Source organism: Aulonocara sp. 'chitande type north' Nkhata Bay, linkage group LG8 (assembly GCF_057382095.1).
Source record: "Aulonocara sp. 'chitande type north' Nkhata Bay isolate Kocher_YH1m ecotype deep benthic linkage group LG8, A_spYH_male_GT1.1, whole genome shotgun sequence".
Taxonomy (NCBI): Eukaryota; Metazoa; Chordata; class Actinopteri; order Cichliformes; family Cichlidae; genus Aulonocara; species Aulonocara sp. 'chitande type north' Nkhata Bay.
The window spans coordinates 16,009,806-16,213,342 of record NC_141351.1 but is presented as its reverse complement, the minus strand read 5'-3'; the positions used below and the strand labels follow the sequence as shown (position 1 = coordinate 16,213,342).

General features: G+C 39.6%; 8 protein-coding genes across 20 annotated transcripts; 3 read left to right on the top strand and 5 right to left on the bottom strand.

The window, feature by feature from the left end:
- Positions 1-16,397: 16,397 nt before the first annotated feature.
- sar1aa (secretion associated, Ras related GTPase 1Aa) lies at positions 16,398-60,458 on the bottom strand. 4 transcript variants are annotated; one of them, XR_015130747.1, is made up of 8 exons: positions 60,384-60,458; positions 55,481-55,553; positions 54,630-54,749; positions 53,955-54,020; positions 52,874-52,977; positions 52,637-52,768; positions 16,620-16,848; positions 16,398-16,492 (listed from the first exon to the last, which is right to left on the bottom strand). XR_015130747.1 is itself a non-coding variant. In XM_086303883.1 (7 exons), exons 2-7 carry the CDS (start codon positions 55,536-55,538, stop codon positions 47,673-47,675), a joined length of 558 nt encoding a protein of 185 aa, XP_086160009.1. In that variant the 5' UTR covers positions 55,539-55,553; positions 60,384-60,458; the 3' UTR covers positions 47,596-47,672. The 4 variants fall into 4 exon arrangements, 3 of the variants coding, with proteins under 3 accessions (XP_086160009.1, XP_086160008.1, XP_086160010.1); XM_086303883.1 differs by lacking the exons at positions 16,398-16,492; positions 16,620-16,848 and adding an exon at positions 47,596-47,750; XM_086303882.1 differs by lacking the exons at positions 16,398-16,492; positions 16,620-16,848 and adding an exon at positions 52,245-52,543.
- Positions 24,654-47,604, top strand: LOC147323493 (testican-2). Its single transcript, XM_086303881.1, has 9 exons — positions 24,654-24,745; positions 34,894-35,008; positions 38,705-38,813; positions 39,266-39,380; positions 40,103-40,222; positions 40,326-40,544; positions 42,734-42,796; positions 43,723-43,860; positions 45,539-47,604. Exons 1-9 carry the CDS (start codon positions 24,718-24,720, stop codon positions 45,682-45,684), a joined length of 1,053 nt encoding a protein of 350 aa, XP_086160007.1. The 5' UTR covers positions 24,654-24,717; the 3' UTR covers positions 45,685-47,604.
- A 789-nt stretch (positions 60,459-61,247) lies between the features above and the next one.
- Positions 61,248-64,950, bottom strand: ppa1a (inorganic pyrophosphatase 1a). The gene is made up of 11 exons (XM_086304782.1): positions 64,529-64,950; positions 64,272-64,336; positions 63,880-63,933; positions 63,622-63,741; positions 63,450-63,536; positions 63,241-63,367; positions 63,005-63,132; positions 62,749-62,834; positions 62,195-62,264; positions 61,847-61,886; positions 61,248-61,767 (listed from the first exon to the last, which is right to left on the bottom strand). Exons 1-11 carry the CDS (start codon positions 64,587-64,589, stop codon positions 61,739-61,741), a joined length of 867 nt encoding a protein of 288 aa, XP_086160908.1. The 5' UTR covers positions 64,590-64,950; the 3' UTR covers positions 61,248-61,738.
- A 1,727-nt stretch (positions 64,951-66,677) lies between these two features.
- Positions 66,678-70,625, bottom strand: lrrc20 (leucine rich repeat containing 20). Of its 4 annotated transcripts, none has more exons than XM_086303879.1 (5): positions 70,496-70,625; positions 67,987-68,075; positions 67,582-67,731; positions 67,238-67,405; positions 66,678-67,147 (listed from the first exon to the last, which is right to left on the bottom strand). In XM_086303879.1, the coding sequence occupies exons 2-5, from the start codon at positions 68,054-68,056 to the stop codon at positions 67,011-67,013; spliced, it is 525 nt and encodes a 174-aa protein (XP_086160005.1). In that variant the 5' UTR covers positions 68,057-68,075; positions 70,496-70,625; the 3' UTR covers positions 66,678-67,010. The 4 variants fall into 4 exon arrangements, with proteins under 4 accessions (XP_086160005.1, XP_086160004.1, XP_086160003.1 ...); XM_086303878.1 differs by lacking the exon at positions 70,496-70,625 and adding an exon at positions 70,078-70,254; XM_086303877.1 differs by lacking the exon at positions 70,496-70,625 and adding an exon at positions 69,947-70,252.
- A 360-nt stretch (positions 70,626-70,985) lies between these two features.
- On the bottom strand, positions 70,986-75,467 carry ndr2 (nodal-related 2). The gene is made up of 3 exons (XM_086304781.1): positions 75,203-75,467; positions 72,966-73,708; positions 70,986-71,559 (listed from the first exon to the last, which is right to left on the bottom strand). The coding sequence occupies exons 1-3, from the start codon at positions 75,465-75,467 to the stop codon at positions 71,407-71,409; spliced, it is 1,161 nt and encodes a 386-aa protein (XP_086160907.1). The 3' UTR covers positions 70,986-71,406.
- Positions 75,468-76,468: 1,001 nt separating this feature from the next.
- pald1a (phosphatase domain containing paladin 1a) lies at positions 76,469-135,104 on the top strand. Of its 6 annotated transcripts, none has more exons than XM_086303876.1 (20): positions 76,469-76,637; positions 86,638-86,832; positions 87,035-87,137; positions 88,095-88,274; positions 88,689-88,853; positions 88,940-89,100; positions 89,699-89,774; positions 90,566-90,720; positions 90,816-90,912; positions 91,099-91,203; positions 91,547-91,642; positions 91,727-91,861; positions 92,747-92,863; positions 93,203-93,382; positions 93,526-93,723; positions 94,036-94,176; positions 94,269-94,340; positions 103,099-103,239; positions 120,184-120,339; positions 133,310-135,104. In XM_086303876.1, the coding sequence occupies exons 2-20, from the start codon at positions 86,648-86,650 to the stop codon at positions 133,457-133,459; spliced, it is 2,613 nt and encodes an 870-aa protein (XP_086160002.1). In that variant the 5' UTR covers positions 76,469-76,637; positions 86,638-86,647; the 3' UTR covers positions 133,460-135,104. The 6 variants fall into 6 exon arrangements, with proteins under 6 accessions (XP_086160002.1, XP_086159999.1, XP_086160001.1 ...); XM_086303873.1 differs by having other exon boundaries at positions 86,635-86,832; XM_086303875.1 differs by lacking the exon at positions 76,469-76,637 and adding an exon at positions 80,589-80,817.
- A 7,971-nt stretch (positions 135,105-143,075) lies between these two features.
- adamts14 (ADAM metallopeptidase with thrombospondin type 1 motif, 14) lies at positions 143,076-199,815 on the top strand. Of its 2 annotated transcripts, XM_086303868.1 has the most exons (23): positions 143,076-143,378; positions 143,486-143,645; positions 144,057-144,478; positions 160,120-160,276; positions 164,176-164,372; positions 173,773-173,856; positions 178,149-178,305; positions 180,451-180,556; positions 185,315-185,458; positions 185,585-185,717; positions 185,954-186,067; positions 186,272-186,420; positions 189,307-189,479; positions 189,680-189,813; positions 190,619-190,742; positions 190,987-191,067; positions 193,209-193,372; positions 193,460-193,625; positions 195,313-195,445; positions 195,635-195,842; positions 195,982-196,111; positions 196,780-196,887; positions 196,995-199,815. In XM_086303868.1, exons 2-23 carry the CDS (start codon positions 143,567-143,569, stop codon positions 197,555-197,557), a joined length of 3,726 nt encoding a protein of 1,241 aa, XP_086159994.1. In that variant the 5' UTR covers positions 143,076-143,378; positions 143,486-143,566; the 3' UTR covers positions 197,558-199,815. The 2 variants fall into 2 exon arrangements, with proteins under 2 accessions (XP_086159994.1, XP_086159995.1); XM_086303869.1 differs by having other exon boundaries at positions 143,076-143,645; positions 178,149-178,296.
- A 190-nt stretch (positions 199,816-200,005) lies between these two features.
- Positions 200,006-203,290, bottom strand: star2 (steroidogenic acute regulatory protein 2). The gene is made up of 7 exons (XM_086304779.1): positions 203,218-203,290; positions 202,998-203,105; positions 202,785-202,918; positions 202,497-202,655; positions 202,042-202,226; positions 200,964-201,057; positions 200,006-200,409 (listed from the first exon to the last, which is right to left on the bottom strand). Exons 1-7 carry the CDS (start codon positions 203,279-203,281, stop codon positions 200,317-200,319), a joined length of 837 nt encoding a protein of 278 aa, XP_086160905.1. The 5' UTR covers positions 203,282-203,290; the 3' UTR covers positions 200,006-200,316.
- Positions 203,291-203,537: the final 247 nt, after the last annotated feature.

The following is a 203,537-nucleotide window of genomic DNA, read 5'->3' as shown; positions in this document are numbered from 1 at the left end:
AAAAGCCGCAACGCAACACATTTAAACTTGTTTCGTTCCACAGTCCATCTTTACAACATCATTTGGTGCAGGCAGTCAAACCAATGAAAGTCTCAGCATTTCAACATCAGAAAGGTTGATTTATAATTATAGATTAAGCTACTAGGAAATCTATATGCACAACACAATAATGAGGCAGCTAGTGTTTCCCATGTGTTGCTGAAGGTATATAAAGTATATAAGTACGCTAACTCATAACTTCATAAAATCACTTTGGCAGCACAAATTGTTACATTACTCAATAACAGTTGAGCGTTTACTCAACACAGTTCAAAGAAATGTTAAATTTCCAGTGTACTGTATTACCAACCTGCCATAGCTAGCAAAGGCCCAGGCTCGTCTGCAAACTGGTTTGTGCTCATTGTCCATGTATCTGAGTCATCTTAGTCTGAGATTGTGGTTGTATCTTATATGGTCATCTCTGCACAGAAGCACCACCCATTTGCTGTTTTAACCTTCTGTCTGCAATGGGCAGCCAGTTAGAGGCAAGTTTTAAACAAAGCGTAGCCAAGACAAACTGTTTCACTCAAAGGCCTGTTCACTACACTTCTTGTCACTTTCATTTGCATCAAAGCAGATGAAATTGATTCACAGAGGTTTAAGCTTTCCAGGTGGACAGGCTGAGATGCCTGATGTTTAACTGACTGTGTGTTACGCTGTGATGATTGCTTCCTTCATTTGTTCTTGTCAGAGAGTTTGATAAAAACAATGGCACCAGTCTTCATTCTGTCAGTTAACTGAAAAGAGGGATACCCGGCACTGCTTACTAGCACCTTCACAAGTCAACATTTAATAAACTTGAAAACATCACATTCAGGTTTTGGGAAAAGGGAATAAGTTGCGAATCATGAAATTTTCTGTAATGACACATCCAATATAATACAATAAGCATTGTTTTGAGTCCATTTATATCTGATGTCACATTTTAGAGTGAGATAATATATGATTCTGACATTGGCATCCTCTCCCGGTGCTAATTTTAACATAAATGAAACCTCGGTTGATATGAGGCCGTTTGGGACTCTTCAGTGACCACTGGTAGTCCGAGGAACCATGTTGTGGGCACTAATTCCTTATAATATCAACTAAATTGCAGCAATTTTCCTCTCATTTCCTTTTCACTGTCTGAACCCAGCTGTAGGCGTAGGCTAAATGGCATTCTTCCAGAAAACATTTATTCTACTTGTATGATTCATTTACAGTGTGACTGTTAGGATTTCTGAGTGTGTGAGTGTGTGTTTGTGTGTGGGCTGAAAAAGTAAATCAAACAACAACAAGAAGACGCTGAAATAATGATTCAAAGTGAGCACAAATAAATGATTAGCGCAGGATCTAATCTCCCCTTTAACTCTCCTTCTCCCTCCCTCTCTCCCTCCCTCTCTCTCTCTTTCTCTCTCTCATTTCCATTCAGTCTGTTGAGGCAGCAGCAGCAGTCTCGTATGTGGCTCATTGGCTGGAGGACAGCGGCAGGAGCAGCAGCAGTAGCAAGAGGATACATCCCAGACCACACTGCCCGAGCACCATGGTGGCTGTGAGAATCATTGCTTGCCTGTGTCTGCTGGTGGGCGTCTCGCTCCAGGTGGACGTGAAAAGTGGGAAAGAGGCAGGAAAAGCCGGGAATTTCATGGAAGATGAGCAATGGCTGTCAACCATCTCCCAGTACAGCCGTAAGATCAAACACTGGAATCGCTTCAGAGACGTGAGTGTTGCATTTGGTGTAATTAACACAAGCATGCGTTGTCGTGTCTTTAGCTCTTCCTATACTGGGCTTTCAGAGGTGTTCCCTGTGGAGAAAGCGCAGGCTGGTTTCTCAGGTGATTTTTGCGCACAGTTAACTGTCAACCCGAAGTGCACGTATACCCAGTTTTATCAGTTTGTGCATGAGAAATACTTTGAAAAATGAAAGTATTTACTCATGATGCTAGAATTTAAGCTTAGACTGAGGTCCGAATGAATGCGCGTGTGTCCGTGTGCGTGCATCGATCATGAAACCATTCAGATTCATTTCACCCTTCTTCTTTTTTATTTTTTTAATCCTATTCGATGTTATACATTTATTGCTTTTTTAATAAAGGGGGAATGCCAACTATGTTATTGCGTATACCTGCAGTTAAAACTGACACTTTTCGTCTATGGACCGTCTTGCAAGTGAATGCAAGTGAATACGGTAAAACCCAAAGGAAATCTACGACATATGGTCTCAAAAGCTATTTCCAAGCTCCTTCTGGGTAACTGTGATACTCTGAACCGTATCTCTATTCATGAATTCCCATTGATCTGCCATATTGTAAATGTAGGGCTCACAGGTAGGAGTCTTCCTGGGCTTTCAGACTGAAAAGAAGCACAGCAAGCCATCTCCTGTGTTGTCAATAAATCATAAATAGAAAATATCAAATATTAAAAAAACAAGCATGGCCAATGCTCAAGAGTAATACTCCCTAAAGCTGGAAAATAAGTGATGAAATTTAAAATATCTAAATTTTGAAGGCCAAAATTTAGTCACATTGTTAATAAAGCTGGAACTCCATGATTGGTAAAAAAACAAAAAACAAAAACCTTTTTAACGCAAAAACACCATTTGCAGATTGCAGCTAAACAAATATGCTTTATAAGGACCAAAATAAATACTATTTGAAGATAGTGCCTTAGATTTCCACAAATTTCAGAGAACTGTTTTGGAATTTTGTAGATTAAAATATTAATCACGAACATAGGCCTAAATGCAGGGTAACTGGGTAAGGTTACAGCAACCATATACATTTTGTGTATATGGTCCAAGCAACCACACCAGTAATGGTACATCTTGACACGTATATTTTTTGTGACGGGATAGGTCTACATTTTCACGAAATCCTGCTGTGAAACCTTTTAACATCAACAAATGATGCACCTGATAAATGCAGGCTCTTCATCACAGTAGTGCAGCTTCCTGTAAATCAGATTCGTGCTTATTTATTTCCACCACTGCCAACAATACACTGATACAAAGAGATATGATAAGAACAGCTATCTTGTTGTAAACCACAAAGGAGACAGGTGTGAACCAATCCAGATCCTTATAGTGGGCAAATTCTTCTGTCTTTTGTGCCATTAAATATTTGAAAGCTCAGGATGAGAAAGTCGTTTTAATGTTGGTGGGTAATGATGAAGGTCTCATTTTAACTGAGGAGGACTGGGTGGAATGATGACAGTGATGATGGTGCTTTCACAAATGTATATTTTTTATTTTTGTGTGTTGCTTTTTGAAGCTGAATATAAAGTTGGATTCTATCTAACTTTATCCCATCCCAGTATCCACAACTGGTACATACCAGCATTGATTACCCATTGACTGATTACCCATTTGACAATATTAGTTCTTTCTTTCATCACCAAATTACAAATCCCACCCACCGTGACTGGTGGTGATTAAGGACAAATGCTGACACTCAAGCCAATATTGATTCTGCTTATAGGTCAGATGCTTTATTGATTCTCCTATTGATTCCTGATCAGTTGTCTGTTGCCTGGGAAAAAAGCAGGCCATTACAGGCCTCTTTTAGGTTTATTAGCTGTGATGATAGGAAAAAAGGCACAAATGCATGCATAGGCTCAACTTCTTTGAGTTCAGTGCAATTGTTTTGCAATACGGTTGTGTTAGAAAAATATGGCAGCATTTCTATTGGAACTGATTGATCTTGGAGGCGTACAGTTCCAAAGGTTTGGACTATGTGGAACAATTTGGCAACTGGAACCTGGTTTCAATTTCAGTCCCTGGCAATAATAACTGGTCAGAGCATATATAATCAGGGCAGACATGTTGAACGAAGGGAGGATGTGCACAGCACTCAGATCACTAGCTAAAAATAAGTAAATCCTGTCTCTATAAAGGTTAAGACAGTTTTACAGCTGTTGATTGATTGATTGATTCAGTGCTGTGGATGGTCTGAATCGCTGCACTTTGTGTTGTTGCTGTGAATTGTCTTGTGTTACACTCTGATGTGTTTCTAATATTAAATCCTCCCTCAGTGATATAAATAGGAAGGTTGATATTAAAACATCTGCAGCCAAGAGAGGGATACGTGGGCACTGGGGGAGACAGTTCGCTTATAAAGGGTCAGGAGCCTATGACGCTGGGTGTGCCACATGGTTGCAATAGTCACTGCCAAAAGACTGAACACATGGCATAAATCAGGATGCACGAGATCTCTGAGGATGAGTTGGTTAGCAACGCTTAGATCCAGGCCTCTACCTTGACAACCGGACAGCTGTTTGATCTCACTGCTGAGAAATATCACCTCAGACACATAGTCTTATCAGAGTCTGCCAGAGAGAGAAGCTTCAGCACCTCTGACCATGTCTGGTGACGTGCAGGAATGTGTCCGACTGGAGAGAATTTGTAATTGAATCGCAAATTTGTGCTTTCATGCAGATTTAAATATTATCTCCACGGGTGTTTGGAGGAGTTCGGCTCTCCTGTTAGATTGGATCAGCGTTTGAGTGACAGATAGGGTGAACAGAGCGATATGGGGCCTCTCTGTGGGCAGTTAGCAGCACGTCCAGCCATAGTGTGCAGAAAAGATTTGACATGAGAGTCTTCTTCAATCTATTTGAGTTTAGCTTGAGTTTAGTTCAGTAAAAGATTGTGTAGCAAAAGATTGGTGAATGCCTTACAGCTAAGGCTCACTCCAGTGGTTCTCAAACCGTAGAGCAGGCCCTACTAGCGGGGAATGGACCACGAGGAGAAAAATATCGATTGAAACTGGGTTGAATGGAGAGTATTTACAAAGGAAAAAAAAACCAGTTTGGAGTTTGCAGATGCTACTGTGCTGACCTTTATTTCACTGCAGTTTAACTTGGATCCTTTTTATGGTTAATGAGTCGTGCAAATTGTGGGATATGGGGCATGAACCTTTTTTGGCTGTGGATAGGGTATTCCAGAAACAGGTTTGAAAACCAGCAGTATAGAGTATACTCTACAAGGAGTATATAGTGTCTATTATTGTCTCTAGCATAAGCCCATTGGGAAAAAGGTTCATGACATTTAGGGAAGGACAATGATAAGATTTCATTGATATCAGTGTGATTGTTGATTCTGCTTAAAGGTCAGATTCTTTATGTATTCCTGATGAATTTTTCAGTGTAGAAACATTTTTTCAGCACAGCAGTGACAGCTGTTTTATTATTTCTCACTCTGAAGTGCAAGTCCACTGTAGAAAGAAAGTTTGCATTTACTTTTCACAAGCCCCTTTCCTTGAGTTCAAAATATAAGCATGCAGAACATTTAATTTAATCTCAAAAGTAAAAGATGTTAATGTTGCAGTGATGTGAGAAACTTTATTTTCATTTGAGAAGCTTTAATTTGACTATTTGGGTGTAATTAAATTAAAGACTCGATGATAAAAATTCTCAATCCTATTTTTGTTTTGTTTTTTTCTTTACTTCATTGTCATTATTATTTAAATATACAAACATCCCTTTTGCCAAATCCTCAGTGGAACAATCCAAGTAGAATGTTGAGCAAACTGAAAAATAGAAAACAGAATAAAATTAGTGGAATGCTTCCTTAATGATTCCTGAATAATTCAGTCATTTAGTTGTTTAAGCAGCTAGTCTTCATCAACATTCACTTACACATTCACCGGTCACTTTATTAGGTATATATGTTCAACTGCTCGTTAATAAAGTTATCTAGTAATCCAAACACATGGCAACAACTCAACAGTCAAATCATTTAGGAAAATAACCATGGCCAACATGTTCAAACAGGGTAAGAAAGGTGATTTAAGCAGCTTTAAATGTAGCATGGCTGTTGGTGGCTGACAGGCTGGTCTGAGTATTTCCACTCCTGGGATTTTCCCACACAACAATCTCTGGGGATTACAGAGAATGATCTGGGAAAAAAAAGATCCAATGAGCAGCAGTTTTCTTGTTGCGGCGACAGCTTAGAAGAAAATAGCCAGACTGCCTATAACTGAGAGGAAGGGTACAGTTCACATGGGCTCACCAGAATTGGTCAATAGGAGAAAATTGGAAAAAGGTTGCTTGGTCTGATGAGTTAATTTGGATGGCACAGTTCAGGTTGCTGGTGGTAGTGTAATGATGTGGGGATATTTTCTTGGTACACTTAGGGCCCTCCTATTGTTGCTGACCATGGCTATTTCTTAGCTAAGCTCTTAGCAGATGGGGGTGTGCATAATCGCATAGGGATGGCTTGAGCCCTTGCTCATTCAACCCTCTTCATACATTTGTATAGAGGCACCTCATCCAAAAAAAAAAGAAAAAAAAAGAAGGTAAATTCAACCACAGCACAGGAGGAGATACTGTAAGCAGCCAAGTTGGCTTGGTTCTACTCAGAGGAGACTATTCTCTGCTCTGTCGGGCACTAAGACGTACCATCTGAAATGCGAAGGGGCTGTATTTGTTTACTAGCTGTCTTGGCAAACAGGAGGTGTGAAAACAGCAAACAGGAATATTCATTCCTGCATCGAAATAAAATGAAACAGAGTGGGGAGGACGGGGGTCACCATGTGAGCTTTATAAACCAAGTGGTGGGTGGTGTTTCAATTGGACCAGCATGGGGATATAATGAGGAAACGTTGAAAGGAAGAACAATAAGAGCAGCAGATGTAGAAGGTATACACAGGATGTTATACAAGCTCCTTTATGACAGGCGTCAATGTCGAAGCTGTAATCATGACATCCTGCTGGTGTCAAGATATCAAATCTCCCCTGCCCTCAGATTCGCACAAATTCAGCCACACAAAGCAGGAGAACAGGTTGCAAATGACGGCGCACAGCTTAATTAGCCCACAGCTTCGATTAAAAAAAAAGAAGTCTTTGAGCACTTGTCGTATTTCTTCATCGCAACACAAGTTTCACTTTGCATTCTGGTGCATTCGGATGAATCTGCTCAGTGGGAGCTCAGGCCATCACTCGCGTGAACAATACTGCGCTGTTCATTCCCAGCCAGATTCCTTACATCTCTCTGAGCAGTGCAGAGAGGGACCTCATTAAGTAGCCATGCAGCCTTTCAGCCAACCACAGAGGGCTGTTTAAAGTTTGCACCTGCTCTACTGCCAGCTTTGTTTTTAATGAGGCTAAATTGCCACATATTTTTTTAGGTAAACGGCTCTTCGGTTCTTTTGGTTATTGAGGTGGTCACAGTGAAGAAAAATATGAGGGATCATTAGCCTTATTGTTGGCTAGGAATTCATTTGATTTACTACAGTGATAAGAGCAATAATTAGATAACTGCAAGTGCTACTCCAATTTTACCCAAGCCTCTCAGCGTGCTTAAATCTACATTTTCAATATTCATTAAGGAATGCCTGTAGAAAGGGAGAACAACAGTGTTTTATAAACCGAACCAGCTCGAGCTTCAGGGCAGCAAAAATAATTTCTTTTATTATTAAAAATCTGTTTATTATTTATAAATGCAGTGTGTTTAGATGTAGACATGCAATGAGCTCAAGTGATGGTTCGTCTGACATACCTGGCAGTGTGTTTGTTAGTTACAAGTTTCAAGCTCAAGTTTTAATCCACACAATTAGTTTGATTCAAGCTGTTCATTTGACATTTGATTAGACTTCAAAAGTGCCTTTATGAGACTTAATAAACCAAACAATTAATCAATCAACTAATCAAACTGAAAAAAATAATCAGCACATTATACATGCCGTCTTCCCTTTTGGAGCAATGGTGGCAAATGTTTTGCAGTCGGAGGGTTGCAAAGCGGTTTGCAGGTGGGCAGCAAATGTAGACCAGGCAAAGCAACTTGAATAGCTTGCCACATATGAGATTTACAAACAGGATGCCTAAAAGGGTATGATATGAGCCATCAGCTGGTTAGCAATAAGATCAGTAAATCTCCTGGGGTTGTGGCTGAGCGTTACTTTTTGCACTGCATAAACTAATACTTGTTTTATTCCATATTCAGGCAGTCTCCTGCAATAAATTAAATAGCTGTTGCATAGCTTCTTGGGTTAACTACTTTACTCCATGTGATTAAGATTCAAAGGGCTGATCAGGAACAATTAGCTTATGACCCACTCTTATGGTGTTTCCCCCCCAACTTTGTTTAATCTAGTCTGAATCAGTTGATGATTTTGTACATTTGTAGCCTTTTAAAATAAGATAACTTTATTGTCGTCCATAGGTGAAAATCATTCTGTATCAGGCAGCTGCTGTCATACTCTGAGAGCAGGCAGGACTCAATCAAAGACCCAGAATGCAGATTGGTCAATTTATTGACAGTGATGTGAAAAAAAACTATTTACATTGTATTTTAAAAAAGGGAAAACATCCAGGGTCTCTATGTACAGTATCCTAGCCGACTGTCCGATAGATTCCACTTCATCTTTAGACTCGATAGCAAAATAGACTTCTCTCTTTCCAACTCAAATGCACAAATCCTCCTCAAGGAAAACAGTGCAGGCTCCTGGACAGAAGAGAGAATGGTGAGAGGTGCGTACACACGGACTGTGATTCGTTTAATGCTCAAGCACCGACTGATGGGATGTCCTCAGTATTTGAAGGGAGCCGACTGATCACCAGATAAGGAGCAGGTGAGTTGATGTCATGTTGCCATGTCGGAGAGTGGGGACCAAGAGGATCCTGCTTCTAAAAGGTAATGTGTTACAACACACACCGTTCCTTCCTGTTTTCTCTACCCTTTATAGAAAAGGGCTGAAATCATCACTAATCAACTAACTCCAAATAGCTGGCAGCTGGACTAGAATGAAATCTCCACTCCCACATAGGTGTGGCCTCTATCTCACACAAAAACACAAAAGCATCCAATAATTGAAATAGAAAATATGCCAACCTGATGTTTAGTGGGAGATTCTCTCAATTATCCTACCATACCATTCACAACACATACACACACACAAGCAGAGAGAGAGAGGTGGAGAGTGAGAAAAATTGGCAGGAGTACCAGGAGGACTGAAGGACTACGACATCTGCAGCATCTAGAAACTCAAACATCGACACAAATGAAGACAAAAACCCTAAATGGACACACAGACCTTGGAATAAGTAACAATTAATGAATAATTTAAAAAACAATTAACCTCAAACACCTCTCCCCTTCTCTGTCATTCAGTCACAAGCTGATCATTTATCAGTTTAACTGACAGAGAAGCAAAACAATATTTATGGCGGTTATACATAAATAAGGGCACCCTGTACCTCCTCCCAGAGTTTATCAATGCAAACTCAGAGTATAACACATGTGAGGGGTCAGAATAAATCTCGACAGCCAGCCAAACTGTAGTTTGTTCACGTTCGAAGTGCGATTACACGTCCACAGAGTTTGATTTAAACCGACTAAACAGCACAGGTGCGAAAACGCTCATAATGTTCTGCGACACAATGCTTGCTTCTCGTCAACGCTCACACATTACTGTCCACTGAGCCAGATTTGCCCATTTAGCAGCTGGATCTGGCCATGGGCCAAGTCTTCCTATTTATCTTTATCTATTTTGTGACAGGCCGCAACAAAGCTAAGGTGGTGCTGCCTAGCATAATCCCTCTGGAGTCACTAATGGCTTGTGAAAACCAGTGTTTGACTACTAATTGTGCTGCAGCAAACAAACTAATGCTTCATTCACAGATTAAAGTCATTCTGCGAAGCCGATGAGCCGGCCGCTGATCCTACATCAGCACAGCTCCAAAGTGAGGGTTCTGATAAATGCAAGTCCAGGGCTCACCCTGTTTTTTCTGCGTATGAACGGCAAACATGATGCTGTTTCATCATGACACTGAGCTCCTTTACTTAGCTCAAAGACACACTGCCAGCTGTGGGTTTTTTCTGCTCCTGTCATCAACCTCAGCCATTTATTAGCCTCCCACAGGATTTATGCTCCTGCGCTAACAGCCAATGTAATTACGGATATGAAAAATTAGAGGAAGAAAACAGTATGCAATTGCTGGAAATATGATAATGAGGCCTATTTCCAGTTAAAAGTGAACGACAGAGCGAGGGTTGAAAATTAAGATGAGACAAACCATAAACGTTAAACGAGCTAATAGTTATCCGTATTTCCTCTGCTGTGAATCTGATCAGCCTATCACATCAGCTATCTGTGTTTTTTTTCTCGTTGCACACTAATGAGATCAAAATGGCAGAAGTGGTGGAATGAGATGCCTTTTTGTCCTCTTGTGATTACCATGCATGTCTTTTACCGGTGCCGAGGTTTGCTGCGAGTGTTTGGGGCTACTCAGATTCGACTCATAGTAGGAGGAGCACCACCGTTGGTGATTCTTAATTGAGTGGAAAGAGTGCTTTTTTTGTAGTTGCTCTTATGGAGGAGCACTTATCACTGGGTAGCAAGAGAAAGACATTTGCTTTTTCATAAAGATCTTCTGAACAGTCCAAACATGCATTTTAGTTTTGTTTTAGTATGAGCAAGAGAAAGCAACTTGTTGTGTTAGGTGTAGATTAATGCGTCTCATAATGGAGCTTGGCTGTTCCTACAACGTCAGTGTTAACTCACATCAGCAGCGATCATGGCCTGAATTCCATCTTTTTTAGCTATTAACTTCGCTGTGAGTTGCTGAAATGTCGGGCTGAATAATTAGTTGTTCCAAGGTTCTTCTGCTGGCTCTATTGTTCATGCATTATTTATAGTGGCATCTGCCTGAGAGTTGTCTCTGTACTGGTGAAGCTCCTCTATGCCTGCTGCTCACAGAGCGACGAATGCTGCCACTCTGCTTGTGTGTCTGTCTTCTCTCATGGCAGGCAGGGCGGCACACCCAAAATTCAACCAATGATCAATTTTTAGCCAAAAGAAGAAGAAGAAGAAAAAGTCTGATACCACTGCTTTTCTCGAGTCTATAGCAAAATGTGAAAGTCTGGGAAAAATCATAGAGTTAATAATAATAATAATAATAATAATAATATTAATAATAATAATGATTATGAAAAGTCACTATTGCTTTTCACAAGGGGAGAATGAAGTTTTTCCTAAATTTGATGGCAATCTATCCAATAATTATTACTCCAAACTGTTTAATCTGTTTAATAATCATCAGGAATCTGTAATTGCTCACAAAAATTGACTCCATATATCTGAGCTGTGGACCAACTATGAGTCCTTGAGCATAACATTGCCATCCCTGCAGCTATGCTGGTAGCCAGGATCACAAGCAAAAAGGAAAACTTAAAATTAAGCAACAAAGGGAAACAAATTTAAAAAGAAAAGAAAATCAAAACTAGACCCTGCATGATTTTAACAGGTAATTTGTTTCTGATGGAAATGGCTGTGTTTTTGTTCAATGTGTATCTAATGTGAGATCCTCCCCAGAGATCATTTTTATTCAGTTATATCTTTAGTTTGGAAAAAGATAATTGACACTTCAGTGCTTTTTGCAAGATCTCAATTCACTAAAACCCATTGACTCATGTTTTCAGGGACATGAGTATTATTAATTTTACACTTTCAACAAACAGGAGTCTCAGTAACTGAAAAAATACAGCCAGAGTTCAAGTAGAAAAAATGCAGTTCCTCACATATTCACTGGAAACTAGCTTCCGAATCACACGTTAAAATTCACAGCTTGAAGCAGAAATTAAAAAGGTTTACAGCTTAGCAACACATTTGTTTTCTCTTTTGCTGACTATTTTGTTTTGTATGAATCTCATTTAAATTGTATTAAGGCTGGATTAATGGTGTTGATGCTTTAAATGACAGACGAATACTGATACAGGCGGCTATAGTATCTAGCTGTCTGCCAAATGGCACTTCAGGTAGTTTGAGTCACACTTCTTGAATGCATTTGGGTTGTTTACGCCTTTTTGGAGTGTTTTTGTCTGAATTATCTGGCAAGTAATTTGTTTTTGTTACAGTTAGTTGTACTAACAGGTGGTTGTCATGTCTTTGTTTTCAGTAAGTACAATCTCTAGTGGTGTTACTTAATATTTCATTTTATAGCTGTTCCCCTATAGCCAGAGAATGGAAGTAATATACTTTTGCATGCTTTTCTATATTTCTCACTTCCACCTATCTTGACAACCACAACTAGAGTCAAGTGTCAGATGGGAAAATGTAAAACTACAATAATTATAGCCGGGCTACTAGTTATTACTAGTTAATAATACATACAAGGATTAAAATACCACAGATCCAATATCCCAAAGACTGTCTGTACTTTAGATCACATGATAACCAGTTTACTGTCTATTTAAAAACACACTCACTGTGGCCGCTCACTTTGAATTGTATAATAGCTTTAAACACTAGCCGTATAAAAGCTGGACAAATAAAATATAATGCATGTCCTCGCAGACAAAATAAATGATGAGGTTGGCATTTGTCTCCGGGAAGTTCATCCGCCAGTAAACTACAATAAGATCCCTCTCTGTTTATCTGAACAAATCTTATTGTACACAATGTAAACACTTTGGATCGCTTCACCTGCTGAAAACACTCTCCAGTAAGAATGCAGTAGTGGGACCTGTTATTTCTGTGTATTGTACTAAACCTGGGGGAAAAAAAGCCTACACAAATAACAGTGCATACATTAGATAGGAAAAAATACATTAGGGCTACTGAAAAGTGTTGTCCTGAATATATTTAGGTCTGCCTACGGTGTTTTTTTTTGTTAATATATTTTTATAGATGTGTGTTTGGGGCCACCCCATTATTGTTATGAATTGCCTAGGTCCATGCTGCACTAAACACATGCTCCAAGCAAACACAGCTGTATTGCTTATGTTCAGTACCAATGGGTGTAATAATGCAAGGTTCTCAGGTTCAACCTGGCATTGATAGATTCTTTGCTTTAGGCCACAAATCATTCACTGTTGAAACAGCAGGGCAAGTATTTTACAATTAGGCCAGGCAGCTACAAAAACGTAGAGGACATGCTCTTGCCTGGAGAGAATCTGCTTCTTTTGCTGTCTTGAGTATGTTTTATTTTCATGTTGGACGAGATGGGGTTGACTGCCCCGGAGCCATACTGGGGAGCAAAGAGAGCCGAGCCACAGAGAGGTGTCAAGGACATGCTTGCAAGGCCTACGATCCCTTCTATATTCAAGCTGTATTTAGTATGTGTGGCTTTTGGAAGATGTATTTATTGGTGTGTGTGAGAAAGACAGAGACTGTTAATTCATTGAGTTGGCGGGGTAATAGATATACACTACAAAGTCATAATGAAATGACCTTAATCAAGCAAATCATATAGCAGGGATAGAGAAATGAGCTAAAGCACTAATAGCTTTTTTCTCAGTTGAAAGAACCCAGCAGAATCTCATTTATAGCGTGATGTAGTCCTTCCTACAGCCATAACGCGACATCTCAATGTGCCTTCCTGTTTTACTGTAATATCCCATTGCCATTGCAGAGATTAGTACTATCAGCAGCCCCAACAACCCAATTTGTTCTCATTGCCATGGCAGACGGGGGGAATTAAATGTAATCAGCCAGCTAGCATATTTAACTTAGCTACCCCTGCAGATCCCCGTGGCATTTCAACAGGAATGCTTATCATAATTATCTTCTCTTAACCATGCTGCTGATTTGTAAACTTAGAGTTATAAAAGAGTTCTGCAGCTTCAGCATACTTGTCAGCGGACCCAAATTATTTCAAACGGAAGGCACAGTTGTTAAAAATTCGGAGACGGCAAATAAAGTAATAATCACAGGCAAAGATAGATGGTAATAAAAAGTATATTGTAATCACAGTTTTCTTAGAGGTTTGCAGAACACACATGCTGACAGTGCATTACAGTCCACTCAAATGATTGCACAGCTGCTCAGTACAGCATAAAAAAAAAGCTTTACACAGATTTTTGGCTACTGCATATCCGTCCAAGTAAAAGAAAATTATGTCGGTATTTTTTTTTCTGTGTGCAAAAATGTTTGTTTGCCTCTTCTTACATTCTGACTTTCCTAGTCAGTCTGTTTCACTCAGCTCCAATCCCACTGGTTTGTTTTAAAGACATAAATCTTCTAAAACAAGATAGCATTCCATCATTTCACTCCTAAAACACCTGAGCGCTGTAGCTTGTAACAGCTGTTTATTGAAGTCTATTTTCATCTGCACGTCAATACACTTTTGGCATACTCGTGAGCGTGTTAACCTGGCTCAAAACCTCTGAGTCAGCACTAATGTTACCAGCTTAAATTCAGATTATTCTGCTTTGTGGTCACTGATGGTTGTTCAGGTCCTGCAGGTTGGATTAAGGTAGTCAGCAAGCCAACAAACCACAGCCAGTACTAATAGTGATGAAAAATGATCACATGCATGCACAGAATAGACACAGCTGTGGAGATTGTTGTAGATGGGCTACTTTTCCTATGGAATTTTCATTTTTTCACATATTTTTTAAAGGCTAAACAGCATTGCTCACTTACCTCCCTGGATTGTACTTTAACCTAACCTCTAAAGCAAGAGTGAATATGTTTAGACAGCCAGGAAAAAGCAGTTTGATATATTAACTTAAGACTAAAAAAGTATTTCAAGTAAACTACTGTAAAAACACTGTAAATGATAGAGAAAGTCATGGAGTCTTTGGAATAGTAATTCTTCTACTGATAATACACTTTAAAAAAAATCTTCTGGGACATAAAGAGAGATACTGTATCTGGAAATGCATATCATACAATTTCCGAGGATTAAACTAAAAGACCCAGTGTTGAATTTTCTCCTCAAAACTGTTGCTTAATCCTTGAAAATGTCCAAATCAATGAAAAGCTTGTATTTTAAGTAGTGAAAGCTGCAAGGCATGTTTTATTCCTCCAGACAAAAAAGTCGGGTTTTCAGAGTTTATTGGCATGGAATTTATTTTCTTAGCCTCCCCCACGTCCAATATTGATTTAAGCTCCCGTGGTAAAGTTAGGGTGCCAGGACCAAACAAGATTTAAGCTCATTCATCTGTTTATGTATGCTGATAACTTTTTGTGTTTGCCAATCAATACCGATGAGTCTACCTACTACAAAGTGAAAATAGCTCACTGGCTTTAGATATTTTGGTCTCTGTGGAGCCGCATGCTTCAGCTCGTCTTATTATGGGTTTTTTCTGCTAATATTGTATGCAGAAGCAGCATAGCTCAGCACAGGAAAGACGGCCCTGCATAAGCTGCAAGCTCCCTGGGGCATATGTGTGTGGAGCTCAACCTGAAGGCTCGCCTCTTCTCTTTCTGCTTCTTTGTTTTGCAAATGGGGTGGAAGGAGCGATAAGATGATGCAGAGACTGTTCTGGGGTTCTGCTTGGCTCAGCAGTGGGGCCCAACAGAATCCATTTTCCTGCATCTGTGCTCTCCTCCTCCTCTCCAATTACTGCATCTCTCAGAGCATGCAGTGCCTTGATTCAACCATGGAGCCTCTACTGCAGAAAACCGAGCCTGACCAGTGTTTGATGTGTCACTTCATCAGTGATTTGAGACCACAGCTAGAGGGCTCCTGAGAAGAAAAGGTTTATTTCTGTGATGCAACTTCCTGAAATTTTCATCTTATTAGCCGACGGGAGAAGCTCTTAATGTTTTTCAGACTTTTGTTTCAGGGTTGAAATAAGTCTCCTTTATTTTTGCTATAAATAAACTAGAAAATGTTTTTGCCGGTTGGTTAAATTATCTGCATTCATCTGCACGAGCTGATCTCCTCTCCTCACTCATCCTTATTACTTCTGCATTTCAGCAGCACCGTGCGAGCGTTTCAGATGGATGCACGCTTGGCACTTGCCTTTTTTTTTTTTGTGGCTCGGGAAAAGAGACGTGCCCTTCAGTGTGTAGAGATGGCTGCAGATTGTGCTCTGTACTGTACTGCATTGCAGGCAGGCGTCTTACCTTGTGAAACAATACGCGTCCTTCGCCTGCAGGCCCCCCGAGCACTCCGGCTCAGATGATCAATTTGATCCAGCTCTGTGTTGCTGGGCTGCGACTTAATCCCATAATGCCCTGGTATTTTGCCGCAATCAAGACACCCCCCCCCCCCCCCCCCCCCCATTTTTCTCTGTGGATTTCTTATTTTTGTCTTTGGAGTGTGATGAAAAATCTCATGCTTCTTTCATAGAGTAGACGGTATGTAATCACCCTAAACAAACTGTAATGCAACCAAAGATCATGTAAGGGTCTGCCAAAGTGAAAGTGATTTGAGGAGTTGTTGCATTTAAAACCACATAAGTTGCCATGTGGGATCAGAGGGGATGTGAAAATATGTACTTAGCTGTTGCCTTGTGATTTCTGCTGCATGTTTAAGTGAAAACGGAATGTTTTGCCACTCTAAAGTCAATGGGTTCGGGCCGTAAGGCTCACAGCGTCATTTTTGAACGCTCTAATGCATTTCTAAGTGTTTCAGTCTGTGGTGGGTCTTCACCATTAGTGTCTCGCTCATTTCTCTGTCATTCTAAAAGACGGCAGGGTACAAACAGAACGAGACATTACCTCCACCACTTAGGCCCCAGCGTGCTGATTCAAGGCGCCATAATGACATGGCAAAGGCAAGATACACTCCCGCTGCTCCCCGGTAACTACAGAGACACGGAGGGTGGAATGTAAAATTACGAAAGCCTCCGCCTGAGTGCCCTTTTGCTGCAATTTAAAGTAGGTAAGGAGACATAGCTAATTCGGCTACATTAATCAGGCAAAGCACATTACCGTGCAAAAGATAGCTGGAGGAATGACGAGCCGACAATGTCCTGCCAGTCAGCTAGGCGGCGAAGACTGAGTGATCTGATGGGATGACACAGCTCCAGCACAGTGTGGAGCAATCAGCTGAGGAGAGCCTCTTGTAGTTCTTCGTTCATTACAGACATGAGCCAGATCACTAGTCCATCCATCAGCCTGTGTTTATCCAGTCGGCGGCAGAGTAAATGACTTCATGAAGCTGGATAAATGACAAGTGGGGGAAATGCAAAATGTCCAAGTCATCATTTAACCTCTAACTCATATCCTGCTGCTTAAGTGATGTCTTCACTGCAAATATCATCTTCAGAATACCAATAAGGAATACTGTGGAGGATGTAGCATGCAGTTATTGCCCTGAGAGTGAGGGATTTCACCTGGAAAGCAGAACTTCCTAACTAAAAATTCCTGATCAGTGTGTCTGTTTCTGAATGAACGGCGGCAGACTTCGGCAGAAGGCGGCGCTGAGACTTGTTTACTGTTGATGTGTAAAGTGTTGCATCTGGATCTAAATAAATCAAAAGTAAATATAGTTAGCGATAAACATGCTGATTGATGGGATTTTTAGATTTTTGCAGGACCACTTGATTTCCAGTCTGGCCAGACTGTACCATCAATGTCAATTACATGCAGATGAGCTGCAGCGATGGAGCAAGCAATATGCATGCACCATGATGAATCTTTGCAGTGGTGTAGAATAGATGCTAAGATCTCTCACTTAGAGCCCACAAACCTGCCTTCCTTTTTAATAAATCTTCTATTTGAACATAAATACTCTCGTCATTTTTGGATTACTGCGCAGTATGTAGTCTGTGTTAAAAGTGTCAAGGCTGTAGGGTTTGCCACTGAATTGCACTTGACCGCAGACACTCGACTTGCGTGAACTTTACAGATGGCTCTAAATCTCTTTTTACGATATCAATTACACAACACTGAGTGTCTGATGGTAATCCAGTGGCCTTTTTTTCTTCCTCAGCTATGAGCCATGAAATCTACTTTGCCAAAGATACCCATCTTAAATCACGAAGTATACATTTTAAGACATGTTAATCCCATAAGCAAAGACTCAAAACGATTCACACCACTCAGAGCTTGCTAGCTGTGACTGCCTATTCCTGTAAGCCCAAAAAGCTGAGATATCACAGACATGTTTGAGTTTTAAAGGTCAGCAATAAAACTCTGGATCAATTCAGAGTAAAAGTGTTGGATTAGCAATGTGCAAGAGGTTATTTTTATGAAGGTGGAGTACAGTTAACCATTTATCTAAATAAATCCTATGACATTCGCAGTCTGTTAGCTTTGCTTTGTAGCTTTCTTGGGGAGAGATTCTCTCGTTTTCACACTCTCTGACAGTTCTGTTCTGGCAAGCTCTTTCTCCTCGAAATTTGGTGCCATTTTTATTTTAGGATTAATATGTTTGGTGAAGCAGCCCTGTGATGGACAGGCGACCTGTCTGGGGTGTACATCTGGGACTGGCTCCAGCCCTACTACAACCTATAACTGGTTAAAAAGCTGGATAGATGTTTGTTGAAGCTGTTTTTCTTCATTAGCTTAACGAACGCCGATGCAGCCATTGTCCTACAGCCTCCAGATGCCATTCTTGTGGCTGGTAATGTCATCACATGACCCGATGCCACTTTCTTGGTGCCGTATGACTATTTTAATCACATGAAATCACATATTTGTTTATCATTTCACATTTGTTGAAAGTAGGGTGACTACGGACACTCCTAACACTAGCCATTCTGCAAATGTTGCATGCACGTCACATTTTCAAACATCCAAACTTATGTTTTTTTTATGCTTTTTATATCCCAATATCCTGCCAAAGTAAGTTCAGCTTCCCTCTATGGTTTGGCATCACAGCTCAGGACAAGGATGTGCATGCATGCTACCCATTGCAGCAGCCACACTGATTTTGGTGTCATTCCTCAGGACATGAGTGTGCACTTGTCTTGCACACTAGCAGTGGTATTTATGTCCCCAGCAGACGGGCTCAGGCGACATGAGGTAGACGTTAATTCAGGAGAACGCAGTCAGGCTTGCGGCCAAATGCTGTCAGCCTAATACCGGCGAGCAGTCCAGGGGGAGCAGTCGCAGCATCTGGATAGTCAAGCTCCATTAGCCTCCTGGCTCTGTTTTACACCGGCTGCATTACAGCCTTGTTGACAAATGGCAGAAGAGGTGGTTTGTGTGATATGAATCACATAACTCAAGGGATCGCCACCATGAATATCACACCCTCTTGCTCCCTGATCTTTCCCCTCCTCCTTCCCTCTCGTCTGAGCTCGCTCTGAACTGCAGCAGCCTGGCTCGGATTCAGTGGGACAGCATTAGCTCTCAACCTTGGTGAAGGACTAAAGACAGCCTCAGCTTGGTGTCCTTGCTGTCACACTGCTGCTGAGAGACGATAAGCACTCCAGCCTTTAGGACATTATGTCGGGCTCCCGTTGGTCCTGGCAGCACTGTGAGCTGGGTAATTGCAGCAGACTTGAGAATAATTAATTAATTGTTACATGTGATGCTTTTACAGTCTTGGAATCTTAGTTCACTTGTTTTCAGATTTTTTTTAAAATCATATTCTACCCGGACACTTCCCACATGTTTGCAAAACCTGATTTCGTGCCTAATTTAAACACTTAGCCGTTATTTCTGCTCGGTTTATGTCGCAGTGTCAACTTGAAACTTAAACGATTCAGTTATAACCTTCGAAATGTCATGCGAAGATGCAGATCTGAAAAAGGAATAAAAAAGTCATTTGATACAGCAGCGGGGGTGTTTACGATTCACACGACACATTATAAGTTTCTTTTTCTTCTCCTCTTATGATTCCCTGCAGAAATTCAGCCCATTTGGAGGATAGCAAAGAGCGATATTGCTTCTCGTATATGTAGCACCAGGACATTTTCCTGCCACTGGGAAAGTATTTACTGTAAAGAAACTGTCTCCGAGGTGAAATCTAAAGTCCTGCTGTGGACCGGTGATGAATTCTTACCTCAGTCTTTTAAAGCCTTTTCGCTGGCTTTTTGGCTTGTCCTTGTGAGGCCTGTAAAATGTCCGTGGTGATATATTAAGATGCTGTCACAGCTCTGTTAAGTAGACAGGTATGGCTGTGGGTGTGTGAATTAGGTATATTTTACAGGGTTGAGCTGCTGAAATAAACCATGCAGTGCTATATTTCTTTCAAACGCAGCAGAGCGCTGAATGATGAAACACACGGGGAAAGGCTGTGGAGGGTATTGATGTGTAATGCCCTTGGACCGAAGCCAAGACGGTAAAATGGAATGAAAGGAAAGCAGTCACTCCCCTTTTAAGTCAAGGTTGTACTTTACAGAAGCTATATCTGTCTGTGTTGTCACTGCTACGCTTAGTAAATGTTCTGTGTGTGTGTGTTTGTGCGTGTGTGTGCTGCAACTATAAAAAAAAAAACTCCCATCTAAATCACATCCGTCTGTTGACTTTGAAGATTCCTCCACCAATTTGCCTGTATTTTTCCAAGGTTGACACTATATGTCATGGCTTATCCATAACTTCTGAGCTACAGGAAGCTGGCTTTTGGCACTTGCTTGTAAACATCCAGAGAATGGGCCCTTAGTGTTCAGGACGCCTGCCAGCTCATAGAAGTGGCAGCTGATCATCCTCAGTTAATAGGCGCTCATAATCCTTTGTGAATGTCTTATGTTGTCCCCGGAGAGGAGTGAGACTAAGGCATGTATTTGCAATCAGAATGCATTAAGGGCTGACAGTTTAACTGCTGCCATAACTGTTATAAACTCTTTCTATGTTAAATGGAAGCCTGTAATGAAAACTGAAAAGTGTCTTTTTTTTGTCTCTAACAATGTCTCTCTTTTGTCTCCCTCGCTGCTGCTTTTAATCGCCACAGGAAGTTGAGGTTGGTGTCTCTTTTGTACTTTTGTGCAACGCATTGTTTGTCTTTGCTCTGACACTTTTTACACCCTTGGTTTCACCTGCATGATAGCTTAGCACTTATACGACATCACTGTTAATAGTAGTGATTTTTTTCCCCCTTTCAATCCAGCTCCATTAGTGTGACACAAATACGATTAGAAAAAATGGCTAAAAAATATAAAATCCAATTCGAGTACAGACAAAGTCAAACACACTCTGAATAAATAATATTAAAATAATTTGAATTGTGGTTCATAAATAGAACATTTTACATCAAAGTTATGTCAAGTGGTTCTATACAACCATGTTAAATAAATCCTAAGAAACAGTTTACATTTATTTGATTTATTCATGTTATCACCAAAATGCTATGTTTTGGCAGGTTTACCTAATGGCTTTTTAAGTTTCTTAGCATGTTTTTATGTTCACCGCAAACCGCTGTGGCCTGGCGTTAGGCAATGAACAACTGGTCGTGCACCTCTTGATTTTCCTAACCTGGCAGGTTGTGCCGCGGCCGCTGCAGCTGCATTGAAGACACGAATCATCGTGTTGGTTTTTGCTGCCATTTTAATGATATTCTACTACAAAGCTCAGAGATATGCAGATATAAAGTGGGAAGTGTTGCAACAGTTTGAAAACTTTTTGGAAAAACTTTTGCAAGTCTGTGCTTCTGGTTTTGACTTCTTTTCTTCCTATATCAGTCTGAAGGCTGACACCTATAGTTCAGGAGAAAACTGCAGCGGCTTCCTGCACCTTAAGGGTGGGCATACTTAGAAGTGACTCTGTAGTGTGCAACCGCTTTTCATAACTCTGTTCAGTAAATCCAACTAAAGGGGCTTCTTTAAAACCAAGAGTTTTAATGAAATTTCATTTTCTTGAGTGAAATGCATTCTTTAAGAAAAACAGTAGAAAAACAGGTATAAACACTAACACTATCTCTTTACCTCCTCCCTCTGTACACTGTATTTAAGCCTTCAGCTATACTTGTTCAGCTTGACTTGAGAGCTCAGTCTTCGTGTCCCCTGAGCAGAGTAAGACTGAGCTAAACTGAACAGACCTGATCCTCGGGGTCCTCTCTGGGCCTTGTGCCGAGTTGTAACTGCTTAATAGTTGATCCTCTCTGTCCTGACACACAGAGAAATGGGTCAGCATGGATACAGCCTGGGGACGCAGAGTTTTTATTATCGTTCCAGCGCAGTGACGCCGGGGACACACTCTAAAAAAACAGAGTTGGTTTGCAAATATTCCCTTTGCACCAGTGCAGCAGCTAAGATAGTTCAAGTCCTTTTATGAGATACAGCTTGCTGAGGCTTATCTTGCACCGTTTACTTTATGTTAGAAGCTACTTCTGCAACAGTGAAGATGAGTTTGGCAGTTCTTCCCTGACCTTGCTTAAAGCTAAAGAAAAACAAATTTGGCTTGAGGTTCACATATTAACTTCTTATAGATATAATGTCACAAAGTTGACATTTTTCATGACAGTAATATGAAAGCTTTAGAAAAAGAAAAAGGACCTCCTTAATCCCACTGACACGTCTTCCGAGGAGGAAGCAGAGTCTGGGGATGAGGGGAATGACCCGCCAATTTCCGGGGGCGAGGTCACTGAGGCAGTTAAACAACTCCTTGGTGGCAGAGCCCCTGGTGTTGATGAGGTCCGCCCCGAGTTCCTGAAGGCTCTGGACGTTGTAGGGCTGTCCTGGTTGACACGCCTCTGCAATGTTGCGTGGAGATCAGGGGCAGTACCTGTGGACTGGCAGACCGGGGTGGTGGTCCCCATCTTTAAGAAAGGGGACCGGAGGGTGTGTTCCAACTACAGGGGGATCACACTCCTCAGCCTCCCTGGGAAAGTCTATGCCAGGGTGCTGGAAAGGAGCCAAGTGGCGGAGGGCTTTCGCTTTGGTGGCCTCAGAATCTCATCTCTGATTTTTGCAGATGATGTGGTTCTGTTGGCTTCATCGGGTGAGGGCCTCCAGCTCGCACTGGAACGGTTCACAGCCGAGTGTGAAGCCGCGGGAATGAGGATCAGCACCTCCAAATCTGAGGCCATGGTTCTCAGCCGGAAAAGGGTGGAGTGCCCACTCCGGGTCGGGGATGAGTTCCTGCCCCAAGTGGAGGAGTTCAAGTATCTCGGGGTCTTGTTCGCGAGTGATGGGAGAAGGGAGCCGGAGATCGACAGACGGATTGGGGCTGCAGCTGCAGTAATGCGGACGCTGCACCGGTCCGTCGTGGTGAAGAGGGAGCTGAGTGTAAAAGCAAAGCTCTCAATTTACCGGTCGATCTACGTCCCTACCCTCACCTATGGCCACGAGCTGTGGGTAGTGACCGAAAGAACGAGATCGCGGATACAAGCGGCAGAAATGAGCTTCCTCCGAAGGGTGGCTGGCCTCTCCCTTAGAGATAGGGTGAGAAGTTCGGCCATCCGGGAGGGGCTCAGAGTAGAGCAGCTGCTGCTCCACATCGAAAGGAGCCAGCTGAGGTGGTTCGGGCATCTGACAAGGATGCCCCCTGGGCGCCTCCTGGGTGAGGTGTTCCAGGCATGTCCCACCGGGAGGAGGCCCCGGGGCAGACCCAGGACACGCTGGAGAGATTATATCTCTCGGCTGGCCTGGGAACGCCTTGGTATTCCCCCGGATAAGCTGGAGGAGGTGGCTGGGGAGAGGGAGGTCTGGGCCTCTTTGCTTAGGCTGCTGCCCCCGCGACCCGGCCCCGGACAAAGCGGATGAGGATGGATGGATGGATGGATAGAAAAAGAAACAGTTTTTTTTTATCCTGTTAAAATCTTACGTGCGACTTGTGATGATACATATTTTGCTAATAATGGAGCGCGTTTTTAATACTTTGTAATTTCCTAGCTCACAGAGAGGACATTTAATGCTTTAGTTTTATAAGCTGTGTTGTAATGCTTTTCATCCTGTGGGTCCATGTTATGGCTTTAAGTTTTAGTTCAGCGTGACGGGCAGGTCTAAAGTCTAAGTTTTTATCAAAGAACCAGATATTTTCTGTCATAGTTGTGCTGTACTGATTATTCAGCAGAGAGAGCTGCATGCTAATCCAAGCCTTAGCAGCACTCCAACTATGAGTCACGCACAATCCTCTGTGAGAAAAATTAATCAAGTTTTATTTCCAAAACCACGGTATTGCTTCTCCAGTTGTGCATTTTCTTTATAAACACTGAAACATTTTGTGGTTTAAAAAGAAAATAAGAAGAAGGGAATACTTAAATTTCTGTACAAACCCACATTTTGGCTTTTTCAAAAGAATATATATTTTTTTAACGATTAGATCTGGAGATTTGTAAGGAGACAGTAAGCCTGATCTCTCCAGGGGAATTCACACTAAATCTGAGACCTTCAGAGCCAAAGTCACCTCCAGAACAAATCCCTGACAGGGAACAGCCTGGAAAGTCTGGCTTGATGATCTCAGGCTGGCTCATATAAGACTAAAATTTTATTTTATTATGAAATAAGAGAAGTGTAAACTCTCAAGAGAAATAAACAAATATATTATTATCTCAGAGTCTGAAAAAAGGCTGATTTAATTTTTTTAATTAAGAGCAAGCTTGTTACTGAATTTGTTAGGGTTTAGTTTTTTACCAAACCTGTACCTAGGGACAACAAAATGGATATAAAATAGACACCACAGCAGTGCAACATGTGGAGCCAGATAATAAAAATATGCAGAATTTGACTGGATGTTGTGCTTTTGACTTGCAATAATATATAGAGTATAAAAGAACGTCATCAGCTAAAAAGTACAATTTAAATAGCAGTGGTAATAAATAATAACCTCAAGGTGAAACCACTGTGTTTTTGGGCCTTAGGCAAACTCTTTCTAGTTATTATTATTTATATTACTTTTAAACCTAGGGCTAAAGAGCTCCCAAGGTTTTGTTGGCACCATTATTTACTTTTAGCATCTTTACTCTCTCTTTTCAATTACAATTAACATGAATGAGATGAATGTATTTGATTTAAAGTGCCGTTCGAGTTTCCATATAATTATGCATTTCTCTTATCTTCCCTGATTATTTCTATTATTCTGAATTTTAATTAAGCCTCTAAAAATCCAAGAGCAAATCTCCTTTATGATGTTGCCTGGAATAAATTATTAAAGCCATTAATGCAAATGTGTTTTTTCCTTGCAGGATGACTACATCAAAAACATGGAGGAGAATGTTGGTTCTGATGAAAGTAAGTCATAAAAACTGATTTTATCTGATTGGAAAGGATTGTCTTTGAAGAGCTGAGGATTGATGAGTGGTTTCATTTAAAGCCTATTGTCTATTTCAGCTTATGTGTATGGTAAAGTACAGCATTCAGAGACAATTTTCACAGCTCAATACTTCATATTGAAATAATGAAAAGCTAAGTGCTCTTTGCCTTTAGCCATCTCCTTTAGACAATGAAATGGTGCAGCACACGCTATCAAAGCACCAACTTCTTCTTTTAACTGCGACAGTTGTCTGAGGTCATCCAGCTCGTGGTGAGCGCTGGTGTGAGGTGTCAGAGATTGTGAAGGGTGAGAACACAGTTGCGATTCAGGAAAGGAGAGACCGAGCCTTCAGTCAGATCCATTAGTTTGAAAAGCCTGCTGTAATTGCTTTTGTTGCTGAGGGCTCAACTCAGTACTCCCACCAGGCTCCATTTTTCTCCGTGGGGTCTGTTCCTAGCTGAGAAAAGAACTTCAGCTGTGGAGGTGGAATAGACAATTTGAACATGAAGTTCAGTTGTGTAATGTTTCAGTTAAACGCTGTTTTGTTTTTTTTTCTCATAAAAGACTCCTTTCCTCCGGAAAGATGTTATAATCTTTGATATTTCATAAGATCATTGGGGAATTGCACATTAGGGAAAACAGTGGTTGGAGACTACGGCACGTACAAAATTATTGCAACCGTGTGAAATGAACTTGTGATCTCACTGCCTTTTAAATAGTTCCTTTAAAGGGGACCAAGTCTAAAACCTCTTGCTTTTTTCAAATTGACTTTGGTATGTCAAAATAGCAATAAAAAAGCAATAAGATGGAGTCTGTCTGCTATTAGTTCATGATTGGATGGGATCAAGTTAATAATTAATTACAAGCTCTTTGTTATATACGGAGATTAACTATGTAAATCGGGGGGGAAAAGCTGCACTGATTCATCCGAGTGTTTTGAAACTTTACTTACATTAATCTGATTTCTCTAAAAAATTTCAGGCAGAGAGATTATTTTTAAGCAATAAACAACATAAATGTGTAATATAGGCCATATTTCTAAGTCATATTTTTGAAGAATATTAAAGTGTTGCTCAGTAAACAGGTCATTTCTTGAAATTAATATGTCAAGGTTTATGATTCATTGATGTTTTGTCCAAATGTTATTCATTGTCAACCATAAGTCAACCATTGCTATGTCAGGTTGTATCTGCCTGACCTTTAAGTTTAAATCACAGCAGATTAGGTTCCTGTGCTTGTTTTAACAAAGCAGTCACTCTCATCTTAGCATACAGGAATCCCTTTAAGAAGGTCAGGGGAATAAAGTGCGGTATGAATCATTTCACAGGTCAGGGTATATGTGCACTAATCATACACGCGCTTGCTAATTAGCAGCTCCTAACAATGTGTTCTAGCTGCAAGGTGAGAGTGGGAGGTCGGTTGTAATGCCACACCCACGCTTCCTCTAAGGAAGAAGATGTGAGAAGAAGCAGCTGGAGATGTTATCCCAGTCATCTGTTCTTAGCCTACAACAAGGGGAATAACTAATGTAATCTCAAGAAAACGCCTCGCTTGCTGTAGTGCGGGCGACTTCTATTTGAATACCATTGATTTCATCCGCATCACAACTCCCTTTGGGACTAATTCTGCAGACTTAATTGATCAGAGCTCTCTTCATTGCAAATTCAACAAGACAGCAAAGAACTCCAAGAAGGTGTACCTGCAAGCCCTGGGTAGAACAAAGGACCTAACCGGAGACTTTAGACACCTCTGGTGCCTTTTTAAGTGAGCCAATTGAGACATCAACTCAGCTCCACAGACTGCTCTTTATTCAAGGGCAGTTTTGAAACAATAAGCTGCCCACTCGCTGACTCTGATTTAACAGAGGAGCCTCATATTCAACCTTTATTTATGCTGAACAATTAGACTACTTTTGTCCCTTTACTGAAGCATTTTACTAATTAGATTAAGAAAAAAAAGAGAAAAAAAGGTGGCTGTGATTACACGTCAACGTGTACAACCTCAGGAAATTGTTCAAGCATAATGTGTTGTCAAAGAAAACTGAGGTGAACTTGTGGTTTGCATTCTGTGATAATCGTGAGAAAATAAACGTAGCTGCGAATTGCTCTAACTTGGCAATTAAAACTCAGAACATGAAAGAGTCTTCTAAAATGAACTTAAATGGAAATCCACCAAAACGGGACAGTCTCTCTTATGATTTACTGTTTCATGCTTTAAATGTCCGGCAGCCCAGTAACACACTCTCTGCAGATTTTATTTTTCCCCCAGAACCGCTAAGGTACTTTATTAAATGTAAAAGTAATTGATGATGACAGCTTTTGATTGATGAGCCTGTCCAACTGCAAGGCGCCATACTCGGTGAAGAATTCAGATGCGAGCGCAGACAACAGCGGCGACGCTAATCGTGGATAAGAAAGCAGCTGGAATGGTTTTGATTGCGGTGTAATAATAATAATAATAATCTCTGATAGATTGCACGGGGGCTCAGTGCAGTTGCGTCGCTTTTGTTGACATGATTATAGGAGGATTTAAAACCCATAATGGCTCTATCACATCCTGGCCCTGAACTGAATTCTCGATGCAGCATATTCTAAACAAAACGAGTAGAGCTGGAAAAGCTACTTGATCTTCACTGCAAATTAAATCTAGTGTTTAAATTTCATTTTTCACATGTGGGAGTTGTATATGAGCGCCGTATGACAGATGTGTGTGATTTTTTTTTTAGCTGCTGCTTCGAGGCAGTTACACAGCTAGATATATGCAAATTGTGCACAAGGGGAAATGCATTTTGCTCAGGTCAGTGTCATTTTTAAAGACATGACAATAAATAACAGGAGAACTACAAAAGGTTTTCATAAGGACTTGACATATGAGCGGGTTGCACATCATTATCTGAAACAATACCATTATCTTCCGGGCTGTGCTTCTGTAAGGAAATGCAGCGAAGTAGTGTGTGACACAGTTTTAGGTCATGGAAATCGTTCACCAAGTTCATTTGTTTCCTGGCAACCTTGTTTAAGATGAATCCACCAGCTACTTTAAAACTGCTAGAGTCAGCAGTTATATAGTAACAATGATTTTGTGAAATGTGACACTGTCATTGTAAATTTCCGCCTATTCCATCAGTATGTGGGGCATTTTAGCATCTATCAGATCTTTATGTTGTTTTGTAGCCTGCAACTCTGTTTTGCTTTGCTGTTACTGATGTTGTTTACCAGATGCCACAGCAGCCAGCTGTTCTCGGGAAAAAGGCTCTTTGTAAACCCTCGTTACATTATTTTTCATCAAATGGGAGGCGGACAAATTTGGCAATTAGCTGGTAAACATAGTGGAGCTCTAGGTGGCCAGACCTAAAAATTCAGCTGTTTCTCTCACAAATTGGTTGAGACCAAAAGGGACCTAAAAGACAAGTAAATATTGCACGACTCTGGGTGTGCTAATGTTGTGCTGTGTATGCTGGATGTGCAATTAACCTTCATCCTACCAACATATTTAACATACATGAGCTAACAACTGGGTGCCTGAGCACCCCAAGAATAATTTATTGCAAGAAGCAATATAATAGCAAAATTATAATAATAGCAAAACTTATTTTATGTTCAAATCCCTCATCTGTCTTTCTGTGTGAAGTTTGCATGTTCTCCCCTTCTATGCATGGATTCTCTCAGAATACTCTGGCTTTCTCTCACAGTCCAGAGGGGTTAGGTTAAGTAGTGATTCTAAATTGTCTGTTGGTATGAATGTGACCATGAATGGTTGTCTTGCTCTCTATGTTGGCCCTGTGATTTGTCCAGGGTGTACCTCACCTCTCGCCTTATGACACCTAGGTTAGGCTCCAGTGACCCCAATATAAAACAATTGAAATAAGAGATGCACTCTCCCCAGTGTGTCATGGATCTGCTTTGGTACCGCCATTACATGGCTGAACCCAAACTAATTCAAACTCTCCTTTTGATGTGTAGGAGTAGTCGGCTGTACTCTGAATCTCTTCCAAATGACCTCATCCTATCTTCTAAGGCTTAGCACAGACTCCCTACAGAGGAAACTTTCTTTCAGTCACTGCCCACAGCTCATGACCATATCTGAGGGTAGACACGTAGATTAGCCATTAAATAAACATATTTGCATTTATGCACAGCTCTCTTTTCACTGTAACAGGTTGGTACAGCATCTGAATCTCTCAGACAGCGGTTCTAGCCGGGGAGGTGATGCGATGCTTGAGCTGCGAAACATGGAAGACAGGGTGGACGACCTCTGTCTCTTGGTGGGGGGGATGAAAGCCATGACAAACTTAAAAGGGGGAGAGACTGGTAGAGGAAGAGGTAGCGTGAAGACATGGTGAGGATGGTGTTTAGACCATTAACAGATGGAATACCAGTAACAAAATCAAGCTGGATGTGGGACCAGGGACGTCTCGGAATACGGAGGGGCTGAAGATGCCCTGCAGAAAGTTGGGTGGAGGCCTCGGTCCGGGCACAGACCTCACGAGCAGAAACAATCTCACGGACATCCGACCCACTGACTGCCACCAAAGGACACGTCGGAGGAGTTGGAGGGTCATATTTGGGTCAGGATGCCCCGAGAGCAGGGAGAAGCGTGCAAAGCCTCCTGATGACTTTGGGAGGGAACGACCAGCAGGAGTGGGAAAACTAACTGGAGAGCGCTTCCACCTTAGCGTTTTTGGAACCAGGACAATAGGCAAGATGAAAGTTGTAGGATTAAAAAAAAAGAGCCTAAAGAGCCTGTGTGGGATTGAGTTGCTTGGCTGTTTGAATGTGTATCAAATTCTGATGGTTGGTCCAAATTAGGAATGGTTCTTTTGCCCCAAGAAGCCAGTGCTGCCACTCCTCCAAGGCCCACTTGATGGCCAGCAGCTCCTGGTCCCTGACGCCATCTTGGTAGACCAGAGGAATCTTATAGAGAATGGACTCCGGAGCGGGCGTTCTGTGGGAAATTTTCTGCTCTTGGGAATGAGACAACAATACAGACAGCTGGGACTCCAGCCCAGGATTTGACAAGACAACAAGGAGATGTGGGGGCCATGTCGAAGAACTGCTGGAATTAACAACTGCTCCCCCAGAGAAGGGAGGAGACGGAGGAGCTGTAGATCTTTGGAGCTGGAAGGGTTTAAAATCTGAGTATATTGCACCCTTAACCCACAATCTATGGGGTATGCTTAGTAATTCTGTCCATAAATATTATGAACACAATCGAAAAAGAATCAAAACCCACTATGAACCAAACTTTTTACTGTTAATCTCAATCAAGCTCTTACTACGATTATACATGGATCAGAAATGACTAAAACCACATTACAGTCAGTTATATCACACAATTTGCAGGGCATGCTGCCATGTGACAGGAGGAGCAAACAGTTGCTATCCTCCTGTCTGTTTTTGGAATAAAGGTAACACTTTTTAAAGAAGATTTTCCAGCTGAGCAGTGAACAATCACAACAGCAGGTGGAGTTTTCCTCACTCCAAGGAGGGTCATTGCTGCTTGGTTTGGGGCTTGCAGTGTAGCAGAAACAGCTCTCCTTCCCATGTGTGGCATGACCAGGGTATGTCCCAGCTGGGGACAATTTATAAAAAACAACACACATTTTGAGATATGACAAAAGATAAACCTCTGTGGTCTACATGGAACCCAGTCGGTTAAGAAATCACACTAAATGGTAACATATTTATTTTTTTATAAGCTTGCTTCTGTTACCCCAAAGATTCCAAAAATACATTATTATATCTTTCATAAGCTTTTTTATAATTTTACAACTATCTAACTTGAAAATTCCTTCCTCTCTTTGCTAACATAAATCCTGTCACTTTTTCACAAACATGAGACTCTTATTAAGTCTCCTTCTGTTATATGGTTTGCAGGTGTAGTTTAGTAAAAAGAAAGTAGATCCTACACAAAACTGGTCATAACATGGCTGGTGACTTTTTTATTGTTCTTTTTTCTGGTTGTTGATGTGTTTTAGTTTTTTTTTTTTTTGTTTTTATTATCCTGATCATGATTTCTCAAAATAAAACAAAAAAAAAAAAAAACAGGCATAGGTGCCAAATGTATGTGCCACTTATTTAGATTGTAAAAGAAAGGGAACATATCTCCAGAACTGAATAACTTAAAACAAAACAATCTAAATGGCAAAAATTGCACTGCAGGTCGAATGAAAGATATTTAGATATTCTGTGTGCACCTGTTCAACTGCTGGTTAGCGTAAATATCGAATCATCCAGTAACATGGCAGCAAATCAATGCATTCAGAGGAGAACTGCAAGACTGCTTTGAGCTGACATGTTTGAGCAGACTCAAATAGCCAATTGTTACAACTGAGGGATGCTGAAGGGGCTACTATTTGCGCCACACAATTTGTGTGTGTTTTCTAGTGGTTTTTGTTGTTTTTTTGGTATCTCCTACCAAACATTTAGCTGGTGCAATGCATAGTTCACTGCAAAGCCCATAGCTGTGGTTTCAGGTGCTTTCAGGTCATAGTGAATACTCAGATGCTGAGTGGGAACAGTTTATGGTATATTACACCAGTAAAACAAACCAAATTCTGCTTCCTGCCTCCATGAAAGTTTCCTGATAGTAACCACTCAGCAAATACACAGTGACAGATGATGTAAGACAAACCAGACAAAGCCTGGGGAAAACTTGAATGATGACTTGTGCTAAGGAGAGCTGATGTGACACATTGAGTCATACTGAAGATATTAGATAGCTTCGCTTTTTTTTTCTTTATTGTCAAGAAATAGTCAAAATGATATATGGGGTGACAGATTGGGGTGAATTTTGTTGAGCTTTTATGTCCTAAATCAAAAGAGAGGCTGGAGACAAATGTACTATCAGCAGTAGAGTCTGTCTATTATTCAGCTGCTGGGGTTAAATAAAATGACAGAGCAGACTACCTGTTGGACCAGATGAAGCGAATAAAAGTCAAGTGGTCACAAAAAGTGTTATATGGAATGACGGAAAGTTTATGAGCTTTCGCTGCTGACAGAGTCTTGCTATCTGTCTTCGGGCTTCTCTGCTGAATATAAATGCTATGTCATGAATTTCCACTCAGCAGAAGAACAGTTTGGACAAATTGGTTTGTAATTCAGTTAAGACAAACAGCAAAAATAATACCAGCCCTATCCCACTTGTATTCATTTTCTTTTCTTTTTGGCTATTTACAAGTTGTTGCCCTTTGAAATGATAATGCATCTGGAATCCTGCTCTACTTTGAGGTTAGTTTTTGTTTTATCGACTTCTGTTGCTCGAGGGAGTTTTACAGAACGGCAGAGTGTGTAATCTGGAGTCATGTGAAGATGAACCAGGGGGATTTTTCTCCTCGTGTTTTAGATTCTACTGCACCTGCAAGTAAATTTGTTTTTATGCAAAGTAATATATAACAAAACATTCATTCAGTTAGGAAAATCTCAAAATTAAACTTGTAAAAATATGCCCCAAACTCCTAAGCATATTAATGACTACAAATGTTTATTCTGCAAGTGTCTCCATATCATTTCAGTCGCACATGTATGTAACAGCCAGTGCTTTTTTTCTGTTGTTTTTTTTTCTAAACTGTGTGTGGTACAATATGACACCAACACAACATGATCATGCCCAGCTGGGATGGAGTGACTAATGCCTTTCAGCTCATTTGGGCCACTGAAAAAACATCTCAGAAAAAAACATCAAATTACTGTTTTAGAAATTCTTAGAGCCACACCAAAAAGTAATCAAATGTCTTCATCTAATTTGTTGTCAACTAGAATTAAACACAGAAAAAATATGTTTTTTATTTAAAAAGGGGGAGCATGACCCAGGTCTTTAATCTAGACATTGTGTTTTATATATATCTGGCTTATATCTTGCATTGTTTAAACAAATTCATCCCACCAAACACAAGCCAATATAAATGCCTCACATGTAGCAATACTGCAATCTTCCCAGGAGCAAGGAAAAAATCCCTCCCAGGGCTGGACTGTGCAGATTCCTCAGTCAGACCTAAGTTAGTCTGTTAAATATTAAAGTTCATGACTGTAGAGAAAGACAGTCATGAAAATGTATGGTTTGTTTCAAAGGTTGCCAGGAGAGCTTACGTGTGAAAAGTTGTATCTGAACAAATCATATGTCCATAAAACGTCTGGAACAATGTTCTTTGGACACATGAGACCAACACGTTTGGCCATAATGCACAGTTGTTACGCAAAAACAAGCAAATCAACACCTCATACCAAATATCAAGCATGGTGGTGGAGGCGTGATGATTTGGGCTTCTTTTGCAGCCACAGAACCTGGACACCTTGGACATTATGCTCTTTACATACTACTGAAATGGGTTATATCTTGCAGGTTTTACACATCCCATTCATCCCACTAAATATAAAAGCTTCAGATATAGCTTTTACTCTCACATCTTGTGACTGGATTGGCATTTTAATGGCGTTTGGAGTCACTGAGTTGATCATGAACTCCTCTGTGAGGCTGTCTGTCCAACAGCTAAAGTTCGGTGCAAATTAGGCAGCAGGAAACGATCCTACGCACAGCAGCAAATTTAACAGAATGACTCAAAAAGAAAACAGTAAAGGAGTTGCAATCCAGATCTCAACCTGATTGAAACACAGCGGCAGAACGTTAAGAGAGCTGAGCCTAAATGATCCCTGCAAACCTCATTGAATTGACACAATATAGTAAAGAAGAGTGGGCCTAAAACTCCCCAACAATGATATGAGAGACTGATAAATACAGAACATCACTACTTCAAATTATTGCTGCTAAAGGTGGTTGTACGTAGAATCATGAGATGTACCTGGTTTTCAAAGGACCCTATGCAGTGTGAAAAACTCTTTTATATGACTGTATCTCCTGAAAAATAACAACAACAAAATAATAATAATAATAATAAGCCAATAGGACCAAACACATTTTCTCTGTAACAGAGCGTACATTGTCGAACAAAGGCCTGTGGAGGACAAGCTAGCACAAAAGTGCTGCCAGACTCTATTTTTTATTAACTACTGTCAGCAGCTTGGTCTCCTGCATGGTCTTATAGTACAAAAACACCACAGGCAGACAGTATTTCTAGATTCTCTGTGAGTTGTCTTGTCATCCACTGATTCTATAAAAGTACAATGTTCCCTCATACTTCCCTAGCATCTAAGTATTACCTAGTCGTGGGATTTGCAGGAATCTGGCTGGCAGCCACCTTGTATGTTGACCGTGTTGACTACAAAGCAGCTGCTCGAAGCTGACTCAGGATTTCACAACTTAAATTTCTCCTAGCGACTGCCGACTGCCGCTTGCCACTCACTCTTAAATTTATCTGTGCCTTTGAGTTTTCCCAGCTCGCTCCGGCAAGGCGTTAAATGGACTGGGACGGTGTGACATCCACTTTCGGATGGCATTGACCATTGGCTGAGAAAGGTGGAGGACACAGTTCTATTTCCATCTCAGTCTATTAGAGGGAAGGAGACTGGCATCGAACAATTCAACTCCCTGAAGATAGAAGGAGACATTAAGGGAGACAGCGTGCGGAGGGGAAAGAGGATAGAAAGAATGGGAACGTGGAAGACAAAGATGGAGTGTGTATTTCTGTGTGAGAGAGAAAAGGCAAGCGGGGGAGAGACAGTGATAGGTTGACATGGGGGAAGTGAGATGTGACAAGCTGAGAGAAAGAGATGCTCAATCAGTGCTGTCAGGTTTTCTCGCAATCACAGACAGCCTGCAGTTGGAGACTGCAGGCTGTACTATTGATGATAGGCTGCCTAATGACAGCTAGGCGCCCAGTAGTGCTGACTAAATAATCAATGGACTCATTTGTTCACACTGGTGGAATATTTTTAAATACACATTTCATGATTTTTATTGTATACGCCTGTGTCAGAGAGAGGTTTGTGAGAATGGATCATTTGAAATGGCGCAAGAACACAGAACTTGATTAAAGCAGCTTTGTCTTTTTGTGGGGTTGCAGTGTTTGGTATAAATCTACTGAAGGCATGCTCCTTGTCAAAAGTAACAAAAACAGCCGGTAGCTCTCCATTTGTCTGCTGTAGGTGACCGAAATAGAGAATGAAACTGCAACACCTTAGGTGTGAACGACACCATTGGATTTTCACTCTTCGTGTTTTTGTGTTTGCAGCCCTGGACACCACCAAGGATCCATGCCAGAATGTGAAGTGCAGTCGCCATAAGATGTGCATTGCTCAGGGCTACCAGAGGGCCATGTGTGTCAATCGCAAAAAACTGGAGCACAGGTAGGAGGAGCTGCAGAGCTTCGATGCTTGTTTTTTTTTTTTTTCAAACGTGTCGTAGATTTCCAAGTGGACAGGATGATGTCAGCAGTTAAAAGCACTAGAATTATCAGGTGAAGAGTTAATGAACAAAAAGTAGCTTTTATATAATGTTTGAAAAATTCATGGTTAAATAGGCCATCTACCAATCTTTTACTGTCTTACTCTGCATTGTTGCTGCTGATCTTCCAATGTTCTCAGATTAAATTCTGTAGGTTTCGGTGTACATAGGTCATTTGTAAATCACTATCACCTTAATTTTATTGTCTTGAAAAAGGGCTATGTAAATAAAGCTTTAATTATTGGCTAATTGATTGGCTAACAAATTTAAGAGGCTCTGTGAAGTGCCATGAGTGGAGCTTAAACTCTCCTGCTGAGCAAGCTCTAGTTAGAAATGGCTCAGGACTTCGGGAGGAAGATTCACACAAGAGAAAGTGACAGAATGTCCAGGAAGTGTATAAAGTTGAGTGAGAATATGTATTAATACTTGTAACGTCAACACTTTCTTGGTGGAAATGACTAAAACCTGGGCAGCTGGTGAGTGGGAGAAGAGATGAATAAGAGCAGGTTAAGAAAACAAGTTTTCAGCTGAGACTCACGTGTTGCTGGTATTTGAAAGAATTCTCAAGCCCACTGAAGGTACTTTTAAAAGTTGTTTTCATTGCCCACTGCAACACTGACATGTAGAAAACAATCTATGAGTTACAACTTTTAAATGGAAATAAACATCCTCTGTGTTGTTTAGCAAAAGTGTTTTTATTTTTATGTCTCAAACAGCTTTAATGACATTTATATTTTGCACTGCTTTAGAACAGGAAAGTCAAAACTGGCCTGGTAAGACTCCGGCCAATTGGATGACTTTGGAAAAGGAAGGCGGGCATACGTTTTGGAATTTTAACTGTGTTTTTATAGGTTTTTACAGCTTTTCTTACTGATAAAGACCTTCCCCGTGGCCAATTTCACTACAGTATAGAATGAATAGATAAACAAATGACGGAAAAGTTCGTTTTTCACTATCGATTATAGAAATTTATGGGATTGCTTTTTCTTGTACACTGCCTACAATGGAATATTTGGCTTATTTAGGCAATAAGCTATGAGAACTTTTAAAGTAATTTCACACATTTATTTCTTACAATTGAAGTTGTGCTGATAGATTATTTCAGTTACTACAGCAGCATTTCTTTATCATGAAGAAAAACTGAGACATTATGTTGAAATTGCATATTGAGATATCTCAAGGATTAAATGTGTAGTTTAAATATCTTTTACAAAAACAGAAAGGGGAGTTTCACTGGCCCAGATAAACGTGAGCACTATGTAGTCCTCAATGTGCTTTATGAAAGTCGCCATGGAGATAATACCAGAATATGAAGCAAAAGGAGAAAGATGGTTTGCGCTGAAGCTCTGAAATTAGAGATATTAGTAGATATGTTAAAGAAAAAATGGCAAGAGCTGATCTTTTAAATGGACCCGTGTTGTCCTTTTCTAAATCAGTACGAGATACTTTTGTCACATATTTCAGAGCACTATATGCTGCATATAATAATAGTCGTGACTTATCTTACATGCACATCTGACTGACAGAGCACGTAGCTGCAGTTGGTTAAACATTAGCCACTTGTATTTGTAATATTGCGTTATGGAGCTGAAAGACGAGATCTTTTAATCATTTTTTGTACCAGATACTTTGATCAAAAGCAGTCCTAGGGACAATTTTGTAATTTTGCCAATATAGTGATGTGTCAGTAGGGTTTATATTCTGATTTCAAATGTTGCCCTCTGCACAAAGACCCTTTAGTTGTCTGTGAGAAACAGCGAGAAGCATTTATCTGTTCTCTCACCCATTCATTCCACTTTCTCTGAAAAACAAATGAGCAGAGTTGGAGGCTGAAAAGAATTAATGGAGTGAATTATTACTACCTGCAAAGTCTATCTGCAGCGACAGGCATTTATCTTTTTCAATAAAGTGCTTCATTTACAGAGTCACTCCAGAGACGAGAGAGACTGTGTCGAATAATGGGTAATAAGCAGGAACGCAACCGCACTAAACCGTCCTAGCATCATTAAGTAGCAGCCGCAGAAGTCGTACAGCAGGCCCTGTGCTTGTGCCCGCCAAACATGAAGTCAATCAATGTGTGAGGGCAAAGCAACCGAGGGGGATTTCATGAACGGTGCATCCAAATATTAACAGGCACATTATGACTTTCTAGCAGTTATAATCAAAAGCGCCTTGTGGTGTTTTGTAGCTTGCAGGATGTATTAAATGAGACAGAGTTGTAATGAAAACAGCTTGTTACAGAAGATTTGTAGCTATGTGTTTGACCTGTACAAGCCGGCAAATATTATAGGGCCAATTCATCCAAATTAGAAAACATATTCACTCACTCTTTCAGATTTATAACATGTAGCTATACAGAAAATTTTCTGTTTCTTTTAACAAGGATCTCAGAAGTTTGCCCCTGAGCTTTCTGGAATGGAATTTGTTTTGTGTTGCTCACAACTTTGAGAAATCCCACCTAATGCATTCAGCAGCAGTTGCTGCTACATTACATTTCACACACTGTGAAGACTCTGTTGTCCAAGGAAGTTTAAATGCATTCAAACTTAATAGAAATAAGACCTGAGGAAGAGGAATCTGCGGTTGCTGGCAATCCTTTTCCAATTTTCATCAAGCACCTAAATCAGATAAAAATGTAGTTGCTTGAAATGTTTTGTTCAAAAAGTAAATACCTCCAGTGAAATACTATGAAGAAGCCATACTTTGAGTTTAAAGCTACTTAACTTTTAGTTTAGCTGTAATTATATGATAGATAAAGTATCATACAGTAGAGGCTGACTAACTTATTGGCCACTACTGCCTCTTTGCTGATCTTTTTTATATGCATTTGTAGCAGCCGATAAATCAGAAGAAGAAACACCCTTCAACCTTGTTATGAGTTTGCCCACCAGGGGGCACTCTTGTTATAAAGCCACAAATACAACAACCAGCTGGTCCCAGCAGTCCAGTAGAGGATAAATGAGTAAATAAATAACCAGACTTAAAACATTTTAAAAAAAAATCTGTTTATATTTTGTGTGTCTGAAAGAAAAGTATTGGCTACTATATACAAATATTGGATTTTAAACAGACATCTGGAATTCACCTCAAAACTGCTAGTCTTCGGTGATAGTTTATGATTGACTAAAAAGTGAATAGCTGTGAAAGTAATGGCATCAGCTTCAGCTGTAAGATTTTCTAAGAGCAACATGGCAGTCAAACAATCCAGAATTGGAACCGAGAGAATTGCCCCAGATCACTACTTCCAGAGTGAGGGAAAAGACTTTTTAATGCCTTACTTTTGGACAAACATGAAGATGTTTCTTTTATCTGATGTGCTTGCTGATTCTGTGTATGTGCATTTTTATGTCCTGACCAATGAAATTAAAGTAGATTTAGATAATGCTTTATAATATCTGCCCCAAAAAGTGCTCAGATTTGTTTCAAGATGGTGAGATTTCTAGAAAGACTTTAATTTGATCCTCAGAATGTTAGCGTGCCATGCTAACATTTAGCTCCAACTACTCGGTTAGTGAGCTGTGGCTACTCCCAACTTGTGTTCTTAGAGTCAGAAATGGACGGATACCTCTGATATATTATTTTTTTGCGTTGGATTTCAGAGGCAAACAGTCAGGGCAGATGGAGGTGCACGAAGGCAGCTGCAAGCCTTGTCCTGTGGCAGCCTCCTCACCTGTGTGTGGCTCTGATGGACATAACTACGCTTCAGAGGTAAAAGCACCCACTCAACATAACTGCTTTATTTGTTTTTGCTTTATTACCAAAAACACGTGACATCATTTTAAATAATGAGATGAGGCCAGTCAAGCGCTGTTTCCTGCTACACTGACATATACGTGGGTGAAGCAGGGCAGCACAATTCATCACTGTTAGCAGGAGGATGAGTGCAAAGGCACAATGTGGCCAAGTGATTAATGACTGACGTCGCTTTGAGCGCATCACTGTATACTGGCCAGTGCCAGGAAACTTTATTGATTTATGTATAGTTTTTAATTTTGACCTTGCATGAGAAGACAGCAAAAAAATGACAACTCAATTTTGCTGTGTTTCTCTAAGTGCAGTGTCTCATCTGAATGACCAATCTCTTTTCCTGCGGTCACCCCCATAAATATTTTAACTGCATCCTCCTCTCTCGCTCTGTCTGTCTGTTTCTCTCCTTACAGTGCAAGCTGGAGCAGCAGGCTTGCCTCACAGGCAAAGACCTGAGCGTCATGTGCTCCGGATTTTGCCCTTGCTCCACAGCCTCCGTTTCCATAACGAATGCCGACACAAAGCACGGCAAGTGTCTTTTCTTCACCTCCTTCGTGTTTGTGCATTTCAATTTTGGGAGCCAGCATCATCGCTGTCAATCTTCGTGAGTCAATAATTCAAAAAAGGAAAGTTATGATGCACTGTTGGCCACACACGCATTCTTCTTTATGGATAGGCCTCGCAGAACAGCTCAGCCCGATGCTTGCTCAATATTTGGCATCAATACTCACCAATTTCAGAGATTACTGTTAGCTGAAATCCCCCCCCCCCAACCCTGTGGTTAAACTGGTCTTTCAATCATGTACTAATTAATTATTTAGAGTGTACACTATCTATGATTGCAGCCAAACAGTATTGATTGTCTAGATTCTTGAGCATGTGAAAATGCCGATTGATCCAACGAATGAAATGTTACTCCTGCTTTTCGTCTGTAGTCTTGAGTGAGTGCTTAGCTACTGAGAGTGGATTTCTGTTGGATAGCAGCAATTTGCGGCCACAGAGTTAATTGCGAAATAATGTTTTCTTTGATTAGCACATCACGCACTTAAATAAATCACAGTGTGAAAACCCAGCTGTACAGCTCAACAACCACTCTACTGTGAGGAAAATCTGTCCCTTTAGTTCTGTTCACTGTAGGGGCATTATAAAGCAGTACTGAGTCTGTGCTTGCCTTTAGGGAAAGTGACTCAGGTTGCTGTTAAGTGTCTGCCAGGATTTTGAATGTAGGAATTTCCTTTTTCCTCCTTCAGAGAGCTGCACTGGGCAGGACCTGGCAGACCTGGGTGACCGTCTGAGAGACTGGTTCCAACTCCTTCATGGAAATGCGAAGCAGAACAACTCTGGCAAGCCTGGAGCTGGCACCGCTTCAGGTTAGAAACGCACGAAACAGCTTTATTCTCTTCATCCTCCAAACTTACGACTCAATTGTGCAGACAGAAAGAAATCAAAGTAAAATGCTTTAATAACCAACAGCACTGGACAAGAGCCTGGTGGCCAGCTGCAAGGACTCCATCGGCTGGATGTTCTCGAAGCTGGACACCAACAACGATCTGTATCTTGACCACGCTGAGCTGGCGGCTATTAACCTGGACAAGTATGAGGTCTGCATCCGACCCTTCTTCAACTCCTGTGACAGCTACAAGGATGGGAAGGTCTCTACAGCAGAGTGGTGCCTCTGCTTCTGGAGAGAAAGTGAGCGGATTGATTTTCTCTGAAGAAGCACAGAGAGCGGAGTCTATTTTGAGTCAAAGCTCTAAACGGGTGAAATAAAAGCTAGGTTAATCAAAGGAAACACTGGGTATGCACTGAAGTGATGAAACGGGCTGCTCATGAATGCTATGAAGTGTGATACACAAAATCTGTTAAAAAACAGCATGATATTCTAAGTCAAGGATTAAGGATTAACACATTGAAATGTGGCCACATATTGGAAGGTGGTAAAATAAATGTATCATCAATCTGTGACATTGGGCGAGAGGTGGCATACACCGTGAACAGGTTTCTAGTTCATCACTGTGCCAACAGAGGAAAAGAGTCATTCACACTCACATCCACACTCATGGCCAACATTATTCTGGGAAATACTCTACAGAGTGTTCTGCTAAAAACAGACACACTTAGCATGTTGTAGTGGGGGAAAGCAAAGAGCTTTTCTTAATCCAGAGTTTGAATATTTTTGCACTTGAAAAACAATAACATTTAACATGGTGTTCTTTAACTTCATCTACATACTTTAAAGCACAAGGTCCTCTTCACTTTAGACTTTGTCAGTTTATAAGATGTGTTTGAATCTGTTTATTCATCACTAAACTGTAGACGGATCTAAGAAAACAAAACTCCCCATCATGATTGGCATATCTCCTGCTGTCCAATTTGGGACTGTTTTTGTCATGTGGTGTTTCTGTCTTTGACCAATTGAAGGTAATTCTTCATGCCTCCCTAAAGCTTGCCCACAAATGAGTTTTGTCTCTCTACCTTGTTAAAGAAAATGTATTCCTCACTTGGTTTAACCTCAAAAGCCTTCTTTAGCTGTCAGTATCTCTCACTGCTGGTCACTACCATAAAATACAGACTGTATCTAAAAGATAGACATCTGTATTTTCTTTAATTGGCCAGCAGGGGGTGAGTCGTGTTGTTGTAAAAAGATCTGATTTTATTCTCTACAGGGTTCATGGGAATGAACCCTCAATTAATCATTTCAAGCCTTACTGAATACATCATTATGTTTATTTCCCATATGGAAAAGAAATAGTAAAAACTTATATGATTTACTCATGAAAGTGGCCACTTTCTCATTACTTTCATATATTGTTTTAGTAAGTATCCAAAACATACAAGTTTCATTTATGTAATTTTTCAAGGGATCTTATATCTGTTTTCACTCTTATATGCTTTTCATACAAGTTTCACACAAGACAGATACAAACTTTATAAGATTTATATATATCTTTTCCATATGGGTTTGTAAAGTACAATCTTCTTTATACTACAGTAGTAATTAATAACACATAGATATTATTTATAGAGCTGGACAAGGTTTTTTTTAACTATTTCTGTTTAGTCACAAACAGTCTGTACTGGTTTTGAGCCATTGCGCTCTGATCAGTAAGGTTTAATGAACATGTAATCACAGTAGACTCAATTAACGTGGAAAAACGGAGACATTTTTGTTAAAATTCCACTTATTAATATAAGTAAATATGCATTAATTTTCTTGCCTGGCCAGCTTGAGGTCAAACTGGGTTAAAAGAGTTTGACATTAATGAGGTGGTGTGCTCAGAAAATTTTTCGGAGCTTGAGGATCTTCATAGATGCTATCTCACACATAACCTTACCTTCAGCTACCCACACGTGCCCCATCTGACCTTTACTAAGCAACAGGATTTTTCTGGGACTACACTCATTTGCAGGCTGATTGACCCATCGATCAAGTGTTTAACCTGCAATATATTACTCTTTAAGCTGTTTTTTAAAAGCACAGCACATTTATATATTTTCTCCTTGCAGTGTGACTTGATAATAGAGTAAAGAAGATCTAATAATGCACCTAGTTTTGTGCAAACACAAGAGCAGCTCTGTGAAGAAGTACAGAGAAAGGTTTATCGGATTGGGGGTCAATACAAAGTGTCTTCTTCTTTGTTTCCATTTCTGTCTGTTCTTGAGGTTCAGCTTGCTTTCTTGTCACTCTTGGGCTACATCCATATGTTCTTTCAGGCAAGTTCTTGACAATCGATCATCCTCAAGGGAATGAAATATAAGACTTCTTACGCAAATCGATATGGACAAAAAGTGTAATTATGAAGAGCATTGATTCAGATAAAGTTTAGGCAGAATACTTTTAGGTATTGTCTGTCATCACTTTTCTCATTTGATTCTCACAGAGCCGCCATGCCTTGCTGAGCTGGAGCGGATCCAAGTGCAGGAGGCAGCCAAAAAGAAGCCGGGTAAATACATTTTTCATTACAATACTGTGCTGTTAAATATATATTTGAAGGTTTTTAACCACTACGCTTGCATAGGAACATATGTTGAGCAGGATCTTGTTGCTCTTTTAACTCAGATCCTTTCAAAGACATACAGCTCAGCCATCAAGCTGGTGTGTGCCCTCAGATTGGCTTTGAGTCTCTTGGTGAACTTATGTAACAAAGCACTGGAAGCAGCAGGCAAGAAGCTGTAGAAGGTTCATTAAAGAGATCACAAGCACACGGCTAGGATTAGGCCCTAATCAGGCTGGGGGGGGGGATTAGGGGGCAGCACTTGGCTTTGGGAGAGAGCAAGGCTGACACAGAGCAAGGCCGTCTGGCCCAGCAAGAAACACCACGACACAGGCTCTACATACTGCGTGCTCAACATACTGTACAACACAGCGGCTTTTCTTTCTTCAGCTCCAGACCTAGAGATTGGTTCTCCAATCCCTGAAGCCCACTCGTCTTACTTATTGTGATTGGTTTTTTTTTTCACAGAATTGGGGTGGGGAGGGTTGGAGCTTGTTAGAGAGCTTTGCTTTGGGTTTGACAAGTGTCCTGAGGGATGCTGAAACAGTGGAGCTCTGTCACAGAGGCTGTCACTATATTTTTATATGCCACTCTGGCAATAGAAGGAAACACACCACATCACCAAATCGTATCCACCAAACATATGTGTGTTTGTGTAAAACAAACAGGGAAAGTTTTCACTGTCTCCATGGCATTCTCTGCCAAAAAGCTGCCTCTCTATCCTAACTGATGGTCTTATCACAGGTTCACTAAAGCGTGCTGGCATTCTCGTTTGCTGCACTCATTTCCAGCATCAGTATCAGGCAGCTGTGTGTGTGCTCAGGGTATCAATATTCAAGAAATGGCTGCGTGTTTGTATGTGTGGGTCTTTGCAGGGATGTACATTCCCAGCTGCGATGAGGACGGCTACTACAGGAAAGTGCAGTGCGACCAGAGCCGAGGGGAGTGCTGGTGCGCGGACCAGCACGGTGGAGAGATGATGGGCACCAGAATCCATGGCAACCCCAACTGTGGTAAGAGGATGGCAAACAAATACTTTCAATCTCCATCTCTTGAAGTCGTGTTTTGTTTAAATCCTTAAAGTTAGGTACTTATCGCAAGTAAGATGATTTTAGGCAGTTTCTAATGAAAATCAGCTTTATTCAAATAGATTTCTCAAGCCATTTTTATTTTATCTCTTTTTATTATTGGTAAACTTGAAATTTCACTTTTCATATTTAAGATTAGACAGGTTGTAATTTTCTCCTTACATTTCTATAGTTTTCCATTTGTTTTTACACGCTCTGAGCTCTCACTTGCAAACTTGAGAAGTTTTTACATTTTCTGCAGTGCAGGAATTAATTGCTTCGCTCATTCAATCCCTTTGTGGATTTTAGAGTCAGAAGAGCTGTACCAAATTATTAGTTTTGTGTCAGAGGAAGAAAAATAGTATCCAAGATACAGTCAGTACTGCTTGTTTTGTTTGATCAAAAGTCAAAATCCAAACAAAATCAGCTACCGACAAGAAAACAGGCAATTCAGCACTAATGGAAAACAGCTCTTCCTGCAGAAAAATACAGGTCAATTGGCTGGACCAGAACACTGTCCAGAGTATTAGAACAAATCTCTTGGATAGGTTTGATAAGAAAAATAAAGAAAATGCAGATTTATGTGTACTGAACCAAAGATACAACAGTTTCTGCTTGACGCATGAAAAAGTTTGGACAGGTGAATTGTTTATCACTACACTATCTTATAAGGGTCATGTATCACTGGTATTCAATCTATTAACAACAAATATGGTAGGAGCATATTTGAATCCTGGCAGGCGGGGGTGTTCATCAGTTCTTTTTATTGAGTGAAAATATGATATATATGCATTGTATGGAGAGTCTTATTTACCATCTTAATCATGCCGTAGTAAAAGAGTGGAGTGATTTCTGCTGCAACTGAGGACTAGAAGCAACATTTTCTCTCATTCTATTTGGCAGACCAAGCAGTGACTAAAATATGGCATTTGGGCCAGATCATCAGGACTGAGCTCTATGATGGTGATTCTGTGTAGCTCCAGTGTTGTACGCAGAAGCAAATGTGCTTTCAAACTTGTTTTGCATGTCTACAGATGATTTTTTTTATCTTTCCCCTACTCCAGATTATACTGATTATTTGTTATGCTTTTAAAGTAAAACACAATAAGCCAATAAGATAGACAGGTGCACTCCAAACATTTATGACTGGTTATTTATGTGGCAATTAATAGATTCTAAAACTATAGCTAAAATGGTTTTAACTAAGCCTACAGTAAGGCCTTGAATATAATTTCCATATACATGAGTCCACTAGGTTCTGCTTTGGTCTGAGTGATGTTTCATCATCAGATGGAGAGCTTTAGTGTCCTTGATGTGTCTGCATGCTTGCCAATTTTCTGTGATCATGCAGACTTACCCAGAGAGACTTTACATTACAATGCACCAATTGTGAATATGCCCCAGGCGGCAGACTTCAGAGACATATAACAGGAATGACTACTCGGCCATCAAGTCTCCAGCTGTCTGTGTTCGTGTATGCAAGAGAGTAAAAATCAAAGCTTTAGTGACATAAAATATTGTTCTTATTTCAGGAAATAAGTCCTGTTTGTGTTGTCGTGTCTGTGCGGTTCTTGTTTTTTTAATTTCTTTCTGAAATTAAGTTGATCTGATCCACTTTTTACAGATGAAGTGATGGGATATTCTGGAGATTTTGGAAGTGGAGTGGGATGGGAAGATGAGGAGGAGAAGGAGGCGGAGGACAACGGGGAGGAGGCAGAAGAGGAGGAAGAGGAGGAAGGTGAGGCAGATGATGGAGGATACATCTGGTAGAACTGTGTGACCCCTATATGGAGAGCATGGCTGCTGGCCTGAAAATCTACAGAGACGGCTCTCTCCTAAAAGCTAAAATTTATGGGGTTCGTGCTCGGGAGGTACGGGATTGTCCTGGTGGGATGTGTAGTGCTTGGCAGGTCCAGTGATGAAACGATGACCAGTTTGTTTTTTTTGTCTTAGATATGTGTAATTGCTTCATTCTATTCTCTGTTTTTTGAGCAACAGAGCTTTTTTGGTTTGTTTTGCTGTCCTGAAAACCAGGACCCACTGACTACTGCACCATTGGTAGCTGAAGTCCATCAGAATTCCTATCTTGTTCAAGCGCCATCTATGCATATAGAGATTACCAGTAATTTTGTATTGTGTAAACTGTTGCTTGAGTATTAGAGTTGTTGTCCCACTGGAATGACTAGAGATCATTAAACAAACAGTTTGACATTTTGGGAAATAAGCTTATTTATGGGTTTTTTTGCAGAGGTTAGATGAGAAGCTCATTATCACAGGAATAAAGACCAGGGGAAGACAGTTGCTTTGATCTTTCTGTATAGAAAAAGAAACAGCCAAACATTTAACATTCATCCTAATAGCCTAGCAGGGAGCTGGACTCAATCCCAGCCATCTAAAGGGGTCTCCAGTACATCACAAGACCAAAAAAGTTAACATTTATATCAAGTTTGTTTGAACCTTATTTTAAAAAGCGCTAGGGGAAGAAACAGTCTGACACATCATTTTCTTTTTCCCACTTTGTCTACAAATGAAAATGTGATAATTACTTACCTTAAAAAATGCTAATGCCTGGGTCAGGATACCTTTAAAAGTAGCTACACTAGCTGATCCTGTCTGACATGAAACAATCTGACAAATGGACCAGTAGTGATCACATTAAGAGAATTATAGATCTGCTTCTCCCAGTAGCTCTACATCTGTTTTGGTTCCTTCTCACCACTCTCATGACACCATTTCCTGTCTCCGAGACACCTGAAAAGCAGGCACTACCTCCTGATCAGCACCAAACAGCAGATATACACATTTACTGTAGCAGCTGGTGATAACAGTGGAGCATTTAGCAGCTAAAGGACCAGATATTTCCCTTAGGAGTTGGTAGATCAAAATCACACAGTTACTAAAGCAGAGTAAATACTGGATTTACATTTGCCAGAAGATAGTCATGAATGTGATAAACGCTAATATTCTATCATTGGTTATGTAAATAAGTTCACTATGTCAGCTGTGCCCACAGCTTGTTTCCTCTGCCTCGGATGGCTAAACAATTTCACAGTAATTCTGATCTCCAACTTGCCTATTTAATGCTTTTTAAGTTTGCTTTCCAAAATGTCAAACTTTTCCTTCGAAGCAGCTCAGCACAATGTAGTTATGTATTTCCAAACTGATTATGTATATAAATCAAGTGAATCAACTGTGACAGAAGCTTAGAGGATTTCAGGTCACTATGGTTTCAAACTATTTTTGTGAAGGTCAAAGCAGTTTTTAAATTGTACATGTTTTACTATTTAAGTGGATGCACAGAACTATATACAGTACCTTTATTCCCAGATGGATTATTGAAAACCTTAAGAATGTACTTTAATGACCCAAACGTCACCCACAGTAGAAACCACTAGTCGCTGTCCTCTGCTGACTCTGAAATCATGTCAAAGAATGTGACACAGATATTTGTTTTCTTTGCAACTTGAAATACTGTATTTTGTGTTTCTAAAAGGAAGTGTGCATTACTTGAAGTTCTGTGTGTATACTTGAATTTACACTGTATTTTTTTTTTTCTATGAAAATATTGTTGCCATGTCTTCATTCTTGCTATCGATAGGCCACACATTTGTTTGTTTTTAGTATTGCATGTTAGTAAATAAGAATTTAATTCTTGGCTGAGCACTTTACTAATAAAGGCAATGGAGCCAAGTCGTATGTTGACTTTTATTCTTACACAGTATATCACAGATTAAAATGACCACTTAGAGACGGATGTGTTAGGAATCGTAGTGACGGTGGCACCGAGTCACACGCTGTCTTTCACTATATTTGATTGTGAGTATTTTTAGATGATCCTGCAAGACATGCAAAGAAAACTGTGCTCAGGTGCCTGTGGGGAAATTACTGTATAAGATAAAGCTAAATTAACTGTCCTCATTATACTGGGAGAAAATAACCTGAAACTTAGCCTGCCACACACAGCCATTTCTGCTTATACTAAATCATGAGCTGGTTGTGTAAACATGAATAGAACTATGTTCTTATCAACTTTCCCCAAAATAGTGCATGAAACACAGAAGGCTGTCACAGCTAAGGCATGCTAAAGCTGTCAGTACATTTAATCATGTTTAACAAGGCATTGACAAAAACCAATGTCATCATGCAGCCTGGGAATATTTACAGACATATTTGGGTCCCACCTCATGCTAGAAGAACAAATTACAGCAGCTGGCTGCTAAATGAATGATAAATGTTTAAGACGGCACTGTTTGAGGTCAAACGGATTACGCAATTGGGAATGAATGGATCTGAACTTCGTTACTTAGCAATCCTGCTCAGTTAAAATCCTTGGATCAAACCACTTTGTTGTGAATAGGGTCTGACGAATCTAAATGCAAGCGTCAAACGTGCAGCGATTTCAAAGCCAGGACTAAAAAATTCAAAGTAATTTCTCAGAAAAGTGACAACCAGTGAATGGCCAAAAGAATTGAGTTAATGTGGTCACTTCTCTTGGAGAGTATTAGAAGTCTGGCAGCGCTCTGAAATAGCTGCAGTCTGCTGATATTACGGGGTGCATCACCATAATTAAGCCTGGAGATAAAAGCATTAAAGCCTTGCTACACGTCGATGAGTGAAAGGAAAATTTCCGTGATGTGCTTCGGCTGAAAAAAAAAAACCATGACTGCATCTGCTTGAGTTGCTTGGGGTATTTAATGACAGGTCTGAATCAAAAATTACTCCAAGATTACCAGCTTGGGGCTTCATTTTGGCTGATAACTTAGACACACACACAAAATGAATATTTAGGAACCATCTGTAGCAGCAGTCCCGAGTCTTGCGATTCTATCCCCATTCTTATTTTATTAGTGAAATAATGTTTTTTTAATCATTACAGTTTGGAAAGGAGGTTTATTACTTCTTGTAATAACTATATTAATAATTCTGTTTTGTAATTGTATTCCATCTGGAAAGATCAGGTTTCCCAGTGGCATTAAATTAAAAGTTAAATCCTGGCTCCAAAAATCCATATTTATAGCAATTCCACCTGAAAAAGGAATACTAGCATGTGAAAACCAGTGGAAAAAGAATCAATCAAAGAGACAGGGCCAGTTTGGTCTATAAAAAGCAGGTTTTATTACATGTCAACTGCTTATTAAGTAGATCAAACTTTCACATCGTTCTGTGTGGGTGATGTTATTTAACATGAACCTATATTCACTGATAACTGCTGAAAATATCAAATCCAGTACTATACAGTTACAAATAAGTCCTTCATAGTGTTTTTTTCAAGGGCAGTAACTGTACAAGCATTTACATCAGTATTATACATCATTTACATGTGTTCGGTAAGTGGTACACAACGCTGTTGAAAGGAAAAGCAGTTTGTTAACACGCATGCTACATTTTAGTAAACAAACGAGACTCCCTGTATGAAGTCTGTTTTTATACACATCTTTTAATCTGGGTTGTAAATATTCCTTCACATATTAATAAACCACATATCTAAACTGTAAACAAGGGCTGCTGAAAATATGGTGCAAAGATCACATGCCTCTCTTCCTGTTTTTGTACTTCATGTTTCTCGTAATGAGGATATAAATGTATACAGTGCGTTGTAAAAAATTAATTAATAAAAATCAATAAAATATTTTCATGCATCGACTAAGAAAAAAAAACAAAAAAATGAATCAAAAGCAAACTTAAATTTCAAGTATGCTGAATAAGATCAGATTAATTTGTGTAGTTAAGCATGTAAACGTTTGCATGTGCACTCTTGTATCTTTTCAGACAGTCATAAAGTACCTGCAACACTTGAACCTGGGTAGTTATTGAATTTAATTTACAGTGGGGCAAAAAAGTATTTAGTCAGCCACCGATTGTGCAAGTTCCCCCACTTAAAATGATGACAGAGGTCAGTAATTTGCACCAGAGGTACACTTCAACTGTGAGAGACAGAATGTGAAAAAAAAATCCATGAATCCACATGGTAGGATTTGTAAAGAATTTATTCGTAAATTAGGGTGGAAAATAAGTATTTGGTCACCTCAAACAAGGAAAATCTCTGGCTCTCACAGACCTGTAACGTCTTCTGTAAGAAGCTTTTCTGTCCCCCACTCGTTACCTGTATGAATGGCACCTGTTTGAACTCATCATCTGTATAAAAGACACCTGTCCACAGCCTCAAACAGTCAGACTCCAAACTCCGCCATGGCCAAGACCAAACAGCTTTCGAAGGACACCAGGAAAAGTATTGTAGACCTGCATCAGACTGGGAAGAGTGAATCTACAATAGGCAAGCAGCTTGGTGTGAAAAAATCAACTGTGGGAGCAATCATCAGAAAATGGAAGACATACAAGACCACTGATAATCTCCCTCGATCTGGGGCTCCACACAAGATCTCATCCCGTGGGGTCAAAATGATCATGAGAACGGTGAGCAAAGATCCCAGAACCACACGGGGGGACCTGGTGAATGACCTGCAGAGAGCTGGGACCAAAGTAACAAAGGTCACCATCAGTAACACACTACAACGGCAGGGAATCAAATCCCGCAGTGCCAGACGTGTTCCGCTGCTGAAGCCAGTGCATGTCCAGGCCCGTCTGAAGTTTGCCAGAGAGCACATGGATGATACAGCAGAGGATTGGGAGAATGTCATGTGGTCAGATGAAACCAAAGTAGAACTTTTTGGTATAAACTCAACTCGTCGTGTTTGGAGGAAGAAGAATACTGAGTTGCATCCCAAGAACACCATACCTACTGTGAAGCATGGGGGTGGAAACATCATGCTATGGGGCTGTTTTTCTGCCAAGGGGACAGGACGACTGATCCGTGTTAAGGACAGAATGAATGGGGCCATGTATCGTGAGATTTTGAGCCAAAACCTCCTTCCATCAGTGAGAACTTTGAAGATGAAACGAGGCTGGGTCTTCCAACATGACAATGATCCAAAACACACCGCCCGGGCAACAAAGGAGTGGCTCCGTAAGAAGCATTTGAAAGTCCTGGAGTGGCCTAGCCAGTCTCCAGACCTCAACCCCATAGAAAATCTGTGGCGGGAGTTGAAAGTCCGTGTTGCTCGGCGACAGCCCCAAAACATCACTGCTCTCGAGAAGATCTGCATGGAGGAATGGGCCAAAATACCAGCTACTGTGTGTGCAAACCTGGTAAAGACCTATAGTAAACGTTTGACCTCTGTTATTGCCAACAAAGGTTATGTTACAAAGTATTGAGTTGTATTTTTGTTATTGACCAAATACTTATTTTCCACCCTGATTTACGAATAAATTCTTTACAAATCCTACCATGTGGATTCATGGATTTTTTTTTCACATTCTGTCTCTCACAGTTGAAGTGTACCTCTGGTGCAAATTACTGACCTCTGTCATCATTTTAGGTGGGGGAACTTGCACAATCGGTGGCTGACTAAATACTTTTTTGCCCCACTGTATATCTCAGGCTCTAGATACAATGAATGAATAAATAAATAAATAAAACCCTTTTTTCAGTCTCTTATTCAAATATTGCTGCTTTAACTTGGACTTTTTTCTATGCTTGATTCAAGTAAGACCATGAGGAAATACTGAGCAGAGAGATGAGACACTCTTTTAGTGGGTGCTGGTTAAGACGAAGATGAAAAGACTCAAAAATACATATATTCTTTCCTAGTCTGACCTATATTCTATGAGGGATGGTTTTTTTCTTACAGTCTTTGTAATATAATAAAGCAAAGGACAGCTTTTTTATCTTTCAATTCTATACTGGACGGCCCATAAATAAGTCGGTCCTCCTGTCAAATTAGCTGCCTTCAACCCAGATCTCTACGCGTACAGGTTGATTTCACAAAAACCAACAAGCCAGCTTCATTAAGATGCCGAAAGCAAGCAGCACATTAATCACAGCACACTTATCAACATGATGTCTAATTTCACTCAGTGTACGCCATCATCTTTTCATTTAACAATTTTCACCTTTCTTGATGACCAAAAATGAGATTTTTATGTTATTTTGGCTCAGCACTCAGCATTGAAGATGTTTTTTTGTTGAAGTCCCAACATCTGGGCCTGTTAATCCCAAGTCATTAGCATACATCTTTGGCTTTATGTTTTAAATGCTAAGGCTGTGCACTAACAGACAAAACGAACTAAAAAATATCTTCTGTAGTTTCTTATTTATCTACAAGAATCTGAAAATCTAAACTAGACCGTCTTAACGCAATTAGCTAGCCCCTCACGATCCCCTTGAGCCCTTCTGTTTCATCACTCGCTCACTACTAAATTCCAAGATAAACACAGAAGTAATGCAACACTGAACCGTGCATTACTGCATAATGCATGGCTGTAATCTGGTATAACGCAACCTAATTTATATTTCATGCAACTCAATTGTCTCTCAAATTAATAACACATTTAGGACAGTTCATGTGGATTTAGGAATTAAAATATTCTTAGTAGTAAGACCTGAAATTTGGATGGGCTGACACTCACTAAGGATCAAACTTCTACATCCTTTTTGGTTAAGCTCATCTCTTTGTCAGTCGATATACTGTGATAACCATCTGAAACCTTCCCCATAGCCTTGTTTTTTCAACACGCTGCACATGAAAATCTCCAGGGGTCGAGCATTCAGCTCCTTCAGCAACACATTTCCCTGTCAGTTACAACAAGGATCAATTAGAATGATGATCATATGTGCTCCTGCATATTTCTGTGAATTAAGAAAGAATCCTCAAGACATGCCTACCTTCCCGGTAACTTGGCCATCAAGAGCAAAAGCTCCTCTAAGTCCTCCTTCGCTGATAGCTTCGGGGCGGTCAATTTTATTACCTAACACCAACACTGGTACATTGACTATGGTCTCATCTGCAAGGAGAGCCTAGAAAAAATAAAAGAGAGACAAACTAACCAGCAATCCATTGCTAACACACAAAAACAGTCCTGTGTGGTGGAAACCGTTTGTAACAGCAATGTTTAACCTTACATCAAGTTCAGTCTTGGATTCTGTGAGTCTGTCATGATCTGCACAGTCTACAAGAAAGACGACTCCATTCACAGCTGGCAGGTAGTTCTTCCAAACTCTTCGTGCTATAAAGAAGGGAAAACGGCTGTGAATTAGCTGCGATTGCAACAACTCAACATGAGTCTCTGAAATGCAGCAGTCTAACTATAAACCTTTGAAAATATAATTATGTCCTTTCTCCTGTAGAGAAGCGGTAGTTCACACATCCTCACATCTAAATACACACAAATACAGATTAACTATTTTCAGCTAATATGGCTAATTACGCCTCAAGTCAAGTTTAAGCTGCTTGCCACTAATAGCACTGATAAACAGTGTTACTTATCTAATTTTAAAGTCTAATTAGACAGCAATGGACAGATGTGGAAATAGCATTTTAATTTGACTGTACAAATCAAATATGGGTTTTGTCTTACCAACGGATTTAGATCATTTGGATAATGATTTTCAAATGAAACTATAGAGGGTTAGTTTTCTCTATCTTTATTTTTAATAGCACTGGTACAAATTCTAATTACAATACATCCTGCCTTTAGATTTTCTGTTGACATGCATACAATGAATCAGATCACTCAGCATTCAAGCGTGAATGCATGCGCTAAAAATATCAAATTGAAGAAAAACAACAGATCAGTGTGACGGGGGTCTACAGAGACATCATGTGGCAGCCATGTGCACTGATTTGTCAACCTGTCAGTTTGGTTATACATGTTTCTGATGACAGGAGGTGCTACCGTTGAAGATAACATAGGCAGCAGTCACTAATCTTCAACTTTTCAACTTACAGTAGTAGAAGTGTATTTTGTGATCTAGTAAACCCGTTTCCTCTCCTTTCTGTATTTAATAAACATTAAAACCAAATGAATGGGGCGATGTGAACACATATGCTAAAGGTTTGAGAATCAATCAGATGCTCTAAGCCCACAGAAATGTAGTGTTGTTGCTATCCTGTGCTAAATAACTTAAATAAATAACACAAACAAAATAGATACAAAAAATTCAATAGCGTCTCACTGCCAGCAAAAATGGAAATAGATCTCACCTTGTACATGTCCTCCGAGATCAAACGTAGTAAATGTCATGCCACCGATTGTTAGCTCTTCAGAAGCTTTGTGTGAAAGAAAATACACCTGAGATGTTTTCGCACATGAGAAAATTTGAGATGCACAGACAGAGGAATGTCAATGACATGCAGAGACCTGCACTGCTAAAAGATGATGTTAGACTAATCGCAACTTTGAGGCCACAAATTAAAGGAGCCCCAATGATGGTGACATACAGCAGGGTGGGAAGACTGCCAGCTATAAAGTAATAGGCGGGGTCACTTTATGCAAAGATAAGGCTTAAAGGTGTCAATCGCTTAACTAATAAAGACAATTTTTTACTATTACACAACACATAAGACAGTCTATATGACAGGTGACACCTTTATAAGAGAATGTATAAAAGTAATAAAGTATATGTTGAGGAACACTACAGTACACTATCAACACTTTAATGAAATACTTGCATCTTAAAAATAAATCAGCCATTATCTATTTACCATATAATAACTGTATAAGCAGCACAATAACAAGGCCAATATCACATGGTTTTAGGAGCATGGTATTTTTAGAAGACAGCGCGATCACAACCTGTGGCCTAATATAAAGAAAAATCCAAACCAACACCTGGAAAAACAGCACATGGGTAATATGCACTCTGAGTATCCCCTTACTTGGATGCAGTGTTGGAACGTGCTGCCCAAGCCTGTCATCTTTCAGCATGTGTAGGAGCGTTGTTTTACCGGCATTGTCCAGGCCCAGGAAAACTAGCTTCCCACTCTTTTTGTAAAGACCTGAAAGGATTCAGAAGAATTCTTATTTTATTCCACTTCACGCTGCGCTGCAGCTCTATCACCTCTGAGTTTGCTGGTCTGCTGACCTCAGAGAATGAGACGGGACATGTGGGTGAAACAGCTCAGACAAGAGCACGACCATTAAGGGACTTAAAAACAAATAAAAGGATCTTAAAAAAATCGAGCGGCTACATTTTGCACCAGCTGGAGGCGAACAATTGGAGGCCTGGCTAATTTAAATAAAAAGTATATTATAGTTATTAAAATGTGATGTTTAAAAAAGCATGTATTACTGTTTCAAGGTTGCACAAAGTTGACAGAAGAGGCTTGATTTTTGACAGCAGCCTCAAATGTAAAAAGCAGGATTTTACCACCGTGTTTACGTGAGAATGGAGCTGTACAGTAGGATCCATTTTCCGACCTGAATTTGTGATTATAGTGCTGTGGTGAGTTTTTAACCCAGACTGGAACACTTAAAGAATTGCATGCCCATGTTTGTAAAGATTTGATTTCCAAAGCTATCTATATGTTGGAAATCTTGCTACTATAGGCAGTTTATATAAGCTTCAACCAGATTGATTAACTGGTGTAGGAGAAGTTAGGGAACAGACATATATGCATATGCTGTGATCATTGTAGTAACATGTCAGTGCCTGAACAAAATGCACCAAGCTTAGGATGGGAGTACTTAGAATCGGGTACATCATTTCAGAGCAGCACACAGTACTCACCTAAGAACTGTAAAATACTACTAAACCCCCTGTAGATCCAGTCAAATAAAAATGACATCCTGACAGCGTGCACCTAAAACAAGAAACAAAGCAGTTTACTAGACAAATTAAAATATGAAAAGCATAGAGATGCCAGCATTATGATGCAATGTTTACATATTTTCTTAAGAGCATAGTGGGTTTGATTTGTTTATCTACAGTGGACTGGAGACTCCAAGCTTATCGATTTCTTTTAGCAATGTTTCCACATAGCAGAGAAATGATGTACAACTAATGCTAGTGGAGCGGTTATAAGGGAGTCTATAAGGATTCTGACCTACACAGAATCAATAATGGCATCAAATAAATTTTATAAACATACATCAACATTTATGTAAGTAACTCCCAATACAATGTTTAAGCAAAGTAGTATTTATTGCAGGATTTCTGATTTGCAAAGAAACATATCTTTCTAACAGATGCCATTTTGGCTGGTCAAACTGAGTCATCATACCTAAAATTGGGCAAGTAATAATGTCTGTAAGAGCCATGCCAAAAAGTGATTGTCTGTCAAGTCTAATATCTTTGCTTATATTGGTAGTGAACAGGATTTACAAAGGAAATATATATCAAATAAAGAAATTTTGCAAGTGTCTTTATGACTTTGAGTTATTATACCTATTCTGTGTTCTACACTTGTCAGGGTTTCTGGGTCTTTGACCCAGTATTCTTAGTTCATGTTCACTAAGATAAATAATAGACGCCTCTCCGATTCATGGGGAACGTCCCTCTTGGACGACAATGTGGACTGGGTAGACTTTTTCTGCTCTGTTTCCCCAAAGACAGCTCAGTTAAAGACTGTAAATAGCGGTGGCAGGAAGACCAGAACACTCCCATCTACGCCATCATCTACCTGCTCAATCGTGTCTACACCCATCTGGACCAGCCGGCGAGCACTGTGAGGGTCATGTTTTTTGACTTTTCCAGTGCTTTCAACACCATCAGGCCGACCCTCCTGGGTGATAAGTTAGCAGCGATGCAGGTGGATGCTTCTCTGGTGTCCTGGATTGTTGATTACCTGACAGGAAGACCACAATATGTACGTCTCCCACAGTGTGTGTCTGACAAGGTGATTAGCAACACAGGGGCACCACAGGGGACTGTCCTCTCCCCCTTCCTCTTCACCCTCTACACCACAGACTTCAGCCACTGCACAGAGACCTGCCATCTTCAGAAGTTTTCTGATGACTCTGCGGTGGTTGGATGCATCAGCAGGGATGATGAGACAGAGTACCGGGCTGTGGTCGACTCCTTTGTCACGTGGTGTGAGCAGAATCATCTGCAGCTCAACGTGGCAAAGACCAAGGAACTGATCGTGGACTTCAGGAAGACCAGGAAACACTTGACCCCTGTTTCAATCCAGGGGGTCAGTGTTGACATTGTGGAGGACTATAAATACCTTGGAGTACACATTGACAATAAACTGGACTGGGCTAAAAACACCACAGCACTTTACAGGAAGGGCCAGAGTCGTCTCTATTTTTTGAGGCGACTGAGGTCCTTCAACATCTGCCAGAAAATGCTGAGGATTTTCTATGAGTCTGTGGTGGCCAGTGCGATCCTCTATGCTGTTGCATGCTGGGGGAGCAGGCTGAGGGTCGCAGATGCCAACAGACTTAATAAACTGATCCGTAAGGCCAGCAATGTTGTGGGGATGGAGCTGGACTCCCTCAAGGTGGTGTCGGAGAGGCGGATGCTGTCCAAGATAAAGACAATGTTGGATAACACCTCCCACCCACTCCATGACATGTTGGTCAGTCACAGGAGCTCGTTCAGTGAGAGACTGAGATTACCGAAAAGCACCACTGAACGACACAGGAAATCATTCCTGCCTGTGGCCATCTCCCTGTACAACGCATCCACTTAACACACTGTTTGCTGCTACAACTACACATGTTTCTTTTCCAAATATTTATTTATAAGTGACTTATGTATGTATGTATGTATGTATGTATGTATGTATGTATGTATGTATGTATGTATATATATGTATATATTGTACTATTCTTAGTTAGCGTATTGTCTGTCTTGTCTTAATGTTGGTTTAAAATGGAGCACTGTAACAAAAAATAATTTCCCCCAGGGATCAATAAAGTATTCTGATTCTGATTCCCCAATAAACCCGTCAGTATCACTCACCCAGTCGTTATTTCCACACCCATTATTCAGCCATTTCCCACCAGCATGGGGGCCCAGCCTACGCCCACACCAGTGCCAGCCCCCAGGAGGAGGGCAGCTGTGACCCGGTCTGCCTCCACACCTGCTTCTGTTTCTCAGGTGGGGGTGACTGGTGTCCAGCCACCTTCCGTGCCCGTCCCAGCGCCCAGGTTGAGGGCAACCAGAACCCAGCTTGACCCCCCCTGGAGGCTTGGAAGAGCTAACCGGTCCACCTGCCACTTCACCTCTTCATCCACCTCCTGATCCAGCTTTTCATGCCCTCGCACTATCACTGGTTAGGCTAGCTGAGGTGTCCCCTGCTCAGGCCCCAGCTTTATTAGCCCAGGCTGCACTGTTGTCCCCTTCACTAGCTCACTCTTTAGCTCAGCCATTAGCCTCACCGGCCTCTGTTTATCCATCAGTCTCCTTAGTCCAATCAGTTCACTCACCTGCTGTTCAGCTTCCAGTCCAGTCAGTTCCCTCACCTGCTGTTCAGCTTCCAGTCCAGTCAGTTCCCTCACCTGCTGTTCAGCTTTCACTCCAGTCAGTTCACTCACCTGCTGTCCAGTCTCCTGCTGCCCTCCACCTGTCCTCCAGTCACCTGTAGCTCAGTCTCCACCTGTCCTCCAGTCACCTGTAGCTCAGTCTGCCGCCCAGTGCCCTGTAGTCCAGTTGCCTCCTGTTTCCCAGTCGCCTGTCCACCATCCCGTCCAGTTCCCGGACCTGCAGCCACAGCACCCAGAGCCAGCTGTGAGCTCTCCTGCTCCTCAGCCAGGGGTCTCCGCGCCCGCTGACCCGGCCGCTCCTCAGCCAGGGGCGTCCGCGCCTACTGGCCCTGCCTGTCTCCAGCCAGAGGCCTCAGCTGCACCCACGCCCGGCCCGGCCTCTGCCTCAGCTGCACCCACGCCCGGCCCGGCCTCTGCCTCAGCTGCACCCACGCCCGGTCTGGCGTCGGCCTCTGCTTCTGCTCCGCCTGGTCCGGCTTCAGCCTCGCCGCCTGGCCCAGCCTCGCCGCCTGGCCGGCCCAGCCTCGCCGCCTGGCCCAGCCTCGCTGCCTTCAGCCTCGCCTGGCCCAGCCTCGCTGCCTTCAGCCTTCTCCTGAGTGGCCGCCGTCGCCTTCCGCACGGTCGGCCCCCGGACCAGCGCTGTCATCGTCGCCGTCCGCACGGTCGGCCTCCCGAACTGTGTCCACGTCGCCGCCGTCGCCGTCCGCACGGTCAGCCCCCTGAACTGTCTTGTCTCGACCGCCGCAGCCGCCCACCGGACCGGCTCAGTGGTCACTGCTGCCTTCCACGTGGCCGCCCTCCTGAACTGTCTCTGTGTGGACTCCGTCCCTCCGTCCTGGGCCCCCTCCGCCCGCCCTGTTCTGGTTTTTCGTTCTTTTGGCCGTCGGGTGCCGGCCTTTGCGGGGGGGGGGGGGGGGGGGGGGGGGGGGGGTACTGTCAGGGTTTCTGGGTCTTTGACCCAGTATTCTTAGTTCATGTTCACTGTTTATATTCTGTCTGCTTCACCTCCTGTTTTATTGTGTTAGCCTTGGTCCATGTGCATTATGTTCCGTCCTCTTCCCGTTTATCATTAGGTCATTATGTTCAGCTGTGTACTCACCAGGTTCTAATCTCTCATCACTCAGCCTGTGTATTTATGTCCCTCAGTTCAACCAGTCCAATGTCGTGTCATTGATGTTATTGTGATGTTGTTCTCGCCGCTGTTAGGTTGTCCTCTGTTCAGTTCCGTCAGGTCAGCCGGTCAGTTGTCAGTCAGTCTTTCATTCATCCATTCAGTCAGTCGTCCAGCCGGCCAGCCGTTTCCTACTTCTGTTCTGTTTGTTCACTCCGTTGACAATAAAACACCAATCTTCACCTACCTGTGAGTCCAGCGTTTGGGTCCTCCTTCTTTCGTCCACAACCTCATCCTGACAACACTGTGCTCAATCCAGACCTTTTTGGCCACTTAAAAGATCCGTATACAACTGTTTTTGTTAGCATTTTAGCAATTTATGCTGTCCTCTTGTTCAAATTGTCCTTGAAAAATACTTTTTTATGTCAATTAGAATTTTTACCTGGATAAATAAAAATAAAAAAATCATATAAAGTGACTTTGCCAAAAGCTGATTGCAGCTTCTACCATGTGACAGGAATTTTTCTGGTTCAAAATTACTTGATATCATTCATTAGAGATATGTTTAACCATTATTATAGGTTAACAAGTCACTTACAACAGCTAATCCCTTTTCGGCACTGGTCGAAATGAGTCTACAGCTCATAACATGAGGCATCGATAGGGTTTTTTCATATCTGTGACATAACAAACTGTTATCTCCTTCACCCACAGGTGTAGCAAGGCAACTAGCAGCGATGCTACCCATCTGTACCTAATGAAATATTTACAAAGACTAATTGTTAGATCTGACTTAATGTTTCCCCATGAAACGAAAGCAGAAACAGTGGTGCAGTTTTAAAGGACACCGCAGTATTTAGCTTCCTGCTTCGGCAAGTCTTGTGAAAGATTACCCTGGTCAGCTAGTTAGCATTGACATTGTTAGCCCCGGCTCTTTCTAGAATCTGACCACAAGTGGGTCAAGACACTGTTTAAGAAACGAAAAACCGCGAGTGAAACCCAACATAAGAGACAGCAACACCAGAACAGGCTGTTTCCCATTGACTTGTTAAATAAAAACGACAGTACTCTCTGAGTTTAGCTCGCTTACCTGCAGCACTGACAAGCTGACAGTTCTCGGTAGTATCGCTGGTCTCCTTGGAAACAGTCAATCAGGGGCCTCCTCTTCTTCCTCGTGCTTTAGAGTTTATCGCATGACTTGCATTGGTGCCCCCTCCCGTCGACCAGACGCAACCGATGCTGCAAAATGTGCTATTAATGTGTCCTGCGCTGTGAAAAGGTTACTATTCTTAAAATTTCAGAAGTTTTTGTCAGTACTTTCACTTTGTTCTGTTCTATACTTATACTGAATTGAGAAGAAATTATTGTATTTATACTCTTATACCTTTATTTGGCAGCTGTTGCAGCTTGTTCCTTTACTCATAAAGTAAGACTTTACAAGTAAGACTCTACCCATAAATACTGTACTTGTAAAGTCTGCTTTGCTCCAGTCTCAATGAATAATTTATAGCTCAATAAAACTCTAGCCTTTCGTCCTGGAGTATGTTCAAAGAACCCAAAGCAGGGCTTAAAAACGAAAAACGTTTTGCAGACTTTCACAATAAGGTGATATCTGTTGCATTGCTCATTTTTAAGGGGTATGCTTCTCGTTTGGGGTGCAAGAGCTCCCGGGTTTAGATATGCACTTGTTCTAGCAAAAGCAGGACACAGCTAGAGGTAGTCTTTGAATATCTTGACCATATTATAATATTATATAAACTATATTTAGTGTTTCACCATATCTGATTTAAGTTACACATACATTATGCGCTAGGGCCTCTATTACTTGACCGTTTAGAGCACCCTTTATTTGCAAGTATAGTTTCTAACCACACTGTAAATGCCTTCAGTTCTTATTGAAGTGACTGTTTAATTGCAGGCTGCAGAAAAAAACAGCATGAGACCTTTTCACTCACAGCTAAAGGCTTTAATAGGAAGTCATTTATAATCTTAAACAGCTATTATATCTTAGGAACAGTACATACATCATGTAGTAGAATTGTCAATATTGTCATATAACCCAATGAATTATTGAATGTAAGACTGTAGAGAAATGGGTTTATATGCCTTTTATCAAATATGAAAGAAGTTTCTTTCTGTCTGTCTTAACAAATGCTGTTATCCACTTTAGAGTCACATTCTTTTGATAAACACAGGTAAATGGTTTAATATAGTGTTTATTTTTCAAAGTAAAATCAAATTGCATTAAAGTTAAATGACAAAAAATAATGAGAGCTTTCATGTGATCTGGATTAAAAAATAACCACATCAGCCAATGAAGGTTGAACAACCAGGCAAGTAAATGTTATATGAAATAAGCAAGACACATCAAATCCACAGGAATCAAGGAAGGAGGGATATGGGAAGGCTTCACATATTTCCTGTTTCCACCCAGGCTTTACCTTCTCACTTGTCATAGTAGAACCATTTGTCAACTGAAAAAAAGTAAAACATAAGATTTAAGTTCCATGAGGCAACAAAACAGAGTTGCTGCAAATATCTATAAACACCCACCTGAACTTGGAATAGGTTCTTCAGCTCCAAAAGCACATGCCTGTAAGCGTGATTAAATGGTGATATATTTATTTGCTTAACTAATCACCTTTAAAGTTCACGAGGAATACATGTGCATGTCATTAATAGACTAATTAAATGCTGCCAAGTTCTCAGGGCCTATTTTCTGTTTTACAGGAAGCCATTAGATGCTGGTTTCTTTTTGATCTCAAAAACATTACTCTTATAGAGAGCAGCTGGAGTGAAATGAAAGAAACTGCCTTTAGCATTTCTCTGTTTCTAGTTTCTTCACTAATCAAATAGGAAGGTATGAATGCTAACATGAATTTAAAAATAAAATGGACTTACAGATTTAACTACTGCCTCGGCATCCCCAGCAGAGCAGCAGAACGGACTATCTGAAACGCTGGTGTTCATGCTAATCAAAGAAAGGAAGACTTTTTTAAATAGAGCAATTTTCTGCCTATACGCATGTCTTTCTCACCCCCCAAAAAGTGCACATATTTACAGTGTTTACTTAGTGTTTTATTTGCTCCAAGAAACACATTACCAAAGCAGCTACAGTGCGGTGAAAAAGTATTTGCCCACTCCCTTGTTTCTTATATAGATTGGGTAGCATATTCCTGTTAATAAATGAAATTGTTTAATGCATTTTGCATTCCCTCGGTTTGACTCAAATTAAAGTTTGTTTGACGAACAAATCAGGAAGGGGGCCAAATGCTGTTTCACAACACTGTACATTATATTCTGTTGTCTTCCTGCTCTATCATCTATGCAATGCACAATCATTGGCTGGAGAAAATTAGGGCAGGAAGTGCCTCTAATAGTATCTGTCACATAATGTTGCTGAGCTTTATATTTGCACAAAGCATTTTTTTTTTCAAATTAATCAACTTGTTTACCAGTTTAACTCGCCGGCATTGGTCATCTTAGAAATCAGTGCCTTCCAAAACTCATGTGTGCTCTTCACTGTTTCAATGGCAAAGTCCTGGAGAATACAAAAGAAATACAAAATCAAAGATCCCCAGCTATATGTCTCTAAACTGAAAATGTAATCATGTATGTATTGGGACGGATTCAGTATAGCTAAAAATATAATATCAGAAGTGTAGTCTGATTGTCAAACCAAGACCTAGACTAAAATGCTGAACGCTGTACCCGGTCCTTGAACTCTCCATTAAAAGCAAACTGATTTTCAGGTTTCCCATCTGGTACTTTGTATCTTTTAAACCAATCAACAGTTGCCTCCAGGTAGCCGGGCTTAAGTCGCCTCACATCATCAATATCTGCATGAAATGGAGAAAATGAAAAAAAAAATTAATTCCAAAAAGCTTGCACAGTCTTCGCGCATTTTCCAGCAACATAAACAACTTTAATTTTTAAGTTATCCCTACTGTTAAAACTGCCAGCTTCTGGGTCCTCAGTATTGATCACTATGACCTTCCAGTCTGTTTCACCCTCATCGATCAAAGCCAGAGTTCCCAAAACCTTCACTTTGATTACTTCTCCTCGAGAGCACACCTGAGGATTAAAGATACTGTTTTGAAAAAGCTGCAAAAAGCACCATTTCAGTAAGTCTCTTCAGCCAGACTTGTTCCAGTACCTTATTTCCTATGTCACATATATCGATGGGATCATTGTCTCCGCAGCATCCTGTGTCGCTGTCCTTGTGGTTGGGGTCTTCCCATGTCTGTTAAGGAGAAGTGTATGGGGTTAACTGAACAGAGACATGGCCTAGTTTCCTGCTGTACATATATCATCTGAGTGGGACTCGCCTGCGGTATAGCTCCATAATTCCAGATATAACCTTTATGGGGAAACACATTTGCTACATAACGAAGATTGCCCTTCTTCACGTCTTGCTTCAGTGGATTGAGAGGATCTTTAGTGGCAATCTGTGAAACAAAGACATTAAGTACAAAAATAAAAATAGAAAGAAGCAACGACTTAGATTGTAGTCACTACATTACCACAAATATGGGAGGGATCTTAGAAAGCAACAAATACATATTTTTGCAAGATATGTTATGTACCTCCATCTTTGCATTTGTCCACCTTGGAACTTCAACAATGGCATGAAAAATATTCTAAAAAATGGTAAGAGACAGCCTTGTTACTGTCGTACCTGATGATGAATTCTCCTAGTGGCTTATTGTGCTACTTATAGACTGGCATAATCGTTATCTAAGGTAGGATACAGATCATTGCACATATGCCTAAGGAGTTTCAAGAGAAACCCAGCAGCTACCACAGTTTTTGTTATCTATTCAGTGATTTGTCTAAATAGTCAAAATAAGGACATATGTATTTAAGAAATGTGAATAAATTAACCTACAAGGCAAAATACGGCACAATCAGCAGGTTTTCAATGATATAAGTTCTTCTCTAATATCCCAAAAGACTAACAGCCACACATGATGCTCACCTCTGCTTCATTTGCATAGATGGGTACATCGTGAAAGGGAGAGATGTATTTGCCCTCAGAGTTTTCTATGAAAAGAATTACACAGTTTCATCTCCCTATTCAAATAAATAATATGGGATCTTTACATCTACTTAACAGTAGTGCTCCTGTAATATACTGCTACATGTTATGCAAGCAGCTATTACACTATACAGAATCCATGAAGGAATTATTTCCCACAAACAGTCAAACTAGTTCATTCAAAGAGCTGTGCTTACTGAAATACACCCTGTACTCCTGGGTGTTCGGCCTGCCCTTCTCCTCGATGGTAAAGCTCATGTCTGCTGTTGGTTTAAACCCCTCCAAGTGTGGTCTGTTCACTAATTCAGCAGGACTAAGAAGCTCCCGGCAGACAGGCAGTCATGTAAGACAGGGGAGCAGACATGCGCACTTCTTAAGCCTATGGGGTTAGAACCCAGACAACTACCTGTATTTGACAATGGGGCTGCTGTGGGAAAGGCGTAAACACCTGGTGACAGATCCATGCTGGCTTCTGCCTGTTCCTGTATGGCTGCTGTGTTCAAATCACACCTAGCACTGGCATCTGTAGCTTACAAAAGTAACCCGTGTGAAGCAGAGTTGCTCAGAATAGTAATCAGCAACTAATCCTTTCTGTTGCCACTTCTCCGTGCCTGCCACATGCATTCTGCAGCACAGACGTGAAGTTTCTGCCTTGTCTGTGTGCGAAGTGATTTGTTTTCGAGTTCCCCACAAGCTGTGGCTCCCGAGAGTTCTTTTCACAGAAAAACAGATGGAGCTGACAGGTGTTAGCTGTAAGCCAATTAACACAGCAGGATTAGGTGGTGTGCAGTGTTGTGACTTCTTACATCTCAAGTTTCACTTTAACTGTTCGATAACATACTTATGAGCTTGTTTTCGGAAACACTGAGAAAAAATATTTAAATTAGTTTTGATTTTTGCATGCTTATGTAATACATTTGAGCACCGAGTCCTATTCTACATGAATGCCTTTAAGTTTTTATATTAATCTTTTGTACCAAAGTTTAATTTTTTTTTTCATTTGCTTGTTTTGTTTTGGCTGAACTTTTTTATGTCACTTAAATCATGCATTTCATTTATATATTGTTATCCAAATAAAAAGTAGTGTCAGAGTAAAAGTGCATTAAAGCACCTTATGGGAAAAAAGGAAGAAAAACACAATATACATGTGTGGGAGTAGTCTTATATCTTTGTCGTGCAATTTCTATATTAAAATCATGTAACTGTACAGTTCTTTATTATATATAAAGTATTAACTTTCAGCTATTTAGATGAAAAATCCTGCTGTAAACCTAACTAAAATGTGCAGTGCCAAAAACTGCTTAATATAACCTGTCAAACTGCACAATAGCACTAAAGAAAGTATGCTCCTCTGCCTATAGGTAAGGTAATTAAAACACAGTGAATTAAAGAGGAGCGTGAAGCTGAGTGCGAGGTCACACTCTGGGAAGCAGACAAGTCACGTGGCACTGAAAGCTTGCCACCAGCCTAATGTCCCAAGAACATTCTCCTTTGGCAGACTTGTAGATGCTGTATCTGATGACTTCTCCCAACAGAAATTATGTGTATTCAAACCAATTTTCACCCTAGAAAAGGTTTATTTGGATTATTCGTTCACCAGATCTTCTTGGTTTTCTAATGATACACGCAGACTTGAAACTCTGCGCTCAAACATCAGGTGAAATAATCCAGACTCAGCAGGGATGCTATTTAAAGTGTTCTTGAGGAGTAAAATACTTTGAGTTGCTCTTCTGAGCACCTGTCTCCGTCTTCTGGAGCTTCTATTACAGTTACAGTGAACTGGAATTATCCAACTTTGAATGTGGCTACAATACCTTCAGGCATCTTGAAAGGATGTTATTCTGTGAGCTCCTCATACTGTATCTACCTGTGTGAGAAGTACCTGCACTCAGAGGGTGAACTACAGACGACATTCTGTGTGTACAGACTATTATCTTAGCAATTGCTTTTCTCTTGCTTGTTTAAATTATTGCTCCAGCTGTAATCTATGTTCTAGTCCAATTCTTTAGATTTTATGTATAATATTTAGCCAAATGTTTCTTCTTGCAAAACATTTTTCAGGTGCAATCTTAGCTTCCAGTCAGTTGTATTTGCATAGCCAAGTGCTTCACTAATACAATACAATCTGTACTTAGATCCTTGATTTGGATAAGAAAACACTCACCCAAAATGGTAAAAAAAAAAAAAAAAGAGAGAGAGAGAGACTTGTGAAACATTAAAACATTTAAAAACAATCCTGAACACTTTTGTACTTCTGTGTCATTTAATACAAACTCAGTATTGTATATAACATAACCATCTCAGCAAAGTCACCATGTAAAAAAAGGACAAATACACAGAGACTGCTTAGTTTTCAATGCATATTTGTTTTTTCCCCTATCAAAAAGAATAAATAAGCCATAATAAATATATAATTTGAAACAATGTCAAATGGTGTATCAAGAATGAGTGATTTAATTTCCAGAAGTCTTAATACCAAACGCAGAGCCTATAGGGTTCCCAGCAGCATTGAAAAGTCAAAGAAAGAGGTCTCCGCACAACTCTGTTTTTGTTGCTTGTACAGTATAATGATATCCTGAAGTATTTTTGTCCTACCTGTAACACAAAACTAATTCAATTTAAGCAAGTAAAGGCACACAGCTCCATGCTACAGGAGGTGAAATACATTTATCGTGCATTTTAGGACTCTGCTGTTGACAAAATGTCAAATTTATGAGGAGACTGCAGAGCTGACTTTGTGTTTGAGTCCAGAGGGTTTGACTTCACATTCAGCCACTTCAGCGATGGCATGTCAGACAACTTCTCCAGTGGTACTTCTGTAGAGGAAAATTTAAAAGACAAAAAGACTGAGATGTGTAAATATGTACCTTTCTCACAAAGAGGATACATTAACAATTCTTTTTTACCAGTAAGGCTATTTCCCTGAAGATCAATACGCTCCAGTGTGGCTATTTCAGTAAGCTTATCAGGGAAGATGGAGAACTTGTTATTAGCCAGGTTGATGCTGGTCAGATGCTTCATTTCCGACACAGAATCGGGCAGTTTGGTGAGCACATTTCCTTGCAGGTCCAGTTCTGCAAGGTATTTCAAGACACGAGTAAATCGAAGGGTCACTTGGCTGTTTTTCCCATCAGAGCACGAAGACATTCTGTCAACGTTTGTGAGGTGAATAGCATGTGAGATTAACAGTATACTAAAGCACAAGCTTTTAAAAAATTAAATAATTAATTTAAAAAAATACATCATTTACCTCTGAGCTGAGTGAAAGTTGTAAAGAACTTGCTAGAAACGACCTTCATCTCATTGTCAGCCAATGTGATAACTCGGATGTTTTCTGTGACAGTCCTCAGGACTTTGAACACACCGTCTGGGAAAGAAGCTAGCATGCATTTTGACAGGTCTGCGGAGAAGAAGAAGAACATAGTTATAAAATAATCAAACATTAACACAGTGTAAATCTATAATTACTCTGATAATTACACATGATTACTTACTATTCTTATTATTACATTCTGGCATTTCAAGTTATGTAGCAGTCAACTTTAAGCCTATGTCGCCACCTGCTGGTACTATCTCTGACAACAAATTCATTTATATGCTCTGAACAAAGATTAAGTGAGAGACAAAGGAAAGAATATGTTAAAGTGTATCTTACCCACACTATCTTTTCCCTCCTCTACAGTAGCATTAATCCTCCGGGCCACTTTTGCAACAGCCTCAGCCATTTTTCTGCTTTAACTTTTCCTAAGAGACATAATACAACATTACACATACCTCCACATATAAATGATAAGATGATAAAATAGTAACTACACTATCAGTCAAAGCTGCTGCCCATGCTGACATCCCACTGAAGTCAGCACAACACAGTCGACGCCTGTTTTAAATTTAGCCACAGGCTAAAAATGAACCTTCTAAGGCTAAATCTCATTAAAGATTGCTAGCACTGATAAATGTCACACTTTAGTTGTTTAACGTGGACACACTCCAAATTTTTGTGCACTTTTGGTTTTAAGTACATTAAGGCAATTTCTAACAGAATTTAATGTAAAGACCTGACCTGCAAGTGTATTAACAGCACAAAGTCAGATGGATTCATATTCTTCTTCATATTCTTTTCTAGCTTAATAAACTTAGTACTGGCACAATATTAAGGTCTTAGTTCTTTGCTTATCTACATCTACATTCTGAACTGGTTGAGTTTTTATAACTAGTTATGTTTGTTTAGCACTAATTCCTACTCAAAAAAATGATCAGAAAATAACTAGCTCTTCTCATATATTGTACTTTCAAGTACTCCACTGATGAATATATTTGACATGTCAAGAGTTTTTTGTTTTGCTCCAGTATTCACAATTTTGAATAAACAGATTAGAAATTAATATAAACGAAAGACAGCTCAGGTTAAACAGTTGACTTGTCTTCTTCTTTTGACTGTTTTATGGGTTGACACAGTGGATCATCTGCCTCTATCTCACCCTACTTCTTGCATCCTTCTCTGTCACACAAACTCTCTGCATGCCATTTTTCCACTACATTCATAAATCTTCTCTGTGGTCTTTCTCTTTTACTCCTGCCTGGCAGCTCCACATTCAGGTATCCCTACCATCTTATAAACCTTTCCTTTCACTCTTGCGGCTATCCTTCTGTCACACATCCCCCCTAACACTGGTCTCCACCCACACCATCAAGCTGCCCTTGCTTTTCAGCTCCCTTGTCCACTGCCTGTTCTGTTGCTTTGTTTGGTTTACCACAGGTATTTAAAGTCATCTATGTTTACTACCTTTACAGGTTCGCTGTTACACCCGTCTCTCTCTCACATGTGAAATCTGTCTTTCTTCTATTGACTTTCATTTCTCTTCTCTCTAGTGCATATCTCCACCTCTAAATAATCCCTTCCAACTGCTCCCTGCTCTCACTACAGACCAAAATGTCATCTGCGAACATCAAAGTCCAAGGAGACTCCTGCCTGACATCACCTGTCAGCCTGTCCATTACCACTGTAAACAAGAATGAGGCTCAGAACCGATCCCTGATGAATCACACCTCTGCCTTTAACCCATCTCTCACTTCTGTCACACCTCACCACTGTCTTGTTGTCCTCATACATGTCCTACACCAACCTAACATACTTCTCCATCACTCCTGACTTCCTCTTAAGACTACCACAGTTCCTTTCTTGGCACTCTATCATATGCTTTCTCCAGATCTAGAAAAAGACACAGTGCCGTTCTTTAAATAAAAAATAATAATAATAATTTGAAACTATCTGGTAATTTGTGGTAAATTAAAGACAACTCATAAAACATTTGTTACATTGAATTACAGAGTGTTTGAGAGAAATTCAACTTTTGCCTTTGCCCATTATTAAAACCCATTAAGTCCTCAAAGTGGAAATAGTAACATAAAACCCCAGAAACGCTGCTTCGGTTGAGCCTTCACGAAGATCGCTTTTCACTTCTGGTTAACCATAAAGCTAGTAAATAAAGCATGTATGCTAACATAAAAATCTTTAGACTTACTTCAGACCTACACTACCAGACTAATATAAATTCACCGGTTGACAGACATATAGATATGCTCTGTGTCATTGAAGCTATACAAAAGTCACTTACCTCAACTAAAAGCCTGCTAGTGTTACCAAAACGTGCAGCTGCCGGTGTTAGCTAACTTAGCTTCAGCTTCTCAACCCACCAGGCAAGTTTAATGAGTGTGTATTTTTAACCAGAGAGGCTGGCTGGCTCACCTCTTTGCTGCTGCGCTATTTTTTTCGGTCAGTACGATACGTTAGCATCACCTCATATAAGCAAAGAAGTTATCAAACAATGCAAAAGCAAGTTAATGCTTAGCTTCGGTTAGGAAAACATGAGCTTCGGTTAGCTTGCTAGCTAACATAAGTGATATTCACGAGCGTCAGTCCTGCGCTTTGAAATTGCAGAACACGAAAATTTAAAATATAAAACAAAAGAAATAGCGTCATACACGAATTCCATGAGTAATAAGGCGCAGATACCACAACTAAATAACTTAAGACATCTTTAAAATTTATTGAACACGTATAAAATATTTTTTTAAATAGTTGCTGGTTAATTCAACTATAATTAAATAGTTAACCACATCTGCCTGAGTGGAAACTGACATTACGAAGTTAAATGTTGTCTTACCTCTGAGTCCTGGTCAGCTATTGCCAGTCTGACCTCTGCCATAGTCATGAATCTGGCAAGTTCCTGGTTAGTCAGTATTTTTTCAAAGGATTTGAATACAATGAGCTCTATTGCTTTAGAAGAATAGAACCTAGTTTAGCATTGTTACAACAAACTGCAACTTTAGAGTGTTGGCTGGATATTCCTTTTACAATGCTATATTTTCAATGTAAGAGGAATTTGGCAGTCACTTACTGTAGATGACTGAAACAGCTAGAAAAGTCTACCTATTTTGAGTGTGAGTGCTTTTGTGAAACACAGTTCACACACAATCCTGTTGCTAAACATAAGCTTCACCATGCTATTTGTCATGAAACTGTAGCATCTTAAAAACCAAATACACCACATAATTTTAAACCAACATAGCAAAATACATATTAAGGGTGCAACATGTACATATATGTAATTTTATTTTAATATTTACAATAATATAACAATATAAATAGCCATTATAACAATATACACAAATGGTAGTCGACAATAAAACTGTGCTGAAATATTAATCAACATTACCATTAAATATTTACAATTATAACAATTGATAATTTAAAGTGAATGAACTTCCGTTTGTGACAATAGGTGAACCCAATTTTTGAGTTCACATTTTGGTACATCTCAAAATGCAACTATTCTTACAAACCAAAGCCTACATCACACATCAAAATGTTGTCTTCGTGCAACGCTCCGACACAGCCTTGCAGTGCTTTCTTCCTTCTGTATAAATGTTTTATTTTATTTTGTTTTGTTTTATTTTATTTTATTTTATTTTATTTTATTTTATTTTATTTTATTTTATTTTATTTTCAGAAATTACTTGGTTCTGTCAAAATTTCTGTACAGTGTTAAGCCTGCTCTGCAGCTGGTTTTAGCTTTCACTGGCACCCGCACTGATCCACAATCATATCCTCGTGGTGTCGAAGGAGCATCTCTCCATTTTCATAGTACAACATGCTCAGTGGGCTCATTTTGGTTGGTGCACAGCAGGGTGAGGCCACTCTGTCAGGGTGGAAATGCTTCAGGAGACTCTGGAAAAAGAAAGAGAGAGGCTTTAGGCCAATTGTAGATAACTGCAGTTCTATAAAGAAATATAGTAATAGCGTTATCCTATCTTAGCTTACTGACATACTGACCCACTTACTGTCATCTGATATTTGCTATTCTGCTTTTCACTTCATTTAGTAAGTTGAACATTTCTGTTCATTTAAGCTATTTGTTATATGTTTTGTTGTTTTTAACGTAACATTTTGAACCACTTTAAACCACAGACGTTCTGATAAAAAATGATATCTTGTTTTACCCTTTTTCATAGTGTGGAAAAGGAGTACTAACAGATTTGTTATGATGAAACGCTTCAAATCCTCACGTTTTACTAAATTAGCAAAACAAAAAATAATAAAACAATTATTATAGCCCTGCAACAGACTGGCAACCTGTCCAGGGTGTACCCTGCCTCTCGCCCTAAGACAGCTGGAATAAGCTCCAATGAATGAATGAACAAATGTAAAAAAACAAAACAAAAAAAAAACACACAAAAAAAAAAACTAGTAACTACGATTCATATTTGCATAGTGTTTCAAGTATTTGAGATACTTGTTTTGTCATTTTGAAAGTAATTGACAACACTTTTGGGTAGAAAAACACAGGAATAATTTCCTTTTTTTAATATATAGTTTACCATTACTGTTCTCTACTGTTTGTGAAACCCCTTAGAGAGGCCCTCCACCCTTTTTCTTCAGTCCTAACTGGTGTCAAGTTAACATTGTTAAGACATCCATCAGACAGCCACCACCACACACTTGACCAGTATGTAGTGCATTTTCACAATGATATGTCTCTGATCTAACACATTACTGTAGCTAAATGTCTCAATTTTTTCTTTTTAGTGAACAAAAAACATTATTACATTATTACTTACATAATACATTACATTACATAATTAGATAAACATTATTTGACTCAAGAGCCACTGAGGACTTCCGGTAAATTGAGTTAAGTGGTATTTTTGCTTGCCTGCAGATTTTTCATAGTTGTTATCATTTTTGATCACGTAAAGTTTATTTTATTACATATTAGTCTGAAGTACTGTTTCCATAAGTTGTACTTTAGTGGTTTAGCTACAGTTCAGCTGCTTCCATTGTGAAGTAATTGGTATTTTTATTAGATAGATAGATAGATAGATAGATAGATAGATAGATAGATAGATAGATAGATAGATAGATAGATAGATAGATAGATAGATAGATAGATAGATAGATAGATAGATAGATAGATAGATAGATAGATAGATAGATTGTCCCTATCCCAAATTGTCCCTGATGCATATATCTGCCAGTGATTGTGTGCATATGAATTTTTAAACGGTCTGCATACAATGTTCCTATGATGATAATATGAATATGTGTAAGAACAGAAACTCTAGATAGGCACTCACCTGCATGTAGGCATGATTGGTTGGGTTTAAGTCTTCTCTCAGAGGACTAGGGCAGGAGCCTTCACAGCGGTAGGCATTGTATTTTTTAGGAAAGACAATCCAGGACCCCCAGCCAATCTGATTAAAGTCGACATGCAGGTCCACTTTGCGACAGAGCGATTTTTCACTCACTCTTTTGAACAGCTGTGGGGTTCTTGCTGTTTGCTCTCTCTGGCCCCGTTTGCTCCTTCGCCTCTTTTTGATTTCAGCAGGGGAGAAGAACTTGGATTGTTCAGCTGTATGGAGTAAGCTCGCTTTAGCCTTTGAGTTTTCATCAGACCCTGTGTGTGAGAAGACAACCAGCAAGGCCCGGTCACTCACATCCTGGTCTTTTGTCAAACTTGTTTCATAAACAGGCTCATCGGGAAGAGGCAGGCCTCGCTTTTTCTTTATCACTTTCCTTCTTCTTGACACTCGCTTGTGTCGAATTCTTGTTGTTGATTTCTCTTTAAGCCAGCTCAAGAGGGGATTTGTCATGTTGAATACTTTCCAGCTCTGCGATGATGTGACTAGTGACGATTCTGTGAGCAGTGCCAGCAGATGCTGATCCTGGTCATGGTGGTGATACACCTCCACACTAATGTTGGAAACATTCATTGTCCAAGGTAGCTTGATTCTCAACTCTGCTGCCTGGATTTGTTTGTCAGCTCCCAGCGCATGGAGGTCAAATGTCGCCACCCAGGATCTATGTCTGTACTTCAAATCTGATATAGCAAAAATGGAAGAATTAGCATAATTGAAGAGCACTTTGTATGACACAGATTATAATGACTGATTGTGTGTTACTGATGCATGTAAACCAACAAACAACCACCTGTGCGGGAAATGAACCCCCCAAAACATCACCATTATTATATTACCAAACATTAGATTGCTTTCTTTCCCTCCTCACCACACAGGTGGTAGATAGCTGCAACTTTGTGAGCCTGGTTTTGCTGGAAATCTATTCCTCTAAGCGTTTCTCCTCCCTTAAAATCTCCAAGTTCTTTTGAAAGGTGATCACCGAATTGTTAAAGGTTACTTTTCTGATAATGTAGGGTCTCGCCAAATTAAATAAACTTATGGAAGGTATAAGTGCAACATATATCTTAACTATGACATGACATTTTCAGTGTGCAGCCTGTAACAGCTTTATTAAAGAAGATGCAAATCAATAAGAAGGCCTACAGCTTCAACCTTATATGTTTTGCTGGTTTAGTGGATTTAATCAGCCAACAGGAATTATTTTAACCTAAAATGTTTTTTTGAAAGTTTATTTACCTCATAACAGAAGTCAGATAAAATCAAAAAATGAAACCTTTAATGAACATGCAGGCTCATCTGGTGAGAAAATAATAATATATGTCATCTAGAACTTCATGATTAGGGGATTTCAGTAATCAAAGCTGCTTATGCTTTTCCCCAACATAACCCATTCATTATGCTACCCATGGACACCCTGCTCTGCGCCCACATCTGTAAAGAGACCCATTGTGATTCGAAACAGGTGTGGTTCCGATTAATCTAAGGGATGAACGGCTTTAAAACATTTAACTTTTGCATTGTCCGCTGCCTATTGAGTTCGACTCTTGATCAAAAGTGCAAACCACCCGCGCTATTAATCCACTCAAACCAAACACGTAGCCGAAACCAATCACTTAACACATCCCTGCTTCTCACGGCTTCTGCATATCCTCTGTCAAACAAACAGGTAGTAACTCTAACACTTTACCGAGATGTGAAATTAGATTCTGCAGCAGGGATTGGGGGGTGTCCTGTGCTGGCTGCTTGTGCCACCGTTAAATCCAGCGCTCTAATTTAATCAAACCAAGTGCGAAAAAGAACTGAAGGAGGTTGTTGATTTGACTAAGCAAGAGATTTGTATAGGGGGATGTCTGGCGAGGTATCTAATCAACATCACCTATTTAGCGAAGAAGAGGTTTGCTTTGAGAATTAGAGAGAATACCGGCCTTTTCACACGCTGATCTCTGCATGGTTATTCACCCCCTAAGCGGAATGTGGATTGAAAACCTCTGAGGTCGTCTGGCACGCAGTGTTGACAGAAAAACTAAACTCCTTAACATCTGAGAGGATTTATTAATGGTAGAGAAGACATCTGACCCGAACCAAAGCTATAAAACACGAATGTCAAACGATTCCCTGCACGTTTCTGACAAACAAACCAAATATTTTTTATGAAGCAATGAGCCAGATCTTACTTTTAGCCATCATACTCTTCACGGTGTCCGCTTGTCTTGCGGCATCTTGCTCCATCGTATCCATAAGACCGGAAAAATTCGACTTGAAATTCCTGTAAAGTTGCATCATGTAGCTCGGCAGGTGATATCCAGTTCCTCGGTCCATCACGGCAAAACGGTGCGGCGGCCTCATAAACACCCCATCGCTGGATTTATGAATCCCTTGAGCCAGCAGCGCCAGCAAAGATGCATGGAGCGCAACACCCAAAGCTCCCCATGAGCGCATGTTTTAGGTCGGTTAATGACAAATTCCTCCTCTGGAAGAGCAGGGGAGCCTTATATACTCTCACCCACCCCCTTTCACGTTTAACAAGTAGCTGAGAACATTAAAGGAAATTGACATGAGTCCTCAAGACTTGCTACCTGACAGCTCATCATCTATTCAATTGGTAATGAGGCGCCTGGGTTGGTGTTTACAAGACGCACAGGTTTTGTTTGCACCATGTTCTTTGGGCTTCTGCAGCCTGACTCCCCATTCTCAGACTAATTGTTTCATCTGTTTGGTTTGCACTAATTGTTAGGCTTTCCCATAGTCTAATTTAGTCTACTACGGGCCCCTTGAAATGCACATCAGGGACAATGAATGGGCTCTATTACCCATCAGGCATGTCTTCGTACAACAACAACAATGGCAACAGAACTATTAATGTTAAAACATCACTGCAACCAGTAATATAGGGAACGCACATGACATTTATACTACATTTATTATGCATTTGTTAATAACTTGGCCTAATTTAACTTCTAATTATACCTCAAATGGCCTTTTGTGACAAGAATATTACGATAAAAGATGGAGACGGATAAAACAGGCCTACCACAAACTGAGATAAAGTCGCTGGAAACTTAATATAGACCTCTGGGACACTATCAAGCAGCACAGATAGAATGAAGCAGGAAACACGTCTTATCTCGCTCATATTTAACTTTAAGATGTTTACTTTTAAAGCTATACTATTATATAAAGCTCACTGGTGTTTTTCTGGTTAGAATTCCTTAAACAGCGTATTAATTTTATTTGTAATGTTTATATATAAGCTTTCATTTTATTAATAGTAGCTGTATACACCTATTATAAGAATGCTTAATTTCAAAGTGGCATAACAGCAATGAACCTTTTAAATCTTCGCAAAGTTTGCACGTCAAAAATCTTGGTTCCTGCATAGAGCATCTGTGGATGGTTGTCGCAAACTGCGCATGCGCTATGCGTCTCCATTCACATAATGAAATCCTTTTCCTCGAGAATCTCCCGAGAAAGGATAAAAATTAATGGATATTTTTTATCCACCTGTATAGTTAAAAAGCGGTGCACTTTGTCGACAACGTCTACACGTCTACACCGGAATTACCGGAACTAACTGGCCCGTCGCTTTTTCACCTACCGTGTGCTGAAATGGTGAGTAGCTTTAAAGTTTACGGGTCTTTTCTTGCACGAGTCATGGCAGCTAAAAAGAAAGTTGGCACTCGTGCCGTTTTTGGACCCCAGTGTCCCTCTAGATTACAATCTTCAACAAATATGGATTTTGGACTTTTGCTTGGACTAGACTTCCGCAGTGAAGGATATTTTCATGATGTGCTTGTGTGGCTGATGGGGCATACATGTGCTTGGCACCCCCACCCCCCATCTCTCCATGCCTGCACTGCATTGTGCATTCAATCTGGTGTTTTGGGCGCTGACAGTGATAATTAATAATAATAATAATAATAAAAACAAGTTGTGCAAAGCACGATAGGCAGTTGGGGCTCATTACTATGGAAATGCATAAATGGATAACCGTTAACTTATGTTTTTATTTGCTTATAAAAAACAAACATTTTCTAGGATGTCCTGATGTGTTACAGTGCAACGATTACACGCGCATGAAAATTACATTACAGTACATGCATGCAAATGATAAAAGGTTTGAGAAAAACAATGTGTTATGCTCTGCGTAATGCGTTTGCATCACTTATGCAAAAACTGGATATGTACTAATAATAGGTGTGTTTTATATGTTAGCGCTCATAAGACAGGAAAATGAACCAAAACAAATACTTCTACATACAAATACCACTAACAGAAACCTAATCTAAAACCACGTCATGTATTTACATGTGCATTTATAGCATATACAGTATATAATAGGCAAATAGTGACGTCATGCTGCATCTGCGTAAGATTTTACTAGGCCTGATATAAAGCACATGATGTTCTTTGATTTATTTTGTTTTGTGTCAAGGTCTTTGTTTACTTTGGTCCTTCCAGCTGGTTATCCTTTCAGGCTCTTCTGTTTATATCGCTTTACCTGATGTCATGGGGGGTGGGGTTGGGCGGTGGGAGTGGCGATGGGGTGCACTGAAACTGCCTCTGATTGACTCGATCAAACCACGAGTATCAGTTAATCAAGAGTGATAGAACGAAACTCCTGGATGATTGAGCAGCCAAATACTAAATGGTGAGCCTTTTAATCTCAGTTTATCTTGATAAGAGGGCTGGATGAGAAACTTAACTCCTACGTGCAATTTTAAAAGTTGTTTGTTTGGACATGCCCCACGAAAAGCCCCCACTTTGTTTCCAAAATGATTTATAGTAGATCTGTTCATAGGGATTGAGAAATGTAAAACAGGTGTTCAGTTAGGTTCAAGTTTCCTTAAGTCCCAGCGCTGCTTGTTTTGAAATTGATTTGGATGCATATTTGCAATCATTTATAAGAGTATTGTGCCAAGGTCAGCTGAGTCAATACTGAGAGGGGCCAAATTCGGGATGGGGTGTTGCGGGTCCCAACTCTCTTTTCTTATTTTCTGAAGTTGCACAATAAAATAGCTGTGACTGTTCACCTTCCCCATGTTCATAATGAAACTATAAATAACAGCTGACTACAATAAAACTGCTAGGACTTAATCAAATACTTATAATCTACCATATGCATGTTTAGTTATACAGCCCGTTACTATCTACATAAATTAAAAATGCAGTGCAGGTGAAATAGTCATAATATGCTTTTATGTGAAAAAGAAAGTACACTTTTTTCAGTTCTAAGGTCTTAGTGATCCCTAAGACCTTAGAACTGAAAAAAGTGTACTTTTCAGTGAGGACATAATTAAACATGATCTGGTCCTTTCTAAGTCTTCAAACGAGGTAAATACATGCTCATATGAACAATAAAAATTATGTATTACACTGTGTCAAACTAAGCCAAAATGCAGAAGCAGTGTGTGGAAAACTACCACACTAGCAAACTAGCACACCCCATGATTCTGTAGCTCTTGGGTTATTTTGTGATTTCTCTGAGCATTCCAGGGTCTGACCTTGGGGTGAATTTGTTGCAATGACCACTCCTGGGATAATTGGCACACCAGCTTGTTTTCTACATTTTCATAATCTTTATAAATTACATAACCCTCCTTCCTCTTTTGCATTGTGTTAACAAACAGCTGAACACCAGCAGACTGCCAAAAGTGCTTTTAGAGAGAAGGTTGCTAATTATCACTTAATTTTTTATTACAAGCACCTAATCATCTTAATTCCATTGGAAGCAGTAAGGCTGTACTGCTTCCAATGTTTTGTTGTTCCTTTAATTGTATTTACATAATTTTAAGACCTGCTAAGAAACATTCAAAAATGTTTTTGATCTTCTTACATTCTAAGAAAAATTTGATGTAAAAAAAATTTGATAATATCAAAATATTTGAAGGCATGCCTTTCAGTAAATATAATTTTGGTCATATCCAAAGTTACCCAGAGGACATTTGATGTAAATTAATTAATTTCCCAGTGGGCACTGTTTTCTGATTGTGATTAAATAGTTGTCTGAATGAAAAGAAGTGTTTTGGAAATTAGATAATTATCTAAATGCAGTTGTTAATTCTTACCACAAGGTGTCATATTTGATCAATGGACTCAAGAGAATATTGCACTGGACGTCCACCCAGAACATGCCAAGGTGTATTTGTAATTAGTTATCATTTCATCTTCCCAAGAGCTTTGAGCTGCTGATTTATTTTTAACTTGACAGTGATTGATTAGGGAAACATTTTGATTTGGGAACAGTGTCCCTGTGCTGTGAGAAAGATGAAAAGACTATCTGAAAGCATTAATTTCATTTCTAATGTGTTTGGAAGCTTAGAACTTGTCTCAGGTGAAATACTTCTTCCTTCCTTACAATTGCTCTTACAAGTCTCTTAGCAAACTGTGTGAAAATGTGCCTAGGCTCATTAGCTTTATGACAGTTTATTACAAAATCTCCCCCCCCCCGAAAAACAAACGAATATTTGTTACTTCTCACTTCCTGGGTGGATTCATTCATGTTTTGAGGTTTGCGGGCCACGGGAGGGTTTGGTTTCACATTCACTGTGTTGCAAGAACGTCAGAATCTTCGGCCTGCGCGGCTGCAGGAAGGAAGGAACAGGTGTGGCAGCAGTAGATTTTACATCCATATCTCGAAAAAACCACTTACCACTTTTGCAAATCAGCTTGATGTGGACATTATCTTGTGACAGATTTGTGATCGCACATACTTTTGTAAGAAAACATTCTCATATGCAGTTCACTCAGACGATAAGCCCGATGTTGTTTGCCATTTTGTTTAATAATTTGGAGTCCTAAGTGTAAATCTTACCCAAATGGGTAAGTTTGGCAGAATTTCGATACAGGTATTTTGCAAGCAGATGCTGTTGGCTGTGTTCGTGCCTTATTCAAATCTTAGGATGCTTGCTGTTTGAACTGACATACCCTCAGTGTTATGACTACAAAGGGTACAGCACGCAGGCATTTACAGCTAAAACTCAAGCTTAAATCTAAGTATTTGCCCAGCTGTAAGCTTGTTTACTTTCGGCATGACATGTGTTAACTGCTAATGAATGGAGTAATTAGCGCATTGCAGTGAATTAGGCTTATGTTGTCGGTGTTGCAAGTGTACCTTACATTCTACAGTGAGGGTTTACTGCTGCATCTGCTCGTAATTTGTGTAAGAAGTGATGGTTTAGTTTGATACAGTTGCTGAAAGGTCTGTGTGTTCAGAAGGTATTGTGCTGGCAGGAGGCGCCGGTTTATGATTGGATGGCGAAATGGATGGTGAGTAAGCCTCTGGGTCCGCCTCCACATCCTCTTCACCCCCCCCCCCCCCCCCACCCAAACACACACACGCACGCACACACAGACACATGCGCAATCAGTTTCATACACACACAAATCCCAGCAACCTTGCACCTCATGTGCAGGGGATGCATACAAAAAAGTAACAAACAAACCAACAGTGGAGCCCCCACCCCCCACCCCACCTCCCTGCACACTCCCGTCTTTTCCTACTCAGTGGCTGTCTGGGATCTGTCCTTACTGAAGGACATGTTCATTGACTTGCTTTATAAGGACATGTTAATGATGCAAGACTGCCGCCTGCTGTAGTTTGATCAGGAGGCAGAGACACATTGCCTCACAGAACAGACAGAGATGCCAGTGGGGATGTCTGAGTGAGACTGCTTGCCTGCCGGAGAGCTGTCATTTTGGTTCTTTTTAACCCATTATTTTCTGTTTTGTGATTGTGTTTCTCTGAGACTCGTGCACCTCTCGGACGGTGGAATGAGCAGCTGAATGTCAGGTACAGTTGTCATACTTTGCATTTTCTTTGTTGTGACACTTGACTCCTTTTGCTGGTTTGTGGTCGCAAAACGTGTCATCAGTATGTTTTCAAGAGGTACAAAAGAAATGGCATGCGCTGTTCTTTAGATGCACGCTGTGATTTTACATGAGACTTAAGAGATGTAAAATATCTTTTTAATCTGTTTACAACATTCTTTGATAATACCAGTCATGGCTGACATTCACATAGCTACATGGACTGCATTCTTAATGGCATGTGACGCCTAAGCTCTCCTCTTAAGTGTTTATCCACTCTCATTCTTCTGCCGGAGTGGCCAGCACCTGTTTGAAATGATTCAGACACCCTTGACCATCTTACAAAATGCTGCTCAGTCAAGATCTGTTTGCACTTACACAAGTTTAGCACTTCAGCTCGAGTTGCAAGCAAAATGTAACATGTTAACAACTCGGTGTAAAATCTATCTGCTGTCACTTGAACCGGCAGATCTGCCAGAATATTGTGGCCAGACACTGAGGTTTACAAAAAGTGAAAACCACACCACTGCAGGCTTGAAATAAGAAGATATTATTGGCACCTTGAGATGAAATAAATTACAGACAGGGTTTTTAAAAATAGATTTGGAAACCCTTTTTAGCTGGAGCTCACTGTCAAGCTGTGATGAAAGCAAGAATGCACAAGGCTAAAGGTTACTCGTGATTTATGTTGTCTCACTGCAGTAACAGAAGCAGAGTTTGTTTGTGTCTCAGTGGATTTTCAGCTCTTACTAGTGCTACATGCTATTTCCTTTAGATGTCGTCCAGTCAGTGTGTGCACCTCGGCTGTCACTCTGGATGCTAACTCTTGCAGTGGAAATGCTATTTCACACATTTGATCAGATTTGAAAATAGCATCCTCTCACCATGCATCAGCACGCAACTTCTTTTTACCACAGTGTGCTCTTTCTGAGCACATCGCCGGGCCATTTCTTTTGTACAATAATTAGCAAAAGTCACAAGTTGACACAAATTCACAATGAGGTTTTTGGAACAGTTGAAGGAAAACACAAAAAAGATTTTTTGCAGAGGAAGCACTGAGCTCATTTCCGTGCAGAACTGACATTTTAGGGCAGGAACTAGCAATGTCCTGTGGAATCACGCCTGCAACCCTTAACCTCGTTGGTGAAATATGCGTACAGCTGCAGGGAGGAAGTTTCAGAGAGTACATGTAAGCGTTTCCTGTCAAGGTGTGCTTATGCTTCCTTAGCTTGTGTGGGGGTGTGACTGAGTTTGGTCGAAGGGTTTTCTCGGTCTAGCCTGTGATGAGAGAGAGTGGGACAATGTGTCATTGTTATTATTAAATAAAATTAGCATTCAGATGTCATACTTTAAGTTAGTGCACAGAAGATCAGATGGTTGATGGGGATATTGTGTGGCTATTTCCAGACACGACATGACTGCATTGCACTAAATCAGCTTATTTTTGTGTACCCAGCATGCTTTTAGCCTAAACATTTTCAGACTGAACGAGTGGCCTCCATGGAGACCAGAAAATACACAGGATCCCTGATTATGAATTAGGTGATGCCAATTTGTATTGAATTTAGAATTTTAATGTGGCTTTTGTTGACACGCTGGCGGCTCTCCTCTCAACCTCAATGTGGGAAGTTGTGTTGAAAGATCTCCTGCGCACTACAAAGTGATACCCATCTCTCTTAAACCCCTGCATCTCGTATGAATAAAGGGTGCTCTGCATCCTTCCTCGGGGCCACCAACAGATGCATCCTGCAGCTGCAAGCTCCTTCCTGTCTGCGCTCAGACCCTTTTGTCTGAAGACGTAGCTACAGCAAAGTTGGGACACCGGCTGAATTTAAATGGGGCTGTCCTGAATGGAGCAGTACTGATAGGCTGGCAGTAGCTTCTGGTTTCCATGGTCGTAAGCCCACTATGCTGTCTTTGAATTTAAATATTAGTGCCGCTGGTTAACTTTCACCAGCTGATCACAGCTTTGTTGGCAGATTCCTACACAAACACAGAAAGCTGAATTCAAGATTATTGTTTTTGTTTGTGTGTGCATTTACTTATTTCATTGAATTCCACTTATCTTTCATCGGACCCGCACACAGTGCAGCATCAGTGCAGTGCTTCAGTGTGTGTGCAGTACTACTCTGGTTGATGTGTGGGATAAACAGCCTCTCTAATGAGTTGCCTTGATTGGCTTGCCAGTAGGATGTTTATGACTGAGGGCTATTTCTACACAGGCCTCCACCCCGGCGGAGACCAGGTCTGCCCATGCTGAAATTAGTGCAGTTGAAGAGCTGCCCTTGCGTCTAGCAAGAACGTCTGTATCAAAGTGTGTGCACCGTGGTCTTGCAGCAGTGGTGACAGGCTGCAAAGTAAGAGAGCAGAGCCTACAGTGTGACCATTAACTTGCTGAAAAGTCAAAGCAACGTATCACGTATCCTCAATTATCAGATGTTTCGCAAACAACCACATCACATATGCGATAAGATTTAGGAAGTTCTAGTGCGTGGCTGAATATAATGTGAGAATCAGTTTTCAGTGTTTTATGGCCTTCCACTAAACCACAGAGCCATGCATAACTGTGGTGGTGGGTAAAAGAAACCTACTGATTAAATGCCCTTAAAGGGACAGAGATTGAAATTAGTCTGTTTTTTACCCGTTACTTTAAGAGAAGAACAAAGCAAAACTCGTTAAGGTGAACGGTTTGCCTTAAAAGTGTTAAAAAGACCTCTCTTAATGACACCTTTGCTTGTTCACACTAATCTGCAGCAGGCCTGCAAAATGTGCTTCATTTTTCATCGTGTGTCGTTATTTTGGAATCAGATCCATGTGATGTCCAAACCATCAGCATTCGGAGTGCTGGCTATGTCTTTCTACTACTGTCAATTTGGCTCTTTTACTATCTCTCCCAAGGGCTTAAATGCGCAGCAACAAAGCCACCCCCCTTTCCGTCTTCGTAGCTTGTATACAGAATAGTGGGGTGGCATGATGCCACAGTATTCCTAGCTTGAATGCTCTGTAAAAAAATGGGCATATCTTACATGGATAATCCAAAACTGGCAACACTTTTACATCTGCTACATCTTGTGGTATACTTGGGCGTACAATGTTTACCACAGCTTGTTTCTGTATCATTTATGTAGCCTACACGTCGAATTTGCAAGTATAGATTGGTTCATGCCACCCTTATTCATTAAAAATAAAAGTTTCAAAGGAAAGAGAAGAAATATTGCAATTTCCTGCTAACATAAGCAAAAATTATGAGATAAAAGCAGAAGTTAAAAAGCTTTGAAAAAAAAATGAAAATATTTCTGTGGATCCGCTTCTGTCAAGTGAATAATAAAGTTATCATTTCATGTGTTGTCCGTTGGAAAGAGTCAGCTGTGTGTTATCTTTGTGCATAGCCTGCCCATGTGAAAGAAAGCTAAGCGTTAGCCATCTGGCTGCCAGATGTATTGCTACTTCCCCTGGTCTCCTCCGTTGAGACTCCAGTCTCCTGCATGAATCTATTCCCCAACATCAGTCAGGAGACGGAGCAAAGACGAGGAGTACGTTGTCTGAAAAGTATAACTTCTGAAGTTTTGCCTGAATGCCAAGCAGCCTGGCACTTTGAACTCCCACAAGGGGTGTTTCCCTCCGACTGGGGGTGGGTGAGTGGATTCAAAGAAGGAAGATTTCTTTTTTTGGATGTGATGCCAAGTTCTCACACTCCTTTGGACCATGGCAGAAAGAAAGCAGCAAAGAAAGGGCTCTGGAAGCACAGATTGCACTTCATCTCATGCGTAAGATATTATATTTTACTGAATTGTTACGCCAAGGAGTGTTTTTTGTTACGTTTCCTGCGGTGGCCACAAAATTATGCTAACAGAGAACCTTTTGGTATGTGACGGGGACTTAAATAGATTTGTGAAGCTGCTGGAGCACAGCATTGAAAACTTGGCTTCCTCCTATTGAACTCGGGCAGGGCTTCTGACTCTTTTGCCTTCAGTCTTTTCCCGCAGCTGTTATTTGATAGAAGCATAATTACTGAAATCCTATGATTATTTGAACTCTTTGAACTACAAACCATTTATACTGTACATTAAAAAAAATCCAAACCAGGAAACACGTTGTGCTTGTGAGAAGAATCTTTCTGCTGAATCAAAAAGTCTCCGAGTACAAGGCTTGACCTACCTTCTTACCTTCAGAAGCAACAAAGAAGACAGTAGCTGTGACTCATGCGGCACTTCTCTCACCCACAGCCTCTCTGCACCTTGAGAGCCCACTCTGTTCAAAACTGATGATCACACAGAGGTGCTTTGAGCTCAGCTAGAAGGCTAAGCTTCCATACGGCTGAACTGTGTGACATTCGGTAGATTTTGTGTTTGTTGGATTCATTCTCTCTGATTGTGTTTGGGGACTCAATGTATTATTCTGTTCATTTAAGTTAGGGGTAATAGGTTCCCAGCCAGCTGTGTCTTACAAGCGATGTTAATGAGCACTGATGGTGTGGCCTGCTAGGCTGTCAGAAGTTTTGTTTGTTTATCTGTAGAGCTCCCTGGAAAGCTTGGTTTTTATTCAGAGGAGAAAAGGTTTTGTTGAAACCTGGCTGGCTCTCATTGGAGACTCTGAACCCCTACCACTATGACCACGATGAAACTGTAGAGAAATGAAATTAATGGTTAAGCCTAAAAAGGCGGATTTTATGAGTTATTGGCTGAGCCTTGCTCTATGCATCGGAAAACTACCACTGATAATATTTTTCATAATACATGATAGCTCAGCTTATTTGATCACATATCCTGAATACAATTATACTGCGGTTTTTATGTGATAAAACAATTTTTTGGCTAAAATAAAAGCAGATTTTTTCTATATCCAGCTTTGAATGCTTGCCATGTAAGAATTGCAAAACTGCAATGATAATCAGAAAAAATATAGTTCAACATGTAGATTCTTTCAATCTGATTATATGTTAAGAGCAGTGCCATCCAAACATACTGATTACCATGGCTCTGGTTAACCATGTTAAAAACCTTCCAAACAGACCCTTTGAGATCATAATAGCCTTTAACCGTGTTTCCACTTCTTCTATATTCTACAGATATGAGAATGGTACCGGTCTTCTTATTTAGCACTCACAAAGATAGCGAATCCTCTGGCGACCATGAATGTCAGTACCTAATTTCCTGAAACCCTAAATAACCTCATGGCAGCACTGTATCAAAACACAAGAGAGATACAGAGAAGGCCTTTGGGGGCCAATATAACAGACCACCGTCAGTTTTAAGAATTTTTAGCCTTGTTGTTTATTGTTTATTGTTTATTAATTCAGATACATTTGAAAAATCTAATAAAGTGCATGGTTTTGAGCAAATCCAGTCCTCTTTTGCCCTGTACACATATGGCCTACCTGCAAGCAAGCAAGCAAAGCCTGCTCAAGTGTAACTCGTCACACCTTTTAAATGTATGTATTTCTTTATTATTACAGGAACTTCGCTGTCTGTCTGTGTGTCACATTTAATGAGCTCACTGGTGGGCAATCCTCAGCCGTGATGCTAGCGTAGAAAAAAATGTTTCATGATGTGAAAAATAAAAAACATCTGCATAGTAATTCAAAATTCTATTTATGTAGCATACGCTGGTGAGTAACACTTTTTTCTAACCCATTCCTAGTCTTAGTGTGAGACTAGTACTGAATAACTTTTCACACCTTAAGTATGTTTGTAAATGATGTCACTCTCCAAATACACACTATTGTATGTTCCGCCGCTGTGTGCGTGCGTTCGTGTGTGATTGCTTCCTGTTTCTAAGTCCACTGCGATGCCATTTACAGCAGCTTGTGGAGCATGGGTACAACTGCCAGTGCCGCACCACAGCCCGTTTCTGTTGCGTCGCCGCTTGAGAGTGTCCATGGCAACGCGATGGCTGAGAGCAAGCAGTCTCTTTGCATGAGCCCCTTCCAGACAGTCAACATCCACAACAACAAGGCCAAGTCCATCATCACCAACAAAGTTGCACCTGTCGTCATCACGTAAGTCCCTCCCCGAATCTACGTCCTCACAGTTGGGTGTGAAACCTTTTTGATCGCTGAGGTGACACCGCCCTCACCCTCCAGCCACGGTGTTTGCCCCCGTTATCATCTCTTTTGTCAACCCAGGCCAAGCAAATAGCAGCTGATAATTAAATTGGCCTCTCTGCACCATCCACACCTTGTTTTGTGTTTTGCATTGCAGATATAATTGCAGACAGGAATTTCAGATTCACGACGACATCCTCAAGACCAACTACAAAGTCGGTCGGATATCAGACACTCTGCCCGAGCACTACCTCGTGCAGGTAAGGGTGCCGTGCTCTTCTTGTAGCTGCGACAAAGAACAACACTGTCACAGCAAGCTGTGGAGTCATCTCACCATTCTTTCTTTTTCACATTTACATGTCCAAATTGCAGAGTGGTGTAGGAACATTGTCATGCGCTTTTTTATGATCAGAGGCAGCCATTAAAACGGGAATGTTGTCACCCTCCTCTCAAGGCTTTGATCTGCTCTGTCAACTGTGCTGTGGTAGTTCAAGCATGCAGTGTTTTGTCAGTGTTAACTCACAGCTCCTTTTATATGTGTAGAGAGGTCAGGAGTTTAGTCTTGAGAACATCTCCTTAAAAAGTGACTTCCTTTCTTTCTACCAGTAATGTTAGTCTGAAATGTTATGAACGCCTAATACCTGATTAAAACTTGATTTCTGGGGCTGATGCTGACATTGAAAGTAGTAAAACTACTAATCAATCTTCTTTATATATTTATATACTTGTATATTGTGCACATAGGAAGTTAGAGCTCTTTTTAAAACAGTAGATTTGATATTATTCCTCTGTTAACTCATATTGATATAACAAATTGAAATACCAACTAGAAATGGGAAAGACACGTAAATATGTATATAATGTAAATATAAGAATCTGGAAAGTCCAATGGTCATGAGGGTGTCTGTATTTGTTGTTTCAGTGCGTTAAGCTCTCTGGATCAGTGCAGGGAACAGGTCTACTAAAGATCTGGGCGGGAGGGCATAGATTGAACTTTCTGAGACGACACAGTAACCGCACGTTATCTTTTTGGTGTTGTTTGCAAACACAGAGGACAAAAATCTAGCTTAATCTTGCAGCGATGACACAAAGCACTTCCACATGTAAACACCGTGTCAACCACTGTAATGTTTACTTTGCTACTCTCCCAATGAAGGCTGTGCTGGAAGTTGGAACAGTTTGGCTCAGTTCAGATTTATATGTGCTCTCCTTTCCAGGGGGAGTACTTCATGGTCCAGGATGTCTACAGCAAGGCTGATGTCCTAAACACCACGGGCAGTTATGGGGCGCCCAACTTCCGCCAAGTGAAAGGATCCTACCCCCTGTATGGCATGGGTCAGCCCAGCTTGACTGGGTTCAAGCAGGTTCTCCAGAGACTCCAGGCGCAAGGACAAGAGGTCACTGCTATAACTTGTGCACAATTTCACTGTGCTCCTCTTAAGCCTTCGATAGGTTTCTCTGTAGATCCTATTTTCCTGTGCTGGTGCCAGTTTAGCTCTGCCTGGCCTCTTTCGCTCCGTGTTGTCAGTAAATATTTGAGGAGTCAAGTGCTCGGTGGAGGCTGTGGCTGGATTGCAGAACTGAGCAAACAGAAAGTTGTGGTCATGTGCGCCAGTGGAAAATGAATCTTTCTACTTAGAGCAGCTAGAAACCGGCCGCAATTAAAATGAAATTGACAAAATTATACATCGGGTTTTTAAAACTCTGTATTCATGTGCTCAGTGTCATATGACGAGAAATTGTTTCCAGCTATTTTTAAAAGTAGTGTCGTTTTAAGGAGGAGGCCTGTTTTCCCATATTTCTTCCTACAGGAGGTTATATTCGTCTGTGTAAGAGAGGAGCCCGTTGTTTTCCTGCACAAGGACAATGACTTTGTGCCATATACCCCGAGGAGGAAGGAAAATCTACATGAGAACCTTCATGACCTGGAAAAAGAGGAGAGGGTGGAAAGCCTGGAGCTCACCATCAGAAAGGAGGTGAGAGACAAACTCATGCGTAATCCCTGATTTTTTTGTGTCATTTGCAACAGTACTAAAACTCTCCTTTCATCCACGCTCCACAGCTCCATGACTTCGCCAAGCTCAACGAAAACGTCTTCTATGTCTACAATGACATCGAGTTCTTTAAAGACGAGCCGCAGAAGATATCTATCACGTGCGAGGAGGACATCCATGTGACCGAAGAGGTCTACAAGAGGCCGATGTTCACTATGCCGGCCTACAGGTTGTTTACATTGTTCCTTTATTATGCCTGAGCTCCTCAAGTCACACGCACAAGTTTACACGAAGCAGCGTGCGGCTGCCTGCTGCTGAACATGCAGGGAAGGTTATAAATAGTGGTGCTTGTTTGTGCAAAGACTGGTTGCCCTGCGTTTTTTTGGAAACGAGAAGAAACGGGGGCGTAAAAACTACAGATTGAAACATCCTGTTTGCAATCAGATCTGCGGTGTCGGCTTTGCTGAGATGTTGTGAACCGCTCGCTGCGTATCCAGGCCAAGAGAATGTATTACTTCCATAGGAGAGCCCTAAAGCATTTACTCTTAATCTTTATGTTTCGTAAACGATAGGATGTTTTATTATAAATAGATTCAAAGTGCAGGTGTTTGGGCTCATCCTGTGATTCAATCTCTCCCATCATCCTTTGCAGTTTGCCGGAAAAGGCATAGTTTCTATCTGATGAGATTAGGAAACACAACATTAGGGAGCTCGGCTGTAAAGTCTTAAGGTTATATGTTTATGTGCTCTGACCTACATAAGGGCAGTATTGACACAACATACACAGGGACGGGTTCAACTCTGGGTGACAGTGTGTTGTTTTGCAGGTACTACAGACTGCCGCTGCCCACAGAGGGAGCACCATTGGAAGAAGACTTTGACGCATTTGTTAACATACTCAGGGTAAGCAGATGTAAAAATGCCAATCACACTACAAACCCAGCTGTTACATAGTCCTTTTTTGGGCTTGTTTTTTATATTTGGATCTTGTTCTGATGCGCCATTAAAGTTATTCATGGCCAGAGCTTTGGAGAGCGCCTGGAGTTTTTCACTGAGGTAGTGAGAAAGTAACGCTAGCTTTTTTAATCCACATGTATGCCATTATCTGTCCTGTATGTGTAATCAATTATTGATAAGTCCCCCAAAAGAAGGCAGTAAGGACTCACTTCATGTCCATTCTTTGGTCATCCACTTTGTCTGGTTTCCGTCCTTCCCTTCACTCATACAGGATGTTCTTTTATTCTTGTTGTGACCTTTTTTGGAGTGGCTTGCAGCAGCCGTTCCCATTCCCTGTGGTTTGAAAGCGGATTCATTTTTTCTGTTTGGATCAGAGCTTTGTTTTAGTAAATCTTAGTCACTCACTGATATTTCCAAAGTGATCAATTCAATGCGGTGAGCCGGATATCATTGGTTTGATGGCCCCAGATGTAGAATTTTAATGGATAGCTTCTTGGAAACGAATTTGATTTCTCTGTAAACTGACATTTTCCAGTGCAAAGTATGTATTATCTATCACGTGACAAGTGGGCATCTCGTGTCCTACGTTAAAAAATGCACCCTATACAGGAAGTACCCTACTATTTTTGGTAGTAAGAGCAGATCTGTTGCACAACTTGGCATTTGGGACTTCTGACATTGTCTTCAATTCATGTGTGAAAATAGCTTAACTCTCATCTATGTGCATCGTTTTCCAGGAGAGCCCAAGCTTGTCTCTGGGCCCTGGTGCATCCCAGAAGCTGCCTGCTCTGCTGTTCAGTTGCCAGGTGGGCGTTGGACGCACCAACCTAGCCATGATCCTGGGCACGCTTGTCATGAATCGCCTCAGGGGTGATTCACAGCCTCCACCCCAGTAAGAAGTCTAGATCAAATAGAAAATCAATGACAAGTATTTATTAATTAATTATTTTTTTTTATAAAGGCAAAATATTTGTTTTGTTTTGTCAGAGTTGAGGAGCCAGCTGCTTCAGAACCCAGACCACTGTTCCAGGTGATCCAGTCTCTGATCAACAAGCTCCCTAATGGACAGCAGGTCATGGAAGAGGTAAAGCTGATAATGTCTGTCTACATAACAATGATTTGAAAGAAAAAAAATTATAATAAATTACACGTAGGTCCCAAATAAAGATTTTATGCAAAAACGAGAGGTACAGAGTATTTTATTACCCAAACAGGTATTTAAAAACAAATTGTTCATATATGTGATTCATTGTCTTTTTCTTCTTCACAGGTTGACCAGGCGATTGCCCTGTGTTCAGAAATGCACAACATAAAAGAAGCAATATATGAGAACAAGAGTAAGCTGGAGGGAATTGGTGAAGATTATCAAATTCAGGTTAGTAATGATATAGATTTTTGAAGTTTGTAACTTGGAACTTCTCTTTAAAAGCAGCAGCTTGTACTATAAATGGCTCATAAACTGCTCAGTTTATGTCCTGCTTAATAGAAGACATGTGAGAGCACAATCAGCCTTGATAAACGTCTTTTACCAGTGAGAGCTCTCGAGCTGATAGAGGACTTGAGAAGTTGATATCATTAATTGATCTCTTTCCTGTCTTTCAAGAAATAAGCTTAATTATTAAAGCAGGTTTGGTTAAAGTGTTTGACTAGAAAAATTATAAAAACCTTGCAGAAGCTGCTACTGTGACCAGATAATCAAGCTTTTATTCCTCTCTTAGGGAAGCAGTACCAAAGACTACTTTCTCAACAGAACAATGCAGAGCTTGGAGCGATACTTCTACTTGATTGCATTCAATGCATACCTTCATGAGCAGGTAAAAAGTTTTTTCAGCATACATGTCTTCTCTGGGACCATGAAAAAGTAATTGTAAGTCGTAACTATGTGTTGTTTTTTGCAGTATCCTCTTGCCTTTGTGTCGAACTTCAGCCAGTGGATGTGCTGCCATGCTTGGCTGTACAGGTTACTGGCCTGCATGGATCTATCAGAGCTGTCCGCTCCGGCAGAGCTGGTCACTAAAGGAGCCCGAGTGCTGGTGGGAAAATCAGATTATTATATTTAACAATATCATTGTTGTTAACATTGCTGATGATGGGGAAGGATGTGCTCTTTGCTCGCATTTCATTCAGAGCCTGATTTATAGGCTATTTTTCATTGCAGATCTTTTTGTTCGTGTTCTGTAAACTTTTAACTTGAAAATGTCAAGCTGTGTCCGTTCTTTCAGTTATTGTGATTTTATAACAATGCAAATAGGTAAATGGTCATTTGTAGCACATTGGTAAATGATTAAACCTCATAAAAACACCACTAGGTTTCACAGAACACATTTACAAGAATCAGTCACAATCCATACAACATTTAGCCACAGGCTAAAGACAGAAAAGTCACCAGTGCCACTAAGGCGACACACTAACTGACCAGGTCGCTAGGTTTGTGTGGCTGCGCTGAGCAGATGAGGATTTGGGGCAATAGTGCGTCATTTAATTCCTGTTTTTGCATCAGAAGCTGTTAAATAAAACGCATATTTCAGATATAGTTTTGAGACATGTTGGCAGACTGAGCTTAAAAGAAACTGATAAAATAAGAAATAATAGAAATATTGAAAAGTCTGCTTGTTTTGAGTTGCATCATTGCTTGGATATTTTTGTATGAAGCTGAAATTCTCAGTCTATGTCCTTGGCTAGCTTTTTCTTTGTAAACATATTCCTGAACAAGTTCCCTAAATCTGTTATGATCTAATCATCATCTCCCTACATTTACCCCTTTAAACTAAATACATTTCCACATAGAAGCCACCATGCTAGCTGCTGGTATGAAAACACATTTCATGCATTCATCCAAGATCCCTCATCTGTATTTGTGATTATCTGTCTTTAAAAGCACCGTATATTACATGCTGTGAATGACTGTGTGTGTGCAGGTTGCTGATGAGTACTTGGCTCCTGACGTGCTCAGCACAGTAAAAGAGATGAAGGCGGTTAACTTCAGACGAGTGCCCAAGATGCCTGTTTATGGAGTGGCTCAGCCAACATCTGAGGTGCAGCAGATTATGTCCTACTTTAATCAAAATAAATGCAAGAAAAATGGGAGATTTTTTAATTTGATCCAGAAAGAAAGAAATGTTTTTGTAATCTTTGCTATAATTACTAAAAGACACACTTTGATATTTTAGTTGTCTTAAAATAAAATCATTTAAACATTCAGCCGACAGTTTTGTAATAGTTATCATCAGTATGCATTTATGCAGTCGGATTTATTCATAAGTACAAACAGACTCAGCAGAATGAGTCATGATTACTTCCCACTCGCCCACCTCAAGACGCTCACACTGGACTTCCAGCTTCTTGCCCTAATCGTCTTAACTTGCTGCGTGCAGGCTACTGGAGCTGTTTTGGCCCATCTGACGGATGAAAAGAGGAAGCACACCCACGTGCTGTGGGTCAACCTACAGGAAGAGCTGGTGTTAGAAGGAAATGGCCAGATTTTTGCTGTGAGGGAGCCCACGTGTCTGGACCAACACATCTCCATCCCCTCATCTGACCCAGAGCTGCTAGAGGTACAGAGAAAATTATTATTTTTTCTGTCTTTTTAAATGTTTTTCATGGTTTTTATATTAGGTTGAATAAATAAAGAATGTCCCAAGGATTTTAGTCTGTTCTTCAAAACAAGTGAAAACATTTCTGTATCCTCCTCCTTTAGAAACTGGAAACATCCCTAAAGGAGGAGATTCTGCAAGCGCAGAAGTGGCTGGAGGTGATCCTTGAGCAGGAGAAACAGATGAAGATGTTTAAAACCTGCCTGACTGTTCAGGAGATCTTCAACCAGCACAAAAGCTCTCACCAGGGCCTTGTCTGCAAACGCATCCCTCTGCCAGACTGCAGCGCACCCAGAGAGGAGGTAATGATGTGTCAGCCTGTGCGTGTAAACACGTGTGTGTACAAACACACGCGTCCTTTCAAACATGCAGTCTCAAGAGGCAGAAACAGCTTCTGGTTCATTTGATAGGTGTTTGGATTAAAGACAGCTGAGAATGATTAAGACTTTTGCTCCCTCTAGTGGTTAATAATCGTAGAACCAGATTTCAATTTGTCAAAACTGTTTATGTGTTATATTTAATATTTTTTTTTCATTTTTTTCATGTGATATCAATACAAATCTGCATAAATAAAGACATATTGTGGTAATATTTGTATGTTTAACCATCTGCAGGACTTTGATAAGCTACTGGAGGGCATGAAGAGCTCCTTGGCCGAGGATTCCCACTCAGCGTTTGTTTTTAACTGCTCCAATGGCAAAGGCAGGACCACAACCGCTATGGTCGTCGCCGTTCTGACTCTCTGGCACTTTAATGTGAGCTGAATATTTGAGTTGTCTGCATGTTTACTGAGAGCCACTCTGTATAAAACCACTTCAACTAATAAAAACTTGGCTTCCATTTGCAGGGTTTTCCTGAGTTTGCTGAAGATGAGATTGTGAGTGTTCCTGATGCTAAGTACACAAAAGGAGAATTTGAGGTATGTGCACTTTAAAAAACAGTATCTTCACCAGCTTGTAAGCGCATAAAAACATCTTGAAGTTTCAATTTCTTTGCATAATGAACACAAGTTTACATAAACTAAAACAGAGAATTTGAGATTAGTCAGCAGCCCTTTGAATTACCTGTATTACAACAATATATCTGTTTGGAAATTAACTAATTTATTCACTCAAAACTGAGTTGTGATGAGGTGTTTGAGCTGGTATGCTGAGGCCAGTTAAAAAATACTCTACGAGTCCTGTGGTTTATTTAAATGTGACTTTGCAAACTTCAGAAGAAGATATTTTCTCCTGGAAACTCTTCCAAACTAGTCATACTCATTTCGAGTCATTTTCCAATTGTGTTGTCATGAACTATTTTTTTAAACATTTAATATGTTAACTGTTATGAGCAGTCTCCGAGTGGTCTGACCTTGGGGTGAATTTGCTAAGATCTACTCTTACCTGATACGTGTTCTGCTGTTGTGCTGAATTTACAAGATAATCAAATCTTGACAGTCAAATGCAACACTTGAATACTTGTTTAAACACAGGTTAATGAAGCTAGAACACCTGTAGATGAGATGTTTTTGGTTGTGCATGCTACTAATGGAATCAAAATACACTGGGAAATAACAGCTATCTATCCGGGTTTTAAGTGATGACGTATGAACCCTGCGTCCGGGTCCAAACTACTCTGTGTTTATTACAGCTCTGGTTTTTAACATGTTTTAATGCTTTGTATCTGGTTCTGTTCAATCTGAACAAGTCCCTAAAAAAAGTCATGACTGTCGGCCTCTCTCAGTTTTAAAACCCTACGATGTACCATAACTACAGCTCACCCATGCATTGGTATATTAATGACTAACCATGTATTGTGGATGGATTATCTCAGTTGTTCTCCTGACTGAAGTTTGGTCCGTTTACAGCATCCTGCCATGCGATTGCATTTGTCCTTAACCATCAGGAAGCTTTTATCCTCCAGCTTCACTGTGTTTATATATCACACTAACATAGCTGTGTTGCTAGCGATCATGTAGCACATCATTATATACCAGCTACCCCAACTTCAGTAACCCTACAAAAAAGGTCACTGCTGTTTAGTTTTCTGTCTCTTTCAGAAATCCCTCAGTTAGATCATGGTATATCATGTTTAGGTGGAAACTAGTGAGCTAACTTCCTGCTAACTTCTAACTCCATGAACTTTAACAGTGGATGCCTGGATGTTAAACTTAATTCTTACACCTGGTAGAGCAGCTACACTGATCCAGCTGAAAGACGAAAGAATGAAATCAGTTTGTAACTCTCAGTGATGCGGCAGTGTTCATTTGACTTTGGGACCTGTAGCGGAGTTTGGACTGGTGTTCTGACAAACCATCCTATTTGGCAAACCGTCCTACCCGTAGAATAATTTTACGACGACGTCTGAAAAATCATCCTACTTTGGCAAACCGTCCTACCGATAGAATAATCATCCTACACGTAAAATTACCCGCTCCGAAGCAAAAAACCTTTGCTTATTTTAAACACTTTTTAACTACAATACAAACAGTTAATACATACTCATTTTTTAATTTCAACTGTCATACTAAACCAGTAAAATCTGGAACACACTGCATTTAGCGTTTCGTGTATGCCAGCGTGTCCTCCAATTGGACATGAATAAAACTCATGAAAGATCCTCGTGGCATCGTCCTTGGTTTTTACTAGAGATACCACCTTTTTATGTCCAATACCGATACCGATTTCATAAGTTTGCCGATACCGATATGAATTCGATATAGTGTATTTTATAATCAATAAAACTGTTTTTTAAAAAAATATATCTTGCTGCATTTTGTATAAGTTCATACTCAAGTTTTAAAAAACCAAACACTAAAGCTATTCTGTTATACCTTCATGGAAAAAATACTCTGCACCCAAAATATTTCATAGTTCAGGAATGCTGACCAATCTAATAAACTTAATGCTCTGATGATTCAGATGATTCAGATGATCTTCATGTTTCACTCGCACCACATATCCAAACCAATATCATGGCCCAGCAGCTTGTACGGCTGTGGCTCCAGCAAACATCAGCTGATACTAGAAAGTAATATTAAATAAATTCTAGCAACAGCTTATCAAGCTTAAACGTGCTGCTGTTGTTCATTCACTGTTTTCCTCTTTCTGGTGGAAAGTGGGCGATAAAGAAACAAGAGAGACGGGACTTGCGACAGAAAAGCCGATAAGCTGATCATTGAACAGTTTCATGATTGAAGTAGCAACAGGAGAGGGAGTGGGGAGAGAAGAAGAGAAGAAGAGGCAGCTGTGCAGCATAAAGGCAGAATAACTTCATCTTTGTGTCTAAGGTCATGAGCTGGGTTACGCCATGTTGCAAGTTTTGTGAAAGTGCTTTTGATTGATTGATTGATTGATTGATTGATCATACTTTATTCATCTCGAGGGAAATTGGGTTAAGGCTGCCAGCTGTGCAAGCGCCATCTTACCCTTCCGACCATACATACAGTGGGGCAAAAAAGTATTTAGTCAGCCACCGATTGTGCAAGTTCCCCCACCTAAAATGATGACAGAGGTCAGTAATTTGCACCAGAGGTACACTTCAACTGTGAGAGACAGAATGTGAAAAAAAAAAATCCATGAATCCACATGGTAGGATTTGTAAAGAATTTATTCGTAAATCAGGGTGGAAAATAAGTATTTGGTCAATAACAAAAATACAACTCAATACTTTGTAACATAACCTTTGTTGGCAATAACAGAGGTCAAACGTTTACTATAGGTCTTTACCAGGTTTGCACACACAGTAGCTGGTATTTTGGCCCATTCCTCCATGCAGATCTTCTCGAGAGCAGTGATGTTTTGGGGCTGTCGCCGAGCAACACGGACTTTCAACTCCCGCCACAGATTTTCTATGGGGTTGAGGTCTGGAGACTGGCTAGGCCACTCCAGGACTTTCAAATGCTTCTTACGGAGCCACTCCTTTGTTGCCCGGGCGGTGTGTTTTGGATCATTGTCATGTTGGAAGACCCAGCCTCGTTTCATCTTCAAAGTTCTCACTGATGGAAGGAGGTTTTGGCTCAAAATCTCACGATACATGGCCCCATTCATTCTGTCCTTAACACGGATCAGTCGTCCTGTCCCCTTGGCAGAAAAACAGCCCCATAGCATGATGTTTCCACCCCCATGCTTCACAGTAGGTATGGTGTTCTTGGGATGCAACTCAGTATTCTTCTTCCTCCAAACACGACGAGTTGGGTTTATACCAAAAAGTTCTACTTTGGTTTCATCTGACCACATGACATTCTCCCAATCCTGTGCTGTATCATCCATGTGCTCTCTGGCAAACTTCAGACGGGCCTGGACATGCACTGGCTTCAGCAGCGGAACACGTCTGGCACTGCGGGATTTGATTCCCTGCCGTTGTAGTGTGTTACTGATGGTGACCTTTGTTACTTTGGTCCCAGCTCTCTGCAGGTCATTCACCAGGTCCCCCCGTGTGGTTCTGGGATCTTTGCTCACCGTTCTCATGATCATTTTGACCCCACGGGATGAGATCTTGCGTGGAGCCCCAGATCGAGGGAGATTATCAGTGGTCTTGTATGTCTTCCATTTTCTGATGATTGCTCCCACACTTGATTTTTTCACACCAAGCTGCTTGCCTATTGTAGATTCACTCTTCCCAGTCTGGTGCAGGTCTACAATACTTTTCCTGGTGTCCTTCGAAAGCTCTTTGGTCTTGGCCATGGCGGAGTTTGGAGTCTGACTGTTTGAGGCTGTGGACAGGTGTCTTTTATACAGATGATGAGTTCAAACAGGTGCCATTCATACAGGTAACGAGTGGGGGACAGAAAAGCTTCTTACAGAAGACGTTACAGGTCTGTGAGAGCCAGAGGTTTTCCTTGTTTGAGGTGACCAAATACTTATTTTCCACCCTAATTTACGAATAAATTCTTTACAAATCCTACCATGTGGATTCATGGATTTTTTTTTTCACATTCTGTCTCTCACAGTTGAAGTGTACCTCTGGTGCAAATTACTGACCTCTGTCATCATTTTAAGTGGGGGAACTTGCACAATCAGTGGCTGACTAAATACTTTTTTGCCCCACTGTACATTACACAAACATCACATGGGGAAGACAGGTCAGAGGGGTATAACATGGAAAATGCACAACATGAGGAAAGATAAGGAGAAAAAAATAACTCCCTCCAGACTGAGCTCCAACAGGGAGATCAGTTTGAGAACAGAAAAAAACACCTCTGCACATAGCACATGAAAAAACTCCTAATACACCAAAGAAACACATGACAAGCAACAGGGATGGGTAAAGGGTGAGAGACAGCCAGTGTAGACAGTGCATCCGGGCCTGCAGCATTTTGTCATAGTTACATCACATTTTTTTTATTTCTCCCCGATATCCGATCCAGTAATTTAGGTCAGGATCGGGCTGATACTGATACTGTATATTGGATCGGTCCATCCCTAGTTTTTACTAATCTTCTGGTTCCAGAAAAGAGTTGTCCATCTTCATCAAAAATATTTACAAATGAATTTAACCAAATATATGAGTTGTTAGTATTAACAATAAATTTCTGACCATTTAGTCTGAATTTTGAGACATATTGTCCGAGGTTTTGCCTCTGAGCCTTGTCATAGCCGGAAGGTTAGGAGTCAGCAGAAATGAACGAGTAAATCTCTTCCCATTTCTTCTCAATATGTAAATAGACATTTTCTTTTGAGCTTCAATATGTGCAGCAAACAATGCACATAACCTATTAAATAACCACATTACCTAAATAGACTTAACATACCATACAGATATTAATGAATTAGAATTTAATAGTCTTATCACTCAGCAAGAATGCACTGCAAACTTGCTAACTTTGTCGGTAACATCAAATTTGTCCAAAAACTTGACAGCAGACTTAACCAAAGCTGCAAATTCGACAGTTTTGTGCAAAAAGCAGATAAGGATTTCACTTTAAAATGAACAAACACTCAAAATGGCTTAGAAAATCAACTATCCACGTCAATAAAGTGCTAATACTTACCTATTTTCCAAATATGAAAACGGAGTAGCGTTAAATCACAGCTGGTGTTCTGACAAATCATCCTACTTTGGCAAACCGTCCTACCAGTAGGATAATTTTACGCTGGCTTTTGACAAACTGAAACAGTGACTCTTTGTTTATCTATCTGCAGGATTATGCAAAAACTACTAGGCCAGATTTCATGAAAATTAATGGAGAAGTGGAGAAAAAGAGGCAAAATAAGATCCTAAAATATTGCATTTAAAGTTGCAGAATAAGCTCTTTAAGTGTTCCTTCTGTTTATTTTTTTTGTATTGCTTTTTATCCCCACTTTTGTTGTTTGCCTTGTGTAAAGCATTTTGTAACAATGTCTTGAAAAACTGCTATACATAAGGTATTATTCATAGGTCTTTATAGCAAGTGTGTAGGGCAAATGTTCCAAAACTGAATCCTATAAATTCCATTCCATCATTCAATAAAAAAGCACTCTACACATTCAGTTCAGCACCAAAGGACATGAAGAAAAGGTTAGCATTGGGTAATTACTTATAAATAAAATCTGGAAGGAATTGCATTCAGAAGATGAACCTGGTATCAAAATGATGATACAGAGGAGACATTTCATATGCCCTAACTTGCTTGGGCACCTTACTGATAAAACCCCATGAAAGTTTATCTAAAAAACAGCGTAACTGGTTGAGCCACCACTGGCAACAAGAACTGCTACAAGGTGTTTTTGATAATTGTCAATGAGCCTTTCACATTGCTGTGGAGGAATTTTAGCCCTCACTTCTTTGTAGAATTAATTTAATTCCACTTTGAAGGGTTTGCAAGCTTAAAAAGCCTGTTTAAGGTCATCAAATCATGTTCGGCTACATAACCCAGGTGCGCTTGAGCTTTAGGCCACAAAGTGATAGCCAGACTTTGTCCTTCAGGATTTTCTGGTAGGGAGCACATTTAATGGTTCCATCAATTACAGCGAGTTGTCCAGGTCCTGAAGCAGCAATGGAGCACCAGATGATCACACCACCACCATGTTTGACTGTTGGTGTGATGTTCTTTTTTTATGAAAAGCTGTGTTCGTTTTATTCCCGATGTAATGATGTGACTCAAACGTTCCAAAAAGTTGAACATTTGTTGCAGTGGTTTTCTCATTGGAACTCTCTCATGGATGCTGTTTTTGGCCATTGTTGTTGAGCAAGTCTTAAGATGTTATTCTGGGTTCTTTTATGACCTCCTTGATGAGTCGTCGATGCGCTCTTGGAGTAGCTTTGGTAGGGCAGCTGTTCGTGGGAAGGTTCGCCACAATTCCAAATGCTGTCCAAGTGTGGATAATGACCTATCGTGGCTTTGTAACAGTTTCCAGGCTGATGTCATTGACTTCTCAGCTGTTCCCGCATGTCTTTAGATTGTGGCATGATGTGTTGCTTTGTGGGTTCGTTTAACCTACTCCACTTTATCAGACATCATCTGTCTAAGTGATTTTTGGTTTCAACAGTTCTAGCTATAATCAGTTTTCCAAAAAAATATGATTGATCACAATTAATTAATGATTTAACAAGAGATGCAGTTCGTGTTTCACACGTTGCCAGGCAGGTTTAGTTAGCTTTCATCTTTAAAAAACATGAAATCGTCATTTAAATATTTCCATTTTTTATTTGCTCAGGTTATCTTTGTCTTATATTAAAATAAGTTCCATGATGAAACACGAAACATGTAATTGTGACAAAAACTGAGAAATCAGGAAGGGGTACAGCTGTTTTTTGCAGGACCGTGTGTGATAAGCCATTGTATTTATGAAATATTAAGATAACTCAAAAGACTTTCTTAATAGGAAGGTAGAATTAATTACATTTTTTAAACAAAAAAAAAAAATCATCATCATCATCATCAACTTTATTTATAAAGCACTTTAAAACAACCACAGCTGACACAAAGTGCTGTACATTGGAACTGTAAAATAAAATTACATGAGATATAAATAAAAAACAAATAAAAGAAGAGTGAAATCATTAATTAAATAACTACTGCATTAAAAAAGAAACTAAGTCTCACTGAGGTTAAAAGCCAAGGAATAAAAGTGGGTTTTAAGACGTGATTTAAAAGTGGACAGTGAAGGGGCCTCTCTAACATGCATGGGCAAATTATTCCATAATTTTGGAGCCACAATAGAGAAGGCCCTGTCCCCTCTGAGCTTCCTCCTGGATCTCGGTACCTCCAGGAGCAGCTGGTCAGCTGACCTGAGAGACCGACAGGGTATGTGGGGATGAAGAAGCTCAGAGAGGTAAGGCGGGGCAAGACTGTGTAGACATTTAAAAACAAACATAAGAATTTTAAAATTAACTCTAAAAGACACAGGCAGCCAGTGCAGAGAGGCCAGCACGGGGGTTATATGCTCTCTTTTTCGAGTTCCTGTTAGGAGTCGTGCAGCCGCATTTTGAACCAGCTGCAGACGTGAGAGCAATGACTGACTGACCCCCACATAAAGTGAGTTACAGTAGTCCAGGCGGGAAGAAATAAAAGCATGGATCACTGTTTCAAGGTGCTGCCTCGAAAGAAAAGATTTTAGTCTTGCCAGTCGCCTTAAATGATAAAAACTGGACTTCACCACTGCTCTGATTAATTTTGAGGGATTTGATTGGAGCCACTATGGAGGCAGCCTTTAGTGATCCATCTAGACGCTAAAAAGCTATAATATTTTGTATCTTCACTATTTGAAGAGCCATTAGTTGAACCCAAACATAACTCCAAATGAATGAAACCTCTAACTCGGCAGCATCATTTCATCAGGTAAAAAGTGAGACTGTGTCAGTATTAGCTAAAAGGCTCGTCTGAATCAACATGAGCTCAATAATCATTTTAAGGTTTTTCATCTTTGCATATTTTATGTAACAGGAATTAACTTAGCGTGTTGACCTAAAAGGACAGACAAGCCTACTTTGCATTAAGCAAACAAACCATCGACCTGTAGTTAATTAAAAGGCATGTTAGTTAATATGGGACTGATAACAGGTCACCTCTTTTTGTGGTGTAAACTGGCATTCTTTGTGTATTTCGCCAATGACTCTGAATAGGACAAAAAGTTTTCTCCCTATTTTTAACTTTGTATTCATCTTGATTTCATTGTTAGTATAAAAGTCACAGAGGGGCTACAAACAAAGTTTAGTAAGATGGCTTTTAGCTGACCTGCTACACAGCGCTGTAGTTTTACATCATCCAAACATGGTGATGGAAGCATTCCATATTTCCACTAGGTCAACACACAAATCAGCATGCTGACATACATTCACAGCAACGTTTCATTTAGGTCAGGACTGACAGGCCGTGCTCTAAAAACTAAGCTGTGTGTTGCAAAAAGAGCTGTTAGTTTTCTTGCTGCTTAAAATAACAAGAAGACTAAAAGCTAGTCATAGTATTCGTTTTAATGCTTTTTCATTGCAGTGATGCAAAGTGTTGAATTTCAAACACAAATGCAGAGTAAAAATAACGTATTAAAGCACCAATCCCAGTTTTATTTGAATGAGTTAAACAGCTTTCTACAATGTTGTTTAAAAAGAATCTAGTTGCAGTATCATGCTGATTCAATAAAAAAATTATTCTTATCTGTCTTAGGCGGGTGTGGATTTAGCCAGTCTGGTTAAATATTTCAGTCTTATCATAACTTCAATATCTGTGTTGGAAACGTACTCTAAAACAAGGCTTTTTTATTTTTTCTTCTCTCCAGATTGTAATGCAGCTGGTGCGTCTGCTCCCTGATGGCCACAGGATGAAGCGGGAGGTGGACACGGCCCTGGACACTGTCAGCGAGACCATGACTCCCATGCACTACCATCTGAGAGAGATCATCATCTGCACTTACAGACAGGTACGCCACATTACTCTGTCCTAAAGACATGGGGCATCCATTTTTAGTGAAATAGATCTGAAACATTTTTCTTTCTCTTAGGAGACTGAAACAAATCGGCAAAAATGTCGATTTGTGTGCTGTATTGATTGTCGGTGTAGTTTTGCACGTGGTCCATAGATGGCAGCACAAACTAGTTTTTATAGCTTCACCTTAAACCCACAGAGATGAATGAGAAGGATCCACTGTGCAACTCGGTGAACTTCCTTTCAGGTCTTAATGGAATAGAGTGGGACCAGAAAAGGCAGGAAATGACAATATTATGAGCTCTTTATCTCTTGATGAAGAGTAATGGTCCACTTGGTGTAAGGTTGCATATCCTGTGGCTCTAATCTGCTTTCATTGCTACTTGCATTGAATGCCTTTCAAGAAAAAAAGACCCTTTAAAAACAAGAAATAAGGAGAAAAAAAAACAATATGAAAGGTGTTCCATGCAAAATATAAAGAAGACAGAAGCAGTTTGTAAAAGGGGTTTCAGGGTCTGTCCTCATGCTGTGCTTTAGCTATTTGTAATGCAGTCAAATCATGGTGCCTTTGTGCACTGTCAGCTGTTCCCTTCATGCTGGTTGCACTCAGTGCTGTCTCCACATTTTCAATGGGCCTCGTTGTCCGATTAAATCTGTCTTTCACGTGTATTCTCTGCCTGCTTGTCACTCTGTGGTGTCAGGCTCCACGGAAAAAAAAAAAAGATTCCCTTCAGCTCACTTTATAATCGTTTGGATCAATGTAACTGTATATTTGGATTGAACTTAGTAAAAGTGCTCAATGTAATTTAATTTGCAGTTTAAATTTGTGAGGTAATAAAACTTGAGAATAAAAAAAAAACAGGAATAAAAACAATGCGTTCGGCATGTTTGTTAGCTTTCACGTATAAACACAGTTGGTTTGAAAACTCTACATCATAACTGTAGCTGCTGATCATGTGGGCACACTGCTAAAAAGATCTCCCTCGGGGCAAGAAACTGCAGTCATATTTCAAACAAGGTCCTGTGTTAGCCAAACGTATTCAGAAGAAAAAACAACTGAACAAATGGCTGCAGGATTTATAGCCCTGCATTGAATACTAATACATCCTGCAGAGTAGTGGGCAACGGGGTTTTTTGGAGCAGGTAAGGGTTTATTGAAATGAACCAAAGAGAAAAGACTTCAAAACTAACTAAGTGATAGTCAGAGCTACATAAAAGAGTAAATGGTATTTGCATTTCATGCACACCACATACAATAATAGCCTTTTATGTTTTGTTATGCTTTGATTAGTGTACTGGTTTTAACTTTTCTGCAGGTAGTATCATACGGTATCATTGTCACAGGAGTAAATGATGGCCAGTCTGAAAAAAGAACCAGAATGTTGTTAATCAGATTTATCCTGTAGAGCTGCCACAGTGGACCTCAGATTGGCACTGTGTTCCTGTTCCAGCGTTTTTCCTTCTGCCTGAACCAGCAGGCCAGGTGATAAACAGTGCCAGATGTGGCTAGAACTGGCAGGCAGCAGCAGACTAAAGAGGGGGGAGAGAAGGGGGGGAGCCCCCATTCCCAAAACACACGCACACATACACTCTCTCTATCCTCACCTCCCCCTCTCTTAAAGCACCCTCCTCTCCTTTTGACAGTGGTTGGAAAATATGTCTTTGATAGAGAAAAACTATATTTACACTGGGACACAAACCATTCACCAGCTCACAGAGGGGCCTGGGAAGAGGGATAAGGAAGGTGGGTGGAGGCTTTGGGGGGAGCAAAGGCTAAGGGGATGTCTCTTCTCAAAGGGCCTGCAAAACTGCTTCTGCTGACCAGACTTGACCCCAGGTTGCAGATGCATTCTGCAACATCAGGGTCAGCGCACTCCAGAAGTTTCCCCCTCACTTCCTCTGTCTTCTTCTTCTCTTCTTACTTATCTCGTCTCGTCTCCTGCAGCCGCTGTGGCCTTGATTTTTGTTGTCCAGCTTAGTTTTTATTAGAAAATCACCTCTGGCAATTTGTGTACACTGGAGTACACTTCAGTCTTATTTGGATTTAGTGGGGCTTTTTTTTAACAATTTGTTTATCACTAAAGAATTATTAATTTATATAGTCAAGATATAATTTCTGTCCACCCTCTGGCTCTGTTTGTTTGTTTGCCTATTGTGGGCTGCATCGTGGTTATGCGCCTTATCTCCGAACCCCATTTCTGCCAACGGTTATATGTCTCAAGTTCATCAGTTAGCTCTTCAATTCCATGCTTTACCTTTTAGACCCAAGACTGCAGGTTGCATAACTTTGTCTGATTTATAGGTCCAAGCAGCTTAAAAGAGTGACTTCACAGAAAATGTTATCACCGAGGATCACTAAACTCCATCCACTCCATCGAGATGGTATTAAAGGGAAAGAGGAGTGAGTGGCAGAATTGGAGATTGTCCAAAAACCCAACCCCTAATCCATATTGATTTTTTTTCCCACACAGGTGGTGAGAAAACAGAGATGCACAGAACTAGACTGAATGAGTGGCAAATCAGGCTCCTTTTGTGTGTTCAAAGAAAGGCCCTCACGGTTTGGACGGGGCAATGGAAAAATATTTCTAGGGAGAGGAGATTGCTGTGAGGATTTTTTTTGAGGTAAGGTAGTGAATGTCTTTAGGAAAGAAGAAGGGGGAGTAACTGGCTAAATACTCCAAATTCACAGAGGTTGAAGGGACCACCGCAGGAACTGACAGGAGGATTAATTTTTACTAAGAGCACAGGATTAGTAAGAAAGAAAGTGAAATAACTAGTGAGCTGAGGAATCCTGCTGTAAGGTTAAAGCAAAGATTCTTTGCTTTGGAGTTAATATTGTGCAAGTTTGAACTTCAACGTCACCTATCTCTTATACTCTTTTGGCTCAAGGGTACCACTTGACAAAAGTGGGGAGCCCACCAGAGTGAGATGCTTAAAGAACTGAGAAGAAGCTTCTATTTAGATCCAGCGCGAGGTGGGAGGTCCGGAGGTTGTTTTTATTAATAACTTCCAGCCTGATTAATGACATATATTATTCAGCAGCGACTGTCCACAAAATTACAGATGTGGTGACCTTATTGTGCAGACACTTATTACACAGAGTTGAGATATAGCTGTGTAAATGTGTGGAGATACACACTGAGGGAAATAACGCATGTTTGGGGAGTTTCTGAAGTTGTTTGATGAGTTATGTGCGATTGCTGTCCTTCACTTGCTATTTAGAAGCTGATTTATTTTTAAAGGATTTCCCATGGTTGTAAATAACTGCGCATTACAATCCCTTATATGTTTAAAGTGTTTATTAAAGTCTAGCTAGCAGCTAGGCCTGCATTCATCACTGATTTTAATATAACCTCATATGTTACAGCCACTAGGGATTTATGCTTGTCGTTTATAAACTGAAGAGAGTAGACTGATTTTCACGTATCCTTGCGAGTGGCAGCAAAGAGTTGGCTCAGTGATGACTTTAATGATCTTCTTGTACGTGTCTCACTCCCTTTCAGCAGACTACACTCCCTTTGAATGATGATTCTGAGGTATTTATAGCCATACATACTATGGTGGGTAGAGTATATGCAGGTTTTTGTTCGCACCATGTGCCGTGCCAGGTGACTTCACTGATTAGTATAGAGGAAAAAGTAATGAGTACAATCACCTGCTGCAGTGCGTCATCGAGGGGAAAAAAAGCAAACAGATAAGTATTTCCAGTGAAGGATTCAGCCACCTGAATTATATTCTCAGACTTTTTATAGCTCTTATATTATTCTTATATAACTTTTGCGGCTTACTTGGATTTGTTCAAAGTTTAATTACATCTTTACTTTGTACTATACTGCCCTGCTGTGTTTTGTAGACCTCTTATTTGAATCCAAAGCCAGCAGGTTTTCCGGCATACTTGATTGTAAATGTTATTTGCAACTGGATAAGACTCTGTAATCACAGTTTCTGAACTGTGCACTTTCAGTTTTTTGCCATTTTGATAAGTTAGTCATAAAGCCTTCATATTCTTTCAACTGCCAGCATCTGACTATAGAGTCTGTCTAATGTCCTTTTAAAGCCACGAGAGCACATGGGAGCTAATTATAAAGAGGATGTACAGTGAGTTAGGATTATTTGTTCTACCTCTACTCATGCACCACCTTTATCTGAACCAAAACTTGTGCTGCTGATAGTGACGGTGTTTCTGAGGCAGACTTACTCTTTCTTACTCATGAGAAGCATGAACTTGGAATAGTTTCCCAGATTCTCCCAACAGTGTCCAGAGTTCATGTGGGAAAACAGCTCATATGACCTCCCATTAGATCAGCCCACCTACCTGAAATGCAGTTCGCAAGGATTATTGAATTGCATTAGGCTGATATCAATTGTCTTGATAAATATCAAGTATTCAGCGCAATGAAAGCGCACTGTAATATGACCATAACGTTGAAACAAAGAGCTTCTTAAAAGAAAAACATTTGTGAAAGGGTTTGTTGCCAGTCTTTGCATACACTTAAAGTCACACAACCATTTACACTCACACCTGTAGCCAATTCAGAGTTACCAATTAACCTAACCCCACTAACTGCATGTGTTTGGACTGTGGGAGGAAGCCAGAGTACCTAGAGTTTTCTGGCCTGATGGTGGAATTAAACTCAGGACCTTCTTGCTATGAGATAAAATTGCTAACCGCCACACCACTATGCTGCCTTATATTAGATAACATTCCCTAAATTAACTACCACATTGGATATTACATCTATTAGGAGTAAACTGGCAGTATGTAAGATGATGCACAACATTATAGTGACTTTTTTTGTTTTTCCCACCTGTTGTTTGCATTTTGAAATTCAATATTGTATCATTATTTTGTTCTCCGATCCCTGAGCAAAATATATATCTCTTTGTATCGCCAGATGTTTTATATTTTTTCTCGTCAGCCACCTGTTTGCTTCAACTGCCATTTCACGCTGGGCAGGTAGTGTTAAGCTGTGTCGTGGGAACTGTGTGAGATGTGAAAGCAGGCAGCTCACCGTGGTATTTACATGAACCAGCACAGCTTCTGTTTTTTTGCCGGCTAACAAAAACATACGGCCGAGGGAAAGCTGCAAACAGCTGCTGGGATCGCCATAAGGGAGTTATTTCATTTTGTTACTAACTTACTGTAGCATTAAAAACTGATAAGCTAATTAGTTTCGTTGGCATACCTTATAAACACATCTTGCTATCACAGCCCAGCTTTTAACATAGTCTTTCTCTTACAAATAAAAAACTGCTCAAGCAATAAATTGCCTTGTTGCTCAGTTAAATGCCTTCTACAGTTTTACTGCGACAGGTTTGTTTAATCGCATAAGATCAATATTCCATGGGGGCTAGCCTGTTGTTGTAAATGTAAGATAGATACGGCTCTGTACTCAACATTCATACTTTAGTTTGCTAACTTTACTGTATAATAAAGGTGGTGTTAGCGTTATTTATTTTTCCTTTCTTATCTTGCAACCTCGACCAAACACTGCATCTTATCTTGTGTCTGCTCATTTCACTTGCTCTAATAGAGATTATGCTCTGCCTGAATTTACATGCTGATCAGTAACGATTATTACTGTTCAGCATGCTTTCACCCTGAATAACTGAACTACCCTCGTCTGCCCTTTGCCCCGACTGTCCCTCCAGTCTCCCTCTTAATCGGGGACAGTGCATCAGACCTGGGCACCGCACAGATGGGTTACATCCCCTCACACACTAAACCTGTCGATGCCTCAGGCCAAAAGACCAGGAATAACTGCCTCCGAAGCCATGCAAGCGTGCTTAAGCATGCTCCCAGTAGCTGTGGTCATGGTCTGTGTGAGTTCCAGCTCAGTCCCAAATCATTTCATCAGGAAAAAGTCCACCTTTCTGGCATTTGCGCCATCTAGCTACTGGCACTGAACAAACTGGGAACACAATTTCACTGCTGAAGTGACTTAAATGCCAACCATGTGGATTATGCAAGAAGTCGTTACTGGGTCGAGTTGCTCCGGGAATCAAACTTTGAGAATGCCCCACTGGGGAAGCCATGTTTCATACGTGAAGACAGTTGTACAGCAAATGAATGCAATGTCAACAATTGCATACCTTCTCCCACAGAGCCGTCACAATCTTCATAGTAAAAAGCATTTTATACATGCTGGCAATTGAACTCAGATGCATTTCCTAAGGTATGGACATAAAATACGTTTAAGGCATATAATTTAAAAAGGTTTGTTTAGTATGCTGGCCAGCTACACGCGGCTGCTCTGATCTCATAATGGCTCTTTGTTCCTGTAGCAGTCGTACATAAAAGTAAGTTTAAGTAGTGCTGCTGCAGACATCCTGTGGTTGCAGTGTAATAGTCAGATTTGCTTAAAAAGGTTCCAAAGTGAGTGAATTACCTGTGTGCCAGCCATAATAATAGCCAATAAAAGTTACTCCTGTGCTTCCTTTTTTGACTTCTTTACAATAGCATACAATGGTTCATAGTTAATTGTATTCTAGCATTGTAGTGTCCAATGAAAGTGAACAATCAGCATGAGTTGTAAACGATGCGTATCATTCAAATGTTAATTCCTGCTCCTGATTTTTTCAGCATTCAGCGATAGGATATTAACCCCACTGGTGAACTATAAACATTACACCGCAGTAGTAAAATTTGCTTCTAATAAGGTTGTAACCTTGCACGAAGAACAAAAAAAGAAGCCCGACAAATACAGATTATGAGTCTTTGCAACAGTTATGTACTCATATTGGGCTTTGCAGTATTGCCAGCTTTTAGGGTTGTCAGAGAAAGTCTTAATAAAAGCAGGAGTTATACTGGATCATCATTTCAAGAGGAAGAGAAAAATATAAATAGACAGAACAAGCAACTAATAGCTACGCGGCATACATTTCATTTCCTTTAAAAAAGGTTGTGATGGCAATATCATAATATTTACTTGGTTGTCCTATTAAGGAGCTTAGTGTAAGTGCAGTCCTCATGAATTCTTTTCCATCAACGTTGAGGAATAGTGAGAAGAAAAAGACATGGGAGGTCACTATTTGCACTGCAACCTGTCAGTCGCGTCTCTCAGACGTGTTGAGGGGAAAATATGTGGTTGTTCCTTGTTTAACTGAAATAAATATGACCTTCCTGAAAAACAGGACACTGACACAGATTATGGCTTCTGATCTGTGTCCCTCTGTGCATCTTAAGGGTGCTCAGGCCCAAAGAAAGTGGCTGTTTTCACATTTTAAATAGTAATATGAGGTTTTAATCCCTCTGCAGTGTGGTTAGCAAACAACGTGGTCTTTAAAGCAGCTTTGTGGCTCCCTAACAAGGAGAAAAAAACCCCCCCTCAAACATCAATTACATCAAAATGCTTTCTGTTGCTGACTAACATCAATGTAGAAGGTCATTAGTAACTAAAAGTACAAATTTGATTAAAAGAACTCCAATTAGTTTGAAAATATTGAATGTCTGTTTAGCTAGCTCAACAACATAGCATCTTAATGCCTCACTATTGGGTTTGCGTGCATAAGATATTGGGTAGCTCAGTAAATGATCAGTGTGGGAGTCACCACTTGTGTTGCCAGGCATGTGCACGTACAGAATGTACCATAATGGGTGTGGTTATTGTGGGCAGATATTCCAGTCTCTGAGTAGGCCCTGCTGATGAGCCCTGTCTCCTCCTGTGGCTTCTATAATCTCTGCTCCCCAGACGAATCATGTATTTCTGCTTGCTCTATTGTCAAAAAGATTGACCTTGCTTAATCAAAAGCCTGTTTATTTTGCATTCTTTTCTTTAGTTCTCCATCATATTAATTCTGTTTTAAGGTGTAATTTGGGGTTAAATTCCTTTTGATTGTTAACTATAACTGTTATAGGTTCAGTGTAAATGTCAAGTAAAATAAAATCTGTATTGTGATACAATTAAAAATCCTCATAGATTGTTAAAGGCTAAATGGAAAGACTGAATACCGATATATATGTACTGTACAATATGTGGCTTGAAACTGCTTTTAACTTCTGAGTGACTGGGAAAAAAGGAGGATTAGAATCTGTAGAAACCATTAACATAAAGGCACCTTCGTCTCCTCCTCTCTCTGGCTGCGGCATGGGTTCTTTTCTGTTTTAAAAAGGAGTTTTTCATATTATGTTGATCCAGTCCTGAGACTGGAGGCCGAATGATGTATAGCTTTGATTGTTTTGCCATGGCCAAACTGGCAGAGGCTTTCTGGATGGATGCTCAGGTGTTCATAAAAAAGTGCAAGTTAAAAAAAGGTTCTGAGGCTCAAGCAGCCTAAAGGAATATAAAAGAAATGCATTCATATACTTCTCTCATTTTTACATCTACTGGAGGATGAATAAGCGTGGTTTTGAAAAAAATATACCCACTGACCACTTTGTTAAGTACACCTTTTCAGCTGATTGCTAATGCTGAATTTTTAATCAGCCAATCACAAGGCAGTAAATCAAAGCATTTAGGTATGTACACATAGTTATGACAACCTTTTGAAGTTCAAATGCTACATTAGAATTAAGGTCATTTAGTTGATTTTGAACGTGAGATGTTTTTTTATGCTAGATAGACTTGCCTGATCTGCTGGGATTTTCCCTCAGAAACCATCTCTAAGGTTTACAGACAATAATCCGAAAATATGAGAAAACATCCAGTGACCAGCCAATAATGTCGTGCTGATACTTGAGGTCAGAGGAGAGTGGCCACACTGCTTTGAGTTAATAATAAGGTAACAATAGCTCAAATAAGCAATGTATAACAACCCAGGTCTGCAGAAAAGCATCCCTAAATGCACAAGGTTATATGAAAGATATCATAAAAACTAAACCAACCAATAGGCTTAGAGCAGATCAAAGAGTTAAGTAGTTACAATGTTACAACTCAGATATCTTATAGGACATATTAATTGTTATTCTAATTAGATCAAGGTCTAACATACCAACCTGCCTTACTCATTGTAGCCTTGTGAGCATTATAACTAACATATTAGATGTAAAAACATGCTTTGTGCTCATGTTTGACTATGAACCAACCTCTAGTGAATTCTAGATGGTGGCATCTGAGAAAAGGCAAGAGCAATAGATCTTACTGGGGATGACTTTCTAATGCAGTCTCTTTTGTGTGTATGTGTGCTTATCTACACAGACACACACGCCACATTTGTTTGTGTGTATAAACAAAGAGCCTAGTTTAGTGCAGCCCTGATTGTTAGAGGACATGGTTTGGATACCCACAACATTGTGTAAATCCTGGAAAGCTGGAGCTTTGTTGCGTGTCCTCATATTGTTTCCTATGTATTTCCTGGCTCTACTTCTACTATAAAAAAAAGAACATAAGACTTCTTTGTCTTAATTTCTGTTAGCATACATTTTCAGTAAGCTGTGCCAACAACTTTCAAGTTATCTTTTAAAACATTCACCTGGATGGAAAGCAGTTTTGTTAAATTGCTGTCCGCCTCTGGTTTAAAATCAGCATGTGCAGCCTGCTTGACTTTGAGATGTCTGTGCATTGAGTTGAGAAGCCGTGTGTAGGCTGCCTGTCCACTTGGACAAGTTGGAGTTTGGCTTAGGATTTGAGTGGGAGGTTTTTCTTGTAGAATCTGATGAATGGCTGTTTGTGCAAACTTGTGTGGTGAGGGCCAATATGGATTGGCCTTTTTACCCCTGCAACCCCATCAGCTGGTAATTGGCACCATATGTCAGACAGGCAGACCATAATATGCACTTCTCAGCTTGGTCCTTACCCATATGAGTCAAGAGACAGGTCAACCTTCAGCACTGGACTCCCAAACTAGATAAGTCATGCTTTATTAAAAGTTAAAAAATACCAGTGTACATATTTTGTTTTGCTTGTTTTCTGCTGAAAATGGTCAAAACCCACAAATTTAAATGTTTCACTCGTCACAAACCAGCCTTACCATCACGACTTGTAAGCAGCTGTAACCTAGAAACAAAACCCCTAAAATATATTAGGTGTTTTTATTACTGTTTGTATGATATTGAACAACTTCAATGTGTGAAGTCATTTGCCTTTAACATGCTCCGCTGGTAGAATGGCCGCTAGTAAGACTAGATTAGTTGGTCACGCTTCAAGAACTATGGATGATGAAGCATCCTAGCTACAGTCCCACAGAGGCCGATGGCTCAGTCGTCTTGGTGTGTTCAGGCCAGTAAATGGACGTTTGAAGACAACTATCAGGACGACATATCCAATAATTGCTTTTCTAATCCTCTAGTAAAAGGGAAAAATCATTTTCAAACTGCTTGATGTTTTTGTCAGGGTTAAGAGACTGTATGGCACGCTGGCCTGTGATGTGTCAGTACTGTCAGTGAGTTTTTGCCTGAGAGATTCATGGCAAGAGATGGACAGAAATTCTATCACCCTGAAAAACCCTGGCGGGCAAAATGTTAGTGGTTTGATAAATGAATAACACTAGCTACACAGTAATTGACTTGCCTGTCAGCCTGTGTTTGTGTGTAGGTGTGACTGGAGGTGCACATTATCACTGTGATTTTAGTCTTTAAGCAAGCACAGATCCAATCATTGCTGCCTCGTGTTGTGTTTAGATTTTCAGATTGACAATTTGACCCTTCGTCGGGAACGTGGGATTGCTCAACATCTGGAACACTTTTATACCAAACCTTATGAGGCACAGTATTTCTATTTACACAACACATAGGCACAGGTCTGGCAGCATATTTCACATGTTGGTGGTGTAACTACAGCTGCAGGCTATGACGCTTATACAGGGATTATCGTGAACCTTTGTCTGAGCCTCGTCTGATGTGTTAGAATTGAAAACAGAGACAGAAAAAACGTGTCTGCTGTTGTATTAAATCACTCACAATCACATATCAGTGCACGTTTCACTTCAGACAATGCAAAAAGAAATTGCTGCATAGAGCTGAAGCTGCCTACAGCACGCACCATCTTTCTAAAGCATAAAGCTAATAAGAGAGACAAAGAATAAAACGCTGAAATCACAAATGCTGTAAAACACAGGGATTCCTTTTATGAACTGCTTAATGCTCCTTTAAAATTCAACACATTGTTAAATTGATTGATGTGCCACTTAAAGAAGAAATGTAAGACATCTGACTCAAAAATGTTAAGCAGGTGTGGTTACAGGGCATTTGCATCCACTTCAAATGTTTAATTAAGAAGCAGAGTGTGCGTCAGATTACCTGAGAAGTTTGTAGTTGTTTTGCTGAGACTTTGTGCGTGCACAGTGGTGGAGTGGCCTCATAGTGAGAAGGTTCTTTTATGGCGTATGCTCGCTTCTTGAGCCCAGGTTTCTTCCCACAGTTCAAAGACACACTGGTTAGGTAAATTGGTGATTCTGAATTGCTTGTAGGAGTGGATGTGAGAGTGTGAGGTTGTCTGTCTCGCTGTAGTAGCCCTTGTTAACCCTGTGATAGACTGCTGACCCATCCAGGGTGAATGACTTACTGAATAGTGGTTTGCAGTAGATGTTTTGATAAATATTGTGGCTATGTTTGAGTCATTTTTTTAATATACTGTGCCCACATCTTGCCACGTACAGCATCTCCATCCTGAATAGTGTATTCCCATCTGCTTCTCTTTTGGATTTTAATTACAGGTCTTATTATTTTTTCTTGTGGTGTTGGTAATTATTATTTCATTTTTTGTCCTCTGGTATAGATTTTAAGTTTTGGGTGCTATTACAATTATTAAAAGTGTTGAGGAAATTTCCTATTATATTACACTTTTCTTTGATATACTTAAACTTTCTGCAGAGTAACACAAAACTGCAGCCCTCATTTCTTTATATTTTGCTAGAGTAATAGGAGCCGGGTGCAGTGATTTACTGAAATATGTGCAAACACACATGGAAATAAAGCATATAAGACAAAAACAGAATTTGTATAATTTGAATAACCTTGAAAGTCAAAATTACAACTAAAGAAATGGAAAGAAAAGTGTTTTTCTGACAGGCTCTACTAACAGCCTGACGATAACATTTAAAATTGGTTGTTTGGCGTGTTGTCTGTTATCACAACACTGGTTCATCCGTTGAGTTCGGTGCCCTTTTTATGCTTGAATGACTCATAGATCAGTGTTATGTGGTTCATAGTGTTATGCGTTTTTTGTTGTTGTTTTTTTTCAGGTATGTTTTGGTGACAGTGGATTTGGGTATGCATATAGTGTGTTTCACATGCTGTACATGCATCTAACATGACATAACCCAATAAATTCTTATTATCTGGGATACTAGTGCTGAGAAGACCTAGATAAGGCACTTCCAGTCAGGCAGTTAACTGTGTGTCTCCCTTGTGAGTGTTTGTGCAGTAATAACATTTTTTAAACGCTTTCCCACTTTCACATTGTCCTCGCTCAGAAGTCAGCCAACCAGCATTCCTGGACTCTCTCAACAATGGTATGTGTTTGGCCAGTCTCCCTTCTCATTCAGGGCTGAGGATCACTCAGGACATTCATTATTGCACCTCAGCAGCTGGTTGAATTATAGCTTTAACCTCTGATAGTCCAAATGGGCTGACCAGTCACCCCCTTTGTTCTTAAAAACCAGAGATTTTGATGTAATTCTCAGTTACACCCCTTTTTTCTAATGCCATCAACTCAGGAGAAATCTTTCTACTTAACGTGCAATAGCTGGAGAATTTTAAGAAACCTGACTACCTTCTTCTCAACAAAGCGAGCAAGAAGTAGTTCTTAGATTAAAAAAAGAAAAATGCTGAGCAAAGAGTAAAGAATTGTCCCAGTAGCTAAAAATGTTATATACGCAAATCTAAAACCTTCAAGACTGACTTGTTTCCACAAAAAAGCTCTCTTTCTTTACCACAACCTTTCCAACATTGTCTTCTGATGGAATTTCTGATTGTGCTCAAGAGGCCGTTGAACCGCACACATGGCACTGCTGATGCAGACAGACAGATGGCAGCCAGCAAATTAGAGCTCAGGAGATTGTTGAGGTGTGAATTATGTAATCCTTGCAAACTGAGCTTGTGTGTGTAAGTGTGTGTGTTTGCATGTGTGAGTGAGGGAGAGAGACACAGAGAGAGAGAGTCAGTTGCAGTGGTAGGTGCCAGGCTTTGGCATTGTAGTTTTTCAGGCTAAGAAAGGAAATGCTGAAAGCCCCATGGGGGTGCAGGGTGCACAGGGTAATCAGGTTCACATGCGTTCACCTGCCCTCTGGCTGTAGTCAGTGTTAACTTAGGAATATTGAAAAAAACTAGGTGTGCATATTCTTCGTCTTTCTTCCCCTTCCTTTGGGGGAATTGATAAACAGACAGCACATCCATTGTTTGCCTAGGTCTGGTTTCTCCACCACTCTGCTGCAGATGCTTGGAAAACCGGGATCCAACCACAGCTGTTTGGGAATGGACAGGAAACCCCTTTCACCCCCCTTTCTGTCTGCTGCGTCATTTAGCTCTGGAATGATTGCATTATGGTGTGCACATTTCAAATTACCCAAAGTTTTAGCCCACCTACTCATATTCTCTGTACAGCTCCCTAAATGCCTTTGTTGCACACCGGGAACAGATAACCTTTTAATTCAGCTTCATTCATCAAAAACAAAGACCACTGCGAAAAAGCATCATTAAACCATACTGCACTTCTCCAAGCACTTACTTTCTCTTAACCCCCACTGACATGGTATTCAATCCAGTATGTGCCTGGATGGCAGACCTTGTCACTTTGTTTTCTGGCAGTGCTAAAGGCTTCTAAGTAATCAGAAGGAAGAAGCCAAAAAGGGAAAGCACCTTAACACTGTCTCGGCACTCTGATGAAAGCCTTTCAGCATTCACCCAGCCTATAATTGAAAAAACAACTCAAATAATAAACTTTGAAAGAGATTGCATGTAATAGCTCAAAATCTGCTACAGAGGTCTGCCTTTGTTTGGTGTCTTTGTTTTATGTCTATCTTTAACTCCAATATTTTGTATTTTAATTTGTTCAATAATTACTGCAGGGTTTTTAGAGGATTAGTCAGAAACATAATAAACCAATTTTTTTTTTTCAAAAGAAGAATTTAATTAATACATTCATTTTTATACATTTTATGTCCAACGTTTGCCTGGCTTTCCCTCCTCGAGACAGTGAATTGGATTTGTGAAAATACTGTTTTCTTGTCTCTTGAATAACAACAGGGGAGCATCATATACTTTAGATGATTGCTAAGTACTCTAGTGTACTCTATGAAAGTAATTATCACAAGAATAGCCATGTAACTATTGTAGTTATTTAAAAAGAGTGGAGGTGAAGAGTTGGATAAAACACAGGGGTAAACAGCTATTGTGAAAATTAGGTTGTACCTGTTGATAATTGCATGTTTTGAGCAGTTTCGCCTGATGACTTACCAACTGCCAACTGGTAATGGGTTTCTTCAGCAGATAAAAGGGAAGAAAAAATGGAAAAACATCATTGGGTATTGTATCTGTTGAGAAAGTATATCACACACAGCATGAAGCTGTCTAGGCACAAGTAATTTATGTGTCACCCAAATTGTTTAATTGCAAGGTATTTGAAGGCTATTTAAGATTGAATTTTTGGGTGTTTGGTCTGTTTCATTGTATATGATGTCACGAATGAGCAGGATAGATGCATTTCATCACAATTTAACTTCAAGAAGTTTATATTTTTTCTATATGCATATACGGTTTATATGAATTACAATACTGCATGTTAACACAAAATCAAATGAGTCAACTCACCTCAGTGTTTTTGGTGCTGCTTTTAGCCTTCTTAGCTTGAATCTGCTGCCATTAAAATCTTACTGACAAACAGACAAAGTGAATGACCCAAACCAGAAGTAAACAGAGAGTAGGTATTTTAATTTAACACAGTCCTGTGAAAAACTCAAAACACTATTACTGCTTCCATAGGAATTAAGACAGTAAGTAAGTAGCAGCCAGGTGCTTGCTAATCAAATGCACTTGAGGAAGCAGAACCCAGCACAGTACTTCTTTGGTTTGTATTGGAACAAACCACAAGTTTTCTGCAAAAATGTCCTTTGAACGGATGAGACCAAAGTGGAGGTGTTTAGCTCAGCACCATGTTTGGTGAAAACCAAACACAGCATATCAGCACAATTAGCTCATACCAAACGTCAAGCGTAGTGATGGAGGGTTGATTTTGTGCTTGTTTTGTAGCCACAAGATTCGGGCAGCTTGTAGTCATTGAGTACTCTTCTGTATACCAAAATATTCTTGAGTCAACTGTGAGGCCAATTGTCCGATGGGAACTTGGATGTAACTGAGTCATACAACAGTACAGTGATCCCAAGCACAGCAGCAATTCTCTAGAAGAATGGCTGAAGAAAACAACCCCCTCCACAACTAATAGTGCAAACCCTAGTTAGTTAATCTGTACTGTGTCCTGACATTTGTATCCCACTGAAGTTTTTTATACTGCAGGAGAGGGTTAAATGTGCATCGTTCAACACGACTATTATAATTTTTGACAGCTGGTTCTTTGTTTACCAAGCAGATAGCTGAAATCCGCGAATGCTTGAGACCCCCTCTGAAAACGCTTATAAATGCCTATTCTAACAGTTCAAAACCAAATATATCTTAAACTATCATTCTAAACACTTAAATATAATTTCAAAGTCATCTTACAACATTACCCTTAAAAATATACATCTTACAGCTATGCACGAACACTCCTATAATGGTGGAAGCTAACCTGAAAACCTTTAGGAGTTGACTGTGGTCCTGCTTCTTCTTCTTTGGCAGAAAGCCTTAGAAATCTGCTTCCTGTACATCGCTGTTGAAAACTGCTGGTATAATTTTCATGGCTTCTTGAAGACGATGTAAAAATTGGCGAAGAGACAAATTTTCCGTGAATAATTTGGAGTTACGTTCCACAGAAAAAATTGAATAGGCAAATCCGCAAATACCTAACCATGAACAGGCGGGCCTTGGCCATATATGACGTATTATTTGTCAACACTTCACCAAAGCTGGACTTCTAGGACTAGAGTTACTTTAACTAAAGGCTTAAAATTTACTTATTTAATTTTAGAAGTTAAAAATTACCCTTTGGAATACTGATATGAACCCCTTATCCATTATGATAATCTGCTTTTGCTTTGCCTTCATATTAATGTCAGCCTTAATCTGCACTCACTAACCTCTATTACATTTTGTGCACGTATTTTTCTCACAAATCCTTCATTTGAGATTTGATAATTGTGGGAGTGAGGAAACACCACTCTTCCCTGTGATCCGCAGGCTGCAACCTGACATTTAATTCCATTTGTGATTAAATTAGGGAAGCTGAACACTGTGATATGACAGCTTGCCACTTTTCAGAACAAATTATATGAAACCCACAAAGAATTGAAGATATTAAATGTCTGGCATTTAAAACCTTTGGACAGTTTTCTAGCAACATGTATCTGCTATTTTAGGCATGACACTAATTGAGACCTATTTTATTTTTAAAATGTAAAACTGCAAAAGTTCAAATTGGACTAAATTATTGTGTAGGGATGTTGTGCCCGTTGCAACAAGATTAGAAAACTGTTGATAACTAATCTTCACAAATGTTATGCTGCTGTCGATGCAGTTTAGAGGATATACACTCTATCGGTGAAAGTGATAACTTGATGGAGTTTGTGACTAAACAACGGTGTGTCATGCAGAACTGAAGTTTGTGAGCAGGGATGATAATGAATCAGAAAAAGTTACGCAAGAAATCACTCTGCTGTTCTTATCATGTTTTCTGTCATTGTCTTCTGTAGTTCGGTAAAATTTTGTAAATATTTCCATTAAAGATGTTCCTTCAGTGATTTGAACACTGTGCCTCCATCAAGGCAGATTTGATGGCAAGAATGCTCAATATTATACAATACAATCTAAAAATGGATGCTGTTTACAACAGTTTCTTCCACATTGGTAAAATGTCATGTCCTTTGCTCACTTACCCTAATATGCTTTTGTTTACTCTTTTTTTTTCTTTAGATCAAAAGTGGTAAGACAGAGAAGGAGTGTCAGCAGCTTCTCCTGAAAAGCCTGCAGTATCTGGAGCGCTACATTTACCTCATCCTCTTCAACACATACCTGCATCTAGAGAAGAAGGACTCGTGGCAGCGCTCTTTCACACTTTGGATGGAACAGGTACAAGATTTCTGCCCTGCTTTTACTGTCTCCTCGTCTATACATAAGCATTTTATATACATGAGATTGGATTCGTTTTAGGTCCATCAATGGATTAAAAGGTTTGGTGAGTGAGATGCAAGGAAAAAAAGATTTGTTTGTTTCATGGTTTCCTTCATTCAACAATCAACTGCATTTAAAAACAGTCAGAATATCAGAAGCATTAGTTTGTGAATCTGCTAATGCTAATATCCCACTAAGGAAAACAGTGGTTAGAGCACGATTAATATTGTTCTAACAGAGAACCAGTGACCTTGCGATCTTGTCATTTTTGACATCATTGCTTTGAAGACAGGGACCACTTACAGTCAGTCAGTTGTTGTCTTCCCAGAAAATTTTGTGCGTCAAGATGGGGATAAAACCATAGCAGACTGATAGCAATCAGTCTGCTATCAGTCTGCGATCAGTTTGAGATTGAATGGGGTCAAGTTAGAAATTGCATGCAATCTATTTGTGATAATATAGGTGCAAACTGACTCAGATTGACTGCATTTTGTTGGCAATATGTCTGCGTTTATAAATAAATGGCAGTCATTTGGAAGACTTCTCCAATCTTTGTGAGCGTAATTGCAGTCGGACTGCAGTTTTTTGGAGAGAGGTTGGCTCCTACCAAGTGACTTGTGAAATCGCCTAATGATTGAAAGTGGTCACTCAGAGGCTATGGATGCTGCATGCGTACCCCTCTTGGCAACCAGCTTTCCCAGAAACTACCTGAAATCAATTACTGAATGCAAAAAAAAAAAGTCAATTTGATGACGAGGCAACCACTAATTTTTCCTAGTCACAAGGAGATTACCATTCTGTTCTTAGTCTAGTATAATTGAGCCATTACTGTATTAGTCTGGCAGTGCCTTCAAACATGCAGGTTTTCAAGTCTAATATGCACCTTAGCATTGTTGGTATATAACGCAGTAACATGCAAATGACATTTATCATTAGCCTAATATAGAAAAAGCAGGAAACAGGAAATCAGTAACAGATGTTTTTTTCTGCATGCTCCATTTTTGCACATTGTAAGCTTGTTACCACAGATTCATAATAGTTTTCCTCCAGGAATTTACAAGCTGGTTCTGATTCCTTTGAGGCCTGATTCTTGACACACTCAACCTCATATTGTCTCAGCTCTGTGCTTTTGTTGTCACATTAATCGTTTAGCCAGCTGTGCCTCTACAGTAAAAGTCGAGAATTTATGTGCATTCCAAGCAAACGAGTAGTCTGTAAGTGTTACACAAAACACACACACAGCAATTAAAATTTATTTTGCAATATGTTAAAATCACATAACAGGAAAAGCAAAAACGGACTAAGCAATTTTACTGTGATCAGCCCACGGGTGGAGGATTTTAAATATAAAGGAACATTGTGTTTAATTTATAATTTTCCTGCATTCGGTTTTAATTAAAGATGTTAGATGTCTTGTTTTTTGCCCGCCTTTTCACTAAGCTCTTCAAAAACCTGCAGCCTCCTTCCACGGAGCAGGCATCATTGTCAACGTCACAATATGTTGTGTCCTCAGGCTAAATCATGAAAGTTTAATGTCTAGAATCACCGTGTCAGAATGAAGTCGCTAAAACTTATGATCAAAAGCAATCAAACAAGCCTTGGTCATGTTTGGACATGATATGTTCGACATTGAGCTCAAAGGCTATTTCCCATTCTTCTTCATGAGGAGACAGTCTGGAGGTGGGCCCTGGAATGTTTAAAAATTGCTGAATGAAAATCTCTTCCTTCTTTGTCCTTCTTGGGGTGGATTAGACTCAAAGGAAAAACTGAGAATTCCAAAATAGACTGGAACAATCGTTGTGAAAACAATTGTCACAGAAATATGCGCGATCAATCGGGGCATATTCTTCCTGTTATGAATAGCAAATATATGTGGTGCATCAGGGTGACTCTAATGGCCCAGTTATGCCATGAGAAAATAGAGGCATACACACTAGGGATATGGAGATACTTCTGCAAAGCTGGCAACGGACACATTAATGCCATTAAAATATCATATAAAAATGATGTTTCTGTATTTTGATGTATAGCTAACCCTGTTGGTAATCGTTGATATTCCAAAAATACCTTCCAAAGTACCTGTTGAGTTGGAAAAATAATAAAAAAAACAATCATTTTGTGCTATTACTTTAAATGTCTACCATACTGAGGAAAATGCACCCTTCAGTTTATTGTATGTCCCAAAGAGCATTTTTCAGATTACAAAAAAGGGAAAAAAATATGAAGGCTTTCAGTTATTTTTTTAATTAAACTTTACCTTGCAGTGAGATTTGAGGCATTTTGTTTACTATTTAACAGAGAGTCCTCTGGAAGGTTTTCTTTAAATTCATTCTGAAGGGGCATTCACACATGTAGCAGTGTAGTGTGTAGCTACTGCGGGTCCCAATCCTGGATTAATGGGGAGGGTTGCATCAGGAAAGACATCCCATCTAAATTCTCCAGGTGAAAGAGGACACACTGAAGGTTGGTGTCACAAAAGTGAGTGCTAGGGATAACATAACTTGATCTGCTGTGGCGACCCCAAATGGGAGCAGCTGACAGAAGATCTTTTTTTAAGGATTTTTCTGTGCAGAGTTTGGATGTTTCACCGTGGCTTGTGGTTCTCTTTGGGTACTAGGGCTTCCTCCGCAGTCTGAAGACTGTCAGATGTATGAATGCGATGTTATTTTTTTTTATTTATTTTTTTTTTGCCTGTCCCGTTTGGCTCTTTTGCCATCAGAATTGTTGTCTAAAGGCAAAGAAAGATGCCCAACGGATTTATTTTACCAAATTGACCATCCCAGCCTTGCCGTAATGGTCCATTTGATTCACCTTTTATTGTTTATTTTATTTTCACTTACTGAATATGGGACAGACTTGACTGGGGGAAAGAAGGGGAGAAAGAAAGAGGGAAAGAGAAACAGCTGAGAAGAGGGACAGGGGAGAAGGGCAAAAACCAAAAACCAACAGAACGGGCAGAAAGAAAAAAAAAAGAAGAAAAAAAATGCATATATCAATCACCTGGGTCACCTGCTGAGAAAGAAAAAAGAAAACTAGCAGAAGAGAACAAGAGTAATAGAATAAACAACATCACAATGATATATGGGAATATGACAGTAAATACTAAATGTTAAACATTATTGTGCAGCACATAAGATCAACAGAACACAGTGTGCTTTGAGGTAGGAGCCAAAAAGGGTGTAGTTTGTGGGTGTGATCACCCGTGTGTACACCTGTGAGCATGGACGCGCTTGTTTTTTTTAAAAGGTTCCTTCATGTAATGATCTGCTAGAGGGTGTGGGGGGGCCACAGCCCCGTCCTCCAGGGCATGAAGCAGGTATGGAGGAGATCAAAACTCCAGACATCCAGAGGCCCCCAGAACACAAGAGATCAAGGAAGACCAACAGAGGGGCAGCCGCGCCACTGTCTCAGTAAGAGCTGAGGAGAGTCCCAGATGAGGGCTCACTCAGCAGCCGCGGAGCAGAAGCCAGGGGGAGTTGCAGTGACGCGCCCGTGAGCTCCGCCGGCAGCCAGCCGTGCCTGAGTGACCGAGCCCCAGGCCGAGAGGCCGGGGGCACCCCACCTCCGAAGTGGCCCGAGCGAGCCCCAGGCTCCAGGCCTCGATAAGCGGCCGCCAAGGAGTGAGCCGGTGTGTACCCGGACGCCCATCCCCGGACACAAAGAACCACCAACGCACCGATGTCTGAGGGGGTCCGCCACTGGCAGGGGAAGTGGTGGTAGGGGGAGATAGGCCTCCATACCTTGGAGGGCCTAAGATGTCCCCAGAGAGGTGGCGCCTGACACCCAACCTGACATATAGACACAGACATACAGGCACACACATATACAAACATCCATTACCACCCTCATGCTCTCATATGCACTTACTCCACACTCAACCAACGTGGAGACAGACATAAGGAGACGCTGTACACACGATCACACTCCCCAAGCGTACTCTAAGCCCCGGGTCTAGGTACCCTTGCCCCTGGAGGGGGGGAACTGCACCCAGACCCAGGTGGTGTTACCCTTTTCCCTGCGGTGGGGGGAGGCAGACCGCCCCGACTCCGCAGCAGCAGGGAGGCCCCACACTCCAGACCGCAGTCGGACGGCCAACTCCTCCTCCTAGCCCCCCCGCTCCAGCAGGTCGCAGAGAATGGGGGTGAGAGAAGACTCCAAACCTCCCTCCACCCGCTCATTGTAGTGTTGATGCATGTGTGTTCTAAGGTGCATTTAAAACCCAGGAGGGCATGGAGCTACCTGCCAGAGAGCAGCAGGTAAGCGCATAGTCCCTCCTGCTGGCCCTCAATGTCTACGTGTATTTAACATTGAGAGGTGGGCAATGACGCCAGGGGTGGGGTGTACACCCTGATGGTACTTTGGATTCCGTGTATCGTGCCCACCCCCAAGATCCTATATGTATGTGTAATGAGAGTGTGAGTAATGTGAATGTCTAAGTTGTGGGATAAAATTGAGGCATGCGATGTTGAATGGTCATCTGTATCTCTGTGTTGGCTCTATGATAGACTGGTGACCTGTCCAGGGTTTACCCCACATTGCTATACATGACAGCGGTTATAGGCTCCTGCCCTCCTGCAACCCTCAACTGGATAAGCGATGAATGGGTTGTATTTTTATTGTCTTTTAACACCCCACTGACTTACAGTGGCAGCTTGTCCACAGAGGCTGTGAAGTCAAAAATAGTTGGGATGAGTTCCATGCAGATAATAAATGTTCTTATAAATTAATTTCAGATTAATAAAAGGATAACCCAGCGTCATCAGGATTTCTATTAAATTGACTTTTTGTCATAATTTATAACGTGGTTCAGTTTGTTAAAACACAACCTTAAAACCTAAGTGATAAGATGGCTGTGGGCCTGCCTGAGCAGAAAACCAAAAATGACTGAGCACATCTATTTAGATGAGCCAGTACAGTAAACTGTCACCTCTATGGGCAGTGGCCAGGTCTAGAAGGAAACAAGATAGGTATATCACAGCCATTTTTCAACTACACCTCTGCCATCAAATGAGCCACAGACTTTTGTTGAGGTCTGTCTGCTTTCACTAGAACATTCAAACCCCCTTTTTGACATTCTAAAATGTAAAGCATTGTCAAGATATAAAGATCAGATAAAATGAAAATTTGCGGGGCTGCATCAACAATGTAAATTTAGTACAATATATGTACTTGTTTTTCTTGTACATTTAAAAAGCCTACACATAGCTCCAGTATCTCCAAGATAATGTGAAAATCCTGGAGTACATGAAATCTCATGCTATAATGATTGATTTGTGTTGCGGAAAATAGTCATTTTTCAAAAAGACAGGCACTTTACGTACTGGGAACAGAGGAAAATATAAATAAAAGCCTGATAGTTCCACAGGGTTCTGTGCTACGACCAGTTCTATTTATATTATACACGCTTCATTAGGCACTTTTATTAGAAGGCATAGCATACATTTTCATTGCATAGCATACATCATTCATGCCGATGATACCCAGCTTTATCCAGCTGTGGAGTCATGTAACACACCAATTAGTTTAACTACAGGATGGTCTTAAAGACATAAAGACCTAGATGATCTCTAATTTCTTGCCTCTAAATTAGGATAAAACCGAGGTTACTCCCTGAGCCTGGTTCTACCAGAGGTTTCTTCCTGTTAAAAGGGAGTTTTACCTTCACACTGTGACCAAGTGGTTACTCGGCAGGGGTCGTCTGATTGTTGGTGTTTTCCTCTGTATTATTGTAAAGTCTTTACCTTACCAAATAAACCTTGACGTGACTGTTGTTGTGATCAAATTGAATTGAATTGTCACTGATATGAACAAATGGCACTTTTTCAGTTTTTATTATTTAATCCGTTTTAGATGTATTTTACTTTGTGTTGTTAACAGAAAGTGAGATTCTGTAATCACAAGTGAAAAACTACAGACTTGTGGCACGTTATTGATAATTAGCTGATAATTTGTTTGTTGCTAACTCATATCAGTGCTACATACAGTGCAGTGTTAATATGCGGATCACTCCACTGACACTCATCTTAAAGAAAGTTCTCTTTGCTGCTGCGCTTTTGGGAGCTGCTACTTCACATAAATCGAGTTTCCCTGATGACCAGAACTGACAGCATAATCAATGTGACAGTTCCTTTGCTTCATGTTAACAAATTACGCCAAACGGTGGATGATTTCTCTGCATTTTCAGCACTGACATACTCAGAAACTTTTTTGCATGTTTTTTCTTAGCCTTTCTCATTCTCCTACTTACATTTTATATGTATATTTACAGAAGCTGTGAGAAAGTATTATAATATGCAGATGTGGGATAACATTTGACAATGACTGTCGCAGCACCAGACATAGTTTGAGTGACAGATGATATCTGGGAAGTGCAAGTATATCATTAAAATGAATGATGTCACTCCTTTATCACCCCATACATACAAAAGGCAGATATTGATTTAAACCTGTCAGACTCGGGCCTGAGCAGCATTTGGTATTAAGGTGGGAATTAGATGTCATCTTAAAGAGATCTTGAAGGCTTGAAGATATTGCAGTGATGTCAGCTACAGCTGTGACGGTAGTGACAAAGACATTCAAACATCCAAATATCTCAGTTTTTTCCTTTATCCTCTTTTTAAAGAATTATCTCAAAATATCAGTATTTCTGTCACCACCATCAGTATTGTGATGTGTTTACTAGCCTACTTGGAGCACAATCTGGCAGTAGCCCAGCCAATCGGCCCCAACCAACCTCGGGGCATAATCGTTAGCCTATCACCAGTGACCGTGGCAGGACCGTTAATGACAAACTGCAGTGCCACAGGCAGCAGTCGGGGGGTCATCACTATCGCTGGTCACGCTTTTGAAGCCATGGTTACACAACCTGTCAGCTCAGAGTGGTACATTCTGTCCTGCATCCTACATTGGCTGTATGTACGTGGGTATGTGTGTGGACTAATTTGATCTCTACAGCCACTAAAAGCAAGAGCACAGTGTTCCCAGTCATTCAGGGTAGCATCCTTTGCTTTTTATATATTTAATATATTTTGCCCTTTTGCTTTTGTCATAACTATATGTTCTGAAGATGAGGATGCTTTCACAATATAATATTACAACTACCCACTATTTCCACAGTTACACTTGTAGGCAGATTTTTCAAGGTACTTGGCAGAGAATTTATTCTGAGCTAGACTATTTCAGAGTTTTCTGTGACTTCATGTTAATCCAGACCGGCTCGATGATATTGAGATATAGGCATAACATTTGGTGCAGGACTCCATGTTCTTCTTCTAGCTAAAGATAGTTCTTTGTGACTCTCTGTGTCAGGATTTTCGGGTTTATTGTGATGCTGCTAAAGAAATTTGGGAGCGATCTGATGCCTCCGTGACATTTATGCATTAAGAATATTTTCTTCTTCCTGCTCCTTTTCACACATGGTTGTTGTGTTTTGTTGATAGAAGATGTGGTTGTTTTGTTTGATTTGTAGTACCAAGTGTGAAATAAATAAAAATGAAATGAAATGAAATGAAAATTGTGTGATGGATAAAAAACATAAACGTGCATATTTGTCAAAGTTTTTAAATAGATGTTGCTCACTGGAGAAGAGCCAGAGGTTAAATTGGCACATTGGGACAAATACTGTACTTCATTGGGCAATGGCCATGGCAGCGTATTGAGATGAGAGTGAAAACTTCAGATTAGATTTTGAAATTGAAATCTATGTTTGCTAATCAAAAGTGCGGGCCTTTACACAATAGCTCGACTTGTGTACAGTGCATACCGCAGATGCCTGCAGAAGTAGTACCCTATCAGTCACTCCAGCTGTTTTGATGTGTGGCACAGAGGCCTCCCTGTCCCCCCCTGCACCGGGCTGGTATGTGCAGCCTTTGAGATAGCCGGCTGTGGGAAAGACCTCCTCGCTGCCCTGCCCCCCACCGCTCCACAGCACCATTTGTGAGCTCTTCAATGAAACATGAAAGATATCTCACCAGCAGCTCTGCTTGCTGTCACCCAGGAAGCTTGTCGCCACACGCCAACAACTTCAAGGCCACTTTACAAACAGAGAGCACCAGAGGGAGGCATGATGCTACAGTTTAGCCTCAAATAACAAATCTGATTTAAATTGTTTGACTTTGAGTTTTTTTGTTTTGTTTTTGTACAGTGTGGAGGGGAACTTAATTTAGTTTTGTTACAGTAATGTCCCAGGAATCCATGAGAACGTTAAAGTTGTTCATTTTATTTATAGTTATAAAAGTCACTAAAAGTAAGAAGAGTTACTGTAATCCTCAAAATGATTTTTGTGTGGTAGCAAGTTGTCAGGGTATCACAACTTGTTTTCAAGCACTTTTGTGTCCAGGTGTACAGAGACTGAAAAGGATGTGATGAAAAGAAAACCGTCACAATGTCAGTGTGCAATGTTTTCTGAGATTGAAGAAGATAAATATTACATCTGGAATATCTGGAATTACTTATTGCAGAAGGGGATCGCTATTGTTTCACACTTGCATCTATTTCTTTAATTGCTATGACATAGACACTGTTATATGACCTCAGCTTTCAGTGACCTCCAGCCCTCTGCATTGCTTAATGTTGGTGGTGTGGGCAGGGAATGGTGTGAGCAGTACAAAAGGAAGAAAAAGTGCAGCAACACAGCCTTGATTTCCCCCTTTCCCTTGTTCTCCAGTGATCGTACATCAAGCGCTTCATTCATTCAATCTGCCGTCCTTCAGCATAATTAACAAGATGCCAAATTTGATTTCAGGGCAGTACTACTTCATTTTTCTTTTATCTTGCCACACTAGATTCTACGTTGACTTGTCGTCCTGTCTTTGGGTACAAAGTTACTTTACATTACAAATTATTTGTAATATTTGTATATAGTAATATTAATGAGCCTGACTGTTTTTTGGAGATGGTAAACTAAGCATCCCTACACTTGCTTAACTCCTTAGCCAAAAAACATAACTTCTTCAAGGTACTGGGTCTACCCTGATTTACTTTTTCAGTGACTACCCACATCTTGTGGCTATAGATGATGATAGGAACGTGGTCATGTATTAACCTCTTCAGATTAGAGAGTCAGTTTTAAAAGTACCGAGTGTGTCAGAATCGGACTTTATTAAAGCGGTGCTTAGCACTGTTTCCTCACAGCAAGAGGGCCCTGGGCTCAAGTATAGTCTGGGGTCTTTTTCGGTTTAGGTTCCATGTCTGTGTTCCACATGTCTGGGGGTTCTTTCCTGGTACTCTGGCTTTCTCCCACATTCTTAGCAACACACATGGCGTTTGGTTAATTGGTGATTCTATATCTACTGTAGGTGTGAATAGTTGTCTGTCTTTATGTGTGAGTACTGTGAAAGTTTAAAGCCTGTCCAGGGTGTACCCCTCCTCTTGCCCCATGACAGCTGGGATAAGCCTCGCCCTCCCCCACAACCCTGCACTGGATAAGCAGAAGAAAACAGACAGATGGATTTTGCTGTAAGAGTTTTGTAAGTGGATTCTTTTTTGTTTGCCACATTGAAATTCCTTCTGCTGCAACAGCTGAATTAGTCTGACTGCAGCTGGCATCCACTGTGAAGTCACACGCTTTACTGGATTTATCTTTTTTTTGTAAAACAAGAGAATAATGAAGAAAACTGGATCAACACCAACAGCTTTGACTCCACAAAGACCGTATGCAGTCACTGTCATCCCCCTGATATGCTCTTTTGGGCCTCCCTAAGTTGACGTTTTGTATTTTCTGATGTTTCATACATTACTTATTTAGACAGGCAGGCTCTGGGGTGGATGAGTCAGGCTATGCATGTTAACAGCACAAATCCAGAGATTCATGTGGGCGTCAAATCGACTGACTAATGGTTCCGCTGCACTAAGTCAGTTTCTCCTATCAAAATACTCGTGCAGCTTTTGAACTGTTAGCTGTCCACGAACTCATAGCACACAAACATTAGAGGTACATGACTGCATGAGCTAGTTATTAAAAAGCTGTATTAAGACGGGACAATAGAGGCTACGTGATCACTCATTTCCAACTTAAAGAACCAAGCCAGTGCCGACTGCACAAAAGCAGAAGTTATGTGATATGTATTTAAGGTTTGAATTTTGCATTGTAAGCAAGTAGATAATCCAGACCACACTTTGTGGTGCACGTGTTTATTTCTGCACAAAGCTGGCCGGCTAAGCTGTAATCACTGTTAGTGAAAGGGATATCTTGATACTATTATTCCTCTTCATTGTTCCCATATGTCTTCTTCAGCATTTACCTGACAGCCTACTTTTAAAAGGGTTTCCAGCAGCACGTACGTACAGGATTCCCTCGTAGCCCTGAGAATATGACCACAATTATATTGCTCATTTTTGTTTAGTATGCAAATTTGCTCCCTCAAACACTGTCCTTATTTACCCTGATGTTCAAAAAGTTTCTCTCTCTCTCTACTCCAAAATTTGCAGCTTCCTTGACTGCCTCAGGAGAAAAAGGGAGAGGTTAAATTGGCAATGCGTTTTAGGCCACGTTACTTCCACTGAGTCATTCCCTGGATGTCCTTTAGGGCTATATAGACCAGATTTAGGTTCAGCTGAGTCCTGTATCGATTTCAGTCTCAGCCTGCATAATGGAAGAGATGACTCTGAATGCTTTTGTGCCTTTCAAGGAATCCAGCACAATTTTTCTTTATTACTATTTTTTTTTTTTACATGTGGGAATTGAACTTCACAGTCCAGTGCATTGCACTGAGGCTTCTCCTTCAAAGTAAAATGGGCAAACTGGGGCACTCGTCATAGGGCAGTTAAAGGCTTTTGCAGGGAAGTCGGCTTTGACTGGGTTTTGTTTTTATTTGTTTATGTTGCTTACCTTTATGGCCAGATGTTTCTGGTTGTCTTTGGTGTTTCCCATCAGTCGTAGCAGACCGTGAGTCAGTATGACCTACTGCTTAACACCGAACTCTCAGGAGGCAGATATGTTCTCATTCATTCAGGAAAGATTCAGACAAAGTCCACTGAGCATATACTCTTCCCGTGGTGCTGTTCCATTACAGCAGGGATTTGGGTACTTATAAGTGAGGCAATTGGTGTAAATTAAGTAAAGCATTGCACTCAATTAGGCTCACATAAATATTGGACTGCTTTTGCTGTTGACTTCATTCACACAAACACTGTTGGTGGTGACCTGACATGCGAGTTATTGGCTTTAAAAATTTCAAGAAAATCTCCTGCTAACGGACTCTGAAAAAACACCTAGTGCAAACTTCCATTATTTCTGTGAGTTTTAAGCATGGCTGCTATTTATAGAGCCCTACCTGGAAGCCTTGTTCTGACCACTTGCATGTGAACTGTGCAATTTCATGAGTTCAGGAAGAAAATATTGACTTTGTGTCAAACTTACCAGAGCTTCATTTCGTGACTCATTTTGTAATGAGTTACAAACGAAACACGTAATACATAGCACTTCAAGCGTGGAGGAAGAACATCATTTTCTTTCTTTCTTTCTTTTTTTTGGATAGGGCTGAGATTCTGTGAATTCGTCACTCAAAGTCAGATTTTTACCGTGATGTTAACTGTAATGCCCTGAGGGAGCGTGTCCTTTAGAAACCATGTGAAATGTGGTGTGTGCCTTTGTGCCATTGTGCTTCAGCAGACCGAGGAGGCAGGAGTGGTTTTTTTTTTTTGTGACATCTAGACAATCTTTTTATGCCACCACCTTTACTGCCCAGATTGGGCTCTCTGTGACTTTGTCCTCTTACCCCAAAATGAAATTCAAGTTGGCAGTGGGGTCACGCTTTTGCAAAGGAAATGAGACCACAAGTGTTCATATTATCTAAAAATGGCCTTGAAAGAGGTAAAGTTTTTGATTTTTATGATTGTGGAAACTTTGAGATGACTGATGTGGACAGAAAGCATAAGGGGTGACTCACTGTTGTTATGATGATTTGAAAAATCGCCCTATTCTTTGAGCCACCATCACTGCTTCAGCCTGACTAGAACATGCGTGGGCATACTCAGGTCTACAGGTACAAATGCTACTTGCACTTATTAAAAAAATAAATACAAGCTATTTATATTGACTTCAATAGCAATTCTTTTTTTTATTTTTTATTTTTTACAAACTATTTGAAGTTTAATGCAATAAATGTGGGGCTAATTAACTATATCCGAGGAAGACTCTTAAATGAATAACTAGTTGTACTCAGTGCCACATGCAATTTTGTATATATTTACATTTTTATATTAAGCTTAAAGTAATTAAAATGATTTACATTTTAAACATCTGGAAGCTCGTTTTGGCTGCTCACTTATTTGCATGGGGTTGCCAAATGAGATGATCTGAGTATTTGAGACTGAAGAGGATGGATGATATGTTATAATATAACTCTTAAAAAGTCAATTCTGCTTCTCTAAAAGGGTACTTTCGTTACTTTCAGTAGTATTGTAACTGTAAAAAATGCTGGAATTAAAGGAGCAGAGCCTGCTATGTTCTGGGAAAAATGCTTGTTCCTACATTTCCCACAATCCAAAGTCAGTAATTCTCAATAATTTCATTAAACGCTTTATTTCCTAGTAAAAGTCCTTGATGACCTTGATGTCATCGTAATGTCATCAGGATTTTTTAAAGCTCCCTCCAGAACCAATGAGGACACTATTCAGCTGATTTTACAGGCTGATTTGGTTTCCGCTTAAATTTTTTTTTTATTGCTCTGATTATGCCTGAAAATAAGTACGGTCTTAATATTTTTACCCAAGTGACACAACCGAATTCTTTTTCAGCCACTTCTCCAAACCCGGAGTTGAGCCCTGGTCTTTCATTATAACAGCTGCGCATCTAGCAGCCATCAGAAACCATGCTGAAAAAGTGGAAGTCCATGTGTTTGTGTGGTCACAAAGGACAAGAAGAGAAAAAAAAATCTTGGCACGCCATATCGCCTGTTCATTAATATTTTGTGCGTTTCTGTGGTAGGTGGCTGCCAGAGCCGGAGTTTATGACATCCTCAACCAGCTGGGCTTCTCTGAGTTTGAAAACCCGAGGGACACGCCACTGGCCAGGCTGCGCTGCCGCTGGCAACAGCAAAACATTCTGTCACTTCCTTTCCGCGGGGAGTTCATCTGAGAGGGGATCACTGTGAATACGCCAAAACAGTACTGTGCTTTTCAGAATAAAAGACATTTCCAATAACATAGTTATGCCTTCTGTATTTACCCTTATTTTCTGTATATCTTCACAACATCTGTTGTTTAATGTTACTGCTTTTTTCCTTTTTTTCTCACTTGTGATGTTAACAGTTTTTAGCTTTAAATCTCAGCAAGATTCTGCTTCTGTATTGGAAGTTGTGCCTTTACATCAGTGAATTTATTAATGTACTAATTTGTACATGTTTAGGTTATTTTTTTTCTTAAAATCCCAGTAAAATTATGCTCACTTGCGACAGCTCTTTGAAACTTCAGCTGGAACTAGAGTTAAATGTTGTTATGGAGGAGGAGATCAGAAAATTCTAACAATTTATGTCACTGTGCATCTGTTCCACTTTTTCAGAAGAGTCCCTATGTACATATGGAAGCTGTCAGTATTTAAATAACTGTGCTGTTGAGTTTTCCAAACGTTATTTGATAAGAGGATTTTGAGCGTTGCAAAGATGCTAAAATATGACAGCACTTATATGTTCCTCTGTTGTACCTGATTTTTGTTTTTTTGTTTTTTTACATTTGATTATATCTGTCATGATACAGGTACTAACATTTTTATGTGTTACATTTGACTTTGAAGCGCTCTGTGGTTTTTTTTTGTTTTTAAACTTTGTTTAAAGCTGTAAAATTACTTCTGTCATGTGATGTGATTCTGCATTCTTCCTTCTTGTCAAAACATGGTCCACATACATATTACCAATAATGCAAATCCGCCTTCCTACACAGCCTCAAGCTGCTCACCTGCAGCTTGATGCAATAGAAGTCCGCAAAGCTTTAAAGCACCTTTGATGTGTACATTTGGAGGCGTTACTTTTATACCACCTTGGCTTGGGGAGCTTAAATTTATGGATGGAAACAGCATCTGCAGATATTTGGTGTGACTTGGATTTTTTTTTTTTTAAATACACTTAGTGTTTATTGATGTGGATAAATACACCATTCCATAACTGCAGCTGATGTTCATTTCTTCAGTGGAGGGAAACAGCTGCATGATTCACTGTTTAGAACAAGAGTTTAAAGTTGCATTGTCTTTCAAACATTTACATCATTGTTTTCTCTGAATGCATGACAACACCAGATCTGTAGAGTAACTTTAACCCTGCAGGATTTCTTTAAAGTCTTGACATGTTCTTTGTTTGAGCATGTTACCGCTATATTATGAATCCTGCCTTAAAACCAGAAAGATAAGCAAAAATCAAAGGATCAAAAATTATCAATCGTTCCTCCAGATACCTGTCATTCTTGTTTGTTTCAGTGTGGCATTGCATAATGAAAGTGCACCCTTCAAGTTATCAAAAACATTGCAGTGATTGAAAATGGGAAGAAATTTAAAATACACAGTTTGTGTTGGAACATCTAATACCCATCTTTGTGATTCTTGATTAAACGCACAAATGTGGAGGTTGTATACTAAGAGATCCTGATATCTTAGCTAGGCTTTTAATTTAATTGGTTTTTTTTTCTTTTTTAACAGGCGCTCTTCACAGAGTAAATGTCTTTTATTTGCTGTATGTACCAATTATTTTCTTGTTTGGAAGCTAAAATAAATATTTCAGATAGATCTAACAGAGTTTCTGCTTTTGATATCTTTTTTTTTTACGTGGAGAAAACTAAAGCTTATCCATCTGCACCAAGGATTCGGATTTTTGTGTGTAGGAGGGTTTTATGATTTTATTTTGCACACTACTGTCCTCTGTGCCTTGTTTTATTGAAGCTTCTGAAGTCTCCTGCGATGGAGCCAAATGATTGTCTTCCCTCCTCGGTTTCCTTTCTTTTTTCCGCCTTATCTCAGCATCATCTTTTGCTGCAGATACGCACCGCTGAGAACCCTCTCGTATATCCGCGAGGCCTCTTTGTTTTGTGTCGGTGCCAACCTCGGAGAGCAGGACAGGTTATGAGCATCGAGCAGCGTACATTTACCCAAAACAGATGATTCATTGTTGGGCTGAAATCTTAACATATTCCATACACAGTAATAAAGAGCTTAGGCAGATCAAAAGACTAATCTGAGTTGCGTTTTGATGTGGACAGGTAAGGTCTTAATTAAAAAAATATGGTCAGTCTTTCAACAATGGAGGCCTGTGTGAGGATTAAAAGCCACCAGCCGGCACATCAGTGAAGCACACTTGGCTTCGCTGGCCTGCTTTGAAAGTCTGATATCCCAGATCACTTCCCGTCTTGTAAGTGCATAGCAGGCTTATCTTCGGGACTACGGAAGTTGTTAGGACTTTATCACACCACAGCCTATCCTGAATTATTGTAAATGGAAACAAAGTGAGCCAGATTGAAAGGCTTCCTGTAGAGTTTGAGACTTTATGAGCTAATTCATCCCTCTTAGTGAGAGGGTTGGCAGGCCCTGAGGCACAGATAAATTCACCATAACACTTATTGTACACTGTTACTCTTTACCAATGGAGAAAAATTGGCAGATATGGAGAAGGTCTATTCAGTTGCAGCATGTGGCCAACTGGACTCCAGGTCAAGATAAGCCCAGGACATGAGGACCATGCTTGGATGATATAGCGGCCCCTCGCCTTTGAAATTCTTTCCAAACTCATTGAGATACTCCCCAATGTGAAACTCAAGCTAGTGGTTCTGAAGGATCCAGAAATTGCAGCAGACAAAGAGTGGCATTCAGAGGTGAGCAGCAAGAGGGGATGTAATGAACTTCATGTGAAAAGCTTCCCCCTGCAGATGAGAGAGCTGCTGAGGACAGGAGGCATCATGCCGGTGTAAGGGGTTCATGGGTGCATTGCCATCCTCTTTGATTGTTCTTGTGTGTATAAAGGCCGCCTTAAAAAACACCTCGGGAACTCAAGTCTCAAACCTCTCAGGGATTTGATCAATATTAATAAGATTGTTAAGACCTTGCTCTTAAATCTTCTCTGGCAAATACGTGTCTGGGCCTTCATTTACCGTGAGCAATAATACACAATCCCTGTTAGGTTATTACACACACTACTGATCCAGGTAAAGTATCAACTGGCATGATAAAAAGTACTGATTGGATTGATAGTGAGCTTTTAAATGCTTATTCCTATTCCCATTTGATCTTTTGGGATACATCCCCATGACTAAGGCTTTCTTATTTAGAGGCAAGGGTTCAAAGCATGGGTGATTTGTTGAATTGTTGAATGAGTTTAAGCAGACTACATGGAAATAAAAGTAATATAGTGGAGCCACTGGTAACACTCGTTATAGTAAGTCTCCATTAGGTTGCAGGGCATTCAGACGTAACCAAGATGACCTGCTGAAGTTCAAACTGAGCATCAGAAAAGGGAAGAAAGGTTATTAAAGTGACTTTGAGCATGGTATGGTTATTGGTGTCAGACAGGCTTGTGTGAATCTACTGGGATTTCCCACACAGCGAGCGTTTATAGAGAATTGTCTGGAAAGGAGAAAATAGCAAACGAGCATCGTTTTTTTGGGGTGAAAATGCTTTATTGATGCTAGAGATCAGAGGGGAATGGTCAGACTGCTTCTAGCTAATAGTAAGACAACAAGTACCCCTGAATGAGGCATGTAGAAGATCGTCTCTGAATGCATGTTGAACCCTGTAGTAGATGGGCTACAAGAGCAGAAGACCATACTCGGCACTACTTCTGTCAGCTAGGAACAGGAAACTACGTTAAGGCTACAATTTGCACCAGCTCTCCAAAAGTGGACAATAGACGTTTGGAAGGTTTGCCAGGTTAGATGAGCCTCCGTTTCTGCTGTAAAATCCAGATGGTAGACTCAGAATATAGCGTTAATAACATGAACATTTGGATCCATCCTGCCTTGAATCAATAGTTGAGGCTACTGCTAGCAGTGCGATGCTGTGTGGGGATATTTTACAGTGCAAAAGTATTCGGCCCCCTTGAACTTTTCCACATTTTGTCACATTACAGCCGCAAACATAAATCAATTTTGGAATTCCACATGAAAGACCAATACAAAGTGGTGTACACGTGAGAAGTGGAACAAAAATCATACATGATTCCAAATGGTTTTTACAAATAAATAATTGAAAAGTGGGGTGTGCTTAATTATTCAGCCCCCTTTGGTCTGAGTGCAGTCAGTTGCCCATAAACATTGCCTGATGAGTGCTAATGACTGAATAGAGTGCACCTGTGTGTAATCTAATATCAGTACAAATACAGCTGCTCTGTGATGGCCTCAGAGGTTGTCTAAGAGAATATTGGGAGCAACAACACCATGAAGTCCAAAGAACACACCAGACAGGTCAGGGATAAAGTTATTGAGAAATTTATAGCAGGCTTAGGCTACGAAAAGATTTCCCAAGCCTTGAACATCCCACGGAGCACTGTTCAAGTGATCATTCAGAAATGGAAGGAGTATGGCACAACTGTAAACCTACCAAGACAAGGCCGTCCACCTAAACTCACAGGCCGAACATGGAGAGCGCTGATCAGAAATGCAGCCAAGAGGCCCATGGTGACTCTGGACGAGCTGCAGAGATCTACAGCTCAGGTGGGGGAATCTGTCCATAGGACAACTATTAGTCGGGCACTGCACAAAGTTGGCCTTTATGGAAGAGAGGCAAGAAGAAAGCCATTGTTAACAGAAAACCATAAGAAGTCCCGTTTGCAGTTTGCCACAAGCCATGTGAGGGACACAGCAAACATGTGGAAGAAGGTGCTCTGGTCAGATGAGACCAAAATGGAACTTTTTGGCCAAAATGCAAAACGCTATGTGTGGCGAAAAACTAACACTGCACATCACTCTGAACACACCATCCCCACTGTCAAATATGGTGGTGGCAGCATCATGCTCTGGGGGTGCTTCTCTTCAGCAGGGACAGGGAAGCTGGTCAGAGTTGATGGGAAGATGGATGGAGCCAAATACAGGGCAATCCTGGAAGAAAACCTCTTGGAGTCTGCAAAAGACTTGAGACTGGGGCGGAGCTTCACCTTCCAGCAGGACAACGACCCTGAACATAAAGCCAGGGCAACAATGGAATGGTTTAAAACAAAACATATCCATGTGTTAGAGTGGCCCAGTCAAAGTCCAGATCTAAATCCAATCCAGAATCTGTGGCAAGATCTGAAAACTGCTGTTCACAAACGCTGCCCATCTAATCTGACTGAGCTGGAGCTGTTTTGCAAAGAAGAATGGGCAAGGATTTCAGTCTCTAGATGTGCAAAGCTGGTAGAGACATACCCTAAAAGACTGGCAGCTGTAATTGCAGCAAAAGGTGGTTCTACAAAGTATTGACTCAGGAGGCTGAATAATTACGCACACCCCACTTTGCAGTTATTTATTTGTAAAAAATGTTTGGAATCATGTATGATTTTCATTCCACTTCTCACGTGTGCACCACTTTGTATTGGTCTGTCATGTGGAATTCCAATAAAATTGATTCATGTTTGTGGCTGTAATGTGACAAAATGTGGAAAAGTTCAAGGGGGCCGAATACTTTTGCAAGCCAGTGTATATGGGACACTGTGGTGTGAATAAGGCACGGCGGGACCACAGATCTGCATTTTGAGCCATCTTTATTCATTCTACATGCATCACACCACAACAACACTCTCAACCCTGCTTCCCCGTGATTTACCACCGCGGGCGGGATCTGCAGATGCCATGCAGGTGCGTCCGCACGGCACCACAGACCACGCCCCACCACAGACACTTTAAAACTGAAGATCAATCCCATTACCCACCTTAGCATTGTTGCTGACCATGTCTGTCCCTTTATATCAACAGTGTTCTGATGGCTGCTTTCAGCAGGATAACACATGTAAAGCTCAAAACATTTAATAATAAAACAAATAGCCAATTAGTTTCAAGATCTGAATCTAATAGAGCACCTTTGGTATGTGGTACTATGGCAGATTTGCATCATCAATGTACACCTGGCAAATTTGCAGGAACTGTGTAGAGGAATATTTCCACTAAACTGTTGAATCTACGAAGACTTAAATGAGGTCTGAAAGCAAAAGGGAATCCAATCGATACTAGCAAAATGTACCTAACAAAGTGGGTGGCAAGTGTATTTATACTGCATAGTAATCAGTCAAACTACATTGCAAAGTTAGACCTTTATTTCAAACAATACCTGAATGTTAACTTAACAATGTGTATTTAATTTATACAAAGCTTGATTAGCTGATTCAAAGCTGAAACAGAATGCTCTATTTGTTGTGATGCCAAGGAACACAAACAGCGCTGCAGTCATAACTCATCCCATGTGTCATTGTATTTTTGTCCTCTGTTTTAGGCTCAGCTGTGCAACATCAGTCAAATAAGCTTAAGCTGTTAAGCCAGTGAGTTAAAACTATGTTGGCACTTCGGGTGAACAAATAGAAGTTCACATAGCACCAGATTTAGCAGCTATTCTTCCAAGCTGTCTTCAGTTTAGTGATATGTTCTGTATGTTGGAGCATAATTCAAATGTTTGGCAACCTTTAAATATTGTATAAGCTAGTGATTCAATACAGTGAACTTTACATTCAATCACAGAATTTCATTCAATCTTTCTATAGTCACAAATACTTTTTATGAAACCAACCCTTGGTGTCAGATCAGCAACATTCTTTTGTTGCTTTTTGCTTTATTGGATAACAGTCTTATCTATAGACTTGTGACTTAACTTAAACTTTCCCTCATGAACTTGAGATTTAAGACTTGCTCTGACAAACTTGGACTTTGTTGAAAAGATAACTCCGTTTCAGACATGAACAGGTCACAGCAATGTCACATCACTGCCACTGTCAGTGTCAGTGAGTCTCATTACACATGCAAGACTATCAGAAATGCACAGAAGGCTTCTCGGCACCTGGCAGCTGAGACTGACTCCAGCACCCCTGTGACACTAAGATTCATAAGGAGTTAAAGAGATGGATGGATGGCGTTCTAAACATGTTCTTCGGAGACCCAAGATGTAGATGTAAATGAACAGTAATTGAAAGGTAGAGGTAGTATTCCGTGATATGTTTTTGATAATCTAAGGGCAGAAGGAGTAGTTTATCATTGTAGCAGATTCTTAAGTGTGTTATTTAGACTTATAAATTATGTATTAAAAAAAGGATGAAGATCCCTCGGCGTCACTCATTTTTAGTTTTTTAAAACAGTAAGAGTGGAGAGCTGATGGGGGAGTGAGAAGCCAAGAACGTTGCACACTCATACAATAGGGAATGGTCAGTCGCCACAAGCATACCCTGCTTTATCATCTATTTTAGCATAAATGGGATTGTAATAAATGAGCAAAATAAATAAGACTTAAAACAAACACCTCAGACCCTAGAAAATCAGAAAAGTGTTTAGAATTCAAATCAGCAGAAGGGTAGTTTTCTCACACACTTCTATAGAATTGGAATTTGCAACCGCCTACTTGCCATTTAAAAGAAGCCCTAATACCTAACCTGGACCCACAGCTAGAAAGAGGAAGTGTAGTGTAATTTTTGCATTCATTTCCCACAAAACTGAATGAAAAACAATAGTTTTTGAAATACAAAGAAACAGACAGGGTTGATTTAGTTCTGTTAGAGCTGCACAGGGCTCCCAGATTAATCACATCTTTTTAAAAAAAGGTGAAGTGAAACTTGTGTGCTCATTTTTAACCATCCGAACACTTCAGACGCTGCTCTTCCCGCAAGCTGCCGGGCAGACTAGCAGCTGCTTTGCATCTCTCTGCATCTCAGAGATGAAAAGTCACATATTTTCTCAGCACGCTGGCATGGCTAGACCACATTACAGCACACATTGAGGCATCCACAATTCCACACTCTATACTGCAACTTTCCCCCTCTGCTGAAAACACAGTGTGGGAGAAGACGTTTGATTCTTTGCAGCTCCACCTGACAAAGTTAAACCAGGCACTGTAAAGAAATTATATGCGCCAGATTTTAGGCATGGTTTAGGCTTTGAAGCCCATCTATGTGAAATATGAGAGGGAAATCTGTCAGCTAATATCTTTTTTCTCTCCTTTTTTTCAGAAAAACTGACTCTTACATGTCTAATTGTACTTGAAAACCGGATTTGGAGACAAACCTATACCGAAGTTTTGATCTTACACTCCTGTTGTAAAGGACAGAGTGTTCTGTAGTAGAAAATTGTTCTGGTGTGTGGACTTAACCACAGACTGTAAGTGGAGCTATTCATTTTAGAGGGGAAAAACAAGACTTCTAATTGAATACTATGTTATATTGTGGAATGTCATTCTGGCTTTTGGAAACACATGAAAAAAATCCTCCAAACAGTATGGATGGAAAAACTGCATAAAATCTTCTCACAAGGCAGTTAATGGTTTCCATCTCTTAATGCTGCGGTTAGTTTCCATTGCTTATTAATGCACAAGTCTGGATCACCATCCAAAATCCTCTCATTGCTGCCCTGGGGGAATGACTGCTCTAAACCCACACCTGCTCTGCATTGACCATCCTGGTAGCTTAATTAGCCCAAAATTAAGGGCAGAGTACTCTTATCTGAGGCCCAGACGCAGTCGAGGAACTGGGGAGGAAAAAGAAGGTCCTGTCTAGACACTTTCCCCCCTTTCTCAAAAAGTACCTGAAAGTCAGACTCATGTTAGCCCAGCCCCCTTCTCTTCCTTTGAGAAGGATTGCAGAGTTGTTGGTTCAGTCTCAGGCTGGTTGTCATGTCTGACTAAGTCTGGACTCCAGCAGACTGAGCCGTGGCCAACAAAATCCTGGTTGCCCGAGCAGATCCAGCATTTTAATAGGCTGTCATTCCACCGATGGAATCTGCTGCACAGTTTTCACACATCCTAAGCCTCAAATGATGGCTTTGGATTTGTTCCTTTTCTCCAAAATGGAACAATATGCTCGCAGTGACATCTGCAGGATTCGCCATGATTATTTAACTTTAAACGCAAACCACTTGAGGTCATTAAATCGGATCATGCAGTGTGTATTTTGTTGATACCAGAACATGGAAAACGTGCAGTTATATCAAATCGCTTATTATCCCTCTAGCCAATGATAGGCCTGAGTTTTCAAAAGGCACACCTGCACGTTACCCCAACATGTACTTTGACTCTACATTTAAAGGATCTTTGAAGGCAGATAAAAAACGAAGGTAGAATGTTACATATGGTAAAACCAGTTTTAATGTGCAATGTTTTCTTTATGTTAGTAAAAAGGATACATAAGGTAATTAACGTTATTTGCCTTGGCAAAAACTGAAGCTTCAGAACTTTGGTTGCATTTTATAGCTTTTGCTTGAAATAAACAAGAAACGACTGTAGCCGCGTTGAATTTATTTTATCTCCGTTTTTTTAGATTTAAATTCATTTTTCATGCCACGTTTCGACAGTTAAAGCGCCCCTTTCCATTCATGGACGTTATGCTATGCGTTGTTTTTTTTTTGCGGACTCGTGTGTAAACACTTAGCAGTTATGACAAAGCTTCTGGTTGAGTTTGTCTTCAGAATGAGAACTTTTAGAAGTTTAAAAGTCGCGAGGCTAAATATGCGGTCGTCTAGGGCAGAGATGGCGCTCCCACTATTGGCTGGTTGTGGCTTCAAGTCGAGCAGTTGAGACTTACGCAGCCGAGCCATTGGTGCGTAATGGTGCACGACTGGACGGCAGATGTTTCACCACCGGGACAGTCTGTCTCTGCACACATTATCTGAACCCTTCTGAGTTTTTTTCTTCTTAGCGTAGGCGTGTGTTAACTTGGTCTCCTTGCGATTTAAAAGTTACCTAAGAAGAAAGAGAGAAAGAGGAAGGGGGAAAAAAGTGGACAACCTCTTCAAACCGTCCCGGTTTTTACCGGGGAGTTGTCGTCATCAATACCACAGATGTCCCCCCCTTTGCTCCCTGAATGGATAGGGCAGTCTTGGTCTATGCAGCTCATTGCAGGCCAAAAGATTGGAAACAACTTGTGAGTATCCGTCAGTTTGGCGTCTAGAGGGAAACGCTCAGAAATGCCCGGCTGCTTCGCTGGAGCTCAACTCTGAGGACTTTTCTCCTGCATTTGTGCTTTTCCAGGAGGGAGAACTCTGCTCTCAGTTTGCAGCAAGAAGGAAAACTTAGCGCTGAAGTGGCAGCTCTCACATTATAGTCCTCGCTATGGATTGTATGTATTTATTGATGTGCTTTTCACTCAGTCAAGTATTTTTGGAGTGTATTTTCGCAGCAAAAGCGCATGGTGAGTTATCCATTCCGTTTCCCTTTATTTTTTACACATGTTTTTACGGTGCAGAGAGATGCACTGTAAAGTTTATAAAGTGGGGGGGAATAATGATAAGAATGAAGCCCTGCATCTATTGATGGGTCATACATTAAACCTGACAGCCTTGCTGTTCAATCAATGTAGGGTGTTGCTGTATTTCCACTGTGACTATCCACTGTCAGCTATATATAGTTGTTTCATAAAGACAGTATTAATGCTAAGATAATTCATTATGTCATAATAAATATTATTTGTCTATATTTTCTCTTTTTTACTCAATCGTGCATGTGTAGTTTCTGTTTAAACTGCTTAGTTGTCATTTCCTTTGGAACTTGCTTTGCATAGGTCACTACTGTCATTCTCACTTGACACTGTCTGTCTCATCAGAAAAAATCTCTGGAAAGTTAAGTGAATATGGTCTTATCGTGCCATTCAGCACAGACTCCCATGGCCGGTACATTTCTCATGTGGTCTCAGCTGGAATTGGAAGTAAAGGTGCTGCTGCTCCTGTTGTTGATGCTGTCTCAGGCTTTGGCAGCAGAAGAAGGGTGGCCCGCAGTGCCTCTGAGATGCCCTCAGTCACCTCAGCGTCGGCTCAGCACTTATTTTTCAATGTTACTGTGTTTGGGAAAGAACTGCACCTCCGCTTGAGGGCCAACAGGAGGCTGGTAGCCCCAGGGGCTTTTGTGGAATGGCAAGAGGACTTTAAGGAAAAGGCCAAGGAACGAATCCAAGGAGACTGTGTTTTCAGTGGAGATGTGACTGACATGCCAGATGCTTCTGTGGCTATCAGCAATTGTGATGGACTGGTAAGTACCACTACTGCAGGCGTGAAACAGTAGTATGATGCTTTCACTTCTTTGACACTGTGTCAGCCAGAATATGCTTTGACATGTATTTTTTCATATCCAGAAAGTCTCCCGGGGCACTTGTTCCACATAACATCATCACATTAGATAAAAATGGTTACATCATCTGAAATCCTTTGATGATGTTAAAAGGCTGCTGTCATCTTGTCAGCATGGATACTTAATAACATGTTTGCATTGTATTAAAGAAATGTCAGCGTTATTTACAAAATGTCTCTCACAACATCTTTACAATGCTGCCCATCTGTATATATTTTCCAAAACATCCCACCCACTAGGCTCTGTGTGGGCTAGTTTGAATGCTGTTTTTTGTTGTTGTTATTAGACTCATTTTCCCGGCTAGATCAGACCAATTTGGAAAATTACAGAACAAACATCTCAAAAATTGATAAAGGATGAGCCTGATTGCATTTCTTTCTGCTGATGACCATCTGAGTGTTGATAACATAGACGTAACTTCATGTAGCAGGCTTTAGCCTAGCCTTTGAAAATGTCAAAATCAGTGAGCTTCAGGGATGTCTTCTTATTTTTGAATGTTGTTTTTATGCAGGGTTGACATGACAACATAACCTCTCATAAGCATAACATCAAAGGTCTGATAACTGAACAGCTGAACCAACCACAGGACATTATAATGATGCCTTGGTCAAACTTTTCCATAGTGTAGTGGAAAAAGTGTGAGTGTTTTAAACCTTTGGTAAGTTGGTAAAGTTGTTAGGAAGTTCTTAAGACTCGTATTGTATTTTTTATTTAGTGGTAGTGTAGTTTTAACATAATGTAATTACATTTTCTGTAAAATGGTTGAAAAAAAAGTTATAGTTAGTTGTTACACAGCACAGTTGGACTTTATGAGAGTAAGTGTACAGGAAGCTAGTTCAGAGGAAGCTGTAAAGACAAATTTGAATCAAGAGAGAACTAAAGAACAAGGGGTCTGTTTACTTCCTATTAAAGCCACTAATCCATCTAGCTATCCATTTTGTTAATATCCAGTACAGGTTCATGGGGTACTAGAGCTTCTCCCAGCTGTCACTGGTACACCCTATTAACAGTCACTGTAGCACAAATGACTGTAATTAACTTGAAGAGTTGAGGTGATGCTCCATAGGTAGCAGTGAATGGATCTGTACAGCATACAACATTATTTACTCCTATTTACTCCTATTCTTGTTTTTGCACATGTAGCGGTGCCGTTGTTTTTATAGGTTAGGGTTCTTGCTCATAAAATGTTAGCATTCTACTAATGGTTTACCGCTTATTTACTGTGTAAAACAATGTAAAAATTGATTGATCTCCTTCCAGGATTGAACTGGGGATCTTTTCCCCATTGGTCTTATTGTGCCATTTGATCTGTAAATGACTACGCTGTAGAATCCAGATTAAAAATCGCCAGATTTTATTTTTCAACCAAGTAAAAGTGCATTTTCCCTTCAATATTCCAACATATACTGTATATTTTGTTAAATATACTTTAATCTAACTTTAATATTTGTGACTTAACATGCTTTTACTCATGCAGTATACTTTTATAGGGCATAGGACATGTGGGAAATCTCTTGTTTTATTTAATGCTTTGACTTAATTATAAACCAGCCACATGTGACAGTTTGAGATAATAAAGCTAATTTTTAACTTAGCAATTAAGTCTCCTGTGTTCCAATGACTCCTTTTAATATGTAGGCGTAGGAGCCAGGTGAGATGGTATAGGCCATCCAATTAGAACGAAAAAATTCAGCTTATATACTTGAAAGAATTACACTTACTAAAAACAGTCATAAATATTCAGAATGTCTCCTTCATCTCAGTCTTGTGCACACCTATTTCAGTGAAGTGTTGCCCAATATTACATATCTCCAAAGTGTATTAATGCCTCTTAGAGCTCGCGAGAACTACATTTAGGCAGTAATTCTCAGTGGGCATCCATGCTTTACATTGCTGTAGTTGTTTAGTTCATTAACAGTATGAAATTGTGGCTTAGCGTAGCTTTTGTGAGTGAGAGTTAATTAGCTGCAACTTATACAGGTGACAGTTAATGGTGGCTTAATATTTGAAACATGCAGTTTGAATATTTTTGTACTTTGCTAATAAAAAAATTAGGGAGTATAAATTAAAAGTGTTTAAGTAAGGCTTGGTTGAGCTTTTTTGACCCCTTTGCCAGATCCTAAAAGTCAGGTCCTAAAAGGAAACAGCTACTGGACCCCATCACCAAAAAAGTTGAACAATGAAACTGGTATAAAACATTCTTAGGTTTGGCTTAGTTCATAATGAAAGAGCACATTCTCAAGAGGCCTGTCTGTCTCCGCAGCATTGTACTCCACCATTACCAATACTATGTGACTCATTTTGCACTAACACAGTCTCTTGGTATCACCAATATAAAGCTGTGTTATACTGACAGAGCAGAGCGATGGGAGGTGAGACACTAATGGATGTTTGCAGTTGGGAAAATTAGAGTGAATTTCCAAACAAGCATGTGACATTTGAAATGGCAGGCTGACCACATTGAGGCTACCTCTGACAAAAACAGCATGCGTGGAAGTAGAGTGAAGATAAAGTCACCTGGAAGCTTTTGAAATCCTTCACAGGAGACAGATGCATGTAATGTTTAATTTAGGATTCCTTTTGTAAATGACTACATATTGTGAAACACTGATTAAATAGTTCATCCAACCTTGAGTTGAAAGATCATTGAGGGGCAGTTCTCCTTTCAGTGATCATCTGTTAATTACAATAGCAAAGACGAAAAAAAGAGATGCATCAATTGAAAAAAACAAACAAACCCTTTATATACTGATTCAAGTCTGCAGGTGACAGCAATTAACCCTGTTTTGACTCTAAGCCATATTTCAACTCTGCTTCCAGACTTGTTTGTCAAAACAGCGGAGCTTTTTGTCTCGCACAATTCGAAGAAACAATAGAGGGGTCCTAATGTATTTAACTGGTTGCCATCACTACGCCATCACGTATTTATTATTATTAACACAGGAAAATGTGCTGAAACTAAGAAAAAAGTAGATAGAAACACTTCTCTCTTCTTTTTGAATGTAATGATAGTGAGCGGTATACAGACAATGAAATGCAGTGTTCACATAGAAATCACAAGTTATTTCTGAAAGCCAACTGTGTACCCTTCAGTGGCAACAAGTGACACACTGGCCCTATGCAGAACACTGTCCTATTCACCTAGAAACATGGTAGAAATGTCTGATTTGTTATAAAGCACAGTTTAAGAGAGACCAATCCTGGTGGTTCTTTCTAGTTTAAACCATGTTTTCTTAGCTATTTTCTGATTTTGTGTTCTGAAAGCTTCTGTTGTGCTTTTTCAGTTACATTTTGTTCTACTAGCTTTCTTAAACTAACTCCATTCTGGTAGAAACTTTTTTGTTGTTTTCTGTTTTCCAAGCTCCTCTTTGTACCCTGGGTTTAAAACTAGTAGACACAAGCATATGGTTTATGTGGTTCATTTTGAAGCCTCCAGTTTGGCATTTGGGCTGTGTTCATCTTTGCTTTTGTAAGCCAGAAGTGATTAAATTCACTAACTTGTCACCTAAGGATAGTCAACTGACTTGGTCCACAAGGTTAATGTGATACTATTGCTGTGTCTTAAATCTTACATTTAAAACTGCACTGGACGCTCCTTGGATGGTCTATTTATAATGACAAAACAAGTTAAGTGTGGAATGCACTGCATTTGTGAGCTTTAAAAGTCCCCATCTTGGTTACAGTATGTAGTAGAAAGAGAGGAACTACCAACCAGTTTTTAGCTAAAGTTGTTCTGCAGGCATTAGACCTGCTATATTTTGTTATACGGATATTAGGCCTCAGTCACAAAGGCCTAGAGACCTGGCAACCGAGTGAAATCAAGGTGAAAATGTGTATTTCCTGAGTGCTTCCTGGTGGTTGCTGGCAGTTGCTGTGAAATCAATCACTAAAACTGCATTCACATAGGCCTATGGATGCAAGAGCCCCCTGGTAACCACTGGTTACTAGATAAATCTGTGTATTTTGCAACTGGTTGGGGAATAGTTGATGGAGGTTGCTGGCAGTCACTAGGGTGAAACTAGTCGCAAAGAGATATGCTGTGCACCACCCAAAAATCTTATTTTCATTACTTTGCTCATTACTTTGTTGTTGTTTTATTAGAGGTAGTTTTATTAGAAGATGCCAACTTGTCTGCAGACTCATGCAAGCTCCTTGCCAGGCAAGAGTGAAACTCTTAAAAATGAAATTTGAAAAGACCCTTTGCATTCAGAGTAAAAGTTGAATCTTTTGAAATGTGTTGAAAATGTGTTGATATTCTCCATTTCTGGTTTGTGTCACACTTTTTGCATTTTACTTGAATTGTCAAAGGCGATCTATTATTTCTCTACAGGTCAGAGAGTAAATGGAGAGTCTTTTCAAATAAGTTGACAACCTCCATGCAAACTACAGGTAGCTATTTATGATTTATAACCATTTTGTTTTGGTTTTGTTTTTTTTTTACAACTTTTTCCAAAGGTAGAAACTATATTAGAAACACCCTTCAAACATTTTACAAGTGTTGATGATGGACAGTTTGTCCACCAGAGGGCACTATACAACTTGGCTAAAAGTGTTTAGAACACCACAATAAGCTCATCTGAGCCAAGTAAGGTAGGAGGTAAATAAGTAACTTATGACAATATCTCGTAATATCTCATTTAGGTTTAGTGAAAAAAAACTACACATAACAAATGTTGGGGAAATCTATTTAAGTTTTTTTTTATGTCTGACAGAAAAAAATTGACTAATAGATTGGATATTTAAATCACCAAATATCAGTGTAAGTCTTAAAAATCTGCTAGCAATTGAAGCAATCACGAGGAGTCAGCAACCTCCTGTAACCGCTCACCAACTGGTCAGGAAATACACATTATTCCCTAGCAACTGGAGGTTGCCACAAAATAATAAAAGCAGATAAGAAAATTTTGTTAAAGGAGTGTCCTTCACAACATAAACCATTGGGAAAGCAGTATGATATATGAGGCTCAGAATAAAAGATAACATCAAATTAACATCATTTTGTATATATTTTTAGGTAAGATTTGAGTATGCTCTTGCTCTGAAGCAAATGTCTGATTCATTGTTTCAAAGGCAAATTGTTATGAGGCAGAAATTTACATTTTGACAGACTGATGTGATCAAATCACGCAGTAAATAAAAATCCTAACACTGAAATCTGCATGTGATTTAAAGGGTTTTTTTTTGTCACTTTGTGTCAGGAAAAAAAACAAAAACAAAACAAAAACATGCTGCTGCTAATCTCTGAGATTAGATCTCCACGAACAATATAGCACTTTATCGTCGGTCACGGTGGCAGAAGTCTTAAACTCAGCCAGGAAACCAAAACTATCTGCATCACTAAAGACCACTAAGTACATGTGGGAAACTATGCTTTGTTTGTCGTTTAGGTGAACTTATCCTTTAAAAAGGCTGCTGTCAGACTGTTACCAATATAGTACATGTGTTTCCTTGCATCAGAGCCAACATAAACATGGACTTGTTCGTGCATGCAGGGATTTTCAAGATGCATTTTTGAAGTTGCACAAACAGCTTGGAGGCAAATTATTTAGTCTGATGTGTCTGCTTTACGTAGAATGAAGATCAAGTATGATGAAAGGACCCAGTCTGAAAAGGATAAGAATGCGAGTCATATGCTTAGATTGTTAAATGCGGGCCAAATCTTTAAGATGCACTCTAAGTCTTAATGTACCGCCAGCACTCAATCTTCAAAAGCTTTTTGATGGACTTCAATAGAGACCAAAAATTTTGTAATTTCACTTTGTATTTTACCCGTAGTTGACTACAGCCCAATTGCAGTGACTCACACACACTGTGCTAAATAATTATCTGGATGGAGATTGCAGTAATGCGGGTGTAGCCTGAATTATGGGAAGTGGATAGCACAGTTTTAGAGTGTGTGTTTTTTAATTTTCATGACAACAAAGTGCTAAAAGGTGAGGAACTCATCAGTAGTCATCATAGTTCTTGTCTTACAATTTTTCAGCAGTTTCATTCTCTTTACTGCAGCTGCATTTCAGTGATAAACCTCTTTAGTTTTTCCTCTGCAGTGAGGCTGCTCCAAGAAAGATGACTCCTACAAACATATTCAACTATCTGGTCTCCTACCCTGTGTTAAAATGTGCAAGATTTATGGCATTTGAATCTCATTACAATATGCAGAGTAAAGCTGCTTGTTAATCTTGAATATATTTGGTCCGCAGATTTTTAGCTGAACTTGCAAAGATAGAAAGTTCAACATAACTTCATAAGTATTTGACAAAAACAGATCCACACTTTCAGTTTCATTTGAAGGTGTTTTGTATCTAGTGACTGCCAGAATCTGTGATGTCATCCTCTGAATCTGGCTCCTGCTAGACGGCAACAGCTGTGCGCTCCAGAAGAGCATGAGCTATTGTTGCGAAGCGATGAGTGATGGCTATGATGATACTGTGTCCTGCTCATGTGTTGGGAATTAGCGAAGATGATGGGCTGATTGTATTACATGTGTGATAGTGACACGAGTGCCAGATAACCGCGGGGGGAAAAGCGCTATTTCTGTGTCCATCAGTTAAAAAGAGGGTGAGCCACCCGGCAACAGTCAGTGAGTTGGGAGTTGGCTTACTTGTGTGTGTGTGTATGTTTGTGTGGTGGGTTGGGGATGGTAGGTGTGGTGGTGGTGGGGTTCGGGTGTTTTCCATCCACTGAGAATGGAAAAATGCTTGCATAAATTGTTCTATTCATGAATCTTTGCAGGGACTCTGTTCTGAGCTTTTCCCACTCCAGTATTCCAGGATTCTCTGGCGTTCCAGTACTTTGCTGGCACTGAGGTAAAGTCACTAAATTAAGAGCTCCATCAGTGGAAGCCCAACATCTCAGCCAATAACGTGATTTATTTCCACTCACTCTAATCCTTATTTGTAGCAGCTGTGTTATGTCTGCATAAACAGGTGCTCATTCAAACACACACTGGGATCCAGGACACACACAGTTACGTTTACCGCTGCTGCTACTTCTTTGTGTACCAATTTTACCTTGATGCTTATTTCTACAACTGTTCCTTCTACAAAGTTTATTCTTCTAATTCTTGAAGAAGCTGTTATTGCTACTTACCTCTCCTTCTACTCCCATTAAGAATATTTAAAATACTAATAAAAGAAGTATATTAATAGATTATGTAAATTTTTAAGGAGATTCAAATGAGTTTGCTTCTAAAATCAGCCTGTTTTTCCTTAAGTGATCTATTCCTACATTATTGTGCATGCATGTAAATATAGAGCATGTAGACTTATGGCGATTATACCCCTAATTTTCTTCATAGTTATCTTCTTGATCACATGGTATGCGTGCCCTTTCTGGCTCAGCACAGTGAAATGTGAAAGTTGATAAAAAGGAATCATGTAGTAATCCCCAGCTCCCACAACCTGTCTTATATGATTATTTCAAACCCTCGACTCTGCTGAGTCCAGCATTGCTGAGCCACGATTTAGTTGCTGGCTTACTGATCATCCCGGTTTTGCCACAAAAGCTTTTATCCAGCGTCACTGACATGGCTGTTGCTGCCAGTATATTATGAATATTGAGTCAGAAGTCCCATCTCTTCTATCCATCAACAACGCTGAGGTTATGCATCTCGCTTTGGCCTGTTCATGAAATGAACCGCCTGACCTCACGATAAAAAGAGGACTTAACTTGCCCTCAGAGACTGGGGGCAAGGATTGTAAAACCAAAATTATATAAACATTCTCTAATTACAGGTTAAGCTACAGGAATGATAGCTGGATTTTGATTTCCTTACACGTTGCAGCACAAGCATCGGCAGCCCTTGGCACTTGCTCCATTTTTAGATTGCGTTTTCCTTTCATGGACATGCCTCCATCAGATTATCTAAGTAGATAAGATTGCTGTGAATGATCCCAGAAGCATGTTGTGACACTGCCTTTGTGTGCAGCATGCATGTCTCTATTCATATGTAATGCACTAACTGAAAAACAGCCCGGGCTGTAATTTCTCTAAGTGAGGCCCAATTTTCTCTGAGGATTGTAGGGGACACGTCTCACTCGCTGGACCGGGATCCTGTTTTTGCTTATCTCTCTTTCAGTGGTTGGAACCAAAGTTCAATAAGGCGGAAGATAATTAGCATTAAATATATTAGATTATTTATTAATACACAGCCGTAACTCATTAAGACAGAAACATATATGAGTTGTGTGACCAAAGTATCTTTTCCAGTGCTATGCATTTAGTTATTAGTGTAGTCAACTAGATTTTCAATGAGAGTTTCTCTGCAACTCTGCAGCAAAAAGTCATTTTTCACTTTGACTGCTTGTTGTTGAAGACAGACTGAAATTATTGCAGTATCTGCTGATACTGTTGATAGCTGTAGAAATGTCCCACGGATGACTTTTTGATAAGAAAAAAAGTTTATTTTTATTTTGAAAGCACGATTGTTATGCTTATTTTTAGCTTCAAAAATTGGTTCCTGGACTCTACTGATATAGATTGACCATCACTCAGTAAAACACATGTGTCTTTATATCAGAGATGCATGTGAAAACCACGAATACCAAACAGGCACACAGGCAATGCAGGCAAAGTTGTCATGTTAAAATCAAGTTTTTGGGAGTTTGCTTGTGGTTGTTAATAATATTGAACTTTTTTACTTCACTGTGTGCACTCACAGTTTTTAAACCAATCAAATTAGCCGTAGAATCACACATTTGCTGTTAAACAAGACCATCTTCCAGGAGTGGAGTTTTTTCACCTGTACTAACTGAGCAGGTGACTCACCAAAAACAGTTACTAAGAAATTACATACAGTAAATATCCATCTTCAAATTTGCTCTAACCAATGTGTGGAATTTAGAGCACTGGTGAGCTTAAGGGTCAGCAATATTTACCTGTTTCGTGTGGTCTCTGTGACACAGCTGAATGTCTCAAGTTCAGAGTGTTTTTCATTACTTAGGCAGGCATAGCAAGCCAAACCGCACACTGAGGTCAATGCACACTTATTCATGTGGAACAGGCTTTTAAACCACTGTATCACTTGACATAGAAAAGCTGTGTTTGTGTTTTGTTTATTAGTGTCGCTGCTAAGTATACTTCTTCATTCAAGTCACGAGAAAATAACTTTTTAGAAAAGTTCAGAAATAAATGAAAAAGGAAGTATTATATTAGCGGCACAGTTGATAAACTGCTCTTTAAATGACAACTGTAGCTCATAGATGTTGTAACAAAACTTATGTCATTGCCTAGATCCGCCTTGACCATAGATTTTACAAATGTTTATGTCTGGTGTGTCTCTGTAGGCAGGTCCAGATGCTGCTTCTCTCTCTCCGAACAGACCTGACTTCACTTTTTACCCGCTGCTGAAATAAGAGACCACAGAGGAAGTACTGGAGCATGTCTTACTTGGCATTTCCTGGTCAGGGGCTGCAGAGATTCTTTCACTCCTCTTTGGCTTAACTGTCACATGTCCACCCTTAGAGTCATGGCTTTTGTATCATCTGTCTTAAGTGACTTTGTTTCTTCCTGTTTTTTTGTAGGCACACTGCTCTATTTACAGCTCTGTATTTAGATTTCTTTTTACAGCTGTAAATACACACATTCTTGCCAAAGTCTTGTTGGTGTGCCTTCTTCAGAAGGATAATGATAGGCTGGGTAGCTTTATTCTCTTCGTTAAGGGCAGAATTATGAAAAATACAGCGTGCTCACACACACACACACACACACACACACACACACACACACACACAGAGGGAGTACAGGCTTAATAAAAACAAGACATCAGACAGAAGCAAAGTGTCAACTTCATATTTGCTTTTCTTTGCTACCAAAAGACACAGCCGTGACCGTGGTTCAGGGGTTTGGGAAGCACATCTGTAACCGGAAGGTCGCCGGTTCGATCCCCGGGCTCTCTGTCCTGGTCGTTGTCTCCTTGGGTAAGACTGCTTACTGGTGTTGGCCAGAGGGGCCGATGTAGCGATATGGCAGCCTCGCTTCTGTCAGTCTGCCCCAGGCCAGATGAATCTGGTTCAGAATGGGGGGGTATATATACAAATAAATGGGTAGGAGAGAAAATGGAGCTAAACTCACCTTTTAAAGGAAAAGTATTACAGCAATTCTACAAAGGAGGCGTTCCAGTTGCTTTTATTCAGTACCGTGTCCCATTAGTGTGTGACTCAGTCAAATAAACTGTCTCAGTTAAAAGCAAAGCCTGTGAAATGTGCTGTAAAACAAGCAAATATCTCTTAGGTCCTGAGCACCAAAATGATTGCACACTCAGTATAGACCCTGAATTAATTTTGCATAGGATCTTGGGTGACGTGATCCATGCACATCTGTAAGTAACAAGATGTGAATGCATGCAGAATGCGAATGTTTGGTGATTGCTTATACCTATAGTATGGTCTCGATTACCTACTGCACTGATGAACTTCTCCTCTGTTTTGATGTTGAATAACAGCATCTGAGAACTGTCACTTTTCTGCTATTCATTTTACAGCGATGTGAAAAAAGATTTTACAAGACTTTATGCAGCCCTGTGAAAACTTAAGTACAATGTTAGGCAGGTAAGTAGCAACCAAGAGCTGCTAATCAAATGCAATTCATTAACTGATGATCAGTAAGTGTGGCTGTCTCTTTAAAAGCCAAAGTTTTGGTAGTCTGCTAGTCTGGAGCATCAAGGGGTGTGTTTACACAGTGCCACAATCGTTCCAGGACTGGATGCTCTAAAAATTTCACCTCAAGGCCAGATTGTTCAATAGTCTGAGAAGTAACACATGAAATTAGTCTGAATAAGAAATTAGCAAACGAATAGGACATGCAGACATCGTCAGAGTTAGAAATAATAATTTCAATGGAAATGACGAATGTGTTCTTCAAACCTTGCCCAGCCTGGCTAATCTTTCACCCAATGCTTCCTCGATAATCTTCCACAAAATGGATTGGCTGGGTGGAATCTCCCTCTGTAATATATGGTCAAGCTGGTCGCACAATAACTTTACCACCTCCACAGCACACTTAGCTGCCTCCACCAGAGGTGGGACCAAGTCATTGTTTTGCAAGTCTCAAGTAAGTCTCAAGTCTTTATCCTCAAGTCTCAAGTCAAGTCTCAAGTAATGTCAGGCAAGTCAGAGTCGAGTCTCAAGTCACTGGTGTAAAAGTCCAAGTAAAGTCACAAGTCTGAAATTTTGAATTTCAAGTCCTTTCGAGTCTTAAAAAAAAAAACGAAAAAAAGCATGTTGCAGTTATGCTAAATGTAAATATTAGACCATGTAATTTTTTAATCTGTGTTTTTCTCAACACATGACAAAATAGTGAACTTAGAAAATATACACAAATTGTGAAATTGCACCTCTTTAAAATGCAGCTCAATTAAACCTAGCTCCAAGAATAATTTTCACCGACAGTTCTGAGATAAGCTGCATGTTATTCTTGGATGCGCTTGTAGGACCGGCTTTAAAATCGCATGACAAAAATATCATACATAAATAAATGATATTTTTTTTAAAATATCATTTAAAAAAAAAACTGCATCACCAACGTAGCCTGGAAAACATTTGCTAGTTAGATGAAGTCAGCTATCTCATCGTAGCATATTTATATGCATATTTATAATTATACGCTTCTTGGAGTGAGTGCATACACTCATGAAGTTTAGTAACTTCCGGTCACTGCAACAAGCCCAGGTACAGTTTACCGACGGATGGGTGCAGGACCTTGAAATGCACCGTGTAGAAAGTAAAGACCATCGTACGTATCATAAGTTTACCAGTCTCACAAATCGTCGTCATAAATACACATTCGTTAACCGTTTATTAATAGGACCTTTGAGCTCAACGGTAATTAATTAGTAGTGGAAATAATTTCTGGTAGCATCACAGAAATGTAGCAGTGACAATAATATTGTATGCTGTAATCGCACTGGGCAATTAGTGATACAAAACAACAGTTTTATCCTGTGAATAAAAGTATATGTTTTTGTCAATGTACCATAATAACAGAAGCGAAACGCAATATTGTGTCAGGACAATTCACTATTTATGCACAATAAACACAATAAATAAAGGAGCATAGCGCGACAATTTCTGTTCAGCGCCAGACTTGCTTGTAACCTATATCACCAATTATGTTAAGAAAAATGACGCATTAACTACAACAGCAGACTGACCTGTGTGGAAATGCTTGGAGCAGACTAACCTGTGAGCTGGAGTGTTCTGGGACGTTATAATTGGTCTTTGAATGGCTGCAATCCAGTCGCCTCTTTATTACTTCGGAAACATGGCTCGAACAATTTCTCTTCAACGACGTAATCCGATAACAACCGATCTCTTTACCCGTCGGCTTCCCGTGGCTGTCATGCGACCGGCTATTGCAGTTAATAATACAACAGCTTCTTGACATTTTTGTGTTTCTTTTTATCGCTGTATAACTGATTTTAATTGAAAGCCTGCGTGCGCTAGTACCGCTTGCCACGAGTTCCCAGAATCCTTTGCGGTTCTACCCGTGAATGACGTTACATTTTCAATCTCTATATAATATGCGTGTTAAATTTTATATTTGGGGTAAAATATCAAGTCTTTTCAAGTAAACCGGTTCAAGTCCAATTCAAGTCCCAAGTCATTGGTGTAAAAGTCCAAGTCAAGTCACAAGTCTTAGAACATTTTTTCAAGTCAAGTCTAAAGTCATAAAATTAATGACTCGAGTCTGACTCGAGTCCAAGTCATGTGACTCGAGTCCACACCTGATGCTTGACTGATAGTGTTAAGTACTTCTTACATGTTACGTCATTCATTTGTTCTTCTCTTTGATACGAAGACGTTACGAAGAACTTGAACTCAATCGTCCGGAACACCTTCTTCCACTCTTCCACTGTCCAATGTCTGCGCTCTTTTGTTCATCTGAGATTTGGCTTTTTCTTGACATTTCTACCATGAAGTCCAGCATCCTGAAGTTGCAGCTGTCAGTTGACAACCTGTGAGGCATCTTGGTCTTAAATGACACACTCAGATTTTTGTCTTCTTACACAGTTGTGTATTAGGGCCAATTACTCTTTTGTTTTTGTCTTTGTTAGATCCAGTTTGTTCTGCTCTCTGAAGGGGGTAGTTAACAGCATGGTAAGAGAATTAAAGTGTCCTCGCAGTTTCTCACATTGAATAGCCTTCCTTTCTAAGCCCAACAATAGGCTGATAGGTTTATAAAAAAATGTTCTTTCTTTCTGGCCATTTTTAGCCTGTAAACAAGCAAACAACGGCTTATCCTTCCAACACTAATCTAACCGTAAAGAAAGCAATACTTCCTTTTTTTTGCTCCCTTATTACTTTAACAGTTTTCAGCTGTGCAACACAATTGCAAAATTGTTTTCTATTAATCAATGAGCCTTGTTAAATAATTAACTTGGATTAGGACCCATACCCCTCTCGTCCTAAGACAGCTGGGATAGGCTCCACCCCCCCTCTCGGAAAAGAACAGATGGATGGATGGATGGATCCATATCAGGAGATTGATATGGAAGTATCACAGTTGTTGATAATATACAAAAATGCAGATCACTCTTAAAAAAAATCACCTGATTAATTTTAATTATTTGTGAAATGGATCAAATTCTTTGTGAATTGCATTTTGTTTTTCTTTGGGAAAAAAAAAGAAATTTGCTAATGATATCAAAATATTTGACTGCCGGTGTACATCTCAGACTCAACAGGCCAAGCATGTTAAATTTCAGATTTCCTAACAATAGGAAAAGACAGAACAAGTACGGCTTGTTTGGAAGGGTTGCCAGGAGAAAGACTCCTCTGTTAAACAACATGGCAGCAATGATGCGTCTGAACACACCACGAGACTTCTAGAACCAAATAAAGGACAGATGAGTGGAGATATTTGGCCACAGTGCACAGCAAATACCTCATACTAGCTGTCAGGATGACAGTTGTTTTGCACATTGTATGGAATTGTGTGAAAACTCATTCTTTCCCCCACGACTGCATCTATACAAATCTACAAACACTACTTTCCACTGATTTTCAGGTCTTTTACTGTTTCGATTCATTCCAGGCAGGTGTGTTTAAACTGCGCTAAAAGCTCAGAATTTGCATTTGAGCTTTGAATGTTTAAAGTTTAATGTTCATTTAGCAACTAAAGAGACAAATGAAAGCCTAGGACAGTGCCACATATTGGTAGTCACAAATACATTAATTGCCACTATGTAATTTTTCAGAATTTTCCTTTGTACCTGAGTGTTTTTCGTTTCGGTTTGGTTTTAGAGTTTGCGCTGTCTAGTTTCATTCTGTTTATGTGTCGGTTGTTCTTGGCCAAAGCATAGTTTTTGCAGGTTTCATTAAAGGTTTCCATAGAAAAATCCTCTGTTCTCAACACTTGTCTTTTGGGAAGTGACAGTATACACTATTGAAGGTTTGCTACTGCTCATGAAATCATAAAATGAAATCAATCACAGAAACATTATTAAATAAAGGTTTAAAAACCTATCAGATGGTATTTTGTTATAATGAACCAACCAATATTCCCAAGAAATGCACCTTAACAAGGTAGCCAGTATGGAAACACAAACTATAGTTAAAAGACACCTTTGATTCTGTTTTCTTACTTTTATCATGACTGACAGAAGTGATGCATTCACTCTGCATATGTACTGAGTTGCAATAGGTATACAACAAAGAGAAACCTGAAGTAGAAACAAAAACCTGTCTTGAATTCCTTGTTGTCTACTTGCAAATTAAGCTCCTTTATTCCCTTCTCAGAGTCACATCCAGATACTATTATGCTAATAGAGAGAAATGCTATGTTTTTTGTTTGTTTTAAACATAATATTTCCAGTACAGCAACAGACCTACTCTAGTTATACAAATAAATATCAGGTTTGCTTACCCACTGAATCAAATATTTTTTTTTCCCACTTTTCCACACAAAGAAATCCACTTTCGAAGAGACAAACACGACTGTTTTTCCAAACCTATAATTCAGTGCTGCTAAAATAAATGGTGAGTGTTGATTAAAGAGGATGATAAGTCAATATTTCCATGCTGGTGTGGACAAAGTTACTGCTCTACTATTCTTGTTGGTCTATACTTACCTTTGAATGTAAACAGCAAGGTCAGAGTTCCTCTCAGTGGGTAGCTGATGATTGGATATTGGTATTTTCTAATGCAAGCAGAACACACAAAAAAATCCAGGTTGAGACAGTTGAGTATATCACAAAGCAAACTGCAAACTTTACCACAGGCTTCGAATTCTGTGAGCATCCCAGACTGGCATCAACGCTTGTAAGAGTATCCAGCTGAAAGGATTTCTATAAACTCTTTGAAAAACTTAAAGCAGATGGAAATATAACACTGACATCACCACTCATCATTTAACACAGGGTGAAAGAAGACTGACATTCAATGAATCTTAAAGGGCCCCAAATTATGTCTACCTGCGTCATTCCGCTTATTGAGCACTTTACTAAATCTTCCAATTGATCAGGCACTCCATAATTACTGGCTCCAGTGGAAGAATTGTACTTTCAAGGAGGAGTGGTACATTCATTTTGAGCTCTCTTTTTCCAGGCAGGCCTGATCCGGACTGATAATGGGGAGTTTTTCATTGAACCCCTTGAGAAAGGCCAACAGGATGTGGAAGTGAAGGGGCGTGTCCATGTGGTCTACCGCAGATCAGCCATAAAGCAGGAGACAGGCCAGCGAAGGGAAGACCTCCACAATGAAGGTAGGCAAGGAGGGGGAGTGTGACGTAAGTGGAAACAAAAAAAACCCCAAACCTATATGTAGGTTTGAGTGCAACAACTGTGTGCTCCGGCCAAGTAAGGACATATGAGTAAGTGCAGAACTGAATACATCATTGTATACCAGGAGCAGCAAAATTGATGTCCTGAAGGTTGGCGCATTAGTCACAGAATGGACAGAATAACAGAGGATAATGAAAGTACCTACGTCATACATAATTATAATTATAAAGAGCAAAAAACCAACATATTTTGACCTATTTATTACATGAACTTTTAATCATTTTAGTTTCTATTCATTATTGTATCTATTGTATCTGTGTAGTAATATATTATGAAACTCACTGACTGTTATTTCCTGTTAGTGAACATTATTAACGTTATTGTCCACTGACTGAAACTAAATTTGATTTTCTTAGTGTGCTACAGTGTAGTAATGGTATGTAACTGCCCAATAAATTAAGTTTTTCTTTCAATTAGATTCACTCTGTGGTAATTTGGTGATAAATGGTGATAAATTGTGAAAATCACTAATTTGTTGCTGTCAACACAGTGAAATTCACATAAACTGCTTCACTTTATCTTGCGCCTCCATACAGACCTATCAGCAGAGGCAGTGCTCAATACACCAGCTGGTAAAACGAGGAAAGCTGGGGTTTGGTGGTATTATTGGGGACTGGGGAATTTAAGAAAGCTAGAGTGGGAAGTGACCTTTCCTTTGCAGCCAAATGATTCAATTTCATCATGAATTCCTTCTCTATTCCTTTCTTCCTGAAAAATAGCTTCAGCATCTGGTGGGAGACTCTTACTAACCTCACAAATTTTCTGTAGCTATAAGCCTCTATGGTTTACTTTTAATCTGTTGCTCTCTAGTGCATATGTTCTTTGTAACAACTGTCAAGTCACAAATTTACAGTCCCAATCCTCTCTTTTTTAAATGCCATTGTGAATTTCACTGTAGATGCATTCTCATATAAAGTAGCATATCTGTCATTGATGTTGATTTCCATACTATCACATACATAAAATAATCATATGATCAGAGTCAAAATTAACTTAAACCAAAATTAAAATATATGCTTTTTTATTTGATGTCTGTATTCATTCTGTAATCTGTATTTTAACACACACTGGGAAAAAAATTGTAATATAAAAGTATTTTACTGTGTATTTTACAGCTTTGTACTGTTTTTCTAGGATATCACTAAATTTACATAAATAGACTGTGGTTTTACATTTCAAATGTAAAATAACATAAAATCACTGTAAATGTAATAAAACATAATTTTCTTGTTTTTTAAATATATTTGTCTGTACATATGCATATTTAGATTGTTAAAATACATTCACAAATGTATCATAATTTCACAAATATTTGTCCGTTATTTGAAAGATTGAACTGTTAAATTCAAATGTAATACTATTGAAAAATATATAAAAAATGATTCTTATAAACTTTTTTTTTTAACATCAAATAATGTTATTTAGGGCGATCGTGGCTCAAGAGTTGGCAGTTCGTCTTGTAATCGGAAGGTTGCCGGTTCGAGCCCCGGCTCGGACAGTCTCGGTCATTGTGTCCTTGGGCAAGACACTTCACCTACCGCCTATCTACTGGTGATGGCCAGAGGGGCCAATGGCGCGATATGGCAGCCTCGCTTCTGTCAGTCTGTCCCAGGGCAGCTGTGGCTACAACTGTAGCTGCCTCCACCAGTGTGTGAATGTGAGAGTGAATGAATAGTGGAAATGTAAAGCACTTTGAGGGCCCCGAAAAGCGCTATATAAATTCAATCCATTATTATTATTATTATTATTTAAACCAACTGTTAACTGTATAACTGTATATTTCTGTACATTTAAGTATTATTATTCATGTTGCCACATTCATTGACCTTGTTTAAAGGTAATTTCATTGTTTAATCACATTAAAATGTTCCTAATTTAATGTTTAAAAGCAGTTGAAAAAGGCAAAATCCCATGTAAAATTAGGGCAACAAACTGTATTGTCATTACTGAAAATAACCGGATTTTTTTGAGAACTTTATTTTCTGTTATTTTCCAGTATTATTTTGGCGCCCAAGCTGCCGGAATATTACTGTTTTTTTTAGGATCTTTTTTTACAGTGCATATAAAAAAAGGCAACAGAGGTTCTGGTCCAAATCCACTTCTTTTGCTCTATCTATCTATTTATATATATATATATATGCATTAAACCCACACACAGGCATAACACTGGAAAACAATGGGAGGATAAGTGGACACTGTGACAAAGGAAAGACAGCAGTATTTATACACACACACAGACACATGATCATGACATAAAAAGCTGTCTCTAAGCTCACACTAAAAGTACTTTTTTTTTTTTTTTTTTTTTACTTCTGACAGGGGGGCTCATTTTACCTCTCTCAGGTACAATTTTTAGAGAAATTCCCATCATTACTCTGCCTCCTGATGTAGCTTCCTGTTCAAGGCTATCAATAGCTCTCATGGGGAAAAAGGCTCTATGAGATTCCTATTTTAGTTTCAAAATAGAGTCTTATTTCTGATCATTTCCTGCCTAGTAGCAGATTTAATTTCTTAGTGAAAACAATCAAAACACACTAGGTTTTACAACTAGCCAATAGGTGTATAAAGGTGTAACCAACTCCTAGCAGTAGTAAATTGAAGTGCAAAAAAATAAAAGGTCTGTTAAATGCTATCTTATTGCCGTCTACCTTTCAATTTAATTCAATTATTTTAATTCAAGTTAATCAGCTACATCTGGTGGAAATGAATTATCATGCTTGATGCATCTATTGTTAATTTATTTAATTCTTTATCTTAAATTTAGAATAAATTGTGTCTCCAAGAGATTTGCCTGGAGACAGCTGTTAAAATAGGCCTTGCAGAGCAGCATACTGATTGTTTGTCATATGCATTGTTCTCCTATGAATACCTTTCCTGCTACGTTAAATTATATGCAATGTCTGCATTTGCACCTGAAAGGCTTGAGACATCACCAGTTAAGGTGTGAAATTACAAAATGTGGACTCTTGCAAAATAATCAAATTGATATTTTGAAAGACCTTGCTATGATTTTACGTGGTCAAATTTTTCAACATAGTGTTTGTTTGATTTTCGGTGTAGCTATCATGCTTTAAAAGCCTGTATATGTTTGTGAAATCTGACAAAATGATAAGACATGATTAATGTTTACAAAAGATCTGCCGATGAAAATAATTCATGCATATAGAAATATCTGAAATATTTGTGCAGCTTTGGCATTTTTGGCAGCTTCAGCACCGGAACATTTCCTCTGAATATTATCTTTGTGTTCATTGCCTCTGTGGTGGTGAAATCCATGTTCACATTGTTTATGTTTACCAATTAGTATTACAGTTCTAACAATGTCAGCCACAGAAAGATATCATCCTGTACACACACACTCATTTTCGTATCTTAGTGAGGACATCTAATTTACATAATGCTTTCCCGCTTGTGTTATCCATCAAAAATGAATGCCTAATCCTAATCATAACCTAATTGTAACCCTGGCACTAAAACCACATTTTGAGTCTCAAAAATACCATATATACTGGTGGGGATGAGCGTTTTGTCAAGTGACTGTTGGTCCCCACAAGTTTAGTGCCAATCACAAAGATGTCTTAACATGCACACCCACACACACACACATACACACGCACCTATCTATCTATGAGATGCGAATGATCAACAGTTTAAACTACAGATGTGCTAGAAAAATGTAGAGCCCTTACCCCTGTCAATAATCCCAAAGGACTCCATCTGATCATCGCTTAGAGTCAAAGAAAAGCATTTGCTTTATGTCACTTTGACACCATCTGTTCATTGGCTTTCATTAACTGCTCATCCTTGTCATATTTTGCAGTGGCAGACATTGGGATTGCAGACCTCCCCAAAGCTCTGGATCTTGTTGAACATAAACTTTCTGAGTCTGAGCGCAAGAGGAGGCATGCGAAGAAAGATGACTACAACATCGAGGTGCTGCTGGCTGTTGATGACTCGGTGGTCCGTTTCCACGGCAAGGAGCATGTCCAGAATTACGTTCTCACACTCATGAACATAGTAAGTGTTATTATAAAGAATTTTAAGGCTGCAGCATTGACTAATATGCATAACATTTGGACTGAGAATTCCATAAAATTCAATTCAGATTCATATTTATGAATCAAAATACATATCAATAATTTGTGAAAAGTATAGTTTAATTTTACACTTTAAACTGAGACAAAAATTGTAATAAAATTTACAGTTACAGTTGTAAAACAAACACTGTACTGTACAGACCACTGTAGTAAGAAATTTGGCAGATTGTTATTTTAAATCTGTAGTCATTAATATTTCATAGCGTAGATGTTTGGGAACCATGTGCATGCATGGAAAACGTATGGGAAGAGTAGCAGCAGGATCCCAAATACAGAGGACAAATAAATCAAGAATACTGACTAGTAAAGAGAATGATTAAATAAGACAGCATGAAAAGGTGGAACTGGGTTGGAGGTAGGTTCCAAACCAGCTTGCTGGGGCAGAAACACAGATGTTCTGAGCTGATATACCGAGATTGGGTTTAAGCTTGACTTCTTGGCCTGCGCTGGAACACAGAGTGTCTATGTCTTATGTCATTTGTAACTAATTTGTAAGGATACTGTTGTTGGCTAGGTCTAGTGCAGTCACTCAGACAATATAAACAACAAAATAACATTAAGAACCTTAAAATAAATTATAGTTTTGCCATTTTTGTTCAAAAATGATTCCAAAACAGATAAAAAAAAAAAAGCCAAATAGCCATATAAAGAGGCATAGTTGTTAAAAGCATGACAATAGAAATATCAAATTTCTTGAGATTAAATTATGCTAAGTCTGCAATAATTTCCCCATGTCCTCTTTGATATCAGAACTTGCCACACTGTTCCCCATCACCCCCACTCTCTTGCTGTTCATGGATTACTAATAAGAAAAGAGGAGGGAGGGAGAAACTCTCAGCTCATTCATTATGGGTTCCACCAGCTCCTACCACCATAATCTACTTATTGGGCCCAAATCCCTCAAGTCAGATTTTCACAGGGTGCTGGTTTCACTCTGTAACAGTTACCATTTGGACCCTGCATGGTGGTCTGATTAGCTGTGCTAGACCAATTAGAAAGTTGACTGGGAGCTGTACAGGGCAGTCATGGAAACCAGCGCCAGACGTCCACTCATACTGCCAAACTCTGCTTACATGGAATGATGTGTTTATTTAATTAGGATATTATATTCACATTCTGTTCCCAAATGTCTTCTTCAGAAAGAAATGCTTGACTTTTAATGACCTTAGGTGATTATACTGTGAAGTGGCTGCAAATGCACTCTGTAATTCCCTCTGTAATTATCAGTCCTTGGTGTCTAGTACTCTCTGATTAGCACTTAAGGGTATTTCACATCACAGACAGGAGTAGTGAAATTGAGGAAGTCCTTAAAGCTAAAATTGACTGAACCTCAAACTGAAATCAAGTCAAGGTCTTAAATGTAGTATCCATATACTCCATCTCCCACTGAGTAAAATTTGATGAGAGAAATGTGCAAGAAAACAGCAGTTTAAACAAACGAAGGTCAAAACTCTTTGGTTCCAATGGTAAGCCACAAGCTTGCTGTGTCTGAAAGAGCTCACTAAAATCCCTCTGAATCCCTGGTCCATGGCTGCAGAATGTGTAGTACCACCTGGAGAAACTCTCCCTAAGGGATTGATTACTGGACATCCTGTCTGCACAAAGCCAAGTTTGACTGCTGAGGTGCCTGCTACACAATGGCCGGGTTGTTTAACCATGAACCAGGTTTTGTCCATGTTGATGTGATGCTATACACAAGCCAGGGACACCTAGTGCATTTAACCAACAGCTGCTACTCTCATTTTTGGCCATAAGAGTCCTGTCAGTCCTCTTTGTGCTCCTCATGGCTTTGTAATTATCCCCGTGGCAGAAAAAAAGCCTTTTGCATAGATATGAGTAAAACGATATATATAAATGAAAACCATCTTTGGTGTTTACAAATGTCATAACTTCATGCCAGTACTTTAATAAGTCCTCAGTTTGATCTACTATAAACACACATACAGTACAATATATAGGTCAGTACAGACCAGTCTCAGTTCTGTTGTAATGAATCCAAGAGAATTTGGGGTCATTCAGGGGTTCTTTACTGCATTTATTGACCTGCATGCACTTCTGTGAATAGAATATTTGCTTAAATTCTTGGGTGTAACCCTGTGTCCCTGAACAAATTTGGACTTGGAGGATATCCTTTCTGTGTTGACGGAGCTTTTGTTGTGCATGGTCATAATTTTTAACTGCTCAAAGCTTACTGACACATACTTGTTGGGTTTTTTTTTTTCTTAGCAAAGGAGTGGCACTCTGTTGTTCTGTTTGCAGTATCTGGAAAGTGGAAAGTTCTACTTGTAGTGTGGACATCAGTGCTCATGGTAATTAAGACACTCTAAAGCTGAATGTAGAAAGGAAACTTCTCCATAAAAAACACAAAAAAAAAAGCTGATGCTTTGGCAGTGAAAGCTTTTATCAGTTCTTTTTCATCTAATTGCTTCCTACGTTTCCTGTTCATCCTGTGTTGGGTAGCTGGTTCTTGTAGCTTTCTATGCTCATATACTGTTCTATTTTAGAGGGTTGCTGCTGTTGCATCAGTTAAATCGTTGGACTTCACCTCAGGGCTCTTGCAAGCTTCAGTGTCCAGTGAAACCAATCATTGATGACCTTTTGTAGATCAGTGCTGTATGACATTAGGAGGTAGGAACAGGGTAAGGCATTGTTAGTAAATATGGCAAATGGACTGCAAATTATATGACACTTTTCTAATTAAGAAAATAAAGAATTAACACAATTCTCATTCATTTGTTAGTTACCTTTAATTTGACAATATCTTTAAAATCTTGGGTTTCAATGTGTTTTAGCTACTACACTGATTGCACAATTTTAGGCATATTTAAAGAAAAGCATCCAGAAACAAACCCACTGAACTGATAAAATGTTACTGTATGGTGATGTGGGCAATGGAAAAAGCTGAAATTCATTTTTAGAGAGTAAAGGCCAAATGGAGAAGTAAAATTTGTCCTTATACTTCTGCCAAAGGCTCACATGTGCTTTTGAAGATAAATTAAATGAGTTGTGGTGGTCAATGTGATGCTACAAATATTTAACTTGGAATAAAAATACTTTCCCAGAAATCCAATTTCTTCCTGGAAATGTTAAGCTACAGCTTGTTGTTATCTTGGGTTAACAAAGAAAATAAATTAAATGCTTAAGGATATCTTACAGTATCTTCAATACATTGTGGATTGGATTACTCTGCATCTTAAAGTATGATGTACCACAGTGCATTACGCCTTTTTTTAGGTCCTTGTCCACCATGGAGCAAGACTCCACTCCACCAATCATTTATTAAAAGTATAAATTTGCAACAAGTTTCTTGAACTTGTTCATGTGAAGTTTGCATGTTTTTTGCATTTATCTGGGTACTTCCTCCAGAATCTCTCATAATGTTTCTAAATTGATTCTACATTGGATGTACACTGGATATAGGTCTGAATGTGAGTATTTGTCTGTATGTGTTAGCCCTATGATAGACTGGCAGCATGTCCCAATCTTTTGTTCCGTGTCAGCTGGAATCTGCTTGTTAAGTAATGACGTATCAACACTGCTTGCCAGTGCGAGCTCCAACTGATACAATGCATTACAACAAGTTAAGGCTGTGGCTTTTTAACGTGTTGTAATGCATTGTGTCTGGTGTTATTTAATACAAATAACCCTCTAAAATAATCAGTGGTCATTGCTGGCCTTGTTGGCTTTTTATTTGCACTATTTTTAAGCTCTTTAAAGCTTTTTAAAACCTTATGTAACTACAAGTCATGGCCTCACGGTTTGCCAGACACCAAATATCTCAGTGCTTCAGAAAAGAATCACTGTGAACTAAGTAAGAGTCAGTGTGGCCATAGGGTCATGAATAGGATTGGTTAGCATAGGATCAGGTGATCTCTTGACTGAATTTTGGTCCTTTTTCAAAGACTGTTCTCTGCCACATGATTGCATTTCTCTGACCCTCAGAACTGTAAGTATTCTTATTTTAGGTATTCCTCAGTCAGCTTTAAATAGAAACTAACAAGCTAACTTCCTGCTAACATCTAACTCTCCTAAACTTCATAAATCCGCTTTTTTCACAGATGCCTGAATGTCAGACTTTATTGTAACCCCTGGAAGAGAGGCCACACTGAACATTTTCTTGGAGATGAAAGAATTTGAGCCGTTTTTAACTCTCAGTGATGCCGCAGTGTTTGTTTGAGTTTGGGAACCAAAGAGGAGTCTGGACCCAGAAATGACTAATGACGTCAGACTTAAGAGGTGGATAGCTCTAGACTCTCCATGACCCTGAACTGGATAAGCTAAAAAAGTACATGGGTTGAACTGTTCCAGACCATGTGAGGTAATACAAAGGAAAGGCATTTCAATGCTTCCTTTATTACCTTCTTTACGGTACACAGGCCCATCCTTTATAAAGGTAAAGCAAATAATGCCACCTCATAATCCACAATGACGCACTATTCATGCCAAAACTTGTAGATAAATTTGGGAACTTCAATGACAGGCTGTTAAATCCACTGCTGAACTATTATTATTATGCTGCGGTGACGAAATCTGCTTCTCATGAAGTTGTGTTATGGGAAGGAGTCAACAAGGCCATATCTAGAAATGTATACATAAATCTCTCTCAATTAATTCAGTTTGCATTAGTTATTTACAGATGGATGTAAAAAAAAAAACAAAAAAACTTTTTTCAGGTATCTGTACTTTAACCTTTTATTTTGCTTTTCTGACAAATTTTTACTTCCTAAAATTTAACACAAATGTACTTTTACTTGTTTTCTTAATAAATTAATTTTTTAGCTTTAAAAGTACAGGTGCTAATGAGTTGTGGTCACGCTACTTTAGCTTCTATAGTTAATGCAACAGAAGAGCAGCAGGCACAAAAGCAGTGAAGTGGCAGGTAATCTCAAATGCAACATTTCTAATAGCTCGACAAATATCAGCAAATAGACAAAGTTTTTCTGTGCAGTATGTCACACAGTGTGTCTGTTAGCTAACAGTTCAGCTGCTGGATTTCTAAGGGAGAGGAAAGAACTCAGAGACAGAGAAAAATGTATAAAAGTCAGGAAGGACACAAGTAGAAGAAGAGAGATTATTTTTAAAGGTAAGGACTTCTCAGTCATATGATAAACTGGACGTTTTAAAGCATACATGCAATCTCATCATTCAGTTGTATATGAAGTTAGGTTTTTTAAATATTGTGAATTATCCTGCACAACCAATTGAAATAGAACATTTTTCAGTTATGCAAAGGTTGCATAAACAACCTGAAAGCAACGCTGGTTAGTTTGCAGTACTGTGAAGTTTACAGTGGTGCATTGTTTTGGACCGGTGGAGCAGCTGTGATGTTCATGGTCAATGTTAGAGGAACAGACATCAAATTAAATTTAAGCCAATGATGTGGATTAGATTCCGTCACTTAATTCCACCTTTATACTATTTTTATATTGTCCAGGTATTGGAAATCAGCTAATGTATTATAGCTTATTGTAACATCTGCTTACATCTGGTTGAATTCAGTTGGCTGAATCTAAGAGCAACAATACAGATGAGCTCATCTGTGCTGTTACCCAACTACTACGTTGGCAGATATAGACATATTTTTTAAGTTCTCTTGTGTGTTTCTATGCATTCTACATAACAGGTGTTCAAGATAATCTGATAATTACAATTTGAGTTTTAGTTAAATTGTTTCCATTTCTTTGTATTTATATTATTCCATTATGATATTAATATGACATAAAGTTCAATTTGCTTTTTCAATTTTACTTGAATAAACAAGGTTAATCAGTACTTCAACACACACAAGTACAAATCTGTACTTCTACTTATCCAATGAATGTGTGTACTTTTGCCACCTCTTGCTATGTCCATTGCTGTATTGCCAGGCTTTAGAGTTATCATATATAAAAGCAGAAGATAGACTGGGTTAATATGAGCAGGCAGGATGACAAACTAATGACATTATCACAAGCATTTCATTTTACTGTATAGACTATATTTCTTCCAATTTAAAATTACAGCCTTGGTAATGAATTGGTATTTTTCATGCTTCTGTTTTCACAGGCTCTTTTTCGCATGACTTGCATTAAACAACAAAGTTAAAAACATGCTGGATGAAGTAGCTTGTCCATCTCTGTGACACTGTCTTTTCAACATAGTAGACCCAGATCAATAACGTATCCAATCACATTTTTACGGAACCTGGTGTAAGTGGATTCTCTGCGTGCCACACTTCTTTATAAATTCTGTTTTGCACCTTTCCTTGACCCTGTCGCATTTTCTATTCAGATCGAGGAATAGCGATTAGGAAAAGTTTTTAGGAGATAACTTTTTTGGTTTATTGGACTACAGCAGAGGTAGGTAGATGGGGGACAGGTGAGGTGGGTGTGGCAGACTAGGGACTCAGAAGCGAATGGAAGTCTGAGGACATCTGGTGGGGGGATGGGGAGATACAGTGAAGCATGGACAGTAAACAGGGCTCAGAGTAAATCACTGATCAAGCCAATTAATACTTTCAGCTTTTAACTTTTAGTAAACCTATTAGACTATTTTGTATTGATGTTTTGGTACTCTCTAAAAAAACAAGATGTTCTTTAATTTAAGTGCCTCTGTCAGTGCGCCCCAGGGTGGCTGTGGCTACAATGTAGCTTGCCATCACCAGTGTATGAATGTGTGTGTGAATGGGTGGATGACTGGACGTGTAAAGTAAATACTGCTGTATTAAGTGAAAGAAATTTGAGAGGAAGACTCTTTGGGTTTAAATGATAAGAATTTCATGTGTAAATACAGAAATTTTTTGGGTAGCTCACTGCTCACTGTGTAATTATAAAACAAAAAGTTCTATTAATTTACAGAAAATCTGAAATTTCTATAGCAGTGAAAAAGCTATTTCATTGTTCATCTATTAGTACACTGGTGTGGTAATTCTGGATGTCTTCATTAGGAAAAGCTATAAAACTATGAAAATGAAGACACGTATTGTTAAGTTCTTAAGCCTTATATCTTATGCCTAGCTGTTGGAGATCATGCTAAACCTCGAATTTCCAGTTGACACTTTAAACAAACAGTTGATAAAAACAAAAGAGAAAATAGTCTCATTCAAGCCCACACAGCGCCTTGATTCTCAAGTGCAAATGACACCATCAGGGGCTATAATAACAATAATAATAATACATTTTATTTGAGGGCGCCTTTCAGAAACCCAAGGTCACCTTACAAAAAACACAATTAATAAAAGGAACAATAGTCATAAAATACATAAAATAAGTTAAAATTACAAAACAGAGCGTGACAACAGATAAAATCAGCATTAAAGCGAATAAGCCAGTTTAAACAGATGTGTTTTGAGCTGTGTCTTAAATACAGAGAGGGAGTCAATATACTTACACTCAGTGTTATTACAGTGGTGTGACAACCACATGCTGCACACATATAATTACTATTAGTGGCCTACAGTAAGGCAGTTAAAGTGTGGCACTGTTGACAGAAAAACAAATGAGAATTTGTCAGATATTGTTCACTATTTTGGAATATTTGCTTTGTAACTACCTCTTGTTGATTAATAAAGCTAGATCGTGTGTAGAGCTGTCATGGGCTAAACAAAGAGGTACCTAACAACAGCAACAGAAACATTGGAAACCATATGAAAACAGTTGCAGGATGGTTAGAGACAGATGAATGAAAAAAAAAAGTTCAATTAAGTCGTGTAGGGAGACGGGAAGTTGATGCGGTTTCATCTTTTCAATACAGTTTATCAAATAATCTCACAGACCTTCTCAGAGAAGTTGCATATAAAACATTTAGTATCAATACTTGGAAGGAAAAGGTACCTCCCAAAGAAGAGAGCCTACTTCGAGAAGGAAATCAAAATATATCTTAGATACTCTTCTTCGATGGTTTCATAAGGTAGCAATTTAGAATATTATAACTCGTATTAATGGTGATTACTGAATGCACTTGTTATGATGTCCTCTCATTTTGCACTGAGAAAATAGACGTGCATTTTGTGATTTTGGTCAAATCAGTTCAAAGTTTTAGGAGTATAAGAGTGTTCATTCTCAGGAAAATCTTACGTGAGGAAAGTGAAGCTACGTTATGCAAGCTTGTAACATAAAATACAAAATTTAATATGAGCCTGTGTCAACCACATGCTTTAAAAATCCAGTTTTAGACAGCTTTTTCCCTGAAGTCACATGGAGAAATATGAAGCCAAATTGCTTATTTTTTGATTGCAATCCAAAACTTAAATGAATCATGTATGGAAAAATAAATACCCGTTGTTTTGCTCTGAACTTAATTTATCCACCACAAAGCAAAGCAGATGGTTGACTTTATGAGGCCCGGAATGAGTGCTGACATGTAGCGACCATCTGATGAAAATAAAACACACTCGAGTGGAAATTGGACTTGGGTTTGAACGGGATCCTAGCTTGGTCCTGGGTTATGCATCTACATACCACAGCATTCTTACGAAGCCAAATAGCAGTCCACATATTTCTGGGTCAGGCTCCTTTGCCATTGCATAACAGCACTAGTTTCACTAAATAGTTGCCAGTCTTAATAACATATTTCATCATGATTCTAGGATTGTCGTAAGAGATTAAAAAATGGTTTGAGGACTCGCTGCTAGGCCCTGCACCTCAGACATAAAAAGGAGAACTGGTTGGATCAAGAGTTTTAGTGCAATTCAGTGGTTTAAAACAACTGTTTTCTTCTTGGTTTGTAAGATTTTAGATAGAGCAGGATGATTTCAAGGGAGGGGGGAAGTTTTTCACTTAATATTGATTTACTGATTAAACTTTATTATTTCCTAAAGGATTACTACAAACATTAATCTTCTCCTAAATGTTTTCCTAGCAGCCTGGAAAGGAGCAGCAGCAGCAGTTGTGGAGGCTGTTTCTATCAAAGTTATATTGTTTACCTGGCTTTAATTAAACTCAGCGGAAAGCATCAGTTTATGCATTTAAATAGTGTCACTTCACTTCCTTTCTTGACAGTTGTGACTCTGATTTGCATACTTAGAGCAGCCATAATTAAGTAATTAGTAATGTAGAGCAGTGAAGTTTCCCTCGGAAATTCCTGAAGCTAGAGCGAAAACTATCGTTCTGTAATGGTCAGTCGAAGGTCCTTTTCACACAACTTTTAGCTTTTAGACTCGAGTGTAATTTTATTCCTGCAGACTGTTTTTGTATTAAAGTTCTGGATTAAAAACCACCATGTTCATGATTGTATTATTGGCCTTTGGGTGCTCAACTTGATATCACAAGTCACTTTCATCAAAAGCACTCTATGCCCTTTGTCATTCAGATCACTGACACATGCTGTTAATTTCCTTTCAGGTTGATGAAATCTACCATGATGAATCTTTGGGGACGAACATCAACATTGTCCTTGTCCGCATGATAATGGTGGGGTACCGGCAGGTGAGCCATGCCACACAATTTGTGTCTGTGCAAGCAGCATTTCAAATGAGCTTTTAAGGTTTTTATACCACAGGGCTGGTGTAAAAGGCATATTCTCATTGTCTGAGCTGTCTGTGAATACACCTGTGATTTCAGCCTTTGTAATACTGCCTACAGGAAGCAAGATTTTTAACTGTGTTCAATTTTATTTGGAATAAAAACAAGAAGGGCTGAACTCACCACCATGACTCAAGAGAAAATAAGAGAAAGGCAGCAAACCCTTTTAGAATTTTCAGTGAAAAAAACATGTTTTACTGAATGCAGGCTCAAGTATTGTTATGGCCTGAAACCGTATTCAGTAGCACTCGACCTTATACCCAAAACTGGGAGGTAGAAGAGCAGGTGCTAAGAGAAGTTAATCCACTGATGTCTAAAATATCAGTCCTTTGTACAGATATGAGAGTGGTGTTATCTTTCTAAGTCCAAGCAGTGAGGTGAATAAGGATTTTTCCCATAATGTCAAACAAATAATTTAAATCTGAGTTCACAGTAGAGGCACCAAAGTAACAAGCTAACTTTAAGATGATATGGAAAGCTGAGTTTCATGCCTTGTGGCTTGGTTTCTACTTGGAAAAAGAGTTGTTTTGGGCCATTACTGCATATTCGACACAATAAAAAATTGAGATGGGTAAAGTGTAGGTTTGTCAAGAAGATATCATTTATGAGGATAAAAGAAAACACCACTACATGTAGCACAGCTTCCTTATTTTACACCAATTTTTAATTTTTTTTTTTTGTGCACACAACAAAAAAACAGATTTTTAGTGCAGAGTATTCTAACAATAGACTGGTTAAAACTAGAATGGCTCTAAGCGAGTGGATCCTTCCCCAAAGCCAGTGCCTTTATGCTGCAGTTTAAAAGAAAGGATCTGTTTGGTATCATATGATCTGATTTCTCTGAATAAGCTGATACTTCAACCAAGGAGAGAGCTAGGGCTTGTAAACATTTCTCTTTGTCTGTTTTAGATGATGCATTTGAAACTACCCGGTTGTATTTTGAAAAGCTTAGTGGATAGATGAAGCTTGGGGAAAAGAAGAACCTGTTACATTTCAATGCAGATCCAAATTATTTTAAATTGTTTTCTTTACAACTGTTAAACAGAGCAAGGCCATGGTTGAAATAAGCTCTGACTGCTCTTCTACTTTCTAGTACCTGTTAACTTGCTTATTAACTTATTTATAGCGACCGTGAATCTCTCCCAGCAATAATGATTGGTAATTCTGATTGAGTACATAATTTAAGTGAAGTTAAATTATGAAACTAACATAAAAAATGAGAGTTCATAGCTTTACTGCTCCACTAAACCGACTTGAAGTGTAGAATCGAATAATTGATTATACCCTATGTGGTCACGGGAGGAAAGTTCTTTTCATCAGATTTTTTTTTAATCCTACTTGTTTCTCTTCAACTTTCCTTTGGAGAGAAAAGAAAAAACCAGTTTTAGAAAAACAATCTTCTCAAGTATTTGAGTGACAGGAGAATCAGGAAGAGCAGTGAAGATGAAAAACAGTTGAGATTTATATATGCAGTAATTTATAAACTAAGCAAAGTTTTGTTTTGGAGCTTACAGCTGCTTTTTTGTTTCTTCTAGCTAACAACTTCTTAGGAAAAAAAGACGTACAGTGAGAAAAAGAGAAAAATATCAGTTTAAGATCATAAATTGGGGTCAGGCTGAGATGAAAGAAAGGCTGTTTCTCAGATGCTGAGTTTAACAAAACGTGTGCGAAAATAGTCGGTGTGATATTAGCATTTAATTGAGCTCAGTTGTCTGGTTAAAATAGATGTTTTTTGTATTTCTTTTGGGCAATACAGAACTGATTGCCTGATTATAAGAAAAGGTAACCTTAAAAAGCCCCCATTAAAACACTAAAGTTGATGCAAAAACATATTAAAGCCCAGTACCGGCACATACCATACATAAATAGTGAGGAAATAAATGAGTACATATTATATTAACATGATTGATGAAAGAAAGCGACGAATGAATATTGTACAAAAGCTCAGTCACTTTCACTTTTGCTCAGGCTTTCTTTAGTGTAATGAATGATTTAAATGTACTTGCACCATGTGGTAAATACTCACGTAACATATTAATAACATCGAATAAACAAGCAAAAAAAAAAAAGCAAACTGGTCAATGCTAGCTGGTCAAATGATCTTCCATATCTTCAGTTTATAGAGTTGTACATCAGTATGTGTTTGTGTTTCTGTTCACCTCTCGCCACTTAATGCCAGTCTTGGCATATTTGCTCGTTATCAGCTGAACACATTATAATGAGGTATGAAATATCGTATATTATACATGTGGGGGCAGATGCTAGTGAGTCATTTGCTTTACGCACGTATCCATCTGTCCACAAGTGTCATATTACCTGCATGTCTGACTGATGCTGCTTGGAAACTGGGCATTTTTATTCAGCTTCTGTCTGTTTGTCAGAGCAGAGAGATGCTGTTTACCCAACACCAATTAGATGAGGTCCAACATGCTCTGTGTGTCACTGGCCCTGCTTGCAGCACCCACTCAGAAAATAAAGACAAAGTTTGGCCAGTTCCTCCTGGGTGCCTTCATTTCTCCTGGCCTCACATTGTGTGTGTCGGTGTGTGTAATAGTAGTAGGGTTATCAGTCTCCAGAGCAGTTCATCCAGAGCTGAATCTTATTGAGAAATTTTCTGTATATTTATGACACGAAATACAAACCACAATGCATTTATACTCCTTTACAGAAAAAACCCAAAACAAAACACTGGGGACACTGGCAAAAACAGAAACAGTGTTTTTTTTACTGTGTTGGGCTGTCAGATCAGCCTCATTGGAGGGAAGGAACACCAAAGCCATCATTTCATGTTTTCATGATAATATTGGAGAAAATTGTTCAGTCAAGATTTTCATTTGGGTTATATTTGTTGGCCAACAAATGCAAGAACATATGATTCACAATATATATTTTTTAATGATCTAACCAGCGAGTGACCTCTCGTGCCACATGGATGTGGGCAGTTTGACTCACAATAGAAAGGAGCCAGATGAGCTCATACTAGGTTTATCTAAATATCTTGATAGCATTTTTGACACGATGGTGTCAAGAAAGACAAATAAAATTACAACAATACAAAGAGTAACATCAGTGGCAACACTATTTTTAAATTGTCTAAACAACTGAAAAAATACAGTAACATAATAATTTGTTACATTACTGTCTGTCTGTTTGTGACTGCTGGTAGACGTAGCAGGTTGAATTATAAAATGTACAGAGCTTTACTTTCTGCTCAGATTCAGCCAAATGCTGCAACCTCAACAAGTAGTGCAAATGGATAATGATTCAAAGCATACTGCAAAAGCAACTGAAGAGTTTCTGAAGGTAAAGAAAGTGATAGTCTTCAATTGTCAAGTCAGTCTGTCTGATCTCAACCCAACAGAGCATGTTTTTCAAATGCAGTGAATGCAGAGAGACCCAGAAACAAAGCTGGCAGCAGTAAAGAGACTTCAGGCAGTGATTGGCTACAAAGGTCTTGCTGAAGGTCTTTGGTCACATATTGTTTGTTTGATGTACAATTCATACTGGTGTCGTACAAGGCAAAAATACTAAAATTGTGTTTTGGTTCATTTAAAGGTACTGTAGGTCTTTTTAAAAGTATATAGTTAGTGCAACACAGCTTGAATAGTGCTGTGTTTCTAGTGACATATTTCATAGCCTATCAAATAGAGTTGGTGGTATAGCCTGCTACTATTTCTGTCTAGTCGCTGGTAGACTTTTCTCAGCTACTGATCTCTTGAAATTTCTCATAAGTTGTTCAGTGTTGCAGACTCAGCTACTTCAGCTGCTAGTGAGCAGACAGGCTGTGTACCTGCCTGTGGGCTTGTGTTGTCTCAAGTTGTGTATCAACTAGAGGTTTGTTAGCCACTACAGCTCAAGTTACAAGTTACAAACCTATTAATTGTTTCATAATCACTGGCAATTTAGCAAAAAGTAAAACTAATACCTGTAATCCTAAAGGTTCCCCTGTTTTTCTAACCAACATGTCCCTTTTTGTCCTCAAATGCACAAAAAATACAACTTATTTTCAGCTATTTTCTTTGACAGTTTTTCAAATGACAGTACATCTACTGCACTGATGTAAAGGTAAAAGGGTGATGAGTCTTCTTTCATCTTAGAAAGAACCTTAACCGTTGTTAAGGCGAACGGCAGGGTTACCCTCCTATTTATTTTTACAGTCTGCTAACGTTTTTTTCTTGGTCCTGTTCATTCTGCAGTCCATAAGCCTGATCGAACGTGGCAACCCATCTCGCAGCCTGGAGCAGGTGTGCCGATGGGCCAACACGCAGCAGCGCCGCGACCCTGACCATGCCGAGTACCATGATCACGCCATCTTCCTCACAAGGCAAGATTTTGGTCCCGCAGGTATGCAAGGTACTGTATTTTTCTCGATCGAGGCCTGTGCAGACTGAGTGCTGATATCTGCTTCCATTCACAAAGGGGTTGGCTTCAAGTCTTGCCCAGGTAAGGTTGCTGGAAATATAAAAGTGGGGGCTGCAGCTGAGGTCTTGAACCCAATTCCGGAAATGGCAACCTCATGAGAAAATAACTGCTGAGTTGTTTCCAAAACCTTGCTGACTTGACATTGATGCCACCCTGGAAAAATGAAAAATTGAGATACTGAAGAAGGTTTTTGGCATGTAGAGAAAAAACAGAACATGTTTGTTAGTTTGCCAGTTATATAAACTAATTGTTCTTTTTTTTACTCAGTGACTGTTGGAAAGTTCAGTTTGAACTTTTCTGTACTTTCAGTAGATTATTGTCAATCCAAATATTACTGTACATGTATGCAGTCATTTTGCAGCAAATTTGTGCTATACATGTTGTTCTCCTAGTTTTATGCCTCACCATTTGTTTCTTCTTTTCAGTCCTTCAAAACAAAATTTGAAGTGAACAGCCAAACCTGCAGAAAACACTGGGTCCCGAATGAACAAACCTCTGTGCTTGCATGCACTCGATATCTTGCACTGACCTGTGTATATTTTTAACTTTTATAGAGCACGTGTCATGTTTCGAGGACAGCCTGGGGCTACCTGGTTTGCTTGTCACACCTCTAGGTGTTACCATAGCTGCAGTTGTGTTGTGTTCATAACAAACCTAGTTTCTATGATACCTTGAGCTAGGTTGGGCTGAACCCTGTGCTGCATCTCAGGGTCACAAGCAGACCTCACACATTCTTGTGAAAGTTTAGCGGTGAGATGGTAGATTTTGTGTCCAAACAAGTAATGGGCTGTTGGGTAAATAGAGTAAGTTAATGGAGCAACAGGAGATGCAGAAAGTTGTCTTAAATGGTGTCATTAGGTGATATTGAGTTTGCCACGTTTTAAAAATGTTACCGATTAAATCCTCTGAAAGTGTTTTTGATCTGGTCTCCTTGGCACCAAAAGATTTAACATGATGTTCCCAAGATGTTCAGTGTTTGAGTTTATCAACCAGATGGCGGACACCACCTCTCTCCTCAATCTTCACATCAGCCATAGAGAAACACTTTTTTTTTATTACTGTAGTAATTGCTGCACCTTTTTGCTTCAGTGTGCATAGCTCCAAATGGCCTTTCATGGGAATGTAATCAGCATTCTCCTGAATTCCTTTTATCTGCCTTTCAGATAAAGGGTCATGCTCCTCATCTGCTTTCATGTTTTGCAACTTCACTTTCAGTGTTAATATGTCCATTTTGTTTTCATTCATGAATAGAGCCTTTAGTCATTCTCTTCATAAAGGCATCGTCATCATGCTGTAGCTAAAGCTCACTCTGCTGTGACTGAAATAACCCACTGCAGACATTCAAATAACTTGACATGTACACATGGCTTTATCACCAGCTGTCTGCCTGCTGCATTTTCTGCTTTTTTACCTGCATGCCAAAAAAACAGTCTTCTGATGGTCAGAAAGCATGGAAATTATCTGAAAGCTGTGGCAAAAAAGAAGGCCAGAATGGGCGTGCTTCTGATCCAAGCTGATTCGCACTAAGCTGAATTGCTGCACACCTCTTGATCGAGTTATGTTTGATGTCTGTGCTTTGCTTAAAAGTTTGTCGTCCTCGTGAGCTGTGTGAAATGTTGTGGTACCAACCAGGTGTCTGCTGGGTAATAATGATGGCAGGCTTCTGAAACTGCTTTGGGAGTTTCTTTATGTTTGATATGCAAGCTGTGTAGAGCTACTGCTGCTATTGAGGGATTTGCTAGAAGTATTTTACCTCGGTTCGTTCACCTTAAATGAATGAAAGTGCCACTGTGTGAATGTAGCCTACTCTGATAAATCACAATGTAAACACACAGATATGTGGGGCTTTTTTTTTCATTGAAAGAAGCTGAGCAATCACCATCACTCTCTTTATAACTCACACACACTCAAGAGCCAGTGTGACAGCCAGCTGCTCACCAAAAAGAGATTAAAACCTTCACAATGAATGCAATTACTCCATATTTAGAAATCTTTTTCCACTTCGTTGCACTGCATGAGAATGTCACCACTTTCATTCTTGATTATCAGGGCTGTGTGGTCTTTTGTGTCGCTCAGGGTATGCTCCAGTGACGGGGATGTGCCACCCACTGAGGAGCTGCACTCTGAACCATGAGGATGGCTTCTCCTCTGCCTTTGTGGTTGCTCATGAAACCGGCCATGTGTGAGTAATGGCATCATGATGAATGCCCAGCAGGGCCACTCACAACATCTTTCTGTGTGCATTTAAGTTAATAGTTTTTGTGTGATTGTAGTTTGTGAACATAAACAGTGATCTGTTGTTGTGAAAAAGCATTTAATCTGATCTCCAGCTGCGTTTTACACATAAATATGAAAGCAGTATTTTTTTTAACATTGTGCTTTCTGTGCCTTTTGTGTAGACACAAAACATGAGAACGGGAAGAATTCATTTTTTGTGCTTAAGTTAACCTGTGGTTAACCAGTATATACTTTAACCATTATGCGATCAATACATCTACTCCTGCTGTCAAGGTCAATGGTTGCTAAGGTAGCAACAGGCTAAAAGTTACTGTAGCAACAGGCTGAATGTATTCAATAAATGCATGGAGCTGCTTATTAACAGTTATAGTGCTATACAAAAGTCTTTAGTAACCCCTCATAATATGTTGGAGGGAAAATGGAAAATAGGTGCACTGACTTATTGAAACACGTGAAAAAACGCAGACTCATGGAAAGTTAGTACAGCTTTAATGAGCTTTAAGATTAGTATTTGGCATTACCACCTTTATTGTTCAAAACAGACTCTTTTAGACAAACTCTTGTAAGAACACAGTAAATACATTTTTTTCTGTGTTCATAATTCCATAAATTTTAGATAGAGACTCCCCAACACCACAGATTAAAATGCCAAACCACGACAGAGCCTCCACTGTCTTTCACAGATGGTTCTTGACACTTGACACTCACCAATGAGCTTGTCACATGACATTTTGGAATGGGGATATTTATATTTTTTAACTTGAGCGTTTATTTGAGTGTTTCTCAGTTCAATAAATCTCTATTTATCTAAAGGGTATAAAAAAAATAGTGAAGAAAACAAGCTTTTTTGCTTGATTTAATGAATAAAAATAACTGCAAGCAAACTAGTGACAAAGATACTTGGGCAGGTTGTCATATTATAGAACTATAGAAAATAGAGATGCACCAGGTGGAAGCTGTGGCTGAATATAGTATTCAAGAAATAGGAATGTAATATCTAAACGGTCTGTGCTCATTTGAGCCTCACATCTAATTGAATTAAATGTACAGTCGAGGCATGCAGTATGCTCACCACTTTTATGTGATAGACAAATCATACTATGACTTGTGAAGGCAAAACAGGATAAATGCTTGTGGTACATTTAAGTTAAGCACCAAAGACAAATGGTCAGGCACGACATTCTCATAATAAATCAGATAAAATACTGCAACTAATTATTTCTGCATTTGTGCGATTGAAATGAATTCGAAATGTGTGTGCAGTGACACCATTTGAAAGATTTGGCCGAAATAATTTTGAGTGAATATCCATATATGTTCTGGCAATTATTTCATGGTTTAGGATTCTTCCCATCCATCACACCACTGGGACAGGTCCTGTGTCATCTATTTGCTGGATTTCTTCCTATTTCTGAGAAAAACGACTTTCTGTTCCTCTGTTGCCACTTCCTCTTTAGTCTTCCACTTGTCCAGTTTCTTCAAATTTTTTAAGGACTCACTGCACACCATGCTGAAATATGCCAAGTTTTCAGTTAATAGTTCTTTGGGAACCTCTTGGTGCAAAAAATCCAGAAACTTTATGCCTGTCACACTGTGTCACTTTTGGCATTTTTGTAGATTCAGCTAAAAAAACAAAAAGGGGGAAAAATCATGTATTTTTGTAACTGGCTGCTAGTAACAAAGTGCCCAAGGACACAAGGTTTTTTCATATTTGATTTATTCGTAGGTCAGTGTCATGTGGCTTAACAAAAAAATAGACGAGCAAAAAACGAAAAAGGTCCTTAATGTGAATTAGGGGAGCGAACTGCATTCACAGCATTTATAACTGTGTCAGTGACTGAAAAACTTAATAAAACGGGGGAACACAGATGCTACACAGACATAGTCAGAGGTAGTTGGATTGGTGTCATTGCACCCTGCAGAGTTTTTAATTGCACCAGTTAATTGCAGGTGCAATTATCGTTGCTTTGCAAAACAACACCTGTAGAAAGTGAAACCCACTTGATTTCTTTTTTCTCTTTTGTTTTTCTTTGTATTTTCCTGCCAGAAGCAGTCAGATCTGAGCAGCATTTCGTCTGAAATACATTTATTTTTTGCATATGGGGCATGGATTTATTACACGGCAAAGCCTTTTATCAGATATGTTTAAAAACAACCTCTTGTTTTGAGTCCAAGTTTGCCTCTTTTTTAGTTTGACCTTAGTTAGTTTTACAGCATCGTTGTTTTTCTGCGATTCAAACACCTGCTGACCTCACAGCAGTCATCATGGGATAAGATCACATCTAATCATCTGCGACCTGTTTGTGTCTTCATGGCTGTGTGGGCTTATTTGTGGCCTCCTCAATCCAAACACATGAGAGCTAGCTGAAATGAAAGCTACACATTTCCAGTAGGTGTGAATATGAGTTTGCGCTCTGTAAAAGACTGGCAACCTCTCCACTATATTCTCTTCCTTATGACCAGTGCACACAGGGACCAGCTTAAGCTTTTTGTGACTCTTTAATAAAGGTAATAGAAGTTAAATGAAAGAATATATTATATATCAAAAATATTGTTGTCACTGACAGCAGTAATATTGCCATGATATATTATTAGGTATTATTTTCAAACCCCTTAAAGGCAGTATTTCAGTTATTTGTTGGGAGCAAGACACAACTGATGTATTCTTAACTAACAGCTGAAGACTGTTCCTTTGGTTTTGTCCACTTGTCTTAAACTACATGTGGATATCCTGCTGTGATGCTGCATTTTCAGTGTTTCAATAACTCATGAAAAAGAAGAAAAGAAGGCAATTATTTTGTTGGCATTCAAATACAGTGTCCACAAAGCTTCACCAACTTGATAGTTCAATTTAGAGCTTACCTCCCCTGTTAATCGAGCTTCTGTACTTTCTTACTGGAGGTTGGTGTTCCTGGAGCGCAGCTTTAATGAGGCTTGCAATTACTCTATATCAAATAAACAACAGTAAAAAAAATTTAACATTTAAAAAGCACAGCTTCCATAAAAATGTCTAAGGGAATCATAAGTCCGATGCTGATAACCACCTGCACATGCACTCTCCTCTAATCTCACTTGTCCAGCATTTAGCCTGCTTTGACCATGCCTGTTTTTGTAAAGCATTATCTGTCCAGTTTCTATCAGTTAAGCCACTAACTTATCGCTCAAAGAAATATTTCAACATTTTAGAAAATAGTTTTTCTTTGTTGCATAATGTTAAAAGACAACATTTTGATTGTTTTTATGATAAATTTTTATCTACCACTGGCAGCCACCCCCATAACTTTATACAATAATCAAAGCGTATAAACAATATGGCTGTTTTATAGTTTCCAGGCAGCAGAGCTTCTAGGAGATTATTGGTTAGAGATTCTGGTGCAATAAAATAGCAAAGTGACATTTTTACACTTGTATGATTTAACTCTTACATACTGTTCACATTTTAATTCTTCACAGTATTGTCCCAGTCAGCTTTGCTGGGTCAAGAATTCTCTCATAAAAAGTGTTTGTTCCGCATTTTGAACTGCAAATCTATTCAGACGTATAAATATTCCATCTGACGTTAATAAACAGATGATTAATGAATTCATTTACAGCAGGGAGACCATAATTTTTTGATTTTACAGCATTTGTTTTAGTTGGGAAAACATCTACTATCACAAAATATCATGTCCTGTTTTACCCAAAACATAAAAACATAAAATAAACCTAACTATAACCTCTATGGGGACCTATGCAGTGGTTGTGGGAATACAGACAGTGTCAAGGTTCCCCTTGAGGTATTCCACCAAACAAAATAAAACATCAAAAATCACAGGAAAAAAAAAGAAAAAAACCCCACACGGAGACAGAGACAACACAGTATCGAGATTTCCTAAAACCACAAAAGTTTCTTAAGCAGACACACGGTGATAGATCTAAAATCCATCTGAATGGATACAGTTCAAGTCAAATTTAACCCATAATATTGTCAATTCACAAAAACTTGTATAACTTGTATGTTATGGCATTTTTAATATTTTCATTTTAGGAAAAGTCATCAATTTTTAGGATAAAATAGTAAGATGTTTTTAATGCTATCAAATGTCAACAGTATGTAACAGTTTAATAAGTGCTGTAGCATTAGTGTGATAGTAGTGACTCAGTAATGTGTGTGTAGGCTGATTTTTTTTTCTACCTTTGGGAAAGAGCCTGTTGCTCTTGCCATTCTCCATGCAAATCTATATTTGCTGTCTGCTACCTGTACCTTCATAATTAGCATATAGACAAGTGAATTCAGATTTTATTCCATGTAAAGAATAATTAAAGAGTACTTGAAGTTATTTTTTAAATTGTTTAATTTGTAGACGTTAATGTTTTATAAATTGATGTTTCTGTGTTTGTTCTTCATCTATACTGACAGCTGTTATCCGAACTGCTTCAAATGTCACACGCGTATTGCTGGGGAACCTGCTGTGACTTAGATAAAATCGAACAAGCTTGTAATTTTGAAAAGAACTAAAAGAATTATGATAGCTGACAGTTTCCAAATTTCAATCAGTGTTTAGAAAGTGCAGAGGTGCAGTACACAACTCTGCTTACTCCTACACAATCCTGTTGTATTCGTAGTGCATAACAACAGAAAGAATTCAGAAAATATTGTTTGCTGTGACTTTATCTCTTGCCGTGATCACAATCTATGCTCTTCTGTGCTTTTGCCCTTCAGGTTGGGTATGGAGCATGATGGCCAAGGGAATCGTTGTGCTGATGAGACCAGCATGGGTAGCATCATGGCACCACTTGTCCAAGCAGCTTTTCACCGCTATCACTGGTCACGTTGCAGCAAGCAGGAGCTCAACAGATACATCCAGTATGTTTGCTCTTTGCACAGCTGTTGTGTAAATTAATTTGTTCCTTCTCTTTTCATATGTGGTCTGCTCCTGACCTCGCATTGCATATAACATTTATGTCCTTATTATTCTTATTGCTTCCTCAGCTCCTATGACTGCTTGCTGGATGATCCCTTTGAACATAAGTGGCCCAAGCTTCCTGAGCTCCCTGGAATAAATTATTCAATGGATGAACAGTGCCGCTTTGATTTTGGTGTTGGTTATAAAATGTGCACTGCTGTAAGTAAGCTTTGTGGCCCCAATATATATATATTTATTCATTTGAATTATTTATTTATTCTACCATATAATAACCACATAATTAAAATAATTAGAATAGTCAACAATTTTTAATCAGTATTTTTTAATGCTGCAAAGGAGTAAGTTCTGTTTTTTAACAGGGAAAAACTGTGTTTGCTTATCTATGTTTCCAAAAAGAATTAGTGCTCAGATTTGCTGTTTAATTGCTCATTTAGTTTCGAACCTACGACCCCTGCAAGCAGCTGTGGTGCAGCCACCCTGACAACCAGTACTTTTGTAAAACTAAAAAAGGTCCTCCTGTGGATGGAACAGAGTGTGCACCAGGAAAGGTAGGAAATGTCTCTGAATCATCTGTAATTTTATTTTTTCTTTACAATAATTGCTAAGTGGAACTCTCTAAAAATAGGAAGCGGAAATAAAGTTTCGGAGCAATATTTTCAGAGAAGCCAAATGTCATCAGTTTGGACTTGTTGACCTTTCTTTTCTTCTTCCTTTCCACCTGTCTCTCATTTTTAATGGACACTGATTTTCAGTGGTGCTTCAAGGGTCATTGCATCTGGCGAACCAGCCAGGAGCCTCAGGGCCATGATGGAAGTTGGAGTTCCTGGTCAAAGTTTGGCTCTTGCTCCAGAACATGTGGAGGTGGAATTCGCTCCCGCAGCAGACTGTGCAACAATCCTCCGTGAGTGCTACAGCAACAAGGAAGCTGAATCTATGTCGCAAAACTAAGAAAAAAACAGAAAATAAAACAGCTATACAGATAGTGAAAAAATAGTATTTGATCACACAGTATCATCAGTATCAGTATTCATCTAAAAGATGTTAATGTACTATATAAGTGTAAATGAAGAGCTTCAGGGACGTTTTTTTAATCCAGTCCTGGGTTTGTTAAGCTTGACTTAGATTTGGTTTCATTAATTTATTTATAAAACTATAAAAACCTCATACTGCGTTTATACTATTAATGAAGAGAAAGGTCAAAGTGAGGTGTTATGATGGTGTAATAGAATTAAATGTGATTTCATTGTATTTTAACAGTGTAACTTTAACAACAACAGCTGTTTACAGGAAAGAAGAAATATTATAATGTAAGTAATTTTAAGTAGTACAGAAGTTAAGTGGTGCATTTTACAGGAAAGGAGACACAAAAGATAATGAAAATGATTTTAAGGAGGATGTAAGTCATTTTAACTAGAGTAAAAAACTTACAATAATTATGATTGCATCTCTAATACTACGCGTTGTTTGTTGAAGTTAAATTTTGAAGTGTCAGCTTTCACATTCTGGCCATTACCGTTTTAGGATTTTCTTTGTTTGTTTGTTTTTAATCAGAAACAAAGAAAGGAATTACACATACTCGATGCTAATGCAGTATCAGCTTGTAAAAGACAAGGCAGCCAAACCCTAAAACAGGCTCTCATGCCCTATTTTATTGTATATTTTATTTAAATGGGATCATGACTTACAGAATGAACAAAGCTTGTACGCAACCTGTTATATTAAAAAAATCTAACTTTCGGTAAATCAAACTAGTGTTTGCTGAGACCATAGAGCATATCTAACATACAGTAGCAGTCACTGCCACCTTATTTCTTTTTGCAGCCAGAGCTCTTTGCCCCCAGCTGGTTATTAGAAATAATGTATTTACTCATTACCCAACAGAAACACTGATTTTTCCAGCTGAGATTAGCTGACATAATCAGTGACTGCATTCCATTTAGGTTTTCATTTTACTGAGATCTCAGAATCAGAATCAAAATCATTATTGTCATTAAAGCAATGAAACTTTTAACAGTGAAATTGAGGTGCAATTTTCTCAGTGGACAGATTTGATCTGCTCTGCAATGTGTTTTAATTTTAGATAAGATTTAAGTGTGCAGATTCTTTTGTTGATGTTCTTTCATTAACTGTAATAAAGACACATTCCTAACCAACTTTAAGGCTAAAATCAGATGACCTGTTCACGCGTAATGCACTCTGTGTTGGCCTTTTGTGTAAATTACATAGGAACTAGTCTGGAATTTTAAATCTGGAGTTTGGGAGTAAATCAAATCATCCATGTAAACTCAAAAAGTTTACATGGATGATCCTTTTTCGAGAGTGCAACATGTGATTCGCATGATACAAAAGCAAAAGGTAAAAACTAAAGGAAATTGCAGATAATAACAAGACAGCTTCAACTTCAAAAAATTTACTTTCTTTTTTTCTTATACTCACCTGGTAGAAAAGTTGTCACTCAGTGCTTTAATCAGAGCTTGTCAGTAAAGCAGATTGATTTCTTGCATGAACTGCACAACAACATACCGTGACAAATAGTATGTAGGCCATAATGTAGTCTGCTGATATATGGGATTGATTAGCACAACAGACAGTTTGATTTTCCATTGCAGGAAAGGTACTGGTGTAAATCGTGACATTATTTACAGCATGATGTTTCAGTTAGATTTCTGACATTGTTGTCCCCTTAGATATAGTTCTGGCTCATTGGGGCTCATTGAATGAATTGGAGGTGTTCTTACAGGTGTTCTGACATCAGTAACCCAAACCTCTGGCAAATTAAACTTTTACAATAAAAGACAATAACTGTACAAATAGCACTGAAGTGTTAATGGTTAGTTGTATGCAAACATCTGGATACCCTTGAGAAAATAATATCTTGTTAACTTAAGATGTGAAAATCTGTCTTTCATTAAAAGTCAGTGCACTATTACTTATTATGTTTAGATGAAATGAAAATAAATTAACTTTGTGGACCTGGCTGAGGATTTGTAAGTCAATCCCACTGATGTGCGACAGCCAATTGCACTGGAAACTGGAAAGTTTCCTGCAGTCCTTCCAGAAAGTCAAACAGAAAAGTGATTTTTAGCATGTTGTGTGTTCAGAACAACATGGTACAGCATCATTGGCTTCTTATTGTGTTTTTTTTTGAGCAGTTCCTGAGCAATTTGTGGTGGGGTGTGCATGCTATAGGAAGCTATATGAATTATTATTATAACATTTTGTAGTTGTGTGCTGTGATATCAGCGACAGAGCATGTTATGCTAAGTATTCACCTTTTGGGTTCCTAAACGTTTGTGCCTGGAACATTTTTAATTTTTTTAAAAATGTTTTAAAGATTTCAACACGTTTCTTTTTAATGTTTCTTGGCTAAAGTGATTTTATTTGTATTGTTTGACTTGAAAAAAACAAACAAAAGCAAAGTGTCTATTCTAGGTCAAAAATTTGCATACAGCTTTGGTGTATTACAATTTCAATTACAGAATTCAAACATATTCTTTAGGCTTTTTTAAATATCCATATTCTTTTTTAAAGCTAGGAGGATGGATCAGGTTTCAAATATTTAATAGTAATACACTTACAAATGATTTTAGCCTAAGGAGCTTGGACAGAAAAGCGTCTGGAATTCTTTAAGTTGCTTGAAGATGTTTCCTCTCATATAAGAAGCTTCTTCAGTTACAGACTAATTTTAGTCTTGTTCAATTACAGCCCAAAAAAAATGACATTTGAATCTTTGGGAACATTATGAAGGAAGTTTGCTCAACAGCATCATGTTTTTGTCCTTGATCAGACCTGCCTACGGTGGTAGAGATTGCCCCGGGTCTGCGTTTGACTACCAGATGTGCAACACAGAGGAGTGTGCAGGCCCTTACGAGGACTTCCGTGCTCAGCAGTGCGTCCAGAGAAGCAACAAATACCATAAAAACATCAAGCACACCTGGCTGCCTTATGAGCACCCAGATGGTAAGAGCTGGCTCTCCGCTTCATTGCTGAGCTTGAAAGTTTTCTGCACAGCAGCAAGAGGACAGATGGTAGTTGCATTAGCAGCTTTTCACAGGAACATTAAGAGTCATGGAGGTGTTATCAGACTGTCAGAGCTTGCGGATGTCTTTATCACATTTGATAATCAGGGTGTGTATGAATGTGTTTTCATGTGCTTTCAGAGGCCCGTAAATGTGAGCTGAGCTGTCAGTCAAAGGAAACGGGAGAGGTGGTATCTATGAACCAGGTGATGCATGATGGGACAAGATGCAGCTACTTAGACCCATTCAGTGTTTGCGCTCGAGGAGAGTGCCTGGTAAGCGTTTGCTCAAAAACATAAACTTTGACATATTTAAGACATAATGAGATAATCAGGCACGTCTTGTGGTTTATACTACAACACACAAAAAAGTCAGTGACCTTAAGTCTTCAGACTTTGCATTTATATCATTTTGCACTGGGAAGGTCGGTCATTCAAGATACAATTAGCAGTAAGCTGTTTACATTTTAAATTAAATGGAATAGATTTTGTCTTAGGGTTTGAAATTCATAATTGGCAAATTTTTGAGAGTATTTTGCCTTTTTTAACAATAGTTTCTAAAGTACACTATCAATTTTAAAATAAAGAAATTAAAAGCTATATATAAGAGCAATTTTATTCTGTTTTCACACCTCAAAATAAATCCTATGTTTTATTAATGCACTATCTATGCATTGCTTTACACCAGAGGTCACACTGCTGTGACCTTTAGTAGATTCTATTTTAATGATGGCAATGTTGTTTAAAATTATATATAGATATTTAATTACTGAAGTGTAAGTGAATTGAATAGAATACATCACCTTTTGCCCCTTGACATGGTATTTATTTTGGCTCCATTTTCACCTTAGGCCCAGTGTGGCAGCGTTGTAGAGAAGACAGTCAGTGTTTTGGTTACTCTTTTGTTATGTCTAGACATGTTTCCAATATGCAGTATATTTTACAAGGCACCGTCCAAATCAGACATGTGCTTTGTCCTTCCGTGGCATCATTCTCCCAGCAAAACAATCTGCGTCTCTGTAAAAGTCAGTCACAGTGTTCCACTGATGTGATTGACTGGCTGTGCCTTTTCTCCTTACAGCATGTAGGCTGTGACAAGGAAGTTGGGTCTTACAAGCAAGAGGATAAATGTGGAGTTTGTGAAGGAGACAACTCTCACTGCCGCACTGTGAAGCTGACACTCACCAAGACCCCTAAAAAGAACGGTAACTATCAACTGCAGGGGCAGGACAGCCGTGAAATGGATGTTAACCCTTAGCTAAGAATGAATTTAATGACTAGTTCTTCTATATTTTAGCCACAGTCTACCTATGTACCAGCCTTTATCATCAATCAAAACCCTGTCTTATTATCTTGATTTAGAAATAATTGGCTTCTTTAGAGCCCCCCAAAAATACAACTTGTTTAAAGTGCCGGGCTAAACTGTGCTCTTTCTTTTTGCCTTGTTAGGAATGCTGAAAATGTTTGACATCCCAATAGGGGCCCGCCACATAGTCATTGAGGAGAACGAGACCTCCCCTCATATAATTGGTGAGTGCGTCCCACATTTTTGTCATGTGTGGAAACATCTGATGCTTTTGACTGAAAATAATAGGGCTGGTTTGTGAACAGAATTAGAAGTCAAGGGGTTTGTAAACCAGATTGCAACATATTTTCTTAATAAGAAAGAGATTTCAGAGTCAGCTCACAGAAAGTATCTGAGGTTTCTTTGATGGAAGTAAAATTTACAGAATAGTGATTAAGTGAATAAGGGGGGAATTATTAGGAATAATATGACCTAATAGCATCTTATAGAAACTTTATAGGGATTTTATAGGTTTTGCAGACAACTTCACGATCTATAGTGAGAGCGGTGTGCAGGTGGATGAGCCTAGAGAGGTGGAGGTATGTGCTGGACAGAAGAGGAAAGAAAGTCAGCAGAAGCAAAACAGAATACATGCATATGAAGGAGAAAGAGGCAAGAGTAACAATGAAACTGCAAGGAACAGATGTAGTGAAGGTGGATAAGTTTAAATACGTGGGTTTAAACATACAGTGCAATGGACAGTACACAAGAGAGGTGGAAAAAAGAGCGTAGGGTGGGTGGACTGGGTGGAAATGAGTGTCAGGCGTGATGTGTGAGAATAGGAGAATTTTCACTGGGAGTGACTTGGAGAGATGGGATTAGAAATAAGTGCACCAGCTCAGGTTGAGTGGTTGGAGGTGAAGTTAAAGAGGCAAGGCTGAGATTGTATGGACATGTGCAGAGGAAGGGTGTGAATATATGGAGCTGTCACACAGGAGTAAAAGAGCAAAGAGCACAAAGAAGATTCATGGATGCCGTAAAAGAAGATATGCAACGTGCTGATGTGTCAGAAGAGAATGCTACGATGAGATGGAGGAAGATGATCTGGCGTAGCGACCCCTAAAAGAAGAAGGACTTTATTTTTGTTTGTGCAAGTTTAATAACACTTATGCATCAGGAACTACAAAATGTTATAATAATAATTCATATAGCTTCCTATAGCATGCACACCCCACCACAAATTGCTCAGGAACTGCTCAGAAAACACAATAAGAAGCCAATGATGCTGTACCAGCCTCAGACTCTTTGGATTCTCTGTCTAGTCAAGCATCTGCTTCCAACTTCCTGGTACCAGACACAACAGGACACCCCATAGTTCATGTGCTGGTGATCTTGTGACTCAGATATGTTTTGGTGGCACAAGTGTAATGAGAGCATAGTTAGGGAGTTGGTTTTACTGTTGTTTCCCCATTTGTAAATATCCTGCTTCTGTTTTGCCCTCTGCTTCTGTAGCCTACCACATGAAATAGCATGTTTATCCATTTTTAGGGACTATGTTTAGTGAACCTCAGGAGGAGTTTGAGATGTTTCTCTTTAAAGTTTTTTTTTTTTTTTTTACATTTTTATAAACAATGTTTTGACATCGACTGCCTTAGAGATTAAAGATCTTGACTCCACATTTTTGAAAGAGCAAACTTCAAACTTTGAAGAGCAAATTTTGGAGTTTTAAAAGCCCATTTGATGTTTTGAAATGTACATTTTAAAATTAAATATGACATTAAAGAGAATGGCAGGAGACTCAGCTCTACTTTCATTAATATATGTTAAGAGGAGGATCAGACACTACTTATAGATAAACTTTGGCAGGAAAAAGTGTATTTCTTATAGTGAAATATAAAGTGCAATTAGCACAGCTGACAGGTCACATCGTAGGTGCAACTCCAGTGATGTGAAAACAGCAGATGTATTTTTTATGCCTTACTTCAAAGCGAATGACTTTCAAATTGCTTGCATGCAGTTTACAGTGTGAAGCTCTATGTGAAAAAGGAGGACACTCTGAAATGTCTTCAGTTATGGAGACAAAATAACAGAGTAATCATTTTTTTTATCCTAGTATGAGCTTTGGGGTGACTGATGAGTCAGGTTCAAACAGCTTTCAGCCAAGCCAACCATCTTCCTTTTTGGGCCACTCGTCTCTCCTCTGACAAAACAAAACACAAGTTGGAAGAACTGGTGTCAGAAAGCCACAATGGCATATTGACACATTCTCTGCTTAGAGCAAACTTTCTGTGATGGGAATGGATTAATCCCAACTTTGAATTTGTACATCCCTTCCCTTGGAGTTCCCTCTGCCTCCATAAAATATCTGTTTCTTCATTACTGACAGCTGTGAAGAATCAAGTAACTGGAAACTTCATACTGAATGAAAAAAGTGAAGATGCCAAATCAAAGACCTTCATTGAAAATGGTTTACAGTGGGAGTATTCCATTGAGGGTGAGAGGGAGACATTGAAAACAACTGGCCCTCTGCATGAAGGGATCATAGTCCTGGTGAGTGTATCAAGTAAATTTTCCGAGCTTCAGTTTGTCCTTCCAAATTTCTGTTTATTCTAATAACGTTTGTTCACTTTGCTGCAGATCATTCCTCAGGAAGAAGATGCAAAAGTTAGCTTAACATATAAGTACATCATACATGAGGACCTGCTACCACTTATTACCAACAATAATGTTCTTCTCGCCGAATTGGACACATATGAGTGGGCACTAAAAAGCTGGTCTCAGTGCTCCAAACCCTGTGGGGGAGGTCAGTGAATGTACTGAAGCTGCGGGTTTTTTGCGTAGGCTCAAACAAAAGTAAAGATAAATCTGGGCAACTACAGAAATTAATGAGTTAAAGAAATAAAACGACTCACAACAGTTCAAGGTTTTAATAGCTTACTATATACCATAATTATATAACAATAATAAACCCGTTCCACCTGAGTTTTATTTCTTATATTTTTGCATTTAATTTGCTTCTGATGTTCCAACTTAAAACACACAATTGTGAATGAATTAATTATGAATTATGAATATCTGTTTTGGGGGGGAGACATGAAAAAATAACAGAAATATAAGTCCAAGCATTTATTGTCTTTGCAGACGATTAGTTCAGTCTTTGGCCTTTTAATTTAGACCACTTTGATTGAAGTTGACTGAAGTCTTCGTTTCTTCAGCTGCTTTTCTTTCTTAGGGAACAAAGCTGGATGCATTGATTTCCTCGTGCTGTGATCTCTTTTGGTCTGCCTGACCTTTGCTTTAGATAAAGTGATCCAGTTTCTTCAAAGTGGCGTAGACTGTCATGCAGTGCTCTCTTAGAAAACTTTGCATCAAGCCTAGATTTGACTGTGAGAAAGCCCCACCTTACTTAGATTGAGACTTTAGTTTCTGAAGCTTTTACTTAGCTCTGATTTCATGTTTCCTCCCACCAAAATGTCTCTTAATAAGCAGGTTTTTAAGCTTAAAACTTGATATTTCTAAAAAGCAAACTGCTGCTAGAGGGTTTACTTTTGATGCACTGATCAAACACGCCCAAGTGTTATCTAAATGCACTGATGGGATGATATAGTTACCAACAAAGAGTCCAGAATCATTCAACTTCACATTTTTTGATTATTTTAAGCTTTGACAGATTTTCTGTGTAGTCTGAGACGTTTGGACCCTACTATATATTTGTGTTTTTGCCTCTGTGCATCCATACAGGCAATTTTAAATCAAGCGATCAAGATGTGATTGAAGTGGAGATATTCAGCTTTAATTCAATAATAACTGTTTATTATTACCACTAGTTTTATACACAGTCCCCTATTTTCACAGGCTCTAAGCTAATTGTACAACTGACTGATAAGAAGCGTCATGGCCAGATGAAGCCTGTTTCCGTGTTCTGGATCTGGAGTTGATTCTGAGTGTTGAACTTGTTGAACTTCTTTAGCTGCTGAAACTCTTAATATGAGGTCCAAAGAGACATTGATGCAAGTAAAGGAGGTCATCATTAGATTGGAAAACTAAAATGAACCCCTCAGACAGAGAGCAAAAACTTTGGGATTGTCTCAATCGAGACTCTAGTCTTTACAAGAATGAATGCACTAGCCAACTCAGAATCACCAAAAGGCTTGAAAGACTGCAGAAAACAACAAAAATGCATGATTGCAGAATTATTTCTCTGCAGGAGAAGAACTAAGAGCACCTTAAGGAGGTATCATTGTGAAAGACTACAATCAATAAATCAATGCAGACGGTTTACAACAAGCTGCAACCTACTGGCTACACATTTAAGAACAAGAACGTCAAATTAGATTTTTTACAAGTTGAATTTCTTTGTCCAATTACTTTTGAATCTCTGAAAATTTGGGACTCTATATAAAATTATTTTTTACAAAGTTATGGAGGTCACATGGTATATGATCTATAGTCTTGCTGGTACATTCCTTGTGTAATTTTATATCCATTAGGCATACAGTACACCAAATATGGATGCAGGAGGAAGAGTGACAGCCGTTTGGTGCATCGTAACTTTTGTGAAACCAGCAAAAAGCCCAAACCCATCCGAAAACGCTGCAACACCCAAGACTGCAGCCAGCCCACGTGAGTGACTTTAAACTACAGCACTGCAGCTCTATCAGCATGAGCACTTTTAAAATTGCTTTCATACCGTATGTCCACTCTGACATGACTTTTACCATTTTAGTGAGGATGTAAAAACTAGTGTAGAAAGGTTATTTAATTTTGGAATGAGAGGGATAGTTTTATTCAAACACAATGCTCTCTTGATAGGTGGGTGGTAGAAGAGTGGAGTCCTTGCAGTAAGACCTGTGGAAAACTCGGGTACCAAACCAGGGTGGTGCAGTGCATGCAGGCGCTTCACAATGGTACCAACAAAGTGGTCCACAGCAAACACTGCACTGATGAACGTCCAGAGATAAGGAAAGCCTGCAACCATACTGTATGTCCTGCCCAGTGGAGGACAGGGGCATGGTCTCAGGTGAGACAGGATCTTGTTCTTCTTGTTCTTCTTGTTCTTGTTCTTCTTCTTCTTCTTCTTCTTCTCAGTGTTCTCGATGAAAGCTGATGAAAATAAAACATATTTGTGTGTGTGTTTGTGTGCGTTGGGTGTGTCGCAGTGCTCAGTGACCTGTGGCGAAGGCATTCAGCAGAGGCAGGTGGTATGCAAGACCAGTGACAACACCATTGGAGAATGCGAGGGCGAGAAACCGGAAACAATCCTCATTTGCAAATTGGGACCATGTTCAGGTGAGATGCACATGCATGTACGTGCTAATAGAGGAGAGATTTGGCCACCTTGCTACTAGTCTCACATACACCATTAAAAGGACACTGCTTCTGCTTCTGACTTGTGACAAGTAAATGCATTATGAGTCTTGCACATGTTATCATAATCCTTGCAGTAGATTTTAGAGAAGTGTAGTGTAACACAAGATTTGCCTCGTGAACTGAGCAGAAATCTTCCAAAAACAACTTTGTCTCACTAATGGTTACAAGATTGCTGCATAAGACCCTTGAGACCCACATAGGCAAACACTTTTTTTCAGGACTGAATACATTTTCTGTTAATGCTCTTTGTATTAAATATCCTGTGCACACAAAGACACTTCTTTAAGACCTTAAATATTTCTGCACCAGTGCCCTTCCTCAGCCTTTCTCATTTTGCTTCCTCTTCAAAGAGCTGAGTGCCTCCAGTTCTTTCAGTTCTTTTCTTTTTCCTTGCATTGGTAGTAAGTGGAAAATTATGTGCTTTGAAAATACACAAAGGAACACAAAGAATTCCAGTTTGCACTCCGTGTCCTGTGAACAACAAAGTTCTGTTTTCCTGTAAAAGAAACAGATTCCCAGAAGCTTTTTCTGTCATGGCTTCTTTTTAACCCCAGTTTTGTTTTGTTTTTTGCTGTTACACTCTCCAGGACATCCAGGGTCTTCTCTCGACGAACAAATAATGGAAAACTCTACAATAAAAGACGAAGCTGTCTATCTAAGAGTTCCAGAAAACCCTGTCCAAAAAATCTCTTCAAGTAAGCTACAATGCAATTTTTTTCTGAAATCAATATAAACAGAGTAGAAGTAGAAATATTCATTTCACCGCAGTTTTTAGTGATGTTCTCTGTCCTGTTATTACTAGATGAGCCATGTCTGGGGGATAAATCGATTTTCTGCCAAATGGAAGTCCTTTCCCGGTATTGTTCCATCCCTGGATATTATAAGCTTTGCTGTGAGTCTTGTGACAAGAAAGAAAGCCTCACTACCCATGTTCCTGACTTTCACACCCCAGTAGCCTTAGCTGAACCTGACATCTCAGCTCTTTCTCATCCTGCCTCTTCCAAGCCACCTCATGTCACCACAACACAGACCCCGCCAAAAACCACTAAAGCCATCACTCGACGGCGTCTTTTCACTACCCCGGTGCCAACTACAGCTGCCACTTCTCAAACTTCACCACAGACAAATGCTGCTCCGCCCCAGCATCCCACCAGCGAATCCTTTCTCACTGCTGGAAAGAGAGATTCAGATGCTGGGCCAGTTCTACCTCCGGGGCCGCCACGGCCTACAGCAGACTCAAGTGGAGGTGCCTCTAAAGAGCACAGCCCAAACAGCACTTTAGGCCCAGCTGCTGCAAGATCAAGAAGGGACACTTTAGGATCAGAGAGGGACTCCAGTCACAGAAACTTGTCGGCTCAGAAATGAACAGTGAACAGTGTTGTGAATGTGCTGTTCGGTGAAATGGTCTCAAATATCAGCACACCCTTTGCAGTATGTGATTTACTCAAAGTTTTTCTTTTTTTTTTTTATTATTATTATTATTTTTCTGTCCATGATAGTGAACTTAGACCAGCCCAGTGGTGGTTACCTCATCAAAACTTCAGAGCGATCTGGTGCACGGCGTCGCTCGGCCGTGTGTGCTTCAAATATGAAATGGAAAAAAAAAGTTTAAACAAAGGTGCTGTAAACTAAAATGACTTCAAAATGTGATGACTGCATTGCTACATTCATGTTTTTATCTGTGTACAGTTGTGCAAGCCTGTTGTTTTTTCAAGTGCATTAGAACTACTATTAAACTCGTGAACATAAGGAGGTCATAGACTATGGTTTTGGAGGTGCACGTGCCAGCTATGGGGTCTGGAGTGTGCCACCAGAATAATTATAAACCTTATACTGTATTTATAATATAGAGCTACATTTTTTAAAGACAAAAAAAATCCTTATCCCTGTGTAGTGTCATTGTCTCTGCCAGATGCCATTTTATGACAGCTTTACCCACATATGAAATGCAAGAAGTAGCTACAGGACTGGCAGGTTAGCTGTTATGTTGTACATAATAGTTATTGGTCTAAACTCAAAAAGCCCTGGCAAAAAAAGTCTTATGTATTAACCTGGCGTATTCTATCAAATACCATGCTAATTCCATTTATTGATACAGTATCCATCCATATTCTTCCACTCTTCTAAGTTCGGGTTGCAGAAGAAGTAGTTTAATCACAAACCTCCCTGGCCCCCTACTCGAGCTCATTTGGAGTCCCAGATGATAACCCATCCTGATAGGGCTCCTTCTTGAAATTGACAGCTTCCTTTATCCCCATTGTTGCCACAACAGGTGTCAAACCGACTTGCAGCCACAGCTCTGTAAAGCCACCTTGGCAAAGGAGATGTGGAACAGTCTGTTCGGACTAAAGTCCCCTGCCTCCTTTGAACGTTGTCAAAGTTTGAGTGGGAAAGGAAGATGTCATATATTAGGGCCTCTAGCAGATATTCTGAGCGCACCCTCACTAAACATCTTGGAATGCCGGGCCTGTGAAGCATCCTCCCTTGCCACAGGATCCAACTCACCACTAGGTGATGATCAGTTGACACCTCAGCTACTGTTGTGACTAAGTTGCTAGCTAAAGGCCTAGTCAAACGTTGCAGGGAAATACAACTAAGCATCTACTGAACATTTTTTTTTACTTTAAAAAACTCAATTTGTGTCGGTACAGAGATTATGAGTGTCAATTTAGCTCCATTAATAACAAAAGAGCAATAGCTTGATAAATGTGCATATATAAGATATGCTAATTAGCCATGTGGTCATGTCGCTTACCCTCGATCTGTTATGAGCTGCTAATCTCGGCTCAACCAGTCTGGTAAAAACTGCATTCAGGTAATTCAGGTAAAGAGTGAATTGGAATTAAAATACATGACATGATCTAAAAGCAAATGAACTTAAATGATTAAAAACAAGTATTTAAAGATAGAAGCTAAATTCAGAGAGTCATTACACCAAATTATTATTTAACCAACTGTCAGATTGTCGGATGTTCTTACATTTCTAGCTGTTTTTCCTCCTAGCTTGATGTTTGTTTGTTTTTTAACAAATTGAATATGCTTATTAAATATACATCCAAGACAATGGTATAATCGTATTACCTTACTAACTGATCACAATCAAGCACTCTTGAATTCTACAGTTATCCTGGAGGTACCCTCCAAACCTCATGCCATCACTCCTGGCAGGGAGCTCAGTGGCTTCTCTATCCCTGGTGCTCTTTTTTGGTGTCCGACATACCGCTGATTATCCTCACTGACAGGAAAAATCATGACCGTTTGCAAGCCATCCCCACTGTAGCATGCCCGCTGTCTGTTTTTGTGGACGTCAGTCAATTAATGCTTTAAAATGCTTTTCAGAATATAACGCATTATGATATATATTTTTTTTGTAACTGATGTTTTTCAGATAATAATGTATATAGTGTAAATTTCAAGTTATGAAAAGTTGTGTTGCAATTGCAAAATACAGGCCATGCTGTCTACACACTGTGGTTGGGCGTACTGTTACACCAGTCCTGCATTGCGGTTCATAACGTCATTATTTTTTTTGTATAATTCTTGTATATACGTACCTAAATGAAAGCTTTAATGTTAATATTTATTGAATTTTTAAGTGGTATGGTGAACAAAGTAAAACACATTTGAAAGATGTTGCTTTTGCTCTTTTCTCTGCTCATATCCATTTACTGCAGTTATATTTTACTTTGATCTTTTTTACTCCCCTGAGTGGTGCGCATTCATCATGACCAAGTGTGTTTCAATCAAAAACATCCAGTTCACACATTCATTCTGCCTGATCTAACTCTTAGAAATAAATCACTGGCACTGAAACACATTCAAGCACTTTATTAACTAGGTCCAGTCATATACAGGGTGTATCAAGAGACAAGTGATGCCTCTTAATCAAATCTTAATGAGGTTTGAGTGGCACAATGTGACAATAATTGCCAGTCTTCTTCTGCCAGGCTGGCACTGATCTCTGCCAGCTCTGCTGTGTAAAAATAAGACGCTGCATTTCCTATCTCCTTAAAACTGTAGCATTTCGCCGAGTAACCAGGCATTCACTGTGCCCCCCATCTTCTTCTGTGAGCAATGACAAGGTGGTACTGTGGTGTGGGTGTCACACAGACCGAGTGAATGAGTCAGCCAAGGCTGAGACGTCTGCGAAGGTGTCTGGTGAAATCCAGCTGCACCCGAGGCAAAGCCTGATTGACAATAGACTTTGGCAGCCAGCCCTGAGAATAAAGTGACATTTATTAGACGCCTGAATGGTATTTGTTGACTGTCAGTCAACAACAAAAAGAGAGAGTGAGGTGCAGGTAGGTGGTCTGCTGCTGTACAATAATTATGCATTGTTCATATGTAGATATTGTTCGCTTTTGAATAATATTAACACAGAGTCCACTTATTTTCCCAAGCTTTGAACCACATCTCATGGCCTTTTCTTGCTGTTCTTAGCTCAACCATCTCTATGAGGGAAGAGCACTCTCGATCAGCTCTAAAACACCATGAGATGCAGTTGATAAAGCAAACACTGAGATTTTGACTTGTACACAGTGCATTACATTTACTGACAGGATTTAAAAAGGAAAACCTGAGAAATGCAATAAGAAAAATCTTCTCATTTACTTCACTTTTACAGAAACAGAGGAAATGTGTACATTGTTTTTGTTCATGAGTTGTTTAACATATACAGTGTGAAATGGCCAGTTTGTATACGTGTAATGTATAATAGAACCCTGCATTATTTTGCATGTGCAGATTTACATTTATTAATTAATGAATTTACCTTTACGTCCATATTAAGAAGCCACGTGAAGCGACTTTTCGTTGAATCTTCATCCAGGGCCTGTATGATGATGCAGGTTGGTCCATGCTCAGCTCTGTACTCACGCAAAAAAATGTGTTTTAGTTTTCAAATTTCTTTTAGCCTCGCCTGTCTTTATTTTAATTATCAGTAATCATACAGTGCATGTGGTTCTTTGGCCTTTTCATGCTGTTGGCCAGGGAATTCAAATTTCTTTTATAAGCTATTAAAGGTGCATAAATGCTAAAAAAGAAAAAGAAAAAAAAGGCATTTTTAGCCTGTTGCTAGGTGGTTTGATTGGCAATAGTATGATAAAATATGATATATATAACAACCTTCAGGGGCCTAAGATGTATCTATGTGCATAGTTTGGTTTGGAGGAGTTGGTTGCCCTCAGACAGAAATGTATTTTAATGTATTAAACTAAGATTTACCTTGCTCTTCCCACCAACTTTGACCCATCTGTTGATCATTTAAGATTACCGTACATAATAAAATATCTCAGCAATTGGAATAAAACTTGCTACAAATAGCCATGATCTCCTCCAAATGAAATTCACCTACTGGTGACTCCTACATTTTATAATTAGCAAACTTTAAATTCTGTTCACTACTTAATACATAATGATGTCAGCTCTAATGACTTTCCCAGTTAACCCAAGCTATTATTTTTGTGGAACATGTTATACCTACTAAACATCACTCTATCACTGATCACTGTAGACAAGTAATCATGCTTGTATTAATATTTAGTTTGGCATCACTGCCGCATAGCTTCCCTAAAACACATCCCACCAGCATTTAATATATAATTGGCTATGAAAATTAACTTTAGCTCTCCTCATATTTTTTTCTCCCCTGAAATTAGCTGAGGTTGTATGGAAAAATTAAAACGTCAGAGCGCATCAAGACAATTTCCCACCCATTTGTGTTATTTTATCTCCCTTCATGGATGACTAAGATTAACTCAGACTCTTTATATAAGAAAAAGTTCAATTAAGCTGTTGAGTATCACTTTAGATATGACAATGAATGATTAGTGCCTCGTCTGCAGACGTACCTTACAAAGCCTGCCTGAGGGGGTAATGACTCCAGCTGAACTGCTGCTCCTCCAATATAAACGCTGGACCTTTGTTTGCAGGTGTGTCTGACACTCAGGAAATCCCTCTTTCCAATCACATTTCCTGCTGTCCCAGTTGAAACTTCGTGGATGACAATTGTTTGTAGACCAATACGTTTTAGAACCTACAACACACGAAACCAACAGCATTTGCTTTTCGTTTGCAAAACCTGTGTATAGATTTTTTGTAGCAGTCGGAAAATGCATTTGTTGATGTGAATATGCAGCATGACAACTATAGGTTGGTTATAAAGACTAATTTGCAGACAGGACATGTTGGAAAACTTTGAATATAGCTTAAATAGTATTTGTGTATGTTTAAACTCTGGTATTTTTATAGCTTAAAGTTTTGCAGTTGATCCAGTTTCCAAGTTGTTGAAAGGTGAGTTGCTCACTTTGATTTGCTGTATGCTTGGGTTCCACTGGTGTATTTCTTCAACTCTGACAAACAGGATGTTATAGAGCTCATCCACACTGGCGTCCAACACTGCCTCCAGCCTAAAGACTTTCCTGCCCCCTGGAATCACTTTGCTACAGATCATATCGCCATTACTCTAAAGAGGAAAAAAAACACAGGTTTGTGATCCACTGTTTACTTAAAGCAAGATTTTTTCAGAGTGCGGTGACCTTTGATGAACTTTGATGAAAGTGCTTTAATGGCATTTTTATTAATTAGATGTTACCTCAGCAACCTCCAACTTCCATCCTTCTTTCTCCTCCAAAACAGAGAGAGCCTTCCTCATTGCTTCTTGTCCATGTTGTACGTACAGCTGATCTTCTTTTGCTGGCACAGGTTTTATATCTTTTGGCTTGGCCTCTGCAAAAGACAGCTGTTTGTAATATTTTGGGAAACGCAATCTAAAACATTTAATGAAAATAACACAGTTATATTTTACCATTATGATTTAAACCAGTTTGCTGTCTCTCGTGGTTCTCGATTTGTCCCCACTGCTGCAGGTGTGTGATCTCCTGACCTATCACTGCCATGGCAGTGCGTTGAAGTCCTGCATGATTGAATGAAAAATAAAACAGCTTAGGAGACTTACTGAGAATGCATTGTTTGCATGAATAGGAATAAAAAGGAGAAAGTCCTTCTGTGGGTTGTGGAAGGTTTACCTGCTATGTTCTTTATATGTGGGTAGGAAATTCCACAGCAGAGCTTTACAACAGCAGGCAGCATGTCTGTCTTTGGCAGTGACAGCAAAGTAAAGTGTGTCTCTGATCTTTATATGGTCTGCGAAGGACACTCCAGTGAGATAAGGGCCAGAGAAGAAGATAGGACCTGTTCTGAATTCTGTCCTGAAGGCCACATTTGAGACTGTTAACTAAGACAAGGGTTTGGGTGTGATACAGAGAGGAAATTCTCTGAAAGAAAAACCCCACACAGGACAACCCAGTTATTTAATGTATCCAATACTTAATCTTAAATATGTTGA

Excerpts from the sequence above, each read along its gene's own strand:
- adamts14 (XM_086303868.1), top strand. The coding sequence starts at position 143,567 with ATGGATTGTATGTATTTATTGATGTGCTTTTCACTCAGTCAAGTATTT. Across the intron at positions 173,857-178,148 it reads TAATGGTGGGGTACCGGCAG|TCCATAAGCCTGATCGAACG; the intron begins GTGAGCCATGCC and ends TTCATTCTGCAG. Across the intron at positions 196,112-196,779 it reads CAAATTGGGACCATGTTCAG|GACATCCAGGGTCTTCTCTC; the intron begins GTGAGATGCACA and ends TACACTCTCCAG.
- pald1a (XM_086303871.1), top strand. The coding sequence starts at position 84,540 with ATGGCAGAAAGAAAGCAGCAAAGAAAGGGCTCTGGAAGCACAGATTGC. Across the intron at positions 91,862-92,746 it reads CTAAAGGAGCCCGAGTGCTG|GTTGCTGATGAGTACTTGGC; the intron begins GTGGGAAAATCA and ends GTGTGTGTGCAG. Across the intron at positions 120,340-133,309 it reads TCACACTTTGGATGGAACAG|GTGGCTGCCAGAGCCGGAGT; the intron begins GTACAAGATTTC and ends TTTCTGTGGTAG.
- sar1aa (XM_086303882.1), bottom strand. The coding sequence starts at position 55,538 with ATGTCATTTTTATTTGACTGGATCTACAGGGGGTTTAGTAGTATTTTA. Across the intron at positions 54,750-55,480 it reads TAGTATTTTACAGTTCTTAG|GTCTTTACAAAAAGAGTGGG; the intron begins GTGAGTACTGTG and ends GAATCCTTTCAG. Across the intron at positions 52,978-53,954 it reads TCTCGGAGGACATGTACAAG|CACGAAGAGTTTGGAAGAAC; the intron begins GTGAGATCTATT and ends CCTTCTTTATAG.
- lrrc20 (XM_086303879.1), bottom strand. The coding sequence starts at position 68,056 with ATGGCTGAGGCTGTTGCAAAAGTGGCCCGGAGGATTAATGCTACTGTA. Across the intron at positions 67,732-67,986 it reads GGAGGGAAAAGATAGTGTGG|ACCTGTCAAAATGCATGCTA; the intron begins GTAAGATACACT and ends TCTTCTCCGCAG. Across the intron at positions 67,148-67,237 it reads TCAGGGAAATAGCCTTACTG|AAGTACCACTGGAGAAGTTG; the intron begins GTAAAAAAGAAT and ends TTTCCTCTACAG.
- ppa1a (XM_086304782.1), bottom strand. The coding sequence starts at position 64,589 with ATGAGCTTTACCATCGAGGAGAAGGGCAGGCCGAACACCCAGGAGTAC. Across the intron at positions 64,337-64,528 it reads GGAGTACAGGGTGTATTTCA|AAAACTCTGAGGGCAAATAC; the intron begins GTAAGCACAGCT and ends TTCTTTTCATAG. Across the intron at positions 63,537-63,621 it reads ATTATGGAGCTATACCGCAG|ACATGGGAAGACCCCAACCA; the intron begins GCGAGTCCCACT and ends TCTCCTTAACAG.
- LOC147323493 (XM_086303881.1), top strand. The coding sequence starts at position 24,718 with ATGGAGGAGAATGTTGGTTCTGATGAAA. Across the intron at positions 24,746-34,893 it reads GAATGTTGGTTCTGATGAAA|CCCTGGACACCACCAAGGAT; the intron begins GTAAGTCATAAA and ends TTGTGTTTGCAG. Across the intron at positions 35,009-38,704 it reads CGCAAAAAACTGGAGCACAG|AGGCAAACAGTCAGGGCAGA; the intron begins GTAGGAGGAGCT and ends GTTGGATTTCAG.
- star2 (XM_086304779.1), bottom strand. The coding sequence starts at position 203,281 with ATGCTGCCTGCTGTTGTAAAGCTCTGCTGTGGAATTTCCTACCCACAT. Across the intron at positions 203,106-203,217 it reads ACATATAAAGAACATAGCAG|GACTTCAACGCACTGCCATG; the intron begins GTAAACCTTCCA and ends TCAATCATGCAG. Across the intron at positions 202,227-202,496 it reads CAAGCATACAGCAAATCAAA|GTTCTAAAACGTATTGGTCT; the intron begins GTGAGCAACTCA and ends CGTGTGTTGTAG.
- ndr2 (XM_086304781.1), bottom strand. The coding sequence starts at position 75,467 with ATGCGCTCATGGGGAGCTTTGGGTGTTGCGCTCCATGCATCTTTGCTG. Across the intron at positions 73,709-75,202 it reads GAAGAGTATGATGGCTAAAA|ATTTGAAGTACAGACATAGA; the intron begins GTAAGATCTGGC and ends TTGCTATATCAG. Across the intron at positions 71,560-72,965 it reads CCAATCATGCCTACATGCAG|AGTCTCCTGAAGCATTTCCA; the intron begins GTGAGTGCCTAT and ends TTCTTTTTCCAG.